This window comes from Oreochromis aureus, linkage group 3 (assembly GCF_013358895.1).
Source record: "Oreochromis aureus strain Israel breed Guangdong linkage group 3, ZZ_aureus, whole genome shotgun sequence".
Taxonomy (NCBI): Eukaryota; Metazoa; Chordata; class Actinopteri; order Cichliformes; family Cichlidae; genus Oreochromis; species Oreochromis aureus.
The window spans coordinates 33717545-34001679 of record NC_052944.1 but is presented as its reverse complement, the minus strand read 5'-3'; the positions used below and the strand labels follow the sequence as shown (position 1 = coordinate 34001679).

The window sequence follows — 284135 nt, the reverse complement described above, 5'->3', positions numbered from 1 at the left end:
GTAATAAATTTCAACTCTGCCAGAGCACGTTGTCAATCCAGAGCCAGCTAATCTGATGGGCAAACCTGAAAACAAAATAGAAAAGGTAAAAGGTTCAGTGCACAAATGGCAATATTTGATAGGAATTTGAAGTACTATTGTAGAACTTGGGTAGACAATTACAAAAATCTACTGTTGATTTTTGATCACAGTAAGTTTAAGATTCATTTATATGTGTAAATTTACATAAAAAAACATGTATATTAGGTAGACATTTGCAGTTAAAATGTTGTTTGTTATATAAAACTAATGGATTTACTTTTTCAAAAACCTCCAAAAAATCCTAATGTACCATTCTGTTCATGATAGATGGTTTAAAATACAAACTGACTGGTCAGATATTATTTTACATGAAATCCGGAGTAATTAATGTACATAAAACCTGAAAGGGTGCCCTTATTAAGATAATAGGTTTAATTTTTTTTAAATGTCATTAAATGTCATTACTACATCTCAGTTTAAAAGAATTTTTTAATAGTAGCATTTCAACATTTAAAAATGTAAATGATCTACTGGCAGCGTGAGACCATTCCATCATTATAAAAACTGTTACTTATTTTAAACTACAGGGAAATGTTAGTCCTCTTACACTGTGGTTCAGTAACAAAAGTATACAATGATGAAACTGAGTTTTTCTTAAATAATTAGGACACACTTACTTCTTGATGTCAACATTTAATTCGGTTAATGAACAGACCACAACAGAAAACAACGGCCCCTTTATCAACATTTTTGATGACAAAACTCAAAATTATGTGAGGTTTCCAACAATTTGTTATACAAATGAAAGTGAAGTGGGAGGATGACAACCTGCCATTTCTCTGTGCTAAACACAACCAGGCCCTCTCCTACCTTCACTCACGCACCTTATAGAACAGAGTTTAGAAGAAGTGGCGAAAATGTGGAGCAGAAAGCTAACATAGAAAAGAAAAATAAAACTCAAAACAGATACAAAGTAACTAACATGTTAGCTGTCAGGGGTGCTGCTGCTGCACCGTCAACAGCAGCAAACAGTCACAGGAGGCTGCTGTTAGCAACAGCTGTGGAGTAGTGCAGGAGGAGGGACAGCAGTCCAAACAAGAGAGTAAAGAAGAGACAGAGGAAGGTGTGTGCGTGTGGCTTTATTTGTTTTTGACTGACCATAATGGGATGCCTGGACCAAGAATACCAGGATCAATTTTTTTTCCCAGTCCAGCCCTGATATAAACACTGTAGTTGTGAAACAAATAAAAGTTTTGTTCACAGTATCTGACATCTTCTCGATGACCCAAAATATTTCTCACCTGAACAGATGACACCAGCATCCTGATCGTGTCCACAGTTGTTTGTTCCCCATCCACTGTGTTGACACTCAGTTAGAGAGCTTTCATTTCCTGAACAGGTCACATTATCAAGCCAAATGTGTCCAGTTCCTGCACCAAAGTAAGCAAACTGAGTAGCTTCTAGTGCCGGTCCACAGTTTAACTCTCTGCAAACCACCGCAGTATCATTTAAGTCCCAGCCATCACCGCAGACTGTTCCCCAGCTGTTATTGTGATAAACTTCTACTCTGCCAGAGCATCGAGTCGATCCAGACCCGGCTAATCTGGTGGCTGCAAACAAAACACAGAGAAGCTACGTTGTGCAAACAACACCCAGGAATTGTAATCTTCATCACTAGTTGCCCACATATAGCAGAATTATAACAAGTTACAATGTAAAACAAATCTGAAAATTTTAAGGTAAAATAATAACAACAAAACAGGAAAAATTATGAAAATGAACTAATTTGTAAAAAATATAGACATTTTCAAAAATGAAAATACTTTATGCAGCCTTAAATTTGCACAACATGTTGGGCATGTTTTATATTAAATATAAATTTACATGTAAAAAAATCTGAACTTTCCACAATGACATCAGTGTAGTGCTGCGATACAATTGATCAGACTTGAACTGCAGAGTATTGTCACTTGGGTTTAATTATGTAATAGTATGTGAAGAACCTTGTAAGTTTAATTAATATTTAATGTCAAATAATATACCAACCATAAGTGAAACTAGTCACTAGATTTATAATTTCAACAGTCTACTGTAGATTTTTGATCACATAATGATCACACAAGTGTAAATAGGCATTTTTTGTGTGTAGATTTACATACTACTTGCTGTTAAAATGTCATCCTCACATATCAAACTACTTGATTTACCTTTTCAAAAATCTCCAGACAAGCCTTATTGAATGTTCCATACTGTTAATGATAAATGATATAAAGTAAAAACTGATTGATCAGATGTGATGTCAGGTGAAATCCTGTATGTTTAATTACTATGAACTGTGAAACATATGCACTTATTAAGATATTAGGTTGGTGTCTTTTAAAATGTCTTAATATTGCTGTAATACAGCATTACTACATCACAATTTACAGTATTTTCATGTAAAAACATTACCAAATATTATTTAAGGCCGCACGAAACATAAACCAAAGTTAGAGAAAACTACAGTGAACACAGCAAGTCCTCGTGGTGCTGGAAACACCTTGGGAAGGCTGGTCACTTGTGGACAGAGAAACTGTTTCAGTCCAGGTACAGCTGACAGCAGGTGCAGCTCATTAAGTGTTTCATTCTGTTTACAGTGAAGCAGAATGACATGGAAAGGAGGCAGAAGACCATTGCTTTGGTCACTATTGATGAGACAGTTCAGGTTGGACAGATAGTTGAACTAAGATGAAACTTAAACACAAACTATTTACCTTCTGTTTGTACCTGTTTAACTAGTTCACCCTGCTCATTTGAAGACTGTATGTGTAGTTTTTACAATGACTAAAAATATATCTCACCTGAACAGATGACACCAGCGTCCTCAGAATGGTTACATCCATGTACTCCAAATCCACTCTTTGAACACTGAGCTAGAGAACTTTCATTTCCTGAACAGGTCACATTATCAAGCCAAATCTGTCCAGTTCCTGCACCAAAGTAAGCCATCCGAGGGGCTCCTAGTGCTGGTCCACAGTTTAACTGTCTGCAAACCACCACTGCATCATTCAAGTCCCAGCCGACATCACAGACTGTTCCCCAGCTGTTATTGTGATAGATTTCAACTCTTCCAGAACATCGAATCAATCCAGATCCGGCCAGTCTGATGTCTGAAAAACAAAACACAGAGACCACAGATTGTTGAGAGAACATACAGGACTTGTAATGTTGATCACTAGTTAAACACATAAAGCAGAATTATAGAAAGGAAAAGGAAACAGTAGATTTCTAAAACAAATCTGAAGCATTAGAAATATCCTACTAGCTGGGAAAAAAAGGTAAAATAAACAAAAGTACCTAAATTGTAAAAAATAACCATAGAAATTAAAAACTAAAATACTATTCTTTGTTTCCTTAAATTGACACAACATCTTAGGGATTTGGGGGATATTTCATGTTAAATAAAAGAAATACCATAGAATATTAAAATGTCATTAGAAGCTTTAATTTTTTACCCATGTAAAATCTCTGTGTGTATGTCTATGTGTTTACTATGGGTACTTGTTTTTACTGTTTTGCAATTTTGAAAATCTTGTACATTTAATCAATATTTAAGACAAATGAGAGAAACAAAAGTCAAAATACAATTGGAACCGAGTTTTTAAATTGCAACAGCCTACTGATAATTTTGATCTTTTTGTAATGTGCATATTTCATGTGTACATTTACATAAGTCTTTTATATTAGTAGATCTTGACATTTCAAATCAGTGCTTCCCAACTCTCGGGCCACGGACCGGCACCAGTCCATGAGTCATTTGGTACCGGGCCGAGAGAGTTGAGGCTCGGGTGTGAAACTCATGGTTTTTATTGGTTTTTAGCATTCACTCGGCATTATAAAAACGACATTATAATGATATTATATGAGCGTTTATATTATATTATAAATGTTTATATTATAAATATCAACACTCATTGAGATATTTGCTTTTTAAAAAAATCCCTCACAAACAGAAAGAATTACTACATTATATTTACAACCACAGACCACAGATTGTTGAGAGAACACACTGTATGCTCGCGCGTGTGTATATATGGTAAATGGTAAATGGCCTGTATTTTGTATAGCGCTTTACTAGTCCCGCCTAGGGACCCCAAAGCGCTTTACACATCCAGTCATCCACCCATTCACACACACATATTCACACACTGGTGGAGGCAAGCTACAGTTGTAGCCACAGCTGCCCTGGGGCAGGCTGACAGAAGCGAGGCTGCCATATCGCGCCATCGGCCCTTCTGGCCAACACCAGTAGGCGGTAGGTGAAGTGTCTTGCCCAAGGACACAACGACCGAGACTGATATGATTATATATTAATAATTATTAATATTAGGTCATATTAAATTTGATATATATGATTTAATTGAACTTAACTGAAAGCAGTGTGTATATGTTTGTACACGAGACACAAAAGGAGGACAGACAAGTCTCCTCCTTAGTAGTACAGACATTACAAAAGCAAAATAAGAAACAAATGTGTAGCATCCTCATTTGTTTATTGCACAAACAAATGAGGCTAGTACTGTCTATTATCTCTATTTATGTGGTCGCTCAGAGGAAACAACAAGGTTGAAATCAAACTTGAACTTGTTAAATTATTCTTGGATACTCACCAGGCTGCTGTGAATGACCATCTGTAAAGTGGAACATAAAATGAATATGTTAAACCAGAGACCGCACGTCATGATTTGCATTAGGAAGCGTTTTTCAAAGAGAACGGAAATATGTTTCTTGGATCTAGTCTCTCATCAATTATGTCTTGAAACATTAGTAACCATTTAGAAAGTTTTATAAACACCTGGGACAACTTTACAATAATCATCCAGATAATTTCACTGGTCAACAAACCTGTTATTAACCAGTTTAGTAGATATTGTTAACATTAAACCAAAACTTGCCCGTTATTGTTACTCTTCATTAATATAGTGTTATTGAATTCAGCACTGCCAGTCAACAGGTACTTACTTTCTATTGACTTTCTATTTGTCAGTATAAAAACACTATTACTTGTTTTTAATATTTTGTTCTATTTAAAAATTGATATCAAATACAGCAATGTGAATCTTGACAAGCAATCTGGTAGCTATTTAACTGATTTGCTTTTTATTACATTAAAATTCAAAAGTAATTCTGTCTTCATCTAGTATGTATTTAATTCTTTGACCTGATCAGGTGGATTTAAACAAAAAGTTCCTTCTTTGATCCATTTTGACTCACATTTCCATGTTGCATCAACCTACAAGCAGGTTAACAAGTTTGTTTGTATCTAAAGAACACATTTTTATCTGCAATAGTCTTCAAAGAGGTGCAGTTGAACTTGTAATAAGCTACATAATGAGACAAATATTAAATACAAATCAAACGTCTTTCTCACCTTTGCATAAAAGAATAGTTATCACAGCGAAACAGGAGACAAACAGTTGGAGAGCCATTTCTAACCACACCTGTTTTAATTTGACGTATTTAATACACATAGCCATATGCTGAGCTCCACCCACAGGCTGATGTGTCTTAAATGGCCTTCCCATCACTGAACAGTGAATTAACATAGAAAGCAATGCACCTGTGTTTGATATTTATTTATTTATTTTTTTAAATAGCGGCACACAGCGAATAAAAAATTGTACCAGAGGTGAAAAAAATTGAATGCAAATTTTTAACAGACCAAATTTGAATAAAAAACCTAACTCAACACCATGCAGAATTTATTGTTATTGATGATGTGTATATAAAGGTATTTAAACATTTATTTGTGATATTTTCAGTTCAGATTTTTAGGTATAAAGTCTGGTGCCACCAGTAGAAGATTAAACTACCGTTATCAGTGACACAAAACACTGCTGATCCAGAATAGCAAAATATTAGTTTACTGCTCAGTAATTAAAAGATATTCAGTAGTTATACATCCCCCCCAAAAAAGAAATTAAATGACAAGTAATAATAAATCTTTCAGTACTAAAACACTCTGTTCAGACCATATAGCTGCACTTGGAGGGGGAAAGCAGCGTCTTACGTACATCCAGACTGCGCCTCTATGCATGTTTGTAATGTTTGGTACCTGCATTTGGTGTCACTGTTTTATTAGTAATGATTCTTCATGGGTCTTCCGGAGACATTGGGAGCCTCGTCCATGGAGCTGAAAAACTTTCTGGTGCTGCTGGGCTGCGTTATGCGATGCCTCAGGCCTCGCCCGTAGAGCTCTGACATAATGTCCTTGTACTGCACCCGCTGATTGAGGACCTTGGGACTGTCGTTCTCCACAATTTGGATAGGCCTGCCTCGGTAGTCGAATTTCCCTCTCCTCCTAGCGTCTCGGATGATAATGTCCTTGGTCTGCTATTGGTACAGACATATGATCACCAGGCGAGGTGGGCGCCCCACGGCCGGCTTAGCTGCGAGGGAGGTGGGGAGCCCATTTTCAGTGTCTTCAGGTAGTTCGATGACATGGATGTTCTGACGCCTACTACGGCTCTCCTGGTCTTTGACTTTGGTCTTTAGCTGGTTATTATCTTCGCGGAAAGTGGCACACATGCTTTCAAGGTCAGCGACTTGTTGGCTTTGGTCTGCAGTTGCAAGCTCCAAGGACGAAACTCTCTCGGCCTGTTCCTCTAGGGCTTGTCGCACTTGGTCCAGTCTTGAATTGAGGGCGTTAAATGAGGATTTAAATTCAGACGCTAACTCATCTCGGTGCTGCTGGAGCAGCGTGGTGATAGCCTCGAGTGTTAAGCTAGTGTCCTCCTTTATGTTCGCTTTTATGCTCTTAGAAGCCATTAGAAAGCGTCAAAACTGTTCAAAACACTAGGAAGATAGTTGCGAGGGAAAGCAACTTAAAAGTGGCAATTGGAGGGGTGAAACTGGTCAAAACGTTGTTAAATTCACCGGAGCAGTTCGTTCCTGCATCTCCTCGGGTTGCATGCTGACTGAACGTTCAATAGTGTCATTTTTTTTTTTAACCAAAATGGGCATCAGCAATATAGTTTAAACTTAAGTTCTAAATTTGGGAGAGACAAAGAAAAAATCTGTGGGGACAAGAAAGGTTGGGTATGGTATATTTCCATATGTTTTGTCTTCCATTATGCAAACCACATGGAAATATAATTTCCTTCCTTTAAGGTCACTTTCCTTTATCTCAATTCAAAGCAGATGCTAAGTTTCAGATTTGAAAGTAATATTTTTCTGCTGGCACCAACAGAACTCGTCTTCTTTGGAAATTCTTCACAGAAATAAATCATCAAATGCATTAAAGTAAAGTTTGCACTCATAGAGATTATGTGTCTATGTATGTACTGTGTGCGGGAGGCAGGAATGGTGGACCCAAAGTGCAGACTCCAGGAGGTGAAAAAGTGCACTCAAACAGCTTTATTGCTGGATACCAAAGTAATTAAACTGAAAACATAAATAAATTATGCAGGCAGGCTGACAGACAGAACACACAGTGTAGAATGAGGGATGACATGATGACGAGCAGGGAAGATGCAGACACTACATGCAAAAGGTGAACAGGACTAAGAGGAAACAGCTGGGAGATATGGCTGACACGGATTACACAGACGAGACGCGAGAGCGGGCAAAACTGAATACACTGACATAAGACACAGACTTTCAAAGTAAAACAGGAAACTCAACACAAATGCAGAGACACAGGCTTTACACTGAGACCTGACTGACCTGGAACAGAGGGAGTACAGAACCAAAACCCAACAACTAGCAAATCTTAACAGAATACATAACCAAAATAAACAAGAACATAAGATATTATTAATAAACACAAAACACTGAATGATCAGACTCAGGACCATGACATTATGTTTGTTTTACAACTAAATGTACCACAACAGAAAAGCAAACACACAGATATCATGTGAAAAGTAAAGATTAAATCAATCACATCACTTTTACAGGCTGTAAGCCGCCTTTATCCAGCTATTGAAACAAACAGTGTGAACTATGGAGTACACGTCTCTTGTTTGTTGATGTCTTTCTTTTCTGGAAGTTTCCACCAGCTCACTTTTAGGTCGCCAGCCGTACCTACCAGCTCATTTTTGACCTGTGCAACAGAAAAGAGAATTTAATGATTACACCACAAATCATAGACTGTTATTGTTACATTCTAAATGAAATTTGACATGAAAGGGACTCAAGACAATGCTAATAAAGCAGTTTTTCTGGGATTGTTCATTACCCAAGACTTTTTTTTAAAACATCTTGAAGGTTTTGTCATTAAAATATAAGTATAGTTGTTTCACTAAGACAAATTACCAAATTCATGACAGACTCCATCACAGCCGGGTCTTTCATGTCCACGGAGGAGTCGACAGCAGCCAGATTCACTTTCACCAAGAACTTCCTCCATAGAGCTGGTAAGATTATTAATTTTTTTTAAATTTTAGTTAATATCTGTAAAGATTCCCATCACCATCATCATTATCAACACCAACATCATGATCAGTTTGAGTTCAAACAGCAGTGATTATAAATGTGGCTGCCTGAAGCTCAAAACTGGCATGCAGTCATTTTAAAATTACAGACTTTTCATTTTCTTGTTGTATATCTTTGGTCAAACAACCACAGTACACTATAATATAACTGCAGGTACTTTTGGCTACTCAAAGAGTGGCCACAGAGGATCAATCTGCATTTCATTTGGCGCAGATTTTATGCCGGTCAGAATGCAACCCTCTCATTTCTCTGGACTGCCATAGGAGTATATTAGCTTTTGACAAGCTCAAACACAAAGCATTCACCTTCTGTTCATATTTGTTTTAATTCGTTTGCCCTGTTTTCAGTAGTTGTACAAAGAAGTTTTATTTGCTGTATTTGACATCTTGTGGATGACCAAAAATATATCTTACCTGAACAGATGACACCAGCGTCCTGAGAATGTTTACAGTTGTGTGCTCCAAATCCACTGAACTGACACCCAGTTAGAAAGTTTTCATTTCCTGAACAGGTCACTTCATCAAGCCATATCTGTCCAGTTCCTGCACTGAAGTGAGCTGATTTAAGAGCCTGTAGTGCCGGTCCACATTTTAGCTGTCTGCAAACCACCTGAGCATCATTTAAGTCCCAGCGATCATCACAGACTGTTCCCCAGATGTTATTGTGATAAACTTCAACTCTGCCAGAGCATCGAGTTGATTCAGGCCCAGCTAATCTGATGGGCGAACCTGAAAATGCAGAAAAGGACTTAAGGAAAAAAAAATATTGTAATGGCAATTAATAGTTAAAATGGAGAAGTTTTCCATAATTAAAAGTTTGTTTTATATTTAGATTAAATCTTTTTGTTTAAAGTTATTGTATTTCATATTAAATAAAATATTTTAAGAAAGCCTATTAAATTTAACGTTAAGATGCTCAAACGCTGTTAATCTTTTATCTCTTTATTGGCATGATATTGCTGTAAAACAGCATCACTCTACTGCCACTATAAGACATTTCACTTTGTATACATATGAGGCTTCATATAAATTGTCACTTATTTGAAACTACAGAGAAATATTTGTTATCTTACATTGTGGTTGAATAACAAATTATAAAATGATGAGACTGAGTTTTGCAATCACAATTCTAACACACTTACTTCCTGTTGTCAACATTTAATTCTGTTAACAGAAAGCAATGACCCATTGTCAACATTCTTGATAACAAAACTTGAAATTTGTGTTGAAGTCCTGGGTTTTATGTTCGTATTCTAGTTTATGTCTCATTTTATCTTCAGTGATATATATATATAACTTCCCCGCTCGCCCCTGCGGGCGGTCTATCCTTCAAGCTCGGGTCCTCTACCAGAGGCCTGGGAACTTGAGGGTCCTGCGCAGTATCTTAGCTGTTCCCAGGACTGCGCTCTTCTGGACAGAGATCTCCGATGTTGTTCCTGGGATCTCCGCACCTAGTGCTCCAGTTACCACTGGGACCACCGTTACCTTCACTCTCCACATTTTCTCCACTTCTTCTCTGAGCCCTTGGTATTTCTCGAGCTTCTCGTGTTACTTCTTCCTGGTGTTGCTGTCATTGGGAACCGCTACATCGATCACTACGCCCGTCTTCTTCTGTTTGTCCACCACCACTATGTCCAGTTGGTTAGCCACCACCATTTTGTCCGTCTGTATCTGGAAGTCCCACAAGATCTTAGCTCGGTCATTCTCCACCACCCTTGGGGGCGTCTCCCATTTTGACCTCGGGACTTCCAGGTCATACTCGGCACAGATGTTTCTGTAAACTATGCCAGCCACTTGGTTATTGCGTTCCATGTATGCCCTGCCTGCTAGCATCCTACACCCTGCTGTTATGTGCTGGATTGTCATCTTTACACAGCCTGCACCTGGGGTCTTGCCTGGTGTGATAGACCTGAGCTGCCTGAAGGTATCTGTAACTCTATCGTTGTTGCCATTAGCCTCTGGTCAAAGATCTTGTGGTGCCTTTTCACCTCCGTTGCTGGCTACATGTTGACTTGCTGAGGTGCTTCATCTCCATCGCTTGCTTGTTGGTCGGTCCTCTAAACTGTTGCCATGGGCCATCTGTCCAGTCCCTAGGACCGTTCCGTGGCCTTAATCCATCCTATGGTTTGACTCTCCTATGTTGTTGTTCTTGTTTTTTGGACTAGTTTCAATCCCTGTTTTTCATTTGGGTTTTAGGTCCCTCCATCCCGATCTCCTCCACACAACCTGAGGCTGGATTTGCGTGCCCTCCCAGTGTTTTAACTCATTTGCCTTTGAAGACTATGAAGACTATACAAATAATTGTAAAAACAAGAAATTATATTTACAATATTTGGCATTCTGTGGATATATCTCACCTAAACAGATGACACCAGTGTTGTGATAGTGCCTATAGTTGTTTGAAGAATATTACTTAGAATAGGGTTAGGGTTAGTATCTAAATGTTTTCTCACCTGAACAAATGACACCAGCATCCTGACCATGTACACAGTTGTGTGAGCCAAATGCTCTGTGCTGACACTCAGTTAGAGAACTTTCATTTCCTGAACAGGTCACATTATCAAGCCAAATCTGTCCAGTGCCTGCACCAAAGTAAGTTGATGGAAGAGCCTGTAGTGCCGACCCACAGTTTAACTCTCTGCAAACCACCTCAGCATCATTTAAGTCCCAGCCATCATCACAGACTGTTCCCCAGCTGTTATTGTGATAAATTTCAACTCTTCCAGAGCATCGAGTTGATCCAGATCCAGCTAATCGGATGGGCACACCTGAAAAAAAAAAGAAAAGAAAAGATATGAACATAAAGGACTTATAATGTTCATCTATAGTTGTATGTAAATATAAAGTACAAACTGACTGATCAGATGTGATTTTGCATAAAATTATGTGTATTTACTAGATATAAACCTTGAAAAATTTACACATATTGTGTGTCCTCCTGGTCTCAGGTCTGTTTTAACTCAATTGCCTTTTATATATTTTCAGTATTTGGCATGCCTTGGATGAGAAAAATATATCTTAACAGAACAGATGACGCCAGCATTATTATTGTGCCCACAGTTATGTGTGACACAACTCATGTATGACACACAAGAGCATAATGACCTAAAATATATTCCGTCTCTAAACATTTTCTCACCTGAACAAATGACACCAGCATCCTCACCATGTACACAGTTGTGTGATCCAAATGCTCTGTGCTGACACTCAGTTAGAGAACTTTCACTTCCTGAACAGACCACGTCATCAAGCCAAATCTGTCCAGTTCCTGGACCAAAGTAAGCCATCTGGAGAGCCTGTAGTGCTGACCCACAGTTTAACTGTCTGCAAACCACCTGAGCATCATTTAAGCCCCAGCCATCATCACAGACTGTTCCCCAGATGTTATTGTGATAAACTTCAACTCTTCCAGAGCATCGAGTCGATCCAGACCCAGCCAATAAAATGGGCACACCTGCAAACAAAACAAAGCAAAGATATGTTGCGGATATAAGATTCAGGAGTTTTAATATTGTAAATTGTAACTGTAAATTTAAAGTGGTAGGATGGCTCCGTTAACAGCGAAGTTTAAAAAAAGAAAAGGTAGACAGATGGAAATTAAACTCATTCCAAAGTCCATGTGAAAGAAACTGCTTAAATTTCCTAGTATTAGTTAGCTTTCGCCAATTCTACACACCTATTTATTTTGGAATATAATGCATTTGTCACACAACAGGTGAGGACTGTCAGTCCATGACAGCATTATAAAATAAAATAAAACCTATTTGAGTTCCACTTAGGTCTCATGACAAAGATACTTTTCAGTTGGCTACACTTTATTCGGTAACTGATATCCAAAGGATGATTAGTTAAGTTATATTTGCCAATACCTTAATAATTTAAATTTACATCCATCTAAAAAGTTAATGGCTATTTAATTTATATTTGTATTTGACATAAAGGTACCAATCAATGTAAAAAAAAAAACCCCAAACAAACAAAAAACAAAAAAAAATTCTAATAATATTATCATTAAAAACATTAAAATGTAACAAATGGCTTGCACATATCTCAATCTTGCATATTTTTTTTAAGGTCTATTCATCTAAGCAGAACATTGGTCCATGTCTGCACAGAGTTATAATTCTAGGGCTGGCAGTGTTTGCAACTTTAAAGTGGTGGGGCCCAAACTGATATTTCTTTTTCACGGTTTCCAAATCCATGGTGTTACTGTTGCAAGGACGTGTACACTACTGATCAAAGGTTTTAGAAAAAGTTTTTTTTAACACAATAATTCTTCAATTTTTTATTGATATTCAAGCAGTCTTGTCCAATGAATAGCCTGAAATGGTACAAAAGTAAGTAGTGAACTGCCAGAAGTTTAAAAAAAGGTAAAGTTACCCAAAACTGAAAAAAATATGTACATTTCAGAGTGCTACAAGAAGGCCTTTAAGAAACAAAAACTGGGTTAACAACTTAAAGCTGTTCTAAAGCAATGGAGCTTATCAAGCCTTGAAAGTTCATGCTATCAATTCGTGCAGGTCTCCAACATTTTCTTGATTACTTTCAACCTCCTCTGTCTGTAGGGAGGTTGTAAAAGTAGTGTTGGAACACACTGTGGTGCCATAACCTTGTGTGGATTATTTGAACAGTATTATGTGGCAGAAGGTAGTGTGTTGCTATAAAAACAGTGAGAAAAAAGGCAATTAGCAATAGAACAGAGTCTATCATAAGCCTTAAAATTAAAGGTTTAGGTCTTTCGTACAGAGAAATTGCAAAGTAAATCATGGTGTCAGTGAATTGTCGTGGCAGATATCTTTTTTATGCATTGATCCCTTTAGTAATTTTAATATTACTTTCTCACTTAGTTATATGCATTTAGAATAACACCACAAATGTGTTATGCTCTATCACACATATATGCACACACACAGTGGAGCCATTGAAAGTTAACAGATAGTGAGACTCCTTCTGCTTATCAGGGATGTAAATTTCTTGGTGACGCTAAGCAGAAAACAAAGTCATAATTCTCTCTGTGAGGGAGAAGGTTTTATGGATGGAGCTGAAGGTATAGCTTCCTGTGAGATGGGCCAACATGTAAGAGATGTGGAATGTCTTTGTCTGTGTGTGTGTATATAAGATGTGAGAGCTGAGTGTTTGGCTGGGATATTTCTCTCCACATTGCAATGTGTTAATTAAACCCACTTAAAAAACGCTCACTGGGTGTGTTGCAGGTTATTGTTAAAACTTCCATAACAGAGTACAGTCTCCTTCACCATCAAAAGGAACTCAGAAACTGTGGTAAACTTTCCAGGAAGAGGTACAGCAGACCCAAAACTCAAACAGAATCAGAAGGCAAGTTTCTGAGAATCAACAGCATGCCCAATAGGCAGCTCACAAGACCACCTCTTCAAGCGCAGCTCAATAGTGATTGTAGTAAGCAAGTCTTAGTTTCAATTGTGAAGAGAATACTTTGCGTTACAGGTTCGACAGGTCAAGTTGCACCAAGAAAGCCATTGCTAAGATGCTAGAATAAGGAAAAAAGGCCTGGTCTTGGATTACTGTCTAGATAAAGGTGTTATGGACCAATGAATCCAAATCCGAAATCTTCAGTTTAGGATTTTTGTACACCATCAAGTAGGTGAAAGGGTTGTTCCCCAGTGTGTGACATCAAATGTAAAACAAGGAGAAGGAAATGTGATGGTCTGAGGCTGGGGCTGTTTCGATCGATCCCAGGTAGGGATGGGTATTGATAAGATTTTAACGATTCCGATTCCATTTTCGATTCTGTTTAATGATTCGATTCTTTATCAATTCTCTTATCGATTCTTTTTAAAAAAGGAGAACACTAAGGTCGATTAGCTTAGAACTTTGTTTTATATCTTCTCTTTGAACAAGATAGAAATTTAGGAGTAACATGGCCTTACAAACCCAACAGTGAGATCTTAAGAGACCCACAGCCCATGGCTCTTCAATGGGGTGTCACAGGGTCCCCAGGAAAAAAAATGTTATTAGATTTGTATTGTTTATTGTCATTTATGCTTAGAAATATTTACTCATATATGCTTAGAAGTATATAATCATTTGTAGATTGAAAAGAATGTCTCATCCTAGGAGGTCTGTAACAACTCTGTGTAGCATGAAGAGGGGAGTGCATTCACTCCTCTTCAGAGTGTTCTGGCATAGATCACACACCTCCTAGGAGAGGTCGTATCTTCTCTTGCTGATATATGGTATGGCAAACACACGTATATCTGTTTGAGTGTAAGAGCCTTTTGTTTAGATGTACTGCTAGACTCCTGGCACCAGCTTTGGGGAGTCTTCACAGGGTCACATCTCGACCCCACACACACACACACACACACACACACATGCTTGCACAACGCACAGGCAAGGTACTCTTCGTGTGTATGTATACGTCATATGTTAATGAACCTATGCATATTCATGTGACCTCAATAAAAGAGCAGTGTTATGGGGGAGCGGACGAGAGCAACTGGGGTCAAGCGAAGGAACGGCGTTTGTCTCTCCCGTGCACGAGAAACATAAAGAACTTTGCCTACTTGTGTCTTGCTTTGCTGTGTAATTACATTGTCTTCAACGTTCCAGCGAATAGGGTTAAGCTACAAACCTATCAATTGTAAATGTAAAATAATAAAATAAATATTCTTCTGTAGCAATAACAAAGTATAACATAAATTATTCTGTAGCAATTACACAAGAATATCCAGTAATGTCCTTGCCTACAATTAAACACATTCACTTACCGAAAATCGGGGGCATCTGCTGTGGCAAATGGGTGCAAGCCTTTGACCACAAACTTAGTCACTGCTCGGTGACATTGGTCTATCCTGGCCTGAAAGGAGACGCTAACGGTAGACTGCAGCGAGAACCTCCAGCATCTGAGCCAGCCAGACTTTGTCTGTCTCTCATGGTCACCTAAATGCAGCGCACAGTAATGGCAGGTTTTGTAATAAGGCAGATCGCGCTAACATAATATGCACTGTTAGTTGATTATTTACCTGCCGCATTAACGGGAGAGGGCGTAAAGCGTTACCGCTGCTGCTGGGTTGAGATTCACGAGTCGGGCGGAATTAAAAACACGACATTCATTTAAGGTTATCGCGTGTTTTGTGAGCAAATGCTTTTGCATATTCGTAGTGTTTCCTCCTTTAAATGAAATATCTACTTTGCAAGTATTGCAAGTTGCCCTGTTGTCATCCGTTCTCGTAAAGTATAACTAAACTTTTGAGTGTTTGGGCCGCTTAGGCGCCCTGCCAGGTAAATGACGCTCCGCAACGTGGTGACGTCATTCAGGGCGATTGGAATCGATAAGGGAATCGTTTGCAAAAATGGCAAACGATTCCAAGGAATTGAAACAGTGGGAACCAGTTCTCAACAAGAACCGGGTTTCGATACCCATCCCTAATCCCAGGTTAGTGATAGGCACCCTCACTATCACTAACCTGTTCAATATGGCGGCATGCACAGACGCAGCGGCTCACTGCTCCTCACGTTTGGTGTTTTCTTTTTTACTTTTTCTACGTGTATCTGTGTGGATGTGTGTGTTTTTTATTATTATACATCGAGTAGAGTCCACTTACAGTCGTCAGGACCTTCTGAGTTTGGGATTACGCTGTGCAAGGAGCATTACGTCGGACTACCACCATTTTCACAGCATTCCGGAGGACATAATAAGAGCTCCGGGGTCTCCGTGGTTGGTTCTTCCCAGCGGCAAGACAAAGAGGAAACTTAAACAAAGGAGGTAAAAGAGTGGCTGCAGGGCGGGCCCACTAGCACAGCTAAAGAAACAGCCATTTAAGCCACCGCTTCCAAGTATTTTCCTCTCCAACATCAGGTCCATAACCAACAAAATCGACGAACTGAGATTACAAATTGCAGTCAACAAGTGTGTACGGGACAGCAGCATAATATAACTCACAGAGACTTGGCTGCAGCCATCAATTCCGGACTCGGCTATCGAGCTAGCAGGCTGCATGGTCCACCGTCATGACAGGAACGGCCACTTCGGTAAGAACAAAGGAGGGGCTTTATGCGTCTTTATGACAGCTGGTGCAAAAACACAAAGACTGTAGACAGCCATTGTTCCCCGGATTTGGAATAGAACAAAGGAGGGCTCTACATACCTCACGCGTTTACTGTTGTCATGGTAACGGCCGTGTATGTGGGGTGGCTGTAGCTCAGGTGGCAGAGCAGGTCAGCCAAATCAGAAAGATTGCTGCATCCTGGCTGCATGCCAAATATTGGGCAAGATACTAACCCCATGTTTGGAATATTTGGTCAGAGGGCCCGGTGGCGCCTGTGTGAAGTGTCAGCCCCAGGGCCTGTGGCTACTATACTTGCTATCGCCAGTGTGTGAATGTGTGTTTACTGTTGTGATGAATGTAGTGTAAAGCGCTTTGGGGTCCTATGGACTAGAAAAGCGTACCACCGATGCCATTTAATGCCATTTACCATTAACCGATGCTAATTGATGGAGAGCTGTACAAGACAATAAGCAATCAGCAGAACTTCCATCCAAACTCAGTGCACATTATAGCTGGGGACTTCAACCATGCTGATTTTAGGTCAGTATTCCCCAGATTTGAACAACATATTAAATGTGCGACGAGGGGAAAAACACACTGGATAAAGCCTACAGCAACATCCAAAAAGGCTACAGAGCAACCCCTCTACCACATCTAGGTTTGTCAGACCACATGTCCATGCTGCTGATCCCTGCATACTCTCCCGTTAGGAGAAGAGCCCCCCCAGTCACAAAAACTGTGTAAATCTGGCCAGAAGTTGCATCACATCAGCTGCAGGACTGTTTTGAAAACACGGACTGGAGCGTGTTCGAACATCAGGACCTTGAAGAGCACACAACATCAGTGCTCTCATATCTTAACTTCTGTGTCAACAGTGTCACTGTGGACAAACGTCTCCGTGTGTATTCCAACCAGAAACCCTGGATGACTAAAGAGGTCCAGGTCCTGCTGAAGCAACGTGACGCCGCTTTTAGATCCGGTGATGGTATACAGTACAGTGCAGCCAGATCTGAGTTGAAAAGAGGCATCAGAGAGGCCAAGGCAGCGTACAAGAGAAGGATCGAAGACCACTTCAGCAACAACAACTCACGACAGGTATGGCAGGGAGTTTCAGCATAACCAACTACAAACCTTGCAATACCACGTTGACTGAGGGTAACGCGGCGCTTGCGGAGGAGCTTAACCACTTCTTCGCACGCTTTGAGGTGAAGGGACCAGAGGCAGCAGCAGCAAAAACATCGGACAGCAGCAGCAGTCCAAGCCTCATAGTGCAGGAATATGAGGTGAGGCGCACACTGAGGGCAGTGAACCCCAGGAAGGCCGCCGGACCAGATGGGATAACCGCAAGGGTCCTAAAAGAGTGTGCAGACCAGCTGGCCGCGGTCTTCACTAAGATCTTCCACACTTCACTGTCCCAGTCCTGCATCCTGCCATGCCTAAAGTCAGCCACAATTGTCCCACTGCCAAAGCGTACTAACATTAGCAGCCTCAACGACTACCGACCAGTTGCTCTAACACCTGTTATAATGAAGTGCTTCGAGAAACTGGTCCGACGCCACATCATGTCCTGCCTGCCACCCAACCTCGACCCGCTCCAGTTCGCATACAGAGCTAACAGATCAACTGAAGATGCCATTGCTACAATGCTCCACACCACCATCTCTCACCTGGAAGTGCAGGGCCGTTACGCCAGGCTGCTCTTTGTTGACTTTAGCTCTGCTTTCAATACGATACTCCCGGACAGACTAATAGTTAAACTGCTGGAAATCGGACTTCCTTCTACCACCTGACGCTGGATCAGAGACTTCCTCTCAGACCGTGTACAGAGAGTTAGAGTGGGGCCTCATCTTTCCTCAGCCCTCAGCCTTAACACTGGCTCTCCACAAGGCTGTGTACTGAGTCCCCTACTGTGCACTCTGTACACACATGACTGTGTTAGTACCCACCCAGACAACGCAGTCATCAAGTTTGCAGATGATACCACTGTGGTGGGGTTCATCTCAGGGGGAGATGAGACGGCGTACAGAGCTGAAGTTCAGAGGCTGTCAGATTGTTGTGTAGATAACAACCTGGATCTCAATATCACCAAGACAAAAGAACTGGTAGTTGACTTCAGAAGGAGGAAGTCTGAACTGCAGCCTGTCAGCATCAATGGGGAGTGCGTGGAAAGGGTCTCCAGTTTCAAGTTTCTGGGTGTGCACATAGACACAGACCTCCAATGGAGCTCTAACACCTCTGCGGTTTTAAAGAAGGCCCAACAGCATCTCCACTTTCTGAGAATCCTCAGAAAAATGGACCTGAAGAAGGAGCAGCTGACCGTCTTCTACCGCTGCTCCATTGAAAGTGTGCTGACATATTGCATCGGTGTATGGTTCTCCAGCTGCACCACAGTACACAGAAAGGCACTCCAGAGGGTCATTAATATGGCCCAAAAAATCAGTGGACATCCTCTTCCTTCCCTGAAGGACCTGCACAGCACTCGCCGTCTCAAGAGGGCACGCAGCATCCCACAGGACGGTACACACCCAGGACACCGGGTGTTCAAGCTGCTGCTGTCTGGCAGGAGATTCAGGCTGCTGAGGTCCCAGACAAACAGACTCAAGGACAGCTTTTACAACAGGGCAATAGCCCTAATCAATGCAAATAGCTGACCTGATTGGCTACCTCCCTGGACTTTTTGGGGGAGAGGTACCAACAGTAAAAACAATAACAATAATAATATTTATATTTATAACAAGGTGCAATAATAATTAATGTGCAATAATAACAGTGTGCAATACAAATACACTTCTTCTTCTTTTTTTATTACTAAGTTAATATACTGTATTGTGTTGTTTGTGTCGTGTTGTGTTATATGTAGTGCCGACGTAGGACAGTTTCAATTGTACTATTGTACTATGTATGACTGTGCAATGACAATAAAGAGTTATCTTATCTCAACCAAACTGGCTGGCATTCTGCAGAGCCATGCAGCATCCTCTGGTATGTGCCTAGCTGTTTAGGGGCTCATCCTACAGAAAGATAATGACCCAAAATATAAGTTAAAGCTATTGCAGAACTACCTCAGGAAAAAAGAACAAGTTGATAAGCTTCAAAACATGGAGTGGCCAGCACAGTCTCCAGACTTAAACCCCACTGAGTTCATTTGGGATGAACTGGACAGAAGAGTGAAAACAAAGCACCCTACAAGTGCCACACATTATTGGGAACATCTGCAACAGATATGGGAAGAACTTACTGAAGAATATTTGGTTTCCATTGTAGAAAGAATGCCACGGGTGTGTTCAGCTGTTATATTTGCCAAAGATGGGTACTTTGATGAGTCAGTAGAATAAATTTTGATTTATAAATGGATTGCTTTTATGACTTCAGTGGTTTATTAATTGTATTCTTTCACTAGCTGGGCCCACGTCCTCATTTTAGGTTTGACAGTGTTTTAGTAGGTAAAAGTGAATGCTTTGACATGAATTGAGCTGTGGTTTGGGGAAGGCCTCGAAGGGGACTGGCGATGGCTCCCGGGCCTGGCAGATCCCCAAAGAAGGCATCCCCTGAAAACGTTAATAACTGTGCGTTACGAGTGTCGATGACCTCAGCGAGAATCGTTCGATTTTCAATTCAACTTATTTATATGGCACTGAACCACGGTGACAGATGCCTCGAGACCCTACGATGATGTCTAGTGGAAAAACCCAACAATTGGATGACCCCTATGAGCAAGCACTTTGGGGACAGTGGGAAGGAAAAATTCCCTTTTAACAGGAAGAAACCTCCGGCAGAACCAGGCTCAGGGAGGGGCAGCCATCTGCCGCGACCGGTTGGGGTGAGAGAAGGAGAACAGGACAGAGGCAAGCGTAGGGAGAGCGAACGCCGAGTGGCCTCGCCACCCAGAGAAGAGGAAAATGACTGGTGGCAGGCTAGTGAAGCTGAACAGCTCTCGATAAGGTAGTCGAGGATTCCATGGAGTGGAGTGGATCAGCTTGGACAATTAGAAAGGAATGGCAGGAGAAGAGGGCGAAGGAAATTGAGAACAACGGAAATCTTAATAGGTGAATGAGGGGAACTCTCGATCAGGTAGCGACATGGCTCGACTTTGAAGTGAAGCGCTGACAGAGAAGTATGATGGATTTTGAGATTTGAGGTGAGGCTTGGAGGTTCGTAAGGCTTGCATGAGCTTGTCTTTGAGTAGAAGATACAGAGGGGGTGCTTAGCTGGTTAATTACTTCAGATAAGGTAGTGATAACTACTGTGCTTATTTCTGAAATGAACAGAAGTGACAGTAGCAGCTTGGGAAGGGCTGATGAATTGAAAGACTGATTAGAGGAAAGTCGTCTTCTATAATAATAACCCCCAAAATCGTCAGAGAGCAGAGGGCGAGTCCACTGAACTTTGTGGGAGATGATGAGCTGTTTCCAGAAAATTCAGATACATAATCTCCAATTCATTTCAGAAGACAATGCCACATTGAACTGCTTGAATTTCAATAAAAATGTGGAAGAACTGGGTTGTTCTAAAACTTTTCACCATTAGTGTATGTCCTCTGTAACTGTGGTTGAATGATACAAATTACACAATGATTTTACAGTGACAACTCTTAAACAGTTAGGATGTACTTACCTCCTGTTCTCAGTATTTAATTATGTCAACAGATACAGTGGCTTGCAAAAGTATTCGGCCCCCTTGAACTTTTCCACATTTTGTCACATTACAGCCACAAACATGAACAGGATGGCTCTGACATCCCACCTGATGAAGACCCTGGAGCGGCTGGTCCTGGCTCAGCTTCGCCCTTGAACTCACTTTCCATCAGCCTGGCATTTGTCATCATTCACCTTACATCGTTCCCTCGCCACAAACACTGTGAATCATGTTTTTGATTTCTCCAGTGAATTCCTCGGTTCTGAAAGACCTGGAGTGGAATACCTCAAAGTGGTGTGAGGACTCAGGGCTGTGTCGGACATGCAGCACTGGGGAAGTGGTTCCTCTTCACCATCTACACTGCAGAAATCCCACAACTCCACAGTGATTCCTGCAAACTGATGACTTTTGACTGAAATAAATAACTGAAAAGTGGACTGGTGCCAGCTGAACTATTCAGATCAGCCTGAGTAAAACCAAGGAGCTGGTTGTAGAACCACCTTTTGCTGCAAGGTATGGACAGCTGTGCCAGTCTTGGTGTTCATCTGAACAACAAAGACTGGTATGCCCTCTCAGGAAAGGGCAGAGCAGGCTGTTGCTTGGAGACTCAGGTCTACAGACCTTTTATGAAATGGTGGCCTTGCCATCATTCTTCTTTGGGGACAGGAAGAGAAACAGGCTCCGAAGGGCCAGCTCAGTCAGATTAGATGGACAGCGAATGGTGGAACAGTCAGTTTTCAGATCTTGCCACAGAGCTCCTTTCTCGGATTGGATTTAGATCTGGACTTTGACTGCAGGCCATTCTAACACATGGATATGTTTTGTTGTTTTAAACCATTCCATTGTTGCCCTGGTATTTTATTTTATTTTATTCCAGTGTTTTCTAATTTCTGCTACATAACTTTGCACTTTTGCTGTAACAAAACAAATTTTGTGGGACTAATAAAGGGTCTTATTGTCTTATCTTATGAATCAATTTTATTGGAATTCCAGGTGAACCTACAAAGTGGTGTACACCGAAAGTCTCATGATTCATTTTTGCAGACTGAAAAGAGGTTTCAGCCCCTGAGTCAATACTTTGTGAACCACCTTTTGCTGCAGTTACAGCTGCCAGTCCATCTTACCAGCTTTGCATCAGGGACTGAAATTCTGCCCATTCTTCTTTGCAAAACAGCTCCAGCTCAGTCAGATTGATGGACCCTGTTTGAAGAGAAGCATCTTGCCACCCAGATTTAGATCTGGACTTTGATGCATTCTAACCATGGATATGTTTTGTTTTAAACCACATTGTGCCCTGGCTTTATGTTTATGGTCGTTGTTGCTGGAAGGTGAACCTGCCCCAGTCTCAAGTCTTTGCAGACTCCAAGAGGTTTTTTCCAAGATTGCCCTGTATTTGGCTCCATCCATCTTCCCATCAACTCTGACCAGCTTCCTGTCCCTGCTGAAGAGAAGCACCCCCAGAGCATGATGCTGCCACCACCATATTTGACAGTGGGGATGGTGTGTTCAGAGTGATGTGCAGTGTTAGTTTTCCACCACACATAGCGTTTTGCATTTTGGCCAAAAGTTCCATTTGGTCTCATCTGAGAGCACCTTCTTCCACATGTTTGCTGTGTCCCCAACATGGCTTGTGGCAAACTGCAAACAGGACTTCTTATGGTTTTCTGTTAACAATGTCTTTCTTCTTGCCACTCTTCCATAAAGGCCAACTTTGCACAGTGCATGGCTAATAGTTGTCCTATGGACAGATTCCCCACCTGAGCTGTAGATCTCTGCAGCTCGTCCAGAGTCACCATGGGCCTCTTGGCTGCATTTCTGATCAGCGCTCTCCTTGTTCGGCCTGTGAGTTTAGGTGGACGGCCTTGTCTTGGTAGGTTTACAGTTGTGCCATACTCCTTCCATTTCTGAATGATCGCTTGAACAGTGCTCCGTGGGATGTTCAAGGTTTGGGAAATCTTTTTGTAGCCTAAGCCTGCTTTAAATTTCTCAATAACTTTATCCCTGACCTGTCTGGTGTGTTCTTTGGACTTCATGGTGTTGTTGCTCCCAATATTCTCTTAGACAACCTCTGAGGCCGTCACAGAGCAGCTGTATTTGTACTGACATTAGATTACTCACAGGTGCACTCTATTTAGTCATTAGCACTCATCAGGCAATGTCTATGGGCAACTGACTGCACTCAGACCAAAGGGGGCTGAATAATTACACACACCCCACTTTGCAGTTATTTATTTGTAAACAATGTTTGGAATCATGTATGATTTTCATTCCACTTCTCACATGTACACCACTTTGTATTGGTCTTTCACATGGAATTCCAATAAAATTGATTCATGTTTGTGGCTGTAATGTGACAAAATGTGGATAAGTTCAAGGGGGCAAGTTCAAAACAGAACAAAAATCTGAAAAAGGAAAATCTAACTGTTAAGCTAAGGATACTCAAAAAAAACCTCAGCATGACACTAAATAAGGTGACTCTCCTTCATGGTGACACATCAAGACGACTGGCCACTTGTGGGCAGTTTGTCTGCCCACAAGTGGTACAGCTGACATACACACAACTGGTATCTGTTATAGTAAAAGTTCCTGTTCTCTATATGGCAAGCTCTATGGCTACACTGTAGGTTTTAAAAATCTTTTGACTGTGCTGGTGCTCTTTACTTGTTATGGTTAATTAGTCCAGTTGGTTAACTTTAGATTGTTACTGACAATGATAAACAATCTCCTCCTTCTTAGAAAAGGGGGACACAATCTCCAAAGTGTCCTCCTTTTCCAAGTAGTACAGGTGTTAAAGATAGCAAAGGAGGGAATAAAGAAGTTTAATCCCCAGTTGTATTTAGCTCAAACCAATGAGATTAGTACTGTCTCTCCATTTTGTTTTTTAGCTCAGCAGAGAAAACAGATAAGGTTGAAGCTAACCTTGAAACTTGAACTTGTTGTAGGATATTATAAATACAAATATCCTTACCAGACATCTGTGCATGGCCATCTGAAAAGTGAAAGAGAAAATAATTATAAAAATGTGAAACCAGCGTACTGCACATCATGATTTACATTTTGAAGCATTAGTCAGACAGAAAGTCAACTTGGATCTACACTAGAATTCTGAAAGTTCGAGGAACTTTCAGAATTGTTTACATTTTGGGAATGGGGCAGTTCAGATTATAATGATTGGTCAAAAATGTACTTGCATAAGTGCTATATATAAAGTATATATGAACTTTGCTTGCTCACTACCCAAACATCAAGTGAAAACAAAAGTAAACATTTAGTGAAGACTTTTGTTTTACACACATCTGCCTGTGCATACTCTGTATGAAAATGCGGGGTTACAATGATCAGTTTCAACTTCATTCTTCAGGTATTATAAAAATGTTATAGCTACACAGCACATTGTAAGTTTTATAAAGACCAATGGCAACTTGAGAGTTAAAAACCCTACTATTAACTAGTAAGTAAACATTGTTAACACTAAACTAAAACCTGTTTGACATTTAATGATCAAGTTGTACTTGATCAGTAGTAGTTAACATCATGTCACTGAACTCAGCACTGTCAGTGAGCGCATAGTTACTCTCTACTAAATTTCTATTTGTCCATACAAAAAATATAACAAATAACCCAATTAACTTGAAATGTGATCACAGCACACCCAGTGACTTTACTGATTTCCTTTTGACTACATTATAAAGGCTACCAAGTGGGCTGCTTTACAGTATAGTAGAGTATTTTTTTTATTACAACAGCTCTTAAAGATGTACAGTTGAACCTTTAATTAACATTGTACTCTGTCCAGTCTTCATATAAACTAGGTAATGAGAAAAAAAAAAATCAAATTTCTTTCTCACCATTGCATAAGAGAATGATCATCACAGAGAAACAGCAGACAAACTGCTGGAGAGCCATTGCTAACCACACCTGTCTGAATTTGACTTTCTGACTTTTAAATTTAGTATGCTTAGCCCCTCCCACAGGGCATTTACTGTCGGACACAGGCTGTCCTAAATGGCCTTCCCATCACTAAGCAAAGAATTAACATAGATACAAAACAAGGTAACAAATCAAAGGACTTGATACTTGAATTTAGGGGACATTGCATATTTATACAAAAAACTGCATGCAGTTTGCATGCAAAGAATGCATTAAAAAAACGGTCATAGATGGAAGAAAACTAAAAACGTATACAGACCACGTTTCTGAAACAAAATCTTCCATGGTTGCTTTCTTCATCTAACAGTGGGATGCTGGTCTGAATAAAAAATTATTGCTTATTGCTGTGACATATTAACATGTATTTAACGGTATTTGGTGGTTTCTGTGGTGGGTGTGGCCCATGGCTCAGCTGCAGGGGGAGGGTATTGCAGTGGCTTCGGGTGTCAGCAGAGGCTGGTTGGGCGGCTGATAACAATTGCATCCTGGTATCTGGCAGAGGAGGCAAAAAAACAAAAGCAATGAAAAAGAAGAGCACTGAATTGCAGATTGAGTCCTGTATGTGTGTGTCGTGCTGGGTGTCTTTGTAACCCTGAGTGTTACAGTATAATTTTGACATTTTCTGTTAATACTTGAATGTTTCGGGTTGTTTTTTTTAGTTAAATATCCATCAGGTAAAAAGTCCATTGGTGCCACCAGTAGAAAATTATATCACTGTAATGGATGACACAAAATGCTGCTGATTCAGAAGTTTACAAAATCCTCAACAATAAAAAAAATTTAAAAGGTCAGTGTAGTTGGATATAGTAAGATTCAAAGGACTTCAGTATTGAGGAAAAGTGCTACATTGGATATAAATTGTGTGGAGTGTATTACTATACACTTCAAACTTTTCCTGCTAAACTTTGTGTCGGGGTGTGGTCTGCAGCTCGACTGCAGGGGAAGGGTGGTGCAATGGGTTTAGGGGGTGAGTGCCAGTGGAGGATGGCCGGCACAGCTGGTATTCATCATTCCTACCATGTCTCCCCTATGTTCGGTTAGGTTCTGCCTGTCAGTGTGGTTGCTATTAATTTGCTGTTTTACATTGGTAGCCACTTCTCTGATGTGTTTTGCCTTTAATTTTATTGTCCCATTGTGACTGTCTTGAGCTGCATCTTGCTGCCCTCCTGTGTCCAACTCCCTGATTACCCTTTTTTGTATAAATAATGCCGCTTTTACCTTAGTCCTGGTCTTAGTATCATGTTCACCTTTCTGTGTGTTCCTCTTTGGACTTTAAGTCAGGGCCACTCAGGCGGTCTGGATTCAAGCACAGTTGGGAACTCCAGGTTGACTGGTTGGAAGAGGCAAAACAACAAAAAGTGGCCTCTAGCTTCACGTTGTCTTGCTGAGCTTGCCCATTGGTCTGGGGCAAACTCAGACTTGAGTTAAATGACTTAATAAATACAAAGATGCAATTTCTTATACAGCGGTGGAGACATGACAAAATTGAATACAATAATAAATCAGGTAAATTTACATAAGTAAAATAAAGAAAAAACAACAATTACAGTTATCAAGGACTCAGGGAAAACTTACTGTAAAAATATTTTTACAGATATTTGTTTGTTTTTTAGGAGGTTTTACATGACTCTATACACCTCTGACCATGACTCAAATATAGACGATATCACAAATTTCCTAGTGCTTTAGATCTACCTCATTTAACACAAGCTCAAGTTAGGTTGTTGGATAAACTTATAGCTCTAGAAGAACTATTCTGTGCTCTTAATAAAATCCTCAGTAATAAGGCACCTGCCACAGATGGCTTCCCTGCTTATACAAAGACTTCTGGCGAACCCTGTCCACACCATTTATAAGAATGATTGAAGAATTTATGATTACCTCTAGAATTTCTCCACCACGAATACTGCAGTGATTGCCCACTTTCTCTGGTAAATACAGACATTAAAATGATAAGCAAGGTCCTTGCATCCCACTTAGAAAAAGTAATTCCAGCACTTTTTCATGCTGACTAGATGGGTTTTATTGAAGGCAGACATTCAGCTATTAATACTCGTAGACTAATTAGCTTAATGCAGCTTTCACACTATCAAAAAAGTAACAGTCTAATTGTATCACTTGATGCAGAAAAAGCATTTGACAAAGTCAGCTGGAAATTCCTGTTTGCAATATTTTAAGAAATTTGGATTTGGAGAATAATTTTTCAACTGGAAAAGAGCATTTTACACATCATCAATGGCCACAGTCACCACCAATGGGTCAATTACACAAAGTTTTACTCTTCATAATGGTACCAGGCAAGGATGTTCGCTCTTTCCATCGCTATTTCCATTACTCACAGAACCACTAGCTGTAATTCTAAGACAAAACAGTAATATTAAAGGTATTTTAACTTGTAATACAGAACACAAAATTCTACTTTATACAGATGATGTGTTATTGCTGCTTTAGGACCCCCACTCTTCTTTGCAACAATCATTCAAGGTCATGGATTTGTTTTTTGAAGTCTCCAGCTTCTCTGTAAAATTGTCAAAATCTTCTATTTTTATCAATCTGTATGAATGAGGAGCATGTAGCAGATTTTGTTTCACCCCATAACCTCCAAACAAGCAGTATTAAATATTTAGGTATTAATGTTTCCTCCAAGCTGACAGAGCTTTGCTCAAGCAAAGCACAGGATAAATTAAAAATCATTTTTCTTTCTTTACTGTTCTTTGGTGTTACTGTATCTAAGTTCCTCTGTGGAGGTCTGGGGAAATACTATAGCTTATTACAGCCTCTGTATTTATTGCAAAAAAGAACCAAAAGAAATATTCACAATATCAGATTTTATGCACGAATGCACGTATTCTCGCAGCACTGGTTGTGTGTGTCGACTTGTGTATAGTTATATAAGTAAATTGTCTGATTCAATGTTACACTGAGAAATATGATTTGTAAATTATTAAAGGGGCAGAGCAATTGTAAACTTCATCCTACTACTTTTTGAGAATGTTTAAAGATATTTGTTTAACTTTGTTTTCTGTTTCCACTGTATTTTGTTATAATATTTGTATTTACAAGTTCAAAATAAAATAGTCAGTCAATCAATTAATCAATCTTTAATATTACATAAAATGCAGTACAATACATAATTTATATGGATTCACAATAATTAATAGTTGGTCGTTATAGAATCCAAGAGTAAGTAAAATAAGGGGGAAAAACAAAGCAGAACTACAAACTCTCATGAAAAACCAACACAAAGGAAAGAGAAATGATTATATAACTTAAACACATTTTTGAAGAAGCCAAAGGCCTCCTGCTATGTGTGTCCGATTTAAGTATTGGTCTTTAAAAATGTTAAAAGCTTTTTTTCCTTAATAAAGACAAAAAATAAATAAAAAATAAAAAATTCGAGGCTTCTTGAATTAATATGCAGGTTTATATTGAAATGGGTCCTAACAGAATAATCATGCTGTTGTGTCTAATATGAAGACTTCAATTATAAAGCAAAGTCAAGTAAAATCTAAATTTGATAGTCACTCTTTTTGCTGAGACAAACAGAAGTAATGACTGTTGAAAATCCATCACAGAAAATAGTTGCTAAATCCATTAAAGTTTGCACTCTTTAACAGGTTACGTTTGGCTAACAACTAAATGCAGCACAACAGAAAACAAGCACAAAAAGCAGATATACTTTATAAAAATATGGAACTAATCAATAACATGCTTTTTAAAGGTTTTATATAACAAAAGGTCTTTTTTTATACAGTTTTGGAAACAAACAGACTGAACTATGGAGGACACTTCTCTTGCTTTTTGAGCTTTTTCTTTTCTGGAAGTTTCTGCCAGCTCACTTTTACGTCATCAGATGTACCTCCCAACTTCTTTTCAACCTGTGTAACAGAAAAGAGGATTTAATTGTTGCCCTGTATTTTATATGACAGAATCTCTGGGTAAAGATTATAAAGTTGTCTTAGTGTAAAAGTAAGCTGTGTGTTTAAAATTGTCACTGTTTAGAGAGTTTAAGCATGTCTGTCTGGGAATTAGGTAAGTAAATTACCTTACTTGAACAGTACAGAGAAATCTCCATCAACAACAGTGTTGGGGAGTAACGGAATACATGTACCGCCGTTACGTATTTAAAATACAAAATATGAGTAACTGTATTCCGTTACAGTTACCGTTTAAAAAGGTGGTATTCAGAATACAGTTACTTTGCTGAAATAAAGGGATTACACGGCGGTATTTTCCTGTTTCATATGTTCGGCTATGCCCTCTCTATTTTTGGTTTCCACGCCCCAAACAAAACATGCATTAAGAGGCTCTAATGCCTGTGTCTCAATCTCGCGGCCCATGTCAGCTCTACTTGCGGCTTGCATAATGACGTGAATAAATATTTTAAAAAATTATTCACAAAAATGATTTAATATGAAGGCAATAGGCAGAGTGTTACAGGCATCGCCCTAAAGAATGTAGCTTCATGGGCAGTGTAGTCCGTGCTGCAGGGAGAATGGAGTGCCACACCCGTTATGTGTCTGTGAGCACAAGGGAGGGAGGGAGAAATTGGAAAAGTACGAGCTGTCACCGAGCAGAAACGGGAGATGGAAGCATGAAAATATAATAATAACCACTGCAGCCAAAAAGAGTGCCCGATGAGCCCAGTTGTAAGTAAGCTATTAAGACTCGGCTGTACACCTTTTTCGTGTTTTTCTCCGAAACAATAAGTTCCGTTGGAGCAGCCTTTCAACGTCTCTCTCTCTGTCTCTCGCTAGCAAAGTTGACCCAGACAACAAAGTAAAGGTAGTTTTTGGCTACGAGCCCGACACGGAACCCGACGTATTAGCCAGAGGTCTCTTTACTAAGGTTCGGAGCCACGGACCTGTTTTATATACACGTGGAATAGTTTTCTATAGAAGATCGCTGCAAAAAGTGCAGCCTTACCTAATGTCCATCCTACTGTTACTCATTTTATATTAAGATTTAAAAATCTAGTCGGTATTGGTATGGCGAGTAACCTTCAGTAAAAGTAATAAATCCCACAGCAATAGTACATTCATGTAGTTGTAAAAAGCACGATAATATAATAGGTAATCCAAAGTATTCAGAATACGTTACTCTCATTGAGTAACGTAACGGAATACGTTACAAAATACATTTTGGGGCATGTAATCTGTAATCTGTAGTGGAATACATTTTAAAAGTAACCTTCCCAACACTGATCAACAAATACAAACATCTTGAAGATGAAACTTTACTTTGCATTTAAGAATTCTACATTACCCATTTCAACATGTTCTCCCTCACAACGGGGTTTGTCATGTCCACTTGGGAGCTGACATCAGCCAGATTCAGTTTCACCGAGAACTTTTTCCGTGAAGCTGGTGAAATCATAAATTCTCTTTAATTTTAGTTCATATTTATACAGTTTATATAATTACAGTCACAACCAACATTGTCAATATTTCTAACAGTGGTGTTTGTATATGTGGGTGTCTCAGGTTTAAAACTGGTTTGCACTCATTTTTAAGTCAAATTGGTAGCATGTTCTTGTTCTATACAACTTACTGAACAACTACATTACAGTGTAACTGATTGTAATGATGACCTGATGTGATGTGAAAGGAAGTGAGCTGAGAGGTGATTGGACATAACTGTAGTAAAGTCTGTGTCAAAGCTGATTGTATTATTTCTCTTTCTCTGTGGATAGAGGTGCATTGTAGACAAAATGATTTTCCCACTGAGATATATGATGAAGCAATGAAATAGTTATAATTACCATTTTTAACATTCTCTGGATGATCCAAAATTTTGCTCACCTGAACAGATGACAGTAGTGTTCTGACCACGTTCACATTTTTGTATTCCAAATCCACTGTGTTTACAGTCAGTTAGAGAACTTTCATTTCCTGAACAGGTCACATTATCAAGCCAAATCTGTCCAGTTCCTGCACCAAACTGAGCCGATTGAGGAGCCTTTAGTGCCGACCCACAGTTTAACTGTCTGCAAACCACCTGAGCATCATTTAAGTCCCAGCCATCATCACAGACTGTTCCCCAGCTGTTATTGTAGTAAACTTCAACTCTGCCAGAACATCGAGTTGATCCAGACCCAGCTAATCTGACTGGACCTGTGAGGCAAAAAGATATGAAGAGTATTTTAAAATATTCCTTAAAGTAAAAAAAAAGAAAAAGAAGAAAAATTTCATGTATGATGCACAAGAACAGACTGACTTGTCCTGTATTGAGTATCTAAAAGTTTCTCACCTGAACAGATGACACCTGCGTCATTGGCATGTCCATAGATGTATCTTCCCCATCCACTGTTTAGACACTCAGTCAGAGAACTTTCTCTTCCTGAACAGGCAATATTACCAAGCCAAATCTGTCCAGTTCCTACACCAAAGTAAGAAAACCGAGGAGCCTGTAGTGCCGGTCCACAGTTTAACTGTCTGCAAACCACCTGAGCATTATTTAAGTACCAGTTGAAATCATTAACTGTTCCCCAGATGTTATTGTGATAAATTTCAACTCTTCCAGAACATCGAGTTGATCCAGTTCCAGTCAATCTGATCAGATCTATGAGACATAAGACATTATCAATATATGAATTTGTTCCTGATATATAGATTTTGATTTTTCTTAATTGCATGAGACACAAGGACAGATTACATTTCAATGTCTTTATTATCTGAATTTTTTCTCACCTGAACAGATGACACCAGCATCCTGACCATGTCCACATCTGTTTGATCCAAATCCACTGTGTTGACACTCAGTTAGAGAATTTTCATTTCCTGAACAGGTCACATGATCAAGCCAAATCTGTCCAGTTCCTGCACCAAAATGAGCTGATCGAGGAGCCTGTAGTGCCGGTCCACAATACAACTGTCTGCAAACCACCTGAGCATCATTTAAGTCCCAGCCATCATCACAGACTGTTCCCCAGATGTTATTGTGATAAATTTCAACTCTTCCAGAGCATCGAGTCGATCCAGTTCCAGTCAATCTGATCAGATCTGACATGAAGAATATTTTTTACTTTCCTGACCTGACAAAATAGAAATCCTGTATGGCACAGACTGACCTATGCTGTCTTCAGTATTTAACATATTTTCTTACCTTGACATATGACACCAGCGTCGTGACCATAATCATAATTATTATAATAATAATTATGATTATTATAATTATACGGGTAGTAGTTTCCCCATCCACTGTGAAGACACTGAGTTAAAGAAGTTTCATTTCCTGAACAGACAATATTGTCAAGCCAAATCTGTACACTTCCTGCACCAAAGTAAGATGATCGAGGAGCTTCTATTGCTGTCCCACAGTTTAACTCTCTGCAAACTACCTCAGCATCATTTAAGTCCCAGCCATTATCATAGACTCTTCCCCAGATGTTATTGTAAAAAATTTCAACTCTTCCAGAACATCGAGCTGATCCAGATCCAGCTAATCTGATCAGATCTATCAGGCAAAAGAAACATACAATATTTTAATATTTTGTCTGCATTACGAACAGATTTAATGTATGATGCACAGTAGCAGACTGACCTTATATCTATTCATTATGTAATTTTTTTTTACCTGAACAGATGACACCAGCATCCTGATGATGGGTGCAGTTGTGTGATCCAAATCCAAGATGTTGGCACTCAGTTAGAGAACTTTCTCTAACTGAACAGGTCACATCACTGAGCCAAATCTGTCCAGTTCCTGCACCAAAGTAAGCTGATCGAGGAGCCTGTAGTGCCGACCCACAGTTTATCTGTCTGCAAACCACCTGAGCATCATTTAAGTCCCAGCCATCATCACAGACTGTTCCCCAGCTGTTATTGTGACGAACTTCAACTCTGCCAGAACATCGAGTCGATCCAGACCCAGATAATCTGATCAAATCTATTAGGCAAAAGACATGAACACTAATTTGATAAAATGCAATAATTTTTTCTTACATTAAAAAAATTAAGCATGTATACCACACAAGAACAGACTGTCTTCCAATGTCTTTGCACTGTTAACATCACATTTTTTTATGGTGAAATTACAATAAGTGTTCATTTTTTCAAATTAATAATAATAATAATAATGCATTGGATTTATATAGCGCTTTTCAAGGCACCCAAAGCGCTTTACAATGACATTATTCATTCACGCTCACATTCACACACTGGTGGAGGCAAGCTACGGTTGATAATAAGCAGGTTTTTTTAGTATTAAAATAACAGTATGAGATGTGCGGGGTATAAAATGCTCCAAATTCAAATGAACAAAACCATTTCACTTCTGAACGACTAGCCATTAAACTTAAGAACTTTTGTATGCACGGTTTTGCACACGTGTAGTACTACAGAGTGTAGCAAGCAAGGACCTTCCATCACTGAAATTTGTACTCCATATTCCTTGGGCAAAGACAATTTCCTTATTATGTTTTTATTTGAAGTTGTTATAAAGTTACAGAAATATTAAGGCTTCTGTGTAAGAGTTTTTTCAGAAGAATTTTAAATGTTTTATTTTTTTGCAAGACCATGGCTCTCGGGTGGCAAAGGGTGGGAAGTGGGTCAAGGACAAGGAACTGCAGCAAGTAGAGGAGTATCTTGGGATCTTGTTCACGAGTGAGGGGAGAGTGGAACATAAGGCTAACAGACAGATTGGGTCGTCGTCTGCAGTAATGTGGATGCTGTACCAATTTGTTGTGGTGAAGAGAGACCTGAACATAAAAGCGAAGCAATTTATATATTCCTACTCTCACCTTTAATCAAGACCTCTGGACCATTCTTTCGGTCTAGTGACCGAAAGAATGAGGATGCGGATACAAGTGGCAGAAGTTCCTTCTTAGAGTGGCTTTGTCTTCGCTAGAGGGGATGAGGAGCTTGGTCATTCAAGAGGGGCTCAGAGTAGAGCTGCTGCTCCTCTACAACTAAAGGAACCAGTTGAGGTGGTTCGGGCATCTGATTAGGAAGATCTGAGGCAGACCCAAGACTTACTGGAGGGATTATTTATCATTTAATTTAATTTGTTAAAAGTCTTACTAGACATTTAACATTAAAGATATTTAATTTGACTTTATTTGACCTGATTATATTAACCGAGCAACAGCAGTGTAGAATGAACACTAACTTAGAAAATAAATAATGATCATTTGTGCTTAGCAAGCTGAACTTAGTCAATTCAATTCAATTAAAAAAAAAAAGAAGTTTTATTCATACAGCGGCAAATCACAACAACAGTTGCCTCAACGTGCTTTATATTGTAAGGTAGACCTAAAATAATACAGAATTCATGTGTAGTCATGTGAAGCTAGCAGAACCTGTTGTCAGGAGATCCAAGACAACGATATTAATGCAATGTTGGCTGTATGCTTCAGCATTCAGCCAACATTTTAGTTAGATTTACTTAAAACATATAATTACATTAATAGTGTATTACATTTCCCATTTAAACAACTCCATTTTCTGTGGACCAATTGACATATCTTGATTAAATAAATACAACACAGTATTTCTTACAGTGTATTATCTAAACATTTTCTCACCTGAACAGATGACACCAGCATCCTCACCATGTCCACAGCTGTTTATTCCAAATCCACTGTGCTGACAGTCAGTTAGAGAACTTTCATTTCCCAAACAAGTCACATTATCAAGCCAAATCTGTCCATTTCCTGCACCAAAGCGGGCTGATGGAGGAGCCTCCTTTGCGGTCCCACAGTTTAACTGTCTGCAAACCACATCAGCATCATTTAAGCCCCAGCCCCTGCCACAGACTGTTCCCCAGCTGTTATTGTGATAAATTTCAACTCTGCCAGAGCATCGAGTTGACCCAGAGCCACCTACTCTGATCGGTCCTATGAAACAAAAGACATGAACAATATTTTAGTACTTTCCTTATTCTAGAAATCATGGATGGCACACAAAAACACTGACCTTCAGTGTCTTCATTATGTAAAAGCTTTTTCACCTGAACAGATGACACCAGCGTCCTGATCATGTCCACATTTCTGTGTTCCAAATCCACTGTGAAGACACTCAGTTAGAGAACCTTCACTACTTGAACAGGCCACATTATCAAGCCAAATCTGTCCAGTTCCTGCACCAAACTTGGCTGAGTGAGGAGCTTCTATTACCATTCCACAGTTTAACTGTCTGCAAACCACCTCAGCATCATTTAAGTCCCAGCCATCATCACAGACTGTTCCCCAGCTGTTATTGTAGTAAACTTCAACTCTGCCAGAACATCGAGTCGATCCAGGTCCAGTTAATCTGATTGGACCTATCAGGAAAAATAAATGATTACTATTTTACTCTGTTCCTTAAAAAAATCATGTATATCACATTAGAACAGACTTATCTCCAATGTCTTCAATACTGAAAACGATTTGTTACCTGAACAGATGACACCAGCATCCTGACCATGTCCACAGCTGTTTGATCCAAATCCACTGTGTTGACATTCAGTTAAAGATTCTTCATTTCCTGAACAGGTCACATTATCAAGCCAAATCTGTCCAGTTCCTGCACCAAAGTGAGCTGATTGAGGAGCCTCTAGTGCCGTCCCACAGTTTAACTGTCTGCAAACCACCTGAGCATCGTTTAAGCCCCAGCCATCATCACAGACTGTTCCCCAGATGTTATTGTGATAAAATTCAACTCTGCCAGAACATCGAGTCGATCCAGATCCAGCTAATCTGATCAAATCTATCAGGGAGAAGAAATGATTTCTATTTTAACATGTTTCTTAAAAAATTATGTATTTCACATTAAAACAGACTGATCTGCAATGTTTTTAGCACTGAATTTTTTTCTTACCTGAACAAATGACACCAGCATCCTGACCATGTTGACAGTTGTGCACTCCAAATCCAAGATGCTGACACTCAGTTAGAGAACTTTCACTTCCTGAACAGCCCACGTTATCAAGCCAAATCTGTCCAGTTCCTGCACCAAAATGAGCTGAATGCAGAGCCTTTAGTGCCGACCCACAGTTTATCTGTCTGCAAACCACTTCAGCATCATTTAAGTCCCAGCCATCATCACAGACTGTTCCCCAGATGTTATTGTAAAAAATTTCAAGTCTTCCAGAGCATCGAGTCGATCCAGACCCAACTAATCTGATGGGCACACCTGAAAACAATACACAGAGAAGATATGTGTGGATAGAAAAGTATTTTTAACGTTCATTACCAGTTGCTTGGAATAATACAGTGAAAATATGCAACAACATTTCACGCCAAAAAAGACCAACAATCAACAAGATTTCCTCAAGGATTACCTAGAGTTAAAATTGTATCCTGAATTTGAATTCATCCAACTCTTAAATTTTAATTATGGTTTTGTGAGGATTCCCAGAACACCCACCCTAAACCATGAGACTTTGTCATAATTAGTGGACAAAGGTAGTCTCATTCAAATGATTTCCTGGTATACCGATTACACTGATGCACAAATCAGAGCTAGAAAGAATCAGAAGAAAGCGCGTTGGTAGGACTGATCGGACGCAAATTTCATTTCAAAGACTACCCAACAGAAGGCCTGATAACAGTGTGGTTTTGTGCAAACTGTGCAAAAAGGAGTTTAGATAGCACTGAAGCACTTTAACCTTACGGTACCAGCTCATCATGCTCTGTAGATGTATTACCTCCTTCTGTCCTCTCTGCGTCTATCACCAGCATTGGTCCCACATTACTATCCATCATTAATAGTTCACTGAGGCAAGGCTGTGTTCCGTCCTATTTTAAACATGCAGAAGTAACTCCTCTATTAATACAACAGAATCTTGATCCTAGCTCTGCTAGTAATTATCGACCTATTTCAAAATTGCTGATTTTTAAAAAATTTTTAAAAATCAGTTCAGGTCTCTGTTATGTACATTACACATTCTTGACCCTTTTCAGTCTGGCTTTCAAAAGCAGCACTCTACAGAGACCGCTCTCTTAAAAGTCTATAATGATCTATTAATGGCATCTGATGCAGGGAATTGTTCTGTGATCATTTTGCTTGATCTTAGCGCAGCCTTTGACACCATCAACCACAAAATCCAACTTAACAGGCTTAAGGTTTTGGCTGGTATATCTGGCTCTGCCCTAGACTGGTTTTCTTCCTATTTATCTTTTCTGTTAGGACAGGTTCACCTCTGACATTGCTGCCCTGACCTGTGGGGTTCCACAGGGTTCAGTTTTAGGTCCATTATTATTTTCTTTTTATATGCTTCCTTTAGCTGGTATCATTCAATCTTTTAGCAACCTGCCTTATCATTTTTATGCTGATGACATTCAGCTCCATATGTCTTTTAAGCCTCATCAGCTGGATAGGCTGTCCACCCTAGTCCAGTGCTTAACCTAGGTTTCTGATTGGCTTTCAAGCAACTACCTCATTCTAAATACTAACAAAACCGAGACCATGATCATAGCTCCTCCTGAGCTACATTCTAAAATTAGTCAGGTTCTTGCCTCTTTCTGTCCTTCTGTCAAGTCAAATATTCAAAATCTTGGAGTAATATTTGACTCTTCTCTGGGCCTTGACTCTCATGTAAAATCTTTGTCTCGTTCCTGTTTCTATAATTTAAGAAACATCAGGATGATTTCCACATGGTGGAATTCAACGCTGGATATGGTTTCTCATCTACTAAAGAATTATGAGGCTTATTTTGCTGCTTTAGACAAACAAAAGCACAAGCCAGTCATTTTAACTCCATCAGAACTGGTAAAACTCCATAAACTGGCAACTGTCCTTGAGCCATGCAGGTAAATAAAACTATGTTTCAACTTATTGTTACTGTTTCTTCAAAACGCTCTATAGTTGACAGTTATTGTGTAGATTAATAATTACTTTCTTGAACTGTCTACTACAGGTTTGTGACTGAGCTTCTTGGAGGTGAGACATATGTCTCATGTTCAGTGGGTTCTGCCACCTGCATCACACCATGGAAGTCTCCAATTATGACCCAAACTACATGGTGAAATTTAAGACTCCCTTCACAAAGGACCTATCCCAACGTGTAGCTACACTTAACTATTAGTGGCTTAAGATAGCTACTGGGCTTGACCCACACTTTAAGGATTTAAAGTATCTTGCAAGGGAAGAGCAGAAGAGGTTTGGACCAGTCTTGAGGCCCTGCTGGAACAGGAACAGTGTAAAGATGCTACCACAAAGGAGCCAGCAAAGACAAAGAGTCTCCTCCTCTCTTCATTGTCTTCAGACTCTGATTCAGATGAGGAAGCCCTGTGTAACAGACCCCTGAGTTTGTACAGAGCAGAATCCACCATCAGCGAGAAAGACTGCCCCCTCCAGTGGTGGTCTAGTCGAGCAGGGACCCACCCACTGCTGTCTGTCCTGGCCCGCAAGTATTTGATTTGTCCTGCCACTTCTGTCCCATGTGAGAGACTGTTCTCACTTACAGGTCACATAGTAACAAAAAAGAGAGCTGCTGTGAGCTCTGAAAATGTGAACAGTGTTACAGGCATGGCCCTTTAAGGGTGAAGCCTGACGGGGAAATGTATTCTGGGGTGTGTGTGTGTGGAGAAAGACAGAGGAGAAGGAAAAAAGTAACGGGTAGCTACAGAAGAGACGGAAAGAAAAGTATTAAAAGGAATATAATAACTCCCTCGGCAGCCAGAGTTGTGTCGGCGATGCTCGCTGTGAGTAAACTGTTTCAGCCCACTGTACACGGTGTTCGTGCCTTGGAGAAGAAATAAAGTTCGGTGAAGCAGTTTTCCTACGCCTCCTTCGATCTTTTTTACTAGCGGAGTTGACCTGTACAGTAAGCTAGTTGTCGGCTACGAGCCAGTCACGGAACCTAAAGTAACTGCCAGAGGTTTCCTTACTACGGTTTTCGGGGCCGCGGATCTGGCGAGGCAACACTGGGGGCTCTTTTCTGGGATTAGACTCCGCAAAGTGCTGAGAGAGAAGGAGCGCAAACTTTTTTCTTTTTTTTTCCCTTGGATGACAGAGAGAATGGCGGCGCCGGGAGATGCTGAAGGGGATGACAAGGTAATGCACTTCAATAGGAGTAGCAACCCATTTTTGTCAGAATCCTCAGAGAGTGGCACAGTTAATGTGGACGGTGCTACTAATGTAAACAATAGAATCTATAGCGGCAACCCCTTCGTCACAGGCATAGAGTTAACGCCAGCGACAAGCATAGCAGCAGCCAATGTGACAGAGTTTGAGGCTGCATGGCATTTCACCCCGCCACCTTCAGCTCACACCAACCCTTTCTTAACACCAATAGCAAAGCAGAATGCAGTGTGCAGCGAGTTTAAGCAGTTTCAGTACTCAGACTGTGAAGGCCCTGGTAATATTACATCTACACCACTTACAGTGGGACGGCATGGCACACATGATCACCTTTCTAGGATTGTTACATCTCTGCCATGCAGCCAGCCGTTCACCGCCACTAACTATACCTGCAATGACCCTACAAAACCACAGTTCACTGAGCCAGCGAAGCCACACGTTATGCCGGGTACACCCCAACCTGCCCAATACAACTATGAAATGCTAGCTCAGGGCTATTTTGCATAGTAATACCAGCACCAGCTGGTGGGTGTGGGCTTTGTAAGCATGGCCAGGGCCACAGTCCAAAACAAGCCATGCCAAGGCCAAGCGGTCGCTTTCCTCATGCAGTGCAAGACAGTGACTTTGTGGATTGTAGTGCTGATGAACAGACGAGGGGCAGGGAGAAAATTCCCACATGACAACCAGACCATTTCGATGGCTCAGGGTCATGGAAAGACTTTCTCTATCAGTTCGAGACCTGCGCAAAGGCCAACTGCTGGACAGAGAAAACCATGGCTGTCCAACTCAGATTCAGCCTGAGGGGCGCAGCTGGAGCCATAGTCCACAAAAACCCCAAATCTGCTCGCTGGAGTTACCAGAGGATTGTGGAGGAGGTGGAGGCTGCCTATGGGCCGTGTTCAGAGCATGCAGCAGCCATTGGTACTGAGCTACGGCAGAGAATCAGGAAATCATGTGAGGCTCTGCACACCCTCAGAGATGATATATATGAGAAGGTTTCCATTGTGTATGCCAACCGCTCCGAGCTGGAACAGGACTGTATTTCTGTGGAGATCTTCACTAATGCTTTGGCAGATGCTGAAATGGTCCAGAAATTATTGGAAGAACAACCACGCACCCTGGCAAGAGCCTATGAAATCGCTCAGAGATTCGAGACAACAAAAAAGGGCCGCCAGGGCGGTCATGCAGCTTATGCAGCCAGCCACACGAGTCTCTGCAGCACAGGGGGCCCGAGCAGCTGCATTACGGGAGAATGTTCATATGCTAAGCTATGAACCACCAGAGAGAGCTCAAAGACCTTACCAGCGTGGGCGCCAAAGCTGGAGTACATTTAACAAGCCAAGCAGAAGGAGGCTGTTTGCCATAACTGCTCCAGCATAGGGCATCTACAGAGGAACTGCCCCTCTCCTCGCTCACCTGCCCAAAGGCCTGAAAAAGCCACTAGAGGCCCAGCCCCTGACCCAGGCACAGTTTTCCATAACAGAGGTCAAGATGTGATGTGTGTCCAGATAGTAATACAGGGACGGGAAATACAGGCCTTGCTGGACTCTGGTGCATGGCGGAATGTGCTGCCCCTCCACTATTTTAACACCATCCCCACAGAGTCAAGACCCCAGGTGCAGGCATCCATTGTTCAGACTCTACAAGGCATTGGTCCGGAGGGACTGACCGTCCTGGGGGAGGTTACCCTGCCTGTACATGTGGGAAGCAGTGTTAACAATGTGAACTTTCTCTTGGCCGACATGGCTGAGGGCACTGAAGTTATCCTGGGGCACCCTTTCCTGCAACAATCATGCGCCTGCTTAGATTATGGCCGCCAAGAGATAACCCTATTGGATGAAAAGATACCCTGCTTGGGCTTGAGCTCTCAACCCCAGGTGCTTCTTGTTAGGGTGGCATGCACTACGGTTTTGGAACCAGGCTGCGAGTATGTGGTCCCTGGGTTTTCCAGCTTCCATTGTGCCACTCATAGAGACATGATGCTAAGCCCCACAAAGGGCTTTGTGGAGAAGCACCAAGTGCTGGTGGCTCACGCAGTTGTGCAGCCTCGTAAACCCTCTAGCATCCCAATCACAGTCTTTAACCCTGGGGCTGCAGCTGTTACCTTAAAGTGGGGTGCTGTGGCAGGGGTTCTTCAGCCGGTGCAAGTCCTGGAGGGGTCGGGGAGTCACCCACCAAGGGTCTTGGCAGCCCTCAAGCTTAATAGCACTCCCCCTGCTTCTGTGCCAAGCCATTTGCAGGCCCTTTATGCTGAGAGCAGCCCCGATTTGACTCACGTTGCCCATTGCGAACTGGCAGGCCTGCTGTGGTCCTATGGTGATGTCTTCTCCACTGGCCCAAATGACCTTGGTCGCACCAGTGTTGTCCAGCATGACATCCTGACTACGCCAGGGCCACCAGTTAAGCACCCGCCGCGCAGGATGGCAGGGCACAAACAAATAGCGGCCAACCAGCAAGTATAGCAGAGCCTGGAGGCTGGGCTAGCTCAACCTAGCAATAGTGGCTGGGCTGCTCCAATTGTGATGGTGAAAAAGAAAGATCAGAGTCCCAGACTGTGTGTGGACTGTAGACCACTAAATGAGCGAACTCTTAAAGATGCTTATCCCCTGCAACACATCCAGGACACCCTTGACACGCTTTCCACTGCCAAGTACTTCAATACACTAGACCTGACATCAGGGTACTGGCAGGTAGAGATGACCCCCAGAGCCTGAAAAGCAGCTGCATTTTGTACCCGTAAGGGAATGTTTGAGTGGAATGTGATGCCGTTTGGACTGTGCAATGCACAGGCCACATTCCAAAGGCTTATGGACAGAGTGCTGGCTGGGCTGCAGTGGGAGACGTGGTTAGTGTACCTTGATGACATCATTGTCCTGGGTCAGGATAGCATCCAGATGCTGGAGCGGCTGGAGCAAGTGTTCATCAGATTGCGTGGAGCCAACCTAAAACTGAAGCCATCTAAATGCTGCCTGTTTCGGGAGCAGGTGGCCTATCTGCGCCTTATCGTCTCTGCTGGAGGTATTTCCACAGATCCCCAGAAAGTTCAGCAGGTGACAGAATGGCCTACACCACGGACCGTCACAGAAGTGCATCAGTTTGTTGGCTTAGCCTCATACTACCGCCGTTTCGTGGAGAACTTTGCCACAATAGCCAAACCCCTCCACGAACTCACTAAGAAGTATGCCCATTTTAACTGGACTGCTGAGTGCCAGGAAGCATTCCAGGAATTAAAAAAGCGGCTTACAGCAGCCCCTGTTCTGGGTTACCCACTGGACCAGGGTCCAGCGATTGCCAGCGATTGTGGGATCGGAGCAATTCTATCCCAAGTGCAAGGGGGCGAGGAGCGGGTCCTGGCTTATGGGAGCAGGCGGCTGTCAGCTACCAAACAAAACTATTGTACGACCCAGCGAGAGCTTCTGGCAGTTGTGGCATTCACTTCCCACTTCTGACAGTACCTGTTGGGTAGGCCATTCACTCTCCGGACTGACCATAGCAGCCTCCACTGGCTGACCAGGCTAAGGGAACCTGAGGGCCAGCTGGCCCGCTGGTTGGAGAAGCTGGCAGAGTATAACTTCCAGGTGCTGCACCGACCTGGGAAAAAACACCAGAATGCAGATGCACTTTCCAGGAGACCCTGCTGTACTTCATGCCCGTGCACAGTTCCAGAGCCCACCATCAACAGCGGCCAGTTTGAGCATAAAGGTGTGCAGTGTAACTTAGGGGACTGTCGTACCAGCATAACTCCCCCAGGGCAGCTTCTAGTGGGGCCCGATGGTAGCAATGGGAAAAGCTTGGTAGCAGGACTAGAGTGTGCACCTGTAGCACCGGTGGACTTTTGTGTCGGTAGTAGCCACGATACCCGCCCAAATATCCACCGAGTGGGTGAGTCACATCACACTAGCCTGTTCAGTGGCTGGACCCCAGAACAGCTTGTGGCCAGCCAAAAGACCGATGTGGATATAGGCCCAGTTTGGGAATGGAAGGAAAAAGGGGGAGGTCAGCCAGTCTGGGCCGATATAGCAGCATGCAGCCCTGCAACCAAAGCCTACTGGGCGCAGTGGAAAAGACTGTATCTAAAAGATGGAGTACTGGTGAGGAAATTCCACTGTACAGAAAGTAATGTGTTTTTCCCCCAAATCCTTCTGCCTCACGCTTATCATCACTCAGTAATGGAGCAGATGCACGATGGCCCAGTGGGAGGCCACTTCAGGGCAGAAAGGACGATGGCAGAAAAGGTTGTTGCGGAGTGGGTGTGCAGATATGGAGGCCACAGTCTGTGCATAGTGACCAGGGCACCAACTTTGAGTCAGCTGTGTTCCAGGGGATGTGTGAACTGTTCGGAATCAAAAAGACACACACCACGCCATTTCACCCACAGTCCGATGGCCAGGTGGAGCTTTTTAATGCTACCCTTCAGAAGGCCTAAGCCACCACCGAGAGCGCTGCCACTGGGACTGGGATATAATGATCCCATATGCTGTCATGGCTTATCGGGCAACTAAACACAGCTCCACAGGATTGACCCCAAACATGATGCTTCTGGGGCGAGAGATAACCGAGCCTATTGACTTGGTCGCGGGTCTGCCCGCTGATGGTACCCCCATCCGCACTGGACCACAGTATGTGGTGCAACTCAGGGAAAGGCTGGAGCTTTCCCACCAACTGGCACGGGAGGCTCTTGGTAAATCTGTCGAGCGTGCTAAGAGACAGTACGATAAGAACATCTGCCAAGTTCAGTATCAAGTCAGCGCTGCAGTGTGGCATCTGAGCAAAGGGACCAAGAAAGTGCGGCACAAGGTTCGCAAGTTCTTGCCTTCCTATGAGGGCCCCTACTTTGTAGTAGGCCTGCTGGATGATTTGGTCTACTGCATTAAAAAGGGGCACTTTAGCCTTTAGCAAAGGCTAAAGTGCCCCTTTTTAATGCAGTGGTGGTTCATCACAACAGACTCAAGCCTTATCACTCAAGGACGCCACTGGACAACAGCTGGGTCGTCCAAGACTCCGACCAGGCAGCACCTATCGAGGTGCCTCCTCCACAAAAGTGATTCTTACATCGACTTCGGTCCCCTCGACTTGTGGGAGGCCCCGCCCGGAGCAGATCACCCAGATACCAGCGCTTCCCTGAGGACTGGCTCTCCACCACCTGCTCTGGGAGATGGTAGCGGGTCGCCAGCCAGCCCTGTTTGGCCTTACGTGGATGAGGCTGAAGGACCAGGACATCACACTTCCTCCAGTTCCACACCTTGTTCCAGACCACAGCGTGTACGGTAGACGCCGGACATGTTTGGTGACTGGGTCAGTCACTAGGGCTAGTATGCCCACACTGAGTCGGGGTGAAGGCGGATCGCTGCCCTGTTCAGTCATTCGAACATAAAAAAAAAAGAGAGAGAAAAATATAAATAAATTGTCCATGCTACAAATGGTAAGTGATATAAGACTGTTGTAGATTGAGTTGTTACAGGGGGCTATTCTTACGTGTACTGTTGTGCTTGTTTGTTTTGCTGTTTGCTGGTAATATGGCTGTCGATGGGCTGCAAGTTGTTGTTTGAACCATATATACTAACGAAGTAAAGCTGGACATGGGGGCGAATGGTGTAAGAGAGGGGCAAAAGTTCAGCTGTAACGCCTTAATGTCGCTCATCTTGAATAATATGTGGCCCACCTCTGAACGCTCATGGGATCAATGTGATTACTGCTTGTTTTTCTTTCTTTATAAATACAGCATATGTGAAGCACGGAATGTGGACAATGACTTGCACCCTCCTCGGAGTGGACCCAGTGCATTCTATTTTTTTGTGCAAGGTATGGACAGTTGTCTACTTGTGCCCTCCTAAGGATCGCCATTTATGGACTGTGGGGGGCGGTGTGAGCGGCATGACTGCTGTCCTGCATAGAATGCTGTATGTTTCCCTGTTAATGGGGTTCATGTGCTGGAATGATGTTAGAGGTTTAATCATCATCCAGAGTGGGGGTAGTGTTACAGGCATGGCCCTTTAAGGGTGAAACCTGATGGGAAATGTATTCTGGGGTGTGTGTGTGTGGAGAAAGACAGAGGAGAAGGAAAAAAGTAACGGGTAGCTACAGAAGAGACGGAAAGAAAAGTATTAAAAGGAATATAATAACTCCCTCGGCAGCCAGAGTTGTGTCGGCGATGCTCGCTGTGAGTAAACTGTTTCAGCCCACTGTACACGGTGTTCATGCCTTGGAGAAGAAATAAAGTTCGGTGAACCAGTTTTTCTACGCCTCCTTCGATCTTTTTTACTAGCGGAGTTGACCTATACAGTAAGCTAGTTGCCAGCTACGAGCCAGTCACTGAGCCTGACGTAACTGCCAGAGGTTTCCTTACTACGGTTCAGGGCCGCGGATCTGGCGAGGCAACAACAGGCTAGTTTGTCTATGTAACTGGCTGAAAGAGACAAACAGTAAATAAGCATGGAGGTATTGTGAGTCCACAACAATAGACATCCTTATAAATTTGGACAGGTATATTCATGAAAAAATTATATAATTTGTTGAAGTTATTTAATTGTACTGTCTATTATCTCTATGTGTGATATATAGCTGGGAGGAGGAACCTGCAAAACTGGATTCTTACCAGGTTGCTGTGAATCACCATCTGAAAATTGGAAGACAAAGATACATTTGGTAAACCACTGTACTACATATCATGATTTGTATTCCTGATCAAGGAAATATGTGAAAGTTCAACTACTTTTTTGCAGCTAGTTATTTCTTCCAAATTTTGGAATTACAGAGCAGAATTTTTTGGAAAAAAACAGTCCAGATTGTGGAAATGTTGACTTTTTTATTAATAATTTTTGCTAGTTTGCTAGTCTAAAAAGCAAATGAAAGCAAAGCTAAACAGAAAGAGAAACCAGGCATGTTCAGTTTCTTAAAATAAGAATCATAAAAATCAGTTTTTAATACTCAAAGTTTTATAAATGGATTTGCCATATTTAACCACTCTAACTTTTTAACCATTTTATAACTACCAGGAATAATTTTTAAATAATCATCCCAATAATGTCATTGATTTACAAACCTAGGTACAGTAAGTAAACTCAAATGAAGTTTAGCCATAAATTTACCCTTTATTAAGAGAGGTTGTTATTATTAGTCAGTGTAGCACTAACAAAGTAACATGTAGTTATTCTGCTGATTTTCCACTTGTGCATATAAAAGTTGTCAAAATGAAGTCAAAAGAAAAAAACTACCCTTAAAGGTCTGTACTTTTTAAAAAATTACTTTCAAATATATATGATTTGATCAACTTTGACTCTGATTTCCCAGTGTCAATGTAGATTTTTAAAAATTTAGAATAGTAAAAATTATAGAATGGTAAAAGGTTGTCATATAAATGAGGTAATTAAAAAGTGTCTAATACTACAAATAAAAATCAAACTTTCTTTCTCACCTTTGAATAAGAGAATGATCACCACAGAGAAACAGCACACAAACTGTTCGAGAGCCATTTTTAACTACACCCGCTTTAATTTTACTTCAGCTATTAAATTCTGAAAACCCGCTCAGCTCCACCCACAAGCTCATGTGTCATAATATGACTTTCCCCTCCCTAAACATATGAGCTACAAAACCAAGGCAATAAGTTGAAAGTATATACACACAAAAGCTGCAAACACAAAGAATGCATTAATAGAAATAATCCGTTAGTGCTGATAGCAAAATACAAGACCTTAAAAGACTAAATTTGTGAGACGGAACTTTCCACTGTTTCTTTCTTCAGCTGATAATACTACGCTGATGACCTTCTTAACATTTCCCCCAATATATTTCTGAGTCACGTTATTTAAATATATTTATTTACTGCTACTTTGAATCTGCATTGGCACCACGAAAGTCAAAATTTCAGTGATGTCATGGATGATGTAAGATCCTGCTGCTTAGTGAGTATACTAAAATTTTCATTTACTTCTCAGTGACTTAAAAACTAGTCAATGCATGGTTATATTTACAAAGTATCTATTGAGGACATCAAAGACATCTACCTATTCAGAACCATGATAACGGGGTTCTTGCTGATCTGAGCTGACTTGGCCCTGGCTTATTGGAAATTTAAGAAAGAAGTCACAGCTGTTCAAAACCCCACAAGGCTATAGCTGCTATGATCAAAACACTGGGCTGTGAGTACTCAGACTGATCTTATGGAACGCAATATGGGAAAGATCTTGGAGAAGCTCACGGCTCTTCAACAGGAAATTGATACACCTGCGGACCAGTGATGGACATTAAGAACAACTGTAAAATTCAGATGCAGTCTGTTCGTCCTAAACAACATAACCATCATCATGCGGACTGTTGATCTTCGCTTAATTGGGCGAAAGGACACTTTCTCAGGCTCAACACAGGACACACACCCTCACACGCACGCACACACGTGCACTGACACAGATACGCGCGCACTGAAAAATAAAGTTTTTGCCTCTGTAAGGGCTCAGATGGTTACAACTGTGAGAGAACAGTAAATCAGATATCAAGGTTGGGGTAGTAAATCCCCTAAAAGACCATATTAAAACACACAACTTCTTTCCAATTCTTTGATATTACCCGTTTGTTGTGTGACACTGAAATGAAAGTAAGCTTGAAAAAGTCATTGTTATATTAGCAAATGAAACTGTTATCATCTCGTCCCACAGTAGCACCCTGTTAGTATGCAAATTTTTGTAAATTCAAATCCAGTAGAACCAATGACATAGTAAGGAAAGAGAATTTCTCATGAACCAGCCCTTCCAGATATTTTCAGAGGTGTACTGAGTAGCAAATGTTTTGAATTTGCATGTTTTTTTTCCTGGTAACCTAACAAATTACCAAAGCAAGATGAGGAATATTCTGAGCCTAGTATTTTTATCTCCATCCCAGTCAAATCTTTATCTTTTGCTCCAGTGAAATAAAGGACTTAAGATCTATATGTTATTCTGTTGATAGTTAATCATGCATAATTCTAATCAAATATAATCAAGCGAAGTTATAACAAAGAACTGAAGTGAAGCTGAGTATTATAAACATGTCCAGTACAACCCTTGTCAGTACTTTTCGTGCTTTGATCATATTTTTCATACTTCACCAGTTTTTGGTGAACTATGTGTAGACCCCTTTCCTGTTCTGACCGGCTCGTTGACCAATCAGCCTTCCACCTGTACACAGTCGAGCTACTCGCTCTGGGTTTTCCACAAGAAAACATTTGTGTAGGTTGAAAACTCCTCTGCATAGGAAAATATCTACACAAACAGACACAACCATAGCATGATAAAACAGGTTTTACTCAGTGTGTCAGGGTCCTGGGTCCCCTGACCCAGCATGTTTAATTCTTTATGATTTTTGTAATATTGTGCTTGTGAGTTGTATCGTTTCTAGTTTTGATCCCTTGCCCTTCGTATTTCTCTGTGTCCCCTCTGTTCTGTGTAGTCTGTCTGCATGTTGAGTTTCCCTCTGTGTCTTTCGGTTCTTAGAGTCCTGTCTTATGGTTTATGTCTCTATGTTTCTTAGTTGCTGTCTCCACTGTGCCAAGTTCGTGTCTCTGTGTCATAATTCCTGTTTTACTTTGAAGGTCCGTGTCTTATGTAAATGTGTCCTGCTTTGCTCCCTTGTCTCGTCAGTCCTGATTTCTCCCAGCTGTGCTCTCCTTCTGTGTCTCATTCCCCTCGTTACTTCCCAGTGTATTTAAACCCTGTGTTTCTCTGAGTCAGTGTCGCGTCGTCCCTCATGCTGTGTGGATCTCCTGGTGTCTCCCTGTAAGTTTAGTGTGTTATTCCCCAGTTTGGTTTAGTTTACTTTACTTTGTATGCTTTCCCAGCCCGTGAATAAAGCTGTGGTTTTGAGTTCATCCCTTGTGTCTAAGAGCCTGCATTTTGGGTCCAATTCCTGCCTGCCACACAGCGTTTCATGACAGAACGATGCGACCAAACATGGACTCAGCAGGCTCTGCCCGGGAAGTTGATTTTGCCCGCATCCAAGGTCTGGTGGACCGGATTTCCCACACCGATGATGTTCGGGCCATGACCGTGGGAATCAAAGCCATTGAAGCCATCCTCGAGAGGAACCCCCACTTTGGTCAACTCAGAGGATTTATGGACTCACTGAACATGATACGCGAGGCCCGGGAGGTACTGCAAGCCCGAGAGTTAGGCATTTTCGCCCGCACCCGGTATTCAGTGCAGGAGCCACCACCGCTGCTGCATCAGATGGAACTCTCTGCAATGCAGCAGCGGCCATTAGAGCGGAAGGGGGTTTCCACGCCACGGCTGAATTCTTCACTCTCCACGTCCAGCTCTGCCCACCGCTCACCTGCCTCTTTCCTCGCAGCGATGTGGTCAGAGGAGGAGTCGGATTCGACCTCTCCGCCGTTACCGACAACCGCCACTATCTCCGCTCCCATTTCCAGGGGGAAGCGGCGGCAGCACAGGCAGCGAAAAGTGCCACCGCCAGAACCCAGGACCTCACCATTGCAAACGCCCGTGGCGAGTGTAAGTGAAACCGTACGGTCTATTGGGTCTGAAGGCCCAAGGTCTGCTTATGTTATGAAGAAAAAGACTGTTTTCTCTGAGACCAAAACTTCCCATTTGGGTAACCTAAAAGACTGTTCTCCTCATGCTCCCCCTAGCCATAAACATGCAAAGAACTGTGGTAATTCTGTTCCGTTTGAGCCTGGACTAATTAACTCCGTGTCTGCTAGCTCAGAGGATGTTAAGTCAGAGATTATTAATTCTGAGACTGTTTTTCCAAAAGCTGCCCAGCCAGAAGCTCCGTCTCCTGTGTCCCTGCTGGCTACATTCTCACCTCAGCTATCACTCCAGCCTCCTACATTGCCTTTAGCCCAGCCTCCTGAAGCTCACTTAGCTGCCCAGCCTCCTGAAGCTCACTTAGCTGCCCAGCCTCCTGAAGCTCACTTAGCTGCCCAGCCTCCTGAAGCTCACTTAGCTGCCCAGCCTCCTGAAGCTCACTTAGCTGCCCAGCCTCCAGAAGCTCACTTAGCTGCCCAGCCTCCAGAAGCTCACTTAGCTGCCCAGCCTCCAGAAGCTCACTTAGCTGCCCAGCCTCCAGAAGCTCACTTAGCTGCCCAGCCTCCAGAAGCTCACTTAGCTGCCCAGCCTCCAGAAGCTCACTTAGCTGCCCAGCCTCCAGAAGCTCACTTAGCTGCCCAGCCTCCAGAAGCTCACTTAGCTGCCCAGCCTCCAGAAGCTCACTTAGCTGCCCAGCCTCCAGAAGCTCCATTTTCACCCCTACCATCGCTTCAGTCATCAGTTCGGTCTGCCACTCAGCTGCCCTTAGCGCCATTATCCACACTACCACCTGTTTCTCTTCCACCTCAACCATTACTACACTCAGCCATTCAGGCTGCTACTCAGTCAATCATTCAACCTATTGCCCTGCCATTAAGGCACTCTGTAGCTGAGTCATTAGCCGCCCGGCCCGCAGCCGATTCCGCCACTTCTCCACCCGTTACACCTCCACCACAACCATCACTGCAGTCCCCAGTTCCTGTCCAGTCACCTGCAGTTCAGCCTTCCCCAGTGCAGTCACCTGCAGTTCAGCCTTCCCCAGTGCAGTCACCTGCAGTTCAGCCTTCCCCAGTGCAGTCACCTGCAGTTCAGCCTTCCCCAGTGCAGTCACCTGCAGTTCAGCCTTCCCCAGTGCAGTCACCTGCAGTTCAGCCTTCCCCAGTGCAGTCACCTGCAGTTCAGCTTCCCCAGTGCAGTCACCTGCAGTTCAGCCTTCCCCAGTGCAGTCACCTGCAGTTCAGCCTTCCCCAGTGCAGTCACCTGCAGTTCAGCCTTCCCAGTGCAGTCACCTGCAGTTCAGCCTTCCCCAGTGCAGTCACCTGCAGTTCAGCCTTCCCCAGTGCAGTCACCTGCAGTTCAGCCTTCCCAGTGCAGTCACCTGCAGTTCAGCCTTCCCAGTGCAGTCACCTGCAGTTCAGCCTTCCCCAGTGCAGTCACCTGCAGTTCAGCCTTCCCCAGTGCAGTCACCTGCAGTTCAGCCTTCCCAGTGCAGTCACCTGCAGTTCAGCCTTCCCAGTGCAGTCACCTGCAGTTCAGCCTTCCCCAGTGCAGTCACCTGCAGTTCAGCCTTCCCAGTGCAGTCACCTGCAGTTCAGCCTTCCCCAGTGCAGTCACCTGCAGTTCAGCCTTCCCCAGTGCAGTCACCTGCAGTTCAGCCTTCCCCAGTGCAGTCACCTACTTCACCACCGTTAGCAGCCAAGCTCCCACCTGAACCATTAGCCCAGGTCCCTGTAGCCGCTCAGTCCCCTAGTCAGTGACACATTAGCTCACCTGGTCCTCTACACATTCAGCCAGGGGTCCCTATACCCTCTGTCTCTACAGCAACACTTGCTGGAAGCTCAGATGAGTTCATCCAGCACTCCGCGGCTCCCACGCCGCCACCTGCCTCCTCCGCTGGAGGGTCCGAGGGGCCCGTTCAGCCACCTGCCTCCTCCGCTGGAGGGTCCGAGGGGCCCGTTCAGCCACCTGCCTCCTCCGCTGGAGGGTCCGAGGGACCGCTCCGGCCTTCGTCTCATGTCTCCGCTGGAGGGTCCGAGGGGCCCGTTCAGCAACCCGTCTCCGCTGCAGGGTCCGAGGGACCGCTCCGGCCTGCAGCACCGCCGCCTCCGGCTACCACACCAGCTGCAGCCTCTTCAGCGTCATCAGCTTCGCCTGGTCCAGCTTCGGCCTCAGCCTCCACCTCGTCTGGTCCAGCCTCCGCTCCGTCTCCATCCTCGCCAGCTGCAGCCTCCGAGTCTTCAGCGTCGCCTGGTCCAGCTCGGGCCTTAGCGTCGCCTGCAGCAGCCTCCTCATCAGCTGCATCACCCACGCCGACGCCTGCAGCTGTTTCACCCACACCGTCTCCGGCAGCACCACCGTCTCCGGCTTCCACGCCGTCGCCTGCAGCGCCATTCTCATCTGGTCCAGCCTTCGAGCCTTCAGCCTCATCTTCGCCTGGTCCAGCCTCTGCTTCGGCTTCGCCGCCCACGCCTGGTCCGGCCTCTGCTTCGGCTTCAACGTCACCTGGTCCTGTGGCTGCCACGCCACCGTCTGGTCCTGCCTCGTCAAGTCCTACAGCCACCAAGCCTCGACCAGTACGCCCAACGCTTGAGAGCCGCCGCCGTCTTCCGCGCGGCCGGCCTCCGGACCCGCTCTGCTGCCGCCGCCGTCTTCCGCGCGGCCGGCCTCCGGACCTGTTCTGCTCCCACTTCTCACGTGGCCGGCCCCCTGAGCTGACCTGTGTTTGGACTGCTTGCTTGGGCTCCGGTGTTTCCTGTGCCCTGCTTTTGTTTTCTGTTCCGTGCCCTCCGTCCTGGACCCCCGCCGCCCGCCCTGGGTTGTTTTCTGTTTGGTTTTGTTTTCTGTGTTTGGGCTGTCTGGTGCCAGCCCTTGACGGGGGGTACTGTCAGGGTCCTGGGTCCCCTGACCCAGCATGTTTAATTCTTTATGATTTTTGTAATATTGTGCTTGTGAGTTGTATCGTTTCTAGTTTTGATCCCTTGCCCTTCGTATTTCTCTGTGTCCCCTCTGTTCTGTGTAGTCTGTCTGCATGTTGAGTTTCCCTCTGTGTCTTTCGGTTCTTAGAGTCCTGTCTTATGGTTTATGTCTCTATGTTTCTTAGTTGCTGTCTCCACTGTGCCAAGTTCGTGTCTCTGTGTCATAATTCCTGTTTTACTTTGAAGGTCCGTGTCTTATGTAAATGTGTCCTGCTTTGCTCCCTTGTCTCGTCAGTCCTGATTTCTCCCAGCTGTGCTCTCCTTCTGTGTCTCATTCCCCTCATTACTTCCCAGTGTATTTAAACCCTGTGTTTCTCTGAGTCAGTGTCGCGTCGTCCCTCATGCTGTGTGGATCTCCTGGTGTCTCCCTGTAAGTTTAGTGTGTTATTCCTCAGTTTGGTTTAGTTTACTTTACTTTGTATGCTTTCCCAGCCCGTGAATAAAGCTGTGGTTTTGAGTTCATCCCTTGTGTCTAAGAGCCTGCATTTTGGGTCCAATTCCTGCCTGCCACACAGCGTTTCATGACACAGTGGCTATGTTCTTATCTTCATGACTTACTAGCATGTGTATAAAGACCCTTTTCCACTAGTACCTTACTCCAATCTACACAACGCAGCTCATTTTCTGTTATAATCAAGTACCACCTAATGTGTGTGGGGTCATTGTAGCAATCCAGCCAAGTGTCCCATGGCATCATTTGTATGTGAAACAAATGCCACAACCATGGAGGATGTTAAAGCAATGGTATACATGCTGCTCAGTGTATGGCTTTTAGTCAGATTCAGGGACCACAATATTGTTTTTTTTGTAGCAAATGTAGCAAAATCCGAGCTTCTCTTGGTAGGCACTAAATCAACATTATCCAGAACCAACAGTTTCTCTGTTACCATGAATAATTCGCTGGTCTCCGTTTCTTCCTCTGTGACAAGCTTGGGTGTCATCCTTGACAGTACTCTCTTTCAATTCACACATTAATAATGTCACTCAGTCTGCATATTTTCAATTGTGCAACATTAGTCGTCTCCGTCCTTTTCTCACCCCACATGCCACTGCCATTCCTTTTCACAGCCTTGTTACTTCCCGGATTGATTACTGTAATTCACTTCTTTATGGTCTAACTCAAAAATCCATCCACAAGCTTCAACGCGTCCAGAACTCTGCTGCCCGTATTATCACCAGGACCCCTTCTGTCCATCACATCACTCCTGTCCTGCAGCAGCTTCATTGGCTCCCAGTCAAATATCGTATCAATTTCAAAATACTCTTGTACACATTTAAGGCCATTCATCATCTCTCTCCTCCATATCTCTCTGATGTGGTTCAGATCACCGCCCCATCTCGGTGTCTCAGATCTTCTTCTTCCCTTTCACTCTCCGTCCCCTCCCCCATCTTGTCACCATGGGGAGCAGGGCTTTCAGCTGCTCTGCTCCTTGACTCTGGAATTCCCTAAATCCTGATTTAAGAAATATCACTTCCTTCTCTCTCTTTAACTCCCAACTCTAAACTCACTTGTTCAAAATAGCTTATCCCACATAACCTCTCCACTCTGCTATTTTAAATTTGTTTTATGTCTTATGCTTTTATGATTGTGTAAACTGCTTGCTTTTATGTTGCTTTTATTATTCTGCTGTGTACAGTGACCTTGAGTGTTCTGAAAGGTGGTTTCAAATAAAATGTATTATTATTATTATTATTAATTTCCCTCACTGCCGGGTTTCAAAAATGGCAGTTTTGATTTTTGTGAAGGAGAGGCTCTCATGACTCATCGAGTGACGCCACTGACTAGCCAGTCGGTGGCATGTAGTCTTTTGACTTCACATTTTCAGATTGCCAGGAACCCTGGCCGAGTAGGTACTAAAAAAGTATCTGGTACTACCACCTAAAGGTAACCCCTAAAAACCATGCTGAGCCAACCCAAATCGGTACTAAGAGAAAGGGGCTAAAACTACCTCAAGATGGGAGAAAAAGACTCTGCTGCCCCATTTGGTCACATGGTCTAACTGTGGCTGCTCTTTGTCCTGCCAATGCTATAGCAACATTTTCATCAACGATTTAGAAAAGGTCATCTATGAGCTAATTCAGGGGATGCAAACTACATGGAAATTATCTTTCCTTGGACTTAAATTAAAAATAGTCACAAAGTTTCCTATTTGATTGATCAATATTCAGCTCTGCTTTTGTCGGGTTCATTTCCCTATGACAGAAGATGAACAAACTCAAAGTATGAGTTTTCACAATTTATTATTAAACGGTTGGAGTTATGTGTTTCTATCACATCCTTGTCCCTATTCATTTCTGTTTGTTTCTATAGGTTGTGGGCAGATCAGGAATATTATGCATATATTTTGAGATTGTCCTCGAGGACGTCAGAATCTCCCAGTATAAAGGAGTGTAAAAACTGTCCAAAGACTGTCTTTGCTGTAAACAAAATTACTTATAACTACAGTTAAAAACAGACAGATTTATGGATGAATGGTCACCAGTGATAATACAATATAAGAAACATAGTTGCCATCTTTTTGCCTTCTTGCCATCTTTTTTGTCTTTCCTTTCTTCCCCTCGTGATGAACCGTATGAAAAGAAGCCGTCATTAACTATTCAAATGAGGAGAAACAATTATTTATATATAGATTTATATAAAAAGAAGGTTTATGTCATGGACAATGGGCGGAGTGGACTCAATGGCATCATTCAGAGTTCAGGTTTAGTGGGTTTATTTACAGTGACAAAAACACCAGGGTGATAGATACAGGTAATGGTGAGGAAACAGGGGCTCCATGAATCCAACACTCTCTTCACTCACTCAGCTCAGGCAGTCTCTCCAAATACTCCAGGGAAAGGAAACCAGGGAAGGTCTGTACACAAGAAGAAGGATGATGAGGTTAGTCATGAGGGAAACGGACTAAGCACAGTCACAGGTTAAGGGAGCTGGTGTCTACTAACTGCATAGTTTAACAATCCAGCAAAGAATGAGTCTCAGCCACCACCATATGTAGTGGCTTCCTGATGAGTAATTATGATATGTCAAGATTTTCTCACCCAATATAGGAATATTTGATACATCAGTATACTCTAAATTTTATCCGAAACATGCAATTAATAACAACTTGTGATTTTTTTTATCCATATAATTAAACTTTCAGACAAATGTAGTGAAGCCAATACATTAAAAGATCAATATTTGTCTCTTCTATATACAACACATCAATATATATCCTGTAAGAGATTTGTCTTTGAGATGGGAATGAATAATCTCTGATCTCCTGATTTCCAAAACGTACCCAGAGGCTGACAGTTCACAGTTCACAAAGGATGCTGATTTGAAACGCTTTCCCTCAAAACAGCTTTACTGATAGCCATTACATCTGCCAGAATGATTGGCAAGCTACTTGCTTTGGTAGTTCATAAAGATTGCAGGATTAACCCTGCATTTCTTCTGAAGGCTCCGAGTTCCACTTGTCCCAGTCTGCTGAGCTACATTCACTTCCCATGGCTTAAACCAGGAGCTCTGCACCAGGTTTCTCTCTGCCCTGTCTGGGTCTTGACAGAATTTATGAGGCACACTCAGAACATTAGGAGGACCAGCTCTTTGTCTGTTGTAATCCTGGGGTATGGGCAGACCCTTGTCAATGCCCAGGCTCTCCCACTTGGCCATAGATGCCATTCAGCAGGCATATGCATTTTTTGGTACTCCCCTCCCACCCAGAGTATGGGCCCACGTGACCCGAAGTGTGATAACTTGACTGGGCTTATGCAGGGGTGCTTCCCTCTTGGGCGTCTGTGTGGCTACAACATGGTCACCTCCACCTGATTCTACAGTATTCAACCAGATTCTACCACCTACCGCTTTCGAGCGTTTTCCTTATAAAACGCCGTTTTTACCGTTTCTTCCCGCAGTAAATATAAACAACGATAGTATTCAGGAAAAAAAAAAATTGCATATATTTTTTTTATCATAACTCTGGTTTTACGTGGCCTATCAACACAATTTAAAAACTGGTATAAAGTCCACACTTTGTTCGTCAATTGTTCCGTCTGTCCTGCTCACATCTCCAATGGTTGTACACGTTATCATTAACGTGGCTTCACTGCACATCAGCCACGCCGCTTTGCTAGCTAAAACACCGGTGTCGGCACATAAGGACGCTGTCATAGCCTGTCAACGACATTGATTAGCTGCGTGTATACGAATGTGAATCGCATTATTGGCTGGACTATGGGATAAGGTGGCATCGTTCTAATCCCATACAGGAGCATCCAGTCACTTACTGACTAACACTGCAAAACAGAATTGTTAAAGTTTTAATTTTAATTTCAATTCAGGTTAGATTTTTTTTCTGCGCAACGCAGATTTTCTGTGCGCAGAGACCGTGCCAGCAGTGCGCAGTTGCGCAAGCGCGCAGCTTAGAGGGAACATTGCACCTAAGCATCATTAAGTCCCAGCCATCATCACAGACTGTTCTCCAGCTGTTATTGTGATAAATTTCAACTCTGCCAGAATATGAAGTTGATCCAGATCCAGTTAATCTGATGGTGGGCTCACCCCACTTTTCAGTTTTTTATTTGTAAAAAATGTTTGGAATCATGTATGATTTTTGTTCCACTTCTCAAGTGTACACCACTTTGTATTGGTCTTTCACGTGGAATTCCAATGAAATTGATTCATGTTTGTGGCTGTAATGTGACAAAATGTGGAAAAGTTCAAGGGGGCCGAATACTTTTGCAGGCCACTGTAACTATGCCTGTAATGTTTTCACTGAAAAAAAGGTCACTAATTACCATGACAAACTGACACTGCAATTTCCACAAGGATAACCTCTACACTTAACCATAAAACTCATAAACCTGACACTAGTCAGACATGGTAAGAATTTCATCCTGTCTCAGCAACAACAGGAGTTGAAGCCATCTGAAACCATCTAACTCCCAAATTTAAATTATGACAAAGTTTGTGATGACTGCAGAGCCCCCACTGTGACAAAGTTGACTGAAGGTTTGGGACATGAAAAAAATAACAAAAAAAAATCTTCTGGACGTTTTATAATATATTGGTAAAAAGCAGTCTTTACATTGTTCTGACCCGTAGAATGAGTACGGAAGTTAATGCCCTGGGCTCTGTCATGGTACATTTCAGTGTCCGTTGTTACATAATAAAAAATTTAATTTGCATCACAAACAACTGAAGCTGTATTGGCACCTCATGAAGCCATAAAGTAGCATAAAATACTACTTTGCATGCAAGGTTTGTTGATTCACACAGCAGATGCGGAATGGTAATAACTAACAAATTCTACTCATGGACAGAAGTGACCATTAACTTCAACTCAATTTTAACTCAACTCAGTCAAAGACATTCCTGGAAGAACTTCTTGAATACATAAAACACTAAGATGACCTCTAATTTCCTGCTTCTAAATTCAGATAAAACTGAGGTTATTGTACTCAACCATAAAAACCCTGGAAACATGGTGTCTAGCCACATGCTTACTCTGGGCAGTATTACATTGGCCTCCAGTGACACTGTGAGGATTCTTGGGGTCGTTTTGACTTCAGTGCACATATTAAACAAATATATAGGATTGTTTTCTTCCATTTGCACAATATCTCTAAAAAACAGATATCGCATCTCAGAGTGACGCTGAAAAACGAATACATGCATTTATGACTTTGAGGTTGGACTATTGTAATTCATTATTATTCATTATTCAGGATGTCCTAAAAACTCTCTGAAAAGCCTTCAGTTAATCCAAAATGCAAGAGTACTGACAGGGACTAGAAACAGAGAGCATATTTCTCCTATATAGGCTTCCTTCACTGGCTCCCTGTTAAATCCAGAATCGAATTTTAAATCTTTCACCTCACACACAAGGTCTTGAATAATCACGCCCCATCTTATCTTAAAGACCGTACAGTACAGTAACACCCCATTAGAGCACTTCGCTCTTGCACTGTAGGCTTACTTGTGGTTCCTAGAATGAAAGGCCCCTCTTCTGTGGAACCAGATCTCAGTTTGAACTTGAGAGACAGACACACAGGGATTATACTTTCTGCATCGACAACTGTGCTTTGATCCCAGTTAGCACGAGGGTCTGTGGGGACGCCCGTGTACCTGCCTGCTTTTTGTGATAGTATAGTATAACAGGAATGAGATCTCTGCCATTGGGTCTCTAGCTCTCCGTGTCAGCAGATAAATATAACTTATGCTTTAGTTACACTGCAACAGGCCTAGGCTGCTGGGGGCTTCCTATGATGCACTGGGTGTTTCTTCTTCACTGATCTTTTTTCATTCTCCATGTGTTTACACACCACTCTGCATTTAATCATTAGTTATTATTATTATCTGTCTCTCTTCCACAGTGATTCTTCTGTCCTGTCTCCCTCCTCCTGCCTCCAACTGGTCACAGCACATGGCCGCCCCCACCGATCCAGGTTTTGCAGGAGGTTTCTTCCTGTTAAAAAGGAGTTTTTTTCTTTCCACTGTTGCCAAGTGCTTGCTCATAGGGGGTTTTGTGATTGTTAGGGTTTTCTCTCTATTATTGTGGTTTGTTTGCTTTACAGTATAAGCATCTTGAGCTCACTGCTGTCGTGATTTGGTGCTATATAAATAAAACTGAATTGAACTGAATTTAACCTGCTCCCTAGCAGTGAGCTGACTCTTCCAGCCTTCTGTCAGATCGTTAACAGACTAGGTAAGTTAACGAGTCTTACTCCAGGGTATCATGTAGCTCAACAGAATATTGAATTTACAAACACATACTTAGAACTCTAAAAAGTTTACAATAGATAAGCCACCAAATAAGTCTAATGAGTTTTGTCTATGCAATGAATGGTCACCTGGGGTTGCCACTGAAAAACACGCTGACAGACCGACTATTTAATGATGGGGTTCTGGTACGTGCTACAACATCAGGCCAGAGTAGGCCTGGGAGCCAGCAAGCAGTAACTCCATATTCCTACAATGGCTACCTCTCTTTGATTTTTTTATTAGCTGCGATTTAGTTAGAAAATTATAGCATCACAGCTTAGTTGAAAGCAATTTCAGATTATGTTTCAATGTTTCAATAAAACAGTTGCTCAAAAAAGAAGGCATAATCTCAGTTAAATATAGTGGAGACTGTGTGTTGAGTTATATGTTATTGTACCACCAGGTGGTGCCAAAATGAAGCTACAGAAGCAAATCCCTACAGGCGTGTTTGTCAGCAGAAAATAATTGAGCATGTAACTCTGCAGCAGGGCCAGCATAAAGCAACGAAAACAACCAAGGAGATTGTTGAAACTACTAAAACATGCATCATTAAAACCTGTAAGAATAGCCTGGAGAAATCATCTTCAATGAAGAAATTTGATTTTCTAAAAATCCTTGAATTGTTGTGATGAAAGATCTCTTAAATGTTTGGTGAAATCAAATCATAAAAAATCTCTTACAGAATTCACTCTTTATTATTATTGTGTCATTAAAGAAAGAACATTCCACACTGCAAAGAGAAATCCGGGGATTGTAAAATGTATTTTTCCTCAAATTACTGGAAACTGATGTCACTAAGAGGAAGAAGCAGAGTGGAAGTGAGCAGCCACCCAACCTGCACACACAGCAGGATCAATAATATCTAAATAAAAGGAAATCTGTCCAAGTTAAAGTCGAATCACACCAAAGAATAACTGTATTTACCACACTCTTAACAAGAGAGCAATCTTCATATACTTTAAATACAATAATGAATGAACAAAATGTTAAAACTAGAAAGCTTGTCCTCAACTACTGTTACAGAGATTTGTTCTTTTCATTAAAAAGGATTAAATGATTTGACGGGTCTCGAATTAACATGCAGATTTACACCGAAATGGGCCCCAGTAGCATAATCTAATAGTTAGCTTTAGCATGGCATTAGCCCAGCAGTCAGTTCTGAATATTCCCTATAGAATGGCTTGTATTTTAATTCTAACTTCACCTCATGACCAATTTAGAAAAAGTCCTCTAAGGCCTGCTTCGAGGTATGCAAACTACATGGAAATCCAGTTTAGTTGAGCTCGATTCAAGGTAGATGCTCATTTTCAGATCTGATATTTCTCTCTGATGAGACAAACACAACTCGTCTTCTTTAGTCGTTCATCACCTTAAATAACCCTGAAAGTTTGCATTCCTTCATGTTTATTTATGCACTCCAACAGAAAAAGGAAATATACAGATATAACCTAAGAAATAAAGAACAAATCAATCAATAAGTTGTATGAAAAGTAGAACAGATGTTTTTGTTTGTTTTCACTTTTGCAAATGATAAATGTAATATACCAAAGGTACATTAGGTACGTTTATGATATTGAGCCTCTTTTATGCAGATATAGAAACAAACAGTGGCAACTATGGGGGGCATTTCTGATGCTTTAAGAGGTATTTCTTTTCTGGAGGTTTCCACCAGCTCACATTTAGGTCATCAGATGTGCCGCCCAGGTTATTTTTAACCTGTGTAAGAGAAACAAAAATTTAATGGTTATATCGAAACATAAACATTCATTAGCAAATCTAATAAACCAGTCACATGGCTGGAACTCAGCGCGTTCAGGCATGTAGTTCAAACTGAGCATGAGAATGAGGAAGAAAGGGGGTTTAAATGACACTGAGCATGGCATTGTTGGTGGTGACAGACAGTCTGGTCTTAGTATTTCAGGAGCTGCTGATCTGCTGGGATTTTCCAACAATCCATAGCTAAGCTTTACAGGGAATGCTCTGAAAACGAGAAAATATACAGTGAGCTGAAGTGCTCTGGTTGAAAATACCTTGATGTCAGGGGTCAGAGAAGAATGAAAATACTGCCTTGTTACATCAAGTTATGCAGAAGAGCATCTCTAATAGATTAAAGCAGCAGAAGACAACACTGGGTGCCCCATCTGTTAGCTAAGAACAAGAATCCAAGGATACAGTTCACTCAGGCTCACCAAATTAGGCCAAAAGAAGATTAGAAAAATGTTTAATATGTCTCAGATTCTGATGCGACATTCAGAAAGAGTCAGAATCTGACACTTTCTGGGAACACCCTGCGCATCTTAGTACTAGGAAGCATCATTTAAATACCACATCATCCCTAAATGTTGTTCCTGACCATGCCTATCTACTGTATCCACAGTTCACTGTATGGCCTCTATAGTGACCAGATCTCAATGCATTAGGGCACCTTTGGGATGTGGTGGAACGGGAGATTCACATCATGGATGTGCAACAAATTTGAAGCAACTGTGTGATGCTGTTACGGCAATATGGAGTCAGATGTCTGAGGAATGTTTACAGCAACTTGTTTAGTCAAAGCCATGAAAAATGAAAACTCCCTGAAGGCAAAAATGAGACTATCTGAGTACTACTACACTGTATGTGATAAACTGTCCAGTGAGTATAGATGGTCACCTTTAAAGTTTGTACAAAAGAGTCTAATAAAGTTGTGTCCATTTAAAATGTATGTTGATGTTACAGTGACCTACAGAGTTGATATTCAGTCCACCTCAAAAATGTCTGGCAATTGTTCTCATTACATAAACTTTACTTGGCATTTTATGGCTGTACACAACTTACCCATTTCAAGACGGACTCCCTCAAACCCGGGTCTGTCATGTCCACATCAGCATTGAGCTGCATTTGCACCAAGGTCTTCTTCCGAGGAGCTGGTAAGGTTATAAATTCCTCTTTAATTTTAGTTCATCGTCATTTCAAATGCTAACAGTGGTAATTATACAATTATACATATATTGATAAACTACACTGTAATATAAGTGTAAAACCTCAACGGTGCTTTCCAGTTATATCTGCCTTTAGTTTTCTTGCTCTAATCACCTTTTATTTTTTAATTACAGGAATTGGTCCTTCCGACTTTCTGCCACTACATTGCACTGCAGATCCCACGAGGTTTACACACACTCTTTGAAAATTATTATAAATACACTTTGAACAGTAACCCTGTATTTGGTGACAATATATATCTTGATGGATAATATTATCTTCGATTTGGGAAAACAAATTTAAAAAATGATCAAAATGACTTATTTTGATACTACAGAGCTAGTCATCACTGATAATGATTTTGACCTCTGCGAATTTTTAAAGGGTTATCATACAAATCACAGTTTGTGGTTTATGACAGAAGAAAGAAATGATTACCGGTGTAGCAAATAAAGGGCTGTTTTTCAGCATAGCTCCTTTGGACCATCCCAAGAGGATTGCTGCTGACCTCAAGCACACCACAATCGCTGAGCTGAGCTGACGTTAACACCGAGAGTCTCCAGGGTATGAACGAGGGTTGGCTTCCATCAGACCACCTCCAGGACATCCTGGTCAGGCCGATCCACACCTGCTGGTTTGTCACCATGGCTTGCAGCAGGTCATTTTCCTGCTGGTTCCGCACTCGGGCCAGATCTGTGTGCTTAGACCTGCAGTAGCTCTGAGCAGAGAGCCAGTCCATGGGGTTGGTGATCAGGACAAACCTTTTAGAAACGTCAGTGGCAAGTGCTACAGAAAAAAACAAATGTTTGAAAAAAAAAATGCTCAGTTAGTCAGCAGAGTAATTTTAATATCTCGAATTACATAATAATCATGATCCTGGGGTGCACAATGTTAGATCAAAGGTTTCCAGAATGTTATAAAACAAAGTGCAAAGAGTTGCTGTACCATAATTCATATGAATTTTGCTTGTAATTGCGTAATTTTTGATTTGGCTGCTTATAACTCTCTCATTTTAAGGTTAAAAGACTGACTCTCGTTTCAAAGCAAAGGGGGGGGGGGGGACTGTGGCTCACACAAGAGGTAAGAAACACAAAAACTGTTAAAGATCCTACCAGTGTAGCAGAAGAAGCTCAAAGTGGAGTTGCACGGTGTAGCATACCATCCCCCTGTTGCTGACATGCTTGCACAGGACTGAACACTGGGCTCACCAGTTGCCCAGTTCCAGAACGCAGGTTCTCCTTCAATGTAGTCATCATTTTCAGACACTGACCAGCCCCAATCTCTGTACAAACCTAAGTACACCAAGGGACCACCAGACCCCACAAGACCTGCTAAATCCTCCAAGTCCTGCTCATCAGTTATGGTTGCCAAATCAGTGTATGTATCTCTACAGTACTGCTGGGCAGTGAGCCAGTCTTTAGGGTCGTTGATAAAGTGGTACAGAGGACGTTGGTAAGAGAAGGTGAAATGGCACAGACCTGTGTGTAATGACAAAGATTTTAAAAAACCAACAAAAAGCTTTTGTATCACAACTTTTATGCGTTCTACATCCATCCTTCAACACTTCAGTATTGATGTTGATCAATGATTTTAAAGGTAAGAGAGAAAATGTACTCACCAGAGAATAGGAAGATGCCAAACATCTTCTTCTCCATGGTCTCTGCTTTCAGAAAGATGAAAGTATACTCGTAAAAACACAGAAAGATGGATTACATTCAAATTTCAGGCAAAAGATGCACAATAATCTAAGCCACCAATAACTCCTACCTGTGATGGAGACAGCTGTGACGTGAAAAGCCGTCTGCAGTCTTCTCTTGAATCTGCAAATTCAAAGCAGGTGTCCGCCTGGATTTATGTCCTCGCAGGTGGATGCAAAAACCTACTTTTGTTCAAGAAAAGGAGTTTTGCATGTCTGTGACCTCCAGCAAACACGAAATCGGACACGTCTCGAACATAAACTCAACTAAGTATTATATTTAATGGTAAAGATTCCTAAACGAAATAATGCCACGGTTTTCATCATCTCCACTGAGAGCTTTGCTGCTTAAACTGACAAGACTCTATCTCATCAAGTATTCTTAATAGTCTTTTATATTTTCCTTAAGACTGGATTTATATCCATCAGGAAGAAAGATGACTCGAAGTACGAAATGCTTTCGTAAGCAGTAAGTTTGCCTGTAGAAGATAAGAAAGTTTGAATATTGTGGTTTGCATTTGTTCAACATGTGCCAAGCATAAAAGCTGATTAAGCTGCAAAGACAATGACTTATCATAGACTTTCCTTAAAGCGTTTTTCATATCAGAAGCAGGAGGACATAACTCAGAAGTCCTCGCTTTCTCATAGAGGACAAATAATCCCTCCTGCAGCATTTAGCCTTAGTCAGAAGGCCTATGTAAATGCAAAGCACATGGAAACACACGTAGTCCTGCTGGGGCTGATGCAAACATTTATTTAAAAAACAAATCACCACAAAACACTGATCAAAACATAGTCACAGCCTTATTCTGGCAATGTCTCTCTTTTTTAATTAACTAACAACAACCATAATAAATAAGCACCAGTAAACAAGTGAAGTAGGGTCAGACTCAAAGGCGCATGTCTCTGCATCACTGTACTGAATTACTGAGCACCAATAAACATTATAACGTTAAATACATTGTGTAACTAAAATACAATTTGAATACAAATTCAGGTGTGGCAGCAGCGTTCTGGATCACTGCTGCTTTATGAGAAGGGCGGGTTATACAATAAGACACTTTTGTCAAGCATTTAAGTGCATTTAGTTTGTCGCTCATTTAACATTAAAGATGTTTTTGTGCTTTTTGACATTTTTTGCCTCAATTTTTTTTTTTTACATAATTTTAACCCTGTAAAGCCTGAAGCATGAAATAATTGCCAGAAAATTCTAATCTTTTGAAGCTGAAGTGTTCATTAAATTTAAAAATGAATAAATTAAATACCAATTTGTATATAGGAGTTTTAATTTTTACTACATTTGGCATTTTTGTGTACAGTTTGTTTATCTTGAAAACTTCAATAAAGAGGGTTAGGGTTCAAAAATCATACTTAAGTCTTAAAATGGGATGGACCAAATATAATACATTTGACTTTACAGGGTTAGTGTTGCATGTTTTTGAACGTGAGTGGGATGAAGTTTAAATTGATTTCTATATTCATTCATTTTAAATTTAGGATGACATATAGTTCTTACTTAACTATAACTATATCTCATCCTGCATTTCTGCACCTTATACTCCAATCTGCGCATTAAAATGTTTTATATTTCTTAAATAATTACGTTCTAAAATACACTCATCAAACTAAAAAGAACCCAAACACTTTCTGTTCAAAGATGCAAAGATGAAGCTTAGTCAGGGCCAATTAATCCCGAATAGCTAGAAGAAATTAAAAATTGCATCTGAAACAGGAGATTGGGCTTTATTGTGGCTTCTTTCACATCATGGATGATGATTGGTTAAAAACACAATATGAAAAAAAGAAACATTTCTTGCTGTTAGTGCAACTTAGTCCAAAAAAAAACCTTTTAGAACAAGTTCAGCAAATATTTTAGAGAAAGGCTCTTCATTTAAGCACCACTGTCACCATTCACATCAATACTTCAAACCGTGAAACATTCAGATTTATATGTTCCATAGAACCCAAATACCAAAAAAGCTTTAATATTAATATTCGACTTTAGTAAAGATAAAACATCCCTTGCATCTTTAAAAAGCAGGTGTAGGCTCTTCCAGTCTATGACTCATGGTTGACAGTTGTGATAATCAATGGCCCTTTGTTTTTTCCTTCGTCGCAAACGCCCGGGCTGAAGAAGGGATAGACTTTCTCAGAGAAAAGGCACCCAGTAAAGGTGTAGATGTGAGATCTGGCCTCCACGTCGAAGAACGAGACGGTTCCCTCGTCGTAATCCGTAAAGACCCCCACAATCTCCGGTTTCTCCTTGAGAGGAAGACGGACTGAGGGGGAGTCTAAAGCTCGATACTCATCGCCGTTCCTCAAGCGCACTGTCCAGTAGCCGTTCTCTGGCTTGGAGGTGATCATGCCCTTCCTGTTGACAGATCCTTTGACCACGCCCAGATCCCAGAAGGTCTTTTGACCGACTAAAACCTGATTAAAAACCAAATATGAGAATGAGAGAGATCAAAAATGTGTTTCGCATTTCTAGGATTACTAGGATTTTATAATTAAGTAGTTCACCTGAAAGTAGAACCTCCCCGAGATGTAGCCTTGCTTGGCCAGAACACAGATGACGGGGTCGAAGCGTTGGGGGTTGTCCGGAACAACGTGAAGAAGCTCGCCACGACCTGCTTGCTTCCCGTCAGCTGTCAAGACGATGTTTGGATGGGCAGTGTCCGGATCTAAAACCACGTCAACTAGAAGGTAAAATGAAAATAACTTTAGTTTATACGACTTCCAATGGTTGGTATGCAAACCAGACATGATTGGCTTGCATAAACTAAGGCTGATAGAAAAATACAGTCTTTAACAGAAGTCATCTCCGCTCATGATCCTAGAGTTTTTTTTTCTTAATTCTAGTGTTTGAAGTTTAAGACTTTTTTGTTTTTAAGATGCACCAGTCATCCTGCACCCATAATTTGGATACAAAAGTTAAGAAAGTTAAGAAAGGTTCTCTAAGCATATGACTAAAAGTATCTTTAGAAGCATCCCTGTACATGAGCAATCCAGCACGCAAAACATGCATTTGCCTAAATACGACAGAATAACACAGAAAGCAATGCAGTGCTATTTATTTATGCATTTAAATGTGTGCATACCTGCATATTTCTGCATCCTCTTCATCTCTGTCATAAGAAAAGTAAGATGATGAGTTCTGACATTTTTAAGAAGAGCTCCAGCTCAAAAATAAAAGGCTGTTTTTCCTGCTAAGCTTGTGTTACCTTCTTTCTTCAAATTGTCCATTTCATTCATGAGGGTCCGTTCAACTTTAGACAACGCTCTCCGCACCGTCCCCACACAGAGCTCAGGTGGTATGTTGATCTCCATCCACTCTTTTGTGGGTGGAGGTGATGTAATAGAGGGCAAATGCTTTATAAGAGAGAAATAGAGCAAAGAAAGTTTAATGCTGGCATTTAAAATTTAGTATTTTTATATAAAAAATGGAAAAAACTAAATGAATGCCCTTAACACACATTCAATATTTCCTACATATAGAGATGAGATTTTGAAAAAATACAATTAAGTGATGCCAAAGCCAAAAAATTTAACCGTCATCAGTCTAACTCAAAGTCCTAGTTTAATGTTAACCTGTAGGAGGTGCAGGTGATCCTCAGTATTCTTCAGCTCCTCCATCTCCGTGTTTCTCCTCTGCAGCTCAGTGATCTCCTGCTGCAGGTCACTGATGAGCTCCTCCGCCCTCCTCTCCACTGCCTTCTGCTTCTCCTTTATCTCTGCATTCACTTCAGTCTGTCTCTCCTTGATGGTATGAATCAGAGACGTAAAGAGACGATCGCTCTCCTTCACCTCCATCTCTCCACTTACCTGAATGAAAAAGAAAAGATTAAGTTATGCGTTATTTTTGCTGCTGTTTGATCATCTTAGTCTTTTCGATGGTCTATTTCTGAAATCCTTCCCTACTTTTCCTGCACAGCTTCACCATGACATTAAAAACACTGACTGTCTTGTTGTATTGCAATGACCTTCGGGTCCTTGAATTTTAATGTGCATGTTCCTTTAATACAAGCAGCCCCTCCAAAAATTGCCCTCCAGGACAGCCCTGGTCTGTCCAGCTGGACTACCCCATCACAGGAATGTCTGAAGAAACCACACTGACCAAAGTCAGTAAATCAATCGCATTACGTGACTGTGCCATAGATAGTATAAAAGATGCAGGAAAAAAAACCTAGTCAATCATAAGTCTTCAGATATCCTGGATAATTTGTCATCCTGACACTTCTGAATGACCATAATTTTGTTCATGTTTTTTCAATATGACCTGAACCTAGAGACTAAGCCCATAATTTCATCAGAAACGTACTTACTGAGTCACAGAGAAAGGGGGGAAACTGCAGGCTATTTTCACATAGACTTAAATGCAATCTGATGCCATGATCCCTGGGCCATGTAGGCGGTGTTGTCTCTATTGTGATGAATTCTGTATTCTGATGTAAACTCTTCAAACAAACCAATCAGGATTTAGAATACATCACAGTACAGAAACATTAGTGAAGGTCTCAAATTATCCTACAACCTGGATGGGTTACCAGTGCGTCATGTGACTAACATAGAAAGAGAGACAATCATTCACACTTAGGAGCAAATTAGAATCACCAATTAACCTAAGCCCACTAGATGCGTTTTTGGACTGTGGGAGAAAGCCTGTGGGCCTGGAGGAAACCCACACAGACATGGGCAGAACATGCAAACTCTGGAAAGGGTAATTATGGAGTTCCAGAGGGTTTCATACTGTGACCAGTATTGTTTACATTATGCATGATTCCCCTGGCAGTATCATTCAAAGGTATAGCATACATATTCCCTGCTATGTAGCTGTGCAGATGTTACTGAGCTTGATCTATCCATACAGTCAGATGACACTTAACAATTAGTTAAGACATCAAGACCTGGCTGACCTCTAATTTCTTGCTTCTACGTTCACATGGGGGATGGGGTTTTTGTACTCGGACCAAAAATTCTTGTGTTGTCATGTTGTCTAACCGGATTCCTACTCTGGATGGCATTACCTTGGTCTCCAGTAACACTGTGAGGAACCTTGGAGTTGTTTTTGACCAAGATATGTCCTTCAGTTCACATATTAAACAAGTATGAAGAACTGCGATCGTGGCTCAAGAGTTGGCAGTTTGTTTTGTAATCGGAAGGTTGCCCCGGCTCCGACAGTCTCGGTCGTTGTGTCCTTGGGCAAGACACTTCACCCGTTGCCTACTGGTGGTGGTCAGAGGGCCCGGTGGCGCCAGTGTCCGGCAGCCTCGCCTCTGTCAGTGCGCCCCAGGGCGGCTGTGGCTACAATGTAGCTTGCCATCACCAGTGTGTGGATGACTGAATGTAGTGTAAAGCGCTTTGGGGTCCTTAGGGACTAAGTAAAGCGCTATACAAATACAGGCCATTTACCAACTGCTTTCTTGCATTTCCACAGTATCTCTAAAATTAGAAACATCCTGTCTAAGACTGACGCTGAAAAACTAGTTCGTGCTTTTATTAAATCACACCCTAACCCGTCTCTTAGTTACGCTGCAATAAGCGTAGGCTGCTGCAGACTTTCCATGATGCACTGAGTGTTTCTTCTTCACTCACCTTTTTCACTCCCTATTTTTTATACAACCCTCTGCATTTAGTCATTTGTAATTATTCTCTGGTTTTCTTCCACAGAGTGCCTTTTGTCCTGTCTCCCATCCCCCACCTGCCCTGTTTCCTCTATATGTTATTCTCTCATTTGAGTTTTGCAAATGTGCAAATTGCTACATTTGCTTGTCTGTGTTTTCTGTGTTGATCTCTGTGCTTTTGCGTCCTCATTTATGCACATTCTAAATATGGCACCTGAGGTATTTTTGTAACTGCAAGGGCTGCCCCTGGTGGCTGTTCAGAATAAAGCAGGTTCCACACTTGCTCCAGATTTAGGAATGGGAATCTGTCCTGTGTACATTCTATGGACTATACATCTTCAAGGTGCACTGAGGTCCTACAAAACAATGGCATGTACCTGAATTAAGAAGAATAAATCTTTTCTAGCAGCTGTATTTTATTACGTTCCACTGAGCCTCTGCTTTTGGTGAAATCAGTGTCCCTGACTCCTTTACTAGTCGAGTATTTTTCAGTTTGAACACTCAAAGCGCTTCCTACTATAAATCTCATTCTCCCAGTCACACATGCATTGATACAGTGGTTTTATCTATGCCCGAGTGCTTCATCTAACATTCACTCTCTGATAGATCTATTAGTGGACATTTGGGGTTTGCTATTCTGCTCTACGAGACAAGATTAATTCTACTCTTGGTCTAATTTCATGAAACTAACTGAACTGTTTATACGCCTAGCCTCCTAAAGAACTGATGTTTGTGTAAAAGTCTCTCTAAGCTTTTACCAAACTCATGTCAGACTTTCTAAACACATTTGTTGACTTTGACCAAAACAAGAAATCAGTAAGAGAGAATCCAACAAACCACATGACAGAAATATTTGCGTCGTAGCTCACCGTGCTGAGCTTCAAACAGTTTTTGATCTCCTCCACTTTCTTCAGTCGCTCCTGGATCATCTGCTGAAAATCAGCCTCACTCTTCTTAATAAGGACCTAATTAGGCACATAATAAATAAAAAGGCATTGCTGGTTGGCATGACTACAGGAAGTTGAGTCATTATTCTTTTTCCTCCATGATAGTAGACGAGGCAAATAGATTCATCTCGAAATTCAACCGTATTAAATAGTTTGTTAAAGAGATTTCACTGCTAAATATCGAGATTCTATTTCAGTATGAAAACTGTAGCACTTTCTTCTTGTATAGATATTATGTACATATTACCTCACTAGCCATGAAGGAGATAGGTCCTAGTGTTCATAAGACCAAAGACCATGAGTATAAGAACCATGCAAACATCCATCAGTTTTAATTGTGGCCTTTAGAAACCCATGGGTCTACCCTAACAATTATTGTAATCATAATCCTTTATTTCAGCAGGTTGTCTTGTGGAGCACTAGACACACTGTTTGTGAGTAGGCACAGCATGGTCTAAAACTAAGTGTGTGTAAGAGGAACTATAGATTTATAAGTATACATAGAAACGTCCACCACACACCTTCCTCTCCGTGCTCTCGTCCTCTACGGAAACAACCTTGTGATCTCTGTGCTCAGTCTCAGTGCAGAACTGGCACACACACTTCTGCTCATCCCTGCAGAACATCTCCAGCAGCCGCTCGTGCTTCTTACACATCCTGTCCTGCAGGTTCTTCACCGGCTCCATGAGCTTGTGCAGCTTCAGGGTGACCACCCTCTTGTGAGGCTCCAGGTGGGATTCACAGTACGATGTCAGACACACCAGGCAGGACTTCAGTGCTTTCACCTGCAGGGACGTGGCGGCACAGACATCACACACCACCTCACCCGGCTGGGCTGAAGACAGCGGCGCGGCCGATGAGCAGACTATCATCTGTTTGAATGTGTCTGCGAGCTCTTTGAAAGCTATATTTATGCTTATTTCAGGCCTTGAAGGGAACGACCTGTCACACGCGGGGCACTGGCAGACGTCAATACCTTCCCACTTGCTCTGAATGCAGGTTTGGCAGAAGTTGTGTCCGCAGGGAGTCGTCACCGGGTCTGTGAACACCTGCTCACAGACGGGACAGTAGAACTGTTTTTCTGGTAACATGTTGGAGGCCATGACCTGCAGAACTGTAAATGAGGAAGTCAAATGATAAGATGCAGGCAGAAGGAGTAAATGCAAATGTCTGAATGTCGTGATGAGAGGAGAGCTCGATAAAACGTATTGTTCATGTTTGAAAACACTACCAGAAAAAAATTATTTTAGCAATTCAATTCAATTCAATTTTATTTATATAGCTTGAGGCAACACAAGGACTTTATTAACAAACGTTTAGCACTCTTGTAACTTCTGCTTGTGTGTGTGTGTGTGCGTGTGTGTGTGTGCGTGTGTGTGTGTGCGTGTGTGTGTGTGCGTGTGTGTAATTGTGTAATTGTGTAAATATGTTGAAGCATGCACTTCTTGAAATTCAGGCTGCATACACCCTGCACTCTTCAGTGTGCTTAATGAATGAGTCATTGTTTCCCAAACTAACACACCCATTCTTTCCACATGTTATTACTGTAATATAATAATAGTCTACTCTTCCACCAATCAAAATATCTTGCTTAAAGATCAGATGCTACAAAAACACAGCACTTCTGAGCTCATACATGTGACACTAGTTTCACAAAGCATGAAGGCAGCAATTTAACCCAAGAAACATTAAAGACTTTTGTAATTTGTTTTTATTTTAAAGGAAAGACTGGAAAAATACATATGCAAGGTCATTAAGGGTGAATCCAGATGTTTGGAAATTCTGCAATGAAATGGGTACATTTGATATTAATGGTTAAAATTAATACATTTTTAATTAATTATTTATTTAAGATAAAATGTATCAATTGAAATATGGTATCAAGTTACACGAGTTAACTGCTGTCATTTATGAGCAGTAACTCCGACAAGTCAGCTCTGACAAGTGTTCAGGTTTTGGTTTTTTTTGGTTTGTTTGTTTTGGGTTTATATACAGTATATGTTTCTGTCTTAACCTTCTGAGGTGTGAGTCCCTATTTCTAACCCTTATTGACCCTAATTTCACCCTTGCCCTATAATTCAGGGAAAGCAAAAACAGGCTTTGTTCCCTCTCTTGGTTCACATTTGTTGCCTAATGGACAAAACTGAAGAGAACAATTTAATAAAAAGTCCATTTTCTGATTGTCCCAGTTCCGAGTTGGGGTTAGACGTTAATAGCAGGTGGTGAGGGGCAAAGGCTGTGTGGTTTTTTTTGGGCTTCCCCAATCCGATCTGATATATATTTGGCAAAGAGGGGAATAAAAGCAATGCACAGGACATCATATGTCACTACTGGGCCTTGAGTTATAGGGTATTGTTGCACTCAAGTTCTTCTTGTGTGTTAAGCAATAAGGTTAGGGGTCCTGAGGTAGACTAGTAGACGGGTTTAAGGGTTGTGATTATCATAATGACTTAGATGTTAAAGGGTTGTTAAAGGGTTAAATGCTCACAAACATAGTGGTGTTGGAAGAACTGCAACCACAGGAGAATATGAGGAAAGCAGCTCCTGAAGAAAACCCAACCTGGCAGTTATTACCAAATAACTACAATTAGTAAAAACTGAACTTTACGCCCTTTGTTAAAGAACCAGCTTAGCTAAATTTGTGGTAAACAAATGAAAGTTTACTGCCCTTAGCTTTGCATAATTACTGCTTCTCTCCAGAAGTACCAGAATCAGCCAGCCAGCTCACTAATGTAAACTTTTCATATTATTTGTTTAATCTACTCCATAAACCAAGGTGTAAAAACAGCAGTGGGGGTTTCTTATCCAAGTAACGTGAAGCCACAGCAAGACACAGCCAACTTTTTACACCTTTTTAAAATCTTTATAGTGAACTAAGTTTGACAACTGCTACGTAGTCACTACACAAAGGGATTTATATGAATCTCCCCAGCCAAGAACAGGCATTTTACTTCACACTCCCTTAAGAACACATTCCAGTGCAAACACAGTAAAGGCTTTTAGGCCATATACAGATCTAACTGGGTCAATCATTACAAACTTCAGTCATCATAAAGATTTATTCCATACTTGGAACAAGCTGATCGGGCAGTGAGTGGATTTTAACTACGCTGAAAGCTACAAAACTAAAGAGGGAAGCAGCTTATGTAAAGGCACCAATTAAATGCATTCAGTCAACAAGTGCACAAACAGGCGGCTGTTTTTTTAGAGAATAGTCTTAAGCACACAAGTAAAGCTTGTTACATTTCAAATGCAAACAACTAGCAACATTTTACATGTGTTATTACTGTACTCTTTGAATACTCAGGATTTAGCTTTGTGCAGCAAGCCGGCTATCTAAACAACTGTCCAATAAGTGGTGCACATGTGCTGTTCCTCTTTTGAATTAATTGATGCTGCTTGACCTGATCTGTTTCACAGTTTAAGAATTAAATAAAAAACTTTCTGCTCATACTTACAGCTTTTCTTCTGTAATGGAAGTTATCCAGCCACTCCTGTGTTCTTACTGACAGCAGATCAGGTGACTCCTGCTGCATAAATTGGCATGAATAGATAACAGGACTAGCTGTTAAACAGGAAAATGTAACGTCACAACTGTTATTCATCAGCCCGGCCCTCCCACTCCTGAGCCCTGCTCCGGTTTCTCTTTACTTCCTAATCTTAAAACGGCAGCATTCTCAGCACAGCCCAGCATTAGTTACATACCACATGAATGTGCACGTTTAGCACATACTTTGTGTGCACAGGAGTGTGTAATAATAGGTTTCATACTAGCAAGGAGTGTGTTTACCTCATGGGTGTGGTGTTGAAGTCCAATGGTTCAATGTTTTCCCCTCACGAAGGCCTTAGACAGCAGAATACTCTGAGGAATGCTGCAGAGCTTTGCACTGGTTAAAAGGACATGTTCAGCTTTCATAATCAAACTTGAATAAAAGCCATGAGGAAGAATAGATGGGCACAGGGAAGGCTGGCTGATATCATCTCTGAATGGAGCTACAGTAGCTGTTTCACACCCACTGGGGCTCTTAGATAAAAACTGGAGCCAAACTGGTTGGTTTGAGCTCATTTTCAGATTAGTGATCATGTGACTGACGTGTGATGGAGTCTTTTCAAAGCGCTGGAAGTGTTGAGCTCTGACTTTAGAACAAATTTACTGAGTGGTAAAGTTTCATGAAGTTTCTTCTTGTACTCCATTTCAATTTTAACTCTACGTTTATTCTACACATTTACTGCTTTATTATTTTAAATTGTTTCATGCAGAAGATAAGAAGTGATAAGTACATATCTATATATGAAATATTTTAAAAGTACAGGGTACAGCTGCAAAGTATTGACAGCATTGTTAAGTAGTAGAAGGACTTTAAAGGTATAATGTACTGTGAAGTGATTTTAATACTTGGCTAATACGGTCAAATTTCTGCATAGCTCTAAGGTCTCTGGCTGCTGAATTTCCAATAAGCTGAAGCCATCCTGCTGATGATTTAGATCAGCGGTCCCCAACCCCCCGGGCCATGTACCGGTATCGGTTGTTGAGGCTTGGGTGTGAAATATATAGTTTTCAGGGTTTTTATCGGTTTTTAGCATTAACTCTGCTTCCCTGGGTCTTTTCCCGTGTGTTATGAATAAATCTTCTTTTTTGGTACCAGTACTGGTTTTATTTTGTTGTTTTTATCCGCGACACCTTAAAAGCCGGTCCGTGAAAATATTGTTGGACAAAAACCAGCATGTGGCACGAAAAAGGGTGGCGAGCGCTGATTTAGATAATCTGGTATATAGAATGTTTAACAGGTTTGATATGTTAAACATTCTCTAAAAGATTTAAAGGTTATTTAAGTATTTTCTAACTTCTGATATATTTTAAGCAGTAAAAAGCATTTGTGTTAACCTTATTGACATGATTATCAAAACTGAAATGAGTCAAGGATCCTGATTTGCTCACAGTGTTTCAGAGAAACTGATGATAATTATGAACAAATTTTATATCTTTGATTTTTTGGACCAGCAACAAATATTTCTGTCTTGTCTCTGTTCTTCTCTTAAACGTTTCCAGCAGTTCACATTTCATCAAGACACCTCATTACTTTGTGAACAGAGGTTAGATCATTAAAGGAAAGTGATAAGTACACCTGTGTGTCATCTGCATAAGAACGGTACAATATATTTTGATTCGTTATGACGGTGCCAAGTGGGACCATGTAAAAGTTAAAGAGTAATGGACCAAGGACTGACCCTTGAGGAACTCCTGATTGATTTTTTATTTTTGCAGATCTAAAACTGCTAATTGCAACATAAAAACTTCTGCTCTTTAGATACGATGAGAGCTAGTCAAGAACCTGACCTGTTAAAACAACTGAGTCATGAAGCCTTTGAATTAAAATGTCATGATGCACGGTGTCAAAAGCAGCAATGAGATCACCTGAGAATGAGAATGAGACTTTCTGTGAATCACTTTTGATGTTTAGGTCACTGACCTGTTTCTGTGCTATGATTCAATCTGAACCCTAACTGGCACTTATAAAGTCAATAAGTTGAAAATTGCTTATTTAGTTGTTTGTGAACATTTTTCAAATATTTCACTGAGGAATGGCCGATTAGAAATAGGTTTATAATTACTAATTACAAATAAATCTAGGCTGAGATTGCAGCACATTTGAGAGAAACAGGGAATGCAGCCTGGTTCTGCTGGAAGTTTCTTCCTGTTACAAGGCAGTTTTTCCTTCCCACTGTTGCCAAGTGCTAAAAGGTGGGGTTGTCTGATTGTCTGGTTTTACTCTGCACTATTTTCTCTCTACTATTGTAGGGCCTTTACCTTACAGTCTAATGTACAATATAATACAGTTTTTCTCGATTGGTTTGGCTCATTTCCTGAAACCGAGATGACATTCTCAAAATAACATGGACAAATCTCCAAACCACCTTGCAATTGTTCACAACAGAATGTCATTTTCATTGGTTTAATCAAATTGCAAATGCTTTAGTACATGTCTCAAGTGACTCTGTGCTTCTTTTCAAATGATTATGTACAAGTAGCTACAGTTAGCACAATGAGCCCACATTTAGCACATTTTCCAAATAAATAGATCTTGCCGATCTAAACTGATTAGTTGATTTTTCAGTGAAATGGTCACTCACTCCAAAACATATCAGCATGGTTTCATTGTGTAAGTCATCATATGCACAATTGTCTGTTCAACTGTCAAAATTAGTCAAAGATATAATACCATGAAAGAATATCTTGGAACATTTGATAAAGTTATGACAGTACTTGACAATCAATCAGGTGAAATTAGAACTAACGAAGGAGCAGTTTCCCACATCTCAGATGACCAATCAAACAGGTTGTTCAGATACCTGACAGGTGTTGTCTATGATTATGACTGCTGCCAAAAGTATATAGACAGAGCTTGGCCGGGGCCAGTTTCATTTGCAGTGTGAACATGGAAGCACCTCGCCAAGTACAACAGCAACTTCCTGCTCGAGGAAGAGGAAGAAGAAGAAGAAGAAGGAAGAGGAGGAGTGAGAATGCGTGGAGGAATAGGGGAAGAGGCCGAGGAGCACGGAGGCACCATGATGTCCCAGATGAAATCCGGGCCACCCTTATTGACCACGTTATAAACCATCGCCTCACAATGGCAGAGGCAGGTCGCCGAGTGCAGCCTAATGTGCCTCGGTCTACAGTCTCCTCCATCATCCAAACCTTTCGCAGGGAAAACAGGTACAGAACTATGCTATTGAACTATTCAGTGTTGGTGTGTGTGTAGGCCTAGAGTACTGTAATATCGTCATGTGATGTTATATGATACTATAAAAATGACAAAGACAAAAAATGGAGAAAATACTGTGAATAGTATTCCAGTCACTGTGCAGTGCATCACACTTCTAGTACCATAAGACAGCAGTACAATTACATTGGTAACTCATTTTGTAACAAATTTACAGTGTTGACCTTTGACTTGTATGTCTAGGATTGGACGATAGCCTCAAGTGGGTGGCAGAAGAAAACTTCTAAATGAACAACAAGAACGAGAAATATGCAACATGGTCATTGCAAATAATGCCATCACACTGAGACAGATTCGTAATGCAATCCTGCTAGACAATGTAATGTTCCAAAATATAAACTCTATCAGCATCTCCACAATAGACCGGGTATTGAAGAAACATCAGATGACCATGAAACAGATTTACAGGGTACCATTTGAGAGAAACTCTGACAGAGTGAAAGGGCTGCGGTACCAGTATGTGCATGTAAGTCAACTACTGGTTGTCTATCATTGTAACACTATTACAGTAAGACATGGTTACCACTGTTTTTTTTTTTTGTTTTATGTTATCCTTTTCACCTTCAGAATCCAGCTTTGTGTGACTAGAGCATTTTGCCTAGAAATTGTCTTCAGTTTTCCACTCCCTGTTTGTACAGTACTTTAGATCCTCCCTGCAGTATCTGTCTCTACTTGACTGATTAGATTTATTTCTATTCTATTGTAGAGAATAATGGCATTAGAAGGCAACGAAACCCCTCACATCCTAGTGTTCGTTGATGAAGCTGGCTTCAACCTGGCCAAAGGTCGAAGGCGTGGCCGTAACATCATTGGCCACCGAGCCACTGTGGATGTCCCAGGCCAGCGAGGAGCAAATATAACAATGTGTGCCCCTATATCAGAAAGAGGTGTGGCACACACATTCCCAGTTTAGGGCCCTACAATACACAAAAGCTCCTCAATTTTTGGACCACCTTTATACTGATCTGATCCCAGAAAATGAGAGAGGTGTAGAAGGACCTCAGCTACCACATTATGTCATTGTGTGGGATAATGTGAACTTCCACCGCGGCCCACGCATCAGAACCTGGTTCACCACCCATCCCCGGATGCTAATGGAGTTTCTTCCACCTTACTCTCCTTTCCTAAATCCAATTGAGGAGTTTTTTTCAGCTTGGAGGTGGAGGGTGTATGAGCATCAGGCTCAAGACCAGAGGGCCCTGCTGCATGCAATGCATGCTGCATGTGAGGACATCACAGGGGATCAATGTAGGGGATGGTTGAGACATTCACGCCATTTCTTCCCTCGCTGCATCGCACGAGAAAATATCCGTTGCGATGTGGATGAGAATTTATGGCCTGACAGAGAGCAGCGCGTCGATGGCCAGGAGGATGAGGATGGTGGCCAGGAAAGAGAGGGTGACACTGGCGACCACTGAAAATATTACTGTACTATAGTTCTGAAACTTTATTTACAGTATGGTAGGCTAGAGTTTTTTTTGTTTTTTTTGTTTTTTGTTTGTGTTTATAACTGTTCACATTTACAGAATCCTGTATATGTTTTCTTTTCACAGTATGTTCTCTAATGTTAACATTTCTTTGTACGAATAAAAATGTTTACAGTTTCCTTGAGTATGAGTGGTTTATTGGAGGCTGATTTTACTGTAAAATCTTTTGGTTTTATTCATAGTGGTATTCTGTTGCTAGACCTGTGCCCCAGTGACAAAATGTCTAAGCATTTTGACTTGCAGTGCTTAAACAATGCCAAAGGTATAATGTATTTTGGGGGCATTGACTATTTATATGGGAAGGATATTTAGTTTTGACACATGGATAAACTCTTTTGGGAGAGATATGAGCTTTTGCAGGGGATCCATGGTGTTGTGCTAAACCATCCAGGTTATTCTGACAAAAGCACTAAATGAATGCACATGTGCCAAGGCAATTGAGAAGGATCTGTGCTATTTTGACTGTACTGACCTTTTATATGGGAACGGAATCTGCTTTTGAAGCATGGAGTTTGGGGAAAGATATTTGATTTTGCTAGTGAGCTATAATGTTGGGCAGCACTGTAAGACTGTTTGGCCAAATGACCTTATGGTTTTGAGAATGTCATCTCGGTTTCAAGAAATGAGCCAAACCAATCGAGAAAAACTGTAATAGGCGCCTTGAGGAGACTGTTGTTGTGATTTGGAGCAATATAAATAAAACTTAATGGAATCGAACTGAGTAGGTTTGAAAAGTTTGGTGGGGATCAGCATTAACCGAAATCAGAAAAAGGTTGTGTCCACACTGGACACAAAATACACCCATGTATATACGGTTTCACATTCAATAAGAAAAAAAACATAATTGTTGCCTTCTGTCTCAATGTGACTATTTACCTGCATGCAAAGCACACGCAGAAGCTTGTGCTGCTGTCATTTACGTGCCTGCAGGTGTGCTCACATCAACTACTGCTAACAGAAAACATTTCATGACTACATATCATGAGTTGTGTAGCCTACAGCAGTCATGCCACACCCATATTAAAACCATTTAAAATCCTCTTTTTTCAGATGTCATCCACATTACCATAAATGTATAAGAGTTGGACTAGACGTTTGGTCCTCCTGGTGTCTGTCCTGTTACGGAATATGTTTGAAGTTGATAAAAAAATTTAAATATCATAATTTGCAAAGCCTTGAGGGAGTCACAGCTCCTTTTTATCTCTCTCTCTTTTGTTAGGCAAAGCATTTCAGTGGAAGGTTCATCACTTCATATGACATGTGAAAATTAAGTGAGAGAGAAGTAACACCACTTAATGCTCAAGACCTTAAAGATAACAATAATAAGAATAAAATATTGAATATAAAGCTCATTACACTTTAAGTAAGAAAGCACACTTATAAATGTTAAACACAGATAGATTTCCTCTCAAAGGTCACATTTATTGTGCTTTCCTCCTTTCATTCAAAAGGTCACAGAAAACAGACACTGAAAGAAAATATTTATCATTACAGAAAATTATTATTATTGAGAATGCAACAACAGACAAAGCAAGTAAATAACCAGAGGTTCAAACACAACACATGTAATGACATCGTTTAAAAACAGGGCTCCTGCACACCTACTGGTCTAACAGAGCTAAGGCTGCTGACTGCATCTTATGGGGTCGACATCTCTGCTTTGTAGTTTTAAACACACACAGTGTCAGCTTGCTGCGATAATAAATGTGTGGAAGACTTTTTTCAAGTGTTGGCTTCAAATTTTGAATTCAAATCCGAAACTGGCAAATTTTTAATCTACTGGCTCAGCAGTCCAGTTCACCGTTACAATACCACAACTGCTTTGGTACACAAAACAAGTAGTTCATTGCTCATTATTGCTGAACCACAGCTAATGAGTCCATTTGAATATGAACATTTTAAGCAAAACCATAGCTATGAAAACATTGCTCAATTATAGCTTGTTAAACACCTAAAGCACAGCTCCAGCAGAGACATGATCAGGTTTAGCAAAGCGTCCATGCAGGGAGTGAAATACTGTGCCTGTTCTCGATTAAGTTTTTTGAATATTGTCTAATTTATTTATTTTTTTAATATGCATTTATACAAAAGGAAAAAGTACCCAGATGTCAGCAAACTGTTTGCATCAGGCATGAAACTTTGCATGTGTTTGCATGGCTGAACACAGCTCTGCACCACAATCTATGACCTCATACCTCTGCTTTGATCGCTTTTTGCCTATCAAGATTCTTCATAAATGGTTGAAATGACTCAGTCAGATCTGCAGTTTGAAGAAAGAAAATAAACAAATGAACATGCTATCACTCCAGCTTCAGCTCCGACTTCAACACAAGGTAATTTAAAACCTTGGCATCGCTGCCCTTTAAAGCACTACATACATCACTGAGCATAGGCTGTACCTAGTGATGGTGAGATGAAGCCTCGTGGTGAACTGAAGCTTTCCATCCAACTGGTCGACTCATGGTTTGAATTCATTGATTCATTTGCTCTTCTGCGCCATCAGGTGGACGATTCAAGTGAAACAGGCTCAGTGATTATAATGATGTGATGTGTAAACCTCTAAACTGAATAAATAAATTGTTTTCATGGTTATTTATTCCGAATATTGTCTCAGTATGTCTGATATGAAAGAGAAAGTGGAAACTATCAGGAGTTTTGGTATGATTGTGTAACTGTGTAATCACGATTACATCTGGATAATGCAGACCGTTGTCACTCCTGAGGCGTAACATCCCGACCTTTTGTCACATCCCGCGGCGTTCCTGAGGAACGCGAAAGGTGACCTTCCGCGTTCTTATGGTAAGCGGTGGGTTATGGATGAAATCCAGTGGAATGACGGTCCCACGGTAATAGACGTTCCAGCCCTGTATTCCAGCCCTAAACCTAACCTGATCCCTCACCCTAACTTTAATCAGCACTTTAATGACGTTAAATAGTGTTTTCCCAAGCGATTTTAAGAAAAAGAGCAATGTGTAGATTGAGTCCAAACGGTTCTCATATGTCCTCATTTTTCCGATCTCGTCATTTAGGAACGTGTTGGGTGCCCGAAAACGTAGTATGTTGACGATTTGTCACCTGGCGTAAACTGTTACGCTTTGGGAGTGAGAACGTGTTGGATAATGACAGAAACTAGTGTGTGGCGCTTCACTCTTTAATAAACTAAAAGACAGAAATCAGATTATAGGAATCTGTGGTGTTGTTTTTTTATATTATTGTGGCGAGCTCAGACACGGAGGAGACAGAGGTTTCTTTGGGAGCACCCGTTTATTTGCCCCGGCCCAAAACACTGCCGCTATCTCCCTCCTCAGCACGGCAACAACACATAACAACAACAAAATGGCGCTTTCTCCCCCGGAAACACACAGAGGGAGCACCATCCGTAACCATGGCAACGTAAACAAAACATAACTGCAAAACAGAACATAAGTGTCCATAACAAATCGCCGAACAGCCCTGGCCCGCTACATAGCCCCCACCTAAGGGGTCAGTCGTCCCCGACGACCCCATTACCCCACACAAAGTCCTGCAGATGTGCAGGCGTCTTCTTCTGGCGGGGGAAAAGTCACTCGGGCCAGAACCTGGGGTGTCACCAGCATCCCCTGCCCCGGCGTCTGCCGGAGCGAGCGGTCGGTACGGTGAAAGCCGGTCCCGGTGCAACACCACCTTGTGCCCCGGGCCCGGCATGCGGATACGGTACACCACTTCCGTTAGCCGCTCCACGACCTCCGCCGGCCCTTGCCAGTGACTGCACAGTTTGTGGGACACTCCTCTCTTGCGAACCGGGCAGTACACCCAAACCTTGTCGCCAGGCATGAAAGCTCCCCCTCGGCACCTGGTGTCGCAGCCTCTTTTTTGTCGTACTCCGGCACCGACCTGGGCCTGGCACCACTCCCTCAGCCTCCTGTAGCAGTCCCTGGCCACCAACACGCGCCGGTTCTCTGCCTCAGGGACGGGGAAAGGCCCTAGGACGTCTCCTCCCACTCTCTCCATCGGGGCCCCCACCCGATGCTGCTGTAGGGGGGCAGTGAAGCGTTGAGTGGGCCCCTTCCGTGCCGTACAGGTGTCACAGCAGTGCACATGAAGTTCCACTTCCCGTCGACAACCAGGCCAGTAGAACTGTCCCCTGAGATGGCGGAGAGTTTTGGCATTTCCATAGTGGCCGGCCCCCACCGAGCCGTGGACGAGCTCGAGCACCTGTGACCACAGCGTTCGAGGCACCAACAGCTGCAGGAGATCTCTGCCCTGCCCGGGGGCCCGCCATCTCCGGTACAGGAGGCCGTCGTGGGTCTCCAGGTTGTTGTACTGGGAGTAATAGGCCTTCACTTCGGGCCCCTGTCCTGACACCCCTGTCCAGCCTGGGCGTCGTGCTGCCTCCAGCCAGGCCCCCACCTGAACCAACGTCGCATCAGCCTCCTGCTCCTGCTTCAGCTGCTGCATGGTCAACGAGAGCCATCCCCCTCCACCGGCTGTGGCCCGAGCAGTAGCCACGCCCCGTGCCTCCTGGGCCCGCTCTCCCTGCCGTTTCGAGAGGGGCAGCTGGCGTGGGCGCAGACAGATGGGTTGAGCAGAGCCGGTGTCGATGGTGTGCTGAACCAGCCGCGTCTGCCTGCAGTCTCCGGTTCCCTGCTTTTGACCGCACTGGAGGGCCAGAGTCTCTGTACCAAGAGTGATAGCCAGCTTCGCAGTGTCAACACAGGCCCCCCAGCGGGTCAGCAGATCAAGGCTGATGATGCACTGTTCTTGGATGTCAGCAAGCCAGAAGTCGTGCATCAGCTCCAGATCCTTCACTCGGATCCGCAACGGTTTCTTCCCCCGCATGTCAGTTCTCTCCCCCGTCACTGTCATCAGCTGGGTGTCGGTGGGTGACCAACCCATCACAAGCGGCCCGGACGTTCCAGGAAACACACCAGGTCGTATTAGGGAAATGGTGGACCCCGTGTCCACCAGGGATTGGCAGGGCTGGTCCTCAACACAGCAGCTCAGGTAGAGTCCCTTGAGGTGCCCGACTAGGCCCGCCACCGTGCATCGTTCTTGGAGGGGGGCAAGAAGCTGGAGCGGTGTTCCCCTCGCTGTACCGCTCCCTCTCTCATCCCCCTGAGGCCACATAGTTCTGGCCTTTGGGGCGGGCGCCAGGCAGTCGCGTGCCACGTGGCCAGGCTCATCGCACCGGTAGCAGCGGTCGGTTGGTCGACGGGGACGCCTCCAGGGCACCGAGGGCTGCAGCTGGCATACCTCCGGGATCTCTCTCCCTCGGCGTCGGTCGCCACGGACCGCTGCCGCGGTGCGCTCGCGACGTCGGGACCCGTCGGGGGACTTACATGGCCGCTCGCTTGCTCCAGCCCCTGAGTGTCTCTCTCCATTCCGGCGAGGGTGAGCTATCCCACTTCTGACACCAATGTGGCGAGCTCAGACACGGAGGAGACAGAGGTTTCTTTGGGAACACCCATTTATTTGCCCCGGCCCAAAACACTGCCGCTATCTCCCTCCTCAGCGCGGCAACAACACATAACAACAACAAAATGGCGCTCTCTCCCCCGGAAACACACAGAGGGAGCGCCACCCGTAACCATGGCAACGTAAACAAAACATAACTGCAAAACAGAACATAAGTGTCCATAACAAATCGCCGAACAGCCCTGGCCCGCTACATTATGGTACTTATCATTTGTGATATTTATTACTGTGTGGATACTTTATTAGGAGAGATGAGATCAAAATGTTGCCAGACAGGGGAAAATCTTCTCTTCCTTGCTGGTTCCATCAAGTAGAAATGCTCAAGTAACACGTACGTAATCCAATTCCACAACACGATGTGATGGGGGAATCAGCTGTGTTTTCGACGGTCTCATTAGCTTGTTGAATTTACAATTCTAAAGCCAGGTTTGTGGTTCAGTATGAGAACAGACAGTTCAAGCATAAAATGTAGAGCTGTTCCTTTCAGAGTTAATTTGCCAACTCCTTCTAATGCATTCTGTCTTCATTTACTTCCTATTTTCTGAAGTGCATTTCACAACTACGCTAACGTCATGTACATTTTCCTCCACAAGTTTTCAGTCAGACTATATCCATGTCTAAATGTGTTAATTAGCCATATCATTATGATGATACTACATATCAAACAGAATAGAATAGAATAGAATTCAACTTTATTGTCATTGCACATGTCACAGGTACAGGGCAACGAAATGCAGTTTGCATCCATCCAGAAGTGCTTTAGCCGCGATATAGATATATTACAATATATATTAGCAATAATATAGATGTGTAAGTATATTACAGAAATGGGTCTATTATGGTATGTTATAATGTACACGGTGTGAAGTATGTTATGAATATTCTATAACTATAAGTATGTACAGGCTGTAGTGAGTACAAGCTATGTACAGGCTATGAACAGGATATAAATATGAAATAAAAACTATACAGAAATCTGAGATATACAGTTATACAGAAATGTGAACTATGCAAGTTATAAACAGTTGTAGGATTGAAAAATTATCATATGTACAGAATGATATTCACACAGAACTATACAGTAGTGTGCAGTCTGGTTCCACTAATAGGAGCTAAAACTGAAATCATTTTTCCCCTCTGGGTCTCATGGGCTTTTTGGGCAGACGAGATTTACTGTTTGCATTTGATATTCTTTCTGTTTGGTCTTTGTAGCAACAAGCAGCAGTTTGGAGCTGAAAAAATTACCACTTCATATGTACATTATATATACAGGCTTTATGATTTCTTGGGAACCATCAGTGTTAACATGTTATTTTAATTGACTGCAAAAATTACGTTGCCTTATGATAACAAAAAGAAAGTCTTATAATGTTGAACTAGTCAATTTTGTTCTTAATTGGTAGTAGTTTCATTGACATGTAACAGTTGCTTCCTCTTGGAACTGCTGCACTCATGGATGCCTTACAGACAATTAAAGAGAGCTCTGTGTGGGTCTGTCTACACTTACATAAGAAAATGTAGCTTTTTTTGTGTGTTTCATCCACATGTAAACAGCTTTTTAAATAACTGAAAACAGCACTTTGGAAAACTGCTTACAGGGTGAAGGTTTTAGAAAGTCACTTTATGTGTTCACATGTGAACAAGGAAAACAGCTTCCAGACATCAAAGGTGTGGGTCTCTATTTCCTTCTTTGATGTCAGAATGTGCACAGTGTTGGTGATAGTTCCTCCTAGGCTTCTGATTGGCCAGCCTTTTAATACAGACAAGATTATATCGCTGTCATGCTCTTGACGGTACTTGACATCATTTTTGCACGTTTGGCCCTTTTGAGCAAATACAGTACAAAAACCCCCTACTCAGTTGCATTAATAAGCAAAATAGACATTTCTCTCAGGAGTAGTAGATACTAAAGCAGAGCACAACTTAAACTATAGTGTCCATATACACCATCTGTGAAACACAAACACTTAAACCCCAAGTGAGTGTTCCTTCTCTTCAGCTGCAACTTTCATTGGCAGATTCAATTCAATTTAATTTTAGTTATATAGCTCCAAATCACAACACTCGCCTCAAGGTGTTATATATAACTACAATGAGCTAACACTGAACAAGAACTTTGCAACAGTGGGAAGGAAAAACTCCCTTTTCCTTTTAACAGGTAGAAACCTCTGTCAGAATCAGGCTCAGGGAGGGGAAGACATCTGCACTGACCGGTTTGTTGAGCAAGACAGGACAAATTAAATACACAGTGAAGGAGGGCCAGAGATTAATAATGATGATTAAATGCAAAGTGGCATGTAAGCACAGAGAGAGTGAAAAAAGGGTTAGTGAAGAAGAAACCATCAGTGCATCATGGGAAGCCCCAAACACTCTAGGTCTATTGACTATGTGCACGTTAGCATATGCTACTTCCGGTGCGGAAACTCCTGTGGGGAGCTTTGTTTCCGGTGTCCTATTCGCGCCTTGTTTACGGTCCAAAACAAGTTAAGCAAATGAATGACTCAAGCGGCGATTTACATTTCTATAGATGTCTTGGGCATTAACCCAATATATCTGTAAATGATGTTCATCGACTTCTCGATATTTTCCCCCGCACCTCAGAGCAAAAGAGAAAAGGGATTCAAATGTTATATTTCTCAGCTGTCCCTCGTTTATCGGTGTTATGTTCTAAAAATAACCAGCGATAGGTGAAATCAAGTAGCCAATTTTATTTTTTGACGGTGCAAAACGTTTCGTGGACATCCAGTACTGCACTTCAGGGTCACACTGCTAGCGATCGATGCAGCGATTCTGTACTGTACAGGAGAGACGTCACGGAGGAGATCGTCTGCAGCAATCAGGACGCAGGACACAATGTGACGTAAAAAAAAGCATGAAAACTTGCACTAAAAAATCCGCAAAACAGCGAGGTGAAAGATGAACCACGTTATAGCGAGGGACCACTGTAATTTTGAAGGTAAGTCACAACATACCCTTCATACATACTGTAACCCATGTGAAATACAGGGCTGCAAAATCCCTTTTTGTTATTTAAGGCTATAGCCTGTTATTGTCACAAGGGGGTGCTGTGATGCAGTCTTGTGTTCTGACGACCTTGCGTCTAGTGCGCAGGAAGTATTACCTGTCTCTTCCTGTGAGATCTTCCCTCTGATGGCGATCAAGTACGTGTCGGAGCGCATGGAAAAAGTATCTTGGTATGCAATGCTGCAACCCGGTTAATGAGACCAGATTGTTTTATGTATAAATGCTAATAAGCTACTGTTTTGTTAGGCCCCGAGCTCTGACCACAAAGGGAATAACGTCTGTCAAGTTATTTGTGTTGGAAAATCCCGGTGAGTCACGTGCTTTTGTTAGCTACCTGTTAAGTTAGATCAGTGGTTCCCAAACTTTTTTTGCTGGGCCCCCCTTGTTTAACAAGAAAAATGTTCGCCCACCCCCCCCCGCTGCAGCATGCACGCCACACGCACACGCACACGCACACGCACAAACACATCCTTCAACCACACACACCCATATTTTGCTCCATTGCGGTTTATTTCACACCTCAAACATTTATTAAACAATTAAGCAAATACAAATAATCTGCAATAAATTACAGGTAGTAAGAAAATAAAAAACCAACTCTTTTACGCTCCGTCCGCACCTACACGGGTATTTTTGAACGCGCAGCTGTTTCGGGCACATGTAAACGGCGTGATCGAATCACCGAGAACGGAGATTTTTAAAACTCCTTTTTTTGCGTTTACGTGTGGACAAGGAATACAGAGTTTGTCACGCAATGTCAAAGGTATGTGGCTTTTTCACGTCACACTGTGCGCCACGTTATTGTTTACATGAGGTGAATGGCAGATAGAGACAAAATACTGTTAATCTGACTCTGCAGGTTTTACACGCTTACATATACAGGCCATTACTGTCCCTGCATTTAGAAAGGCAGAGGCATCACGGTGTAATTATTTTACATGTAGTTGTTTTTTTTTCCTGTGTAATAATGTTCAACATTGCTATCAATACATTTTCAAAAACCCTCTACAAAATGGGTTCAAAAACATAAACAACTGTGGGATACTGTTTGTCCGTGATTTGAACAGCCCAGCGCTGCTCCCGATGCAGGGAAAACTAATTCTGCAGGGAGACCTACCTCAGCACTTGTGCAGGTGAAACCAAAGGGAAGATATGCTTCACCATGTTTTCTAGTCTTTGGCTTAGAATGAAGTTGGTTTGGAAACATATTCAGCTATGCTTCATCTCCTGCTTTGCGTTTGTGTGGGCGCCCCGTGCTAGCAGTGTCCAAGCGTTGTTTTTGTTTTTTTTCCCTTTTCATGCCGCGCCCCCCCTGCAATAGCTCTGCGCCCCCCCTAGGGGGCGGGCCCCACACTTTGGGAACCACTGAGTTAGATAATGTATTTCACTAGCCGATTCAGCTCAGAAACCTTTGAACAAAAACCAATCGGGAGCTATGAGAATCTGGTGTGTTGTTTTGCTTCTCTTGTTGTCCTTTACAGTGTGTTTATAAGTGTTGAATGCTTTGAGCTAACGATGTTTTACTGGCGATGCTAGCTGCTAATAGCTGTTAGCCACCCCACCGCCCAAGCCATATTCGATCGGGAGGTATTCAGATAGAAGCACTAGCTCTGTATATATTAGAATGGTTATGTCTTAATAGATATGAGCATATTACAAGTTTAATAGTATTTGCATTGTGAATTAAGTCACATTTGCTTGTAAGCCTTAAGGATCAATGTCACTTTCATTGCTATGTCTGTTTATATTACTGTTTAAGCTGCTGATGTTCTTTATTGTGATATAATTTTGATAAAATAGTTGATACTGGTACAAACAAGTTACTGTAACCCTTGTAACTTGGTAAAGCTAAAGAGAATGCCATTTGTTATTAATACATTTGGAAAAGAAGTTAATGAGCTCATGTTAAAAACACAAGATGGGAAAAGAAATTCATTGTTCTGCACTGTTTGTGTAGATTGGTTTTTTGAACTACCAGAAAGGATTCTGGAGAACCACTGACGGCGAGAACAGCCCAAATGAGATCCTGGATGATCGTGAAATGGTGTGGCCAGCCATGCGATCGGATTGTGGATCTTGCCTGAGAAACTGATTCAAGCAACCCTGGATTTCAGATAAGCCCTATGCACTACTTTTCCTACCCGGATAATAGGGTCTACACACTGACAATTCCCCTACAGTACGCCTGTTTGGGTTTCAACGACTTTAAAGGACAATTCAGACTGGACAATTCAAACTTCACAAGAGGAACACTTTAATCTGTTTCATTCATTCAAAAGAGCTCTGATACAATTCAGTATAAGTCTTCCATTTAAGTGCCTTTATGTTATTTTATTTTGTTCTGTTTTACATCTATTTACCTTCAAAACGCACTATTAGTGTGCAATTTGGTTTATTGTGTTGTACATGTTATGAATGGTACTGAGGCAATAAAGGTCCCAGTTATTCACTTCCAAGCCAACTCCTTTTGTGAGTCTCCAAAACAAAACCTCCTTCTGAACCTAGAAAGATGTCTAGGGTCTCTATTTGAGGTGAAAGTGTACTGGTCCTGAGTAGAGGCGCTACACAAAACGTGGCGAGCCAGCCAGGAGGTTTAATTCCTTTTATTTTTGGAAGTTGAGCAACTGGTGCTTTCATGCCTTTTGGGTCAAATCATTACATTTGTCCATGACATTAATAAGTAGTAATAAGACAACATGGATGTAATCCAAACTGAAGGTGTCAAAGTACCTAACTCTGTCCTAGTAGGAGGGTTAACAGGTGATGAGGTTGACAATGAGGTTATTGATTACTTAGGGCAGTTTGGTTCTATTGAAAGAGTAATCAAAGTAACTAGCACAGAGGCACAGTTTAAAAACACAGCCATTGTGGAGTTCCAATCAGGTGAACCAGTCCAGTTCCTCAAGGATAGCTTGCCTTGCAAAAGACAAAGCCATAACCCAAGTGTTGTCCATCATATCCAGCTTCTGTCTGCACTGTATGCTGCAGACAGGGGTTCATGTTTAACCCATTCTTACCTAACTGAACTAAAAGGTCTTGCCAAACTGAGTGGTGCAGATTTTGAGAAGGTTTTGCTAGATGAGCTGGCCAGAATGAAGAAGTCCACTGAGAGTAACCCCACAGTTGGACCAAATGTAACAGTGCCTAATCAGAAACTGCAGCTCACTAGTGACACAGACCAAGATGAACCAGCCATCATAGAGCATCAAAGTCCTGTTAAACTGGGCAGTGATTTAACCCACTTGCCTGAGCATGACTCTCACTCATCCTCTCCAAGTGTAGAGGTGACTCCCTCGCACAGAAAAACCACTATCTACTTACCACCTGAACAGCTCACTACACCTGAAGTACAGAGAGTAGTAGTTGAGCATGTCATTAAGAACAATGAAATGCCTTCTCAAGGTTATGCAAAGCTCAGGCCCTTCTCGGGGAAAACCCCCTGCTCTACTTTCGAAGCTGATTATGATACGTGGCGCAACAATGTTGAATTCCACCTCACAGATAGTACCATATCTGACAAACATATGGTAAGGAAAATAGTTGAGAGCCTTCTTCCACCAGCTGCTAACATTGTAAAGCACCTTGGTCCTAACGCTTCTCCCCATGACTATCTCAGCCTTCTTGACTCAGCGTATGGTACTGTTGATGATGGGGATGAGCTTTTTGCCAAATTCCTGAGCACAAACCAGAACTCAGGTGAAAAGCCTTCTGCCTATTTACAGTGGTTGCAGATAACCCTGAGTAAAGTCATTAAAAGAGGCGGCATCACTACAAATGATTCAGATCGCCAACTGCTTAAACAGTTTTGTAGAGGTTGCTGGAACAACAGCTTGATCACAACCTTGCAGCTTGAGCAGAAGAAGGACAAGCCACCTTCATTTCCAGAGTTGCTCCTCTTGCTACGTACTGAGGAGGATCGGCAAGCGGCAAAGTCCAGCCGAATGAAACAGCACTTAGGCATTTCTAAGCCTAAGGCGCATTTAAACTCCCTTGAAGTAGGAGAGTATGTCACTGATGATACAGACGTATCAGCTGTTAATGATAGGCCAGTGTCTTTTGATGCACATAAGTTAGAAAGGAAACTTGCAAAGCTACAAGCTCAAGTGGCTTCGCTGAAAGCATCAGCTATTGACAGTTCAAGCCAGAACTCTGACAAGCCAAATAAAAAAACCAAACCTAAGTTCAAGGTTCTTCCTAAGGAGAAATCTGACCCAAGCAAGACTAAGCTTACTAAGAAGCCACGCCCATGGTACTGCTTCAGGTGCGGCGAGGATGGTCATATTGCTCCCTCTTGCAGCAATGAACCAAACCCTGAACTGGTTGAAATGAAACGTAAGGAGTTCAACCAAAAACTACAAGTCTGGGAGGAACAGAATATGTCAGCTTTAAACTAAAATCAGTTCCTGGGGAGGGACTACCAGGAACTGAAAGTAATCATGAATGTCCCAAACCCGAACCTCAGAGTAAAGCATCTTCTCTCTCTCGTGCAGCACGACCCCAGATTAGGTTACCCAAGGGACTTGTAGGATAGAAATGTACGGCAAATGTTACCGTGTCGGGAGTCAATTGCAGTTGTCTCCTTGACACTGGGTCTCAAGTGACCACAGTATCTGCTTCATTTTACAACACCAATCTTTCAGAACATCCCATTCAGCCCATCAGTGGCCTGGATATTGAGGCGGCTAGTGGCCAAAATGTTCCTTACTTGGGATACATACCCATCAGCCTTAAGTTTCCAAAAAGCTTTATTGAAACTGAGCCTGAGGTTTCTAGTCTTGCTTTAGTAGTGCCTGACCTACGCTCTAACTGTGACCTGCCTGTGCTGATTGGGACAAATGCACTCGATGTTCTGTACGACGAATATTGTCAGGGTAAAGATCCCAATGATTTGTCGCCGGTCTATGGCTACAGGCAGATCCTTCGTACACTCAAGGTCAGGAGAGAGATAAACCTAGCCGGAAACGATGGCTTTGTAACTCTTAAGGGCAAGGTGCAACATGTAGTACCAGCTCAAGGGAGAGTCCTCCTTGAAGGCTGTGTCAGATCCAGCAGTGCTGGTGAATGTGCCATCGTTGAGCAGCCAACGACATCCACCTTACCAGGGGGAATTTTTGTGGAGTGCTGTCTTGTTACTTTGCCCAAGCAGCATCCTCATAGGTTACCTATATGGGTGAGAAATGAAACTGAGCATGACATAACACTGCCTTCTAGGTGTGTCATTGCAGAGCTCCATAGTCCTGCAAAGATATATGACGAATCATCTATTTCAACCAAAAATGATGACACTGTGAAATGTTGTAATGTTACTGCACAGCCAGTTGATGAACCTGCTCACCCAGATTTGACATTTGACTTTGGCAATTCTCCCCTCCCGCAGGAGTGGAAAGAGAGGGTTACCCAGCGTCTAAGTGCCTATACTGATGTTTTTGCCCAGCATGATTTGGATTTTGGGCATGTATCTAAAGTGAAACATCACATAAACTTAAAGGACGAAGCACCCTTTAAGCAAAAGTCCAGGCCAATCCACCCAAATGATTATGAAGCTGTGAGGAAGCACTTGCAAACACTTCTTGATGCAGGAGTAATCCGTGAATCAGAGTCCCCTTATGCTTCACCAATTGTGGTGGTCAAAAGAAGAATGGAGAGGTCCGTCTTTGTATTGATTATCGCAAGCTCAATGCGTTAACAATACGAGATGCGTACGCACTTCCAAACCTTGAAGAGGCTTTTTCAGCCCTTGCGGGATCCAAATGGTTTTCAGTAATGGATCTCAAGTCTGGTTATTATCAGATTGAGATGGAGGAATGTGATAAGCCCAAGACAGCTTTTGTGTGCCCTTTGGGATTTTACGAGTTTAACCGTATGCCCCAGGGGATCACCAACGCTCCCAGCACCTTCCAGCGCTTAATGGAACGGTGTATGGGCAGCCTCAATCTGAAAGAAGTTCTGGTGTTCTTAGATGACATCATCGTGTTCTCCAGCACCTTGGAGGAACATGAAACCAGGCTTCTAGGTGTCCTTCAGCAACTGAGAGAATATGGGTTGAAACTTTCTCCCCAAAAGTGCTCCTTTTTCCAAAGTTCAGTGCGATACCTGGGACACATTGTGTCTAGCAAAGGTGTAGAGACTGATCCTGAGAAGGTCAGAGCTCTCAAAACCTGGCCAAGACCCCAGACGCTCAGTGACCTGAAGTCTTTTCTAGGCTTTGCAGGGTACTATCGACGGTTTGTGAAGGACTATTCAAAAATTGTCAAACCCCTGAATGATCTTACCAAAGGCTACCCACCATACAGGAAAGGCAAAAAGGTGACACCCGGTCCTAGCGGGTACTTGAGCCCTAAAGAGCCTCTTTCCAGCCGTTGGACCCCTGCTTGTCAGGAAGCTTTTGAGGTAATCATAGAGAAACTGACATCAGCTCCAGTGCTTGGATATGCTAACCCAAAATTACCATACATCCTCCATACTGATGCAAGCACCTCTGGGCTAGGGGCAGCCTTGTATCAAGAACAGGATGGTGAAGTGAGGGTTATTGCCTACGCAAGTAGAGGACTTTCACCCAGTGAAAAGCGGTATCCGGCTCACAAACTGGAATTTCTTGCATTAAAATGGTCCATTGTAGAGAAGTTCCAAGATTATCTCTACGGGAACACATTCATGGTGTTAACAGACAACAACCCATTGACCTATGTTTTGAAGTCAGCCAAGCTTGATGCTGCCAGCTATCGCTGGTTGGCCGCTCTCTCCACCTTCGACTTTAATATTAAGTATCGTGCTGGTAAGAGCAATCAGGATGCAGATGGCCTCTCTAGGCGGCCACATGATACTGTGGGTGATGACTATGCTTCTCTTGAAGAAAAAGAGCGAATGAAACAATTTGCTTCCCATCATCTCTCTTCATCTCCCAACCGACAAGATGTGACAGCTGACACATTCAGTGTCTTGTGCCACCGTCATCTCTTAGGTGAATCTGACAATACCAAAGTGATAGAAGGTAGGCTAGAGTCCCTTGCTCTACATGCCGATGCAGTGCCAGACATCTACGCGGATGATGGAACATTGGGTTGTTCTGTCATACCTACTTATAGTGAGGTAGACCTCCAACAACATCAGAGGTCTGACCCAATTATTGGGTATGTGGTCAACATGTTAGAAAATGGAGGTGAAGCAAATTCCAATCCTAACTCTGGATCCGTAGAGCTTAAACTAATGCTCAAAGAGTGGAAACGGTTGGAACTGAAAAATGGTCTCCTCTACAGAACCCGCAGATCAGGTGAAGATGTCACCTTTCAGCTCGTCGTCCCTGAGTCTTTAAGGTCCACCATTCTCACTTGCCTTCATGACGACATGGGGCATATGGGTTTGGAGAGAACCCTTGACTTGGTTAGGTCAAGATTTTATTGGCCTAAAATGGCAACTGATGTAGAGAGAAAGATTAAGTCTTGCGGACGTTGTGTTAGAAGGAAGACACTTCCTGAAAGAGCAGCACCTCTTGTGAGTATTCAAACAACCCGTCCCATGGAACTGGTATGCATGGACTATTTATCCTTGGAGCCTGACAGTCACAACACCAAAGACATTCTGGTCATAACTGATCATTTTACCAAATATGCTGTTGCTATGCCAACGAAAGACCAAAAGGCTACAACAGTTGCGAAGTGTCTTTGGGAGCAGTTTTTGGTGCATTATGGTTTTCCTGAGCGCCTGCTTAGTGATCAGGGCAGGGATTTTGAGTCCCAACTCATTAGAGAGCTCTGTGCCCTAGCTGGTATCATGAAGGTGCGCACCAGTCCTTATCATCCAAGGGGAAACCCAGTTGAACGGTTCAACCGAACTCTTCTTGGCATGTTAGGAACTCTACAAGACAAACAGAAAACTCACTGGCGCGATTATGTGAAACCACTAACTCACGCCTATAATTGCACCAAGAACGAGACCACCGGGTTTAGCCCATACGAGTTAATGTTTGGTCGCCAGCCTAGGCTTCCAGTGGATATTGCATTCTGCCTGCCAGTTAAAGATGGCTCTCCTACATCTCACTCTCAGTATGTGAGAGCTCTGAAGGCTCGCCTTCAAGAGAGCTATCAGATCGCTGCCAAAAACTCTCAAAAGGTTGCTGAACGGAATAAACGCCGTTTTGACAAAACTGTCAGGGAGTCAACTTTGGAGAAGGGTGATCAAGTGCTAGTGCGGAACCTGCGGCTTCGGAATAAACACAAGCTTGCAGATAAGTGGGAGTCAACCATGTACAGAGTGGTTGGAAAAGATGTTAGGTCTACCTGTGTATGTTGTACAGCCTATGAATGGAGATGGTCCTATTCGAACTCTTCACAGGGATCTCTTACTCCCTTGTGGTGACTTATCTGAAGCTGAGGAAGTTGACCAGGTCGAGCCAAAGAGTTGCAGGCCAAGAACAAGGCGCAGTCAGCCTTTGTTATTTGAGGAGCAATCAGAATCTGAAGATGACTCACCTGTCTATCCTAGGCAATCTTCTGTCATTCCTGGAAGGTTTGTTCAGGTGTTTGAAATCCCGAAGAGACAACAGCAAACAGGAAAAACACTACCGGAGGGTAGTTGTATACCAGCTATGCCAGCAGTCTCTGTAACCCCTCAGCCTTGGGATGAGCCTGTAGGGGTATCTCCTGAAGTAGCTGAAGGAGAGGAGCCAGATGTTGTGGCTGAGCAACTCCCTACTGAAGATGATGTAACCTTACCAACTATGACTAATCAAAAATCAGCTGTGGCTGAAGACAGCATTGATGTACCATCCATTGATGTCGAGGCTCCTATAGCTATGGAACCCATTGATCTGAACCCACAAACTCCTGAGGGAGCTCTGGAGCATAAGGAAACTGTTGGAAGTGCAGAAACAAATGACCATGTTCGTAAGTCAGAAAGGACACGTCGACCACCAGGACGCTTCCATTATCCTGAGTTGGGAAATCCCTTAATTTCCTTTGCGCAGAGCCTCCTAGAGAGCTTTAACCAAGCACTTTATACAATAGGTGACTATGAGAGTTCATCTGTAGACCACAGCGTGACGCATGAAGGGGCTCATGCTAGGTCAGAGGGGGAGGGTGTAACCCATGTGAAATACAGGGCTGCAAAATCCCTTTATGTTATTTAAGGCTATAGCCTGTTAGTGTCACAAGGGGGTGCTGTGATGCAGTCTTGTGTTCTGACGACCTTGCGTCTAGTGCGCAGGAAGTATTACCTGTCTCTTCCTGTGAGATCTTCCCTCTGATGGCGATCAAGTACGTGTCGGAGCGCATGGAAAAAGTATCTTGGTATGCAATGCTGCAACCCGGTTAATGAGACCAGATTGTTTTATGTATAAATGCTAATAAGCTACTGTTTTGTTAGGCCCCGAGCTCTGACCACAAAGGGAATAACGTCTGTCAAGTTATTTGTGTTGGAAAATCCCGGTGAGTCACGTGCTTTTGTTAGCTACCTGTTAAGTTAGATAATGTATTTCACTAGCCGATTCAGCTCAGAAACCTTTGAACAAAAACCAATCGGGAGCTATGAGAATCTGGTGTGTTGTTTTGCTTCTCTTGTTGTCCTTTACAGTGTGTTTATAAGTGTTGAATGCTTTGAGCTAACGATGTTTTACTGGCGATGCTAGCTGCTAATAGCTGTTAGCCACCCCACCGCCCAAGCCATATTCGATCGGGAGGTATTCAGATAGAAGCACTAGCTCTGTATATATTAGAATGGTTATGTCTTAATAGATATGAGCATATTACAAGTTTAATAGTATTTGCATTGTGAATTAAGTCACATTTGCTTGTAAGCCTTAAGGATCAATGTCACTTTCATTGCTATGTCTGTTTATATTACTGTTTAAGCTGCTGATGTTCTTTATTGTGATATAATTTTGATAAAATAGTTGATACTGGTACAAACAAGTTACTGTAACCCTTGTAACTTGGTAAAGCTAAAGAGAATGCCATTTGTTATTAATACATTTGGAAAAGAAGTTAATGAGCTCATGTTAAAACACAAGATGGGAAAAGAAATTCATTGTTCTGCACTGTTTGTGTAGATTGGTTTTTGAACTACCAGAAAGGATTCTGGAGAACCACTGACGGCGAGAACAGCCCAAATGAGATCCTGGATGATCGTGAAATGGTGTGGCCAGCCATGCGATCGGATTGTGGATCTTGCCTGAGAAACTGATTCAAGCAACCCTGGATTTCAAGATAAGCCCTATGCACTACTTTTCCTACCCGGATAATAGGGTCTACACACTGACAATTCCCCTACAGTACGCCTGTTTGGGTTTCAACGACTTTAAAGGACAATTCAGACTGGACAATTCAAACTTCACAAGAGGAACACTTTAATCTGTTTCATTCATTCAAAAGAGCTCTGATACAATTCAGTATAAGTCTTCCATTTAAGTGCCTTTATGTTATTTTATTTTGTTCTGTTTTACATCTATTTACCTTCAAAACGCACTATTAGTGTGCAATTTGGTTTATTGTGTTGTACATGTTATGAATGGTACTGAGGCAATAAAGGTCCCAGTTATTCACTTCCAAGCCAACTCCTTTTGTGAGTCTCCAAAACAAAACCTCCTTCTGAACCTAGAAAGATGTCTAGGGTCTCTATTTGAGGTGAAAGTGTACTGGTCCTGAGTAGAGGCGCTACAATACTAATGTATAGAAACCCTTAACAGCAGTCATTCATTTTTTGTGTGGCTTTTTTTCACAGTTTGTTAACATGCTGTGTAGGTGTGTACTTGACTAGCTGATATCGACATAATGGGGGAAACATCTGGTTTGACTATTGTTCACCTGTAGTTTGAATGCTGAACATTTGCCTGTTTAAATCATAAGACCAGTCACTATACAGAGATGTGCTTCTGAATGTGGATGATGTGTCTTCTGATTTTGTAATGCAGTTCTGCTTGTGTTGCGTGATGTAAACAACTGATTGATCTAAACTCTTTAAACGTCAAAATTATCATTAGATTTTTTTATGACACAACAGTGGTGAGTGTTCTCACCTTCTCCTCTTTGTAACTTAACGCGATCTTTCCATTTTCGAGTTTTAGACATGATTTTGGAGTATATCTTCGCAGTAGCAATTGACCGCAAAGTAAAGCTACCGGAAATGTACAACCCCACATCCGGTCTCAAACCAGGAAGTTAGCATTTTCTCGTGCACAGGGTCTATTGAAGTGTAACTAAAAAGGAAAGTTTTACGCATAGATTTCCACCTAAATGCTACTTTGCCATAAGACCCCTATAATGAGCAAAAAAGGTCACAGGTTGCAAAAATATATAGAGTCTGGTACATAAATAAAAAGTCACATATAATTATACACGTGTATTTTGATTTATTTTATTGAGTCTAAAATACTGAGTCTATATAAGCCAAGTCTATAATGTACCAAATTTATATTGCAGGAAGCAGAACATATAGCTTTGTTCAGATGTGGTTTGGTTTGGTAAAAAGGATACTGGAACAAAGACCATATGTTCTGTGTGGCAAATTAATAGAAAAATTACATTCGGTTACAAAGAGTAACAATTAACAATTCACAAAATGATCTCAGTAAGTAGGTAGGTTCATTGTACCCTTCTTGTCAAACTTAATAATGTGTTCCTTGCTTCGTTGCAGGTCTCTCATGCCCTTTGGATTATCCTGTAATGGACAGAAAGGAGAATGAGTGATCTAATCATTACAAAAATATCCCTGATAATTGTGTTTCTTAAGGAGTGTAATAGATCAGAGATGGCCATGATAATGGGGGCTTACAGGGAATATCTCTTCTGTCTCCTTAAAGCGTGAAGAAGCCTTCTCTAGAAAGAATGCCCAAAATATAAATTCAAATTAGTAGTCAGATATATTTATTGCATTTTGTTATATCATATAAATCTTTATTTATATATAGAATTTGTGGCTGATGCACGTACACACACACACACACACACACACACACACACACACACACTTAATAACAATTTACAATTCAAAGGAATATGAAGTTTCCTTACTGCGCAGTATCTTTCTTGCCAATACAGCCAAGCCCACTAGAAGCAGGAGAGACGAACACCCCACTATAGACTCCAACATGTAACTAGGAAGCAGGCACAAAGCAGACTGAGCAGACAATCCACCTTCGACATCCATTAAAGTGAAGATAAAAAAGTGCTGACTTTTACCGGTAACGGTACCAGGGCTGACTCGGAGTAGGTGGGGTTGTCACGGGCTCTGTTTCTGAAGGTAAAGATATTGTAGCGCTAAAAAAAATACTGTAACAACTCTGTAAATATGCTGTTATAGGTAAAGACTGTTTCCAGCATCTTAACATCAATATTGTTCATAGGTGACTTTTAATAATCAATACCCTGAACAAGTAGAGACTTGAGAGCCTCTGCCATCTGTCTGAAGGACTGTGAAACATGGGAAGGGTCTTAGTATGTTTTCTTTCACCTAAAACAATGTGGTCTATAACACAAAATGACATTATGTGTGTTAAAATCATTTGCAACCAATGATACACAATAATGACACAATCTCAGACTATGTCTGTTTAGCATTTTAGCAATTTTTGGTTCGTTCTACAGTTAGGGGTAAATTTCATGCCAACGAGCTTTATCGGCCAAACATTCATTTTAAGCAATGATAAATATCATATTGGGTCATAGTTGTTTTTAATAATTTTTTAAAACTCAACCGTTTCCATCATTTATGTTTTCCTGGCCATTTAGCTAAATGTCAAGTTTTGCTATTCAAATTAACACTAGGCTGCATTTAGAGGTGACATGTTAGCGAGGGCCTAAAACTAAAGAAATGTCAATTGTGTTACCTGTCACCCTGTTTTCCTTGGATAACACATTCTATCATGATTTAGACTTAGTCTAATTAATACACCACATGCTGATTTTGAGAGAAGCACTTAATATTTATAGAAACAGAGAGAGAAAATAACAATGTTTTTATCTGAATACAGGATTCTCTTTTCCTCTTAATGCATGCCGTCAGCTGTGTTGCTCCTATCAGTTGCATTTCTTTTACAGCCAACTGTGTCACATGTGATTTTTGTGTCATAAATCTTTTAAATGTTGGCTGAATAGCAATAAAAATATATGGGGTGCATTTCTAGAGAGGGAAGTTTAGAGTTATTCAACATAAGGATGTTGAATAACTCTAAACTCCCTGTGATGAAAAAAACAAATCATCTTTGATGATATCAGCACACTAAAATCCATAATGAAGCTTAATTATCACAGTTTCGAGTCAGTTAGACAGCAAAGCTCAAAAGTGTAATTTGTTATGTTTTTTATGTCCAAAAAAATGAAAGGCTCTTTATCAACTTACTAGTAGAGCCGTGTGGTCTGACCTGAACCCGTACGTCTACTTGCTGCTGCCCTGCAGAACATGAATACCAGCCAGCATCGCTCATCTGCAGCTTCTTTAAGGTTACATTGAAAGCCTCCTTTCTGTCATCGCTGATGGCCACTGAACCATCTTCGTAACTCCCTTTAGAACCCGTCGACAGACAGGAGCTCAGGTCTCCACTCCGACACCACTTCTTCTCACTTAGTCTGTTGACATGCAGTCACAGGAGAGTCAGTGAATGCTCACTGTCCACCAGCATTTGATACCAATGAATGTTTCTGGACAAATTCCCACATTTACTGAAGTGTGATCAGTGCTTCTTTGAGGACAGTTCTAAGGGTTTTAAAGGATAAAATGTGGATAAAATCCTCCAAAGGAAAACCAAATACCTGAATCTCTGAGTGTAAAGGCATTGAACCGTGAGACTACTTCCTTCTTCCCCACTCACAGTGCTGTTCACAACTGACACACCTGCAGAGATCATGAAAATGCAACAAACTTCTTTAAAACTGGGTTCATAAATGTTTATCATCGCAAAATTTCTCCATTACTCACCATGAATCACTTTCACTTGAGTGAAAGCCAGGTCATCGGCCCATGATGCTATTTCCACACCACACCAGTACCACCCAGAGTCCTTCTCTTTCAGGTTGTTCATGGTCACCGTGAACATGAACCCATCCCGGTTGTCAGAAATGCTCACTTTGTTCTGATTGGCCCTGGATTTCCCGTCAGTTCGAGCCAAGATCTCGCAGAATTCTCTCGTCCCCCCATGACACCAGTATTTGACATGGTTAGCATGGTGAGAGCCATATCGACATTGGACAGTGAGGGATCCACCCTCCAGGCCAGTAATCTCCTTCTGAATGCTCACCCAGCAGAGAACAGCTGACAAGAAGTGGAAATGATTAAATGTTAAGCACCAATTTGAAATGAAACTTTTAGTCATGACACAACTTTAACAGAGTTGCTCACATCGGACACCTGTTATCTATAAATAAAAGGTGTGGCCCTTGGCAACACTTGCACCATATTAACCCGCTTCAGTTTCCTTTGGCTCATGTGATTAGGTAGAGGATCATCAGGGGGTCCTTTTGTCCCTCTTTGGGGGGAAACTCCCACTGGGTTTTAACAACCTTCTAGTCCATCTTAAACGAACAATTAATACTGAAAAGTCATAAAATTGTATAGCGAAGCAAGCCTAAGGAGTATCACACATTTTAACAAGAGTATTTGCCAAAAGCACAGCAGAGAAGTGAGGAGGAGGCGGCACAGACATAAATTATCCTTGTTTTTTCCAATTATGTGAAGCTGAAAACAGCTTGAAAATCTTTTTTGTCTGACTTCTCTAATCAAATGCACACAGTCACAGTGAATACCTGGGATCCATGGTATCAGGCTGAGCGTGAGTATAAAGAGTCGCTGCATGTTTCCTCTTCAAGTTTGACGCTTAACAAGAAAGTGTTCTGTGTTGTCCAAACACAGACTCCAGATTCCACCATATATAAAATTTCCCTTTGTCATGTGACCAGTGGGCAGATTCAGATGCTTCAGATGTTAACTACATAAATGCCAGATTGTAATGACACTGTAATGAACACTTCTTTAGATTTGAATTAGAATTTGATGAATGTTGTGTTGATGTTCTGCTGATTATTTTAATAGCTTTTCTCTGACTGTTATGAAATCTTTGACTTTGTTTGTTTTTAATGTTTATAATGTCTCTTTATGATATGTCTAATGATAAGCAGCAATGCTTTTATAAAGATGTAACTCTGGTATCTCTAAAAGTTGATTCTGTTCATCTGGACGTAGCGTTTTGTGGGAGAAACGTTTTGTCACTCATCCAAGTGACTTCTTCAGTCTCAGCTGACTGCAGGTTTCCCCAATCTTATAAACAGTACATTTACATAATGACTGAAAACTCAAATCTAAAGAATAGGTTAGTGTACTAACTTATTCCATATTCATCTCCTATGAATCTGGTACACTAGCTGCACAGTGGCTCAGAGGAAAGCACTCCAAGGGGTCATTAACACCGCCCTCTCCCCACACTGGAAGATCTAAACAATACCCCTGTCTTAGAAAAGCTCAAAACATTATAAAAGATACCTCACATCCTGGGTACTCCCTGTTTGAACTGTACCAGCAGATGGTACAGTTGTTAATTCTGCAGTTGTTGCTTCTGCTAAAAGACCTTTTATGGTCATTTATTTCCTGGAAACATTTGTGATGATCTCAGAAAGGAAAGTTTTAGCCAGTTTGCCCTTGCCGGCAAAAAAATCCCCTAAAATTCCTCAGTTTTTTCAGATCGGCTTACACAGAGCACGTCAAGATGTCCATCACACCACTCTTGTATGAATCTATGCGCTGACTGAAGCTTGTATGTGGGAATGTATGTGAATGTTTGCTAATACTATTCCTATTATCACTTTTATTTTTATTTATCAATTTTATTGAATGTTATTGTTTGATTTACATTTTGATATTCTTGGGGATGATGCACTGATCGGAGACCATTTTTAATTTCATTGTACCTGTGACCTCTGCTTAGTCTCCTCTGTCCATATGTCCCTCTGTCTGTCCATGATGTCATTATGCTTGCTTATAAGTCTGCGTCTGTGTCTCTGTCTGTCGTGTGCTTCGTGTTTTATTTTGTAGGTCCGTGTCCTATGTCAGTGCATTCAGCTTTGTGCTCTCCCTGTCTCGTCAGTGTAACCAGCGTCAGCCGTGTCTCCCAGCTGTTTCCTCTTCGTTCCGTTCACCTCTTGTATTTAGTGTCTGTGTCTTCCCCTACTCGATGTTGCATCGTTAACGTCGGTTCACCCTCGCTTCCTCTGTGTGTTCTGTTCGCCAGCCTGTCAACCTGCCTAGTTATTCTGTTTCCCCAGTTTAGTTAGTGTTTTCCTGTTCTGCTTCTTACCAGCAATAAAGCTGTGTATTTTGAGTTACTTCTGCCTCCGTGAGTCCTGCATTTTGGGTCCTCTCTTCCTGCCTGCCTACAGCCGAGACATGACAGAACGACGCGACCACAACCAGGACCCAGCGGACTCGTCCCGGGAGTATGATCTCTCCCGCATCCAAGGTTTGATGAAGCGGATTTCCCACACTAAAGACACTAAGACTATGGCGGTTGGGATTAACGCTATCAAAGCCATCCTGGAGGGAAATCCTCACCTGCGCCAGCTAAGAGGATTTATGGGCTATATGGACCAGCTGCACGAGGCCCAGGAGGTGCTACAAGCTCGGGAGCTCGCAGCTTTTGCCCGCTCCCAGTTTGCTAACCCGAAGCCACCGCAGCAGCACCCGCGGAGCACGGAGCTTCCCGCTACGCAGCAGCGACGATCACGGGGGAGAGGCGTTTCCACACCTCTGCCGCGGGATTCCTCCGCGTGCTGTTCCAAGCCTAATTCACTGGCCTCCTTCTTGGCAGCGATGTGGTCAGAGGATGAGGAGGAAGTTTTCATCCTCCTCCATCACCAGTTTCCTCCGCCACTTCTGTTCCCTCGTCTGGGAGGAAGCGCCGCTCACGCCGCCGGCACCCTTGCCTCAGCTGGATTCGGGAACTTCTGAACAGCCGGCTGGGGTGAGTGATGTGGGCTGCACCCCTATTGCTTCACCTGCGATTTGTAATGGAGAGTGTTTTCCTCTCATGGCTGAGAGTAGTGAGGTGAAGGGGGTTCGATCTATGGACATTCACCCCGGCCCTGTAGAAAGAAAGGACTCACTGACGAATTATGTGTTTTCTGCTAAAGAGTCAGAATGTATGGACAAACCTCTGATTGTGCACCCTCTGTCGGAGCCTGCTAAGAACTGTTCAGTCGATGCAGAATTAACCTCGGACAGTTTGAAGCCAGTTTTGACATGCACTGCTGATAATGCTGTGGGTTCACAATCTAAACTAACACCTCTTAAACCGTCAGCTCATTCGGCAGCCCAGCTAGCTTTTCAGCTGCGGTCGGCTCAGTCAGCGGCCCAGTTAGCTACTCCGTTACCTATAGCTCAATCATCTGCTCCATCACCAGTTTCATTCTCACCACAACCATCACTTCAGTCTTCTGTAACCCAGTCGCCTCCTAAGCAGTCCTCTTTTCTCACTCGTGTTAAACAGAAAGACACACCCAATAAGACTGTTCTTGTTTTTCAAAAGCTGACCCGATTAGAGACAGCTACTCTCCAGGGCCTCCCAGAGTCTGCGTTTCTGCCTGCGGTTACCTCTGGACCCCTGGAGGTCAGGAAGTCAGCCGAGGACTGCACCCAACTGTTGCTGTCTGAGCCTAACCTAACTATTTGTGAGCAGCACAACAGGAACAGTTAGTAATGCTAAAAACATGGGTGTAACAGCCACGTGGGAAAACGTTTACAAGATGATTTATCATTCTGTCATCATTCCTCACAGCTGTGTTTGGGATCAGGGGAACACGGGTGGAGTTTCACTTTAGGCCTTTCAGAGTACCAGGAAGTACTTTAACACCAAGCTGTGATTTTCTTTTCTGGTAGTTGTAAGGGAAGTAAGTCAACTAAGCCAAATAAAACTTCACTAAAAACTGACAAATGAATGCTAATAGCTCAAACAAATAAAACTGTGTCATCCAACTGGAAGTGAACTTTGACGTCTACATGAGCTAATCCTTATGTTTGTCACTCTTTTCACTTCGTGGCCCAAATTCCCAAAGCCTCATTCTTCCTTCTCATCAAGGATTTGGTGAGCATGTCTGTCATGTCTTGTCTGGTGAGCGTAAGGAGGAGCCAAACCAGACAGGCAGGAATAAAGAGCCTGTCTCCTACACAGTGCCAGGAAGAGTCTGTTGCTGAAGGAGCTGCTCAGGGCCTCCACAGTATCATGCAGGGGGTTAGCAGTGTTGTCCATAACAAACCTTTGCTTGGCTAACATCCTCCTCTCACCCACCTCCTCTTTGGAGTCTAGGGGACTGGCCAGGACAGAGCTGGCCCTCTTTACCAGTCTGTTATACCCACAGCACTGTTCAGTATATTTATAGATAGCATGTGAAGAGCTGATTAACAAAAAATACCAGGAAGTTTTACACTAGCAGTTTCACCTGTCATCTCTTTTACATGATCTTACCGTAATGATCCACACTCTGAATTACAGTAAGATACTGTCTCAGCTGACTGCAGGTTTCCCAACTTTCTAAACAGTCAAGCTGCATAATGAGCAAAACCAGCACCATTGCCCAACAATGAGACACAAGCTAAGTTTCATGATCGTTGATATGCAAATTGAATTGATTATTGATCAATAGCCATCCACAGAGTTAAGGAATGGCTGCAATCACAGTATTGCAAATTGGTGAAATATGTACCCTCAGGCCCCCTCCTCAGGTCAGAGATTGTTGCTCAGTTGTTAAATGTTGCCTTCTGCACCCTCTAAGATAATGCTACTGGGCATCTACTCCTGCAACGCAATTTTTGTGATAACTGGTTTGCTCCTGCACTTACACAGGGGCCTATTAGCAGTTTAATGCTCTCTACATCTCAACAATGCTAGGTGCATTGTGCGCAGAGGTCACCAACCCTCTGCAGATTCGAAGTCTACAAACCGCCAAACTTCATGTGGCCTTTAGATTAGCTCAAGAACAGTGTCTAGAGATCTTCATGGAGTATATTTCCATGGCCAAGCAGCTGCATCCAAGTCTCACATCATCAAGTGCCAGGTGAAGTGATGTAACGTACACCGGAATCTAGAGCAGTGGAAACAAGTTCTCTGGAATGAATAAATGTTCTCTGTCTGGCAATCAGATAGATGAGTCTGGGGCTACGTCCACACGTACACGGGTATTTTTGAAAACGGAGATTTTCCGTTTTCGTTTTAAAAAATAATCCCGTCCACACGTAAACGCAGAAATGAAGGAAAACGCTGCTAGGAACATGCCAAAGCGACAGGTGGCGATATATTCCTAACCGTGTAGAAATGTTGGCCAATCAGAAGTCTAGAAGCCTCGGTGGGAAATAGTAAACAAAGATGGGGCATAGAAGCAGAACAGAGTTGTATGTGTGGAGGGACAGTAACTGTGTGTGTATATGTAAGCATTTAAACACTGCAGAGAGTACAGTTAACAGTATTGTAGAAATTCATTTCACCGAAACAATAACGTGGCACACAGTGTGACGTCAAAAAAGGCGCACACCTTTGACGCTGTTTTCTCCGTTTTCCTCGTCCACACGTAAATGCAAAAACGGAGTTTTCGAAAATATCCACCCTGGCAGGCGTTTTTAGAAATCTCCGTTTTCAGTGACCGAAAACGCCGTTTACGTGTGGACGAAAGGTGCAAACGCATAGAAAAATCTGCGTTTTCAAAAATACCCGGGTACGTGTGGACGTAGCCTGGGTTTGGCGGTACAGTGATGTGGCATGGGGAGTGGTCCTGTTGCAGTGGAGGGGTGCTCCAGTGAGCTCATGGGGTGGTGCCAGGATGTCACAGGGGATAGATGACTATGATGGAACTAATGACACTCTTCCCTTTTATAGTGACTCAGCATACTGGCGAGTGTAGAGTGTGTAGTGGAGGAAGACTGACTGTTTTGTTTCGCTTAATGCACCTTATAATCCAGTATGCCTTATGGTCCGAAAAATACAGTAACGTCTACCTTCCTTTAGCAGTCCAGAAGTCCAACTTTTTGTGCAATGGTTAGCGTCTTCCTCTGCTTTTGTTTGCTACCGCAGTCGCCTTTGACGGTGCGATGACGTTGGAAGATTTACAAATGAAGTTTTTTTTTATGGCGCGAAAATTTACAAACATACAGTACAGCACTTCAGAGTCACACTGCTAGCAAGCAAAGATGTAAATTTGACAAGCTGAACGTATTCTGTACTGAAAAGGAGCAGACACGGATTTCTGGAAGCCGGCATGTTGCCTTGCCATCTTGAATACAGTAGCCAACATAGACATAGCTGTTCTACCTAATCAGGTTTAATGTATGCGGCCACTAGTGTTGGTCAAGTTACTTGAAAAAAGTAATTAGTTACTAATTACTTATTACTTCTCAAAAAAAAAATAATCCCGTTACTGTCCTGATTACTTATTTTCAAAAGTAATTAGTTACTTTGTTACTTTTTAAAAACATGATATACAACCTGAATAGGCAATAGATCTTTCAGCCCAATTCAATTTTTTCTGCATAATCCATAAAAAAAATGTAATCAAATGAAAAAATCTCTTTTGAAAACTTGTTTTATTAGTTTTAATCTTTTAACTTTATGCACATTGCATCAAGCAAAAATCAAATTATATGCAAGTCTTTGACTTGAAAAAAATTGTTTAAAATTTAAACCCATTTCCTGCATATTTGCATATTCCCTTATTTTGTTCTTTTTTTTTCGGTACATTAGCTATCAGAATTGTTGTCTGAAGGCCAGGAAAGAGCCCAACGGATTCTTATTCTTTCAAGTGGAGAAAATATGCCAGTGCCATATTGTTCCACTTGATTAATCTATATTATCATTGTTTATTTTATTTTATTTTAAGTTATTACAAATTGTATGGAAAGGGAGAAAGAGAACGAAAGAAAACAGAGGGGAGGGGGCTCAGTAAAAGAAGATACTGAAAAAATTGGTTGAATCACCAGTTAAAAGAAGAAAAGAGAAAACAAACAACAAAAGAACAACACAATATAGAGACAACAACCTAGATATGTGTAAGTAACAGTAAATACTAAATACTGAATGTTGTTGAACAACACTCAGGGCCGATAGTGCACAATATGCTTTAAGGTAGCAGCCAAGCAACATGTAGTTTGTGTATGTAAGCACCCATGTGTACACCAGTGCGTGAGCGCACTTAAGTTCAAAGGTTTCTCCATGTAATTTGCTAAGGTAAGATGTGTAACACATAGGGGCAAATTCAGGAGACTTCCAACAAGGGAGTCATCATGAGGAGAAAACACAAAAAACTCCATAGCACATAAAGAAGCGCAAATATCATCACACTGTAACGCCATGAAACACAGACAAGTAACATAAGATCAGGGGTACGCTGATATACACAGTGGTCATGGTCGCTGCAATTCCTCACGCCTCCAGCTGAGCCACTGTCTCCATCGGGGGAGGTAAGCATGGGAGGAGGCGTTGGATCCGGGGAAGGGAGGGTGGTGAGTGCATATCAGTATAAGTGTGCATGTGTGCGTGCGTGTTGGGGTGTGCGTCACATAAACGTGAGTTAACGTTCCATGTTTAGCATGTTTTACCCTAATACTTGTGTGTATTGGTTCTAGCTAGCTTTGGGATATATGCTAGTTACCGAAAGCTATGGCGGCACAGTTATTTGATAGTTTCTGGCCTTGTTTCAGCTTTATTTGTTCGTTTTACCAACTCATAGGACTTTTTATGCTGTGGTGTGCGGATAATCGATTCCTGTGATACCAGTAATTCATGTTCTAGAATCGATTCTCATATTAAAATATCAATATTTTAGTACTTTGGGGTAAATTTGTAGTTTTTCATTAACAGGAACACAGTGGAAAGAAACTATATCATTCGGATGGTCTAAATTGGAAGGAACTACTACCTCTTACGCCTTTCACAGTCATGTGCGAAATATGGCTGTATAAATGTGTCACAGCCCCTTGGCGTGTGCACTCACAACAATGGCTGAGTGTAAATGAAGTCATGTGTGGATGTATTTTACCTCCACAAACAGCCAAGACACGGTTTGAGATACATGTGGCAAGATAGTGAGGTGTTGTGGGAACACCACTAACCTTGTCAAACACCTCAGAATAAATCACATCACAGAATCTCATGAGCTTATGTTTAGGCGAACTGAAGAGGAGGAGAGGGACAGGTGCTGCTAGGGCGAGACGGATGTCTCTCACGGAGTCCTTTAGTGTTGCAGGCAGGCAATGTGTTCAAATAGTGCACAACTTAAAGTTTTTTATTTCTATATGATAATTCTGCATTAAGCAATAAGAACAAGTAGCCTGATGTCCTGTAATCATTATGAAGCTATATGATTATATTGTTATTACAATTTCATAATCAGTGTTGGGAAGGTTACTTTTAAAATGTATTCCACTACAGAATACTGAATACATGCCCCAAAATGTATTCTGTAACGTATTCCGTTACGTTACTCAATGAGAGTAACGTATTCTGAATACTTTGGAATACTTAATATATTATCATGCTGTTTACAACTACATGAATGTCCTATTGCTGTGATTTATTACTGTTACTGAAGGTCCATGGTCTCAAACGTAGTAAAGGGACCTCTGGCTAATACGTCGGGTTCGTGTCGGGCTGGTAGCCGAAAACTAGCTTTACTTTGTTGTCTGGGTCAACTTTGCTTGCGGGAGACAGAGAGGCGTTGAAAGGCTGCTCCAACGGAACTTATTTTTTCCGGAGGAAAACACGAACAGTGTACAGTTGAGTCTTAATAGCTTACTTACAAATGGGCTCGTCAGGCACTCTTCTTGGCTGCTGTGGTTATTATTATATTTACATGCTTCCAGCTCCCGTTTTTGCTCCGTGACAGCTCGGACTTTCCTTTCTCTCCTCCCTCGCTCACAGACACATAACGTGTATGGCAGTCCATTCTCCCTGCAGCACGGACTACACTGCCCATGAGGCTACATGCTTTAGAGCCATGCCTGTAGCATTCTGCCTTTTAGCTTAGCACAGCAACAACAACAAAAAAGCGCTCTCTCACCCAGGAAACACGCAGAGAGAGAGCGTCACCCTGTAACCATGGCAACCGTAACGCTGCCGCCTGGAACAACAGAACGTAGCTGTCAAACAAACCCAAACAGTCCTGACCCGCGACAATATGAAACAGGGAAGTACCGCCGTGTAATCCATTTATTTCAACAAAGTAACTGTATTCTGAATACCACCTTTTTAAACGGTAACTGTAACGGAATACAGTTACTCATATTTTGTATTCTGAATACGTAACGGCGGTACATGTATTCCGTTACTCCCCAACACTGTTCATAATACAATTTTATATTGTATCCCACCTGTGGCACGCATGTCCAGGGTTGCCGACCAGAGTCAGCAATTTATTTTGTTATTACCTGTAATTTATTGCAGTTTACTTGTATTTGCTTAATTGTTTACTAAATGTTTGAGGTGTGAAATAAACTGCAATGGAGTTTGAAAACAAAATATGGGTGTGTGTGGTTGGAGGATGTGTTTGTGCAGGGGTGTTTAGGTGTGTGGGGGGGGGACGTAAACATTTTTCTTGTAAAACAAAGGGGGGCCTAGCACAAAAAGTTTGGGAACCACCGTCTCAACCTGTGACAGAGACTTCAGTTCTACTTACATGTCAGGAGGAAGGGGACTGATCCTGCATGGATCTTTTACTTGAAAGTGTCAAACGGGAAGTGAAAAATAAATGTTGTTGTTTTTGTTTTTTTGTTTCTTGGCTGTTTCTTCATTCATGCTTGTTCACTTTCAGTACTTGTACCTGACCATCTTCAGAGGAATGTGTTTTTATTTTTGTTAAGTCACCTAACAATGAGCTGTGAATCATTCACTCATTAAAAAATGTTGACGTCACCTAGTAAGAATACGTAGTTGATTGTTGTTCATTTGCTGTATCATATGTTTGAAAACCCACTTTTATTCCTTGGCTTTAAAATCAGAATGAGTTTGTATTACTTTTATTTATCTTATTTCTCACTCAAATCTTCTAATTTTATGATTCTTTTTCTTAACTCTTATCATATCTCCCTATGTTTTTATTTCTTTTAATTATCTTAATTGTACAGCACCTTGTTCAACGGTTGTTGTTTTAAATGTGCTATATAAAGAAATTTGACTTTGACTATATGCTATCATTTTTTTTTAAATGCAATTGTGAACTTTCAGAAGAGGTTCAGTAACATTTGAGTCCGCTGATCTAATTTATGGTTTTGATCAGAAAGAAGTAAATACTTTAGACCTTTAGACAATACAGGGAGTGCAGAATTATTAGGCAAATGAGTATTTTGTCCACATCATCCTCTTCATGCATGTTGTCTTACTCCAAGCTGTATAGGCTCGAAAGCCTACTACCAATTAAGCATATTAGGTGATGTGCATCTCTGTAATGAGAAGGGGTGTGGTCTAATGACATCAACACCCTATATCAGGTGTGCATAATTATTAGGCAACTTCCTTTCCTTTGGCAAAAAGAAGGACTTGACAGGCTCAGAAAAGTCAAAAATAGTGAGATATCTTGCAGAGGGATGCAGCAGTCTTAAAATTGCAAAGCTTCTGAAGCGTGATCATCGAACAATCAAGCGTTTCATTCAAAATAGTCAACAGGGTCGCAAGAAGCGTGTGGAAAACCAAGGCGCAAAATAACTGCCCATGAACTGAGAAAAGTCAAGCGTGCAGCTGCCAAGATGCCACTTGCCACCAGTTTGGCCATATTTCAGAGCTGCAACATCACTGGAGTGCCCAAAAGCACAAGGTGTGCAATACTCAGAGACATGGCCAAGGTAAGAAAGGCTGAAAGACGACCACCACTGAACAAGACACACAAGCTGAAACGTCAAGACTGGGCCAAGAAATATCTCAAGACTGATTTTTCTAAGGTTTTATGGACTGATGAAATGAGAGTGAGTCTTGATGGGCCAGATGGATGGGCCCGTGGCTGGATTGGTAAAGGGCAGAGAGCTCCAGTCCCACTCAGACGCCAGCAAGGTGGAGGTGGAGTACTGATTTGGGCTGGTATCATCAAAGATGAGCTTGTGGGGCCTTTTCGGGTTGAGGATGGAGTCAAGCTCAACTCCCAGTCCTACTGCCAGTTTCTGGAAGACACCTTCTTCAAGCAGTGGTACAGGAAGAAGTCTGCATCCTTCAAGAAAAAAACATGATTTTCATGCAGGACAATGCTCCATCACACGCGCCCAAGTACTCCACAGTGTGGCTGGCAAGAAAGGGTATAAAAGAAGAAAAACTAATGACATGGCCTCCTTGTTCACCTGATCTGAACCCCATTGAGAACCTGTGGTCCATCATCAAATGTGAGATTTACAAGGAGGAAAACAGTACACCTCTCTGAACAGTGTCTGGGAGGCTGTGGTTGCTGCTGCACGCAATGTTGATGGTGAACAGATCAAAACACTGACAGAATCCATGGATGGCAGGCTTTTGAGTGTCCTTGCAAACAAAGGTGGCTATATTGGTCGCTGATTTGTTTTTGTTTTGTTTTTGAATGTCAGAAATGTATATTTGTGAATGTGGAGATGTTATATTGGTTTCACTGGTAAAAATAAATAATTGAAATGGGTATATATTTGTTTTTTGTTAAGTTGCCTAATAATTATGCACAGTAATAGTCACCTGCACACACAGATATCCCCCTAAAAAAGCTAAAACTAAAAACAAACTAAAAACTACTTCCAAAAACATTCAGCTTTGATATTAATGTCACGGTCCTGGGTCGGTTCGACCCAGCATTTTGAGTTTCTTATGTTTTGGTTTATTTTTGCATTATGGATTAATTCTTATTCTCGGGTGATGCTGTTTTGATTGTGATTATATCCTGATTCTTTAGCCGTCCGATGATGATGATGATGATGATGATTATTATTATTATTATTATTATTATTATTATTATTATTTCTGGTTTAGGTTTTGTTATCTTGTCCTCATGTTTAGTTTAGGTTGCCTCTGCTTGGTCTCCTCTGTCCATATGTCCCTCTGTCTGTCCATGATGTCATTATGCTTGCTTATAAGTCTGCGTCTGTGTCTCTGTCTGTCGTGTGCTTCGTGTTTTATTTTGTAGGTCCGTGTCCTATGTCAGTGCATTCAGCTTTGTGCTCTCCCTGTCTCGTCAGTGTAACCAGCGTCAGCCGTGTCTCCCAGCTGTTTCCTCTTCGTTCCGTTCACCTCTTGTATTTAGTGTCTGTGTCTTCCCCTACTCGATGTTGCATCGTTAACGTCGGTTCACCCTCGCTTCCTCTGTGTGTTCTGTTCGCCAGCCTGTCAACCTGCCTAGTTATTCTGTTTCCCCAGTTTAGTTAGTGTTTTCCTGTTCTGCTTCTTACCAGCAATAAAGCTGTGTATTTTGAGTTACTTCTGCCTCCGTGAGTCCTGCATTTTGGGTCCTCTCTTCCTGCCTGCCTACAGCCGAGACATGACAGAACGACGCGACCACAACCAGGACCCAGCGGACTCTCGCCCCGGGAGTATGATCTCTCCCGCATCCAAGGTTTGATGAAGCGGATTTCCCACACTAAAGACACTAAGACTATGGCGGTTGGGATTAACGCTATCAAAGCCATCCTGAGGGAAATCCTCACCTGCGCCAGCTAAGAGGATTTATGGGCTATATGGACCAGCTGCACGAGGCCCAGGAGGTGCTACAAGCTCGGGAGCTCGCAGCTTTTGCCCGCTCCCAGTTTGCTAACCCGAAGCCACCGCAGCAGCAGCACCATGAGCACGGAGCTTCCCGCCACGCAGCAGCGACGATCACGGGGGAGAGGCGTTTCCACACCTCTGCCGCGGGATTCCTCCGCGTGCTGTTCCAAGCCTAATTCACTGGCCTCCTTCTTGGCAGCGATGTGGTCAGAGGATGAGGAGGAAGTTTTCATCCCTCCTCCATCACCAGTTTCCTCCGCCACTTCTGTTCCCTCGTCTGGGAGGAAACGCCGCTCACGCCGCCGGCACCCCTTGCCTCAGCTGGATTCGGGAACTTCTGAACAGCCGGCTGGGGTGAGTGATGTGGGCTGCACCCCTATTGCTTCACCTGCGATTTGTAATGGAGAGTGTTTTCCTCTCATGGCTGAGAGTAGTGAGGTGAAGGGGGTTCGATCTATGGACATTCACCCCGGCCCTGTAGAAAGAAAGGACTCACTGACGAATTATGTGTTTTCTGCTAAAGAGTCAGAATGTATGGACAAACCTCTGATTGTGCACCCTCTGTCGGAGCCTGCTAAGAACTGTTCAGTCGATGCAGAATTAACCTCGGACAGTTTGAAGCCAGTTTTGACATGCACTGCTGATAATGCTGTGGGTTCACAATCTAAACTAACACCTCTTAAACCGTCAGCTCATTCGGCAGCCCAGCTAGCTTTTCAGCTGCGGTCGGCTCAGTCAGCGGCCCAGTTAGCTACTCCGTTACCTATAGCTCAATCATCTGCTCCATCACCAGTTTCATTCTCACCACAACCATCACTTCAGTCTTCTGTAACCCAGTCGCCTCCTAAGCAGTCCTCTTTTCTCACTCGTGTTAAACAGAAAGACACACCCAATAAGACTGTTCTTGTTTTTCAAAAGCTGACCCGATTAGAGACAGCTACTCTCTCCAGGGCCTCCCCAGAGTCTGCGTTTCTGCCTGCGGTTACCTCTGGACCCCTGGAGGTCAGGAAGTCAGCCGAGGACTGCACCCAACTGTTGCTGTCTGAGCCTAACCTAACTATTTGTGAGCAGCACAACAGGAACAGTTAGTAATGCTAAAAACATGGGTGTAACAGCCACGTGGGAAAACGTTTACAAGATGATTTATCATTCTGTCATCATTCCTCACAGCTGTGTTTGGGATCAGGGGAACACGGGTGGAGTTTCACTTTAGGCCTTTCAGAGTACCAGGAAGTACTTTAACACCAAGCTGTGATTTTCTTTTCTGGTAGTTGTAAGGGAAGTAAGTCAACTAAGCCAAATAAAACTTCACTAAAAACTGACAAATTAATGCTAATAGCTCAAACAAATAAAACTGTGTCATCCAACTGGAAGTGAACTTTGACATCTACATGAGCTAATCCTTATGTTTGTCACTCTTTTCACTTCGTGGCCTAAATTCCCAAAGCCTCATTCTTCCTTCTCATCAAGGATTTGGTGAGCATGTCTGTCATGTTTTGTCTGGTGAGCGTAAGGAGGAGCCTAACCAGACAGGCAGGAATAAAGAGCCTGTCTCCTACACAGTGCCAGGAAGAGTCTGTTGCTGAAGGAGCTCCTCGGGGCCTCCACAGTATCATGCAGGGGGTTAGCAGTGTTGTCCATAATAAACCTTTGCTTGGCTAACATCCTCCTCTCACCCACCTCCTCTTTGGAGTCTAGGGGACTGGCCAGGACAGAGCTGGCCCTCTTTACCAGTCTGTTATACCCACAGCACCGTTCAGTATATTTATAGATAGCATGTGAAGAGCTGATTAACAAAAAATACCAGGAAGTTTTACACTAGCAGTTTCACCTGTCATCTCTTTTACATGATCTTACCGTAATGATCCACACTCTGAATTACAGTAAGATACTGTCTCAGCTGACTGCAGGTTTCCCAACTTTCTAAACAGTCAAGCTGCATAATGAGCAAAACCAGCACCATTGCCCAACAATGAGACACAAGCTAAGTTTCATGATCATTGATATGCAAATTGAATTGATTGTTGATCAATAGCCATCCACAGAGTTAAGGAATGGCTGCAATCACAGTATTGCAAATTGGTGAAATATGTACCCTCAGGCCCCCTCCTCAGGTCAGAGATTGTTGCTCCTATAATTGGTCTCTTTGAGTCCTTGCTCAAACAGTGTCCTTGTCACAGCACTGGGTCTGGTCACTCAGTGTCTGAGTTTTGGGTTTAAGTTATACTCTTTGAATTATGATTTTCTGTTTGTATTATATTTATAGTTCCTGGTTTCTAGGCTTCTGTTGTGTTTCTCTGCCTCCCCTGTGTTCTTAGTGAAGGTTTAATTCTGTTCTCCGTGTGTTGTATGCTTAGTCTTAGTTTTCTGCCTTTATGTCTTCCTGTGCTCCACGTCTAGTTACTTTTGTCTCTGTGCTTTATGTTCCCTCTGTTCCAGAGCCTGTCATGTTTCCACGTCTCTGTGTCAAGTCTGTGTCTTTGCAAGTCTGTCCTGTTTTACTTTGAAAGTCCTTGTCCTACATCAGTGTATTCTGTTTTGCTTCATTTGTCTCCTTATGTCTGATTTGTCCCAGCTGTTCTCCATCCTCTAGTTTTCCTGCCTATTCAAGCCCTGTGTCGTTCTCTGTTGGTTGCTGGTACACCTTCTTGTCATGTGCTGTGTTTCAGGTTTTTTCTGGTTCCTTGTCTCAGGTTGCATGTTTCTTGTTAGCTTTCCCAGTTTAGGTTTTTCCCAGTTTAAGTCACTTCCACTCTCTGTTTTTGTTTGTATTTTCCCTCCCACTGTAGATAAAGCTCTCTCACAGTAAGTCAGTAGTCAGAGCCTGACTTGGGTCCACACGCCTCTCCACACGATCTACCCTCGCAGATCATGAAACAGCTCTTCAGTGCACATGAGATCAGTGGCCTGCAAGTATAAATACTAGCAGAGTCTTGGCTTGATGAGGCCTCCATGTCTGCGCTCCATAAAAGCGTTGGAAAGGGGGGTGTTCAAGTTCAACACGAGAGCATTACAGTGATGCAAAACAGAATGGAGTAACTGTTTTAGAAATTACTGGAAACCAAAGTTGTCATTGTAAAAATGACCTGCACCTTCCTAGTTCAAAGTGCAATGCTGTGACAGCGTGCCAAGTTTACACACGAGCATATTGGCAACGCTCGTGCAGAGAACAAGCAAGAACAATAGAATTACTACTTATTGTACTGGAAGTGTGAAACACGTGAGTTTGGTGTGGCATTCAGATGAAAGGTTAAACAGGACGCGTCCAGCGGGAACCTGAATGAGTGATGACACACTACGAGTGTGAACCAGTGAAACAAAACAGAGCAGAGTAGGAACAGTGATATTTGTAACAGAAGCAGGAGCTGTAGCACCTGTAGTGTGTGGAAAACAAAAGAATCACTTATTTGGAGTTCAGTATTTGCTTTGGCAGATATACATCCATAGACCTTTTCATTTCTTCTTCTACATAAACTAGGAATAATTGAAGCTTTAACAGATGGTGGTATCAGGGAGCCAGTCTGTGTGCTGGCTGCTGATGGTGTTTATTGTCTTTATTTGGGTGTGTTTGTACTGATATGCCAGTACCTGATGCAATTACTGTAAATGACCTGAAAAGCATTCCTGCATATTTTTAGCTGGCTATGTGTCACATAGGATGGATTAGAACAATCCAGCTCTGACCTGGGAATGATTCATCCCAACAACCATGGGTGTGTTCATCAAGGCGTCTGTGACACAGAGCTTCCTCGAATGAATTACTCTGTTTACAGATTTAAATTACTACAAACTTAACAGTGAAAGATTTTACGATTTGTGGCATCTCGCAGCAACATTACTTAACACCCTGGATCATGTCTACAGCAACATACACGGTGCATACAGGGCTGCACCACATCCCCACTTTGGACAGTCTGACTACATCTCTCTGTTCATGTACCCGGCTTACAGACAGAAACTGAAACAATCGAACCCTGTCATCACACCTGTTAAACTGTGGACCACAGAGTCTGAGAGCATCCTACAGGACTGCCCAAACAGACTGGGATGTGTTTCAAACTGCAGCCACCAAGGAGATCTGCTCTGTCACTATACAGGACTATGCTGAATATGTGACCGAGTACATCAGCACCTGTGTTGACAATATAGTGCCCACCCCACACATCAGAAAGTTCCCCTGTTGACTGGATCAGCAGTCAGGTACGACACATGCTGCGTACTCGGTCTCTCGCATTTAGATCAGGCAATGAGACGGAGTACAAAGCTGCGAGGTATGGACTGAGGAAGGCCATTACAGCGGCCAAGAGGCAGTACAGAGAGAAGCTGGATGACTTCTATTCTTCTGCTGACCCCGGGTGGATGTGGCAAGGCTTGCAGCACATCACAGAGTTTAGGGTCGCCATCAGCACCATCAGCTCTGCAGGCAGTCTGCTAGATGACCTCAATGTATTGAGGCAGCAGGACCAGATAGCATCCCGGGACGGGTCCTTAAAGCGTGTGCTAACAAGTTGGCTGATGTTCTCACTCCCGTCTTCAACCTCTCCCTCAGCCAGAGTACCGTCCCCACATGCTTCAAGACCACAACAATCATCCCTCTGCCCAAGATAATATAAGATAACATAATAATTTTTGCGCATAAGGTCATCTTACATATTAAACCAGCATATTAAGCTCATAGCTCTTTTGCACACAAATCTATTTAACACTTCAATTTTTGTCTCCATTTATTTATTGATACTATTTGTATTTTCATTGTTCTAGTTCTATTTGTACATTTTAACCTGCATCTGTGTTTGGACAGCAGAGAAAGAATTTCATTGCACAGAGAAATGCTTTTCTTTGTACACATGACAATAAACGCTTTGAAGCTCTTGAATCTTGAACTGCTTAGTACAGGGACAAAGTTGACAACAGGGTCCAAAGACTCTGGCGGGGGTGGGGAGTGAATTTTCCCACGGGGTCACATGAGAAGCTGGGACAGTTGTGGAGGTCTGCACTAATAAGCTTATAGACAGCGGCCCTCCACAACAGTCCCAGCTTCTCATGTGACCCCGTGGGAAAATTCACTCCCCATCCCTGCTCTGGAGACTGTGCCATTGACCTCCTTTGGGTTTTGTCTTAAACTATATTATTTACATTAAGGAATTATATACCTGATCCCTCAAAGCATTGTTTTTTATACTCTAATTAAGTTTATATTGCTGAATTTAGGCCAGTTTTGTAGCCCATAAATAAATATTTTCTGTTTGAACCCTTTTCATGTTCATCATAAAAGGAAACATAAGCCAATAGGAAGGTAGATTATTGCTGCACCAAACAGCCTAGAAAGCGCACATTGTCGTTGCCTGTATTTATTAATTGCTTGGATTTAATCTGTAGTTAAATTGATAACTGCAGACAAAAACATTTGCAACAGTGAACAGCAATTAAAATGTAGAGTAAATACTAGGAAAAGGTAACAGGGAGAACAAGAATAACCGGTATAACTCGTTGGGAAATTCCTCTGTGGGAGGAACTTTGTACCGTGTCTTACTTTTTAGAGAGACGAGCGTGTTTTTGTGGACATTCGTTCTGCGTTCATCACGTCTTTCAAGACCGTCTGCCTGCATGACCTAAACAAGTAAGTGATTATTTATACCAACCAGACAGCGTAGAGAATAAGAATACATGAAACAAGACATCAGCTGCCTTTTCTTCAAGATAGACTGACTTTTGATCCAAATATTGACAGCAATATTTTTAAATAGAGGCACAGAAGCATTTCTTTGATTTTAAATTTGACTACAAGAAAAGTATTGTAGTCAATAATTCAGTCAATGAAAAGTCTGAGATTATCTCCTTCTATTGCCTCTTTCATAGCCCTTTTTTTTAAATCTCTTTACTGGTAAATCCATTAGATTCATAAAAATGTAACAATATGTTATTTATTATTATTATTATTTATAAATATTCTTTAGTCTTCTTGGTTTGCCATTTAGATTTTTTAAAACTTAGATTTATACACCTGCATCTTTACAATCTGACCTGAAGAGTTTAAATCCCACAGTGTACAGAAGAATTTCAACATGTGTGGGTAACAAAATGTTATTTCTCTGTCAGAAACATGGCCTCCACATTGACTGAAGAGCAATTTCAGTGCAGCATCTGTTTGTACAGCTTCAAAAACCCTGTCTCTATACCATGTGGGCACAATTTCTGCCTGGAGTGCATCAAATGTTATTGGGATGTGGCGTATAAGTCAGAGTGTCCGCTGTGCAAAGAATCCTTCAGAAGTCGCCCCGAACTCAGGGTGAATTTGGCCTTAAAAGAAATGACTCTAAGATTTCAAAGGTCGGTTGATTGTAACTATACTATAGTGCTTTATTTCAACGTTTTAGCACATTTGATTGAAACTAATCAGATGTACATCATCATCTTAAAGCTTGTTAAAGGAAATGAAAGGATTCAAACCAGTTCCATCAAAGAGACCCATCATTCCACTACAGCCACACAGGTCTGAAGAAGAGAAGGGGAGCAATAAGATCAAGGTGGGAGAAAGAAGTGGTTAAATATAATGATTCTCATGGATTATCTTGTAAGGAACTCCAGATAATCCAAGATGTAAAACACATGTTTTCAACTTCAACCTCTGCAGACTCAGATAAAGAAGACCCAAGAGCAGTATCAACAGATGATCCAGACCCGAATCAGAAAGACCGAGGAGATCAAACAGTCAATGGAGCTGAGCAAAGTGAGCATTGCTTTTTAATCATTTACAGACATGAACATTTCTTGGCCTGTTTGCTCTCTAAGAAACAAAACTTCAACTAATTTGTTTGTAGAAGCTCACACCAGAAGAAAAACAGCAGTGTTGCACTGCTTCATGTAGACTGTATTTAAAAGACAGAGGATTACTTCAGGCAAAGTATTTTTCCATCTTTAGTAATTCATATATGGCAGTGAGGCTCTGTTTTAAGAGCTCTTTTGATCTTTTATTAGTTGTTTTTATTGATATAATAAACCTTCATCATGTAGACATAAAGAGACATGGAAAAGTAGAGCTGAAGGTTGGTTGGGACAATAGATAAACTGTTAGCAGAGGACTGCAGGATGAACTCACTGAGATCATCTTCTTTTTGAAGTATTGTCCTCTTTTTGGGGGAAATGTGTGAAGTTATGGGCATATTTATAAGAATCATCATACATAAGCAGTTTTTCCCTAAGTTTAATTTGTTTTGCATTTCATTGAAGAAGGGGTAGCAAAGTACAAAGGTGGTGCATTTTAACATATTTCACATATTAATTAAACTCTTTTCATATCTGCAGAGAAATAAAGAAAGAGAGATACAGGCCAGCGTTCAGGCTGCCACAATGATGATAAGTGCCATTGAGAGAAACCAGAATTTGCTCATCAAGGAGATCGAACGGAAGCAGGAGGTGGCTGAGAAGAGAGCAGAGGAGCTTCTCAAGGAGATCAGCCAGGAGATCATTGAGCTGCAGAAGAGACGCAGTGAGCTGCACCTCCTGGAGCACATTGAGAACCCAGTTCAACTCCAGCAGGTCAGAATCAGTATTTATGTTTAATATTTCTGCTCAGCCAAGCAAGTTTAAAGCATCTAAAGCGATTGTAATATGATATGAATACAAACCGGCCTGTCTGCTTGTTAGTGAAATCATTTATTTGTGCTCATTTCTGTCACTGATGCTGTTTTAGAACTTTTTACGTCTGAACGCTCCGATGTCCGTCAAGCACTGGGCTGACGTCAGAGTCCAGTCGGACAGCTACGTGGGGACTGTGAGGAGAACTTTCTCCAAACTGGTCGACATCTGCCAGGAACTGGAGAAGAAACTGTGTGCAGAGGGTCTGTAATACTTATGATGACATAACATTATAGTCTCTGACTTTAGAACACAAGACTTTCTTTGTATCACCGGTTCCTTTGGTTTTATCAAAATCCTGCCACTTTTTGTATTGCATATATATTTATATCATATTTTACACTATAAGTCTGCACATAACTAACTTTAGTGATACATTTAGGGTCCAAAAATAAATCTTGTAACATTCGCTAAAATATTAGTGAATATTTTAATTGTTCTACGTTAATGTTTAATGAAACTAAAATGACACAGTTTCTTTTCTGATCTTTTGCAGAGGTAAACAAGATGAATAAATATGCAGGTATGAGTATGGATATGATATTTATATTGTGGTTATGTTATATGGATTACACAAGATTGAAAATTTGTCACCACCATATCTAATAAAGACTGTTACTGATGTCAGTAGAAAGAAAGTGGCTCTACACACTGATTAAAATAATCTTTATACATGTACATGATTCAGAATACAGATACTCTGTTGCCAAAAAAGGTGACTTCAGTAACAATGCTTCAAAACAACAGGGTTATTTTTTCATGTTATTTCTTTAATCCTGAAAAATATGAATAAATCTGAAATAGCAAATCTTTTTATGTGTTTTTTTTCCTGTTTCTGTCTCCAGTGGATGTAACTCTGGATCCTGCTACTGCTGCTGGCTGGGTGGTCCTGTCCCCGGATAATAAAAAGGTGAGCTGTAATTATCAGCTGCATGATTCCTGACTGTAACACCTTAAAAAGAGCTCAGAGTTAAACAAAGTCTTGTCATGTTCACAGCTGTTGTCTGTGAATTACAGACAACAGCTAATAGATGACAGATATTATGCAGGAACTAAAATGATGGAAACTAGTGGCCCAGAAGTCAGGAAGATGCAAAATAATGACAATTATGGCATCAGTAGTTGTTGTGAATGAATGTGATCGTGGCAATCCACAGGTGAGCATGAGCTCCCAGCAGTGGAGGAGCCCGCTATCTGACGACCCCCGCAGGTTCAACTCCTGCGTCGCCGTGCTGGGAAAACAAAACTTCACATCTGGGAAACGTTACTGGGTGGTTCAGGTAGGATAAAAGGATCAAATAAATAACTGCTGTGATCAGTGTGAATATCATCCAAAGTGGAACACAACAGCTTTATTTAGAGTAAGATTTGGATTAAAATACACCAAAGAAAATTACACATGAACACACACACACACACACACAACACCTGTGACTAGGACTGTATAATGTATATGATCTAAATAAGCAGGAAAATAAACTCTTCGCGCCCCCTGGTGGCTACATGATGTTCACTTCTGATTTTATATCTGTTGTGTTTACTGTCAGTAAAAATTTATTATCATTGAAGAAGCAACCTAAAGAAATTAAGCCCTACTCTGCAGTTTAGCATAATTTTTGTCCTTCTTTGTGTTTCAGGTTGGGGATAAAAGAGACTGGGATCTTGGGGTGGCCCGGGAGTCCATCAAGAGGAAGGGCGCCATCACAGTTCGCCCTGATAACGGTTACTGGGCGATATGCTGACGTAGCGGTGGTAGCCTGTGCGCCTGCGCTGGGCCCGCCGTCACTCTTCACCTTAAAGAAATTCCTCAGAAAGTCGGTATATTCCTGGACTATGACGAAGGCTCGGTGTCCTTCTACAACACAGAGGCAAAGACTCACATTTATACTTACAGCGGGCTCACTTTCACCGAGCCGCTGTATCCGTACTTTAACCCCTGCATACATGACACCGGGAAGAACACGGCCCAGCTGGTTATCTGCCCGATCGAGGCTGGGATCACTGTAGACACTTCGGCACGTTGAGCGAGAGACTTGGAGGATCCTTGTTAAAACCTCGAGAGCATCCACATTAGTTGTCTGGATAAGTTGTAATCTGTAAATGCAAACAAAAGGCACTGGGAGCAGAATGAAAGACCAAGAACAGGAGAAAATATTCTTATCCCAAGTGTAAAGCGAACACCCTGAATATAATCCTGGTACAGACTGCAAGCCCAAGCTTAGCTCCTGCAAGGTGCTTGGACATATTTATTTATTTATTCCAGTCAAAAGCTATAAGTTAACCACAAGGTTTGCTATTGTCTCTTAATCTTCCTGATAATATTTATAAAGAGGTTTTTAAAAAGAGCTAAAGACCCAAGCAAGGGTTCATCTGAACCATCCACTTATGTCTACTAAGGTAGGACAAATGTATGTAAATGGGGATAAAACTTCCACTGATAAGTCCACAGTTATCTGACAATGACACATTAGTGATGGTTTAGGAACTATAAGATGCACCTATACACGATCACTGCGGTGGATAGCACTGCATGAATCCTGCCTACATTTTTACACTACTCATTCTTTGGTAATTTATTAATATGGTATAACTTATATTATAGCTCAAGACCTGATTTAAAAGAACTTTATGAATCCAACTTTGTTTGGATCTTTGGTTTAAGATCAGGGACACGTCACATAGTTGCATGGTCTTATGAGTTCAGAGGTGCATGTCTGTTTTTAGTTGGTAGCACGTAGATCATAGTACCACAATAGTATATTAACATCAGTATATGTTGTGCATGTAAGACATCGAGTATATATAATTTCTTGCCATTATTGTAAAAATTTGGATTATTGTGATGTATTTAAGCTGAAATAAATGTGAACTGAATCCCTGAGAGTCTGCTGTGTTCTTTTAACTTTTTATCCCAACACAGAGTTTAGACAAATTCTAAAGTTAGAATTACAAAATGGATCACAGAAAACATATCTATTGTGCGGCGTGCAAAAAACACTATCAAAATATTTGCCCCCTTTTTTAAGATAAGATAACCTTCATTAGTCCCACACGTGGGAAATTTGTTTTGTTACAGCAGAAAGTGGACAGTGCAAAGTTACATAGCAAAAATTAGAAAAACAGTGGAATAGGATAAGAATAAGATACTGTACACAATAGAATAAAATAGAATACAAATGCTATATACAACTGAGTATAATACAGCGATGCCAGAAAAGAGTATTGCACTTAGTGTTATTGCACATGTGTAGATGTGTGTTTGATCAGTTGACAGCAGATAGAAGGAAAGACCTGCGGAGTCTCTTCGTCCCACACCGTGGGTGCCGCAGCCACTGAAGGAGCTGCTCAGTGCTGTCACAGTCTCCTGCATGGGGTGGGAGATGTTGTCCAACAGGGATGACAGCTTAGCCACCATTCTCCTGTCACTCACCACCTTCACTGGGTCCAGAAGGCATCCTAGAACAGAGCTGGCCCTTCTGATCAGCCTGTTCAGTCTCTTCCTGTCCCCAGCAAAGATGCTGCCGTCCCAGCAGACCACACTGTAAAAGATGAGGCTGAGGCCACCACAGAGTCATAGAAGGTCTTCAGGAGTGGGTCCTTCACTCCAAAAGACCTGAGTCTCCGCAGCAGGTACAGCCCTTTCCTGTAGAGAGCATCTGAATTATGAGTCCAGTCCAGTTTATTGTTCAGATGAACACCAAGGTACCTGTAGCTGTCCACAGCCTCAATGTCCATACCTTGGATGTTCAGTGGTTGTAGTGGAGGATATTTGTGCCTGTGGATGTCTGTGGGACTCTCCCCAGCCTCAGGCTCAGGTTGAAGATGAGCTCCATCACCCCACACAGTTGGTCTGTGCAGGACCTGACGACCCTTGAGCTGATGCCATCTGGACCCGCTGCCTTCTAGGCTTTCAGTTTACCTGGTTACCACGAAAACAGAAAACAGTTAACACCACGCCGATGTTGTTCACAGGACAGCAAGAGCAAACGATTGGGAGAATCTTGTCGTCGTAATCGTTCCCCTCGTACGCTTTATTACTCCGATTTCAGTGTTTTTGCCGCTCAACTAAAGCGCGCAGTTTACTTTGTGTTCACTCAAATGGAGTCGAGTCAACTAGCTCCACCTGTGACCGAGTGCCATAGCCTACAGCCAGATTAACTTGTAACACACATTTGCACCTGGCTCTATCGCCACGTTTAAATTCGTTCCAAGCACAATACATTTTGGAACTTTATATTTTGCCTGTTTCTGTGTCTTGCAAATAAACCTTTAAAATAAATGAAATGGTATTATGTATTTATTTTTGTCCTACATCATTAAGAAATGCCAAATTATATACACAAAGTTATAGAAATCACCACTCCCGTTGTTCCTGATGATTTCAATAACATCACATAATAACATGTAACATCACATCCTGTAAGCATAGCCTGCCTGTTAGTCATGGGATTTCCGGCTCTTTTTAGAGAACCAGCTCTTTCGGCTCGGCTCACTAAAAAGCGCCGGATCTTTCGGCTCCCAACCGACTCTTCAGGTTGTTTTGTTGCTTTAATTAATTCATTATTAACAATAATATAAAATTCTGCACAGGAATTACTAATGTAAAAAAATATATAAGCAAGGAGCACAAGAGACCAAACAGTCCAAAAACACAGGAAAACAGATCAAAAAACAAAACCAAACCAGAGCTCAATAGGAGTCCACGAACAGTTCAGGGGGTCGACCCGGAGGTCGACAGCACAAGAGCCAAAACAGTTCAGGGAGCCGACCGTGCACACAGCAACGGCGGCGGTGCAGGAAAAACCAATCACGAGGCCGGCCACTTGGAAGGCAGTGGTGGCCACCGAGCAGGTCCGGAGGCCGGCCGCGAAGCCAGCGGTGGCGACGAACTTTCTCCGGCGGCCGGCCTCGACGGCCATAACGCCCAACTAGAGGCCTAGAAAGCGGCCGGCAGAGGCGAGGCGGAACAGGACGAGCTGGGTCCCATGACGGTGTGGCAACCGCAGGACCAGACGAGGCGCGGACGAAGACACAGAGGCTGACGCTGCAGGCGTGGACGAAGACACTGCTGCGGAACCTGACGGCAGCGTGGCGGCTTCAGGCGGCGATGTGGATGCTGCAGGCGGCGATGTGGATGCTGCAGGCGGCGATGTGGATGCTGCAGGCGGCAGTGTAGAAGTCGCAGGGGATGATTCAGCAGGTGATGGCTAAACAGACTTCCCCGGACCGTCAGCTGACATGAGGATGTGCTGGCTGGGTCCTCCAGGACCCCCAGCAGACGTGACATGAGGCTGGACGGGCTCCTCGGACCCACCAGCTAACTTGGCTTGAGGCTGGACGAGCTCCTCGGGCCCTCCAGCAGACGTGACATGAGGCTGGACGGGCTCCTCGGAACTTCCAGCTAACTTGGCTTGAGGCTGGACGGGCGGCTTGGGCCCTCCAGCCGACAAAACTTGAGGCTGGCTGGGTTCTCCCGAACCCCCAGCTGACGTGGCTTGAGGCTGGACGGGCTCCGCCGGCCCTCCAACTGAGATAGACGGCTGAATGGGTCCTTCTGATCCTCCAGCAGAGGACAGAGGCAGAAGGGCGAACTCACTGGAGCTCTCAGCAGGGGATGACGGCTGAGACTGCTCAGAAAAGTTCTCGGGTGTAGTTGCTGGAGCTGGTGGCTTAACCTCCAGGGGTCCAGAGTTGGCTGGCGACTGGCACCAAACCTCTGGCGAGGCCCTGGAGGGAGTTACTTTCTCGGAGATGACCAGCTTCTGAGAACCAGCTAAAGTCTTTATGTAGTGTGTTCCCTGCTTGTAATGAGACGGTGAGGGTGGTGACTGAATGAAAGAGTGGTCAGGCTGCTGAACTAGTGGCAACTGAGCTACAGGTAGCAAAGATGACGGTAATGGAGTTGTAACAGGTGGTGGAGTGGCTGACTGAACTGCGGGCAGCTGGGCTGCTGGGCTGCTGACTGAACTGCAAACTGTATTGCAGACCCAACATTAGACTGTGGTCAAAGTGTGGATGGGAGAACATGATCAGGAAAGACTGTTTCGGTGAGGTTTACAGCTTCCCCTGAATGAATCAGTGCAGGTGAAAAAGGGTCCCAAACATTTCCATTCGCTAAATTCATAATACCAGGCTTGGAAACAACAGAGTGGAAACAGTCATTAACACCGAGCGTGGGCTCAGGAAAAACAGTCTTTGAACATTTTCTGTGTTTCCACTGTCATCTTCAGTGGAAACACAGAAAATGGCCCCAGAATAAATTGTCCTTGTCTCTGGCAAAGCAGAAACAGTGTCGCTCTCACTCACCACAGCTGGTGGCTTACATGTCCCGACATCCGGCTGTGGGGTGCTACGCCGACGGCACGAACATCGCTTTCTTTTCGGAGACTGCTCCGACGGGCCGGGTAATTCCTCCTCTGGCGGTTCGGACGGCACGTCCTCCGTGGAAGCGAGCGGTAGCATCGGGGGGGTGAAGGTGGAGTTCGTGGAGAAGGAAGTTTTGTACCAGCGGGTGCAGTGAGTCCAGTAGCCAGGGATAACTGGAAATAAGCTGTTGTAGCCTGGCTTCCAGAATGTAGAGAAATGCTTCCCCCTCATGCTCTAGCCACAGGTTGATTAATTTTGAAACTGAGTCCGTTATGAGCTCTCGAAGCTCCGTGGGTGGGGTGAATGCCGCTGGATCCATATCTGGCTGGTCCGTACTGTCACGGCGAGTGAGATGAGCCATGTAGGAAATAAAGGAGGATCCAAACGCAGACACTTGTAAAGGTGTGAGGGTGGTTTATTAAACACAAAATAAAATGGACAAATGGCGAACGGAGCAAAGACTAAACTATACTGGGAACAAACTGACTACAGAACAGGAACCTGAACATGAATGAGAGCGAGCGGAAACAGATGACGGTTGACAGCAGGGAAACACAGATGAAGCAGGGTGGATACACAGACGGACCAGCAACTACAATGACAGAAGACACGACTAAAATACACACAGAGAAACGCCCAGGGAGATTACACATAGGTGGTGGACAGCTGGGAGTAATTAACGAGACGAGACAAGAGGTAAAACTGAACACATTCACATGAGATGTAGACCTTCACAATAAAACAGGAAACACGAAATCACTACACAAAGACGCAGACTCGACACGGAGACAGACAACAAATGACACAGACTTGAACTATACTATACTGGCACAACCAACGGACAATTCCTAAAACATGAACAGACACATAGAATTCCAATGATAATAATAATAATCAACAAAGCACAAGAGTAACAAAACGATCATTTGAAAATAAACCAAAACATAATAAACTCAAAATGCTGGGTCGAACCAACCCAGAACCGTGACACATCCTCTGTTGTCTTTTGTATGTGCTTCGGAGTTTTTACGTGTTTTGGAGTTTGTACGTGCTTTGTCTCTAGGGGCCACTGTAAATATACTTTTATTTATTCACTCCACATAAAATGTAATAAATAAATCATATAATATAAAAACCAACTATTTACATTTCAACTTTTAACTATTTAAATTTTCAGCTTTTTCCTTTTAAACAAATTTAAAGTGAAACAACACAAAGCACTGCAAACCACAACACAATTAAAAATAAATTAAAATATGAAGCAAAAAGAAGATCCAAATTCTTGTCATATGGGCCTGCATGAATAAACTTTCTGAATCCTTTATCATCTGCAACTGAAAATAGTTGTGGATGATTACTATACCTTTCTAATGTGATGTTGTTGTCCCTGGCTCTCTTTCTCCCTCTTTCCCTCCCGCTCTGTTCCTGTGCTACTGGGAGTATAACTACCGCCCCGCCCCCCTCTTCCCAGCACAAAGCACAAGGCTCGCGTGCGAAGTGAAGCGGAAAAAAAGTGCTAGAGAGAGGGTGAGAGAAAGAAAAGAAACCCCACGGCTCACGTCGTTCACTTCAAAGAGTCGGCTCTAAGAGCCGTTTCGTTTGCGACCGACACATCACCACTGCCTGTGTCTTTTCTCTGGAAATGAACATTTTCAGCCAATATAGGTAATTCATGGCTGGAGAGAGTTGGTAGTCATATACAGTCTGTATAAGTGGGGTTAATATAATAAACATTTGTGGGGACATTGCAGTTACTATGAATTTACAGCAGTTACACAGTGATTAGTAATAAACAGAGCCAGTGAGAGTGAGTAGATTTAAGAAAGTGAGTGACTCAGGTGTGTCAGTTGGTGTGTCATCTGTTTTTGAGTGTAGGGGAGAGTTAGAATTTCTTGGTTTTAAAGCTATGTTAGGAATATTCATAATGTAATTTCCAAAATTTGCATATGATCTGCAATTTGTAGCAGATCTACTGACTATCACATAGCAGCTGGAGCAGACTCCAATGGAGGTCAGTCCACTACTGCCACCTGTGGCCAAGTGCCATAGCCTGCCTACTACTAGATTAACTTGTGACACATCTGCACCTGTTTCTATGACCACATTGAGTAGAGGCTGAGTGGCTGCACTTACCCTGGTGCATTCAAATCCACCCACAAACATATTGAAAGATGCAATGCCAGCAACGTTAATTGTCAAGACTACAACCAATCATTAAGCAAAGACAACAGGGATCATTTGTTTCTGTTTATTTAGCATGCACAACATTTATAGTCGCCTTCTGTACAGGGGAAGTCCACACACACAGTGTGGTACCACCTTCCGCAGAAAGCTGTTTTCGCGATCGCCTCCTGCATGAGAATATCACCAGGTAAACTCGCGACATTTTTAAACATTTGGTTGTTCAACAGCAACAGGACTGACAGAGTGTGTTTGAGGTAAACTCACAAATGTCACAGATGACACATTTGGTGTTTATTTGCTGTTTTGTCAGTAGCAGCTCCTGAAAAGCAAGTCTATCACACATCTGTTCAACCAACGCCAATTAATCTGCGACGCCAGTTAATCTGGAACACCAGCGGCTGCCTTGGGTCTCTCCTCCTCCTGCCTCCCCTTCCCTCATCCACCTGCTGGCCTCTGTGGAAACTCCGCCATAGCCACCACCAAACAACTGACTTATTTTTACACATCTGCCAGCCTCTGGCCAATCCACCATCTTTCATTGTTTATACCGTTACTAAAAGAAAAAAAAAAGTCATGACCCATAACAACGAAAAATCACCATCGATGGTGGGCTGGACTCAAATGTTACTGAACTTCTCCAGCTATGGTCGTGCCATCAGTTAACCCTTTGCATGCCAGCTGTGAAACGCGTGCCCAGGGTTGCCGACCACAGACGTATCGTAAAAGAGTTAGTCATTTATTTTATTACTACCTGTAATTTATTGCAGTTTACTTGTATTTGCTTAATTGTTTACTAAATGTTTGAGGTGTGAAATAAACTGCAATGGAGTTTGTAAACAAAATATGGGTGTGTGTGGTTGGAGGATGTGTTTGTGCGGGGGTGTTTAGGTGATGGGGGGGCGCAAACATTTTTCTTGTAAAACAAAGGGGGGGCTAGCAAAAAAAGTTTGGGAACCACCGTCTCAACCTGTGACAGAGACTTCAGTTCTACTTACATGTCAGGAGGAAGGGGACTGATCCTGCATGGATCTTTTACTTGAAAGTGTAAAACAGGAAGTGAAAAATAAATGTTGTTGTTTTTGTTTTTTTTGTTTCTTGGCTGTTTCTTCATTCATGCTTGTTCACTTTCAGTACTTGTACCTGACCATCTTCAGAGGAATGTGTTTTTATTTTTGTTAAGTCATCAACAGGGGCGATTTTAGCCCATTTTGGGGGGTGCTTCAGCACCCCCCAAAATGAATCAAAGCACCCCCAAAGATTTCTTACTGTTTTTTTGACAATATTTGCTGTTTGTGTGACACACTACTAAAAATATAAAAAGCATACAGTACTTGGTTGAGACGGAACATTTTAACAACAAAAGTATAGATAACCCCTCCCCCCTCCTAAAATAGTTTGTTCCAGCTCGCCCCCACTCTGGCTCTAGGGTCGTTGCTGCCAGAGCGATGGTAGCTGAGACGCAGCGGAGCGGGGGTGGAGTGCCTGGATTAAAACAGGACATATTAGCAGCATTTAACCTTCAGTTACTCTTTATGTAGTTAGATAGGAGTCATGTTTCTTTTTAGCTGAAAAACCTTACACCCAGGTAACCTGCAGTGTTGAAAACGTGTTTTCCAATGATGTTTGCTACCCTACAATCCGTCCTACTCTGTAGTAAATTCAGCGACATTTGACCATCCTGTTGCTCCCACTGAAATGTATACAGCCTATTTAAAATCTAAAACTTAAAATTGTCCGTAGCTACTGTTGTTACCACTTTCCTGTTTGAAATGGATACTAACTAGCTAACTGACTGAATGCCCATTAACCTTATAACTCTTGTTGTGTGTGTGTGTGTGTGTGTGTGTGTGTGTGTGTGTTTGTGTACAGAGAGACAGCCAGGTTCATAATGGATATAAGGAAGTTTTTTCAAAAAAAGGAGCCACATTCAGGTAAAAGTGTAAGAACAAATGATCCATCAATAAAGGATAATGTTGGATCAGTGTTTCAATATTTTATATCTTTTATTAGATGTTTATGTTGTTTGGTTATTTGCCTTTTGGTTGAAAGTACACTGAGAGAGGACTTTTCGTTAGTGATCTTAATAATTTTTTTTCATATTAATGTAATTTTTCATCTAATTGAATCCAATCTATTTGTGTATGATTGTCAGTCCAAAGAGGAGAGAGGAAAGAGGGGAACGTGAGGAGAAAGTACAAGGTCAGGAAGAAGCAGGTAAGAAAACAGACAGGGAATAGTGACAGGCAAAACAGAAACTGTTAAACTGACGAAGAGAAAAAACCTGATTTTACTCACACAATCAGGAAGTTGTGTTCTCCCTATATTAAAGCTGCTATACAGAATCTGCAAAACAAACTGGGTTGAAACATTTTTGAACCTCTTTAACAACATTCCAACATAACATTATCATTGATTGGGAGATTAAAATTAATGATATATTTTTATGTGGTTCAGACAACTCTACTGAAACCTCAGCCAGTAATAGGTAGGCCAACTTTTGGACCGTCCAGTTGTCTGTATGACTGCCGCATACAGACTTATGCGGCAGAGAAACACTTATCAGTGTTTCTCAAACTTTTTACAGTGTGTACCACCTGAGAAAAATGTCAAGCTCTCCCAAGTACCACTATGAAAGCATGAAACTCATAAATCTTACAACACAAAATTAGTATTATTAAATTAGTTAAATTAGTATCTGCAGTAAAGATTTTTTCATACATTGTATACATTCTACCACAGGCAAAGTTGCCTCCATTTTTATAGTTTTTTATTAATATTTTGTAATAATTTATTCTGTTTTGGGAGTGTTTTTTATGTATCTGTATTATATTATACATACACATTAAAAGTGAATCTCTGTCCAAAACATGCACTCAGTTTACTTCTTACTCACTATGAGCATCATTTAAATAACCTTTATCAGATTTGATGGTTTTGTTACAGACTTCTCAAAAAAAAGTGTTTTGCTTTTCTTTCACAAATGTGGGGATTAAATTGTGTTAAAATGTACAAAACGGTGATGTCATGTTTTGTGACGAGGACCCAGGCACAGAGAGACTTGTTGAATTTAAGAATCTTATGATTTAATAAAGAAATTTGCAGACTTGCACAGAGAGGGTAAAATTATGATGACTGATAGCGGAGATGAAGACAACAGATGATGAGGACAGGGAGGAACAGGGGTTTAAATGCACCAAGGAGACAGTCAGAGGGAACTCAGGACAACTGGAGACATTTAAGGATGCAGGGACTGACAGAGACAGGGAAGAAGTCTCATCGTGACGTGTAAAGTTTATCTTGCCTGGCTGGGCAGCTCTGGGTGCTCAGCACCCCCAAAGCTCTGATCCTAGAATCGCCCCTGGTCATCAACAATGAGCTGTGAATCATTCACTCATTAAAAAATGTTGACGTCACCTAGTAAGAATACGTAGTTGATTGTTGTTCATTTGCTGTATCATATGTTTGAAAACCCACTTTTATTCCTTGGCTTTTAAATCAGAATGAGTTTGTATTACTTTTATTTATCTTATTTCTCACTCAAATCTTCTAATTTTATGATTCTTTTTCTTAACTCTTATCATATCTCCCTATGTTTTTATTTCTTTTAATTATCTTAATTGTACAGCACCTTGGTCAACGGTTGTTGTTGTAAATGTGCTATATAAAGAAATTTGACTTTGACTTTGACTATATGCTATCTTTTTTTTTTTTTTTTTTTTTTAAATGCAGTCGTGAACTTTCAGAAGAGGTTGAGTAACATTTGAGTCCAGTGATCTAATTTATGATTTTGATTAGAAAGAAGTAAATACAATATTTTAGCTCTTTCTCTGATGGGACTGAGACACTTATTATGTTTTCTAAATTCTGTCTACTGACTTTTATCCACAGAGTCCAACATTATTTATTTTGGGACAAATACTCGCTTCCAAAGTGATGGAAGAGTGTTTGCTTTTGTTTTTCTTGTGTTTTTTCTTTGATGAACATAAATAAAGATGTATAATAATAATGAAAGTACTTTGTCGTGTCTCTTTTTCCATGTCAGTTGTTTTAATCATGTAAAATCCCTTTTTATCTATTTGCATTTTTTTGTCCATTCTGGGTTTCCTTTCTTTTTTAAATCATTTATAGTTATTAATATTGAATCGTTGCTTCCTTTTACGCAATCACACTGGCATAATGTTGACAGGAAGCAGGTTTGAATTGGTTTCACAGGCATCACTTTTACGAAGACTTTTTTAATTTAACTCAAATAATCTGTTCTGTATTTTATCAGGTGCTTTTCACATCAGTTAGGGAGGACGCCTCAGTGTTTGGAGTCATATCAACCATTAACTTGACCCAAACTAGTTGAGACTGGGATATTTGAAGTTATCATAATAGCTTTCTTAACAAAACAGGCAGGTTGAACTCCTTAAATCCAGAATGGAGATGGTATATTGTTTGTTATGTCAGATTAATCTGCTTTAAAAATCAACAAAGAAATAGTTTGTTAGTGTGTTGAATCCAGAGAATTCCAGACTTTATATTTAAGTGTGTTACACGTAAATAAGGCTTGCATATTTGTGAGCAGCACAACAGGAACAGTTAGCAATGCTAAAAACATGGGCGTAACAGCCACGTGAGAAAACGTTTATAAGATGATTTATCATTCTGTCATCATTCCTGACAGCTGCGTTGGTGATTAGGGGGATACGTGTGGAGTTTCACTTTAGGCCTTTCAGAGTACCAGGAAGTACTTTAACACCAAGCTGTGATTTTTTTCTGGTAATTGTAAAGGAAGTAAGTCAACTAAGCCAAATAAAACTTCACTAAAAACTGAAAATATAGTGCTGATAGCTCAAATCTTTTCTAGTACCTTTATTTTATTCTGATCCATCAAGCCTCTTCTTTTGGTGAAATCCGTGTCCCTGACTCCTTTACTAGTCAATTATTTCTCAGTTTGAACACTCAAAGCGCTTCCTACTATAAATCTCATTCTCCCAGTCACACATGCATTGACACAGTGGTTTTATCTATGCCTGAGTGCTTCATCTAACATTCACACTCTGATGGATCTATTAGTGGATATTTGGGGTTTGACATTCTCTACAAGTCAAGATTAATTCTACTCTTGGTCTAATTTCATGAAACTAACTGAACTATTTATACGCCTAGCCTCCTAAAGAACTGATGTTTGTGTAAAAGTCTCTCTAAGCTTTTACCAAACTCATGTCAGACTTTCTAAACACATTTGTTGACTTTGACTAAAACAGGAAATCAGTAAGAGAGAATCCAACAAACCACATAAAAGAAATATTTGCTTCATGGCTCACCGTGCTGAGCTTCAAACAGTTTTTGATCTCCTCCACTTTCTTCAGTCGCTCCTGGATCATCTGTTGAAAATCGGCCTCACTCTTCTTAATCTGGACCTAATCAGGCGCAAAATAAATGAAAAGGCATTGGTTGGCATGACTACAGGAAGTTGAATTATTCTTTTTCCTCTACGATACAGACTGTAGACGAGGCAAATACATTCATCTCAAAATTCAGCCAAGTTAAATAGTTTGTTAAACTGATAAATATTGAGGTTCTGTTTATTTTAGCATGAAAACTGTAACACTTTCTTGCCTTTTATGCTAGCACTAACAGATTTGTATGGATATTATGTACAGTTTATCTCACTAGCCAAGAAGGAGATAAATCCTAGTGCTCATAACTAATGTAATGCAGCACCACAGCAGTGGAAACCATATTTGGCATCTTGTTTGTCAAGGAGCTCTCGTGATTATAGTACGATAAATTTTTACCCTTTAGTGTGAAAAAACCCTTTTATATCTTGAACCATGCAAACATCCATCAGGTTTAATTGTGGCCTTTAGAAACCCATGTGCCTACCCTAACAATTATTGTAATCATAATCCTTTATTTCAGCAGGTTGTCTTGTGGAGCACTAGACACACTGTTTGTGAGTAGGCACAGCATGGTCTAAAACTAAGTGTGTGTAAGAGGAACTATAGATTTATAAGTATACATAAAAAAATGTAAAATGTTCTGACAGTTTAGAAAGTCCACCACACACCTTCCTCTCCGTGCTCTCGTCCTCTACGGAAACAACCTTGTGATCTCTGTGCTCAGTCTCAGTGCAGAACTGGCACACACACTTCTGCTCATCCCTGCAGAACATCTCCAGCAGCCGCTCGTGCTTCTTACACATCCTGTCCTGCAGGTTCTTCACCGGCTCCATGAGCTTGTGCAGCTTCAGGGTGACCACCCTCTTGTGAGGCTCCAGGTGGGATTCGCAGTACGATGTCAGACACACCAGGCAGGACTTTAATGCCTTTACCTGCAGGGACGTGGCGGCACAGACATCACACACCACCTCACCCGGCTGGGCTGAAGACAGCGGCGCGGCCGATGAGCAGACTATCATCTGTTTGAATGTGTCTGCGAGCTCTTTGAAAGTTATATTTATGCTTTTTTCGGGCCTTGAAGGGAACGACCTGTCACACGCGGGGCACTGGCAGACGTCAATACCTTCCCACTTGCTCTGAATGCAGGTTTGGCAGAAGTTGTGTCCGCAGGGAGTTGTCACCGGGTCTGTGAACACCTGCTCAGACACAGGTTCAACCCTAAACTAATACAAAATCAGAATAAACTCAAAACACAAATGAAATCCAAGGAAACACAAAACGCTGGGTCAACGACCCAGGATCATGACAGTACCCCCCCCCAAGGGCTGGCTCCCAACAGCCACAAAAACACACCACCAGACCCAGGTGGGCGGTGGGGGGTCCAGGAAGGACGGCCCGGAACAGAGCAAAACAAGAGCCCCCCAGGAATTCAAACCAAATGTCCAAAATGCACACAGAGGAGCAGAGCCCAAAACATAGTTCAGGTGGCCGGCCTGGGGGCCAATAGCACAGAAAGGCCAGGATAAGACAGTTCAGGAGGCCGGCCATGAAGAAGGCAGTGGCGGTGCGCAAACAGTTCAGGAGGCCGGCCTCGTGGGAGGCAGTGGCGGCAACAGAAGTCCGAAGGGCGGCCAAGCGGGAGGCAGTGGCGGCGACAACCCCGTTCAGGAGGGCGTCCACGATAGCGATGATAACCAGCCAGCGGCCTGGAAAATGGCCGGTGATGTTGAGGCAGCAGTTTGGGACCTGAAGGTGGCGTGATCCCTGCAGCACCAGAAGAGGCAGAGGCTGGACAAGGCGGCGTGGATGAGGCTGCTGCTGCAGGCGGCGTGGATGAGGCCGCTGCTGCAGGCGGCGTGGATGAGGCCGCTGCTGCAGGCGGCTGCTGCAGGTGGTGTGGATGAGGCCGCTGCTGCAGGCGGCGTGGATGAGGCCGCTGCAGGCGAGCATGATGTGTTGATTGCAGGTGGTGGCTGAACAGTCTCCTCGGGCCCCCCAGCTGACGAGGAAGGTTGCTGGACGGGCTCCCTGGGCCCTCCAGCCGAGCCGAAGAGGAAGGTTGCTGGATGGGTTCCTCGGGCCCTCCAGCTGACGAGGAAGGTTGCTGGACGGGCTCCTCGGGCCCCCCAGCGAAAACAGTCCCAAAACCAGCGGGCACCAGGGCCCCTGGCACACGCAGGGCTGAAACAGCAGGCACGTGGGCCTCTGGCAGGAACAGAGCAGGACCGGCAGGCGCACGGGCCTCTGGCAGGGACAGAGCAGGACCGGCAGGCGCACGGGCCTCTGGCAGGGACAGAGCAGGACCGGCAGGCGCACGGGCCTCTGGCAAACACAGAGCAGACTGCAGCTGCACCGACCCCGCTCAGGCAGCGACAGCCGGGTGCAGTCCTCAGCTGGGTTCTTAGCCTCCAGGGGTCCAGAGTCAGCTGAGGGCTGTAATTTAACCTCTGGTGAGGCCCTGGAGCAAGTAACAGTCTCTAAACCAGCCAGCTGTTGAGGAACAATTACATTTTCAACGTGTTCGTCTCTCTCCAAAAAATACGTACTAGAAAAAGAGTCCAAAATGGGAGGCACAGACACAGCCTCCCGTACAGAGGGAGTCGGTGAAGACAGAGATTGCATAGATGACTGGGCTAGCGGGGATACCGGAGGCTGAGCTGAATGCTGCTGGGCAGCTAAACGAGCTTGTGGCTGGGCAGCTAAACGAGGTAAAGACAGCTGAGCAGGAGAATGAACAAGCAACAAACAGTTCTCCTTGTTATCTGTTGCACAAAACAAAGCCCCTGAATAAACTGTCCCACAGTCCAAAACAGAAAAAGGGTCCTTCTCACTCACCACAGCCGGCAGTTCTGAAGTCCCAATATCCGGCTGTGGGGTGAGCACCGAGGACAGACACAGGTAGGGCTGATAAAACACTAAACTCCAGGTTCAACCCTAAACTAATACAAAATCAGAATAAACTCAAAACACAAAATGAAATCCAAGGAAACACAACGCTGGGTCAACGACCCAGGATCATGACAGAAACATTAAAGACTTTTGTAATTTGTTTTTATTTTAAAGGCAAGACTGGAAAAATACATATGCAAGGTCATTTAAGGTGAATCCAGATATTTGGAAATTCTGCAATGAAATGGGTACATTTGATATTAATGGTTAAAATTAATACGTTTTTAATTATTTTATTTAAGATAAAATGTATCAATTGAAATATGGTATCAAGTTACACGAGTTAACTGCTGTCATTTATGAGCAGTAACTCCGACAAGTCAGCTCTGACAAGTGTTCAGGTTTTTTTTTTGGTTTGTTTGTTTTGGGTTTTTAGTCCACGTTGTTTCAGTTTCTGCATGAACGTAGCCAGCTTGTCACCATCTCATTGGTTGGTCCTGCCTTGAAGCTTTACTCTTAGTGCTTTTTTTGCCTCTATCACCATCTTGGTGTTTCCATAGTGAATGTGAGAAGTGTGATGACAGTCTGAGAAACCAAGGGTGACTTTTCTAGTAGAAATTGGCTTTGATTTTTAGATCAGAAAGATCATGTGCATCATTTATATACAGTATATGTTTCTGTCTTAACCTTCTGAGGTGTGAGTCCCTATTTCTAACCCTTATTGACCCTAATTTCACCCTTGCCCTATAATTCGGGGAAAGCAAAAACAGGCTTTGTTCCCTCTCTTGGTTCACATTTGTTGCCTAATGGACAAAACTGAAGAGAACAATTTAATAAAAAGTCCATTTTCTGATTGTCCCAGTTCAGAGTTGGGATTAGATGTTAATAGCAGGTGGTGAGGGGCAAAGGCTGTGTGGTTTTTTTTGGCTTCCCCAATCCGATCTGATATTAATTTGGCAAAGAGGGAAATAAAAGCAATGCACAGGAGATCATATGTCACTGCTGGGCCTTGAGTTATAGGGTATTGTTGCACTCAAGATCTTCTTGTGTGTTAAGCAATTAGGGGTCCTGAGGTAGACTAGTAGACGGGTTTAAGGGTTGTGATTATCATAATGATTTAGATGTTAAAGGGTTGTTAAAGGGTTAAATGCTCACAAACATAGTGGTGTTGGAAGAACTGCAACCACAGGAGAATATGAGGAAAGCAGCTCCTGAAGAAAACCCAACCTGGCAGTTATTACCAAATAACTACAATTAGTAAAAACTGAACTTTACGCCCTTTGTTAAAGAACCAGCTTAGCTAAATTTGTGGTAAACAAATGAAAGTTTACTGCCCTTAGCTTTGCATAATTACTGCTTCTCTCCAGAAGTACCAGAATCAGCCAGCCAGCTCACTAATGTTAACTTTTCATATTATTTGTTTAATCTACTCCATAAACCAAGGTGTAAAAACAGCAGTGGGGGTTTCTTATCCAAGTAACGTGAAGCCACAGCGAGACACAGCCAACTTTTTACACCTTTTTAAAATCTTTATAGTGAGCTAAGTTTGACAACTGCTACGTAGTCACTACACAAAGGGATTTATATGAATCTCCCCAGCCAAGAACAGGCATTGTACTCCAAACTCCCTTAAGAACACATTCCAGTGCAAACACAGTAAAGGCTTTTAGGCCATATACAGATCTAACTGGGTCAATCATTACAAACTTCAGTCATCATAAAGATTTATTCCATACTTGGAACAAGCTGATCGGGCAGTGAGTGGATTTTAACTACGCTGAAAGCTACAAAACTAAAGAGGAAGCAGCTTATGTAAAGGCACCAATTAAATGCATTCAGTCAACAAGTGCACAAACAGGCGGCTGTTTTTTTAGAGGATAGTCTTAAGCACACAAGTAAAGCTTGTTACATTTCAAATGCAAACAACTAGCAACATTTTACATGTGTTATTACTGTACTCTTTGAATACTCAGGATTTAGCTTTGTGCAGCAAGCCGGCTATCTAAACAACTGTCCAATAAGTGGTGCACATGTGCTGTTCCTCTTTTGAATTAATTGATGCTGCTTGACCTGATCTGTTTCACAGTTTAAGAATTAAATAAAAAACTTTCTGCTCATACTTACAGCTTTTCTTCTGTAATGGAAGTTATCCAGCCACTCCTGTGTTCTTACTGACAGCAGATCAGGTGACTCCTGCTGCATAAATTGGCATGAATAGATAACAGGACTAGCTGTTAAACAGGAAAATGTAACGTCACAACTGTTATTCATCAGCCCAGCCCTCCCACTCCTGAGCCCTGCTCCGGTTTCTCTTTACTTCCTAATCTTAAAACGGCAGCATTCTCAGCACAGCCCAGCATTAGTTACATACCACATGAATGTGCACGTTTAGCACATACTTTGTGTGCACAGGAGTGTGTAATAATAGGTTTCATACTAGCAAGGAGTGTGTTTACCTCATGGGTGTGGTGTTTAAGTCCAATGGTTCAATGTTTTCCCCTCACGAAGGCCTTAGACAGCAGAATACTCTGAGGAATGCTGCAGAGCTTTGCACTGGTTAAAAGGACATGTTCAGCTTTCATAATCAAACTTGAATAAAAGCCATGAGGAAGAATAGATGGGCACAGGGAAGGCTGGCTGATATCATCTCTGAATGGAGCTACAGTAGCTGTTTCACACCCACTGGGGCTCTTAGATAAAAACTGGAGCCAAACTGGTTGGTTTGAGCTCATTTTCAGATTAGTGATCATGTGACTGACGTGTGATGGAGTCTTTTCAAAGCGCTGGAAGTGTTGAGCTCCGACTTTAGAACAAATTTACTGAGTGGTAAAGTTTCATGAAGTTTCTTCTTGTACTCCATTTCAATTTTAACTCTACGTTTATTCTACACATTTACTGCTTTATTATTTTAAATTGTTTCATGCAGAAGATAAGAAGTGATAAGTACATATCTGATAAGTATATGATAAGTACATATACCTCCAGATCAACGCCAGTAAAACCAAGGAGCTGGTGGTAGACTTCCGCAGGCACAAACATCCTCCACTGCAACCACTGAACATCCAGGGTATGGACATCGAGGCTGTGGACAGCTACAGGTACCTTGGTGTTCATCTGAACAACAAACTGGACTGGACTCATAACTCAGACGCCCTCTACAGGAAAGGGCAGAGCAGGCTGTACCTGCTTCGGAGACTCAGGTCGTTTGGAGTGGAGGGCCCACTCCTGAAGACCTTCTATGACTCTGTGGTGGCCTCAGCCATCTTTTATGGTGTGGTCTGCTGGGGGGGCAGCATCTCTGCTGGGGACAGGAAGAGACTGAACAGGCTGATCCGAAGGGCCAGCTCTGTTCTAGGATGCCCTCTGGACCCAGTGGAGGTGGTGAGTGACAGGAGAATGGTGGCTAAGCTCCCAGATAGCAAGGAAACATTGAAACAATGTTGAGTCAATATCAGGCGACATCATTGAAGCAACGTTGAAGTGTGACGTTGACCCAACGTCACTCTTGCACCCATTTTTAATGTTGAAACAACGTCAGGTTTTGATGTTGAATCAATGTTGAAACCTGACATTGATTCTACGTTATATTTTCTAACACTGTTGACATTGAAACAATGTCAGATTCTGATATTGAAACACTGTTGAGCTATGGTGTTGATTTTCCACCTCTTTCGCACAGTTGCTTTTTATTGAAAAAAAAACAAAAAAAACAAAAAAGGTCAATAGACATGTATCATTTGCAAAATACTTTATTAAAAGACAAAGTTTCCTATTTACATTTCTATGTTTCACGTCACTTTTTATTATTTACTCCGGGATGGGGATGGATGATGTGCGTCCCTGCGCGCCACCCGTCTGATCTGGAGCATATCTGAGCCATTTCTGGACTGCTTGAGCAAAGACCAACTCAGACATAGAGTTCGCCCCTACTTGCTGCACCAGGCCATCTAGGACAAAAATAGACACACACACAAAAAAACAAAGACAAAAAAAGGGAATTAGAGCACATGAATAAGCTCTTGTTAATTGTCTTCAGCAGGGAGAAAGTATGTAAACTCCTAGGCTGATAAACATGAAAGTCACCAGGCGGAAATCAGCAAACTGCCGCATTTGATTCCCAAAGAGCTATAAGCTGAAAATGTGGTATGTCTCAGCATGGTGTGCCGTGTATCCTTTAAAAAAAAAAAAAAAGAAAAAAAAACATAGTCCTCGGGCTGTACAAAGTGTACAACCCGAGGACAAAACAAGTCAAGACCAAAGACTCCATCTCCAGATTAACCGGACATGAAAGTCTTATTAAGAAAGACAAAGTAATATAGCAAAAACCAGACATAGGAAATGTGAAACGCACCCAGCACATCAATTGATCCCTTTATTGTTCACTTTAGGCTCATAAAACTACAATAAATGTTAAAACTTACCAAATATGCATCTGCACAGCGCTGTCTCTTTAAATGCCCTTTTTTTGCTTTGTCTGGTCCTTGGTTTTTTCCTGCCCAGTTGAGTACAGAGGCCAGCTCCTTTGTAATGGCATAAACCATTACACGGCGGACTCGCACCTCCAGTGTGGTCCAGCAGCACCAATCAACGCAAAGCGTCTCACCTATAGACACATTTTATGAGATGGAATTAGCGTGTCTCATGTCTTAAATGTGTATGCAAGAGCTGGTGTTTACTTCATGTAATTGATGATAGAAACATGTCATTTAGTTTTCCCTAAAGCCTGATTTTCAAGTCATACAAAGAATAAACCAAAGTATTGGCAGTACAATGTATTTCTATTCCCTTTTGTTGGATATTCATTTGTTAGTTCTTGTAACTGCTAAAACTGTTTACTAGTTTTTGCCTGTCACATATATTTGTTATACCATGTAAACTGTGAAATTCCAAGATTTTCAAACTTTTCTGGAATCTACAGAAAAAAAAAAAAAAAAAAAAATCACAACAAGATGACATTCAGGAGTATAAATTGGGGTTTTTTTTTTTAGATAAGAGTACAATGACATTGTGATGCAGCTTTAAAGCTTTTTTGAAAGCATACCATCTATAGGGAAGACATGAGACTCTGCATGCTGGCGAGATCGCAAAGCTGTGTCGGCTTGTGCCGGAGTGGCGAAAGGTGCCGGAAGCTGGGTGTGGCATTATGATGGTTGCTATCAGTGGGCTGGGGGGCAGACTGCGGAGTGATGAGGGCTGTTTAGAAAAAGATAATTTTTTAAGTATTTAAGAATACAGACAACTTGTCAAAAAAGTTTCCTCGTGTCAGACACAGATATGTACACAGACACTAGACAGTATTTTATTACCTGGTATTTTCACTCGAGGGGCCTGGGGAAACCGTTTTTTTGTAGGCTGCTCATCCTCTGAGTCCGTATGTGTGTACAGGGGATTTGGTCTAAAGAAAAGAAATTAAAAACGGTCTTAAGTAATTGTAAATATGCTTTTGGCATATTGTTTCCTAAAGTTAGTTTGATTTCTAACAACACACACAGGAAACAGAGACGTGCAAGAAGGTACAGTATACAATGAATTTTTGAAGTGCACAAGTGTACACGACTTTGCATTTTTAAAAAGTTTACAAACTTCCACTTTTTGGACTATATTATGTGGTGATATTGCAGTATGCAAGCACCACAGATATGTATAAAAGACAAGATCATAAATTCTTAACAATCAAAGATATGTTTGTGAATAAAAAGGTTTTACTTGTGCTTTCTTTTAAGACTGGTCTGTGTTTCTTCTTCGGACTGAAGGTCAGACGTATCACAGCGTTCACGTGGATATCTCTGAGACTGCGTTCTGCTTCGTGAAATGTGCCTGGAAATACAAACACAACGTACGGCCAGACATAAATTACGTGTGGACAAAAGGTGCAAACGCATAGAAAAATCAGCGGTTTCAAAAATACGCTGGTACGTGTGGACGTACCCTTATTCATTATTCAAGGCACAAACGGAAAGTCATGTACGCGTGCAACGTACAGTCACGTGGGCATGCTGCGTGAGCATTCAAACTGAGTCTAAAGTTTTCGTGTGCGAATTGAAGCGAGTGCTCTCCAATCATCAAAAGTAACAAAGTCATTGAACACGTTTATACAGTTAACTTTACGTTTATCAATCATATATCACAGATTGAGAATTTTAAGCAACTACAGAGCGAAAGTCTGGGTCAAGCCCCGAGGCGACGGCAAGAACAAAGGAAAACTCGAAGCGTTAAAGCTAGCTTTGTAAGGGAATATAACGAAGAAATTATGAAACGAAAATGTTTTCTTTGTTGATATACTTTGTTCGCAGTGCAATTTATTTGTTGCCGGATTGTAAGAAGTAGACACAATTTCGGGCTCCCACATTTTGTGGGAGCAACGTAAATAACAGTAAAAAAAAACTCGTACAACATTAACGAGTTTTTTACTGTTATTCAAATGCAAACATGGAAATAACGAGTAGGAAAAAAAAATCATTCATTCTTACCTTATACTAATCGTGGTGCAGGCCAGTGCAGTGCATGAACTGATGCCTTCTCCGGTCAAAGAGTAAATCAAATGTCCCGCTCTACTGTAGAAGACAATGAATACCTGGGGGGATGTACCAATGTGAGAGGGGTGCTGCGGAATAGTCCAAGTGATTGCTGCTTTAATTTCCCGGTCAACTATACATAAATTGCACGTAGACACGATTTTTTAAAGCTGGTGAACTAGACCAAGTCATTGATAACAAATGAACAATAAATCTACTTTCTCTGGTACTTTATACCCGATCAGTTGCAGTGCAATTTAATGCTCAACTACAAATCGATGGTTTTTGATGGTGACCGGAGCCGAATGATCGTCAACTATAAATAGACGTTTTCTCGACGTTGTTGTTGTCACCTGGTCGACTATAAATAGATCAAATATCAATGACAAAAAAACAACGGTGAATCAACATCGTTACAACGTCTCTATAGTAAGACCGTCGGTTTACCACAGTATTTCAATGTTGTTACAACATTGGCATTTCAACCCCGACCATATACGACGGTTCGGATGAAAAATCAACATAGATTCAATGTCGTCTTGCTATCTGGGCTGTCATCCCTGTTGGACAACATCTCCCACCCCATGCATGAGACTGTGACAGCACTGAGCAGCTCCTTCAGTGGGAGACTGCGGCACCCACGGTGTGGGACGGAGAGATTTCGCAGGTCTTTCCTCCCCACTGCTGTCAGACTCTACAATAAAGACTTTTGCAGCTGATCAAACACACAAACCCACACATGTGCAATAAGACTGCTATACGTGCAATTCTTCTTCTGACGAAGTTGTGTTTGTATTTTCCTACTCAGTTGTATATAGTATTTGTATTTCTATTTTATTCTATTGTATATATTATTCTATTCTATTTTATTCTATTGTATATATTATTCTATTCTATTTTATTCTATTGTATATAGTATTTTATTTTATTTTATTGTATTTTATTGCATTCCAGTGTTTTCTAATTTCTGCTACATAACTTTGCACTTTTGCTGTAACAAAACAAATTTCCCACCTGTGGGACTAATAAAGGCCATCTTATCTTATCTTATCTTATCTATATATGAAATATTTTAAAAGTACAGGGTACAGCTGCAAAGTATTGACAGCATTGTTAAGTAGTAGAAGGACTTTAAAGGTATAATGTACTGTGAAGTGATTTTAATACTTGGCTAATACGGTCAAATTTCTGCATAGCTCTAAGGTTTCTGGCTGCTGAATTTCCAATAAGCTGAAGCCATCCTGCTGATGATTTAGATCAGCGGTCCCCAACCCCCGGGCCATGTACCGGTATCGGTTGTTGAGGCTTGTGTGTGAAATTTATAGTTTTCAGGGTTTTTATTGGTTTTTATCATTAACTCTGCTTCCCTGGGTCTTTTCCCGTGTATTATGAATAAATCTTCTTTTTTGGTACCAGTACTGGTTTTATTTTGTTGTTTTTTTCCGCGACACCTTAAAAGCCGGTCCGTGAAAATATTGTTGGACAAAAACCGGCGTGTGGCACGAAAAAGGGTGGCGAGCGCTGATTTAGATAATCTGGTATATAGAATGTTTAACAGGTTTGATATGTTAAACATTCTCTAAAAGATTTAAAGGTTATTTAAGTATTTTCTAACTTCTGATATATTTTTAAGCAATAAAAAGCATTTGTGTTAACCTTATTGACATGATTATCAAAACTGAAATGAGCCAAGGATCCTGATTTGCTCACAGTGTTTCAGAGAAACTGATGATAATTATGAACAAATTTTATATCTTTGACTTTTTGGACCAGCAACAAATATTTCTGTCTTGTCTCTGTTCTTCTCTTAAACGTTTCCAGCAGTTCACATTTCATCAAGACACCTCATTACTTTGTGAACAGAGGTTAGATCATTAAAGGAAAGTGATAAGTACACCTGTGTGTCATCTGCATAAGAACGGTATGATATATTTTGATTCGTTATGACAGTGCCAAGTGGGACCATGTAAAAGTTAAAGAGTAATGGACCAAGGACTGACCCTTGAGGAACTCCTGATTGATTTTTTATTTTTGCAGATCTAAAACTGCTAATTGCAACATAAAAACTTCTGCTCTTTAGATACGATGAGAGCTAGTCAAGAACCTGACCTGTTACAACAACTGAGTCATGAAGCCTTTGAATAAAAATGTCATGATGCACGGTGTCAAAAGCAGCAATGAGATCACCCAAGAATGAGAATGAGACTTTCTGTGAATCACTTTTGATCTTTAGGTCACTGACCTGTTTCTGTGCTATGATTCAATCTGAACCCTAACTGGCACTTATAAAGTCAATAAGTTGAAAATTGCTTATTTAGTTGTTTGTAAACATTTTTCAAATATTTCACTGAGGAATGGCCGATTAGAAATAGGTTTATAATTACTAATTACAAATAAATCTAGGCTGAAATTGCAGCACATTTGAGAGAAACAGGGAATGCAGCCTGGTTCTGCTGGAAGTTTCTTCCTGTTACAAGGCAGTTTTTCCTTCCCACTGTTGCCAAGTGCTAAAAGGCGGGGTTGTCTGATTGTCTGGTTTTACTCTGCACTATTTTCTCTGTTCTATTGTAGGGCCTTTACCTTACAGTATAATGTACAATATAATAATAGGCGCCTTGAGGTGACTGTTGTTGTGATTTGGAGCAATATAAATAAAACTTAATGGAATTGAACTGAGTAGGTTTGAAAAGTTTGGTGGGGATCAGCATTAACTGTGCATCCGAAATCAGAAAAAGGTTGTGTCCACACTGGACTCAAAATACACCCATGTATATACGGTTTCACATTCAATAAGAAAAAAAACATAATTGATGCCTTCTGTCTCAATGTGACTATTTACCTGCATGCAAAGCACACGCAGAACCTTGTGCTGCTGTCATTTACGTGCCTGCAGGTGTGCTCACATCAACTACTGCTGACAGAAAACATTTCATGACTACATATCATGAGTTGTGTAGCCTACAGCAGTCATGCCACACCCATATTAAAACCATTTGAAATCCTCTTTTTTCAGATGTCATCTGCATTACCATAAATGTATAAGAGTTGGACTAGACGTTTGGACCTCCTGGTGTCTGTCCTGTTACGGAATATGTTTGAAGTTGATAAAAAAATTTAAATATCATAATTTGCAAAGCCTTGAGGGAGTCACAGCTCCTGTTTATCTCTCTCTCTTTTGTTAGGCAAAGCATTTCAGTGGAAGGTTTATCACTTCATATGACATGTGAAAATAAAGTGAGAGAGAAGTAACACCACTTAATGCTCAAGACCTTAAAGACACAATAATAAGAATAAAATATTGAATATAAAGCTCATTACACTTTAAGTAAGAAAGCACACTTATAAATGTTAAATACAGATAGATTTCCTCTCAAAGGTCACATTTATTGTGCTTTCCTCCTTTCATTCAAAACGTCACAGAAAACAGACACTGAAAGAAAATATTTATCATTACAGAGAATTATTATTATTGAGAATGCAACAACAAACAAAGCAAGTAAATAACCAGAGGTTCAAACACAACACATGTAATGACATCATTTAAAAACAGGGCTCCTGCACACCTACTGGTCTAACAGAGCTAAGGCTGCTGACTGCATCTTATGGGGTCAACATCTCTGCTTTGTAGTTTTAAACACACACAGTGTCAGCTTGCTGCGATAATAAATGTGTGGAAGACTTTTTTCAGGTGTTGGCTTCAAATTTTGAATTCAAATCCGAAACTGGCAAATTTTTAATCTACTGGCTCAGCAGTCCAGTTCACCGTTACAATAGCACAACTGCTTTGGTACACAAAACAAATCCATTGCTCATTATTGCTGAACCACAGCTAATGAGTACATTTGAATACGAACATTTTAAGCAAAACCATAGCTATGAAAACATTGCTCAATTATAGCTTGTTAAACACCTAAAGCACAGCTCCAGCAGAGACATGATCAGGTTTAGCAAAGCGTCCATGCAGGGACTGAAATACTGTCCCTGTTCTCGATTAAGTTTTTTGAATATTGTCTAATTTATTAATTTTTTTAATATGCATTTATACAAAAGGAAAACGTACCCAGATGTCAGCAAACTGTTTGCATCAGGCATGAAACTTTGCATGTGTTTGCATGGCTGAACGCAGCTCTGCACCACAATCTATGACCTCATACCTCTGCTTTGATCGCTTTTTGCCTATCAAGATTCTTCATAAATGGTTCAAATGACTCAGTCGGATCTGCAAATCTGCAGTTTCTACGGCGAAAAATGTACGGAAGCAACTTGAAATAATAATAATAATAATAATAATAATAATAATAATAAAGAATAAAGAGAAAAAGGAACTCAATAGTGTGGATGCTTAACCAGCATCCACACAATTATACATGTGTATTTTGATTAATTTTATTGAGTCTAAAATACTGAGCCCATATAAGCCAAGTCTATAATGTACCAAATTTATATTGCAGGAAGCAGAACATATAGCTTTGTTCAGACATGGTTTAGTTTGGTAAAAAAGATACTGGAACAAAGACCATATGTTCTCTGTGGGAAATTAATAGAAAAATTACATTCAGTTACAAAGAGTAACAATTAACAATTCACAAAATGGTTTTAATAAGCAAAAAGGTTAATTGTACCCTTGTTGTCGATTTTAATAACGTGTTCCTTGCTTCGTTGCAGGTCTCTCATGCCCTTTGGATTATCCTGTAGTTGACAGAAAGGAGAATGAGTGATCTAATCATTAAAAATATCGCTGATAACTGTGTTTCTTAAGGAGTGTAATAGATGAGAGATGGCCATGATAATGGGGGCTTACAGGGAATATCTCTTCTGTCTCCTTAAAGCATGAAGAAGCCTTCTCTAGAAAGAATGCCCAAAATATAAATTCAAGTTAGTAGTCAGATATATTTAATGCATTTTTTATATGGCATAAATCTTTATTTATATATAGAATTTGTGTCTGATGCACGCACACACACACACACACACACACACACACACACACACACACTGATAGGTTTATGCTACAAACCTATTTGCTGGAACATTCAAGACAATTCTACTACACAGCAAAGCAAGACACAAGCAGTGATGGGAATAACGGCGTTACAAGTAACGGCGTTACTTTTGTCAGTAGCGAGTAACCTAACTAATTACTATTCCTATCGTTACAACGCCGTTACAGTTACTAACAAGAAAATGCGGTCCGTTACTATTTTTCAACAAACAGACGGTTGAAGCTGTGTTCAGCTTACCGCGTCTTATACCAGTTGCACCGAAGTAGCTGTAAGTAATCTGGACGCTACAGCTTTAAGCAGCTGCGCGCTCCCGCGGACGGCAATCACGATCACTGTCTAGCACAACACCTGGAGCTCAGGGGGCAAAACAATCGCATGAGTGCTGCTGTTTGACTGAGGAAGAATAAAGTAGTCGTGGTAAGTTAATCACATGACCACTTAAAGACCACAATCTATGACCTCATACCTCTGCTTTGATCGCTTTTTGCCTATCAAGATTCTTCATAAATGGTTGAAATGACTCAGTCAGATCTGCAGTTTGAAGAAAGAAAATAAACAAATGAACACGCTATGACTCCAGCTTCAGCTCCGAGTTCAACACAAGGTGATTTAAAAGCTTGGCATCGCTGCCCTTTAAAGCACTGCATACATCACTGAGCATAGGCTGTACCTAGTGATGAAGCCTCGTGGTGAACTGAAGCTTTCCATCCAACTGGTCGACTCATGGTTTGAAGCATTGTGATGATTCATTTGCTCTACTGCGCCATCAAGTGGACAATTCAAGTGAATCAGGCTCGATGATTATAATGATGTGATGTGTAAACCTCTAAACTGAATAAATAAATTGTTTTCATGGTTATTTATCCCGAATATTGTCTCAGTATGTCTGATACGAAAGAGAAAGTGGAAACTATCAAGACAGAGTTTTGGTATTATTGTGTAACTGTGTAATCTTGACACAAACTAGTGTGTGGCGCTTCACTCTTTAATAAACTAAAAGACAGAAATCAGATTATAGGAATCTGTGGTGTTGTTTATTTATATTATGGTACTTATCATTTGTGATATTTATTACTGTGTAGATACTTTATTAGGGGAGATGAGATCAAAATGTTGCCAGACAGGGGAAAATCTTCTCTTCCTTGCTCGTTCCATCAAGTAGAAATGCTCAAGTAACTATGTAACACGTACGTAATCCAATTCCACAACACGATGTGATGGGGGAATCAGCTGTGTTTTGCTGCACATTTTATTTCAAATCTGGCGCGAACCGGCGAGCCAGTTCCTGAATCAGTCACATGGTACGGACTCCCCGCGAGACCTCGAATGTCACTGCATATGTAATCAAAGCAAGCCTCACAAAAACTCCCCCGAGATTACTCGACACACGCTTCAAAGCTTCGACACACAGGACACATCACTATCTGTCACTTACTATAGACATCTCTGCATTGAATCATACTTGTTATTAATCTCTGACTATCTTTCACAGCATGTTTCTTCCTGTTAAAAGACTGCAGTTCATAAACAAAAGTATCACCTGCCATGCCTGAACATAGGTGCTGGTACGGCACAGTGAATGAATCTTGACTCTTTGAATTTTGATAGTTTTTACCCCTCAAATGAAGGTGAGCTAAATATTAATATAATATTTTCAAGGTCTAGTTGACTCATGGGCTCCGCAGCAGTTTTGATGGGCTCATTAGCTTGTTCAATTTACAATTCTAAAGCCCAGTTTGTGGTTCAGTATGAGAACAGACAGTTCAAGCATAAAATGTAGAGCTGTTCCTTTCAGAGTTAATTTGCCGACTCCTTCTAATGCATTCTGTCTTCATTTACTTCCTATTTTCTGAAGTGCATTTCACAACTACGCTAACATCATGTTCTTCCACAAGTTTTCAGTCAGACTATATCCATGTCTAAATGTGTTAATTAGCCATATCATTATGATGATACTACATATCAAACCGTGCAGTCTGGTTCCACTAATAGGAGCTAAAACTGAAATCATTTTTCCCCTCTGGGTCTCATGGGCTTTTTGGGCAGACGAGATTTACTGTTTGCATTTGATATTCTTTCTGTTTGGTCTTTGTAGCAACAAGCAGCAGTTTGGAGCTGAAAAAATTACCACTTCATATGTACATTATATATACAGGCTTTATGATTTCTTGGGAACTATCAGTGTTAACATGTTATTTTAATTGACCACAATAACTATGTTGTCTTATGATAACAAAAAGAAATTCTTACAATGTTAAACTAGTCAATTTTGTTCTCAATTGGTAGTAGTTTCATTGACATGTAACAGTTGTTTTTTCTTTGAACTGCTGCACTCATGGATGCCTTAAAGACAATTAAAGAGAGCTCTGTGTGGGTCTGTCTACAACAGGGGCCGGCAACCCTGGGCACGCGTGCCACAGCTAGGTTAACTAATGGCACGACCATAGCTGGACTGGCCATCGGGCAGTGAAAGGTGGTGGATTGGCCAGATGCCGGCCGATGTGTAAAAATAACTCAGTTGTTTGGTGGTGTCTATGGCGGAGCTTCCACAGAGGACAGCAGGTGGAAGAGGGAAGGGGAGGCAGGAGGAGGATTTAGGATTTAGATTTAGATAGGGCCATTATTCGTTACTTCGTGTGGTGGCTATCGCGGAGCTTCCACAGAGTCAATAACATTAGCAAGTGGTATAGGCCAGCAGGTGGATGAACAACAAGGGGAGGCAAAAGGAGAGACCCGAGGCGGCTGCCGGTCCGAGTGTCAGGAGAACTGAACTTCAGGTAAGGAGTTATGACCTGCAGTCTATCTGGGTCAGATATAAACCAAGTTTAGGTGGAGTTTATTTTCTTTATGCTGACTTTTTACAGTCAGTTACAATAACTTGTACTATGTGCTAGCTAGCATGAGTTTCTGTACAGCTGGGTGGGTGCTGTGATGTTACTGATAGTGAACTTTATTTTATTTATAAGGTTAGTTATTAGAGTTTCCAACCGTCCTGGAAAAATGAAATCATCCTGCATTTCGTATTGAGCTGAAAAGCAACACAGTTTGTCCCGGACTTCAGCTACAATGGAAAAAGGTGGATGAAGGAAAGCTGGAGTTATTCTGCCTCTTTGCCCTGTTAGCTGCCTCTTATTCTCTCATTCTCTCCCCTCCCTCTCCTGTTGCTACTTCAATCAATAATAATAATAATGTGTACTTTATTGATCCCCGTGGGGAAATTCTTCTCTGCAGTTAACCCATTCACTCAGTGAAGCAGTGGGCAGCCACCAGTGCAGTGCCCGGGGAGCAGTGTGTGGGGACGGTACCTTGCTGAGGGGTACCTCAGGGTAGCCGTTCAGGGGATTCAAACCCCCGCCCTTCCGATCATGGGGCAACTGCTTTACCTATCCCTGCCCAATGTGATCAGTCAATGATCAATGATCAGCTGAACGGCTTTTCTCTCTTGTTTGTTTATCGTCCACTTTGCACCAGAAAGAGGAAACCAGCGGATGTTGCGTTAAACAACAGCAGCACGTTTAAGCTTGATCAGCTGTTGTTAGAATTTATTTAATATTAATTTATTTAATATTAATTTCTAGTATCAGCTGATGTTTGCTGGAGCCACAGCTGTAAAGCTGCTGGTCATGATATCGGTTTGGATATGTGGTGAGAGGGAAACATGCAGATGAAACCAGGAGATGTCCTTACTGAATCATCAGCGCTGAACAGGTGATGGAGAAACAGGTTTACCTTTTAGGTGACATGGATGAGTTGAAGGGAAGTTATGAACTGTTTCTGAGAGACAAATAACACCAGGATCCTTTTTTTATGTAGCTGACAGCTGGTAACTGTGCAGGGGCGGGTCTAGCAAAGTGTTGCCAGGGGCCCAGGTAGGGCATTTACAGGGAAAGGGGGGGACAAGGAAATACTTTTCTTTATTATTCTCATTTAAAATATCTAGCTTTTAATAAATAATTATCTGAATCTTACAACCAAAGTTTTTATTTCGAGTTAGTTCGAAGAAGAAGCAACTGTTACATGTCAATGAAACTACTACCAATTGAGAAAAAAATTAAGCTTAACATTGTAAGACTTTCATTTTGTTATCATAAGGTAACATAAATATTTCACTCAATTAAAATAACATGTTAACACTGATGGCACTCATCATCAGAAAGGTTGCCGACCCTTGGTCTACACTTACATAAGAAAATGTAGCTTTTTTTGTGTGTTTCATCCACATGTAAACAACTTTTCAGATAACTGGAAACAGCACTTTGGAAAACTGCTTACAGGGTGAAGGTTTTAGAAAGTCACTTTATGTGTTCACATGTGTACAAGGAAAACAGCCCACACCTTTGTGGGTCTGGTACATAAATAAAAAGTCACATATAATTATACATGTGTATTTTGATTAATTTTATTGAGTCTAAAATACTGAGTCTATATAAGCCAAGTCTATAATGTACCAAATTTATATTGCAGGAAGCAGAACATATAGCTTTGTTCAGATGTGGTTTGGTTTGGTAAAAAAGATACTGGAACAAAGACCATATGTTCTGTGTGGCAAATTAATAGAAAAATTACATTCAGTTACAAAGAGTAACAATTAACAATTCACAAAATGGTTTTAATAAGCAAAAAGGTTAATTGTACCCTTGTTGTCGATTTTAATCATGTGTTCCTTGCTTCGTTGCAGGTCTCTCATGCCCTTTGGATTATCCTGTAGTTGACAGAAAGGAGAATGAGTGATCTAATCATTAAAAATATCCCTGATAATTGTGTTTCTTAAGGAGAGTAATAGATCAGAGATGGCCATGATAATGGGGGCTTACAGGGAATATCTCTTCCATCTCCTTAAAGCGTGAAGAAGCCTTCTCTAGAAAGAATGCCCAAAATATAAATTCAAGTTAGTAGTCAGATATATTTAATGCATTTTTTATATGGCATAAATCTTTATTTATATATAGAATTTGTGTCTGATGCACACACACACACACACACACACACACACACACACACACACACTGATAGGTTTATGCTACAAACCTATTTGCTGGAACATTCAAGACAATTCTACTACACAGCAAAGCAAGACACAAGCAGTGATGGGAATAACGGCGTTACAAGTAACGGCGTTACTAACAGCGTTACTTTTTTCAGTAGCGAGTAACCTAACTAATTACTATTCCTATCGTTACAACGCCGTTAAAGGTACTAACAAGAAAATACGGTCCGTTACTATTTTTCAACAAACAGACGGTTGAAGCTGTGTTCAGCTTACCGCATCTTATATCAGTTGCACGGATGTAGCTGTCTATGTAAGTAATCTGGACGCTACAGCTTTAAGTAGCTGCGCGCTCCCGCAGACGGTAATCACGATCACTGTCTAGCACAACACCTGGAGCTCAGGGGGCAAAACAATCACATGAGTGCTGCCGTTTGACTGAGGAAGAATAAAGTAGTCGTGGTAAGCCAATCACATGACCACTTAAAGATGAAGCAACAAGGTGATATATACCAGTTTTTAAATTGTGTCGATAGGCCACGTAAAACCAGAGTCATGATAAACAATATATACGCGGCCTTGTTTCCTCAGTAGTTTTGTCACGTTTACTGTCTAAGGACAGTGATAGCAAGCACTCTCTGCTTATGAGCAGAAAATAAAAACAAAGAACAGGGCAAGTTTTAGGAGTGACGGAGGGAGAGAGAGAGAGAGAGAGCGGAAAGAGAGAGAGAGCGAGTTTTGAGATGTGAGATTTGTGATGTTTAGCGTGTTTGGAGTGTGTAGTTAATGTGCTGTCTTGTGTAGTTAGTGTGTAGTGTTGTGGATAGTTTTGTGTTGTGTGTCAGAACAATGAGGCGACTGCTGTCTCCAGGTAGAAACAGCAGTGATACACCTGCTGCTGTCAGACCTGCAGGTATCAGGCTGTGATGTTCTCCTTTATAGTGGACAGAAATTATTTTTTTGGAGTGGCACAAATAATTTGTGTGGCATCTTATTGAAGAACAGCTGATTGTTCTGTAAATAGTTTGAAATGGTTATTTTAAAAAAGGGTAAAAGGTAAATGGATGCAAATAACTTTGTTGTTTGCAAAACTTGTGCATATGATTTTAAAACTGACAATTTATGTTTGCATTTAAAGTTATGAAATATGATTCATTAAACATATTTATGGTTGATACAGTAAAAAATATAACTTTGTCTACTCTGATTTTATGTTTTTTGTCTGATTTTAGATCAATTGTGTTAATACAGTATGACAAAATAAAAACATGACTGTAAATTCAGACGCGTGAGGTTGTGCTGAAAAGGACGATACCAAAAAAGGCAAAGTAAATCGTTTTTAAAGGTAAAATGTGGAGGGAGAATCAAAAGTAGTTAAAAATGGCCAATTATACCCTGGACCCCAGGGGGTTAAACGTTTTTTTTAAAGTAACGCAATAGTTACTTTTCAAGTAATTAATTACTTTTAGAATATTGTAACTCGGTTACTTTTTTGAAGAAATAACTAGTAACTATAACTAATTACTTTTTGAAGTAACTTGCCCAACACTGGTCACATGTGCTCAGGATGGATCTGCTTATATCTGTGAAAAGTACAGAGTGAACGTTATGGATTTGCCAATTCCAATACTCTAGTGCAAGTGCTTGTGAGGCTCCATGGTGCTGAACATTGAGCACAGGGCTCACTAGAGGACTTTGAGTCCTCAGTACACCCTTATGAAGTCTGTTTCTGATTATTTCGTCTGCTAGAGGCCATTTTCTAGGTCATTTTGAGGATCACCCTGTTCCTCCTTGCATAAAGGATACCAGTCCTGCTGATGGGTTAAAGGCCTCCTACAGCCCTGTTTAGCTCTCTGTTTAGCCCAGACATCAAAGGTGTGGGTCTCTATTTCCTTCTTTGATGTCAGAATGTGCACAGTGTTGGTGATAGTTCCTCCTACGCTTCTGATTGGTCAGCCTTTTAATACAGACAAGATTATTATTAGCAAATACAGTACCAAAACCCCCTACTCAGTTGCATTAATAAGCAAAATAGACATTTCTCTCAGCAGTAGTAGAAACTAAAGCAGAGCCCAACTTAAACTATAGTGTCCATATACACCATCTGTGAAACACAAACACTTAAACCCCAAGTGAGTGTTCATTCTCTTCAGCTGCAACTTTGATTGGCAGATTCAATTCAATTTATTTTTAGTTATCTAGCTCCAAATCACAACACTCGCCTTGAGGTGTTATATATAACTACAAAAAGCTAACCCTGAACAAGAACTTTGCAACAGTGGGAAGGAAAAACTCCCTTTTCCCTTTAACAGGTAGAAACCTCTGTCAGAATCAGGCTCAGGGAGGGGAAGACATCTGCACTGACCGGTTTGTTGAGCAAGACAGGACAAATTAAATACACAGTGAAGGAGGGCCAGAGATTAATAATGATGATTAAATGCAAAGTGGCATGTAAGCACAGAGAGAGTGAAAAAAGGTTAGTGAAGAAGAAACCATCAGTGCATCATGGGAAGCCCCAAACACTCTATAGGTCTATTGAAGTGTAACTAAAAAGGAACGTTTTACGCATAGATTACCATCTAAATGCTACTTTGCCATAAGACCCCTATAATGAGCAAAAAAGGTCACAGGTTGCAAAAATACATAAAGTCTAAATAAATAAAAAGTCACATATAATTATACACGTGTATTTTGATTAATTTTATTGAGTCTAAAATACTGAGTCTATATAAGCCAAGTCTATAATGTACCAAATTTATATTGCAGGAAGCAGAACATATAGCTTTGTTCAGACATGGTTTGGTTTGGTAAAAAAGATACTGGAACAAAGACCATATGTTCTGAGTGGGAAATTAATAGAAAAATTACATTCAGTTACAACGAGTAACAATTAACAATTCACAAAATGATCTTAGTAAGTAAGTAGGTTAATTGTACCCTTGTTGTCGATTTTAATCATGTGTTCCTTGCTTCGTTGCAGGTCTCTCATGCCCCTTCGATTATCCTGTAGTTGACAGAAAGGAGAATGAGTGATCTAATCATTACAAAAATATCCCTGATAATTGTGTTTCTTAAGGAGTGTAATAGATCAGAGATGGCCATGATAATGGGGGCTTACAGGGAATATCTCTTCCGTCTCCTTAACGCGTGAAGAAGCCTTCTCTAGAAAGAATGCCCAAAATATAAACGCAAATTAGTAGTCAGATATATTTATTGCATTTTGTTATATCATATAAATCTTTATTTATATATAGAATTTGTGGCTGATGCACGCGCATACACACACACACACACACACACACACACACACACACACACACACACACACACACACACACACACAATAACAATTTACAATTCAAAGGAATATGAAGTTTCCTTACTGCACTGTATCTTTCTTGCCAATACAGCCAAGCCCACTAGAAGCAGGAGAGACACACACCCCACTATAGACTCCAACAGGTAACTAGGAAGCAGGCACAAAGCAGACTGAGCAGACAATCCACCTTCGACATCCATTAAAGTGAAGATAAAAAAGTGCTGACTTTTACCGGTAACGGTTCCAGGGCTGACTCGGAGTAGGTGGGGTTGTCACGGGCTCTGTTTCTGAAGGTAAAGATATTGTAGCGCTAAAAAAAATACTGTAACAACTCTGTAAATATGCTGTTATAGGTAAAGAGTGTTTCCAGCATCCTAACATCAATATTGTTCATAGGTGACTTTTAATAATCGATACCCTGAACAAGTAGAGACTTGAGAGCCTCTGCCATCTGTCACAAACACATATTGATCTTTAAAGCTGCTTCTTCCCATTTCAGCAGCTGCAAGGTGACATGGAGAAAATGCCAAGCAATCACACAAATACCTACAATGCATGATTTAAAATGCTAATAGGTTATGCAAATGATAAGCTGTAATCATTTATTTATCTTGGAAATGTTGCTATTACTCTAACCTAAGACTACAGAGATGGTAAATATGCCTGTAAGGACTGTGAAACATGGGAAGGGTCTTAGTATGTTTTCTTTCACTTAAAATAATGTTGTCTATAACACAAAATGGCATTATGTATGTTAAAATCATTTGCAACCAATGATACACAATAATGACACAATCTCAGACTATGTCTGTTTAGCATTTTAGCAATTTTTGGTTCGTTCTACAGTTAGGGGTAAATTTCATGCCAACGAGCTTTATCGGCCAAACATTCATTTCAAGCAATGATAAATATCATAGTTGTTTTTAATTAATTTTTAAAAAATCAACCGTTTCCATCATTTATTCTTTCATGGCCATTTAGCTAAATGTCAAGTTTTGCTATTCAAATTAACACTAGGCTGCATTTAGAGGTGACATGTTAGCGAGGGCCTAAAACTAAAGAATTGCCCATTTGTTACCTGTCACCCTGTTTTCCTTGGATAACACATTCTATCATGATTTAGACTTAGTCTAATTAATGCACCACATGCTGATTTTGAGAGAAGCACTTAATATTTATAGAAACAGAGAGAGAAAATAAAAATGTTTTTATCTGAATACAGGATTCTCTTTTCCTCTTAATGCATGCCGTCAGCTGTGTTGCTCCTATCAGTTGCATTTCTTTTACAGCCAACTGTGTTACATGTGATTTTTGTGTCATAAATCTTTTAAATGTTGGCTAAATAGCAATAAAAATATACGGGGTGCATTTCTAGAGAGGGAAGTCTAGAGTTATTCAACATAAGGATGTTGAATAACTCTAAACTCCCTGTGATGAAAAAAAAATCATCCTTCATGATATCAGCACACAGAAAATCCATAATGAAGTTTAATTATCACAGTTTCGAGTCAGTTAGACAGCAAAGCTCAAAAGTATCATTTGTTATGTTTTTTATGTCCAAAAAAATGAAAGGCTCTTTATCAACTTACTAGTAGAGCCGTGTGGTCTGACCTGAACCTGTACATCTGCTTGCTGCTGCCCTGCAGAACATAAATACCCGCCAGCATCGCTCATCTGCAGCTTCTTTAAGGTTACATTGAAAGCCCCAGTTATGTCATCGCTGATGGCCACTGAAGCGTCTTCGTAACTCCCTTTAGAACCCGTCAACAGACAGGAGCTCAGGTCTCCTCTCCGACACCACTTCTTCTCACTTCGTCTGTTGACAGGCAGTCACAGGAGAGTCAGTGAATGCTCACTGTCCACCAGCGTTTGATACCAATGAAAGTTTCTGGACAAATTCCCACATTTACTGAAGTGTGATCAGTGCTTCTTTGAGGACAGTTCTAAGGGTTTTAAAGGATAAAATGTGGATAAAACCCTCCAAAGGAAAACCAAATACCTGAGTCTCAGAGTGTAAAGGCATTGAACCGTGAGACTACTTCCTTCTTCCCCACTCACAATTCTGTTCACAACTCTCACACCTGCAGAGATCGTGAAAATGCAACAAACTTCTTTAAAACTGTGGGTCAATAAATGTTTATCATTTCAAAATTTTTCCATTACTCACCATGAAACACTTTCACTTCAGTGTTAGCAATGTCATCGGCCTGCCATTCGTCACCTATTATTACACCACACGAGTACCACCCAGAGTCCGTCTCTTTCAGGTCGTTCATGGTCACTGTGAACATGTACTTGCCCCGGTCGTCAGAAATGCTCACTTTGTCTTGATTGGCCGAGGAGGTCTCGTCAGTTCGAGCCAAGATATCGCAGAAAGTTCTCGTCCACCCATGACACCAGTATTTGACATGGTTAGCATAGTGAGAAGCATATCGACATTGGACAGTGAGGGATCCACCCTCCGGGCCAGTAAAGTCCTTCTTAGTGCTCACCCAGCAGAGAACAGCTGACAAGAAGTGGAAATGATTAAATGTTAAACACCAATTTGAAATGAAACTTTTAGTCATGACACAACTTTAACAGAGCAGTTGCTCACAGCGGACACCTGTTATCTATAAATAAAAGGTGTCGCCCTTGTACCATATTAAGAAGCTTCTCGGATGAGAGGTGAAACGTCTTCAAGCAACTCGGGGGGGATGCAAGCTTTTAACAACCTTTTAGTCCGTCTTAAACAAACGATTAATACAGAAAAGTCATAAAATTGTACAGAGAAGCAAGCCTAAGGAGTATCATACATTTTAACAAGAGTATTTGCCAAAAGCACAGCAGAGAAGTGAGGAGGAGGCGGCACAGACATTAAATTATCTTTGTTTTTTCCAATTATGTGAAGCTGAAAACAGCTTGAAAATCTTTTTTGTCTGACTTCTCTAATCAAATGCACACAGTCACAGTGAATACCTGGGATCCATGCTATCAGGCTGAGCGTGAGTATAAAGAGTCGCTGCATGTTTCCTCTTCAAGTTTGACACTTAACAAGAAAGTGTTCTGTGTTGTGCAAACACAGACTCCAGATTCCATCATATATAAAATTTCCCTTTGTCATGTGACCAGTGGGCAGATTCAGATGCTTCAGATGTTAACTACATAAATGCCAGATTGTAATGACACTGTAATGAACACTTTTTTAGATTTGAATTAGAATTTGATGAATGTTGTGTTGATGTTCTGCTGATTATTTTAATAGCTTTTCTCTGATTGTCATGAAATCTTTGACTTTGTTTGTTTTTAATGTTTATAATGTCTCTTTATGATAGGTCTAATGATAAGCAGCAATGGTTTTATAAAGATGTAACTCTGGTATCTCCAAAAGTTGATTCTGTTCATCTGGACATAGCGTTTTGTTGGAAAAATGTTTTGTCACTCATCCAAGTGACTTCTTCAGTCTCAGCTGACTGCAGGTTTCCCCAATCTTATAAACAGTACATTTGCATAATGACTGAAAACTCAAATCTAAAGAATAGGTTAGTGTACTAACTTATTCCATATGCATCTGGTACACTAGCTGCACAGTGGCTCAGAGGAAAGCACTCCCAGGGGTCATTAACACCGCCCAAAAGGTCACTGGCTGCCCTCTCCCCACACTGGAAGATCTAAACAATACCTGCTGTCTTAGAAAAGCTCAAAACATTATAAAAGATACCTCACATCCTGGGGACTCCCTGTTTGAACTGTACCAGCAGACGGTACAGTTGTTACTTCTGCAGTTGTTGCTTCTGCTAAAAGACCTTTTATGGTCATCTATTTCCTGGAAACATTTGTGATGATCTCAGAAAGGAAAGTTTTAGCCAGTTTGACCTTGCCGGCAAAAAACCCCCTAAAATTCCCAGTTTTTTCAGATCGCCTTACACAGAGCACGTCTGAATACTGCAAAAAAAAGATGTCCATCACGCCACTCTTGTATGAATCTATGCACTGACTGAAGCATGTATGTGGGAATGTATGTGAATGTTTGCTAATACTATTCCTATTATCACTTTTATTTTTATGTATCGATTTTATTGGATGTTATTGTTTTACTTATATTTTGACATTGTTAGGGATGATGCACTGATCAGGGACCATTTTTAATTTCATTGTACCTGTGACAGTGACAAAAAAGACATTCTGATTCTGAATTGTACTAAACTGTTACGAGGTCAGCGGATGCTGAGACCCAATTCTTTTGCCCTCAGGCTGGATAAAGAAGACGCAAACTCAGTGTAAATGTATGATTTATTCAACAAAACCTTCCAGAAGGGAGATATGCACAGCCTCCTACAGATCTGAGGGGCGCTCCCTCAGTGAATACATCTGTTCGTAGACAGAGGAATGGTAGTGTGTATGCAGGTGTATGTTGTTAGATTTGTATTGTTTATTGTTATTTATGCTTAGAAATATTTACTCATATATGCTTAGAAGTATATAATCATTTGTAGATTGAAAGAATGTCTCATCCTAGGAGGTCTGTAACAACTCTGTGTAGCATGAAGAGGGGGGTGCGTTCACTCCTCTTCTGACTGTTCTGTTCTCTTGCTGATATATGGTATGGCAAACACACGTATATCTGTTTGAGTGTAAGAGCCTTTTGTTTAGATGTACCGCTAGACTCCTGGCACCAGCTTTGGGGAGTCGTCACAGGGTCTCATCTTGACCGCCGCCCCCCCCACACACACACACACGGGTCTATGTGCTATGGAGGGACTATACTACGTCAATCCGCCCGGTGGTGGTTTAAGTGGACTACCGTTTCCAGAGGACTTAGAGCCAAGGGAGCGAGGTTAAAGTGTTCGAAAAAATCTGAAAAAAATTTGGGTCACTTCAGACCTCATACACTCCCTATAGAAGTCTAGATACACTGATACACACCAAACAGACTCTATTGTGTTTTCTGGAGACATTGTCCACTTGACAACGATGAGGTCCAAAAAAACCAATATTGGGTCTTTAAAGGGACAATGATGTCATTTTTAAATAGTTCATCATTACCATGAATACACATCTGACAGGACACAGGATTACTGGGACACCAAATGTTGCAAAGTGATGAAACAATAGACTTCAAGAACCTTAAATCATGGACATTTAATAGAATGGTCTGTGCTTTTAGGTTTTAATTCTGTTGATAAAGCATAATATTCAACTACTGCCCTAATATTTGCTCCTTTCAATACAAACCTTCAATTTCGATCTCATCCAGTGATTTCCCCTGGATCTGGGAAAGATGTCCTTTTTCCAGTGTTAAAAGCAGTTTGGAAATCTTGGCCAGCTGTGTTGTGGGAACTGGTAATCTGTAGAATTCGCGGTGAATGCGGATATCATGACCCAAGAAATCTGCAACCTGATCAAGTTCATTGTTTTTCAAATTAAGGACTTGTGAGAGTGTGGCAACATGTTTTCTGAGCTGTGTCGAGCTTAGATACTCAGGCTGCTTTGCTCCATACTGGTGTGCATGAACACGCAAGGAGTCCATTCCTCTGTAATGACTCATTGATCGGGGTCTTGCAAAGAGGTAGATATTAGTGGCACAAATACCACAGTCAGGCCTCCTACTAACCAGTAGTGACAGAGCATCCAGCATGCTTGGTGTTAGCAGAACTGGAACATTTCTGTCCCTTTTTCCCATTATTTCTATTCTACAGAAATAGTTACAGAGTCTCTGTTCCATTTCTGAGAGCCCCATGGCAACATCTGTGTGGAGTGCCGTTTTGTCTCTTTCAAGAAAACTTTTGAGGCACATCTTTGAAACCTCTCCAGAACGTCTTCGATTGAACACAATGATTTGTGAGAGTGTAACTTGTGCAAGTTGGGCATAATTCTGAGCTGTGGCTTCGTTCTCCAAGCTGCAAAAGGCACTTTCTGCAGATTTTTGAAGGTAGTGATGGAGAATCCGAACATCTTCTGTAAAGGGCAATGTTGATGGCTTGTTAAACTTTGCCTCACTCAATGTGTTCAAGGCACGGTGAGACACCATCTCGGACCATTTGGAGACATACAACTTCTTGAACGCATCAGTGGACTTGATTAGGGCTTCATCCTCTGTCATGAGGGCACGACTATGGATAATGTCAGACATTTTATGCAGTGTATGTCCCAGTTTCAGCGCAAGGCTTGGAGTTTTGTATGACAGTGTCTCTTCATCAAAACCTGAAACTTTCTTTACTGCTTGCACAACTCTCTGGAAGTTAGCAGGCTTAATAGCTTCTTCCATGTTATGCACTGAGAATTCTGTACACAGACACAACAACAAACGTCCCGCTTCACGAAGCTTCTGTTGTATATAATCATACTTTGTAGGGTCTTGTCCATGTTTATTATAGAGGGACCGGGCAAACTGAATAACAGTAAAGTCATTTCGCACAGCTGAGGCAATCTCATCTTGTTTCATAACAGCAAGAACCTTCCACACTCCACTTGACACCTGCGGATAACACTGAGACTCCAGAGTTAAAGCCAGGCCGAGTACTTTGGTTCTTCCAGGTTCTTTATCTGTGTCATCTTCAGTGATGGGAATAACGGCGTTACAAGTAACGGCGTTACTAACGGCGTTACTTTTTTCAGTAACGAGTAATCTAACTAATTACTATTCCTATCGTTACAACGGCGTTACAGTTACTAACAAGGAAATGCGGTCCGTTACTATTTTTCAACAAACAGACGGTTGAAACTGTGTTCAGCTTACCGCATCTTATATCGGTTGCAGGGAAGTAGCTGTAAGTAATCTGGACGCTACAGCTTTAAGCAGCTGCGCGCTCCCGCGGACGGCAATCACGATCGCTGTCTAGCACAACACCTGGAGCTCAGGGGGCAAAACAATCGAGTGCTGCCGTTTGACTGAGGAAGAACAAAGTAGTCGTGGTAAGTCAATCACGTGACCACTTAAAGACAAAGCAACAAGGTGCCAGTTTTTAAATTGTGTTGATAGGCCACGTAAAACCAGAGTCGTGATAAACAAGATATACGCGGCGTTTTTTCCTCAATAGTTTCGCCACGTTAGTGCTAGCAAGCACTCTCTGCTTATGAGCAAAAAATAAAAACAAAAAACAGGGCAAGTTTTAGGAGTGACGGTGAGAGAGAGAGAGCGGAAAGAGAGAGAGAGAGTTTTGAGATGTGAGATTTGTGACGTTTAGCATGTTTGGAGTGTGTAGTTAATGTGTTGTCTTGTGTAGTTAGTGTGTAGTGTTGTGGATAGTTTTGTGTTGTGTGTCAGAACAATGAGGCGACTGCTGTCTCCAGGTAGAAACAGGAGTGATACACCTGCTGCTGTCAGACCTGCAGGTATCAGGCTGTGACGTTCTCCTTTGTAGTGGACACAAAATATTTTGTGTCCACTATAATATTTTGGAGTGGCACAAATAATTTGTGTGGCATCTTATTGAAGAACAGCTGATTGTTCTGTAAATAGTTTGAAATGGTTATTTTAAAAAATCAAGGTAAATGGATGCAAATAAATTTGTTGTTTGCAAAACTTGTGCATAAGATTTTAAAATTGACAATTAATATTTGCATTTGAAGTTATGAAATATGATTCATTAAACATGTTTATGGTTGTTACAGTAAAAATATAACTTTTTCTACTCTGATTTTATGGTTTTTGTCTGATTTTAGATCAATTCTGGTTATACAGTATGACAAAATGAGAACATAACTGTAAATTCAGGCACGCGAGGTTGTGCTAAAAAGATGATACCAAACAAGGCAAAGCAAATAGTTTTTAAGGTAAAATGTGGAGGGAAAATCAAGAGTAGTAAAAAAATGGCCAATTATACCCTGGACCCCACAGGGTTAAACGTTCTTTGTTTTTTTTTAAGTAACGCAATAGTTACTTTTCAAGTAATTAATTACTTTTAGAATATTGTAACTCAGTTACTAACTCAGTTACTTTTTTGAAGAAGTAACTAGTAACTATAATTGAATTACTTTTTCAAAGTAACTTGCCCAACACTGGTCATCTTTTGGTTTGTTAGGACATCTGCGGACATGTCTCCAAAGATCCTTGCGAACATACATCCCTTGACAATAAAAGCAATGAGCAAACTTTCCCTCTACTGCTTTAATCTTGGGTCTTCTCTTCACTTTCAGTGGTCCCACTCCACCATGCAAAACTGCAGCATTATGCTTAAAATTTCCCTTATTTCTCAATTTCTCTAACAGGCTTTTACGCTCGTTTGAGTCTCTAGGCAGGGAAAATGCATGCACAACATCAGGAGCTGTTTTGTGCGTTTTCAGGTGGCGGGAAATTTTAGCTTGTGGTTTGCCACAAAAATAGCAGTAATATCTTTTACTTAAAGTCATTTTTTCTGATTCAGATTCGCAAAGCTCACTTTTATCTTCTGGCTTGTCCTTTGTCAAGTTGTGGATTAAATTCGTTGAATCTGATTGTTCATGCGCTTTGGAGATGTCATCTTGGCATAGCAGACCTTTTGATGTGCTTGGCAATAATGGGATGTCTTCATCTGAATCTTCATCATCTGACTCTGAATCTGGCACATATTCTTCTTCTGATATGCTGTGGTTGCCATCATCATCGCTTGATATTTGATCCAGAACTGAATGTGGCAATCCATCCTCCCCTGAATATTCAGAAATTTCTTCTTTCTGGAATGTAAGAATAAAAGTTATTTTAATTGATCAATACTTTAGAGACAGGTAAAAAATAAACTGAAAAAAAGTCAAGCCAAATATGAATGGGATACACACCTGTGTTGACTGGTGACAATTCTGATTTGCCAATTTTGGAAGGCAGGATTTGTGCCAGACCCCCAAACAAACTGAAACACATTTTGATAAACTTAATTTAGCTTTGCAGTTCTATTTAAGTGAAGTAGTTCTTTGTCAAAGCATTGCAGTAATGTCAAATGCTGAAAAAAACAAACTGTTCACACTTAAGGATATTTTAATGACTACACATACACTGCTAAGCCCCCCCACCACCACCACCACCACCACCACCACCAAAAGGACATCCCAGATGTGAATGAATGAATTATTCTTATTAAAACCTGCTGGCCTCACATTAACCTTTTTATTATTACAGGTGCCGCCATAATCATTGCATATACACAGTGCATTTTTGTGCTCGTTAAAGAGTTGAAGCTCAGTCAATTAATTAAGGGTCGTAAGTCTCGTTCGCCGTGATGTCCGGATGATCTATTGTGTAAGTGACTTGGAGTTACAGAAGGTTAAAACAGCAATACACGCCTACAAAACACATATAATACATATAATCTAGAAACAGGCCTGAGCCAAAGGCCTGAATGTATTCAGCTTCTTGTTGCATTTGAGTTTGCTTAGTAACAGGTGACAGAAGATGTGTCAGAGCGGAGGACACGTCCATGGGGACTTTCAGGGCCTGAGATCATCGCCATATTTGGAAAAGATGCTAGAAAGAGGAACTTCTGTGTCTGCACTTAGCTCTAAAAATTGATCATTGTCTGTAAAAAATGCAAATAATGTTCTTAAGATACAAATTATGTTCTTGGAAACGCAAGAGGGGGCGTTAAACCCCGATGCTATAAAAGCAATCTGAAGTGTATCTTTGGGCAGAGATCTACATCTGAGGTGTTGCAGTGTACATCTTCCTGCGCATGTGTTCTTAAAAAACTCTTCATCTGATTGCACTCTACTGGGCCTTCATTGGTTTGTTCTTGTGCCACATTGTCGAATTCGGGACAACCACTGTTTAACAAGGCCACCATTTTAGTTGTTAAACACCAAAAGTCAGATAGCCCAATTTTTTCAAACTTTTCAGCTCGTTACCTGTTTTTACATTTAGGTGGAAATAGGAAGCACAGATACTATGCAGTATAGCTGAAATAATTAACTGAATAGCTGATTGGTCAATGCAGACTGATAATTTCCATTTTTTGTCATCCTCAAAACACCACACCTCCATCACATTTATGAACCAAATAAATTCTCATACTTGTTAATGTCCAACATGATAAAGTTGTAAAGGCAAACCAATTTACCAATGGGCTTAAATTACTGACTTCTAGTAGCTATTTGAAAAGCCACTGGTATTGGAATTTATAACTGACAAGATATGAAAATCTGATAAAAAGTACTGATAGGAGAAACACTCTTGGACCATGTTATGATTGCTGATGTTACATAGTGTGTACACCAGAGGGCACTCTGCAACTTCCTGTTGGCATCGCGTGTTTGTAATGCCACAAACAACAACAAGCTGACAGAAAAAGAAAATAGAGTTTACTAACAGCATCTTCTGGTGGTAAAAGTGCCACAGCAGCTATACACAGTTCAACAAATCACGTGGCAGTCTTAAGCGTGCATGCGTGAGCTTGTCTGTGTGTATAGTCATGCATTCGCGGTCTACGTGGGCCGGGTCCTCAGAAGGTCGGGAAGGCCGGAAGTAAACGGCTGTGAAATTGGACGGTCTAGTCTTCAGATTTGCGTCACCGCTGTCTTGGTGGAGTTTAATAAACTCGGCCTTCTGCTCCTTGCTATCTAAATTATAGCAGCACACTGGTGTAAATTCTCGACCATCTCACATTTCTGTTTAATCAGTTTTCTGTTTGCCGTTTATTCAGCTGTGTGAAAACCACCCGGGGGATTAATAAAGTTTTAATTTATCTAATCTAATCTAATAACTTTAATCTCAGCCAAACCGATTTACTCACAAACAAATAAAACACTGAAAACGCCAAACAATAACATTTAGGTTGTCTAAGTGACTTATATATTACGTTTAACCTGAGTAGTGAAAGTCCGCGGTGATCTGAAAATGATGTGCCGGGAGTTTGCTGTTCTCGGCGGCTTCAGTAACCCTCGAGCTCTCGGCTACCTATCGAGCTGGTGGGTAACAGACGTCTCCGAAAACGTCAAAGCACTTTTGCAAATATGCGATATCTTGATAAACCGAGCAGATATTTGAAGTTTACACAGCTACATTATCGCCTTAAAATATCTTAAAAGTTTATTTTGTGACCCAGAAAGATTAATAAGAGTAACATTAAAAACTTAGTAGCGGCCGCCATTGTTGAAAATTGGAATTGGTTGGGCCGCGCTATGAATTCTGGGATATGGTGGGCCACGAAGGACACACCCGACCCATCCTTCAAATTCGGGGAAAAGGAGGACGCATTTGTCAGCTGCATTCAGAGGAGTCTACGAATTTGGACAGCCTTCGACGCGTCGCTGTGACATAATTGATCTACAAATGCATCCTCAGGACCAATTCTGTTTACATTATACATGCTTCCCCTAGGCAGCATCATTAGAAGACATAGCATAAATTTTCACTGCTATGCAGATGACACGCAGCTCTATCTATCCATGAAGCCAGGTAACACACACCGATTAGTTAAACTGCAGGAATGTCTTAAAGACATAAAGACCTGGATGGCCGCTAACTTTCTGCTTCTTAATTCAGATAAAACTGAGGTTATTGTACTCGGCCCTGAGAAGCTTAGAAATATGGTATCTAAGCAGATTCTTACTCTGGATGGCATTACCTTGGCCTCCAGTAATGCTGTGAGGAACCTTGGAGTCATTTTTGACCAGGACATGTCCCTCAATGCACATCTTAAACAAATATGTAAGACTGCTTTCTTCCATTTGCGCAACATCTCTAAAGTTAGAAATATCCTGTCTCAGAGTGACGCTGAAAAACTAGTTCATGCATTTATTACTTCCAGGCTGGACTACTGTAATTCATTATTATCAGGAAGTCCTAAAAACTCGCTGAAAATCCTTCAGTTAATCCAAAATGCTGCAGCAAGGGTACTGACAGGGATTAGAAAGAGAGAGCATATTTCTCCTGTTTTGGCTTCCCTTCATTGGCTTCCTGTTAAATCCAGAATTGAATTCAAAATCCTGCTCCTCACATACAAGGTCTTAAATAATCAGGCCCCATCTTGTCTTAATGACCTTGTAGTACCATATCACCCCATTAGAGCACTTCGCTCTCGCTCTGCAGGCCTACTTGTTGTTCCTAGAGTATTTAAAAGTAGAATGGGAGGCAGAGCCTTCAGTTTTCAGGCCCCTCTTCTGTGGAACCAGCTTCCAGTTTGGATTCGGGAGACAGACACTATCTCTACTTTCAAGATTAGGCTTAAAACTTTCCTTTTTGCTAAAGCATATAGTTAGGGCTGGACCAGGTGACCCTGAATCCTCCCTTAGTTATGCTGCAATAGACGTAGGCTGCCGGGGATTCCCATGATGCATTGAGTTTTTCCCTTCCAGTCACCTTTCTCACTCAGTATGTGTTAATAGACCTCTCTGCATCGAATCATATCTGTTATTAACCTCTGTCTCTCTTCCACAGCATGTCTTTATCCTGTTTTCCTTCTCTCTCTCCAACTGGTCATGCCAGATGGCCGCCCCTCCCTGAGCCTGGTTCTGCCGGAGGTTTCTTCCTGTTAAAAGGGAGTTTTTCCTTCCCACTGTCGCCAAAGTGCTTGCTCATAGGGGGTCATATGATTGTTGGGTTTTTCTCTGTACCTATGAAGCGCCTTGAGGCGACTTTTGTTGTGATTTGGTGCTATATAAATAAAATTGAATTGAATGAATTTGGACACGACCTGTATATGCATGTGTGTGACTGTGTGTGTTAGACACTTCCTGACACCATATATGGCGTGACATCTCAAGTCACTCCATTTAGGCATGACCTTTAAACACCCCAACATTTACAAATGCTACAAATATCATAGGGCTATGTATAAATATCATAGGGCTATGTATAAATGCGGCTTACATGTATAAATAAATATCATGTAAGCCACAATGACAACAAGACGATTAACTGCTTATCTGGTTTCAGTGCAATCTTCTGCTGGGAAACCTTGCTCCTTGCACTCGTGTAAGGCCTACTTTGACACTGAGCCTACAGAGTCCAGGTTGTGACACTTAGAATTAAATGTAGTGTAAAAAAATACTGTAATAAATATACAGTGGAGTAAAATACATTCCAGAGTTTAACAGTTACACATTTCATTATCCAGGCTCTGACTCTAAGTATTCATTTTAAAAATAAGAGAAGTCTAGGCTTTAATCCTAATAGATTCACTTCAACATTGAAAGAAATGTGTGGGAGTTATGGTCCTTCTAGTGTCGCTGTTTAAAGGTAATTGGACACTTGGATGCATTGTACCTTGAAAAGTGAATGCAGAGAAAAGGTAGAGAGAACTCCAGGTGTCTGCAGTAAAAGTCTGTGGGAGCATCTCCAGGGAAAACAAAGTGTCTGCTGATGTCTAAGACTTAAAGCAGTCATTCACCACATGGTTTTCAATTAGAATGATTAAATATGACTTTGGATGTGGATCTGTGCAATTATTCTCACACCCCTAAATTCTGCAGTAAAAATTGCTGCATTTTTATGGAACACTTTTCAATACTGCCGTAAATCCACTCCAATTAAAACTGAGACTTGGTCCATTAATACAGTATTCATTTCTTTATGTAGAACTGAATATGCTTAAGCTTAGACCCCGAAGTTAGAAAGAAAAAAAGGGGGGGGGGAGAAAAAGAGACATTTTGGACTGAGGCATAAAATGGAAATGCACAATTTCTAAAGATGTATGTTCCACCACTGAGCCTGGAGTCCTTTGCCACAACCATTTGGATGTTAGAGTTTTCTTCCCTGCTACCCTTGAAAAGAAGAAAGGATTTCTCTTTGCAATAACCAGCACTAAATGTTAATTTGAAAAGCCAGATTTGAACAATCCTACTGTGTATAAGAAGCTGCAGAAGTTGGGGGGTGCGGGGGATGCACAGAAATACAGTGCTGTGCAAAAGTGTGGAGTCACCACCAATGTTCCCTCTAAGGTGCGCACGTGCGCAATTGCGCACTGCTGGCACGGTCTCTGCGCACAGAAAATCTGTGTTGCGCACAAAGAAAATTAACCTGAATTGAAATTAAAATTAATACTTTAACAATTCTGTTTTGCAGTGTTAGTCAGTGAGTGACTGGCTGCTCCCATATTGTATTAGAACGATGCCACCTTATCCTATAGTCCAGCCAATAATGCGATTTACATTCGTATATACGCAGCTAATCAACGTCGTTGACAGGCTATGACAGCGTCCTTATGTGCCGACACCGGTGTTTTAGCTAGCAAAGCGGCGTGGCTGATGTGGAGTGAAGCCACGTTAATGACAACGTGTACAACCATTGGAGATGTGAGCAGGACAGACGGAACAATTGACGGAAAAAGTGTGGACTTTATACCAGTTTTTAAATTGTGTTGATAGGCCACGTAAAACCAGAGTTGTGATAAAAAAAATATGCAATGTTTAGTTTTCTTCCTGAATACTGTACTTATATTTACTGCGGGAATAAACGGTAAAAACGGCGTTTTATAAGAAAAAAGGCTCGAAAGCACTCTCCGCCTGTGAGCAAAAACAAACTCCACCCCCCTCTCCCTTTCCTATTCGCCCAAAAAAGTACCATGTCGACCAATCAAAAAATGATATGGCAACGTGGCATCTAGTTGTTAAGAAACGGGGGGAAGTTTTAGGAGTGACAGCAGTGCTTTGATATGTGACAGATTTGCGACGTTTAGCGCAAATCTTGTGTAGTTAGTGTGTAGTTAGTGTGTAGTGTAGTCAATAGTTTTGTTGGTGTGTCAGAACAATGAGGCGGCTGCTGAATGTTACAGGTGTTACAGGAGTGATACATCTGCTGCTGTCAGGCCTGCAGGTATCAGGCTGCTGTTCTCCTTTATCTCATAGTGGACAGAAATGATTTTTTGGAGTGGCACAAATAATTTGTGTGGCATCTTATTGAATGCAGAACAGCTGCTTGTTCTAGTTTGAAATGTTTATTTAAAAACGCCTTGGCTGCATTTAAAAAAAAAAAAAATAGCTGCAAAAATCTTTGTTGTTTGCCAAACTGAGTTACTTTTTTGAAGAAGTAACTGTATAATTAATTGCCCAACATTGGTCATTATATACTGTATTTTGCAGACAGAGTTACAGGACTCTCTCCCAGACCACAGACTCATAATACAAGTCAGAGTTTTTTTTTAATAAGAAAGAAAGTTGTGTTTTCAAAATTGGAGTTCAAGTTATTTTTACTTCCAATAGTGTTAACATCCTACACAGGTCATGAACAGGATTTTTTTTACATTTTCATTGTAAGTGGGCTAAAGCAGTTAATTAAAAGTAGTCTAACATAAATGTAAATGCTGTAATTTGATTATTTTAATAAACCATGTAACTTGGATGGATTAGATGCCGGCGCGACCACAGTGCACACGTCTGATGTCGCTCACAGTGGTCCAAGGGACGCTCAGGGAGTTTGTGTGCTCGCTCAGACACATGAAAAATTAGAGGGAACATTGGTCACCACTACTTTCTTTATATTTTGCCAGGAAAATGAGAAATAGAAAGCATGTGTAAAAACATACAGAAATACAGCATATAATGCAAATAAGGGCCTTGTATAATCCTACCAAGCTTCAAAGTCAATATTTAGTATGACCAGCTTTATTCTGCAACACAGCCTGAACTCTTTCGGGCAAGCTTTCATCTAGCAGTTCTCCAGGCTTCTTCAAGGCCATTCAAAGCTTTTCTTTGGATGTTGACTGCCTTTTGTTCTGTTGTCTGTCAAAATGCTCTAACACCGCTTCAATAACATTTAGGTCTGGGCTCTTGGGAGGCTGATCCATGCCTCACGGTGTTCCATTGCGTGTTTTTCCATCCAGATATGCTATACTGCACTGACAGCATGTTTGGGATGAATGAAAAATGAAGTGTTCCCAATCAGACACATTCCAGATGGTATTAGATGGTGAATCAAAATCTAATGGTACTTTTCAGCATTCACAGTACCATCAAGTTTGACAAGATCCCCAACACGCTGGCTGGAATTCCACCATCAAACCATGGCATAGCCTCCATTGTGTTTTACAGATGGCTGTAGACACTCCCATAAGTACATACTGACCACAGGACCTGTTTACAGCCCAGTTCTTGTGTAATTAGTACACCTCAGCTTTTCCCTTTAGAGCATTTGTGATGAGGCTTCAGTAATCTGTAAATTTCCTAAAGAGACATCTCTGATATCCTATGTCAGGTCTTTCCTAAAGTTTTTCCTATTTCTTAAAGATATGATTTTCAGATACAGTTCATTTGCTGTAGCTTTTTCTGCCTGCCTCTTCTTCTTTTGTCTTCCACCTGTCCAATTTCAATAAATATTTTAAAGACACACAGTGCACCATGCTGAGATATACCAAGCTGTTGGTTAATGCCGCTTTGATAATCACCTCGTTGGAGCAAAAATACAATTTTATGCCTGTCAAACTTTTCTTCTGCATTTTTTTGTAGATTCTGCTGAAGAAACTGGAACAAATGTGTTCTGCAACAGGCTGCTGGTAACAAAATGCCTAAAGATACACTTTCTCTGTTGTGTATTACATGCAGACAACGCTGCCTCATCCCTTGAGCTAGGTGCCTTTTTATGCTTGAATGATTCATAGGTCAGTGTTAAGTGGCTTAAAAAAGGAAAACCGACAAAGAAAAACTTTGAAAGGGCTTCACAAAGCCAGGAGCGCTACTGCTCAAGGCCACTTGTAAAAAAAAGAAAAAGAAATGTAAGAAAGTGTAACAAAACAAGCACAACATAAAGCAATGAGGCATGACTCAAGACTTGTTTAGAGAACTGTATCAACACAGCACTTTTTGCTTTCTATCATTCACAGGCCTAGCTACTTGTTAAATCTGATTACATTAAAAAAAAAGTTATATAACACACACACACACACACACACACACACACACACACAGGTGGATAGAGTCAACCACTGTTTAACAAGGCCACCATTTCAGTTGTTTTTATTTCTTTGTGTCAGTGCAAAAATGAGAATGCTGGACAAATGTTTACATGTTTCCATAAAAGTAGAAAGAAACGGAAAAAAATTGCACTGCATCGTATGTGACCAGATCCGACTTATTCGGTGATGATGGGATAGTCCAAATCAGTGGGGAGTTTAATAACTTGTTCTCGTCATGATTTGTAGAAAAACACAAACAAAAGATGCGGCATTTGTGTGAGACAGCGAAGTTATGAAAGCAAAAAAAGAAATAACAGTGTGACCTTCCCAGCCAGCAGCAAGTCTAAAAATTCAATATCACCATTTTCTAGTAAAGCAAAAGAAATATGTGTCATCATGTAGTCCTCCTCAGAGAAGCATCTTATCACATGTACTATCTGCTGTGCTCTTCCACAGAGAATGAAGTGACGAACTGGCAATAATGTCTAATGTGACAGAGCACCTAAAGGACAATATAGCTGTTTACTTTTCACTGACAAAAACAACTCAATATCCACAGACACATACGGCAGATTTAGTTTGGATATTTTGTACACTTTCTACAGTTTCTCACCATGGAACACTTAGACGCACTTACATGTTTGCCTCAGCCAATGAAATTCATCACAACGAGATGGAGGACGGTGTGAGCGAACAGGAAGTCGACGAAGGCCCTCTCTGGGGAGATGTACAGAAAATCTCCTTTGTTTTGTGGGTTGATCTGGATACGAAGATACAATGAAAAACAAACAAGGGATTAAGTATCAGTATGTACCTCTTTCACTTGCCAATGCACAACTGCAGTGGGGCTACAGCGGAGTTTTTTTTTGTTTGTTTTTTCATGATAATTTAAATAGTTTTAAATATTAGGGTTAGTGGTTTAGAAGTTAAACACCAAAAGTCAGACAGCCTAATTTTTTCAAAATTTTCAACTCGTTACCTGTTTTTGCATTTAGGTGGAAATAAGAAGCACAGATACTATCAGTGTTGGGGAGTAATGGAATACATGTACCGCCGTTACGTATTTAAAATACAAAATATGAGTAACTGTATTCCGTTACAGTTACCGTTTAAAAAGGTGGTATTTAGAATACAGTTACTTTGCTGAAATAAATGGATTACACGGCGGTCTTTTCCTGTTTCATATTGTGGCGGGTCAGGACTGTTCTGTTGTTCCAGGCAGCAGCGTTACGGTTGCCATGGTTACAGGGTGACGCTCTCTCTCTCTGCCACTGTGTTTCCTGGGTGAGAGAGCGCTTTTTTGTTGTCGTTGTTGTTGTTGTGCTAAGCTAATAGGCAGAATGCTACAGGCATAGCTCTACAGGGAGTGCAGAATTATTAGGCAAGTTGTATTTTTGAGGAATAATTTTATTATTGAACAACAACCATGTTCTCAATGAACCCAAAAAACTCATTAATATCAAAGCTGAATGTTTTTGGAAGTAGTTTTTAGTTTGTTTTTAGTTTTAGCTATTTTAGGGGGATATCTGTGTGTGCAGGTGACTATTACTGTGCATAATTATTAGGCAACTTAACAAAAAACAAATATATACCCATTTCAATTATTTATTTTTACCAGTGAAACCAATATCTCCACATTCACAAATATACATTTCTGACATTCAAAAACAAAACAAAAACAAATCAGCGACCAATATAGCCACCTTTCTTTGCAAGGACACTCAAAAGCCTGCCATCCATGGATCCTGTCAGTGTTTTGATCTGTTCACCATCAACATTGCGTGCAGCAGCAACCACAGCCTCCCAGACACTGTTCAGAGAGGTGTACTGTTTTCCCTCCTTGTAAATCTCACATTTGATGATGGACCACAGGTTCTCAATGGGGTTCAGATCAGGGGTCCGTTCTTCGTACCTCGCTAAGTAAGTTAGCTGGATTTGATTGTTGACGATTTTGCGTGATCTTGGATCATTCGGTTCTCCGAAGCTCATCCGGGACTTGCTGTCATAGCAACAGATCCGTAAGTGTAAACCTGCTTGGGAGCAGGCTTACTTTATGTAAACAGGATTAGATCGCGGCCACTCAGGTATGTCCGCTTCATTTATACGAAAGCAACAGCGATATTTCTCCACTGTTTTACCATAAATAAATATTATCAATGTAACTAAAGATAATGCAGTATTTGATTCTTTTATTGATTTCATACAGATACATACAGGTCATTTCCGAAAAAAAGGGAAATGTACTATTAATCATTCTATGTCATGTATTTGATTATTTCAGATGTAATTCATATTTTAGAGTAGTAATAGTAAAACACTTCGTGTAATCAAGATGAGAGACCACGGCTATAAAAGTGAAGGTGGATTTGGGAAGTCTGTCGCAGCCATGTCCTGTCCGTTTGTACGCGAGCAAGGAAGGTGCAAGATTGATAAGGAGAGTTTTCAGAATTCAGCGGATATTGCGGTATATATATATATCTATCTATATATCTCTATCTATCTATCTCCCAACTTACTGTGCATGCTTCAGTCACCCCTTGCATGGGAACAGGTAAAAGTGATGGAGTGTTATGTAAAACTACACACAAAAAACCCACAATGTCAATAAATGTCACAGTACAAAAAGGGGGGGTGTGACGAGGGGGTGCAGGACCACCACCTGTCATTATTTGCTTTGCCCTTTTCTTGGTTGCTGTTATAAACAAACAGATTATTTCAGGGTCTCTTTTCAAGAGACTAAAAGCAATATAAGTGATAAATATTACCATTCTGTGGAATATTCTTATATTTCACTTTTACTTGTTCCCATGTTCTAGTGGGTCCTGTTGTGGCTCTAATGTGAAAGAGGATATAATGTAATATAATATAATAAATTACTTACGAGTTTAATTTGTCAGCAACTTTCTGCCAGCCCTCTCTCCTTGCTTTTGCAGCCTTCGCAGTGTTCCCCTGCGTTTTAATTAAACTCTGAAACTCCTGAAATCCCTCAATCAAGAGTTCTTGCTCTGCTGCCGAAAAATACTGAGCGCTCCCTTCGACATCTTCGCCGACCAATCAAAGGGTTGCCGATCAATGTTTCTACTATCGATCGTAGCCCCTTTTAAGACACCCAGTGATCTCAGATTACTTCATCCAGCTATACTAATCGTCAACAACAGGTGTGTTCGGAGAACCGGATTAGCGAGCTCAAAGTTGGTGCGATGATTTGATCTTGGATGTGTCATTTGATCTTGGATGTAGTAAGCGAGGTACGAAGAACGGACCCCAGGTGAACAAGGAGGCCATGTCATTAGTTTTTCTTCTTTTATACCCTTTCTTGCCAGCCACGCTGTGGAGTACTTGGACGGCGTGTGATGGAGCATTGTCCTGCATGAAAATCATGTTTTCCTTGAAGGATGCAGACTTCTTCCTGTACCACTGCTTGAAGAAGGTGTCTTCCAGAAACTGGCAGTAGGACTGGGAGTTGAGCTTGACTCCATCCTCAACCCGAAAAGGCCCCACAAGCTCATCTTTGATGATACCAGCCCAAACCAGTACTCCACCTCCACCTTGCTGGCGTCTGAGTCGGCCTGGAGCTCTCTGCCCTTTACCAATCCAGCCACGGGCCCATCCATCTGGCCCATCAAGACTCACTCTCATTTCATCAGTCCATAAAACCTTAGAAAAATCAGTCTTGAGATATTTCTTGGCCCAGTCTTGACGTTTCAGCTTGTGTGTCTTGTTCAGTGGTGGTCGTCTTTCAGCCTTTCTTACCTTGGCCATGTCTCTGAGTATTGCACACCTTGTGCTTTTGGGCACTCAGTGATGTTGCAGCTCTGAAATATGGCCAAACTGGTTGCAAGTGGCATCTTGGCAGCTGCACGCTTGACTTTTCTCAGTTCATGGGCAGTTATTTTGCACCTTGGTTTTCCACACGCTTTCTTGCGACCCTGTTGACTATTTTGAATGAAACGCTTGATTGTTCGATGATCACGCTTCAGAAGCTTTGCAATTTTAAGACTGCTGCATCCCTCTGCAAGATATCTCACTATTTTTGACTTTTCTGAGCCTGTCAAGTCCTTCTTTTGACCCATTTTGCCAAAGGAAAGGAAGTTGCCTAATAATTATGCACACCTGATATAGGGTGTTGATGTCATTAGACCACACCCCTTCTCATTACAGAGATGCACATCACCTAATATGCTTAATTGGTAGTAGGCTTTCGAGCCTATACAGCTTGGAGTAAGACAACATGCATGAAGAGGATGATGTGGACAAAATACTCATTTGCCTAATAATTCTGCACTCCCTGTAAAGAATGTAGCCTCATAGGCATAGTGTAGTCCGTGCTGCAGGGAGAATGGACTGCCATACCCGTCATGTGTCTGTGAGCGTGAGGAGAGAGAAAAAGGAGAGTGGAAAAGTCCGAGCTGTCACGGAGCAAAAACGGGAGATGGAAGCATGTAAATATAATAATAACCACTGCAGCCAAGAAGAGTGCCTGACGAGCCCAGTTGTAAGTAAGCTATTAAGACTCAACTGTACACTGTGTTCGTGTTTTCTTCCGGAAAAATAAGTTCCGTTGGAGCAGCCTTTCAACGCCTCTCTGTCTCTCATAGCAAAGTTGACCCAGACAACAAAGTAAAGCTAGTTTTCGGCTACCAGCCCGACACGGAACCAGACGTATTAGCCAGAGGTCCCTTTACTACTGTTTGGAGCTGCGGACCTTCAGTAACAGTAATAAATCACACAGCAATAGTACATTCACGTAGTTGTAAAAAGCATGTTAATATATTAAGTAATCCAAAGTATTCAGAATATGTTACTCTCATTGAGTAACGTAACACGTTACAAAATACATTTTGGGGCATGTATTTTGTAATCTGTAGTGGAATACATTTTAAAAGTAACCATCCCAACACTGGATACTATGCAGTATAGCTGAAATAATTAACTGAATAGCTGATTGGTCAATGCAGACTGATAATTTCCATTTTTTGTCATCCTCAAAACACCACACCTCCATCACATTTATAAACCAAATAAATTCTCATACTTGTTAATGTCCAACATGATGAGTTATAAAGGCAAACCAGTTTACCAATGGGCTTAAATTACTGACTTCTAGTAGCTATTTGAAAAGCCAGTGGTATTGGAATTTATAACTGACAAAATATGAAAATCTGATAAAAAGTACTGATAGGAGAAACACTCTTGGATCATGTTATGACTGCTGATGTTACATAGTGTGTACACCAGAGGGCACTCTGCAACTTCCTGTTGGCATCGCGTGTTTGTAATGCCACAAACAACAACAAGCTGACAGAAAAAGAAAATAGAGTTTACTAACAGCATCTTCTGGTGGTGAAAGTGCCACAGCAGCAATACACAGTTCAATAAATTATGCGGCAGTCTGAAGCGTGCATGCGTGAGCTTGTCTGTGTGTATAGTCGTGTCCAAATTCATGGGCTGCATCCTCCTGAGGACCCGGCCTTCGCGGTCTACGTGGGCCGGGTCCTCAGAAGGTCGGGAAGGCCGGAAGTACACGACTGTGAAATTGGACGGTCTGGCCTTCTGATTAGCGTCACCGCTGTCTCGGTGGAGTTTAATAAACTCGGCCTTCTGCTCCTTGCTATTTAAATTATAACAGCACACTGGTGTAAATTCTCGACCATCTCACATTTCTGTTTAGTCAGTTTTCTGTTTGCCGTTTATTCAGCTGTGTGAAAACCACCCGGGGGATTAATAAAGTTTTAATTTATCTAATCTAATCTAATAACTTTAATCTCAGCCAAACCGATTTACTCACAAACAAATAAAACACTGAAAACGCCAAACAATAACATTTAGGTTGTCTAAGTGACTTATATATTACGTTTAACCTGAGTAGCGAAAGACCGCGGTGATCTGAAAATGATGTGCCGGGAGTTGTGCACTTCTCTGCGGCTCTAGTGACCCTCGAGCTCTCGGCTAGCTATCCAGCTGGTGGGTAACAGACGTCTCTGAAAACGTCGAAGCACTTCTGCAAATATGTGATATCTTGATAAACCGAGCAGATATTTGAAGTTTACACAGCTACATTCTCGTCTGAAAATATGTTAAAATTTTATTTTGTGACACAGAAAGATTAATGAGAGTAATATTAAAAACTTAGTAGCGTCCGCCATTGTTGAAAATTGGAATTGGCTGGGCCGTGCTATGAATTCTGGGATATGGTGGGCCACGAAGGACACACCCGACCCATCCTTCAAATTCGGGGAAAAGTTGTTGGCTGTATTCGGAGGAGTCTACGAATTTGGACAGCCTTCGGCGCGTCACTGTGACATAATCGGTCTACAAATGCGTCCTCAGGAGGATGCAGCCCATGAATTTGGACACGACTTGTATATGCATGTGTGTGGGTGTGTGTGTGTGTGTTAGACACTTCCTGACACCATATATGGCGTGACATCTCAAGTCACTCCATTTAGGTATGACCTTTAAACACAAAAGCAGAAGTAAGCAATCCTGCTAAACTTAGAAAAACAAGAACTTGTGGTTTCTTGTGTGCAATGGAATATTATAGCGATGACTGCTTCCTACATCTTATGTTAGCACTTCTAAAGCTGAAAATAAAGCTGCTAATCGTCATGCTCTTTCTGCACAATGACAACCATATTAGGACACATAAAAGCAGTGGTTATATATATCTTAGCACAAATGACAATCTCAAAAGCATCAACTCTAATATCCGTATTTTTAACATTTTTATTTATTGTCCATTACAAACGCCAACAACAACAACAACACCTTTATAAATAAATTGATAAATCGATACTAGCGGCCACTTAAGGCTGGCTCCAAAAGCAAGTCAATGCCCATCTTAAAACCCCTAATTTTACTGTATTTAAAAAAATGCTGGCTGTCAGCCAGGGATACCCCTCAGCCTCTTACTAGATACACCAATGGAATGAATTTCAAAATCCTACATCAACTGGTTCTCAAGTTATTACATTCACAAGATTTTCAGAAAACTAGACCTCTGACCACTAACCTTGAGGTCGAGGTCAGTAAGATTTAAACTTGTCCATACTCCATCAGCCTTTTATGACGGAGGGGTAAAATGTTTTGAGCCCTGAACAAATAAAATGTTTTAGTCTCAATGCATGGGTTCCCCTTCATAGCAGCTACACAGTGGGGGGGGTTTCCATCTCCATCTGTATAGTAAAAATTTCCAACATGTTTGCACTTTTGGTACCTTGAGCATTTTAATAAAATTGTATAACAACTGGTTCAAAACCTCTGCACACCTGAAGGGACGACAGCGTCGGAGCAACAAACTTCCACAAAAACAACTAAACGGAACCTTTCACTCTGTCTCAATTACAGATGAACTTGTATTTTATTGTGTTAATGGAATTACCTGAGAAATGAGCCTATCCAAAATAGACTTGGTTTGTGCTTCAGTTTTTAATGAGTGAAATTCTGGTATTTAACTACTTGACGAACATGTGCTTATTCATGCTAGCAGTTTGAACCAAGCTTGCTAGTGTTAGCTAATAATTTAGCCCACTATGCTATCAACCAAACAATGTGATTGTTGGCTTTAAAAGAAAGAAAGAAAAAGAAATTAGTTAAAAAAAAAAAAAACATGGCAGTTGACAAAACTAATATTTATGCTTGGACATGCCTACAAGTCAATAGTCAAAATCACTGTGTGACCATCTAACATTTACAGTCTTTGAGTCCATGGCCTTCCCATGCACCTGCGTTGGACATTCGTGAAAAGTTCAGGGCTACAGGAATGTATGAAAACTGCTTACTGCACATTTTCCTAGCTGCAAAATAAGCATCTGTGCAGCCTTGAAAAAAAATTAACCAATGTCTCCCAAAAAGTTACTCTGGAAACCACGTGTATTCATTTCATTTTAATAAATAACCTGAAGTCACAGTACTAGTTTAGCATAGATAGCTAACTTGTGCCTGAGCATACGTACTGGATCACCCCTTTTTGTATAAAAAAAAAGTAATAAAATAAAATCACCAGCAACACATTTAATCGAATAAACATTTACCTGCAAGAATAAAAGAGCCCACGCAAGAGATAAAGCCCGAGAGAAAGCTATTGAACGGAAAGGTGCCGACGAGGAAACAGTAGAGCAGGGGTCGGCAACGTTTCTGATGAAAGGCCATCTAAAATTTCCTCAGAAGTCAGTGTGCCATATGATTGCATTAGCAATAAATTTAAAAACGCTCTATATTAACAGTTACACACTATATAGAACAACTTTATAGAATTATATTTGTTCGCAGATGTTGGCAGCTATCAGCGAATAGTTATCAGCTATTTTGAAACAAAAAAAAAAAAAAGACACTTTTTATCCATAACAGCAAATGAACTGTACAACAGAAAATGCAAATGCTATTTATGGTCTCCTCACAACAATGATAAGAAAAATAAACTGGCATGTTTGTTAATACAGAGATACACATGTTAATGTGATCTCTGGTCTCCCACTCAGAGACACAGGTCTCCGAGTGTCCAGCATTCAGACGGCTACCTGAGGACACTCAGATATCTAGAGCCAAATACTGTCAGTAAGGCCTCTGCAATGTTCTGAAGACAGTTAAACTTGTCAGGCAGTGATGTCCAGCAGGTGAAAATGCAAGCTCCATGAACACGCACAGCTGTGGATTCCAGCTGCGTTCGTAGTTCTGCAAACTTTGACCCCCACAGAGTCGAGGTATTTATTTCAATCAGTTGCATTTGGATGTCGCATTAACTGGCATTACCTCAGCCAGTAAATGCGAGACAAATCGAGCTGCTCACTAAAGCCTTCTGGTTTGATCAGAAAAGAAAACATTGGTCCATACACCTGAAAGTTCCAAAAACGCATTGTGAATTCTGTCTCGAGTCTACGGATGTATCCATGTATTTCCGTGGTGCTGATGCAGCGCTGAGCGGGCAGCTCCTGAAGCATTTGAAGTGTCGGAATGTGGAAATTTCATCATCGCTTGAAAAAACTGCCAGCTAGCAACGTCCCTCTCACTGGTAGGCTAAGTTATTTTTAGCCAATTACAAGTTGAATCTGGTAGTTGGGGTTGTTAGCTAAGATACCGTCATTAAGAAGCGGCACAACTAATGTGTCTATGCGAGCTAATTCGCGATATGCACCGCTGGCGCGGCCATTTATTTTTTTAATGCACCTTCTCAGAATAATTCACTGCATCAGCCTCTGGCATTTAGACTAGAGCCCGGCCCACCAGGTATTATAGGAAAAGCCATAAAGCCTTTGAATGAAAATGCTGTTGTGACAGTGATGTAGACTGTCTTGTTGGTATATGTATGATTTCTATACATTTTACATCAGATAAAAACTTTGGTTGTAAGATTCAGATAATTATTTAATAAAAGCTAGATATTTTAAATGAGAATAAGAAAAAAAAAAGTTTTTTTTTGTTCCCCCCTTTCCCTGTTAATGCCCTACTTGGCCCCCTGGCAACACTTTGCTAGACCCGCCCCTGCACAGTTACCAGCTGTCAGCTACATAAAAAAGGATCCTGGTGTTATTTGTCTCTCAGAAACAGTTCATAACTTCCCTTCAACTCATTCATGTGACCTAAAAGGTAAACCTGTTTCTCCATCACCTGTTCAGCTCTGATGATTCAGTAAGGACATCTCCTGGTTTCATCTGCATGTTTCCCTCTCACCAGCAGAGGTGGGTCGAGTATCCAAAAATTGTACTCAAGTAAAAGTAAAAAGTAGTCGTCAAAAAAGTTACTCGAGTAAGAGTAAAAAAGTACTTGGTGAAAAGGCTACTCAAGTACTGAGTAAATAGCGAGTAACTGTTTGAAATGTCCGATTTATTTTATAAATAAATGCTATCAGACAATCAAAAATAAATAAATATACAAATTTTAGTATTTTCAAAAGGAATATATGTAAAAAGATTCACAAAATAAGGCACAACAATTCTAATTTCAAGATTTCAGTTTTTCACAACGTAAAGCTTTTTCAAGCAAAACCCACAGTAAATATATTCGCATTTACAGCAGCCTCAGAGAAAACATTAGAACGAGGCAACTTCAACATAACAGACTACAGCTGATGCGCCAGAATGTCATACTAGGGGTGGTTCTTTTAAATACAAGGAGGGATTAAGTAAATCAGAAACAAATGACACAGAGATGCAACAGGTATAATCAGGAAAAGTTTATTCCCAAGGCAGGCAGCAGGAATTAAAAAACAAGAAAACAAAAAACAAAAAACAAAAAAACAAAACACACACACATTAAAACTAATTATAAAAGACAAATACAAATTTCCACTATGTGGATGTACATATGTGTATGGCTCACTTTACCATAAATTGTTTCTTCAGTCAGTGAAATGGTGGTTCAGCTTCAGCAGCAGTTGGCTCTCAAGGTTCTTGCTGTGAAGCTGTGACCGTTTGGCAGTGAACAGGAGTCCTGCATGACTAAAAAGTCACTCACAGGCTGCAGATGCAGGAAGAGCTGTATTGACTTTGATCGACAGCTTCTTGATCTGAGGAAAGCCATGCAATACATCCACACCTCCAGTGAATGGACATGAAAGGTACCTCTCCAGCTCCCCTGCTTCTGGATTTCCTGACCCCATGGACCCAAAGAAGTAATCTTCATCAGATAGGCTGCTGTTTGTGCTGGCCTCACCCAACTCTGTGTCTAGTTGATGTCTGATGAAGGTCAGACCTGTGGAAAGATGTATGGTTAGGTCTGTGCATTAGTGTGCTGTATAGACTGCCGAGCTGCTGATGTTTGGCATGAAAAATTTTATCACACGAAATGTTTTTTCCCTAACTTTTGTCAGCCTTTTTCCCCCTAACTAACACTATAATCCCAAATCACAGTAACAAGAAAAGTCATTATAAGTCAAAATCTAGTGGCTCACAACTTAATGGATAACATGCATATTTACCAGCTTTTAAGATGCTCTCCTCTGTGGTCCATGATGTTCTGAATCTTGGTATTAGTATTGCAGCTGCAATCAGCTCAGGGTCTTTCATCATTTCTCCAAAACGTTTCTGGATTCCATCCATAGCGCATCATCAACAAGAGGTCTACACATTTTGCAAGATGACTCCAGCTTCCTCAGCTTCTCCAGCAACTGGTAAAGTGTTGGCAGCAAGAAGCCCATGTGCACAGATGATTCCCCTTGGAGGATATTAAGGGCCATGGCAACAGGCTTCATCACAGCAGTGTACTCAACCAAAAATCCCATTTCAGCAGGATTGAACCTAAAAAAGGTGTAAAAACAGAAATAGGTCATAGCCATTTCTACAGCAATGTAATAACTGTGAATTGTCTGTAAAATTTGCAAATGATTGCAAAATGAGACAGTAAAACTATAAGCAATTGATAATATTTACATTTTTCAGTGTCAGTCAAAGTCACTTAAAAAAAGGGGGTGGATTCACACATTAGTCACAATTTAATATTTAAAAACAAGTTCCATCAACTTACATCTTTATCTTTAATGCCGTGCAAACATTGCGGATTGCTTTCTCTCCTTGCTCTTTATGAATGCGGACAAGTCTTTCCACAGCAAGGAACAGGGAGCTCCAACAAGTTTGATTGAGTCGAAGAAACTGCAACTTGCACTCACGTTCCACTGTTTCATAAGCCATGATTGACCTGCTGGTTTTATTCCACAGAGCATGACCTTTTGCAAAAGCAGACCGAGACAGTCTCTTGTATGTATCATTGGTAGCTTCTGCAGCAGTGGCATCAACTGTTGATATAAGATTGAGTAGATGACATGCACACTTTTGGTGCCTTGGAAGCTGGTACTCCAGACCTGTGTTGTCATCCAAAACGGCTAACACATCTTGATACTCCACCTCTAACTCACTGTCTTCTGCATCATCAAGGATAGACCCACTATCCTCCTGCCAATTGGTTGTTTCTTCCTCTTTGTCCTCACCATATAATCGAAAGGCCTTCAAGAAGTTTGAACCACTGTCTGTTGTCGTCCGGGTCACTTTTTCTCTGATGTGATACTCTGAATGGATTTCCTCTAATGCAGCAGCAAGAACATCAAATGTGTGTGAACCTTTAAGAGGTCTACAAGCCAGTGCAGCAGAATGCCTTTCTAAAGAGATGTCATCTATCCAGTGACAAGTCACTCCTAAGTAGCTATGCTGTCTGGCAGACCAGCAGTCTGTTGTGGTAGCAACATAGTTCACAGTGCTCAGTTTTTTGATGATTATGCTTTTCATGTTCTTCACAGCGTCTTGTATTTTTGAGCACAATGTTTTCCTTGTCATTACTGTACACTGAGGTTGCAAGGTTTCCATCATAGTCTTGAAGGACGATGTCTCAACTATAGAAAATGGTTGGTTGGCCTCACATACAAACGTAAGCAGAAGCTTGTCAAATGTTGCTTGTGTTATTCGCCTAGAGCAGGGGTCGGCAACCTGCGGCTCCGGAGCTGCATGCGGCTCTTTAGTCCTTAAAGTGCGGCTCCGCGTGGTTTGGGCAAATAAATTATTAGTATTTAGCTGAAGTGTATTTTATTTGTTAGTTCTTTTTAACTCGTAGTTCTAAATTGGAAGATTATTGTGATATTGAAATATAAAAATAAAATTATATTCTATTATTTTTTTCATCGCTCAAAATAAGAGTCACACTCGCGGAAGCCGGTATACCCGCCGAAACGCCGTGCATTCAACCCCAGGTAGGCCAATTATGGATCTTCGGATCCACATTATGTCAGCAGCTGTTCTCCACCGTGAACTATGTTAAAGACAAACACTGCTCACGCCTGACAGATGACATCTTACAGTCCTGCGTAAACTGACTTCGTATAGCCCCGATTTGCGGACTCTGTGCGCAGAGGTTCAGGAGCAGAAGTCCCATTGTAAACAAATCACGGCAGACCCGACGATGTTTCCATGAGCATGCTTTTGAGCATCTCTTTATTGAGCACTTTTCACACACGGTTGCTGTACGCATACAGGCGGCTGTAGCTTTTCAGCTCACAGCCCGACATACACCACCAACAACACAACAGCACAGATAGCGCGGGCGTAAAGGCAGCGGGCGTGATTGCGGGTGTCGCTCAGGTGCGTCCGCCTCCCCTGGGCGGCGCTGCAAACCACGCCCGCCGCGCGCATTAACCAGGTAAAATACATATTTAGGCAGAATTTTGCAAATATCTACTTTTCATTTTTCAGCAGCATAGAGCTTTTTTCCAATTATTTTTTTAAGAGTCAGGTCAAGGCTCCAACAGCCCAAAGGCGATATAAGGGTGGCGGCTGACAACAGTTTTTGTTTGCTACATGGATCATTTTAGTTCAGGTTGGTGTCTTTCCTTTTGTTATATTTCTTTAAGAGTTCAAAATGTGTTGATTACATAAATATAATTTAATTTTCTCTGTAGCACTTCATGGATTTCATAAGCAGCACACCTTAGTTGTTCACACAAAGCATAAAGATAAAAAACAATATATACAGTGTTATCTTCATTTTAGATGTCAAAGTATTTGCGGCTCCCAGTGTTTTCTTTTGCGTGGAAACCGGGTCCAAGTGGCTCTTTGGGTGTAAAAGGTTGCTGACCCCTGGCCTAGAGCCAGTGAAAGAGTCTGTAAGTTTTGCGTTCTTCATAGGTGGCTCGGTGGAAGAGGACGACTTTCGTTTTCTGTGGCTGTCCATTAATTCCGTATACATCCTCAATTTGTTGGAGTGAATCCTCTGTTGGCAGAAAAAAAATAGACCATGAAATGACATGTGACTAAGCAATTTCTATACAGTTCTTAGAAAAAAAGAGAAGAAAAAAAAAGATGATCCCATATTTGTAACCCTCCTGTCATGTTCGGCCCCCCCACCCATTGACTGAATGACCAAATGAAAGGCCCCCTGAACGACCCATTGATGCACCCACACAACTGAATTTGGTGGTGAAAACTGTTTGTTATGGTAATTTAAGAGCTGTTAAAACAGACCAGTCAATTTTGACTGGGAACACTAAAGTAAGGGGTGGGGGTGAGCGAGGATAAACTAGCACAAAAACATTTTCACCACCAAATTCAGTTAAGTGGGCCGTTCAGTGAGTGGATTCCAGTTCATTTCCTATGGCAGTTACTTTTGTCCGGGAACACCACAGGTGTAACAATGCTGATTAAAACACTCAAAATTCAATGAAAGAGGTGATCATTACTTTTATATGTTCAAGTGCATAGTGCAGAAGATATCATTATGCAATCAGATGTAAAACACAATATTTATGAGTGCTTTAAGTTGTGAATCGGATAGATTTGACCGGAAGACTACAGGAAGAAAAGAGAAACAAAGTCGTGCCTACATTACATGGGTTTCCACTTAAAAAAGAAATTCCAGATTAAGTTCAAAACAAGAATGTATGCAAGGCTTAGCAGTGCTAGTCAATAGATTCTCCTTCAAAAAACAAAAAAACAAACAAAAAAACTTTAGCTTTTCCTCATAAAGTTCTACACCTTATAACTGTACTTCTCTGAAGCAAGAGTCAGGACAAAAAGTCACTTGTGGAGAAAAGAAAAATATTAAAACGACTTAATTACTAATGTAATTTCTAGGAGAAAGGGAGTGATTCTGGATATGTGCATTTTCTTTTTTAAATCATCTCATTTTTAATATGGGCAAGACCCAAGACTGTGATTCTGTAACCCACGGGTGTCAAGCTCCAGTCTTCGAGGGCCAGTGTCCTGAAACTATTAAATATGTCCTCACCGCGACACGCCGAATTATTGCTTATTAGGACATTAGCAAGACTCTATGGTACTTGACTGCATGCTGAGGTGGCAAAATTCAGCCATTTAATTCATGTGTGTTGGACTATGGACACATCAAAAGTTGTAGTGCACCGACTCTCAAGGAATCAAGCTCGACACAGCGGCTGTAAGACTGACATCCACTTAACCACAGCTAAAAAGAAATTTAAAGCAAACTTACCGCAACATGTTTCCTCAGGTTAGATGTTGAGTTTTTATGCACGCTGAGACGTCGGTTTGCTTTGGCTCACACAGAAGACATCGCATTATATAGCTGTCCTTTTGTACTCCTTTAAAGCGAAACATGCTTTGCATATGCGGCCAAGGGTGTTTGTCCTGTTCAGTGTTAGCAGAGACGGTTGCCATTTTTTGATGTATTTCTTCTGTCCGTCTTTGGAAGTTGAAAAGGCTTGGGCTACTCGGCCTGCCATTTTATATCTGGTCATGTGACCGCATGGCTACGTCTGATTGGTGAAAGAGTTACTGGTAGCTCCAGTGGCGGCATGATCCATAATTTATATTAGTAGTATTATCCAATGTGTGAAATTAATTATTTAAAAAAAGTAACGAGTCGAATTTTGCAAATGTAGCGGAGTAAAAGTACCGTTTCTTCTTCACAAATGTACTCAAGTAAAAGTAAAAAGTATCGTGCAAAAAAGGTACTTAAAAAGTACATTTTTTTCAAAAACTTACTCAAGTAAATGTAACGGAGTAAATGTAGCTCGTTACTACCCACCTCTGCTCACCAGATAACCAAACCGATATCATGACCAGCAGCTTTACAGCTGTGGCTCCAGCAAACATCAGCTGATACTAGAAATTAATATTAAATAAATTCTAACAACAGCTGATCAAGCTTAAACGTGCTGCTGTTGTTTAACGCGACATCCGCTGGTTTCCTCTTTCTGGCGCAAAGTGGGAGATAAACAAACAAGAGAGAAAAGCCGATCAGCTGATCATTGATCAGTTTCATGATTGAAGTAGCAACATGAGAGGAAGGGGGAGAGAATGAGAGAAGAAGAGGCAGCTGTGCAGCGTACCGACAGAATAAATCCAGCTTTGTGTCTTTTTCCATTCTAGCTGAAGTACGGGACAAACTGTGATCCTTCTCAGCTCAATACGAAACGCGTAATATTTTCCCTGAATGCAAGACGATTTCATTTTTTATGGGACGGTTGGCAACTCTACTAACTAACCTTATGAATAAAATAAAGTTCAACATCAGTAACATCACAGCACCCACCCAGATGTATAGAAACTCCGTCATGCTAGCTAGTACGCAGTATGAGTTATTGTAACTGACTGTAAAAAGTCAGCACAACGAAAATAAACTCCACCTAAACTTGGTTTATATCTGACCCAGATAGACTGCAGGTCATAACTTCTTACCTGAAGTTCAGTTCACCTGACACTCGGACCGGTGTTCCAGAGTAACTGGCTTTGGTCGAACAGATGTGTGGTAGACTTGCGTTTCAGGAGCTGCTACCGACAAACGAGCAAAAAAAAAAAAAAAAAAAAAAAAAGCCAAATGTGTCATCTGTGACACTTGTGAGAACACCTCAAACACACTCCGTCAGTCCTGTTGCTCCTTCTTCTTCTTCTTGCAAGTATTATTGGCGGATGGCAAACAACTGCATGGTGCATTACCGCCACCACTGGTATGGTGGACAAGAATCACGCTCAAAAAAAAAAAAAAAAAAAAAAAAAAAAATTCATATCCTTCCAAACAACCTGCCTTCTCTCAAAAACTGAAACAAATCCTGATAACATTTATCCCCCGACTCCTTCTGTAACAACCCAACAAGATCCAATTTCATATTAATGTTACTGAGATTTCGGACCAGTCTCCTCTCTACCTTATACTTCTGACACTGCAAAATAACATGCTCCAAAGTTTCCTCCTCTCCACAATAATCACATTTCCCTGAATTATGTTTCCCTATCAAGAACAGTGTAGAATTCAAACCCGTATGTCCAAATCTCAGTCTTGACACCACCACCTCCTCTCGCCTACTCCTTATGGCTCTCCTCACTCCCACCCCCCTTTGAATTCTATATAACCACCTTCCCCTCCTTTCTTCTTCCCACTGTTTCTGCCATCTACCCCTCACTTTTAGCTTTACTTTCGCCTGACCAAAATTCACCGCCAGATCAACTATCTTATGATTAGTGTCTTCCTTTGCCAACCTATCTGCTGCTTCATTCCCCCTTACCCCATAGTGAGCCGGGACCCATACAAACACTAATGACAGACCCATCATATGTATCCTGAAAAGAGTTTGCTGAACCTCTATTAAAATATCTGACCTACCTTTCGAATGATCGTTCTGTAGACTGACCAAGGATGCACTTGAATCTGAACAAATAATTGCTTTCAATGGCCTCAAATCTTCCACCCACTGTACTGCTAATAGAATTGCTATCATTTCTCCTGTAAACACAGACAATCCATCATTAATCCTCTTCCCAATTTCCACCATAAAGTCCGGAATAACTACTGCCACCCCCACTTGACTAGCTGGATTCTTTGAAGCATCCGTATATACCTGCACATACCCATAATACTGATCGATGTAACCCTGAACTGAATTTGCGTCTAGACCACCTGCCCTGTCCTTACTCTTCTGGCGCAATAAAGCAAAATCTACAGCTGCTTCAGGAAGTATCCATGGAGGGATTGCAGGCCTCGGCACTCGCTGACATATGTCTAACTGATCCAATTTAAGTTCTCTAGCTCTTCCCCCCACCACCCATCCAAAGCTCTTTAACTCCCTCCTGCCCTTCTCCCAGCAAGGTCTAAGTACATCTAGTGTAGGGTGATCCGCCCCCTGACCCTGTAAATTTGCCCAATATGTCAATCTAAGCTGCTCCCTCCTCAACCCTAGTGGCATTTCCCCCCATCTCCACCTGCAAAGCTACAGTAGGAGTTGTCCTAAATGCCCCTGTACAAAGTCTCAACACCTGATACTGAATCAAATCTAACCTCCCAAGAGAAGTGTCTGCTGCCGAATTATATGCCGCACAACCATAATCTAACGTTGACCTCACCAATCCAGTGTATATAGCCCTCAAGGATTCCCTATCCGCTCCCCAATCCTTCCCAACCAAACACCTCAAAATATTCAAAACTTTTTTACACTTACCCACCAATTCCTGAATGTGTGCACCCCAAGTTAACCTATAATCAAACCACAAACCCAGAAACTTAAATTTCCTCACTCTTTCTAATTCTACCCCATATAGCTTCAGCTTAATTTCCTCACTAACCCTTTTCTTTGTAAAAAAAAACCACTGTCTTAGTCTTATCAACTGAAAACTTGAATCCCCACTTATACGACCATTCTTCCACTTTACCAACTGCTTCCTGTAACTTCTTTACAATAAAGCCAACATTCCTCCCTCTCCTCCATAAGGCTCCGTCATCAGCAAAAAGTGAACATCCCACCCCACCCTCTATGTCATTAAACACATCATTAATCATTAGAGAAAATAACAAAGGACTCACTGTGCTCCCCTGAGGAGTCCCGTTCTCTACAGAAAACCTCTCCGAATAATTCTTTCCAATTCTTACTTGTATCTGCCTACCCTTTAAAAAATCCAAAATCCACTTATACATCCACCCCTTAATACCCAATTTACGGATTTTAATCAACAAACCATCTCTCCACATCATATCATAAGCCTTCTCTATATCGAAAAACACTGCCACCACACACTCATTATTTATTTGAGCCCTCCTAATTTCATGCTCCAAACACAACACTGGATCCATAGTACTTCTCCCTCTTCTAAATCCACTTTAATATTTATATATAAACCCTCTGCTTTCTACATAATACATTAATCTCTCGGTCCTGTTGCTGTTGAAGAACAAAATGTTTAAAAATGTGGCGAGTTTACCTGGTGATATTCTCATGCGCGACGCGATCACGAAAACAGCAAACAGTTAACACCACGCCGATGTTGTTCACAGGACAGCAAGAGTAAACGATCGGGAGACTCTTGTCGTCGTTATCTTTCCCCTCGCACGTTTTATTACTCCAATTTCAGCGTTTTCGCCGCACAACTAAAGCGAGCAGTTTACTTTGTGTGCACTCAAATGGAGTCGAGTCAACCAGCGCCACCTGTGGCCGAGTGCCATAGCCTACAGCCAGATTAACTTGTGACACACATCTGCACCTGGCTCTATCGCCACGTTTGAATTCGTTTCATCCACAAAACACTTGGAACTTTCTATTTTGTCTGTTTCTGTGTCTTGCAAATAAACCTTTAAAATAAATGAAATGGTATTATGTATTTATTTTTGGCCTACATCATTAAGAAATGCCAAATTATATACACAAAGTTATAGAAATCACCACTCCCGTTGTTCCTGATGATTTCAATAACATCACATAATAACATGTAGCATCACACCCTGTAAGCATAGTCTGCCTGTGTCTTTTCTCTGGAAATGAACATTTTCAGCCAATATAGGTCATTCATGGCTGGAGAGAGTTGGTAGTCATATACAGTCTGTATAATTGGGGTTAATATAATAAACATTTGTCGGGACATTGCAGTTACTATGAATTTACAGCAGTTACACAGTGATTAGTAATAAACAGAGCCAGTGAGAGTGAGTGGATTTAAGAAAGTGAGTGACTCAGGTGTGTCAGTTGGTGTGTCATCTGTTTTTGAGTGTGGGGGAGAGTTAGAATTTCTTGGTTTTAAAGCTATGTTAGGAATATTCATAATGTAATTTCCAAAACTTGCATATGATCTGCAATTTGTAGCAGATCTACTGACTATAACATAGCAGCTGGAGCAGTCTCCAATGGAGGTCAGTCCACTACTGCCACCTGTGGCCAAGTGCCATAGCCTGCCTACTACTAGATTAACTTGTGACACATCTGCACCTGTTTCTATGACCACATTGAGTAGAGTCTGAGTGGCTGCACTTACCCTGGTGCATTCAAATCTACCCACAAACATATTGAAAGATGCAATGCCAGCAACGTTAATTGTCAAGACTAAAACCAATCATTAAGCAAAGACAACAGGGATCATTTGTTTCTGTTTATTTAGCATGCACAACATTTATAGTCGCCTTCTGTACAGGGGAAGTCCACACATACAGTGTGGTACCACCTTCCGCAGAAAGCTGTTTTCGCGATCGCCTCCTGCATGAGAATATCACCAGGTAAACTCGCGACATTTTTAAACATTTGGTTGTTCAACAGCAACAGGACTGACAGAGTGTGTTTGAGGGTAAACTCACAAATGTCACAGATGACACATTTGGTGTTTATTTGCTGTTTTGTCAGTAGCAGCTCCTGAAAAGCAAGTCTACCACACATCTGTTCGACCAACGCCAGTTAATCTGGAACACCAGCGGCCGCCTCGGGTCTCTCCTCCTCTTGCCTCTCCTTCCCTCATCCACCTGCTGGCCTCTGTGGAAACTCCGCCACCGCCACCGCCACCACCAAACAACTGACTTATTTTTACACATCTGCCAGCATCTGGCCAATCCACCATCTTTCATTGTTTATACCGTTAGTAAAAGAAAAGAAAAAAACAGTCCTGACCCATAACAACGAAAAATCACCATCGATGGTGGGCTGGACTCAAATGTCACTAAACTTGGTCGTGCCATCAGTTAACCCTTTGCTTGCCAGCTGTGGCACGCGTGCCCAGGGTTGCCAACCCCAGACGTATCGTAAAAGAGTTAGTAATTTATTTTTTTTATTACCTGTAATTTATTGCAGTTTACTTGTATTTGCTTAATTGTTTACTAAATATTTGAGGTGTGAAATAAACTGCAATGGAGTTTGAAAACAAAATATGGGTGTGTGTGGTTGGAGGATGTGTTTGTGCGGGGGTGTTTAGGTGATGGGGGGGGGCGAACATTTTTCTTGTAAAACAAAGGGAGGCTTGTTTTTTTGTTTCTTGGCTGTTTCTTCATTCATGCTTGTTCACTTTCAGTACTTGTACCTGACCATCTTCAGAGGAATGTGTTTTTATTTTTGTTAAGTCACCTAACAATGAGCTGTGAGTCATTCACTCATTAAAACATGATGATGTCACCTAGTAAGAATACGTAGTTGATTGTTGTTCATTTGCTGTATCATATGTTTGAAAACCCACTTTTATTCCTTGGCTTTTAAATCAGAATGAGTTTGTATTACTTTTATTTATCTTATTTCTCACTCAAATCTTCTAATTTTATGATTCTTTTTCTTAACTCTTATCATATCTCCCTATGTTTTTATTTCTTTTAATTATCTTAATTGTACAGCACCTTGGTCAACGGTTGTTGTTGTAAATGTGCTATATAAAGAAATTTGACTTTGACTATATGCTATCATTTTTTTTTGTAATGCAGTTGTGAACTTTCAGAAGAGGTTCAGTAACATTTGAGTCCAGTGATCTAATTTATGGTTTTGATTAGAAAGAAGTAAATACAATATTTTAGCTCTTTCTCTGATGAGACTGAGACACTTCTTATGTTTTCTAAATTCTGTCTACTGACTTTTATCCACAGAGTCCAACATTATTCATTTTGGGACAAATACTTGCTTCCAAAGTGATGGAAGAGTGTTTGCTTTTGTTTTTCTTGTGTTTTTTCTTTGATGAACATAAATAAAGATGTATAATAATAATGAAAGTACTTTGTCATGTATCTTTTTCCATGTCAGTTGTTTTAATCATGTAAAATCCCTTTTTATCTATTTGCATTTTTTTGTCCATTCTGGGTTTCCTTTTTTTAATCATTTATAGTTATTAATATTGAATCGTTGCTTCCTTTTACGCAATCACACTGGCATAATGTTGACAGGAAGCAGGTTTGAATTGGTTTCACAGGCATCACTTTTATGAAGACTTTTCTTAATTTAACTCTGTTCTGTATTTTATCAGGTGCTTTTCACATCAGTTAGGGAGGACGCCTCAGTGTTTGGAGTCATATCAACCATTAACTTGACCCAAACTAGTTGAGACTGGGATATTTGAAGTTATCATAATAGCTTTCTTAACAAAACAGGCAGGTTGAACTCCTTAAATCCAGAATGGAGATGGTATATTGTTTGTTATGTCAGATTAATCTGCTTTGAAAATCAACAAAGAAATAGTTTGTTAGTGTGTTGAACCCCGAGAATTCCAGACTTTATATTGAAATGTGTTACATGTAAATAAGGTTTGCATATTTGTGAGCAGCACAACAGGAACAGTTAGCAAGGCTAAAAACATGGGCGTAACAGCCACGTGAGAAAACGTTTACAAGATGATTTATCATTCTGTCATCGTTCCTCACAGCTGTGTTTGGGATCAGGGGAACACGTGTGGAGTTTGACTTTAGGCCTTTCAGAGTACCAGGAAGCACTTTAACACCAAACTGTGATTTTTTTCTGGTAGGGAAGCAAGTCAACTAAGCCAAATAAAACTTCACTAAAAACTGAAAAATTAATGCTAATAGCTCAAACAAATAAAACTGTGTCATCCAACTGGAAGTGAACTTTGACGTCTACATGAGCTAATCCTTATGTTTGTCACTCTTTTCACTTCGTGGCCTAAATTCCCAAAGCCTCATTCTTCCTTCTCATCAAGGATTTGGTGAGCATGTCTGTCATGTTTTGTCTGGTGAGCGTAACCAGACAGGCAGGAATAAAGAGCCTGTCTCCTACACAGTGCCAGGAAGAGTCTGTTGCTGAAGGAGCTGCTCAGGGCCTCCACAGTATCATGCAGGGGGTTTGCAGTGTTGTCCATAATAAACCTTTGCTTGGCTAACATCCTCCTCTCACCCACCTCCTCTTTGGAGTCTAGGGGACTGGCCAAGACAGAGCTGGCCCTCTCTACCAGTCTGTTATACCCACAGCACCGTTCAGTATATTTATAGATAGCATGTGAAGAGCTGATTAACAAAAAATAACAGGAAGTTTTGCACTAGCAGTTTCACCTGTCATCTCTTTTACGCGATCTTACCGTAATGATCCACACTCTGAATTACAGTAAGATACTGTCTCAGCTGACTGCAGGTTTCCCAACTTTCTAAACAGTCAAGCTGCATAATGAGCAAAACCAGCACCATTGCCCAACAATGAGACACAAGCTAAGTTTCATGATCATTGATATGCAAATTGAATTGATTGTTGATCAATAGCCATCCACAGAGTTAAGGAATGGCTGCAATCACAGTATTGCAAATTGGTGAAATATGTACCCTCAGGCCCCCTCCTCAGGTCAGAGATTGTTGCTCCTATAATTGGCCTCTTTGAGTCCTTGCTCAAACAGTGTCCTTGTCACAGCACTGGGTCTGGTCACTCAGTGTCTGAGTTTTGGGTTTAAGTTATGCTCTTTGAATTATGATTTTCTGTTTGTATTATATTTATAGTTCCTGGTTTCTTGGCTTCTGTTGTGTTTCTCTGCCTCCCCTGTGTTCTTAGTGAAGGTTTAATTCTGTTCTCCGTGTGTTGTATGCTTAGTCTTAGTTTTCTGCCTTTATGTCTTCCTGTGCTCCACGTCTAGTTACTTTTGTCTCTGTGCTTTATGTTCCCTCTGTTCCAGAGCCTGTCATGTTTCCACGTCTCTGTGTCAAGTCTGTGTCTTTGCAAGTCTGTCCTGTTTTACTTTGAAAGTCCTTGTCCTACTTCAGTGTATTCTGCTTTGCTTCATTTGTCTCCTTATGTCTGATTTGTCCCAGCTGTTCCCCATCCTCTAGTTTTCCTGCCTATTCAAGCACTGTGTCGTTCTCTGTTGGTTGCTGGTACACCTTCTTGTCATGTGCTGTGTTTCAGGTTTTTTCTGGTTCCTTGTCTCAGGTTGCATGTTTCTTGTTAGCTTTCCCAGTTTAGGTTTTTCCCAGTTTAAGTCACTTCCACTCTCTGCTTTTGTTTGTATTTCGCCTCCCACTGTAGATAAAGCTCTCTCACAGTTAGTCAGTAGTCAGAGCCTGCTCTTGGGTCCACACTCCTCTCCACATGATCTACCCTCGCAGATCATGAAACAGCTCTTCATTGAACATGAGATCAGTGGCCTGCAAGTATAAATAATAGCAGAGTCTTGGCTTGATGAGGCCTCCATGTCTGCGCTCCATAAAAGCGTTGAAAAGGGGGGTGTTCAAGTTCGACAAGAAAGCATTACAGTGATGCAAAACAGAATGGAGTAACTGTTTTAGAAATTACTGGAAACCAAAGTTGTCATTGTAAAAATGACCTGCAGCTTCCTAGTTCAAAGTGCAATGCTGTGACAGCGTGCCAAGTTTACACACAAGCATATTGGCAACACTCGTGCAGAGAACAAGCAAGAACAATAGAATTACTACTTATTGTACTGGAAGTGTGAAACACGTGAGTTTGGTGTGGCATTCACATGAAAGGTTAAACAGGATGCGTCCAGCGGGAACCTGAATGAGTGATGACACACTATGAGTGTGAACCAGTGAAACAAAACAGAGCAGAGTAGGAACAGTGATATTTGTAACAGAAGCAGGAGCTGTAGCACCTGTAGTGTGTGGAAAACAAAAGAATCACTTATTTGGAGTTCAGTATTTGCTTTGGCAGATATACATCCATAGACCTTTTCATTTCTTCTTCTACATAAACTAGGAATAATTGAAGCTTTAACAGATGGTGGTATCAGGGAGCCAGTCTGTGTGCTGGCTGCTGATGGTGTTTATTGTCTTTATTTGGGTGTGTTTATACCGATATGCCAGTACCTGATGCAATTACTGTAAATGACCTGAAAAACATTCCTGCATATTTTTAGCTGACTATGTGTCACATAGGATGGATTAGAACAATCCAGCTCTGACCTGGGAATGATTCATCCCAACAACCATGGGTGTGTTCATCAAGGCGTCTGTGACACAGAGCTTCCTCGAATGAATTACTCTGTTTACAGATTTAAATTACTACAAACTTAACAATGAAAGATTTTACGATTTGTGGCATCTCGCAGCAACATTACTTAACACCCTGGATCATGTCTACAGCAACATACACGGTGCATACAGGGCTGCACCACATCCCCACTTTGGACAGTCTGACTACATCTCTCTGTTCATGTACCCGGCTTACAGACAGAAACTGAAACAATCGAACCCTGTCATCACACCTGTTAAACTGTGGACCACAGAGTCTGAGAGCATCCTACAGGACTGCCCAAACAGACTGGGATGTGTTTCAAACTGCAGCCACCAAGGAGATCTGCTCTGTCACTATACAGGACTATGCTGAATATGTGACCGAGTACATCAGCACCTGTGTTGACAATATAGTGCCCACCCCACACATCAGAAAGTTCCCCAGTTGACTGGATCAGCAGTCAGGTACGACACATGCTACATACTCGGTCTCTCACATTTAGATCAGGCAATGAGACGGAGTACAAAGCTGCGAGGTATGGACTGAGGAAGGCCATTACAGCGGCCAAGAGGCAGTACAGAGAGAAGCTGGATGGCTTCTATTCTTCTGCTGATCCTGGGCAGATGTGGCACATCACAGAGTTTAGGGTCGCCATCAGCACCATCAGCTCTGCAGGCAGTCTGCTAGATGACCTCAATGTATTGAGGCAGCAGGACCAGATAGCATCCCGGGACGGGTCCTTAAAGCGTGTGCTAACAAGTTGGCTGATGTTCTCACTCCCGTCTTCAACCTCTCCCTCAGCCGGAGTACCGTCCCCACATGCTTCAAGACCACAACCATCATCCCTCTGCCCAAGATAATATAAGATAACATAATAATTTTTGCACATAAGGTCATCTTACATATTAAACTAGCATATTAAGCTCATAGCTCTTTTGCACACAAATCTATTTAACACTTCAATTTTTGTCTCCATTTATTTATTTATACTATTTGTATTTTCATTGTTCTAGTTCTATTTGTACATTTTAACCGGCGTCTGTGTTTGGACAGCAGAGAAAGAATTTCATTGCACAGAGAAATGCTTTTCTTTGTACACATGACAATAAACGCTTTGAAGCTCTTGAATCTTGATCTGCTTAGTACAGGGACAAAGTTGACAACAGGGTCCAAAGACTCTGGCAGGGGTGGGGAGTGAATTTTCCCACGGGGTCACATGAGAAGCTGGGACAGTTGTGGAGGTCTGCACTAATAAGCTTATAGACAGCGGCCCTCCACAACAGTCCCAGCTTCTCATGTGACCCCGTGGGAAAATTCACTCCCCATCCCTGCTCTGGAGACTGTGCCATTGACCTCCTTTGGGTTTTGTCTTAAACTATATTATTTACATTAAGGAATTATATACCTGATCCCTCAAAGCATTGTTTTTTATACTCTAATTAAGTTTATATTGCTGAATTTAGGCCAGTTTTTGTAGCCCATAAATAAATATTTTCTGTTTGAACCCTTTTCATGTTCATCATAAAAGGAAACGTATGTCCAATGAAAGCCAATAGGAAGGTAGATTATTTCTGCACCATTCCCAGCCTGTATTTATTAATTGCTTGGATTTAATCTGTAGTTAAATTGATAACTACATACAAAAACATTTGCAACAGTGAACAGCAATTAAAATGTAGAGTAAATACTAGGAAAAGCTAACAGGGAGAACAAGAATAACCGGTATAACTCGTTGGGAAATTCCTCTGTGGGAGGAACTTTGTACCGTGTCTTACTTTTTAGAGACACGAGCGTGTTTTTGTGGACATTCGTTCTGCATTCATCACGTCTTTCAAGACCGTCTGCCTGCATGACCTAAACAAGTAAGTGATTATTTATACCAACCAGACAGCGTAGAGAATAAGAATACATGAAACAAGACATCAGCTGCCTTTTCTTCAAGATAGACTGACTTTTGATCCAAATATTGACAGCAATATTTTTAAATAGAGGCACAGAAGCATTTCTTTGATTTTAAATTTGACTACAAGAAAAGTATTGTAGTCAATAATTCAGTCAATGAAAAGTCTGAGATTATCTCCTTCTATTGCCTCTTTCATAGCCCTTTTTTTTTATCTCTTTACTGGTAAATCCATTAGATTCATAAAAATGTAACAATATGTTATTTATTATTATTATTATTTATAAATATTCTTTAGTCTTCTTGGTTTGCCATTTAGATTTTTTAAAACCTAGATTTATACACCTGCATCTTTACAATCTGACCTGAAGAGTTTAAATCCCACAGTGTACAGAAGAATTTCAACATGTGTGGGTAACAAAATGTTATTTCTCTGTCAGAAACATGGCCTCCACATTGACTGAAGAGCAATTTCAGTGCAGCATCTGTTTGTACAGCTTCAAAAACCCTGTCTCTATCCCATGTGGGCACAATTTCTGCCTGGAGTGCATCAAACGTTATTGGGATGTGGCGCATAAGTCAGAGTGTCCGCTGTGCAAAGAATCCTTCAGAAGTCGCCCTGAACTCAGGGTGAATTGGGCCTTAAAAGAAATCACTGAAAAATTTCATAGGTCGGTTAATTGTAACTATACTATAGTCTTTATTTCAACGTTTTAGCACATTTGATTGAAGCTAATCAGATGTACATCATCATCTCAAAGCTTGTTAAAGGAAATGCCAGGATTCAAACCAGTTCCACCAAAGAGACCCATCATTCCACTACAGCCACACAGGTCTGAAGAAGAGAAGGGGAGCAATAAGATCAAGGTGGGAGAAAGAAGTGGTTAAATATAAAGATGCTCATGGATTATTTTGTAAGGAACTCCAGATATTCCAAGATGTAAAACACATGTTTTCAACTTCAACCTCTGCAGACTCAGATAAAGAAGACCCAAGAGCAGTATCAACAGATGATCCAGACCCGAATCAGAAAGACCGAGGAGATCAAACAGTCAATGGAGCTGAGCAAAGTGAGCATTGCTTTTTAATCATTTACAGACATGAACATTTCTTGGCCTGTTTGCTCTCTAAGAAACAAAACTTCAACTAATTTGTTTGTAGAAGCTCACACCAGAAGAAAAACAGCAGTGTTGCACTGCTTCATGTAGACTGTATTTAAAAGACAGAGGAGACTCCCCCTGCTGGTCATTTAAAAAATGCATTAGCTTCACTTTTCAAGCCTGGAATCCACTTTTGGCTTTTATTTGCAGTTTATCCTGCTATTATATGCATGTAGACTTAAGTAACCATGTGCACAAAAGACTCTGATTACAGGGCAGACTAATTATAGAAACTCAAAAGCTAAAATCCTTGCATATCTTCTAAAGTCAGGATTACTTCAGGCAAAGTATTTTTCCATCAGCTGTAATTTATATATGGCAGTGAAGCTCTGTTTTAAGAGCTCTTTTGATCTTTTATTAGTTGTTTTTATTGATATAATAAACCTTCATCATGTAGACATAAAGACACATGGAAAAGTAGAGCTGAAGGTTGGTTGGGACAATGGATAAACTGTTAGCAGAGGACTGCAGGATGAACTCACTGAGATCATCTTCTTTTTGAAGTTTTGTCCTCTTTTTGGGGGAAATGTGTGAAGTTATGGGCATATTAATAACAATGATCATACATAAGCAGTTTTTCCCTAAGTTTAATTTGTTTTGCATTTCATTGAAGACGGGGTAGCAAAGTACAAAGGTGGTGCATTTTAACATATTTCACATATTAATTAAACTCATTTCATATCTGCAGAGAAATAAAGAAAGAGAGATACAGGCCAGCGTTCAGGCTGCCACAATGATGGTAAGTGCCATTGAGAGAAACCAGGCTTTGCTCATCAAGGAGATCGAACGGAAGCAGGAGGTGGCTGAGAAGAGAGCAGAGGAGCTTCTCAAGGAGATCAGCCAGGAGATCATTGAGCTGCAGAAGAGGTCAGAATCAGTATTTATGTTTAATATTTCTGCTCAGCCAAGCAAGTTTAAAGCATCTAAAGCTATTGTAATATGATATGAATACAAACTGGCCTGACTGCTTTCTGTCACTGATGCTGTTTTAGAACTTTTTACGTCTGAACGCTCCGATGTCTGTCAAGCACTGGGCTGACGTCAGAGTCCAGTCGGACAGCTACGTGGGGTCTGTGAGGAGAACTTTCTCCAAACTGGTCGACATCTGCCAGGAACTGGAGAGGAAACTGTGTGCAGAGGGTCTGTAATACTTATGATGACATAACATTATAGTCTCTGATTTTAGAACACAAGACTTTCTTTGCATCACCGGTTCCTTTGGTTTTATCAAAATCCTGCCACTTTTTGTATTGCATATATATTTATATCATATTTTACACTATAGGTCTGCACATAACTAACTTTAGTGATACACTTAGGGTCCAAAAATAAATCTTGTAACATTCGCTAAAATATTAGTGAATATTTTAATTGTTCTACGTTAATGTTTAATGAAACTGAAATGACACAGTTTCTTTTCTGATCTTTTGCAGAGGTAAACAAGATGAATAAATATGCAGGTATGTGTATGGATATGATATTTATATTGTGATTATATTATATGGATTACACAAGATTGAAAATTTGTCACCACCATATCTAATAAAGACTGTTACTGATGTCAGTAGAAAGAAAGTGGCTCTACACACTGAATTAAATAATCTTTATACATGTACATGATTCAGAATACAGATACACTGTTGCCAAAAAAGGTGACTTCAGTAACAATGCTTCAAAACAACAGGGTTATTTTTTCATATTATTTCTTTAATCCTGAAAAATATGAATAAATCTGAAATAGCAAATCTTTTTGTGTTTTTTTTTCCTGTTTCTGTCTCCAGTGGATGTAACTCTGGATCCTGCTACTGCTGCTGGCTGGGTGGTCCTGTCCCCGGATAATAAAAAGGTGAGCTGTAATTATCAGCTGCATGATTCCTGACTGTAACACCTTAACAAGAGCTCAGAGTTAAACAAAGTCTTGTCATGTTCACAGCTGTTGTCTGTGAATTACAGACAACAGCTAATAGATGACAGATATTATGCAGGAACTAAAATGATGGAAACTAGTGGCCCAGAACTCAGGAAGATGCAAAATAATGACAATTATGGCATCAGTAGTTGTTGTGAATGAATGTGATCGTGGCAATCCACAGGTGAGCATGAGCTACCAGCAGTGGAGGAACCCGCTACCTGACGACCCCGCAGGGTTCAACTCCTGCGTAGCTGTGTGCTGGGAAAACAAAGCTTCACATCTGGGAAACGTTACTGGGTGGTTCAGGTAGGATAAAAGGATCAAATAAATAACTGTTGTGATCAGTGTGAATATCATCCAAAGTGGAACACAACAGCTTTATTTAGAGTGAGATTTGGATTAAAATACACCAAAGAAAATTACACATGATCACACACACACACAACCTGTGACTAGGACTGTATAATGTATATGATCTAAATAAGCAGGAAAATAAACTCTTCGCGCCCCCTGGTGGCTACATGATGTTCACTTCTGATTTTATATCTGTTGTGTTTAGTGTCAGTAAAAATTTATTATCATTTAAATAGCAACCTAAAGAAATTAAGTCCTACTCTGCAGTTTAGCATAAATTTTGTCCTTCTTTGTGTTTCAGGTTGGAGAAAAAAAGAGACTGGGATCTTGGGGTGGCCCGGGAGTCCATCAACAGGAAGGGCGCCATCACAATTTGCCCTGACAATGGTTACCGGGCGATATGCTGACGTAACGGTGGTAGCCTGTGCGCCTGCGCTGGGCCCGCCGTCACTCTTCACCTTAAAGAAATTCCTCAGAAAGTTGGTATATTCCTGGACTATGACGAAGGCTCGGTGTCCTTCTACAACACAGAGGCAAAGACTCACATTTATACTTACAGCGGCTCACTTTCACTGAGCCGCTGTATCCGTACTTTAACCCCTGCATACATGACACCGGGAAGAACACGGCCCCGCTGGTTATCTGCCCGATCGAGGCTGGGATCACTGTAGACACTTCGGCACGTTGAGCGAGAGACTCGGAGGATCCTTGTTAAAACCTCGAGAGTATCCACATTCATTGTTTGGATAAGTTGTAATCTGTAAATGCAAACAAAAGGCACTGGGAGCAGAATGAAAGACCAAGAACAGGAGAAAATATTCTTCTCCCAAGTGTAAAGCCTGAATATTATCCTGATACAGACTGCAAGCCCAAGCTTAGCTCCTGCAAGGTGTTTGGACATATTTATTTATTTATTCCAGTCAAAAGCTATAAGTTAACCACAAGGTTTGCTATTGTCTCTTAATCTTCCTGATAATATTTATAAAGAGGTTTTTAAAAAGAGCTAAAGACCCAAGCAAGGGTTCATCTGAACCATCCACTTATGTCTACTAAGGTAGGACAAATGTATGAAAATGGGGATAAAACTTCCACTGATAAGTCCACAGTTATCTGACAATGACACATTAGTGATGGTTTAGGAACTATAAGATGCACCTATACACGATCACTGCGGTGGATAGCACTGCATGAATCCTGCCTACATTTTTACACTACTCATTCTTTGGTAATTTATTAATATGGTATAACTTATATTATAGCTCAAGACCTGATTTAAAAGAACTTTATGAATCCAACTTTGTTTGGATCTTTGGTTTAAGATCAGGGACACGTCACATAGTTGCATGGTCTTATGAGTTCAGAGGTGCATGTCTGTTTTTAGTTGGTAGCACGTAGATCATAGTACCACAATAGTATATTAACATCAGTATATGTTGTGCATGTAAGACGTTGAGTATATATAATTTCTTGCCATTATTGTAAAAATTTGGATTATTGTGATGTATTTAAGCTGAAATAAATGTGAACCGAATCCCTGAGAGTCTGCTGTGTTCTTTTAACTTTTATCCCAACACAGAGTTTAGACAAATTCTAAAGTTAGAATTACAAAATGGATCACAGAAAACATATCTATTGTGCGGAGTGCAAAAACACTTTTAAGATAAGATAACCTTTATTAGTCCCACACATGGGAAATTTGTTTTGTTACAGCAGAAAGTGGACAGTGCAAAGTTACATAGCAAAAATTAGAAAAACACTGGAATAGGATAAGAATAAGATACTGTACACAATAGAATAAAATAAAATACTTTATACAATAGAATACAAATGCTATATACAACTGAGTATAATACAGCGATGCCAGAAACGAGTATTGCACTTAGTGTTATTGCACATGTGTAGATGTGTTTGATCAGTTGAAGTCTTTGTTGTAGAGTCTGACAGCAGTGGGGAGGAAAGACCTGCGGAGTCTCTCCGTCCCACACCGTGGGTGCCGCAGCCACTGAAGGAGCTGCTCAGTGCTGTCACAGTCTCCTGCATGGGGTGGGAGATGTTGTCCAACAGGGATGACAGCTTAGCCACCATTCTCCTGTCACTCACCACCTCCACTGGGTCCAGAGGGCATCCTAGAACAGAGCTGGCCCTCCGGATCAGCCTGTTCAGTCTCTTCCTGTCCCCAGCAGAGATGCTGCCACCCCAGCAGACCACTACGTAAAAGATGAGGCTGAGGCCACCACAGAGTCATAGAAGGTCTTCAGCAGTGGGTCCTTCACTCCAAACGACCTGAGTCTCCGCAGCAGGTACAGCCTGCTCTGCCCTTTCCTGTAGAGAGCATCTGAATTATGAGTCCAGTCCAGTTTATTGTTCAGATGAACACCAAGGTACCTGTAGCTGTCCACAGCCTCAATGTCCATACCTTGGATGTTCAGTGGTTGTAGTGGAGGATATTTGTGCCTGTGGATGTCTGTGGGACTCTCCCCAGCCTCAGGCTCAGGTTGAAGATGGGCTCCATCACCCCACACAGTTGGTCTGTGCAGGACCTGACGACCCTTGAGCTGATGCCATCTGGACCCGCTGCCTTCTAGGCTTTCAGTTTACCTGGTTACCGCGAAAACAGCAAACAGTTAACACCACGCCGATGTTGTTCACAGGACAGCAAGAGCAAACGATTGGGAGAATCTTGTCGTCGTAATCGTTCCCCTCGTACGCTTCATTACTCCGATTTCAGTGTTTTTGCCGCTCAACTAAAGCGCGCAGTTTACTTTGTGTTCACTCAAATGGAGTCGAGTCAACTAGCTCCACCTGTGACCGAGTGCCATAGCCTACAGCCAGATTAACTTGTGACACACATCTTCACCTAGCTCTATCGCCACGTTTAAATTCGTTCCGAGCACAATACATTTTGGAACTTTATATTTTGTCTGTTTCTGTGTCTTGCAAATAAACTTTTCAAATAAATGAAATGGTATTATGTATTTATTTTTGGCCTACATCATTAAGAAATGCCAAATTATATACACAAAGTTATAGAAATCACCACTCCCGTTATTCCTGATGATTTCAATAACATCACATAATAACATGTAACATCACATCCTGTAAGCATAGTCTGCCTGTTAGTCATGGGATTTCCGGCTCTTTTTAGAGAACCAGCTCTTTCGGCTCCCAACCGGCTCTTCAGGTTGTTTTGTTGCTTTAATTAATTCATTATTAACAATAATATCAAATTCTGCACAGGAATTACTAATGTAAAAAAAATACATAAACTGTGGTTTTATTTATATATATGTTTATATATAAATATATACGGTGGCCCCTAGAGACAAAGCACATACAAATTCCAAAACACATTTCTAGCGTTAACAGAGCTACCTAGATCACTTAAATTACACAATTTAAAGCATATGTGTATTGTTTGTGTATTTATACACAAGCACTCATATATATTCAAATAATTTAAAAAAAAAATGTTAATTTACCTGTTACTACCACACACCAAATCCGGTCGTTGGTACTTCCTGGCTTGTGTAGCCACTAGGTAACAAAGCTCAACACTGCGCCTAGCATCCTGTCACAGCGAGGGAGATGAGCCGTGTAGGAAATAAAGGAGGATCCAAACGCAGGCACTTGTAACGGTGTGAGGGTGGTTTATTAAACACAAAATAAAATGGACAAATGGCGAACGGAGCAAAGACTAAACTATACTGGGAACAAACTGACTACAGAACAGGAACCTGAACATGAATGAGAGCGAACGGAAACAGATGACGGTTGACAGCAGGGAAACACAGATGAAGCAGGGTGGATACACAGACGGACCAGCAACTACAATGACAGAAGACACGACTAAAATACACACAGAGAAACACAGGGAGATTACACATAGGTGGTGGACACAGCTGGGAGTAATTAACGAGACGAGACAGGTAAAACTGAACACATTCACATGAGACGTAGACCTTCACAATAAAACAGGAAACAAGAAATCACTACACAAAGACGCAGACTCAACACTGAGAGACAGACAACAAATGACACATAGACTTGAACTATACTATACAGGCACAACCAACGGACAATTCCTAAAACATGAATAAACAGACATATAGAATTCCAATGATAATAATAATAATCAACAAAGCACAAGAGTAACAAAACGATCATTTGAAAATAAACCAAAACATAATAAACTCAAAATGCTTGGTCTGTCAGGTTTGCTGAGTGGAGGTGGAGTAGAGGACTCAAACGCAGGACTCATGGTGAAGGTTCAAGGTGTTTATTGTGAGGGACAAATGGCAAGAACAGGAGATGGCTGACTAACTGAATAACTGAACTGAAAGGCAAACGCAAGGACTGGACAGTAGTGACAACATCCACATTAACATCAATGACACGACAAAGAACTGGTGAAACCGAGGAGCTTAAATACACAGGTTGAATGATGACAATGATTAGAAACTGATGAGTACACAGCTGAGCATAATGAACTAATGGTACATGGGACGAGGACTGAACATAATGCACACAGACCAAGGCTAACACAATAAAACAGGAAGTGAAACAGGCAGAAGATAAACTGTGAACATGAACTAAAAATACTGGGTCAACGACCCAGAAACCCTGACATGGTCGAACCAACCCAGAACCGTGACACATCCTCTGTTGTCTTTTGTATGTGCTTCAGAGTTTTTACGTGTTTTGGAGTTTGTACGTGCTTTGTCTCTAGGGGCCACCGTAAATATACTTTTTTTTTATTCACTCCACATAAAATGTAATAAATAAATCATATAATACAAAAACCAACTATTTACATTTCAACTTTTAACTATTTAAATTTTCAGCTTTTTCCTTTTAAACAAATTTAAAGTGAAACAGCACAAAGCACTGCAAACCACAACACAATTAAATATAAATTAAAATATGAAACAAAAAGAAGATCCAAATTCTTGTCATATGGGCCTGCATGAATAAACTTTCTGAATCTCCCCCCCCCCCCCCAGCACAAAGCACAAGGCTCGCATGCGGAGTGAAGCGGAAAAAAAGTGTGAGAGAGAGGGTGAGAGAAAGAAAAGAAACCCCACGGCTCACGTCGTTCACTTCAAAGAGTCGGCTCTAAGAGCCGTTTCGTTTGCGACCGACCCATCACCACTGCCTGTGTCTTTTCTCTGGAAATGAACATTTTCAGCCAATAAAGGTAATTCATGGCTGGAGAGAGTTGGTAGTCATATACAGTCTGTATAATTGGGGTTAATATAATAAACATTTGTAGGGACATTGCAGTTACTATGAATTTACAGCAGTTACACAGTGATTAGTAATAAACAGAGCCAGTGAGAGTGAGTGGATTTAAGAAAGTGAGTGACTCAGGTGTGTCAGTTGGTGTGTCATCTGTTTTTGAGTGTAGGGGAGAGTTAGAATTTCTTGGTTTTAAAGCTATGTTAGGAATATTCATAATGTAATTTCCAAAACTTGCATATGATCTGCAATTTGTAGCAGATCTACTGACTATCACATAGCAGCTGGAGCAGTCTCCAATGGAGGTCAGTCCACTACTGCCACCTGTGGCCAAGTGCCATAGCCTGCCTACTACTAGATTAACTTGTGACACATCTGCACCTGTTTCTATGACCACATTGAGTAGAGTCTGAGTGGCTGCACTTACCCTGGTGCATTCAAATCCACATTTTTCTTGTAAAACAAAGGGGGGGCTAGCAAAAAAAGTTTGGGAACCACTGTCTCAACCTGTGAGAGAGACTTCAGTTCTACTTACATGTCAGGAGGAAGGGGACTGATCCTGCATGGATCTTTTACTTGAAAGTGTAAAACGGGAAGTGAAAAATAAATGTTGTTGTTTTTGTTTTTTTGTTTCTTGGCTGTTTCTTCATTCATGCTTGTTCACTTTCAGTACTTGTACCTGACCATCTTCAGAGGAATGTGTTTTTATTTTTGTTAAGTCATCAACAATGAGCTGTGACTCATTCACTCATTAAAACATGTTGACGTCATCTAGTAAGAATATGTAGTTGATTGTTGTTCATTTGCTGTATCATATGTTTGAAAACCCACTTTTATTCCTTGGCTTTTAAATCAGAATGAGTTTGTATTACTTTTATTTATCTTATTTCTCACTCAAATCTTCTAATTTTATGATTCTTTTTCTTAACTCTTATCATATCTCCCTATGTTTTTATTTTTTTAATTATCTTAATTGTACAGCACCTTGGTCAACGGTTGTTGTTGTAAATGTGCTATATAAAGAAATTTGACTTTGACTATATGCTATCATTTTTTTTTGTAATGCAGTTGTGAACTTTCAGAAGAGGTTCAGTAACATTTGAGTCCAGTGATCTAATTTATGATTTTGATTAGAAAGAAGTAAATACAATATTTTAGCTCTTTCTCTGATGAGACTGAGACACTTATTATGTTTTCTAAATTCCGTCTACTGACTTTTATCCACAGAGTCCAACATTATTCATTTTGGGACAAATACTCGCTTCCAAAGTGATGGAAGAGTGTTTGCTTTTGTTTTTCTTGTGTTTCTTCTTTGATGAACATAAATATAGATGTATAATAATAATGAAAGTACTTTGTCGTGTCTCTTTTTCCATGTCAGTTGTTTTAATCATGTAAAATCCCTTTTTATCTACTTGCATGTTTTTGTCCATTCTGGGTTTCCTTTTTTTATAATTTATAGTTATTAATATTGAATCGTTGCTTCCTTTTACGCAATCACACTGGCATAATGTTGACAGGAAGCAGGTTTGAATTGGTTTCACAGGCATCACTTTTATGAAGACTTTTCTTAATTTAACTCAAAAAATCTGTTCTGTATTTTATCAGGTGCTTTTCACATCAGTTAGGGAGGACGCCTCAGTGTTTGGAGTCATATCAACCATTAACTTGACCCAAACTAGTTGAGACTGGAATATTTGAAGTTATCATAATAGCTTTCTTAACAAAGCAGGCAGGTTGAACTCCTTAAATCCAGAATGGAGATGGTATATTGTTTGTTATGTCAGATTAATCTGCTTTGAAAATCAACAAAGAAATAGTTTGTTAGTGTGTTGAATCCAGAGAATTCCAGACTTTATATTTAAATGTGTTACACTCAGGTTTGCATATTTGTGAGCAGCACAACAGGAACAGTTAGCAAGGCTAAAAACATGGGCGTAACAGCCACGTGAGAAAACATTTACAAGATGATTTATCATTCTGTTATCGTTCCTCACAGCTGTGTTTGGGATCAGGGGAACACGTGTGGAGTTTCACTTTAGGCCTTTCAGAGGACCAGGAAGTACTTTAACACCAAACTGTGATTTTTTTTCTGGTAGTTGTAAGGGAAGTAAGTCAACTAAGCCAAATAAAACTTCACTAAAAACTGACAAATGAATGCTTAATAACTCAAACAAATAAAACTGTGTCATCCAACTGGAAGTGAACTTTGACGTCTACATGAGCTAATCCTTATGTTTATCACTGTTTTCATTACGTGGCCTAAATTCCCAAAGCCTCATTCTTCCTTCTCATCAAGGATTTGGTGAGCATGTCTGTCATGTTTTGTCTGGTGAGCGTAAGGAGGAGCCAAACCAGACAGGCAGGAATAAAGAGCCTGTCTCCTACACAGTGCCAGGAAGAGTCTGTTGTTGAAGGAGCTGCTCAGGGCCTCCACAGTATCGTGCAGGGGGTTAGCAGTGTTGTCCATAATGAATCTTTGCTTGGCTAACATCCTCCTCTCACCCACCTCCTCTTTGGAGTCTAGGGGACTGGCCAACACAGAGCTGGCCCTCTTTACCAGTCTGTTATACCCACAGCACCGTTCAGTATATTTATAGATAGCATGTGAAGAGCTGATTAACAAAAGATACCAGGAAGTTTTGCACTAGCAGTTTCACCTGTCATCTCTTTTACATGATCTTACCGTAATGATCCACACTCTGAATTACAGTAAGATACTGTCTCAGCTGACTGCAGGTTTCCCAACTTTCTAAACAGTCAAGCTGCATAATGAGCAAAACCAGCACCATTGCCCAACAATGAGACACAAGCTAAGTTTCATGATCGTTGATATGCAAATTGAATTGATTATTGATCAATAGCCATCCACAGAGTTAAGGAATGGCTGCAATCACAGTATTGCAAATTGGTGAAATATGTACCCTCAGGCCCCCTCCTCAGGTCAGAGATTGTCGCTCCTATAATTGGTCTCTTTGAGTCCTTGCTCAAACAGTGTCCTTGTCACAGCACTGGGTCTGGTCACTCAGTGTCTGAGTTTTGGGTTTAAGTTATGCTCTTTGAATTATGATTTTCTGTTTGTATTATATTTATAGTTCCTGGTTTCTAGGCTTCTGTTGTGTTTCTCTGCCTCCCCTGTGTTCTTAGTGAAGGTTTAATTCTGTTCTCCGTGTGTTGTATGCTTAGTCTTAGTTTTCTGCCTTTATGTCTTCCTGTGCTCCACGTCTAGTTACTTTTGTCTCTGTGCTTTATGTTCCCTCTGTTCCAGAGCCTGTCATGTTTCCACATCTCTGTGTAAAGTCTGTGTCTTTGCAAGTCTGTGTCCTGTTTTACTTTGAAAGTCCTTGTCCTACATCAGTGTATTTTGATTGTTTCATTTGTCTCCTTACGTCTAATTTGTCCCACCTGTTCCCCATCCTCTAGTTTTCCTGCCTATTCAAGCCCTGTGTCGTTCTCTGTTGGTTCCTGGTACACCTTCTTGTCATGTGCTGTGTTTCAGGTTTTTTCTGGTTCCTTGTCTCAGGTTGCATGTTTCTTGTTAGCTTTCCCAGTTTAGGTTTTTCCCAGTTTAAGTCACTTCCACTCTCTGTTTTTGTTTGTATTTTTCCTCCCACTGTAGATAAAGCTCTCTCACACTAAGTCAGTAGTCAGAGCCTGACTTGGGTCCACATGATCTACCCTCGCAGATCATGAAACAGCTCTTCAGTGCACATGAGATCAGTGGCCTGCAAGTATAAATAATAGCAGAGTCTTGGCTTGATGAGGCCTCCATGTCTGCGCTCCATAAAAGCGTTGAAAAGGGGGGTGTTCAAGTTCGACAAGAAAGCATTACAGTAATCCAAAACAGAATGGGGCAACCGTTTTAGAAATTACTGGAAACCAAAATTGTCATTGTAAAAATCACCTGCACCTTCCTAGTTCAAAGTGCAATGCTGTGACATCGTGCCAAGTTTACACACGAGCATATTGGCAACGCTCGTGCAGAGAACAAGCAAGAACAATAGAATTACTACTTATTGTACTGGAAGTGTGAAACACGTGAGTTTGGTGTGGCATTCAGATGAAAGGTTAAACAGGACGCGTCCAGCGGGAACCTGAATGAGTGATGACACACTATGAGTGTGAACCAGTGAAACAAAACAGAGCAGAGTAGGAACAGTGATATTTGTAACAGAAGCAGGAGCTGTAGCACCTGTAGTGTGTGGAAAACAAAAGAATCACTTATTTGGAGTTCAGTATTTGCTTTGGCAGATATACATCCATAGACCTTTTCATTTCTTCTTCTACATAAACTAGGAATAATTGAAGCTTTAACAGATGGTGGTATCAGGGAGCCAGTCTGTGTGCTGGCTGCTGATGGTGTTTATTGTCTTTATTTGGGTGTGTTTATACCGATATGCCAGTACCTGATGCAATTACTGTAAATGACCTGAAAAGCATTCCTGCATATTTTTAGCTGGCTATGTGTCACATAGGATGGATTAGAACAATCCAGCTCTGACCTGGGAATGATTCATCCCAACAACCATGGGTGTGTTCATCAAGGCGTCTGTGACACAGAGCTTCCTCGAATGAATTACTCTGTTTACAGATTTAAATTACTACAAATTTAACAATGAAAGATTTTATGATTTGTGGCATCTCACAGCAACATTACTTAACACCCTGGATCATGTCTACAGCAACATACACGGTGCATACAGGGCTGCACCACATCCCCACTTTGGACAGTCTGACTACATCTCTCTGTTCATGTACCTGGCTTACAGACAGAAACTGAAACAATCGAACCCTGTCATCACACCTGTTAAACTGTGGACCACAGAGTCTGAGAGCATCCTACAGGACTGCCCAAACAGACTGGGATGTGTTTCAAACTGCAGCCACCAAGGAGATCTGCTCTGTCACTATACAGGACTATGCTGAATATGTGACCGAGCACATCAGCACCTGTGTTGACAATATAGTGCCCACCCCACACATCAGAAAGTTCCCCAGTTGACTGGATCAGCAGTCAGGTACGACGCATGCTGCGTACTCGGTCTCTCGCATTTAAATCAGGCAATGAGACGGAGTAAAAAGCTGCGAGGTATGGACTGAGGAAGGCCATTACAGCGGCCAAGAGGCAGTACAGAGAGAAGCTGGATGGCTTCTATTCTTCTGCTGACCCCAGGTGGATGTGGCAAGGCTTGCAGCACATCACAGAGTTTAGGGTTGCCATCAGCACCATCAGCTCTGCAGGCAGTCTGCTAGATGACCTCAATGCATTGAGGCAGCAGGACCAGATAGCATCCCGGGACGGGTCCTTAAAGCAACAAAACGCTACGTCCAGATGAACAGATTCAACTTTTGGAGATTTACTTTCCTGGATGATTGAGAATGCATCAAGACGTCCTTAAAGCATGTGCTAATGAGTTGGCTGATGTTCTCACTCCCGTCTTCAACCTCTCCCTCAGCCAGAGTACCGTCCCCACATGCTTCAAGACCACAACAATCATCCCTCTGCCCAAGATAATATAAGATAACATAATAATTTTTGCACATAACGTCATCTTACATATTAAACCAGCATATTAAGCTCATAGCTCTTTTGCACACAAATCTATTTAACACTTCAATTTTTGTCTCCATTTATTTATTGATACTATTTGTATTTTCATTGTTCTAGTTCTATTTGTACATTTTAACCGGCATCTGTGTTTGGACAGCAGAGAAAGAATTTCATTGCACAGAGAAATGCTTTTCTTTGTACACATGACAATAAATGCTTTGAAGCTATTGAATCTTGAACTGCTTAGTACAGGGACAAAGTTGACAACAGGGTCCAAAGACTCTGGCAGGGGTGGGGATATGAATTTTCCCACAGGGTCACATGAGAAGCTGGGACAGTTGTGGAGGTCTGCACTAATAAGCTTATAGACAGCGGCCCTTCACAACAGTCCCAGCTTCTCATGTGACCCCGTGGGAAAATTCACTCCCCATCCCTGCTCTGGAGACTGTGCCATTGACCTCCTTTGGGTTTTGTCTTAAACTATATTATTTACATTAAGGAATTATATACCTGATCCCTCAAAGCATTGTTTTTTATACTCTAATTAAGTTTATATTGCTGAATTTAGGCCAGTTTTTGTAGCCCATAAATAAATATTTTCTGTTTGAACCCTTTTCATGTTCATCATAAAAGGAAACATAAGCCAATAGGAAGGTAGATTATTGCTGCACCAAACAGCCTAGAAAGCGCACATTGTCGTTGCCTGTATTTATTAATTGCTTGGATTTAATCTGTAGTTAAATTGATAACTGCAGACAAAAACATTTGCAACAGTGAACAGCAATTAAAATGTAGAGTAAATACTAGGAAAAGGTAACAGGGAGAACAAGAATAACCGGTATAACTCGTTGGGAAATTCCTCTGTGGGAGGAACTTTGTACCATGTCTTACTTTTTAGAGACACGAGCGTGTTTTTGTGGACATTCGTTCTGCATTCATCACGTCTTTCAAGACCGTCTGCCTGCATGACCTAAACAAGTAAGTGATTATTTATACCAACCAGACAGCGTAGAGAATAAGAATACATGAAACAAGACATCAGCTGCCTTTTCTTCAAGATAGACTGACTTTTGATCCAAATATTGACAGCAATATTTTTAAATAGAGGCACAGAAGCATTTCTTTGATTTTAAATTTGACTACAAGAAAAGTATTGTAGTCAATAATTCAGTCAATGAAAAGTCTGAGATTATCTCCTTCTATTGCCTCTTTCATAGCCCTTTTTTTTAAATCTCTTTACTGGTAAATCCATTAGATTCATAAAAATGTAACAATATGTTATTTATTATTATTATTATTTATAAATATTCTTTAGTCTTCTTGGTTTGCCATTTAGATTTTTTAAAACCTAGATTTATACACCTGCATCTTTACAATCTGATCTGAAGAGTTTAAATCCCACAGTGTACAGAAGAATTTCAACATGTGTGGGTAACAAAATGTTATTTCTCTGTCAGAAACATGGCCTCCACATTGACTGAAGAGCAATTTCAGTGCAGCATCTGTTTGTACAGCTTCAAAAACCCTGTCTCTATACCATGTGGGCACAATTTCTGCCTGGAGTGCATCAAACGTTATTGGGATGTGGCGCATAAGTCAGAGTGTCCGCTGTGCAAAGAATCCTTCAGAAGTCGCCCTGAACTCAGGGTGAATTGGGCCTTAAAAGAAATCACTGAAAAATTTCAAAGGTCGGTTGACTGTAACTATACTATAGTGCTTTATTTCAACGTTTTAGCACATTTGATTGAAACTAATCAGATGTACATCATCATCTTAAAGCTTGTTAAAGGAAATGAAAGGATTCAAACCAGTTCCACCAAAGAGACCCATCATTCCACTACAGCCACACAGGTCTGAAGAAGAGAAGGGGAGCAATAAGATCAAGGTGGGAGAAAGAAGTGGTTAAATATAAAGATGCTCATGGATTATCTTGTAAGGAACTCCAGATAATCCAAGATGTAAAACACATGTTTTCAACTTCAACCTCTGCAGACTCAGATAAAGAAGACCCAAGAGCAGTATCAACAGATGATCCAGACCCGAATCAGAAAGACCGAGGAGATCAAACAGTCAATGGAGCTGAGCAAAGTGAGCATTGCTTTTTAATCATTTACAGACATGAACATTTCTTGGCCTGTTTGCTCTCTAAGAAACAAAACTTCAACTGATTTGTTTGTAGAAACTCACACCAGAAGAAAAACAGCAGAGTTGCACTGCTTCATGTAGACTGTATTTAAAAGACAGAGGATTACTTCAGGCAAAGTATTTTTCCATCTTTAGTAATTCATATATGGCAGTGAGGCTCTGTTTTAAGAGCTCTTTTGATCTTTTATTAGTTGTTTTTATTGATATAATAAACCTTCACCATGTAGACATAAAGACACATGGAAAAGTAGAGCTGAAGGTTGGTTGGGACAATAGATAAACTGTTAGCAGAGGACTGCAGGATGAACTCACTGAGATCATCTTCTTTTTGAAGTTTTGTCCTCTTTTTGGGGGAAATGTGTGAAGTTATGGGCATATTTATAAGAATCATCATTCATAAGCAGTTTTTCCCTAAGTTTAATTTGTTTTGCATTTCACTGACGAAGGGGTAGCAAAGTACAAAGGTGGTGCATTTTAACATATTTCACATATTAATTAAACTCATTTCATATCTGCAGAGAAATAAAGAAAGAGAGATACAGGCCAGCGTTCAGGCTGCCACAATGATGGTAAGTGCCATTGAGAGAAACCAGGCTTTGCTCATCAAGGAGATCAAACGGAAGCAGGAGGTGGCTGAGAAGAGAGCAGAGGAGCTTCTCAAGGAGATCAGCCAGGAGATCATTGAGCTGCAGAAGAGACGCAGTGAGCTGCACCTCCTGGAGCACATTGAGAACCCAGTTCAACTCCAGCAGGTCAGAATCAGTATTTATGTTTAATATTTCTGCTCAGCCAAGCAAGTTTAAAGCATCTAAAGCTATTGTAATATGATATGAATACAAACCGGCCTGTCTGCTTTCTGTCACTGATGCTGTTTTAGAACTTTTTACGTCTGAACGCTCCGATGTCCGTCAAGCACTGGGCTGACGTCAGAGTCCAGTCGGACAGCTACGTGGGGACTGTGAGGAGAACTTTCTCCAAACTGGTCGACATCTGCCAGGAACTGGAGAAGAAACTGTGTGCAGAGGGTGTGTAATACTTATGATGACATAACATTATAGTCTCTGATTTTAGAACACAAGACTTTCTTTGTATCACCGGTTCCTTTGGTTTTATCAAAATCCTGCCACTTTTTGTATTGCATATATATTTATATCATATTTTACACTATAAGTCTGCACATCACTAACTTTAGTGATACATTTAGGGTCCAAAAATAAATCTTGTAACATTCGCTAAAATATTAGTGAATATTTTAATTGTTCTACGTTAATGTTTAATGAAACTAAAATGACAGTTTGTTTTCTGATCTTTTGCAGAGGTAAACAAGATGAATAAATATGCAGGTATGTGTATGGATATGATATTTATATTGTGATTATATTATATGGATTACACAAGATTGAAAATTTGTCACCACCATATCTAATAAAGACTGTTACTGATGTCAGTAGAAAGAAAGTGGCTCTACACACTGATTAAAATAATCTTTATACATGTACATGATTCAGAATACAGATACACTGTTGCCAAAAAAGGTGACATCAGTAACAATGCTTCAAAACAACAGGGTTATTTTTTCATATTATTTCTTTAATCCTGAAAAATATGAATAAATCTGAAATAGCAAATCTTTTTATGTGTTTTTTTTCCTGTTTCTGTCTCCAGTGGATGTAACTCTGGATCCTGCTACTGCTGCTGGCTGGGTGGTCCTGTCCCCGGATAATAAAAAGGTGAGCTGTAATTATCAGCTGCATGATTCCTGACTGTAACACCTTAACAAGAGCTCAGAGTTAAACAAAGTCTTGTCATGTTCACAGCTGTTGTCTGTGAATTACAGACAACAGCTAATAGATGACAGATATTATGCAGGAACTAAAATGATGGAAACTAGTGGCCCAGAACTCAGGAAGATGCAAAATAATGACAATTATGGCATCAGTAGTTGTTGTGAATGAATGTGATCGTGGCAATCCACAGGTGAGCATGAGCTACCAGCAGTGGAGGAACCCGCTACCTGACGACCCCCGCAGGTTCAACTCCTGCGTAGCTGTGCTGGGAAAACAAAGCTTCACATCTGAGAAACGTTACTGGGTGGTTCAGGTAGGATAAAAGGATCAAATAAATAACTGTTGTGATCAGTGTGAATATCATCCAAAGTGGAACACAACAGCTTTATTTAGAGTGAGATTTGGATTAAAATACACCAAAGAAAATTACACATGATCACACACACACACAACCTGTGACTAGGACTGTATAATGTATATGATCTAAATAAGCAGGAAAATAAACTCTTCGCGCCCCCTGGTGGCTACATGATGTTCACTTCTGGTTTTATATCTGTTGTGTTTACTGTCAGTAAAAATTTATTATCATTTAAATAGCAACCTAAAGAAATTAAGCCCTACTCTGCAGTTTAGCATAAATTTTGTCCTTCTTTGTGTTTCAGGTTGGAGAAAAAAAGAGACTGGGATCTTGGGGTGGCCCGGGAGTCCATTAACAGGAAGGGCGCCATCACAATTTGCCCTGACAACGGTTACTGGGCGATATGCTGACGTAGTGGTGGTAGCCTGTGCGCCTGCGCTGGGCCCGCCGTCACCCTTCACCTTAAAGAAATTCCTCAGAAAGTCGGTATATTCCTGGACTATGACGAAGGCTCGGTGTCCTTCTACAACACAGAGGCAAAGACTCACATTTATACTTACAGCGGGCTCACTTTCACTGAGCCGCTGTATCCGTACTTTAACCCCTGCATACATGACACTGGGAAGAACACGGCCCCGCTGGTTATCTGCCCGATCGAGGCTGGGATCACTGTAGACACTTCAGCACGTTGAGCGAGAGACTTGGAGGATCCTTGTTAAAACCTCGAGAGCATCCACATTAGTTGTCTGGATAAGTTGTAATCTGTAAATGCAAACAAAAGGCACTGGGAGCAGAATGAAAGACCAAGAACAGGAGAAAATATTCTTCTCCCAAGTGTAAAGCGAACACCCTGAATATTATCCTGGTACAGACTGCAAGCCCAAGCTTAGCTCCTGCAAGGTGTTTGGACATATTTATTTATTTATTCCAGTCAAAAGCTATAAGTTAACCACAAGGTTTGCTAATGTATCTTAATCTTCCTGATAATATTTATAAAGAGGTTTTTAAAAGGAGCTAAAGACCCAAGCAAGGGTTCATCTGAACCATCCACTTATGTCTACTAAGGTAGGACAAATGTATGTAAATGGGGACAAAACTTCCACTGATAAGTCCACAGTTATCTGACAATGACACATTAGTCATGGTTTAGGAACTATAAGATGCACCTATACACGATCACTGCGGTGGATAGCACTGCATGAATCCTGCCTACATTTTTACACTACTCATTCTTTGGTAATTTATTAATATGGTATAACTTATATTATAGCTCAAGACCTGATTTAAAAGAACTTTATGAATCCAACTTTGTTTGGATCTTTGGTTTAAGATCAGGGACACGTCACATAGTTGCATGGTCTTATGAGTTCAGAGGTGCATGTCTGTTTTTAGTTGGTAGCACGTAGATCATAGTACCACAATAGTATATTAACATCAGTATATGTTGTGCATGTAAGACGTTGAGTATATATAATTTCTTGCCATTATTGTAAAAATCTGGATTATTGTGATGTATTTAAGCTGAAATAAATGTGAACCGAATCCCTGAGAGTCTGCTGTGTTCTTTTAACTTTTTATCCCAACACAGAGTTTAGACAAATTCTAAAGTTAGAATTACAAAATGGATCACAGAAAACATATCTATTGTGCGGCGTGCAAAAAACACTTTTTAAGATAAGATAACCTTTATTAGTCCCACACATGGGAAATTTGTTTTGTTACAGCAGAAAGTGGACAGTGCAAAGTTACATAGCAAAAATTAGAAAAACACTGGAATAGGATAAGAATAAGATACTGTACACAATAGAATAAAATAAAATACAATAGAATACAAATGCTATATACAACTGAGTATAATACAGCGATGCCAGAAAAGAGTATTGCACTTAGTGTTATTGCACATGTGTAGATGTGTGTTTGATCAGTTGAAGTCTTTGTTGTAGAGTCTGACAGCAGTGGGGAGGAAAGACCTGCGGAGTCTCTCCGTCCCACACCGTGGGTGCCGCAGTCACTGAAGGAGCTGCTCAGTGCCTTCACAGTCTCCTGCATGGGGTGGGAGATGTTGTCCAACAGGGATGACAGCTTAGCCACCATTCTCCTGTCACTCACCACCTCCACTGGGTCCAGAGGGCATCCTAGAACAGAGCTGGCCCTCCGGATCAGCCTGTTCAGTCTCTTCCTGTCCCCAGCAGAGATGCTGCCACCCCAGCAGACCACTACGTAAAAGATGAGGCTGAGGCCACCACAGAGTCATAGAAGGTCTTCAGCAGTGGGTCCTTCACTCCAAACGACCTGAGTCTCCGCAGCAGGTACAGCCTGCTCTGCCCTTTCCTGTAGAGAGCATCTGAATTATGAGTCCAGTCCAGTTTATTGTTCAGATGAACACCAAGGTACCTGTAGCTGTCCACAGCCTCAATGTCCATACCTTGGATGTTCAGTGGTTGTAGTGGAGGATGTTTGTGCCTGTGGAAGTCTGTGGGACTCTCCCCAGCCTCAGGCTCAGGTTGAAGATGGGCTGCATCACCCCACACAGTTGGTCTGTGCAGGACCTGACGACCCTTGAGCTGATGCCATCTGGACCCGCTGCCTTCTAGGCTTTCAGTTTACCTGGTTACCGCGAAAACAGAAAACGGTTAACACCACACCGATGTTGTTCACAGGACAGCAAGAGCAAACGATTGGGAGAATCTTGTCGTCGTAATCGTTCCCCTCGTACGCTTTATTACTCCAATTTCAGTGTTTTTGCTGCTCAACTAAAGCGCGCAGTTTACTTTGTGTTCACTCAAATGGAGTCGAGTCAACTAGCTCCACCTGTGACCGAGTGCCATAGCCTACAGCCAGATTAACTTGTGACACACATCTGCACCTGGCTCTATCGCCACGTTTAAATTCGTTCCAAGCACAATACATTTTGGAACTTTATATTTTGCCTGTTTCTGTGTCTGGCAAATAAACCTTTAAAATAAATGAAATGGTATTATGTATTAATACACAAATTATATACACGAAGTTATAGAAATCACCACTCCCGTTGTTCCTGATGATTTCAATAACATCACATAATAACATGTAACATCACATCCTGTAAGCATAGCCTGCCTGTTAGTCATGGGATTTCTGGCTCTTTTTAGAGAACCAGCTCTTTCGGCTCCCAACCAGCTCTTCAGGTTGTTTTGTTGCTTTAATTAATTCATTATTAACAATAATATAAAATTCTGCACAGGAATTACTAATGTAAAAAAATATATAAGCTGTGGTTTTATTTATATATGTTTATATATAAATATATACAGTGGCCCCTAGAGACAAAGCACATACAAATTCCAAAACACATTTCTAGCGTTAACAGAGCTACCTAGATCACTTAAATTACACAATTTAAAGCATATGTGTATTGTTTGTGTATTTATACACAAGCACTCATATATATTCAAATAATTTTAAAAAAAAAAGTTAATTTACCTGTTACTACCACACACCAAATCCGGTCGTTGGTACTTCCTGGCTTGTGTAGCCACTAGGTAACAAAAGCTCAACACTGCGCCTAGCATCCTGTCACAGCGAGGGAGATGAGCCATGTAGGAAATAAAGGAGGATCCAAACGCAGGCACTTGTAAAGGTGTGAGGGTGGTTTATTAAACACAAAATAAAATGGACAAATGGCGAACGGAGCAAAGACTAAACTATACTGGGAACAAACTGACTACAGAACAGGAATCTGAACATGAATGAGAGCGAGCGGAAACAGATGACGGTTGACAGCAGGGAAACACAGATGAAGCAGGGTGGATACACAGACAGACCAGCAACTACAATGACAGAAGACACGACTAAAATACACACAGAGAAACACAGGGAGATTACACATAGGTGGTGGACACAGCTGGGAGTAATTAACGAGACGAGACAGGTAAAACTGAACACATTCACATGAGACGTAGACCTTCACAATAAAACAGGAAACAAGAAATCACTACACAAAGACGCAGACTCGACACTGAGAGACAGACAACAAATGACACATAGACTTGAACTATACTATACAGGCACAACCAACGGACAATTCCTAAAACATGAATAAACAGACACATAGAATTCCAATGATAATAATAATAATCAACAAAGCACAAGAGTAACAAAACGATCATTTGAAAATAAACCAAAACATAATAAACTCAAAATGCTGGGTCGAACCAACCCAGAACCGTGACACATCCTCTGTTGTCTTTTGTATGTGCTTCGGAGTTTTTACGTTTTTTGGAGTTCATACGTGTTTTGGAGTTTGTACATGCTTTGTCTCTAGGGGCCACCGTAAATATACTTTTTTTTTATTCACTCCACATAAAATGTAATAAATAAATCATATAATACAAAAACCAACTATTTACATTTCAACTTTTAACTATTTAAATTTTCAGCTTTTTCCTTTTAAACAAATTTAAAGTGAAACAACACAAAGCACTGCAAACCACAACACAATTAAATATAAATTAAAATATGAAACAAAAAGAAGATCCAAATTCTTGTCATATGGGCCTGCATGAATAAACTTTCTGAATCCTTTATCATCTGCAACTGAAAATAGCTGTGGATGATTACTATACCTTTCTAATGTGACGTTGTTGTCCCTGGCTCTCTTTCTCTCTCTTTCCCTCCCGCTCTGTTCCTGTGCTACTGCAAGTGTAACTGCAAGTGTAAGAGAAAGAAAAGAAACCCCACGGCTCACGTCGTTCACTTCAAAGAGTCGGCTCTAAGAGCCGTTTCGTTCGCGACCGACACATCACCACTGCCTGTGTCTTTTCTCTGGAAATGAACATTTTCAGCCAATATAGGTCATTCATGGCTGGAGAGAGTTGGTAGTCATATACAGTCTGTATAATTGGGGTTAATATAATAAACATTTGTAGGGACATTGCAGTTACTATGAATTTACAGCAGTTACACAGTGATTAGTAATAAACAGAGCCAGTGAGAGTGAGTGGATTTAAGAAAGTGAGTGACTCAGGTGTGTCAGTTGGTGTGTCATCTGTTTTTGAGTGTAGGGGAGAGTTAGAATTTCTTGGTTTTAAAGCTATGTTAGGAATATTCATAATGTAATTTCCAAAATTTGCATATGATCTGCAATTTGTAGCAGATCTACTGACTATCACATAGCAGCTGGAGCAGTCTCCAATGGAGGTCAGTCCACTACTGCCACCTGTGGCCAAGTGCCATAGCCTGCCTACTACTAGATTAACTTGTGACACATCTGCACCTGTTTCTATGACCACATTGAGTAGAGTCTGAGTGGCTGCACTTACCCTGGTGCATTCAAATCCACATTTTTCTTGTAAAACAAAGGGGGGGCTAGCAAAAAAAGTTTGGGAACCACTGTCTCAACCTGTGAGAGAGACTTCAGTTCTTACATGTCAGGAGGAAGGGGACTGATCCTGCATGGATCTTTTACTTGAACGTGTAAAGCTGGAAGTGAAAAATAAATGTTGTTGTTTTTGTTTTTTTGTTTCTTGGCTGTTTCTTCATTCATGCTTGTTCACTTTCAGTACTTGTACCTGACCATCTTCAGAGGAATGTGTTTTTATTTTTGTTAAGTCATCAACAATGAGCTGTGACTCATTCACTCATTAAAAAATGTTGATGTCACCTAGTAAGAATACGTAGTTGATTGTTGTTCATTTGCTGTATCATATGTTTGAAAACCCACTTTTATTCCTTGGCTTTAAAATCAGAATGAGTTTGTATTACTTTTATTTATCTTATTTCTCACTCAAATCTTCTAATTTTATGATTCTTTTTCTTAACTCTTATCATATCTCCCTATGTTTTTATTTCTTTTAATTACCTTAATTGTACAGCACCTTGGTCAACGGTTGTTGTTTTAAATGTGCTATATAAAGAAATTTGACTTTGACTTTGACTATATGCTATCATTTTTTTTTAAATGCAGTTGTGAACTTTCAGAAGAGGTTCAGTAACATTTGAGTCCAGTGATCTAATTTATGGTTTTGATTAGAAAGAAGTAAATACAATATTTTAGCTCTTTCTCTGATGGGACTGAGACACTTATTATGTTTTCTAAATTCTGTCTACTGACTTTTATCCACAGAGTCCAACATTATTCATTTTGGGACAAATACTCGCTTCCAAAGTGATGGAAGAGTGTTTGCTTTTGTTTTTCTTGTGTTTTTTCTTTGATGAACATAAATAAAGATGTATAATAATAATGAAAGTACTTTGTCGTGTCTCTTTTTCCATGTCAGTTGTTTTAATCATGTAAAATCCCTTTTTATCTACTTGCATGTTTTTGTCCATTCTGGGTTTCCTTTTTTTTTAATCATTTATAGTTATTAATATTGAATCGTTGCTTCCTTTTACGCAATCACACTGGCATAATGTTGACAGGAAGCAGGTCTGAATTGGTTTCACAGGCATCACTTTTATGAAGACTTTTCTTAATTTAACTCAAAAAAATCTGTTCTGTATTTTATCAGGTGCTTTTCACATCAGTTAGGGAGGACGCCTCAGTGTTTGGAGTCATATCAACCATTAACTTGACCCAAACTAGTTGAGACTGGAATATTTGAAGTTATCATAATAGCTTTCTTAACAAAACAGGCAGGTTGAACTCCTTAAATCCAGAATGGAGATGGTATATTGTTTGTTATGTCAGATTAATCTGCTTTAAAAGTCAACGAAGAAATAGTTTGTTAGTGTGTTGAATCCTGAGAATTCCAGACTTTATATTTAAATGTGTTACACTCAGGTTTGCATATTTGTGAGCAGCACAACAGGAACAGTTAGCAATGCTAAAAACATGGGTGTAACAGCCACGTGAGAAAACGTTTACAAGATGATTTATCATTCTGTCATCGTTCCTCACAGCTGTGTTTGGGATCAGGGGAACACGTGTGGAGTTTCACTTTAGGCCTTTCAGAGTTCCAGGAAGCACTTTCACACCAAACTGTGATTTTTTTTCTGGTAGTTGTAAGGGAAGTAAGTCAACTAAGCCAAATAAAACTTCACTAAAAACTGAAAAACGAATGCTAATAGCTCAAACAAATAAAACTGTGTCATCCAACTGGAAGTGAACTTTGACATCTACATGAGCTAATCCTTATGTTTGTCACTCTTTTCACTTCGTGGCCTAAATTCCCAAAGCCCCATTCTTCCTTCTCATCAAGGATTTGGTGAGCATGTCTGTCTTGTCTTGTCTGGTGAGCGTCGGAGGAGCCTAACCAGACAGGCAGGAATAAAGAGCCTGTCTCCTACACAGTGCCAGGAAGAGTCTGTTGCTGAAGGAGCTGCTCAGGGCCCCTGCAGTATCATGCAGGGGGTTAGCAGTGTTGTCCATAATGAATCTTTGCTTGGCTAACATCCTCCTCTCACCCACCTCCTCTTTGGAGTCTAGGGGACTGGCCAAGACAGAGCTGGGCCTCTTTACCGGTCTGTTATACCCACAGCACCGTTCAGTATATTTATAGATAGCATGTGAAGAGCTGAATAACAAAAAATACCAGGAAGTTTTACACTAGCAGTTTCACCTGTCATCTCTTTTACATGATCTTACCATAATGATCCACACTCTGAATTACAGTAAGATACTGTCTCAGCTGACTGCAGGTTTCCCAACTTTCTAAACAGTCAAGCTGCATAATGAGCAAAACCAGCACCATTGCCCAACAATGACACACAAGCTAAGTTTCATGATCGTTGATATGCAAATTGAATTGATTGTTGATTAATAGCCATCCACAGAGTTAAGGAATGGCTGCAATCACAGTATTGCAAATTGGTGAAATATGTACCCTCAGGCCCCCTCCTCAGGTCAGAGATTGTTGCTCCTATAATTGGTCTCTTTGAGTCCTTGCTCAAACAGTGTCCTTGTCACAGCACTGGGTCTGGTCACTCAGTGTCTGAGTTTTGGGTTTAAGTTATGCTCTTTGAATTATGATTTTCTGTTTGTATTATATTTATAGTTCCTGGTTTCTAGGCTTCTGTTGTGTTTCTCTGCCTGTGTTCTTAGTGAAGGTTTAATTCTGTTCTCCGTGTGTTGTATGCTTAGTCTTAGTTTTCTGCCTTTATGTCTTCCTGTGCTCCACGTCTAGTTACTTTTGTCTCTGTGCTTTATGTTCCCTCTGTTCCAGAGCCTGTCATGTTTCCACATCTCTGTGTAAAGTCTGTGTCTTTGCAAGTCTGTCCTGTTTGACTTTGAAAGTCCTTGTCCTACTTCAGTGTATTCTGCTTTGCTTCATTTGTCTCCTTATGTCTGATTTGTCCCAGCTGTTCCCCATCCTCTAGTTTTCCTGCCTATTCAAGCACTGTGTCGTTCTCTGTTGGTTGCTGGTACACCTTCTTGTCATGTGCTGTGTTTCAGGTTTTTTCTGGTTCCTTGTCTCAGGTTGCATGTTTCCCAGTTTAAGTCACTTCCACTCTCTGTTTTTGTTTGTATTTTGCCTCCCACTGTAGATAAAGCTCTCTCACAGTTAGTCAGTAGTCAGAGCCTGCTCTTGGGTCCACACTCCTCTCCACACGATCTACCCTCGCAGATCATGAAACAGCTCTTCAGTGCACATGAGATCAGTGGCCTGCAAGTATAAATACTAGCAGAGTCTTGGCTTGATGAGGCCTCCATGTCTGCGCTCCATAAAAGCGTTGAAAAGGGGGGTGTTCAAGTTCGACAAGAAAGCATTACAGTGATGCAAAACAGAATGGAGTAACTGTTTTAGAAATTACTGGAAACCAAAATTGTCATTGTAAAAATGACCTGCACCTTCCTAGTTCAAAGTGCAATGCTGTGACATCGTGCCAAGTTTGCACACGAGCATTTTGTCAACGCTCGTGCAGAGAACAAGCAAGAACAATAGAATTACTACTTATTGTACTGGAAGTGTGAAACACGTGAGTTTGGTGTGGCATTCACGTGAAAGGTTAAACAGGACGCGTCCAGCGGGAACCTGAATGAGTGATGACACACTGTAAGTGTGAACCAGTGAAACAAAACAGAGCAGAGTAGGAACAGTGATATTTCTAACAGAAGCAGGAGCTGTAGCACCTGTAGTGTGTGGAAAACAAAAGAATCACTTATTTGGAGTTCAGTATTTGCTTTGGCAGATATACATCCATAGACCTTTTCATTTCTTCTTCTACATAAACTAGGAATAATTGAAGCTTTAACAGATGGTGGTATCAGGGAGCCAGTCTGTGTGCTGGCTGCTGATGGTGTTTATTGTCTTTATTTGGGTGTGTTTGTACCGATATGCCAGTACCTGATGCAATTACTGTAAATGACCTGAAAAGCATTCCTGCATATTTTTAGCTGGCTATGTGTCACATAGGATGGATTTGAACAATCCAGCTCTGACCTGGGAATGATTCATCCCAACAACCATGGGTGTGTTCATCAAGGCGTCTGTGACACAGAGCTTCCTCGAATGAATTACTCTGTTTACAGATTTAAATTACTACAAACTTAACAATGAAAGATTTTACGATTTGTGGCATCTCGCAGCAACATTACTTAACACCCTGGATCATGTCTACAGCAACATACACGGTGCATACAGGGCTGCACCACATCCCCACTTTGGACAGTCTGACTACATCTCTCTGTTCATGTACCCGGCTTACAGACAGAAACTGAAACAATCGAACCCTGTCATCACACCTGTTAAACTGTGGACCACAGAGTCTGAGAGCATCCTACAGGACTGCCCAAACAGACTGGGATGTGTTTCAAACTGCAGCCACCAAGGAGATCTGCTGTGTCACTATACAGGACTATGCTGAATATGTGACCGAGTACATCAGTGCCTGTGTTAACAATATTGTGCCCATCACACACATCAGAAAGTTCCCCTGTTGACTGGATCAGCAGTCAGGTACGACGCATGCTGCGTACTCGATCTCTCGCATTTAAATCAGGCAATGAGACGGAGTACAAAGCTGCGAGGTATGGACTGAGGAAGGCCATTACAGCGGCCAAGAGGCAGTACAGAGAGAAGCTGGATGACTTCTATTCTTCTGCTGACCCCAGTGGATGTGGCACATCACAGAGTTTAGGGCCGCCATCCCACACGTCAGCTCTGCAGGCAGTCTGCTAGATGACCTCAATGTATTGAGCCAGCAGGACCAGATAGCATCCCGGGACGGGTCCTTAAAGCGTGTGCTAACAAGTTGGCTGATGTTCTCACTCCCGTCCTTAACCTCTCCCTCAGCCAGAGTACCGTCCCCACATGCTTCAAGACCACAACAATCATCCCTCTTCCCAAGATAATATAAGATAACATAATAATTTTTGCGCATAAGGTCATCTTACATATTAAACCAGCATGATTTGTATTTTCATTGTTCTAGTTCTATTTGTACATTTTAACCAGCATCTGTGTTTGGACAGCAGAGAAAGAATTTCATTGCACAGAGAAATGCTTTTCTTTGTACACATGACAATAAACGCTTTGAAGCTCTTGAATCTTGAACTGCTTAGTACAGGGACAAAGTTGACAACAGGGTCCAAAGACTCTGGCAGGGGTGGGGATATGAATTTTCCCACAGGGTCACATGAGAAGCTGGGACAGTTGTGGAGGTCTGCACTAATAAGCTTATAGACAGCGGCCCTCCACAACAGTCCCAGCTTCTCATGTGACCCCGTGGGAAAATTCACTCCCCATCCCTGCTCTGGAGACTGTGCCATTGACCTCCTTTGGGTTTTGTCTTAAACTATATTATTTACATTAAGGAATTATATACCTGATCCCTCAAAGCATTGTTTTTTATACTCTAATTAAGTTTATATTGCTGAATTTAGGCCTGTTTTTGTAGCCCATAAATAAATATTTTCTGTTTGAACCCTTTTCATGTTCATCATAAAAGGAAACGTATGTCCATGATAACTGCATACAAAAAAATTTGCAACAGCGAACAGCAATTAAAATGTAGAGTAAATACTAGGAAAAGCTAACAGGGAGAACAAGAATAACCGGTATAACTCGTTGGGAAATTCCTCTGTGGGAGGAACTTTGTACCGTGTCTTACTTTTTAGAGAGACGAGCGTGTTTTTGTGGACATTCGTTCTGCATTCATCACGTCTTTCAAGACCGTCTGCCTGCACGACCTAAACAAGTAAGTGATTATTTATACCAACCAGACAGCGTAGAGAATAAGAATACATGAAACAAGACATCAGCTGCCTTTTCTTCAAGATAGACTGACTTTTGATCCAAATATTGACAGCAATATTTTTAAATAGAGGCACAGAAATAGTATAAGTAGATATGTCAGAGATGATGTGTAAAATGTAGGTGTATGTATTGTGAATGTAATCTGAGGTTTCAATCTTTAAATTAGAGCAACAACTACTATTACTTTTACATTTTTAACACGTTGACTGGAGTTTGAGTGTTAGAGAGAACTCAGTAAGGGGAGAGCAGTGGCCAAATAAAATGCATTAATAAAGAGCTGAGGGCTGATTTATTGGGGAAAAATTCAAGTGAGTAAAATAGTAAACATAGTGATGAAATTGTAAGAAAAGGTTCAGAAACAATTTCTCTTTATGTTGTTTTCATTTGAATTTTACCCATTGTCTCAAAACGTCTTTCTTTTAATTTAGTTAATCTACGCTGAAATAAGAAGCATTTCTTTGATTTTAAATCTGTCTACAAAGAAAATTATTGAATGAAAAGTCTGAGATTTTCTCCACTATTGACTCTTTCACAGCCTATTTTTTTGACCTGTTTACTGGTAAATCCATTAGATTCATAAAAAGGTTACAATATGTGGTCACTAGGACCTTCAGGCTCTGTTTGTTATGGCAGTAAATTGTACAGTTTTCACAGTTTGTTTGCTGTTGTGCAAATTTCTACAGATTACCTTGTATATTTGCAGTCTGCAGATTAAACTTAAACATAGTTGTTGTCTGAAATAAATCTATCCACTTTTCTCTGCGCTACAGCATAATGAGCTTTCATGTGTTTTCCCCTATTCTGTGAAATATAAGTGAAAAGGGCACACTGGACGCTTTACTTTGATCTTATGTTTAAAAATGTTCTTTAGTCTTCTTGGTTTGCCATTTAGATTTTTTAAAACTTAGATTTATACACCTGCATCTTTACAATCTGACCTGAAGAGTTTAAATCCCATAGTGTACAGAAGAATTTCAACATGTGTGGGTAACAAAATGTTATTTCTCTGTCAGAAACATGGCCTCCACATTGACTGAAGAGCAATTTCAGTGCAGCATCTGTTTGTACAGCTTCAAAAACCCTGTCTCTATACCATGTGGGCACAATTTCTGCCTGGAGTGCATCAAACGTTATTGGGATGTGGCGCATAAGTCAGAGTGTCCACTGTGCAAAGAATCCTTCAGAAGTCGCCCTGAACTCAGGGTGAATTTGGCCTTAAAAGAAATCACTCTAAGATTTCAAAGGTCGGTTAATTGTAACTATACTATAGTGTTTTATTTCAACGTTTTAGCACATTTGATTGAAACTAATCAGATGTACATCATCATCTTAAAGCTCTTCGGAGGAAATACCAGGATTCAAACCAGCTCCAACAAACAGACGCATCATTCCACTACAGCCATCCAGGTCTGAAGAAGAGAAGGAGAGCAATAAGATCAAGGTGGGAGAAAGAAGTGGTTAAATATAACGATGCTCATGGATTATCTTGTAAGGAACTCCAGGTAATCCAAGATGTAAAACACGTTTTCAACTTCAACCTCTGCAGACTCAGATAAAGAAGACCCAAGAGCAGTATCAACAGATGATCCAGACCCGAATCAGAAAGACAGAGGAGATCAAACAGTCAATGGAGCTGAGCAAAGTGAGCATTGCTTTTTAATCATTTACAGACATGAACATTTCTTGGCCTGTTTGCTCTCTAAGAAACAAAACTTCAATTAATTTGTTTGTAGAAGCTCACACCAGAAGAAAAACAGCAGTGTTGCACTGCTTCATGTAGACTGTATATAAAAGACAGAGGAGTCCCCCCCCCCCTTGCTGGTCATTAAAAAAAATGCATTAGCTTCACTTTTCAAGCCTGGAATCCACTTTTGGCTTTTATTTGCAGTTTATCCTGCTATAACATGCATGTAGACTTAAGTAACCATGTGCACAAAAGACTCTGATTACAGGGCAGACTAATTATAGAAACTCAAAAGCTAAAATCCTTGCATATCTTCTAAAGTCAGGATTACTTCAGGCAAAGTATTTTTCCATCTTTAGTAATTCATATATGGCAGTGAGGCTCTGTTTTAAGAGCTCTGTTGATCTTTTATTAGTTGTTTTTAGTGATATAATAAACCTTCATCATGTAGACATAAAGAGACATAGAAAAGTAGAGCTGAAGGTTGGTTGGGACAATAGATCAACTGTTATCAGAAGACTGCAAGCTGATCTCACTGAGATCATCTTCTTTTTGAAGTTATGTCTTCTTTTGGGGGGAAATGTGTTAAATTATGGGCATATTAATAACAATCATCATACATAAGCAGTTTTTCCCTAAGTTTAATTTGTTTTGCATTTCATTGAAGACGGGGTAGCAAAGTACAAAGGTGGTGCATTTTAACATATTTCACATATTAATTAAACTCTTTTCATATCTGCAGAGAAATAAACAAAGAGAGATACAGGCCAGCGTTCAGGCTGCCACAATGATGGTAAGTGCCATTGAGAGAAACCAGGCTTTGCTCATCGAGGAGATCGAACGGAAGCAGGAGGTGGCTGAGAAGAGAGCAGAGGAGCTTCTCAAGGAGATCAGCCAGGAGATCATTGAGCTGCAGAAGAGACGCAGTGAGCTGCACCTCCTGGAGCACATTGAGAACCCAGTTCAACTCCAGCAGGTCAGAATCAGTATTTATGTTTAACATTTCTGCTCAGCCAAGCAAGTTTAAAGCATCTAAAGCGATTGTAATATGATATGAATACAAACCGCCTGTCTGCTTTCATTTATTTGTGCTCATTTCTGTCACTGATGCTGTTTTAGAACTTTTTACATCTGAACGCTCCGATGTCCGTCAAGCACTGGGCTGACGTCAGAGTCCAGTCGGACAGCTACGTGGGGACTGTGAGGAGAAATTTCTCCAAACTGGTCGACATCTGCCAGGAACTGGAGAAGAAACTGTGTGCAGAGGGTCTGTAATACTTATGATGACATAACATTATAGTCTCTGATTTTAGAACACAAGACTTTCTTTGCATCACCGGTTCCTTTGGTTTTATCAAAATCCTGCCACTTTGTGTATTGCATATATATTTATATCATATTTTACACTATAAGTCTGCACATAACTAACTTTAGTGATACACTTAGGGTCCAAAAATAAATCTTGTAACATTCGCTAAAATATTAGTGAATATTTTAATTGTTCTACGTTAATGTTTAATGAAACTAAAATGACACAGTTTCTTTTCTGATCTTTTGCAGAGGTGAACAAGATGAATAAATTTGCAGGTATGTGTATGGATATGATATTTATATTGTGATTAAGTTATATGGATTACACAAGATTGAAAATTTGTCACCAGCATATCTAATAAAGACTGTTACTGATGTCAGTAGAAAGAAAGTGGCTCTACACACTGAATTAAATAATCTTTATACATGTACATGATTCAGAATACAGATACACTGTTGCCAAAAAAGGTGACTTCAGTAACAATGCTTCAAAACAACAGGGTTATTTTTTCATATTATTTCTTTAATCCTGAAAAATATGAATAAATCTGAAATAGCAAATCTTTTTATGTGTTTTTTTCCCTGTTTCTGTCTCCAGTGGATGTAACTCTGGATCCTGCTACTGCTGCTGGCTGGGTGGTCCTGTCCCCGGATAATAAAAAGGTGAGCTGTAATTATCAGCTGCATGATTCCTGACTGTAACACCTTAACAAGAGCTCAGAGTTAAACAAAGTCTTGTCATGTTCACAGCTGTTGTCTGTGAATTACAGACAACAGCTAATAGATGACAGATATTATGCAGGAACTAAAATGATGGAAACTAGTGGCCCAGAAGTCAGGAAGATGCAAAATAATGACAATTATGGCATCAGTAGTTGTTGTGAATGAATGTGATTGTGGCAATCCACAGGTGAGCATGAGCTACCAGCAGTGGAGGAACCCGCTACCTGAGGACCCCCGCAGGTTCAACTCCTGCGTCGCTGTGCTGGGAAAACAAAGCTTCACATCTGGGAAACGTTACTGGGTGGTTCAGGTAGGATAAAAGGATCAAATAAATAACTGCTGTGATCAGTGTGAATATTATCCAAAGTGGAACACAACAGCTTTATTTAGAGTGAGATTTGGATTAAAATACACCAAAGAAAATTACACATGAACACACACACACACACAACACCTGTGACTAGGACTGTATAATGTATATGATCTAAATAAGCAGGAAAATAAAACTCTTCACGCCCCCTGGTGGCTACATGATGTTCACTTCTGATTTTATATCTGTTGTGTTTAGTGTCAGTAAAAATTTTATTATCAGTGTGTAGAGCCCTACTCTGCAGTTTAGCATAATTTTTTCTTTGTCCTTCTTTGTGTTTCAGGTAGGGGATAAAAGAGACTGGGATCTTGGGGTGGCCCGGGGAGTCCATCAACAGGAAGGGCGCCATCACAGTTCGCCTTCTGATAACGGTTACTGGGCGATATGCCGATCGTAACGGTGGTAGCCTGTGCATGCCCAGCGCTGGGCCCGCCGTCACTCTTCACCTTAAAGAAATTCCTCAGAAAGTTGGTGTATTCCTGGACTATGACGAAGACACACCCTGCAGCTCGGTGTCCTTCTACAACACAGAGGCAAAGACTCACATTTATACTTCACAGCGGGCTCACTTTCACTGAGCCGCTGTATCCGTACTTTAACCCCTGCATACATGACAACGGGAAGAACACGGCCCAGCTGGTTATCTGCCCGATCGAGGCTGGGATCACTGTAGACACTTCAGCACGTTGAGCGAGAGACTCGGAGGATCCTTGTTAAAACCTCGAGAGTATCCACATTAGTTGTTTGGATAAGTTGTAATCTGTAAATGCAAACAAAAGGCACTGGGAGCAGAACGAAAGACCAAGAACAGGAGAAAATATTCTTCTCCCAAGTGTAAAGCGAACACCCTGAATATTATCCTGGTACAGACTGCAAGCCCAAGCTTAGCTCCTGCAAGGTGTTTGGACATATTTATTTATTTATTCCAGTCAAAAGCTATAAGTTAACCACGAGGTTTGTTATTGTCTCTTAATCTTCCTGATAATATTTATAAAGAGGTTTTTAAAAAGAGCTAAAGACCCAAGCAAGGGTTCATCTGAACCATCCACTTATGTCTACTAAGGTAGGACAAATGTATGTAAATGGGGACAAAACTTCCACTGATAAGTCCACAGTTATCTGACAATGACACATTAGTGATGGTTTAGGAACTATAAGATGCACCTATACACGATCACTGCGGTGGATAGCACTGCATGAATCCTGCCTACATTTTTACTACTCATTCTTTGGTAATTTATTAATATGGTATAACTTATATTATAGCTCAAGACCTGATTTAAAAGAACTTTATGAATCCAACTTTGTTTGGATCTTTGGTTTAAGATCAGGGACACGTCACATAGTTGCATGGTCTTATGAGTTCAGAGGTGCATGTCTGTTTTTAGTTGGTAGCACGTAGATCATAGTACCACAATAGTATATTAACATCAGTATATCTCGTGCATGTAAGACGTTGAGTATATATAATTTCTTGCCATTATTGTAAAAATTTGGATTATTGTGATGTATTTAAGCTGAAATAAATGTGAACCGAATCCCTGAGAGTCTGCTGTGTTCTTTTAACTTTTTATCCCAACACAGAGTTTAGACAAATTCTAAAGTTAGAATTACAAAATGGATCACAGAAAACATATCTATTGTGCGGAGTGCAAAAAACACTTTTTAAGATAAGATAACCTTTATTAGTCCCACACGTGGGAAATTTGTTTTGTTACAGCAGAAAGTGGACAGTGCAAAGTTACATAGCAAAAATTAGAAAAACACTGGAATAGGATAAGAATAAGATACTGTACACAATAGAATAAAATAAAATACTTCATACAATAGAATACAAATGCTATATACAACTGAGTATAATACAGCGATGCCAGAAACGAGTATTGCACTTAGTGTTATTGCACATGTGTAGATGTGTGTTTGATCAGTTGACAGCAGTGGGGAGGAAAGACCTGCGGAGTCTCTCCGTCCCACACCGTGGGTGCCGCAGCCACTGAAGGAGCTGCTCAGTGCTGTCAGAGTCTCCTGCATGGGGTGGGAGATGTTGTCCAACAGGGATGACAGCTTAGCCACCATTCTCCTGTCACTCACCACCTCCACTGGGTCCAGAGGGCATCGTAGAACAGAGCTGGCCCTTCTGATCAGCCTGTTCAGTCTCTTCCTGTCCCCGGCAGAGATGCTGCCACCCCAGCAGACCACACTGTAAAAGATGAGGCTGAGGCCACCACAGAGTCATAGAAGGTCTTCAGGAGTGGGCCCTTCACTCCAAAAGACCTGAGTCTCCGCAGCAGGTACAGCCTGCTCTGCCCTTTCCTGTAGAGAGCATCTGAGTTATGAGTCCAGTCCAGTTTATTGTTCAGATGAACACCAAGGTACCTGTAGCTGTCCACAGCCTCAATGTCCATACCTTGGATGTTCAGTGGTTGTAGTGGAGGATATTTGTGCCTGTGGAAGTCTGTGGGACTCTCCCCAGCCTCAGGCTCAGGTTGAAGATGGGCTCCATCACCCCACACAGTTGGTCTGTGCAGGACCTGACGACCCTTGAGCTGATGCCATCTGGACCCGCTGCCTTCTAGGCTTTCAGTTTACCTGGTTACCGCGAAAACAGAAAACAGTTAACACCACGCCGATGTTGTTCACAGGACAGCAAGAGCAAACGATTGGGAGAATCTTGTCGTCGTAATCGTTCCCCTCGTACGCTTCATTACTCCGATTTCAGTGTTTTTGCCGCTCAACTAAAGCGCGCAGTTTACTTTGTGTTCACTCAAATGGAGTCGAGTCAACTAGCTCCACCTGTGACCGAGTGCCATAGCCTACAGCCAGATTAACTTGTGACACACATCTGCACCTGGCTCTATCGCCACGTATAAATTCGTTCCAAGCACAATACATTTTGGAACTTTATATTTTGCCTGTTTCTGTGTCTTGCAAATAAACCTTTAAAATAAATGAAATGGTATTATGTATTTATTTTTGGCCCACATCATTAAGAAATGCCAAATTATATACACAAAGTTATAGAAATCACCACTCCCGTTATTCCTGATGATTTCAATAACATCACATAATAACATGTAACATCACATCCTGTAAGCATAGCCTGCCTGTTAGTCATGGGATTTCCGGCTCTTTTTAGAGAACCAGCTCTTTCGGCTCCCAACCGGCTCTTCAGGTTGTTTTGTTGCTTTAATTAATTCATTATTAACAATAATATAAAATTCTGCACAGGAATTACTAATGTAAAAAAATATATAAGCTGTGGTTTTATTTATATATGTTTATACATAAATATAGACGGTGGCCCCTAGAGACAAAGCATGTACAAATTCCAAAACACATTTCTAGCGTTAACTGAATTTCCAAAACAGAGCAGATCACTTAAATTACACAACTGAAAGCATATGTGTATTGTTTATGTATTTATACACAAGCACTCATATATATTCAAATAATTAAAAAAAAAAAAGTTAATTTACCTGTTACTACCACACACCAAATCCAGTCGTTGGTACTTCCTGGCTTGTGTAGCCACTAGGTAACAAAGCTCAACACTGCGCCTAGCATCCTGTCACAGCGAGTGAGATGAGCCATGTAGGAAATAAAGGAGGATCCAAACGCAGGCACTTGTAAAGGTGTGAGGGTGGTTTATTAAACACAAAATAAAATGGACAAATGGCGAACGGAGCAAAGACTAAACTATACTGGGAACAAACTGACTACAGAACACGAACCTGAACATGAATGAGAGCGAGCGGAAACAGATGACGGTTGACAGCAGGGAAACACAGATGAAGCAGGGTGGATACACAGACGGACCAGCAACTACAATGACAGAAGACACGACTAAAATACACACAGAGAAACACAGGGGCCGTTTCTCAATTCTCAAGTACGCGAGTACGTACTCGCGTTCTCGGTGAGTACGTACTTGCCGAGAACGCGAGCACGGACTCGCGATTTGTACAATTGGAACACCAACGTACGTGATGATGTCACAGGTCCGGAGTTTTTACTGCCGTCCCCTCCTAATTTAACTGTGAGTAACATGTTATGAAGCTTAACTTTAATCACAGCCAAACCGGTTTACTCAGGAACAAATAAAACACTGAAATAAACCAAACATTAACATTCAGAAGTGATCTAAGTGACTTATATATCATTTTTAACCTCAGTAGTGAAACCTCTATTAATAAAAATAGTGTACATGTACATACGTGTACATACCTTAATAAAAACAAGCAGGTGAGATGTTAGAACGCTTTTATTTCTATTTTAGTGGACACTCAATACTATAGACAGCTGCTGGAGTTTCTTTAACCTGAGTAGTGAGAGGACCGCGAGCGGGGGGGGGGGGTTTGAAAACGATGTGCCGGGAGTCCGCTGTTGAGTTTTGGACGAAATGCATTCTGGGATATTTAGCTGTACCAAGCCAAACCGATGCATGCTCGACAAAACGGGCGGAGCGAGAACACATCCGGGACTTTTTCGTGTTCTCGGCATGATGCGTACTTCGAATTGGAACAGTACTTGGTCTCCGACTGATGACGTATCACGAGTACACGAGAACGCAAGTACGCACAAGTACGCATATTGATAAACGCCCAGGGAGATTACACATAGGTGGTGGACACAGCTGGGAGTAATTAACGAGATGAGACAGGTAAAACTGAACACATTCACATGAGACGTAGACCTTCACAATAAAACAGGAAACAAGAAATCACTACACAAAGACGCAGACTCGACACTGAGAGACAGACAACAAATGACACATAGACTTGAACTATACTATACAGGCACAACCAAAGGACAATTCCTAAAACATGAATAAACAGACATATAGAATTCCAATGATAATAATAATAATCAACAAAGCACAAGAGTAACAAAACGATCATTTGAAAATAAACCAAAACATAATAAACTCAAAATGCTTGGTCGAACCAACCCAGAACCGTGACACATCCTCTGTTGTCTTTTTTGTATGTGTGCTTTGTACGTGCTTTTTCTAGGGTCCACCGTTTTTTTTTTTAGTTCATAAAATGTTTTGAGTTTCAACTTTTCATTTCAACTTTTAACTATTTAAATTTTCAGCTTTTTCCTTTTAAACAAATTTAAAGTGAAACAACACACTACACTGCAAACCACAACACAATTAAAAATAAGTTAAAATATGAAACAAAAAGAAGATCCAAATTCTTGTCATATGGGCCTGCATAAATAAACTTTCTGAATCCTTTATCATCTGCAACTGAAAATAGTTGTGTATGATTACTATACCTTTCTAATGTGACGTTGTTGTCCCTGGCTCTCTTTCTCTCTGTTTCCCTCCCGCTCTGTTCCTGTGCTACTGCGAGTGTAACTACCCCCCCCCCTCTTCCCAGCGCAAACCACAAGGCTCGCGTGCGGGGTGAAGCGGAAAAAAAGTGCTAGAGAGAGGGTGAGAGAAAGAAAAGAAACCCCACGGCTCACGTCGTTCACTTCAAAGAGTTGGTTCTAAGAGCAGTTTCGTTCGCGACCGACACATCACCACTGCCTGTGTCTTTTCTCTGGAAATGAACATTTTCAGCCAATATAGGTCATTCATGGCTGGAGAGAGTTGGTAGTCATATACAGTCTGTATAAGTGGGGTTAATATAATAAACATTTGTAGGGACATTGCAGTTACTATGAATTTACAGCAGTTACACAGTGATTAGTAATAAACAGAGCCAGTGAGAGTGAGTGGATTTAAGAAAGTGAGTGACTCAGGTGTGTCAGTTGGTGTGTCATCTGTTTTTGAGTGTGGGGGAGAGTTAGAATTTCTTGGTTTTAAAGCTATGTTAGGAATATTCATAATGTAATTTCCAAAATTTGCATATGATCTGCAATTTGTAGCAGATCTACTGACTATCACATAGCAGCTGGAGCAGTCTCCAATGGAGGTCAGTCCACTACTGCCACCTGTGGCCAAGTGCCATAGCCTGCCTACTACTAGATTAACTTGTGACACATCTGCACCTGTTTCTATGACCACATTGAGTAGAGTCTGAGTGGCTGCACTTACCCTGGTGCATTCAAATCTACCCACAAACATATTGAAAGATGCAATGCCAGCAACGTTAATTGTCAAGACTAAAACCAATCATTAAGCAAAGACAACAGGGATCATTTGTTTCTGTTTATTTAGCATGCACAACATTTATAGTCGCCTTCTGTACAGGGGAAGTCCACACACACAGTGTGGTACCACCTTCCGCAGAAAGCTGTTTTCGCGATCGCCTCCTGCATGAGAATATCACCAGGTAAACTCGCGACATTTTTAAACATTTGGTTGTTCAACAGCCACAGGACTGACGGAGTGTGTTTGAGGTAACCTCACAAATTTCACAGATGACACATTTGGTGTCTATTTGCTGTTTTGTCAGTAGCAGCTCCTGAAAAGCAAGTCTACCACACATCTGTTCGATCAACGCCAATTAATCTGCGACGCCAGTTAATCTGGAACACTGGCAGCCTCCTCGGTTCTCTCCTCCTCCTGCCTCCCCTTCCCTCATCCACCTGCTGGCCTCTGTGGAAGCTCCGCCATAGCCACCACCAAACAACTGACTTATTTTTACACATCTGCCAGCATCTGGCCAATCCACCACCTTTCATTGTTCATACCGTTACTACAAAAAAAAAAAAAAAAAAAGTCATGACCCATAACAACGAAAAATCACCATCGATGGTGGGCCGGACTCAAATGTTACTGAACTTCTCCAGCTATAGTCGTGCCATCAGTTAACCCTTTGCTTGCCAGCTGTGGCACGCGTGCCCAGGGATGCCGACCACAGACGTATCGTAAAAGAGTTAGTCATTTATTTTATTACTACCTGTAATTTATTGCAGTTTACTTGTATTTGCTTAATTGTTTACTAAATGTTTGAGGTGTGAAATAAACTGCAATGGAGTTTGAAAACAAAATATGGGTGTGTGTGGTTGGAGGATGTGTTTGTGCGGGGGTGTTTAGGTAATGGGGTGGGGGGGGCTAGCAAAAAAAGTTTGGGAACCACTGTCTCAACCTGTGAGAGAGACTTCAGTTCTACTTACATGTCAGGAGGAAGGGGACTGATCCTGCATGGATCTTTTACTTCAAAGTGTAAAACGGGAAGTGAAAAATAAATGTTGTTGTTTTTGTTTTTTTTGTTTCTTGGCTGTTTCTTCATTCATGCTTGTTCACTTTCAGTACTTGTACCTGACCATCTTCAGAGGAATGTGTTTTTATTTTTGTTAAGTCACCTAACAATGAGCTGTGACTCATTCACTCATTAAAAAATGTTGATGTCACCTAGTAAGAATACGTAGTTGATTGTTGTTCATTTGCTGTATCATATGTTTGAAAACCCACTTTTATTCCTTGGCTTTTAAATCAGAATGAGTTTGTATTACTGTTATTTATCTTATTTCTCACTCAAATCTTCTAATTTTATGATTTATTTATTAATATTTATTAATAGTGATATTGCATTTAGATGTTTAAACATATTGGCACCCAATTAAGCTTTATTACAGGTGCAGTTATAATCACTTTAAACTGTTGAGTTGGATTTATAATCTTAAATGTTTATATGCAGACTGCAGTGTGAAAGAGTAACTCTATGCCAAAATAAGACAGGAAGTTACATGTTTTTGAAGTTACATGCTTTGCAGGAAGTGAAACCGGAACCAGAGTCTGAGTGAAAGTTAGTCTGAGGAGCAGTTTCGATGATGCTATTATCTTTTATACTTTTATATCTTTTGATTAAGCTTTTAGTAGAGGTTCTTGATGAAAACATTTATTCAGTAGAGTACACATACATAGTTTCGGTTCGGTTATTACATACACGAGAGCGGCTTCTGTCTCTCTGTCTGGGGAGAGGCCAGGAGCTAGTCGGCGAGGTGAAATGGGGTGCGATTGTAACCACACATGTAACCACACACACACACTTAGTTAGAGAGGTTCACTTGTAGGTGAAAGTTTAAATTGTTTTGCTAGGGTTGCAGTTTTATGTTGGTGTACGTGACTGTTTGATGAAGAAGCAGGTGCACGAGGCGAGAGCTGAGCGGGCTTGTGGGAAACCACCAGGGAGAAGATGGAAGCCAGTGTTCTTTTAATTGTGTCTCAAGTTAACTGAACATTTGTGGTTTTGGATTGACGTATGCTGTATTGTGTCTGCTTTGCAAAAGAGGGGGCTGTACTATCTTACCCCTATAAAACCTTTGTTCTGACTATTGTAAGACAGTTCAATACTGAATCTGCACAGTATTGGCTCCACGCTGCGTGTTTCATTAAAATCATCGTCTTTACCTTTTGGACCAGTGTGGTTACTTGCATTCCGCCTGTATTTACTTCCCTATATTTTTGAACCTTAACATTTTGGGGGCTCGTCCGAGGGGGGAAGTGAGACAGGACGGAGAAAGGTCCGAGGCGTCAGGCGCTCAGGCATTGGTCAGTGGTCAAAGTGAGTGACAAGCCGGCATACAACAAAAGGTAGGCACCACCTGTTGAATTTCTAAGTGTGCCAGATTGGACATTACAAAATTAAAAGTCTACTCACTGAAATTACTGGTATATGTGTCACGTCCGATGTGGCAGACGTGTGGAGTGTAGATAAGGACCCAAGATGCAGACTGCTTAAGTGGTGAGCGAGCTTTAATAACCAAAGGGTGACACAAACGGAGAAGAGGTGGGCGAAAACCCAAAACCTAAGAATGAACTAAACTGGGAAAAGCTAAGCAAAACAAACCTGAAACCTTGAAACATGAAACGGAGATGCAGGGAGAATAATGCGGCCAGAATACGCAGGAAAATGGAGGGAATAACACAGACGAAAACAGCAACGCGGACAAGCTAACCCACACTATAAATACACACGCCAGGAATCAGGGAAGGGAAACAGGAGGGAACACACCTGGAAGACATCACAACTGACGAGGCAGGGGAAAACGTAAACAGAACACACTGACATCAGACACAGACCTTCACAATAAAACAGGAACTACACAAGCAAGGACACAGACTAAGAAACGCGGACTAAACACAGGAACACTTGGGCAGAACTGAATAAACACTAAACAGAGGAAGAACAGAACCAAAATCACAATAGAAAACAAAACGCTGGGTCAAAAGGACCCAGGATCATGACAGTACCCCCTCGAAGGCTGGCCCCAGACAGCCCAACAAGAAAAAAACAAAACCGCCAGAAAAACAGAAAACCCGACCAGGGCGGGCGGCGGGGGTCCAGGACGGAGGCTCGGAGCAAAACAAAACAGGTGCACTAGACAGCAAAAACAAAACACGAGTCCCAAAACCAAAAGAAAAGAAACACACCAGAGCTCAAGAAAACAGTCCAAATCAGAACACCTCAGGGGCCGGCCGTGAGGACGGCAACGTGGACACAGTTCAGGGGACGGCCAGGGGCCGACAGCACCGGAGCCCAGACAGTTCAGGGGCGGCCGTGCGGACGGCAGCGGCGCTGACGTGGGCACAGTTCAGGGGTCGGCCGTGAGGACGGCAGCGCGGCGGCGGCGTGGGCACCGTTCAGGGGTCGGCCGTGAGGGCGGCAGCGGCGGCGGCGGGCACACCGTTCAGGGGTCGGCCGTGAGGGCGGCAGCGGCGGCGACGTGGGCACCGTTCAGGGGCGGCCCGGGCCGACAACACAGGAGCCCGGACAGTTCAGGGGCCGCCGTGAGGACGGCAACGGTGGGGACCCAGGCGAAGGGAGTCTGGGGCCGCCCACGACGGTGATGGCGCCTGGCCAGCGGCCTGGAAAGTGGCCGGTTAGCTGGAGGCGAAGACACGGAGGCTGGACCAGACGGGGCTGAAGACACGGAGGCTGGACCAGACGGGCTGAAGACACGGAGGCTGGACCAGACGGGCTGAAGACACGGAGGCTGGACCAGACGGGCTGAAGACACGGAGGCTGGACCAGACGGGGCTGAAGACACGGAGGCTGGACCAGACGGGCTGAAGACTCGGAGGCTGGACCAGACGGGGCTGAAGACTCGGAGGCTGGACCAGACGGGCTGAAGACTCGGAGGCTGGACCAGACGGGCGGCAGCAGGCGGCGCTGAAGACTCGGAGGCTGGACCAGACGGGGCGGCAGCAGGCGACGCTGAAGACTCGGAGACTGCAGCTGGCGTAGCGGATGAGGCTGCAGGCGACGGCGTGGACGCCGGAGACGAAGGCACTGCAGGCGGCGGCGTGGACGCCGGAGACGAAGGCACTGCAGGCGGCGGCGTGGGAGACGGAGGCGCTGCAGGCGGCGGCGTAAGAGACGGAGGCGCTGCAGGCAGCGGCGTGAGATGGTGAGGCTGCCGCTGGCGAGGATGGTGAGGCTGCAGCTGGCGGCGGCGTGGAAGCCGGAGACGGAGGCGCTGCAGCTGGCGTGAATGAAGAGGCGGCAGCTGACGTGGAAGCCGGAGACGGAGGCGCTGCAGCTGGCGTGAATGAAGAGGCGGCAGCTGGCGTGGAAGCCGGAGGCGGTGGCGCTGCAGCTGGCGTGAATGAAGAGGCTGTAGCTGGCGTGGAAGCCGGAGACGGAAGCGCTGCAGCTGTCGGCGGCGTGGAAGCCGGAGACGGAGGCGCTGCAGCTGGCGGCGGCGTGGAAGCCGGAGACGGAGGCGCTGCAGCTGGCGGCGGCGTGGAAGCCGGAGACGGAGGCGCTGCAGCTGGCGGCGGCGTGGAAGCCGGAGGCGCTGCAGCTGGCGGCGTGGAAGCCGGAGGCGCTGCAGGCTGGACGGGTCCCTCGGATCCTCCAGCGAAGACTGATGACAAAGGCCGGAGCGGTCCCTCGGACCCTCCAGCGGAGACTTGAGACGAAGGCCGGAGCGGTCCCTCGGACCCTCCAGCGGAGACCAGAGACGAAGGCCGGAGCGGTCCCTCGGACCCTCCAGCGGAGACACGAGACGAAGGCCGGAGCGGTCCCTCGGACCCTCCAGCGGAGACTAGAGACGAAGGCCGGAGCGGTCCCTCGGACCCTCCAGCGGAGACTAGAGACGAAGGCCGGAGCGGTCCCTCGGACCCTCCAGCGGAGACACGAGACGAAGGCCGGAGCGGTCCCACGGACCCTCCAGCAGAAGCCATCACTAAGCCAGCAGCCATGGAGGCCACTAGCACACATGAAAGCAACTGGCACTGCCCAGAGCACTGGCCCTGCCCAGGCAACGCTGACATGAGGTGGTACTCAGGGGGCTGCTTAAACTGCAGGGGTCCAGAATTAGCTGGGGCCTGACACCTAGCCTCTGGGGGAGCCCTGGAGTGGCAAACTGTACCAACGGCGGCTAACCCCTGAAAAGTACACTGAGAAGACGTAAGACTTCCTCCCTGCGTGGAGTGAACGGGTGAACCAGGTGGCCCTGGGGCCTGAACTACAAGTAACGGTGACACTGGAGGCACTGGGGCCTGGACTACAGGCGGCACTGGGGCCTGGACTACAGGCGGCACTGGGGCCTGGACCACAGGCGGCACTGGGGCCTGGACTACAGGCGGCACTGGGGCCTGGACTACAGGCGGCACTGGGGCCTGGCCTACAGGCGGCACTGGGGCCTGGCCTACAGGCGGCACTGGGGCCTGGCCTACAGGCGGCACTGGGGCCTGGACTACAGGCGGCACTGGGGACTGAACTACAGGCGGCACTGGAGGCACTGGGGACTGAACTACAGGCGGCACTGGAGGCACTGGGGACTGAACTACAGGCGGCACTGGAGGCACTGGAGACTGAACTACAGGCGACACTGGAGGCACTGGAGACTGAACTACAGGCGACACTGGAGGCACTGGAGACTGAACTACAGGCGACACTGGAGGCACTGGAGACTGAACTACAGGCGACACTGGAGGCACTGGAGACTGAACTACAGGCGACACTGGAGGCACTGGAGACTGAACTACAGGCGACACTGGAGGCACTGGAGACTGAACTACAGGTGACACTGGAGGCACTGGAGACTGAACTACAGGTGACACTGGAGGCACTGGAGACTGAACTACAGGTGACACTGGAGACTGAATTACAGGTGACACTGGAGGCACTGGAGACTGAACTACAGGTGACACTGGAGGCACTGGAGACTGAACTACAGGTGACACTGGGGGGGACTGAGCCGAAAGGGGCACTGGAGACTGAACTACAGGTGACACTGGGGGGGACTGAGCCGAAAGGGGCACTGGAGACTGCACTGAGGGTGAAGCTGGGAGCACTGGAAACTGCACTGAGGGTGAAGCTGGGAGCTCTGGAGACTGCACTGAGGGTGAAGCTGGGAGCTCTGGAGACTGCACTGAGGGTGAAGCTGGGAGCTCTGGAGACTGCACTGAGGGTGAAGCTGGGAGCTCTGGAGACTGCACTGAGGGTGAAGCTGGGAGCTCTGGAGACTGCACTGAGGGTGAAGCTGGGAGCTCTGGAGACTGCACTGAGGGTGAAGCTGGGAGCTCTGGAGACTGCACTGAGGGTGAAGCTGGGAGCACCGGAGACTGAGCAGAGTGTGGCACCGGAGACTGAGCAGAGTGTGGCACCGGAGACTGAGCAGAGTGTGGCACCGGAGACTGAGCAGAGTGTGGCACCGGAGACTGAGCAGAGTGTGGCACCGGAGACTGAGCAGAGTGTGGCACGGAGACTGAGTAGACGGTGAGTGAGCGACTGACACTGGAGACTGAGTGGAGAGCGGCTGCGTGGCAGCTAACTGAGCTGAGAGTGGCAGCTGGGCAGCTAACTGAGCTAAGAATGGCTGAGCAGGCGATAAGCTGTTTACATTGCTATCTGCAGCACAAAACACTGCCCCAGAACAACCAGTTCCACAATCCATAACGGAAAAAGAGTCCTCACCCACCACAGCCGACGATGTAGAAGTCCGAATGTCCGGCTGTGGGGTGGCGCGCCGCGGCGCGATCGACGCTTTTCCCCCCAGCCGCACACCGACAGGCGGGTAAACTTCGCATCCGGCAGGTGAGGCTGACGCGGCTGCTCGGGGTGGCTGTTGGCTGTTGCTGCTGGACGCCCGATATTTCCCAAGCTCGCGCCGCCTCCCGGCTTCATACAAGTTGGCCAATAAGTCCGAACATCCTCTGACCTGGCGGAGATAGGGATTTCCTTTGAGGATCTCCTCAATGCCATTTATCCCCACGATCCTAGCTCTCATATTCGAGGTGTGGGTTATCCACTCGACCAGGCGTTGGACTCGCATCAGATCGCTCTCCCGGGTAAGTCTGCTGGATCCATGTGTTGGCTGTTTCGTGCTGTCACGTCCGATGTGGCAGACGTGTGGAGTGTAGATAAGGACCCAAGATGCAGACTGCTTAAGTGGTGAGCGAGCTTTAATAACCAAAGGGTGACACAAACGGAGAAGAGGTGGGCGAAACCCAAAACCTAAGAATGAACTAAACTGGGAAAAGCTAAGCAAAACAAACCTGAAACCTTGAAACATGAAACGGAGATGCAGGGAGAATAATGCGGCCAGAATACGCAGGAAAAATGGAGGGAATAACACAGACGAAACAGCAACGCGGACAAGCTAACCCACACTATAAATACACACGCCAGGAATCAGGGAAGGGAAACAGGAGGGGAACACACCTGGAAGACATCACAACTGACGAGGCAGGGGAAAACGTAAACAGAACACACTGACATCAGACACAGACCTTCACAATAAAACAGGAACTACACAAGCAAGGACACAGACTAAGAAACGCGGACTAAACACAGGAACACTTGGGCAGAACTGAATAAACACTAAACAGAGGAAGAACAGAACCAAAATCACAATAGAAAAACACAAAACGCTGGGTCAAAAGGACCCAGGATCATGACAATATGTCTGTTTTGATTTTGGTGAAAAGTTAAAATTGAAGTAATGATAATGAAACGTTGAAAATGATAGTACTGGGTAAAGAGAATAAGTGTATTGAAAGCAGTTGGACTGCAGAGTGAATTTAGTATGATAGGTAATTGGTGAGAGTTTGTGATAGTTAAGTCTTAATTGAATATAAAGCTGGGCTTGGACATCAATAGAATTGCCTGTGTGATTTTGGGTGGTGTTTTCAAATTAATTAAATTATTTTAGGACGGGAGCTGGGCTCCTAGGACTGCACCAAGTTCAGGGGTGGGAACCCCTCCCTTTTCCAGACGTGAGAAAGGGTCCTCCGGCGTGAGGGTATCCCAGGTGGCCACTGCCAATGACTTGGGACCATTGGTTTAAAATAGCCCCTGGTATTTTACCAGGTTGTCGTCTGGGACAGCATTGTGCAGTTTTTGGTCAGTAGAAGTTGGACTTCGGGCATATAACTTTAATTTAAAACTTGGGGGAAGCCTGGGATGTGAAATGCCCAAAAATAGAGCTTCAGGCAGAGTTTGGGTTGGTTCACGCTTTTAAATTGTGTTAGGGCATTATAGATGCGGCCGCGGTCTGGGACCGAGAAACGGTAAATTGATCGCAAAAAACTCAGGGAGTTTTCCGCTGGGCGGTTATTATTAAATTTGTCAAAATTCGGTAGGAAGTTTTAAAAGGCCTAAAATCTGTGCAGTTGTAATTAAAAGACGTCTTTGTAACATAAAATAAGAAATCTTTGTGTGAAGGGAGTCTCTGTGTCAGCAGTGCACTGCCTGTTGACTTCTATTTTTAGATGGTGTGTTCATGTAAATGAGGCAGCTGCTGCGGAGTGTATGAGAGGATTGTTGCTTTCGGTTTTGTGTGTTATCTAGCTTGATAACTATTGTTTGTAGATGTTCTCAAATGCCTGTGACTGAGATGCTGGTTTTGCTCATTAGAATTGTATAAATAGAGTTTGAATTCATTACTGTGGATGTGTAGTAATTGACTGAGTTTGATATATATATTGAGTGCATTGTACAGTACATAAGACCACTATATATTTTTTTTGTAGTAACCTCTCTTGAGCAATAAATGCTGGTGTGTTTTAGTTTTTGTCAGTTATGTGTGTGCTGTGAGAAGCTGTGAGAATGATTAGAGGTTTCAGTTTTTTCTTTACTTGCTCTTTCTGATTATGAAAAGCATGTTTAAAATACTCGTAGGAAAGCATAATTTGTGTGATTTTAACCGTGTGAATGCTGTCAGTATTTGATTTGAGTGACTCTGCGTGATTTGTCTGAGTGAGTGAAAAGGTGGAAGTTTGAGAGAAAAGGCAGTGTGTGTGAGACGATTCATGTCAGAAAGAGGTTAGAATATTTAAAAGTGTGTGTGAAATAAAGGTGTATTGTTTCTAGATCAAGAGATTTAGATTGTTTTTAGTAGAATTAAAGAGGGTTTTTAGACTATACATACAAAGAAAGACAGAGTCTGCAGAAACAGGAAATGTGTGCCTGTGGTGTGTCGGTGACAGGAAACCGCGTGTGTGTGTCTGTGACAGGAAATGCATGCCCATAAAAGGAACTGAGTGTGTAAAGAAAGAACACAGAGAGACGTACGAGTTAAAACTCTAGGTATATGAAGCAAATGGAGGCTTTTAAAAAAAAAAAAAAAAGGAAGTGAAAAGGATATTAATTGTATGCTTTAGTGTGTTGATACAGGTGGACTTCTCTCAACCTGGAACCCTGAGTACAGCGGCAAAAGCATAGATCAACACAATTGGGAAAACAAGACAGTTTTTGGCTAAAAGTTGATGGCTTCACCTGTCACTCTGTTCGGACCCTGAGAAGAAGCTTAAAGGACAATTAATTTCATGATGAAGACCGACAGAACATCGGGACTTGAAGAATCAACAGGAGGCAAAAGCCAGTGGAACCGAACCATTAACACTGACGAAGATTGACGACCCAAGCAGCAGCATGTAAGAAAACCACCTGATGACAACATGTGCTGAGAATAACAGGCTGGGCAGTTGAACAGTGGGATAAAGAAGTGTGGAAAAGCACTGGACACTGAGTTTCATATTTGCCACGCTTGGAGTAATCTTGGAAGAGAAGACTGAAAAGATGAATGGAGAGAAAACAGAGCAAATGAAAATAAGACTGACTGACGACTCCAGAAGCAGAATGGAGGAAACCCCGTGATAAAACATGCAGGGGGAACTGGAGGCTGGTCAAGAACAGTGTCACATGACTGGGGGGCGCTGAGTTGAAGGCACTGAACGTGATATTTTGCCAGGCTGGAACCTAACGTAAAAGAAGAATATTGAAAGATCAAAACAGAGAAGAAACAGACTGTGTTTGTTGGAGCTTTGAATGCCACACAAGGACACTGTGAAAAAAGGGAGAAAGGACCGGTGTCAGGTGAAGCCTGGACGAGTTCGACCGTGAAAATACAGGATATGATTGGATTGAAATTGAAGCCTGAACTCATGATGGTTTAGGGATGTCCACCACATCATAACAAAGAGGTAAACATTAGAAAAGGTAAGAATAATGAAAGAAAATAACTGACAACTATATTAATGAATAGAAAACACACATGTACAAATTGTTATATGTGAAATTATTTTTGGAAAGGCTCAGAAGTGAGATAGTTTGAATCCAGAACTCAGTGAAAAGATGCATAAATTAACCATGAATACATGAAAATGCAATGAAGAACACAATGAATTAATGCAATGAAGATGCAGCTTACACTTCATTAACATGATCACATGATATGCAACGAAGAAAGCAGCTTACATTCAATTAACATGAAATATAAGGAAGAACACGCTTATATTAATATTGATGACATAAACATGACATAAGTGGTATTTAAGACAGGAAAGAGAGAGAGGTGAGTCGTTTAAGCATTCGTGATAATGAAAATGTCTCAGTTTGTTATTTTCAGGAGCAAAGCAGACCTGGATCAACTTTCCACAGCAGCGGTCGGAAGAAAGTTATAGGTTAACATTACTGGAAATGTTCAGTAAGTTTCTGGTTGAATCGTTTACAGCAATGTGTTCCTGAACGTCACAAGCAAGCTCTGACTCATGGCTGAAGACAAGGAATGCCGTTATTTAAGGTGGGAAATTAAAATTTGGGCTAGTAATTCAGGGGAAGGAGAAAACTGACTGTTTAAGTGGAAAATTGTGAAGGAGTCTGAAACACTGCAAAAGCAACACATGAAAAATCACACACACAAACAGAAAATGTAATTAAACTTGCATTAACCTTACAAAGACAAGACAACCTCATGAAGATCAATGCATAGACACTGATTAAACCTGGCTAAGAACACAAACATATGGAATTAAATCAGCTTGCTAATTTCATAAGTGTTAAAATGGTGTGAATGTTGAAGAAAATACACTTGGATAAAATAGAATTGAGGAATAACTCAAAAGAAGTTATATGACAGGGGAGTGAGTTATGGAAAAAACAAAAGAGAAGTGATTAAAGTAGTTTAAAAGAGTGACTTGGGAGTGCTCTTGTACTGATTGATCAAAGCAAGTGATTAGTATAGAAAGAAAATGAAAATAATTCAATAATGTGATAAGGTTTAAACAGTGACTTGTTGAGATATGACTCAGTATGCAAATTAGCTGGAGTGAGTGGTGACGAAGACACTTCCTGTGTGCGTGTGTGACTGAGACATTCAGTTGAGGAAACAGAGCAGTGACTGAGGAGGATTATTGGGCGACAAATATAATGGTAAAATAACAGGATAATTGATTACGGTGGTCAGGACTGTTCAGAGGTGCAGATTTGGACAGGAAATTTATAATTTAGTGATGATACGTTGTTGTAATGGGCTTATATCTTAGGCTGAGTCTGAGACATTGTTGTGTGCAGAATGGTGCAGCTTGTGATGAGGTACAGGGTGCATTGAACGGGTGAAATTTAAGATTGTTTCAGATTTTTGGGGCTGTTGTTTTTTACTTTAATAGAGGGAGTTTTAATAAACATGGACACGTCTAAAAGGGCCCATAGTTTTTGTAACAGTGCACTTAAAGAACCTGTCAGGTGATTTTGTTTTGTACTTTGATGAGCTAATAATCAGCTCTCTTTTTTTTTTCTCATTTTGTACTAAGCAGGCCTGGAAGAGAGTGAACTAACAGCGCTGACAAAATTTCCGAGAACGAACATAAGGTGGGCTTTACAGATTATAATTGGCTGAGGAGAAGTCTACCAGTGGGGACCTGATTGGTTGTGAGTCTCTGTCTAAAAGGATTGTAGCGATTCAATCCAGACAAAAGCATATAGAACTATTTTCCTAAAAAGAGAAAACAAAATAAAACGAATGAATGAGCTCATTTTGCTAATGTGGAGTATCTGTTTAATTGTGCAGAAGGCTCCAGTATCAGCAAAACATCTTGTGTGAAAAGTGAGTGAATGTGTGTGACTGGACGAAGGTGGGAATGAATAAAATGTTGACAAACAGGAGGAGGGGAAGACTTAAATCTGGGGATGCTGATTTTTGGGTTGCTGATGTTTGCTTTGGGAAAGTTTCTGTTTGATTGACTGGGGTTAGATTATGATATTACATTATATTGTTGGGTGAATGTTTGATGCTAAAGAGGAAACATTTTTTGATATAACTCATGTTACCATTAACTGAAGTAACACATGATTGACAACTGTTTTGTTTTAAGTTTTATTTCTTGTTATGACACAGATTGGATCATAAAGGGGGAGTTGAGTATGAAATGTAAAGTACAGGTTTTGTTTCCAGGAAGTTCCAAGGATCTGGACTTTGCATGGAGCAACGATTTTGAGAAGATTTGACATGATGATTAAATTGATTTTATTCCTTAAACACAGGTTTTCAGGGCCGGAGCGAAATACCTGAGAGGAGGATTGCTGAAGTGTTTGGAGAGATGATATGACTAACCTTTTTTCCCTTTAATTTCTAAAGCCCAGGTGACGCATTTAGAGGTTTATTTGGACACACATGTGAAGTCCAAATAAAAAAGGGGGGATTGAAATAAGTTTTAGGATCATTTAATGACATTTATTTTGGTTTTTTTGATAACTTAGATATGGCAGCGCTGAGGCAGAAAATGTTATTTTTTAAAAAGAAAGGATTAAAATGAACTGAATTCTGTTTAGAAGATAAAATGCTGGTGTTCATAAGATGCTGTATACAAAACTTAAAGGGAAACTGTGGGAATAAAGGATATGCTTTGGGGAAAAATAGTGAAGATTTTAGGAGTAGAAAATGTTTGGTTTCTTTTTGACTTTTAGAATAAGTTGTTATAATGTAGGCTTTAGAAACAGATATTAAACAGATTTATTTCTAGGGTAGAGGAGAGAGCTTTTTATGAGGATGTTAAAAGTGTCACTGACCCAAATGAATAGCATTGAAGATTATATACATAGAAATTATTTTATACACATTGCATTTTGTGCCTTTAAAGGAGTTGTGGCTCAAAAAGTCGTCTCTTGAGGGTCACAAACTTTTGGTTAGCGTTATGATTAGCCAATCTACTGTGAGGATGACATGAGTTATTGAAGGATTGCACACGCTTACAGACATATGGAGTTCATAAACACACATGACAGTATTGATTCCAGGCCAAAGGCCTTTAAAAATGCATTTAGCATTTAACTGAATAGGAGTTTCGCTTGTAACTAAACTGTGTGACATGTAAAATATTGAGATAACACATGCAGCTCCACATGAGTCTTATTATATAAAATGCAGCTACAGAATAACGAATGCTTGTCGAAGTGACCAAGGTTTCTTTTTGCTTTAAACCAGGAGCAAAGGGGGGAAAGCTTATATATATATTTTGGTTAAGTCTGATAAAATATAATTAGAATGTACCATTACATTAAGAGCAGCAAAATGAAATAAAATGTTATACCAAGAACTGAAATAACCCAGGAACTGCGAGTTTTAAAATGAAGTTAGTGTCAACACACAGAAGTTGTTTCTAGGCAGCTTTTAGCTATGATGAAATTTATTCAGGAGTAATTGATTATATGCTTACACTTAATTGATTAAAATGGTTGTTCTTCTTTGATCTTCTAACAGAATAAGTGGTTATGATGATTTAGGAGTTCAAAACATAATTAGGTTCATGTTTTTGAATAAAGACAACAATTGAGGAACAGAGTAAGTTAGCGAGCCGTAGGAGGAAAAGGTGTTTTGTTTCCTTTGCAGGAGGCTTGATGGACCACGAGAGAGGGACCGAGGAAGAACCTAACCTTACCCATGGAGTGTTCTTAGGGGGGAGCTGGCATTTTATTACTGGATCACCTAGATGTCATGAGGTGGTTGTCTGATTTGCTGAGCCAGAGGATGGCTAGAGAGGGTCAGAGGAATGACACAGATGAAGTGTAGTGACCCTCTTCAAGGGTCACCAAGAGAGGGTGTGTGAGGAATTGAGGTGTTATTTTTCTGCCATTTTTATTATTTTGTTATTGCTATTGCATCATAATCATATAACAAGCATTTGCATTGACGCATTTATTAATAGTGATATTGCATTTAGATGTTTAAACATATTGGCACCCAATTAAGCTTTATTACAGGTGCAGTTATAATCACTTTAAACTGTTGAGTTGGATTTATAATCTTAAATGTTTATATGCAGACTGCAGTGTGAAAGAGTAACTCTATGCCAAAATAAGACAGGAAGTTACATGTTTTTGAAGTTACATGCTTTGCAGGAAGTGAAACCGGAACCAGAGTCTGAGTGAAAGTTAGTCTGAGGAGCAGTTTCGATGATGCTATTATCTTTTATACTTTTATATCTTTTGATTAAGCTTTTAGTAGAGGTTCTTGATGAAAACATTTATTCAGTAGAGTACACATACATAGTTTCGGTTCGGTTATTACATACACGAGAGCGGCTTCTGTCTCTCTGTCTGGGGAGAGGCCAGGAGCTAGTCGGCGAGGTGAAATGGGGTGCGATTGTAACCACACATGTAACCACACACACACACTTAGTTAGAGAGGTTCACTTGTAGGTGAAAGTTTAAATTGTTTTGCTAGGGTTGCAGTTTTATGTTGGTGTACGTGACTGTTTGATGAAGAAGCAGGTGCACGAGGCGAGAGCTGAGCGGGCTTGTGGGAAACCACCAGGGAGAAGATGGAAGCCAGTGTTCTTTTAATTGTGTCTCAAGTTAACTGAACATTTGTGGTTTTGGATTGACGTATGCTGTATTGTGTCTGCTTTGCAAAAAGAGGGGCTGTACTATCTTACCCTATATAAAACCTTTGTTCTGACTATTGTAAGACAGTTCAATACTGAATCTGCACAGTATTGGCTCCACGCTGCGTGTTTCATTAAAATCATCGTCTTTACCTTTTGGACCAGTGTGGTTACTTGCACTCCGCCTGTATTTACTTCCCTATATTTTTGAACCTTAACACCAGTGATCTAATTTATGATTTTGATTAGAAAGAAGTAAATACAATATTTCTCTGATGGGACTGAGACACTTCTTCTAAATTCTGTCTACTGACTTTTATCCACAGAGTCCAACATTATTCATTTTGGGACAAATACTCGCTTCCAAAGTGATGGAAGAGTGTTTGCTTTTGTTTTTCTTGTGTTTTTTCTTTGATGAACATAAATAAAGATGTATAATAATAATGAAAGTACTTTGTCATGTCTCTTTTTCCATGTCAGTTGTTTTAATCATGTAAAATCCCTTTTTATCTATTTGCATGTTTTTGTCCACTCTGGGTTTCCTTTTTAAAAAAAATCATTTATAGTTATTAATATTGAATCGTTGCTTCCTTTTACGCAATCACACTGGCATAATGTTGACAGGAAGCAGGTTTGAATTGGTTTCACAGGCATCACTTTTATGAAGACTTTTTTAATTTAACTCAAATAATCTGTTCTGTATTTTATCAGGTGCTTTTCACATCAGTTAGGGAGGACGCCTCAGTGTTTGGAGTCATATCAACCATTAACTTGACCCAAACTAGTTGAGACTGGAATATTTGAAGTTATCATAATAGCTTTCTTAACAAAACAGGCAGGTTGAACTCCTTAAATCCAGAATGGAGATGGTATATTGTTTGTTATGTCACATTAATCTGCTTTGAAAATCAACAAAGAAATAGTTTGTTAGTGTGTTGAATCCTGAGAATTCCAGACTTTATATTTAAATGTGTTACATGTAAATAAGGTTTGCATATTTGTGAGCAGCACAACAGGAACAGTTAGCAATGCTAAAAACATGGGCGTAACAGCCACGTGAGAAAACGTTTACAAGATGATTTATCATTCTGTCATCGTTCCTGACAGCTGTGTTTGGGATCAGGGGAACACGTGTGGAGTTTCACTTTAGGCCTTTCAGAGTACCAGGAAGCACTTTAACACCAAACTGTGATTTTTTTCTGGTAGTTGTAAAGGAAGTAAGTCAACTAAGCCAAATAAAACTTCACTAAAAACTGAAAAATGAATGCTAATAGCTCAAATCTTTTCTAGTACCTTTATTTTATTCTGATCCATCAAGCCTCTTCTTTTGGTGAAATCCGTGTCCCTGACTCCTTTACTAGTCAATTATTTCTCAGTTTGAACACTCAAAGCGCTTCCTACTATAAATCTCATTCTCCCAGTCACACATGCATTGACACAGTGGTTTTATCTATGCCTGAGTGCTTCATCTAACATTCACACTCTGATAGATCTATTAGTGGATATTTGGGGTTTGACATTCTCTACAAGTCAAGATTAATTCTACTCTTGGTCTAATTTCATGAAACTAACTGAACTATTTATACACCTAGCCTCCTAAAGAACTGATGTTTGTGTAAAAGTCTCTCTAAGCTTTTACCAAACTCATGTCAGACTTTCTAAACACATTTGTTGACTTTGACTAAAACAGGAAATCAGTAAGAGAGAATCCAACAAACCACATGACAGAAATATTTGCTTCGTGGCTCACCGTGCTCAGCTTCAAACAGTTTTTGATCTCCTCCACTTTCTTCAGTCGCTCCTGGATCATCTGTTGAAAATCGGCCTCACTCTTCTTAATCTGGACCTAATCAGGGGCAAAATAAATGAAAAGGCATTGGTTGGCATGGCTGCAGGACATTGAATCATTATTCTTTTTCCTTGCCGAAGAGGAAGGTTGCTGGACGGGCTCCTCTGGCCCCCCAGCGAAAACCGTCCCAAAACAAGCGGGCACCAGGGCCCCTGGCACACGCAGGGCTGAAACAGCAGCCGTGCACGGGCCTCTGGCAGGGGCAGAGCAGGACCAGCAGGCGCACGGGCCTCTGGCAGGGGCAGAGCAGGACCAGTGCAGTCCTCAGCTGGGTTCTTAGCCTCCAGGGGTCCATAGTCAGCCGAGGGCTGTAATTTAACCTCTGGCGAGGCCCTGGAGCAAGTAACAGTCTCTAAACCAGCCAGCTGTTGAGGAACGATTACATTTTCAACGTGTTCGTCTCTCTCCAAAAAATACGTACTAGAAAAAAAGAGTCCAAAATGGGAGGCACAGACACAGCCTCCCGTACAGAGGGAGTCTGTGAAGACGGAGATTGCATAGATGACTGGGCTAGTGGGGATACCGGAGGCTGAGCTGAATGCTGCTGGGCAGCTTAACGAGCTTGTGGCTGGGCAGCTGTCAAGAGATTTATTCTAAAGACACTTCTTCAGCTAAGAGTCTAAGGGTAGAAACACACACAGACGCTGTGGTTTTCACTTGTATACAAGGGCGGTCACAGAACGCTCACACCAGAGTGGGGGCCCTGTGATGCGCCCTCTGTTACCGCTCTGGTCTTTATTTATATACAAAGCAATACAACAGTGAATATGTCTATTCATAGGAAGAAGAATGTTAGTGTGTAGGGAGTGAAGATAAGAGTGGTTTAGGTGTATGTGTGTGTGTTGTGAGATTCAGAAGGACGCAGCCCCTCTTCTTGTTAGAGAGCGCAGATAAAAGTGTCCAGCTCTCCTCTTCCTGCTTGTTCAGCTATTATCGCTGTGAGAAAGAATTTATAAAACAGTCTTGTAGTGGACAACAGTCTAAGTCATCAAAAGGTCAACATACAGTATTCTATCATATGCAAACTTATATCATTAAAAGCTTATACTGACTACTAAGTACAATTTTCCATTGACAGCAGCTAAACGAGCTTGTGGCTGGGCAGCTAAACAAGGTAAAGACAGCTGAGCAGGAGAATGAACAAGCAACAAACAGTTCTCCTTGTTATCTGTTGCACAAAACAAAGCCCCTGAATAAACTGTCCCACAGTCCAAAACAGAAAAAGGGTCCTTCTCAATCACCACAGCCGGCAGTTCTGAAGTCCCATTATCCGGCTGTGGGGTGACGCGCCGGTGGCGCGATCGTCGCTTCCTCCCTGCGGACAGCTCCGACGGGCCGGGCAAAACCACATCCGGCAGGCCGGGCAAAACCTCCGGCAGGGGAAGCTGACGCGATTCTTCCAGGGTGGCCGTAGTCCACTGCTGCTGGACAAAGTCTGTGGACTCCAGGGCTTGCACCACCTCCCGGGCTTTATCAAGGTTGCAAATTAAGTCTGAAACTCCCTTGAGCTGGCAGAGGTAGGGATTTCCTTCCAGGATCGCCTCGATGGCTTTTAACCCCACCACTTTCGCCCTTGCGTTGGTGGTGTGGGTTACCCAGTCCATCAGGTGTTGGAAGCGTGCGAGGTCGCTCTCCCCAGACAAAGCTGCTGGATCCATCTTGTGGTCACGTCGTACTGTCACGGCTGGGGCGGCAGTCGTGTGGTTGAATGAATGAGGATCCAAGATGCAGATGGCAGTGGAGATGCGAGTGGAGCTTTATTTACAGTGAAAAGTAACAAAGGTGAGGGCAGAACTGAACATAAACCTAAACTGGGTAAAACTAACAAACAAACCAGATAACATAATGACACCGAGAGATATACAGAGATGGCAGATGAAGAAGGCTGGGCAGAGAGACGCGGAGAAACACTGAATTAACACCGAGTAACACAGAGAATTCACTGGGAAACAGACGACACGATGAGGAGCACAGGCAGACACGCAGTATAAATACACACACCAGGTAATTAGGAAATGGCAGACAGGAGGGGACACAGCTGGAACTAATGGGCATAACGAGACACAACCTTCAAAGTAAAACAGGAAACACACAGACTGATTTACAACACAAACACGGGCATATGAACAGAGCACCGAGGACAGACACAGGTAGGGCTGATAAAACACTAAACTCCAGGTTCAACCCTAAACTAATACAAAATCAGAATAAACTCAAAACACAAAATGAAATCCAAGGAAACACAAAACGCTGGGTCAACGACCCAGGATCATGACAGAAACATTAAAGACTTTTGTAATTTGTTTTTATTTTAAAGGCAAGACTGGAAAAATACATATGCAAGGTCATTTAAGGTGAATCCAGATATTTGGAAATTCTGCAATGAAATGGGTACATTTGATATTAATGGTTAAAATTAATACGTTTTTAATTATTTTATTTAAGATAAAATGTATCAATTGCAGTGGTGAAAACCAGCTTCTACCAACTGCGCCAAATTTCCAAGGCAATGCCCTACCTACGACACAATGACCTTGAAAAGCTCATTCATGCTTTCATAACTTCAAGACTGGACTACTGTAACTCTCTTTATTTAGGTCTCCATCTTTCCCTTATCCAACGCCTGCAGTTAGTCCAGAACGCCGCAGCACGCCTTCTAAGCGGCACCAGAAGACGTGACCATATCACACCCATCCTTGCCAACCTTCATTGGCTCCCTGTCAAATACCGTATCGTTTTTAAAATTCTTTTATACACTTTTAAAATTTTAAATAACCTGGCACCCAGTTATTTGATCGACCTCCTTAATCTATACGTCCCCACGAGAGCACTCAGATCCTCTAACCAGGGGCTCTTAATGCAACCAATGTCTCGACTGAAGACTAAGGGGGATCGTGCTTTTGCTTTTGCCGCACCAAAACTCTGGAACAGCTTGCCGCTTTGATGTCCGTAAGGCCGGAATCTATCCAATCCTTCAAATCACGGTTAAAACCCATCTGTTTAAGCTTGCCTTCCAAACAACTTAGTTTTAACCTCTCCCTGGTTCATGCTTGCTGTCACGTCACCATTCTATAACTGTATTTCTTTGCTGTCAATTGTATTTTCTGCTCTTATATTGCTGTAACCCGCAAATGCGGCTCATCTGTGAAGCACTTTGTTGTACTCGTGACTTTTAAATGTGCTATAGAAATAAAATTGAAATTGAAATTGAATTGAAATTGAAATATGGTATCAAGTTACGCGAGTTAACTGCTGTCATTTATGAGCAGTAACTCCGACAAGTCAGCTCTGACAAGTGTTCAGGTTTTTTTTTTTTTTTGGTTTGTTTGTTTTGGGTTTTTAGTCGACGTTGTTTCAGTTTCTTCATGAACGTAGCCAGCTTGTCACCATCTCATTGGTTGGTCCTGCCTTGAAGCTTTACTCTTAGTGCTTTTTTGCCTCTATCACCATCTTGGTGTTTCCATAGTGAATGTGAGAAGTGTGATGACAGTCTGAGAAACCAAGGGTGACTTTTCTAGTAGAAATTGGCTTTGATTTTTAGATCAGAAAGATCATGTGCATCATTTATATACAGTATATGTTTCTGTCTTAACCTTCTGAGGTGTGAGTCCCTATTTCTAACCCTTATTGACCCTAATTTCACCCTTGCCCTATAATTCGGGGAAAGCAAAAACAGGCTTTGTTCCCTCTCTTGGTTCACATTTGTTGCCTGATGGACAAAACTGAAGAGAACAATTTAATAAAAAGTCCATTTTCTGATTGTCCGAAATTTTCTGATTCGGACAAAACGGCGTTTTTTACGGCGTTCTGTGCCAGCTGTAACGCCGTAAAAAACGCCGTTTTTATGCATCTTTGAACAGCGTTTTCTGCCGAGTGGCAGAAAAAACGGCGTTTCCGTCTGTCTTTGAACGCCGCTTTTTATGTCACTCGGATGGTGCGTTCAGGGCGCCATGTGAGAGTCGGAAAAAACGGCGTTTGTCGAAACAGAACCCCATTTTTTTCGGCGTTTTGAATAATTAAATGGCGTTTTTTACGCTATTTCTTAACCAAACGGGTTAGAAAAGTGGCGAATTTTGGCACTAATGGCTTGCCATATATGGGGGGAAGTAGTGCCAGACGGTATGTTTGCAAGACGGCAGCTGTCGATCTAGCGTTTGAAGAGAGAGTCTCCCTTCTCTATTTACTGTGGAGAGCAGAGCAGCGGCGTAAAGAACGCTTTACACATTAGTCATTACAAACATTTATTTGAAATAATACAAGATGCTCAAGCAGAAAAACATTAAACATAAATATATAAAATATAACTATTTACAGAGAGACAGGAATAAAAAGGACCCAGCTTAAAGTGGAAGATCCTCAGGGAGAAGGAGGAGAAAAATAAGAACATTGTTTCTGCCCCTGAGAGCCTGGTGCCTCATCAGAAAACTACTGATTGCTAGAATGAATGGCTTTGGCTGGACCTGGCCCTTTGAACTAGGTCAGAGCATCATGTCGCCAGGCTCCTGATTGGTTGTCGCGGCGCGACTTGACGCTGGAGTTCAGATTTTTCCAACTCGAGCAGGAAACGCGACAAGCGCGAATGCACCACACAAACTGCAGTGCGTATTTTACTTCACACTTCAAACGTGTCAGTCGCGCTACTTAGTTGTGTGAATCAGGCAGAAAAGAATTTTCGCAACGCAAAACTGCTTCTGAAGTTTCGCGCGACCCCCAGTCACGCTTCATCACGCTTCTCCATTGACTTTACATGTAAACTTGAAGCTCTGGTTGCGTCTATCGCGTTCGGTGTGAACGCACCGTAAAGGCACGGATGGGGATTGAACCCATGATCTTTAGTTTACAAGACCATTTGGCCACCATGCTACACGTGCCGAACTTTGTCTATACTGTAACAATGTACAAAGCAGCAAATAAATCTTTCTCCCACAACATTCAGAACTTGTTCCAAATAAGACCAAATACTCATGACCTGAGAGGAATCCTTATGTTCAGCAAGCCAGGAGTAAGGACAAATGTAAAATATCACAGCTTATAGTGACAGGAGTTAGTGTGTGGAACACCTGTACAGATGAAATCAAGAAAAGTACATCAATGCAAAAATTCACACGATTGTTTAAAAATTATAACTTGCATCAATGTAGAAAACTCAGTGACTGAGTTGTCTCATTGTGTCCTCATTTTTATAGATCACGGCCAGAGTACCCCAAGCCTAAGTGTTCATTAAGGTGTTTGTCACATAGATATAAAATAAGCCCAGAGATTAAGCAGGTGTTGAACACAGGGTGCTTAGTTTATTTAAAAATATAGTTTGTTGTTGTTTTGGTTTACGTGCTGAAAATGGTTTTATTTGTATATGTTCAATGTGTGAGACTTGTACATAGTTAAACATGTATGGATCAAATAATGCTGAATTCTGGATATGGATTGTACTCCTTTTTGAGCACACACATTCTGTAGACATAGATATATACATGAAATCTTTATGATTTTTAAGTTTTGTTTTTCTTTTTTCTCTTGTTATTTCAGTTAGTTAGGAAAGTCTTCCAGTGGGACGATCATTTTTGCAATTGTTCATCCAAACACTTTTTCTATGTTTCAAAAAACAAACCAACATATCCAAGATAATCTAAGGAGCTTGCAAAGAAAAGCGTCTGGACTTCTTTGAGTTGCTTGAAGACGTTTCACCTCTCATCCGAGAAGCTTCTTCAGTTCTAAGGGTCAATGGTGGAGAGTCCCAGATTTAAACCCAGTGGGAGTTTCCCCCCAAAGAGGGACAAAGGACCCCCTGATGATCCTCTACCTAATCACATGAGCCAAGGTGTGAAAGTGGGTGTGGGTCCCAATCAGCCAGGGTTTCGGGTGAGCTCATTGTGAAACCTGGCCCCACCCTATCATGTGATTTCCTGAGGTCAGATGGCCCAAGATGTGAGTGGGCGTTAAGGCGTCTGGGAAGGGATCTCAAAACTGGATTATAGGTGGCAGACAGTTGGTGTCGTAACCACCGCCTCTGTTCAAAGATGGTCGCTCACAGTGGACATAGATGGCTTCTTTCACTCCTCTTTCAAACCATCTGTCCTCTCTGTCCAAAATGTGAACGTTGGACAGAGACTGGTGTCTAATCTTCTTTTAAAAGAAGATCAGACACCAGCGAGGGAGGATAAGAAAGACAGACGCAACAACATTGTCATCCCCTATGTAGCCGGTGTCTCAGAGAAACTCAGGAGAGTTTTCTCCAAACACGACATCCCAGTGTATTTCAGACCCAGTAAGACACTCAGACAGAAACTGGTTCACCCGAAAGACAAAACTCCTAAACACAAACTTAACAATGTGGTGTATGCTGTACAGTGCAGCGAGGAATGCCCAGACCTCTACATTGGAGAGACCAAACAGCCACTTCACAAGCGCATGGCACAACATAGAAGAGCCACCTCCACGGGACAAGACTCAGCAGTTCATCTGCATCTAAAGGATAAAGGTCACTCTTTCGAGGATGCCAATGTTCACATTTTGGACAGAGAGGACAGATGTTTTGAAAGAGGAGTGAAAGAAGGCATTTACGTCCACTGTCCCGCTGTCGCAATGGATGATTCCTCATCAAATGAGGAATCATCCATTTAAAACGTATTTGCGAGTCATTTTGTTTTCATCACCTAACCAAGCATGCTGACGTAAGTTTAAATGTAATATGCGTAAAACGAGGAATTTTGCGCATATTACATTTAAACACCTCCTGGTCGCGACAGATGGCCACCCCTTCCTGAGCCTGGTTCTGTCGGAGGTTTCCCCCCATTAAAGGGGGGTTTTTCCTCCCCGCTGTCGCCAAGTGCTTGCTCATAGGGGATTTGGGGGCTTTTTAAAACGGCTCACTGGCTTCACATTTAGGACTCAGCAAATATGTAAATGGATGATTCCTCATCAAATGAGGAATCAGATATATATCGCAGATATGCGAGGTCTTCTCGCCCCGTTCGCAGACGCAGGAGACCCCACAAGGCCTTGTGCCGTGTCCGCAGACGTGGGAGAAGATACCGTCGCAGACATTAGACAATCTCAATAAACATGTAGCATGAGCATTTAAACTGTAGTCCAATTAACTTTTTTTAGATGAGTGTTTGTGTGTTCTTGTTAACAGTAATGTGTACAAACTCTGTACGTGCAAAAACTTGTTGTTAGTTTTTTGTGTGTTTGTTTTTTAGAAATATAGAAAAAGTGTTTGGGTGAACAGTTACAAAAATGATCGTCCCACTGGAAGACTCTCCTTTCCGTTTATTGTATAAAACATTTTTTTAATGTTAATATTAAGATAAATATGAATTATCAGTGTAAATATGCATTTGTAAATGTCTCCTGTTGTCAGATATCCTGTTTGGATCGTCCACTTTGACACCTCATTAGTGATGGTGAGATGAAGCCTCGTGGTGAACTGAAGCTTTCCATCCAACTGGTCGACTCATGGTTTGAATTCATTGTGATGATTCATTTGCTCTTCTGCGCCATCAAGTGGACGATTCAAGTGAAACAGGCTCAGTGATTATAATGATGTGATGTGTAAACCTCTAAACTGAATAAATAAATTGTTTTCATGGTTATTTATCCTGAATATTGTCTCAGTATGTCTGATATGAAAGAGAAAGTGGAAACTATCAGGAGTTTTGCTATGATTGTGTAACTGTGTAATCATGATTATGTACATCTGGATAATGCAGACCGTTGTCACTCCTGAGGCGTAACATCCTGACGTTTTGTCACGTCCTGCGGCCTTCCTGAGAAATGCGAAAGGTGACCTTCCGCGTTCTTATGGTAAGCGGTGGGTTATGGATGAAATCCAGTGGAATGACGGTCCTGCGGTAATAGACGTTCCAGCCCTGTATTCCAGCCCTAAACCTAACCTGATCCCTCACCCTAACTTTAATCAGCACTTTAATGACGTTAAATAGTGTTTTCCCAAGCGATTTTAAGAAAAAAGAGCAAACATGTGTAGATTGAGTCCAAACGGTTCTCATATTTCCTCATTTTTCCGATCTCATCATTTAGGAACGTGTTGGGTGCCCGAAAACGTAATATGTTGACGATTTGTCACCTGGCGTAAACTGTTACGCTTTGGGAGTGAGAACGTGTTGGATAATGACAGAAACTAGTGTGTGGCGCTTCACTCTTTAATAAACTAAAAGACAGAAATCAGATTATAGGAATCTGTGGTGTTGTTTTTTTATATTATGGTACTTATCATTTGTGATATTTATTACTGTGTGGATACTTTATTAGGAGAGATGAGATCAAAATGTTGCCAGACAGGGGAAAATCTTCTCTTCCTTGCTGGTTCCATCAAGTAGAAATGCTCAAGTAACTATGTAACACGTACGTAATCCAATTCCACAACACGATGTGATGGGGGAATCAGCTGTGTTTTGCTGCACATTTTATTTCAAATCTGGCGCGAACCGGCGAGCCATTTCCTGAATCAGTCACGTGCTACGGACTCCCCGCGAGACCTCGAACGTCACTGCATACCTAATCAAAGCAAGCCTCGATACGCGCTTCACAAAAACTCCCCTGAGGTTACCCGACACACGCTTCAAAGCTTCCACACACAGGACACATCACTATCTGTTACTCACTATAGACATCTCTGCATTTAATCATACTTGTTATTAATCTCTGACTATCTTCCACAGCATGTTTCTTCCTGTTAAAAGGGAGTTTTTCCTTCCCACTGTCGCCAAAGAGCTTGCTAATAGGGGGTCATATGATTGTTGGGTTTTTCTCTGTATGTATTATTGTAGGGTCTACCTTACAATATAAACTCTCTTGAGGCTATTGATGTTATGAATTGAAATGAATTGAATCCTAACCTCTGGTGATATTAATATAACCTAAAATAACACATGTTGCTGTGTTACGGCTGTCGCCGTGGGTTGAGATTATGACATGCAAATGTGACTGTGCAGGTGCGCCTCTGGGAGTGGTGGATCCTGAGGACGGTCCGCCAGGATTGGATGCTGCCCTGGAGGCGAAGTATAAGGCGGCACGATTGAAGACGGAAGCCATCCATCCTCGGTTTTACCCCAACCGGCAGGGGCTGCGACATGCCCTATGTGGTTTTGCTGGTCCAGGAGGAAGTAGGGGTGGACCGCCTTTTCTGTTGGGCACAGTTTTCTCATGTTTAGTTAGTTAGGGAGGTAAGTGACTGTTGTTTTGTTATGTTATTTTGGGGCTAGGTAAGTACACACTCCCGTGAGTTAGTTTCCTTTTTTGTTTGTTATTTTGGCCTGGGTCCACCCCGAAGCCTGAGTGACTCCTGTGATCTCTTTTCTTTGGTGTATTTGTAAATAAAACTGTTTTATGCTTAAGTTATGGTGTGATGTGCTGCTTGGGGTGGAGCAGGGGATGGATCACTCTTCTGTGTTGCGATCGGGTTTCCTAGACCGGCCGTAACAGCTGCTATAGGGGTCATAGTGGAAGAGATGTCAAATTCACTCTATTATCAAGGGCTGCAGTTCACAAACAAAAGTATCACCTGCCATGCCTGAACATAGATGCTGGTATGGCACAGTGAATGAATCTTGACTCTTTGAATTTTGATATTTTTTACCCCTCAAATGAAGGTGAACTAAATATTAATATAATATTTTCAAGGTCTAGTTGACTCATGGGCTCCGCAGCAGTTTCGACGGTCTCATTAGCTTGTTGAATTTACAATTCTAAACGCCTGTTTGTGGTTCAGTATGAGAACAGACAGTTCAAGCATAAAATGTAGAGCTGTTCCTTTCAGAGTTAATTTGCCAACTCCTAATGCATTCGCTAACGTCATGTACATTTTCCTCCAAAAGTTTTCAGTCAGACTATATCCATGTCGAAATGTGTAAAATTAGCTATATCATTATGATGATACTACATATCAAACAGTGCAGTCTGGTTCCACTAATAGGAGCTAAAACTGAAATCATTTTTCCCCTCTGGGTCTCATGGGCTTTGGGCAGATGAGATTTACTGTTTGCATTTGATATTCTATATGTTTGGTCTTTGTAGCAACAAGCAGCAGTTTGGAGCTGAAAAAATTACCACTTCATATGTACATTATATATACAGGCTTTATGATTTCTTGGGAACCATCAGTGTTAACATGTTATTTTAACTGACTGCAATAATTATGTTGCCTTATGATAACAAAAAGAAAGTCTTACAATGTTAAGCTTAATTTTGTTCTCAATTGGTAGTAGTTTCATTGACATGTAACAGTTGATTCTTCTTTGAACTGCTGCACTCACGGATGCATTAAAGACAATTAAAGAGAGCTCTGTGTGGGTCTGTCTACACCAGGGGTTGGCAACCCTGGGCACGCGTGCCACAGCTAGGTTAACTGATGGCACGACCATAGCTGGACTGGCCATCGGGCAGTGAAAGGTGGTGGATTGGCCAGATGATGGTCGGTGTGTAAAATTAACTCAGTTGTTTGGTGGTGGCTATGGCGGAGCTTCCACAGAGGCCAGCAGGTGGATGAGAGAAAAGGGAGGCAGGAGGAGGATTTAGGATTTAGATTTAGATAGGGTCGTTATTCGTTACTTCATGTGGTGGCTATCCAGGAGCTTCCACAGATTCAGTAACATTAGCATGTGGTGGAGGCCAGCAGGTGGATGAAGGAAAGGGGATGCAGGAGGAGCAGAGACCTGAGGCGGCCGGTGTCAGTGTCAGGTGAACTGAACTTCAGGTAAGAAGTTATGACCTGCAGTCTATCTGGGTCAGATATAAACCAAGTTTAGGTGGAGTTTATTTTCATTATGCTGACTTTTTACAGTCAGTTACAATAACTCGTACTGCGTACTAGCTAGCATGACAGAGTTTCTATACAGCTGGGTGGGTGCTGTGATGTTACTGATAGTGAACTATATTTTATTCATAAGGTTAGTTAGTAGAGTTGCCAACCGTCCCGTAAAAATGAAATCGTCCCTCATTCAGAGAAAGTATTACGCGTTTCGTATTGAGCTGAAAAGCAACACAGTTTGTCCTGTGTTAGAGCTGTGTTGTGCTTTTATAAAGATGTAACTGTTAGATTTGTATTGTGATTGTCATTTATGCTTAGAAATATCTACTTATATATTCTTAGAGTTTTATAATTAGGTGTAGATTGGTAGAGGTTTGATCCTTAATAGTCTGCAAGCTTTGTGTGCATTCCAGAACTCTCTGACTTTCACACCCACACTCTGGGAGCATGGGAGAGGTCGTACCTTGTCTTATTGTTTTATGGTAGGATAAACGTATCTATATCTGTTTGAGTCTAAGTGCCTTTTGTTTAGATGGACGGCTCTGGGGAGTCTTCCTGGGGTCACAGTATGACCCCACACACACACACACACACACACACACACACACACACACACACACAGGGTATTCTTTGTTCACATGCATACCTATATAAGATGTCATATGTTAATGAACCTATGCATATTCATGTAACCACAATAAAAGGAGTGCTATGGGGAACCTGGCTGAGAGTCTGACGGAGGTCAAGTGGGTGGAACGACACTTGGCTCCAGGCAGGCCTCCCTCATGCATGAGTACTACAAAGAACTTTGCCTACTTGTGTCTTGTTTTTGCCGTGTAGCAAATTGTCCTGAACGTTCCAGCGAATAGGTTTATGTTACAAACCTATCATCCTGTACTTCAGCTAGAATGAAAAAAGACACAAAGCTGAAGTTATTCTGCGTCTTTACCCTGTTAGCTGCCTCTTATTCTCTCATTCTCTCCTCTCCTGTTGCTACTTCAATCATGAAACTGATCAATGATCAGCTGATCGGCTTTTCTCTCGTTTGTTTATCGCCCACTTTGCGCCAGAAAGAGGAAACCAGCAGATGTCGCGCTAAACAACAGCAGCACGTTTAACCTTGATCAGCTGTTGTTAGAATTTATTTAATATTAATTTCTAGTATCAGCTGATGTTTGCTGGAGCCACAGCTGTAAAGCTGCTGGTCATGATATCGGTTTGGATATGTGGTGAGAGGGAAACATGAAGATGAAACCAGGAGATGTCCTTACTGAATCATCAGAGCTGAACTGGTGATGGAGAAACAGGTTTACCTTTTAGGTGACATGGATGAGTTGAAGGGAAGTTATGAACTGTTTCTGAGAGACAAATAACACCAGGATCCTTTTTTTACGTAGCTGACAGCTGGTAACTGTGCAGGGGCGGGTCTAGCAAAGTTTTGCCAGGGGGCCAGGTAGGGCATTAACAGGGAAAGGGGGGCACAAAGAAATACTTTTCTTTCTTTTTCTCATTTAAAATATCTAGCTTTTAATAAAAAATTATCTGAATCTTACAACCAAAGTTTTTATTTCGAGTTAGTTCGAAGAAGAAGCAACTGTTACATGTCAATGAAACTACTAACAATTGAGAACAAAATTAAGCCTAACATTGTAAGACTTTCATTTTGTTATCATAAGGTAACATAATTATTGCAGTCAATTAAAATAACATGTTAACACTGATGGCACTCATCATCAGAAAGGTTGCCGACCCTTGGTCTACACTTACATAAGAAAATGTAGCTTTTTTTGTGTGTTTCATCCACATGTAAACAGCTTTTTAGATAACTGAAAACAGCACTTTGGAAAACTGCTTAGAGGGTGAAGATTTTAGAAAGTCACTTTATGTGTTCACATGTGTACAAGGAAAACAGCCCACACCTTTGTGGGTCTGGTACATAAATAAAATGTCACATATAATTAAATACGTGTATTTTGATTTATTTTATTGAGTCTAAAATACTGAGTCTATATAAGCCAAGTCTATAATGTACCAAATTTATATTGCAGGAAGCAGAACATATAGCTTTGTTCAGACGTGGTTTGGTTTGGTAAAAAAGATACTGGAACAAAGACCATATGTTCTGTGTGGGAAATTAATAGAAAAATTACATTCGGTTACAACGAGTAACAATTAACAATTCACAAAATGGTTTTAATAAGCAAGTAGGTTAATTGTACCCTTGTTGTCGATTTTAATAATGTGTTCCTTGCTTCGTTGCAGGTCTCTCATGCCCTTTGGATTATCCTGTAGTTGACAGAAAGGAGAATGAGTGATCTAATCATTAAAAATATCCCTGATAATTGTGTTTCTTAAGGAGTGTAATAGATCAGAGATGGCCATGATAATGGGGGCTTACAGGGGATTTCTCTTTCTCCTGAAAGCGTGAAGAAGCCTCCTCTAGAAAGAATGCCAAAACATAAATTCAATTTAGTAGTCAGATATATTTAATGCATTTTTTTATATGGTATAAATCTATATTTATATATAGAATTTGTGTCTGATGCATGCACACACACACACACACACACACACACACACACACACGCACGCACACTGATAGGTTTATGCTACAAACCTATTTGCTGGAACATTCAAGACAATTCTACTACACAGCAAAGCAAGACACAATCAGTGATGGGAATAACGGCGTGATTACAAGTAATGCTGTTACTTTTTTCAGTAACGAGTAATCTAACTAATTACTATTCCTGTCGTTACAACGCCGTTACCGTTACTAAGAAGAAAATGCGGTCCGTTACTATTTTTCAACAAACAGACAGTTGAAGCTGTGTTCAGCTTACCACATCTTATATCAGTTGCACGGAAGTAGCTGACTACGTAAGTAATCTGGACGCTACAGCTTTAAGCAGCTGCGCGCGCTCCCGCAGACGGTAATCACGATCACTGTCTAGCACAGTGGTCCCCAATCCCAGTCCACGAGGGCCGGTGTCCTGCATGTTTTAGATATTACACTGGGTCAACACACCTGAATCACATGATTAGTTCATTACCGGGCCTCTGGAGAACTTCAGGACATGTTGAGGAGGTCATTTATCCATTTAAATCAGCTGTGATGGATCAAGGACACATCTAAAACCTGCAGGGACACCGGCCCTCGTGGACTGGGATTGGGGACCCCTGGTCTAGCACAACACCTGGAGCTAAGGGGGCAAAACAATCGCATGAGTGCTGCTGTTTGACTGAGGAAGAATATAGTAGTTGTGGTAAGCCAATCACATGACCACTTAGAGACAAAGCAACAAGGTGATATATACCAGTTTATAAATTGTGTCGATAGGCCACGTAAAACCAGAGTCATGATAAACAATATATGTGCGGCGTTTTTTCCTCAATGGTTTCGTCACGTTTACTGTCTAAGGACAGCGCTAGCAAGCACTCTCTGCTTATGAGCAAAAAAAACAGGGGAAGTTTTAGGAGTGACGGCAAGAGAGAGAGAGAGAGCGAGTTTTGAGATGTGAGAGATTTGTGGCGTTTAGCGTGTTTGGAGTGTGTAGTTAATGTGTTGTCTTGTGTAGTTAGTGTGTAATGTTGTGGATAGTTTTGTGTTGTGTGCCAGAACAATGAGGCGACTGCTGTCTCCAGGTAGAAACAGGAGTGATACACCTGCTGCTGTCAGACCTGCAGGTATCAGGCTGTGATGTTCTCCTTTATAGTGGACAGAAATTATTTTTTTGGAGTGGCACAAATAATTTGTGCGGCATCTTATTGAAGAACAGCTGATTGTTCTGTAAATAGTTTGAAATGGTTATTTTAAAAAAGGGTAAAAGGTAAATGGATGCAAATAGCTTTGTTGTTTGCAAAACTTGTGCAGAGGATTTTAAAATTGACAATTTATATTTGCATTTAAAGTTATTTAAAGTTATGAAATATGATTCATTAAACACGTTTTTCTACTCTGATTTTATGTTTTTTGTCTGATTTTAGATCAATTGTGTTAATACAGTATGTCAAAATGAAAACATAACTGTAAATTCAGACACGTGAGGTTGTGCTGAAAAGGATGATACCAAACAAGGCAAAGTAAATAGTTTTTAATCTCCTAGGACCTGCCGTCCACATATGTGGACATCACATTTTGGGTTATTTAGACCAAAATACTCAATTTTGCTCTGCATCGGCCTGATATCCACTTACGAGGACATTATACTGCTACTGTTCTATCAAAATTTTAAACGAATATCCTCATATGTGGCTCTTATTTTTCTTAAAAACAAAAATAAGGTAAAAAAAAAAAAAATCTGGTAATTCTTTGTTTTTACATTCATTGGGCCCCAATATGCCCAAATATCAAAGAGAAATTAAAAATGCATGTCGTGGAAGAGTTCGGGTCTTAGGAGGTTAAAGATGAAATGTAGAGGTCAAATCAAAAGTAGTTAAAAATGGCCAATTATACCCTGGACCCCAGAGGGTTAAACATTTATTTGAAAGTAACGCAATAGTTACTTTTAAAGTAATTAATTACTTTTAGAATCTTGTAATTCAGTTACTAACTCAGTTACTTTTTTGAAGAAATAACTAGTAACTATAATTAATTACTTTTTCAAAGTAACTTGCCCAACACTGGATACAAGTCGCCAAAGTTCTTTCTGTTACTCGTGCACGAGGGACACCTGACTGAAGCGAGTGTATTTCCGCCCAATTGACCTCCGTCGGACTCTCAGCCAGGTTCCCTGTAGCGCTTCTTTTATTGTGGTTAGATGAATATGTATAGGTTCATTAACATATGACATCTTACATAGGCGTACATGTGAACAAAGAGTATCTTATCTGTGTGTCGTGTAGGTGTGTGTGTGTGTGTGTGTGTGTGGTGGTGGTGGTGGTGGTGGGGGCGGGGGGGGGGGGTCAAGATGTGACCCTGTGAACGACTCCCCAAAATCTGCTGGCCTGGAAGTCCAGCAGTTCATCTAAACAAAGGGCACTTATACTAAAACAGATACAGAGTAGGTGTCCTCCTATAGTATAAATCAGTAAGAGAAGCTATGACCTCTCTCATGACCTTAAGATGTGTGTGCATGCCAGAACACTCTGGAAGGCACACAGAGTCTTTGCAGACTACTACGGATCAAACCTCTATTATTATGCAATCCATTATAAAACTCTAAGCATATATGAGTAAAGATTTCTAAGCATAAATGACAATCAACAACATTAACCTTACACACACACACTTAATAACATTTTAAAATTCAAAGGAATATGAAGTTGCCTTACTGTGCAGTATCCACAACTTTCTTGCCAATACAGCCAGGCCCACAAGGAGCAGGAGAGACGAACACCCCACTATAGACTCCAACATGTAACTAGGAAGCAGGCACAAAGCAGACTGAGCAGACAATCCACCTTCGACATCCATTAAAGTGAAGATAAAAAAGTGCTGACTTTTACCGGTAACGGTTCCAGGGCTGACTCGGAGTAGGTGGGGTTGTCACGGGCTCTGTTTTTGAAGGTAAAGATATTGTAGCGTTAAAAAAAATACTGTAACAACTCTGTAAATATGCTGTTATAGGTAAAGAGTGTTTCCAGCATCCTAACATCAATATTGTTCATAGGTGACTTTTAATAATCGATACCCTGAACAAGTGGAGACTTGAGAGCCTCTGCCATCTGTCACAAACACATACTGATCTTTAAAGCTGCTTCTTCCCATTTCAGCAGCTACAAGGTGACATGGAGAAAATGCCAAGCAATCACACAAATACCTACAATGCACAGTGTAGGGACTAACACGTTATTAAGTAACGCGTTACAGTAACTACGTTATTATTGTGGTAACGAGCACGGTAACTAGTTATTATGCCAAAATCAGGAACGCGTTACTCGTTACTGGGATTTAGATAGGCTCGTTATTACTTCGTGTGGTGGATATCGCGGAGCTTCCACAGATTCAGTAACATTAGCAAGTGATGGAGGCCAGCAGGTGGATGAGGGAAAGGAGAGGCAGGAGGAAGAGAGACCCGAGGCGGCCGGTGTCAGGTGAACTGAATTTCGGGTAAGAAGTTATGACCTGCAGTCTATCTCGGTCAGATATAAGCCAAGTTTAGGTGGAGTTTATTTTCGTTATGCTGACTTTTTCGTACTGGGTACTAGCTAGCATGACGGAGTTTCTATACAGGTGGGTGGGTGCTATGTTACTGATGTTGAACTTTATTTTATTAATAAGGTTAGTTAGTAGAGTTGCCAACCGTCCCCTAAAAAACTGAATCGTTTCGTATTCAGAGAAAATATTACGCGTTTCGTATTGAGGTGAAAAGGAACACAGTTTGTCCCGGACTTCAGCTAGAATGAAAAAGACACAAAGCTGGATTTATTCTGTGTCTTTGCTGCACAGCTGCCTCTTCTTCTCTCATTCTCCCCCCTCCCTCTCCTGTTGCTACTTCAATCATGAAACTGATCAATGATCAGCTGATCGGCTTTTCTCTCTTGTTTATTTATCGCCCACTTTACGCCAGAAAGAAGAAACCAGCGGATGTCGCGCTAAACAACAGCAGCACGTTTAAGCTTGATCAGCTGTTGTTAGAATTTATTTAATATTAATTTCTAGTATCAGCTGATGTTTGCTGGAGCCACAGCTGTAAAGTTGCTGGTCATGATATCAGTTTGGTTATCTTTATTCCCACACGTGGGAAATTTGTTTTGTTTTTTTTTCCTGCTGTGACAAAACAAATTTCCCATGTGTGGGACTAATAAAGGTTATCTTATCTGGTGAGAGGGAAACATGCAGATGAAACCAGGAGATGTCCTTACTGAATCATCAGAGCTGAACAGGTGATGGAGAAACAGGTTTACCTTTTAGGTGACATGAATGAGTTGAAGGGAAGTTATGAGCTGTTTCTGAGAGACAAATAACACCAGGATCATTTTCTATGTAGCTGACAGCTGGTAACTGTGCAGGGGCGGATCTAGCAAAGTTTTGCCAGGGGGGCCAGGTAGGGCATTAACAGGGAAAGGGGGGCACAAAGAAATACTTTTCTCTCTTATTCTCATTTAAAATATCTAGCTTTTAATAAATATCTGAATCTTACAACAAACAATTGATAGATTGATACATATATAACATGAAAACAGTGTACATCACTGTCACAACAGTGTTTGTTTTCATTCAAAAGCTTTATGATTTTTCCTATAATGGTGGGCCGGTCTCCAGTGAAAACGCCCGGGCTGATTTTTTGTCCCAGTCCAGCTCTGTATGCAGCTCATCTGCAGTCTGGTGTTACCTACATCTTCCTATTCGGAAAGCAGAATTTTCAAGTTCTGAGTACAATCAAAAGCACCACGACTGCAGTTTTTGTGTTGGATGTAAAAAGCGCACATGACGCTGTGACGTAGGCTAGAATCATGGCGGCGGTCAACGACGGTCCAGGCGTGGGATTTCTCTTGTGGAAATGTGCACATTATCTTTTCCTTTCTATTGGTAGGTGGCACAGTGCACTTGTGGCAAGTAAGCAAGCTAGAAGACTGGCAGTCTGGCTGGGTATCCGGTTAGGGAAGCAACACATTAACAAGAGAATTCCGAGTAAAACCAAAGTTACTCTCCCTAGTAACTAGTTACTTTGAAAGTAACGAGTAACTTGAAGTAACTGAGTTACTTTTGATAGAAGTAACTAGTAATGTAACTAAGTTACTATTTTAAAGTAACTTACCCAACACTGACAATGCATGATTTAAAATGCTAATGTTATCCAAATGATAAGCTGTAATCATTTATTTGTCTTGGAAATTTGCTATTACTCTAACCTAAGAACACAGAGATGGTAAATATGCCTGTATTAGCATGTAAGGACTGTGAAACATGGGAAGGGTCTTAGTATGTTTTCTTTCACTTAAAATAATGTTGTCTATAACACAAAATGGCATTGTTTGTTAAAATCATTTGCAACCAATGATACACAATAATGACACAATCTCAGACTATGTCTGTTTAGCATTTTAGCAATTTTTGGTTTGTTCTACAGTTAGGGGTAAATTTCATGTCAACGAGCTTTATCGGCCAAACATTCATTTCAAGCAATGATAAATATCATATTGGGGCATAGTTGTTTTTAATTAATTTTTTAAAACTCAACCGTTTCCATCATTTATTTTTTCCTGGCCATTTAGCTAAATGTCAAGTTTTGCTATTCAAATTAACACTAGGCTCTATTTAGAGGTGACATGTTGGCGAGGGCCTAAAATTAAAGAAATGTCAATTGTGTTACCTGTCACCCTGTTTTCCTTGGATAACACATTCTATCATGATTTAGACTTAGTCTAAATCATGCACCACATGCTGATTTTGAGAGAAGCACTTAATATTTATAGAAACAGAGAGAGAAAATAAAAATGTTTTTATCCGAATACAGGTTTCTCTTTTCCTCTTAATGCATGCCGTCAGCTGTGTTGCTCCTATCAGTTGTATTTCTTTTACAGCCAACTGTGTCACATGTGATTTTTGTGTCATAAATCTTTTAAATGTTGGCTGAATAGCAATAAAAATATACGGGGTGCATTTCTAGAGAGGGAAGTTTAGAGTTATTCAACATAAGGATGTTGAATAACTCTAAACTCCCTGTGATGAAAAAAAATCATCCTTGATGATATCAGCACACTAAAATCCATAATGAAGTTTAATTATCACAGTTTCGAATCAGTTAGACAGCTAAGCTCAAAAGTATAATTTGTTATGTTTTTTATGTCCAAAAATATGAAAGGCTCTTTATCAACTTACTAGTAGAGCCGTGTGGTCTGACCTGAACCTGTACGGCTGCTTGCTGCTGCCCTGCAGAACATAAATACCAGTCAGCATCTTTCATCTGCAGCTTCTTTAAGGTTACAGTGAAAGCCTCCTTTCTGTCATCGCTGATGGCCACTGAAGCATCTTCGTAACTCCCTTTAGAACCCGTCGACAGACAGGAGCTCGGGTCTCCACTCCGACACCACTTCTTCTCACTTAGTCTGTTGACAGGCAGTCACAGGAGAGTCAGTGAATGCTCACTGTCCACCAGCATTTGATACCAATGAAAGTTTCTGGACAAATTCCCACATTTACTGAAGTGTGATCAGTGCTTCTTTAAGGACAGTTCTAAGGGTTTTAAAGGATAAAATGTGGATAAAATCCTCCAAAGGAAAACCAAATACCTGAGTCTCAGAGTGTAAAGGCATTGAACCGTGAGACTACTTCCTTCTTCCCCACTCACCATGCTGTTCACAACTGACACACCTGCAGAGATCGTGAAAATGCAACAAACTTCTTTAAAACTGTGGGTCAATAAATGTTTATCATCTCAAAATTTCTCCATTACTCACCATGAATCACTTTCACTTCAGTGTAATCCATGTCATCAGCCCCTGCTAATTCCACACCACACCAGTACCACCCAGAGTCCGTCTCTTTCAGGTCGTTCATGGTCACTGTGAACATGAACCGGGCCGGGTCGTCAAAAATGCTCACTTTGTCTTTACTTGGATTGCAGGAAATTCTCGACCACCCACGACACCAGTATTTGACATGTTTATCATAGTGAGAACCATATCGACACTGGACAGTGAGGGATCCACCCTCCGGGCCAATAAACTCCTTCTGAGTGGTCACCCAGCAGAGAACAGCTGACAAGAAGTGGAAATGATTAAATGTTAAACACCAATTTGAAATGAAACTTTTAGTCATGACATAACTTTAACAGAGCAGTTGCTCACAGCAGACACCTGTTATCTATAAATAAAAGGTGTGGCCTTTGGCAACACTTGCACCATATTAAGAAGCTTCTCGGATGAGAGATGAAACGTCTTCAAGCAACTTAAAGAAGTCCAGAAGCTTTTCTTTCCAAGGTCCTTAAACTGCGATTACCTGGATGACTGAGAACCTTCAAAGACGTTTCCTGCTTTGATTTACCTCTTTATACTTCCCATCCAAAATTGGATTATCTCTTTATAATACACAGGCTTTTGAAGGCCTGACAAAATAAACATCAAACATACTGTTTGCTAAAGGGCAAACTGTACAGGAGCTTGGAAGATTTACAAAAACACGAAAGCTCTCTCCGGCTCCTGGGGGGGGGATTGCAAGCTTTTAACAACCTTCTAGTCCGTCTTAAACAAACGATTAATACAGAAAAGTCATAAAATTGTACAGAGAAGCAAGCCTAAGGAGTATCATACATTTTAACAAGAGTATTTGCCAAAAGCACAGCAGAGAAGTGAGGAGGAGGAGGCACAGACATAAATTATCTTTGTTTTTTGCAATTATGTGAAGCTGAAAACAGCTTGAAAATCTTTTTGTCTGACTTCTCTAATCAAATGCACACAGTCACAGTGAATACCTGGGATCCATGCTATCAGGCTGAGCGTGAGTATAAAGAGTCGCTGCATGTTTCCTCTTCAAGTTTGACGCTTAACAAGAAAGTGTTCTGTGTTGTGCAAACACAGACTCCAGATTCCACCATATATAAAATTTCCCTTTGTCATGTGACCATTGGGCAGATTCAGATGCTTCAGATGTTAACTACATAAATGCCAGAATTGTAATGACACTGTAATGAACACTTCTTTAGATTTGAATTAGAATTTGACGAATGTTTTGTTGATGTTCTGCTGATTATTTTAATAGCTTTTCTCTAATTTTTATGAAATCTTTGACTTTGTTTGTTTTTAATGTTTATAATGTCTCTTTATGATATGTCTAATGATAAGCAGCAATGCTTTTATAAAGATGTAACTGTTAGATTTGTATTGTGATTGTCATTTATGCTTAGAAATATCTACTTATATATTCTTAGAGTTTTATAATTAGGTGTAGCTTGGTAGAGGTTTGATCCTTAATAGTCTGCAAGCTTTGTGTGCATTCCAGAGCTCTCTGACTTTCACACCCACATTTTAGGAGCATGGGAGAGGTCGTACCTTGTCTTATTGTTTTATGGTAGGATAAACGTATCTATATCTGTTTTAGGCTAAGTGCCTTTTGTTCAGATGGACGGCTCTGGGGAGTCTTCCTGGGGTCACAGTTTGACCCCACACACACACACACACACACACACACACACACACACACACACAAGGTATTCTTTGTTCACATGTATACCTATGTAAGCCGTTATATGTTAATGAACCTATGCATATTCATGTAACCATAATAAAAGAGCAGTGTTACGGGGGAGCGGACGAGAGCAACTGGGGTCAAGCGAAGGAACGGCGCCTGTCCAGTTCTCTCCCGTGCACGTGAAACATAAAGAATGTTGCCTACTCGTGTCTTGCTTGCTGTGTAATTACATTGCCTTCAACGTTCCAGCGAATAGGGTTAAGCTATAAACCTATCAGTAACTCTGGCATCTCCAAAAGTTGATTCTGCTCATCTGGACGTAGCGTTTTGTTGGAGAAACGTTTCGTCACTCATCCAAGTGACTTCTTCAGTCTCAGCTGACTGCAGGTTTCCCCAATCTTATAAACAGTACATTTGCATAATGACTGAAAACTCAAATCTAACCTATTCCATATGCATCTGGTACACTAGCTGTACAGTGGCTCAGAGGAAAGCACTCCAAGGGGTCATTAACACGGCCCAAAAGATCACTGCCTGCCCTCTCCCCACACTGGAAGATCTAAACAATACCCGCTGTCTTAAAAAAGCTCAAAACATTATAAAAGATACCTCACATCCTGGGTACTCCCTGTTTGAACTGTACCAGCAGATGGTACAGTTGTTAATTCTGCAGTTGTTGCTTCTGCTACAAGACCTTTTTTGTGGTCATCTATTTCCTGGAAACATTTGTGATGGTCTCAGAAAGGAAAGTTTTAGCCAGTTTGACCTTGCCGGCAAAAAAACCCCTAAAATTCCCCACTCTTTTCAGATCGCCTTACACAGAGCACAGTCACAGGAGAGCCAGTGAATGCTCACTGTCCACCAGCGTTTGATACCAATGAAAGTTTCTGGACAAATTCCCACATTTACTGAAGTGTGATCAGTGCTTCTTTAAGGACAGTTCTAAGGGTTTTAAAGGATAAAATGTGGATAAAATCCTCCAAAGGAAAACCAAGTACCTGAGTCTCTGAGTGTAAAGGCATTGAACCGTGAGACTGCTTCCTTCTTCCCCACTCACCATGCTGTTCACAACTGACACACCTGCAGAGATCGTGAAAATGCAACAAACTTCTTTAAAACTGTGGGTCAATAAATGTTTATCATCTCAAAATTTCTCCATTACTCACCATGAGACACTTTCACTTGAGTGAAAGCCATGTCATCAGCCCCTGCTAATTCCACACCACACCAGTACCACCCAGAGTCCGTCTCTTTCAGGTCGTTCATGGTCACTGTGAACATGAACCGGGCCGGGTCGTCAAAAATGCTCACTTTGTCTTTACTTGGATTGGCCGAGGAGGTCTCGTCAATTGGAGGCAAGATCTTGCAGGAAATTCTCCACCACCCATGACACCAGTATTTGACATGGTCAGCATAGTGAGAACCATATCGACACTGGACAGTGAGGGATCCACCCTCCAGGCCAATAAACTCCTTCTGAGTGGTCACCCAGCAGAGAACAGCTGACAAGAAGTGGAAATGATTAAATGTTAAACACCAATTTGAAATGAAACTTTTAGTCATGACATAACTTTAACAGAGCAGTTGCTCACAGCAGACACCTGTTATCTATAAATAAAAGGTGTGGCCTTTGGCAACACTTGCACCATATTAAGAAGCTTCTCGGATGAGAGATGAAACGACTTCAAGCAACTTAAAGAAGTCCAGAAGCTTTTCTTTCCAAGGTCCTTAAACTGCGATTACCTGGATGACTGAGAACCTTCAAAGACGTTTCCTGCTTTGATTTACCTCTTTATACTTCCCATCCAACACTGGATTATCTCTTTATAATACACAGGCTTTTGAAGGCCTGACAAAATAAACATCAAACATACTGTTTGCTAAAGGGCAAACTGTACAGAAGCTTGGAAGATTTACAAAAACATGAAAGCTCTCTCCGGCTCCTGGGGGCAGGGGGGGGATTGCAAGCTTTTAACAACCTTCTAGTCCGTCTTAAACAAACGATTAATACAGAAAAGTCATAAAATTGTACAGAGAAGCAAGCCTAAGGAGTATCATACATTTTAACAAGAGTATTTACCAAAAGCACAGCAGAGAAGTGAGGAGGAGGCGGCACAGACATAAATTATCTTTGTTTTTTCCAATTATGTGAAGCTGAAAACAGCTTGAAAATCTTTTTTGTCTGACTTCTCTAATCAAATGCACACAGTCACAGTGAATACCTGGGATCCATGGGATCAGGCTGAGCGTGAGTATAAAGAGTCGCTGCATGTTTCCTCTTCAAGTTTGACGCTTAACAAGAAAGTCTTCTGTGTTGTGCAAACACAGACTCAAACACACACAAGACCTTTTTTGTGGTCATCTATTTCCTGGAAACATTTGTGATGATCTCAGAAGGGAAAGTTTTAGCCAGTTTGACCTTGCCGGCAAAAAAACCCCTAAAATTCCCCACTCTTTTCGGATCGCCTTACACAGAGCACGTCTGAATACTGCAAAAAAAGATGTCCATCACGCCACTCTTGTATGAATCTATGCGCTGACTGAAGCTTGTATGTGGGAATGTAGGTGAATGTTTGCTAATACTATTCCTATTATCACTTTTATTTTTATTTATCGATTTTATTGAATGTTATTTTTTATTTATATTTTGACATTGTTAGGGATGATGCACTGATCAGGGACCATTTTTAATTTCATTGTACCTGTGACAATGACAATAAAGACATTCTGATTCTGAATTGTACTAGACTGTTACAGGGTCAGCGGATGCTGAGACCCAATTCTTTTGCCCTCAGGCTGGATAAAGAAGACACAAACTCAGTGTATTCAGAATATATGCTTTATTCAACAAAACCTTCCGGAAGGGAGATATGCAAAGCCTCCTGCAGATCTGAGGGGCCTCAGTCTGTTACATTTATAACGTTTGTTTTCAGCATCTGCCTTTCCTGTTCTTCTTAATTTAAGCCTTCATTTCCTATGTGTGTCGGCGATCTACAAATGAACTATTTTAAACCGCAGCAAGCTTTCTATCTAGTTCTGCTTCTCTGTCTATATTTATCAAAATGTCAGACAGTTGTTAAATGTTGCCTTCTGCACCCTCTAAGATAATGCTACTGTGCATCTACTCCTGCAACGCAATTTTTGTGATAACTGGCTTGCTCCTGCACTTATACAGGGGCCTATTAGCAGTTTAATGCTCTCTACCTACATCTCAACAATGCTAGGTGCATTGTGCGCAGAGGTCACCAACTCTCTGCAGAGTCGAAGTCTACAAACTGCCAAACTTCATGTGGCCTTTAGATTAGCTCAAGAACAGTGTCTAGAGATCTTCATGGAGTATATTTCCATGGCCAAGCAGCTCCATCCAAGTCTTACATCATCAAGTGCCAGGTGAAGTGAATCTAGAGCAGTGGAAACAAGTTCTCTGGAATGAATAAATGTTCTCTGTCTGCCAGTCAGATAGATGAGTCTGGGTTTGGCGGTACAGTGATGTGGTAGGGGAGTGGTCTCTGTCCTGCTGCAGTGGAGGGGTGCTCCAGTGAGCTCATGGGGTGGTGCCAGGATGTCACAGGGGATAGATGATTATGATGGGACTAATGACACTCTTCCCTTTTATAGTGACTCAGGATACTGGCGAGTGTAGAGTGTGTAGTGGAGGAAGACTGACTGTTTTGTTTCGCTTAATGCACCTTATAATCCAGTATGCCTTATGGTCCGAAAAATACAGTAACTTCAACCTTCCTTTAGCAGTCCAGAAGTCCAACTTTTTGTGCAATGGTTAGCATCTTCCTCTGCTTTTGTTTGCTACCGCAGTCGCCTTTGACGGTGCAATGACGTTGGAAGATTTACAAATGACGCACGAGACTGATAGACAATGGTCTACAGCCAATCAGGATGCAGAACAGAATGCGCTGTAAAAAAAAATCCCCAAAAATGATGCAACAGCAAGGCCGTGAAAGGTGAACCGCGTTATAATGAGGGACCACTGTATTTAAAATACATAGCAGACACGGATTTCTGGAAGCCGCCATGTTGCCTTGCCATCTTGAATACAGTAGCCAACATAGACATAGCTGTTCTACCTAATCAGGTTTAATGTATGCGGCCACTAGTGTTGGTCAAGTTACTTGAAAAAAGTCATTAGTAACTAATTACTGATTACTTCT

The 284135-nt window shown here is 41.4% G+C and overlaps 9 protein-coding genes, 2 long non-coding RNA genes and 2 pseudogenes across 28 annotated transcripts; 4 read left to right on the top strand and 9 right to left on the bottom strand.

The window, feature by feature from the left end:
* Positions 1-7604: 7604 nt before the first annotated feature.
* On the bottom strand, positions 7605-25063 carry LOC120433645 (putative DMBT1-like protein). Its single transcript, XM_039600269.1, has 7 exons — positions 25006-25063; positions 24126-24146; positions 11635-11949; positions 10949-11263; positions 8910-9224; positions 8317-8414; positions 7605-8104 (listed from the first exon to the last, which is right to left on the bottom strand). The coding sequence occupies exons 1-7, from the start codon at positions 25061-25063 to the stop codon at positions 8003-8005; spliced, it is 1224 nt and encodes a 407-aa protein (XP_039456203.1). The 3' UTR covers positions 7605-8002.
* A 3311-nt stretch (positions 25064-28374) lies between these two features.
* On the bottom strand, positions 28375-33051 carry LOC116327678 (annotated as a pseudogene).
* Positions 33052-33930: 879 nt separating this feature from the next.
* On the bottom strand, positions 33931-46562 carry LOC116327677 (annotated as a pseudogene).
* Positions 46563-60042: 13480 nt separating this feature from the next.
* Positions 60043-64290, bottom strand: LOC120439105 (putative C-type lectin domain family 20 member A). Of its 2 annotated transcripts, none has more exons than XM_039609821.1 (6): positions 64056-64290; positions 63907-63951; positions 63401-63766; positions 62727-63074; positions 62145-62233; positions 60043-61043 (listed from the first exon to the last, which is right to left on the bottom strand). In XM_039609821.1, exons 2-6 carry the CDS (start codon positions 63941-63943, stop codon positions 60942-60944), a joined length of 942 nt encoding a protein of 313 aa, XP_039465755.1. In that variant the 5' UTR covers positions 63944-63951; positions 64056-64290; the 3' UTR covers positions 60043-60941. The 2 variants fall into 2 exon arrangements, with proteins under 2 accessions (XP_039465755.1, XP_039465754.1); XM_039609820.1 differs by having other exon boundaries at positions 63907-63948.
* Positions 64291-64718: 428 nt separating this feature from the next.
* Positions 64719-74350, bottom strand: LOC116327676 (E3 ubiquitin-protein ligase TRIM39-like). Its single transcript, XM_031749320.2, has 8 exons — positions 74011-74350; positions 71074-71666; positions 70475-70570; positions 67573-67806; positions 67206-67353; positions 67083-67109; positions 66505-66680; positions 64719-66414 (listed from the first exon to the last, which is right to left on the bottom strand). Exons 2-8 carry the CDS (start codon positions 71653-71655, stop codon positions 66043-66045), a joined length of 1635 nt encoding a protein of 544 aa, XP_031605180.1. The 5' UTR covers positions 71656-71666; positions 74011-74350; the 3' UTR covers positions 64719-66042.
* A 12915-nt stretch (positions 74351-87265) lies between these two features.
* LOC120439000 lies at positions 87266-90082 on the top strand. Its single transcript, XR_005612316.1, has 3 exons — positions 87266-87469; positions 87546-87607; positions 89257-90082. It is a non-coding gene; the product is annotated as an uncharacterized LOC120439000 (long non-coding RNA).
* An 8549-nt stretch (positions 90083-98631) lies between these two features.
* LOC116333683 (polymeric immunoglobulin receptor-like) lies at positions 98632-279397 on the bottom strand. Of its 16 annotated transcripts, none has more exons than XM_039610023.1 (15): positions 279254-279397; positions 278241-278540; positions 278073-278154; positions 277663-277889; positions 274344-274392; positions 274170-274258; positions 271294-271334; positions 271115-271181; positions 154758-154801; positions 154579-154645; positions 150410-150474; positions 149742-149780; positions 149563-149629; positions 99063-99106; positions 98632-98948 (listed from the first exon to the last, which is right to left on the bottom strand). In XM_039610023.1, the coding sequence occupies exons 1-15, from the start codon at positions 279300-279302 to the stop codon at positions 98856-98858; spliced, it is 1323 nt and encodes a 440-aa protein (XP_039465957.1). In that variant the 5' UTR covers positions 279303-279397; the 3' UTR covers positions 98632-98855. The 16 variants fall into 16 exon arrangements, 10 of the variants coding, with proteins under 10 accessions (XP_039465957.1, XP_039465955.1, XP_039465954.1 ...); XM_039610021.1 differs by lacking the exons at positions 271115-271181; positions 271294-271334; positions 274170-274258; ... (2 more) ...; positions 278073-278154; positions 278241-278540 and adding exons at positions 157868-157934; positions 158049-158092; positions 158314-158396; ... (2 more) ...; positions 160249-160330; positions 160417-160755 and having other exon boundaries at positions 279254-279373; XM_039610020.1 differs by lacking the exons at positions 271115-271181; positions 271294-271334; positions 274170-274258; ... (3 more) ...; positions 278241-278540; positions 279254-279397 and adding exons at positions 157868-157934; positions 158049-158092; positions 158314-158396; ... (3 more) ...; positions 160417-160755; positions 161208-162754.
* LOC120439230 (E3 ubiquitin-protein ligase TRIM11-like) lies at positions 119518-122919 on the top strand. Its single transcript, XM_039610033.1, has 9 exons — positions 119518-119578; positions 120058-120288; positions 120380-120485; positions 120593-120688; positions 121264-121497; positions 121652-121799; positions 122093-122119; positions 122442-122506; positions 122754-122919. The coding sequence occupies exons 2-9, from the start codon at positions 120062-120064 to the stop codon at positions 122883-122885; spliced, it is 1035 nt and encodes a 344-aa protein (XP_039465967.1). The 5' UTR covers positions 119518-119578; positions 120058-120061; the 3' UTR covers positions 122886-122919.
* LOC120439225 lies at positions 162794-193897 on the bottom strand. The gene is made up of 5 exons (XM_039610006.1): positions 193669-193897; positions 175662-175784; positions 166986-167056; positions 166238-166883; positions 162794-164783 (listed from the first exon to the last, which is right to left on the bottom strand). Exons 1-5 carry the CDS (start codon positions 193682-193684, stop codon positions 163453-163455), a joined length of 2187 nt encoding a protein of 728 aa, XP_039465940.1. The 5' UTR covers positions 193685-193897; the 3' UTR covers positions 162794-163452.
* Positions 185181-186057, bottom strand: LOC120439239. The gene is made up of 2 exons (XR_005612487.1): positions 185940-186057; positions 185181-185713 (listed from the first exon to the last, which is right to left on the bottom strand). It is a non-coding gene; the product is annotated as an uncharacterized LOC120439239 (long non-coding RNA).
* LOC120439228 lies at positions 186272-188901 on the bottom strand. Its single transcript, XM_039610030.1, has 2 exons — positions 188586-188901; positions 186272-187417 (listed from the first exon to the last, which is right to left on the bottom strand). The coding sequence occupies exons 1-2, from the start codon at positions 188747-188749 to the stop codon at positions 186481-186483; spliced, it is 1101 nt and encodes a 366-aa protein (XP_039465964.1). The 5' UTR covers positions 188750-188901; the 3' UTR covers positions 186272-186480.
* Positions 202251-221556, top strand: LOC120439229 (E3 ubiquitin-protein ligase TRIM11-like). 2 transcript variants are annotated; one of them, XM_039610031.1, is made up of 10 exons: positions 216573-216697; positions 217177-217407; positions 217499-217604; positions 217712-217807; positions 218383-218616; positions 218742-218889; positions 219181-219207; positions 219530-219594; positions 219842-219964; positions 220314-221556. In XM_039610031.1, exons 2-10 carry the CDS (start codon positions 217181-217183, stop codon positions 220362-220364), a joined length of 1077 nt encoding a protein of 358 aa, XP_039465965.1. In that variant the 5' UTR covers positions 216573-216697; positions 217177-217180; the 3' UTR covers positions 220365-221556. The 2 variants fall into 2 exon arrangements, with proteins under 2 accessions (XP_039465966.1, XP_039465965.1); XM_039610032.1 differs by lacking the exons at positions 216573-216697; positions 217177-217407; positions 217499-217604; positions 217712-217807 and adding exons at positions 202251-202374; positions 202482-202577; positions 203356-203534 and having other exon boundaries at positions 218562-218616.
* Positions 230769-235462, top strand: LOC120439231 (E3 ubiquitin-protein ligase TRIM11-like). The gene is made up of 9 exons (XM_039610034.1): positions 230769-231124; positions 232197-232427; positions 232519-232624; positions 232730-232825; positions 233610-233843; positions 233987-234134; positions 234428-234454; positions 234777-234841; positions 235089-235462. The coding sequence occupies exons 2-9, from the start codon at positions 232201-232203 to the stop codon at positions 235218-235220; spliced, it is 1035 nt and encodes a 344-aa protein (XP_039465968.1). The 5' UTR covers positions 230769-231124; positions 232197-232200; the 3' UTR covers positions 235221-235462.
* Positions 279398-284135: the final 4738 nt, after the last annotated feature.

Excerpts from the sequence above, each read along its gene's own strand:
- LOC120433645 (XM_039600269.1), bottom strand. The coding sequence starts at position 25,063 with ATGGCTCTCCAGCAGTTTGTCTGCTGTTTCTCTGTGATGATCATTCTC. Across the intron at positions 11,950-24,125 it reads TGGCCATGCACAGATGTCTG|GTGTGCCCATTTTATTGGCT; the intron begins GTAAGGATATTT and ends TTTTGTTTGCAG. Across the intron at positions 9,225-10,948 it reads TGCTGGTGTCATTTGTTCAG|GTTCGCCCATCAGATTAGCT; the intron begins GTGAGAAAACAT and ends CTGCATTTTCAG.
- LOC120439105 (XM_039609821.1), bottom strand. The coding sequence starts at position 63,943 with ATGGAGAAGAAGATGTTTGGCATCTTCCTATTCTCTG. Across the intron at positions 62,234-62,726 it reads GCCCTTTATTTGCTACACCG|CTCCTCGGAAGAAGACCTTG; the intron begins GTAATCATTTCT and ends TAACCTTACCAG. Across the intron at positions 61,044-62,144 it reads GGGAGTCCGTCTTGAAATGG|GTTAAAAATAACCTGGGCGG; the intron begins GTAAGTTGTGTA and ends TCTCTTACACAG.
- LOC116327676 (XM_031749320.2), bottom strand. The coding sequence starts at position 71,655 with ATGGCCTCCAACATGTTACCAGAAAAACAGTTCTACTGTCCCGTCTGT. Across the intron at positions 67,354-67,572 it reads ATCACCTGCACCTCCTACAG|CATTTGCCCTCTATTACATC; the intron begins GTTAACATTAAA and ends TCTCTTATAAAG. Across the intron at positions 67,110-67,205 it reads GGACAATTTGAAGAAAGAAG|AGATGAAGAGGATGCAGAAA; the intron begins GTAACACAAGCT and ends TTCTTATGACAG.
- LOC120439230 (XM_039610033.1), top strand. The coding sequence starts at position 120,062 with ATGGCCTCCACATTGACTGAAGAGCAATTTCAGTGCAGCATCTGTTTG. Across the intron at positions 121,800-122,092 it reads GAAGAAACTGTGTGCAGAGG|AGGTAAACAAGATGAATAAA; the intron begins GTCTGTAATACT and ends GATCTTTTGCAG. Across the intron at positions 122,507-122,753 it reads TGTCCCCGGATAATAAAAAG|GTGAGCATGAGCTCCCAGCA; the intron begins GTGAGCTGTAAT and ends GGCAATCCACAG.
- LOC120439228 (XM_039610030.1), bottom strand. The coding sequence starts at position 188,749 with ATGTCATTTCATGGTCTATTTTTTTTCTGCCAACAGAGGATTCACTCC. Across the intron at positions 187,418-188,585 it reads GACTCTTTCACTGGCTCTAG|GCGAATAACACAAGCAACAT; the intron begins GCCAGGGGTCAG and ends CCCCTGCTCTAG.
- LOC120439225 (XM_039610006.1), bottom strand. Across the intron at positions 166,884-166,985 it reads ATTGTCACCAGTCAACACAG|AAAGAAGAAATTTCTGAATA; the intron begins GTGTGTATCCCA and ends CTTACATTCCAG. Across the intron at positions 164,784-166,237 it reads ATGTCCTAACAAACCAAAAG|ATGACACAGATAAAGAACCT; the intron begins ATGACCAGTGTT and ends CCATCACTGAAG.
- LOC120439229 (XM_039610031.1), top strand. The coding sequence starts at position 217,181 with ATGGCCTCCACATTGACTGAAGAGCAATTTCAGTGCAGCATCTGTTTG. Across the intron at positions 217,605-217,711 it reads AGGGGAGCAATAAGATCAAG|ACTCAGATAAAGAAGACCCA; the intron begins GTGGGAGAAAGA and ends CAACCTCTGCAG. Across the intron at positions 219,208-219,529 it reads CAAGATGAATAAATATGCAG|TGGATGTAACTCTGGATCCT; the intron begins GTATGTGTATGG and ends TTCTGTCTCCAG.
- LOC120439231 (XM_039610034.1), top strand. The coding sequence starts at position 232,201 with ATGGCCTCCACATTGACTGAAGAGCAATTTCAGTGCAGCATCTGTTTG. Across the intron at positions 232,428-232,518 it reads ATCACTCTAAGATTTCAAAG|CTCTTCGGAGGAAATACCAG; the intron begins GTCGGTTAATTG and ends ATCATCTTAAAG. Across the intron at positions 232,625-232,729 it reads AGGAGAGCAATAAGATCAAG|ACTCAGATAAAGAAGACCCA; the intron begins GTGGGAGAAAGA and ends CAACCTCTGCAG.
- LOC116333683 (XM_039610021.1), bottom strand. The coding sequence starts at position 279,302 with ATGCAGCGACTCTTTATACTCACGCTCAGCCTGATAGCATGGATCCCA. Across the intron at positions 160,756-279,253 it reads CCTGATAGCATGGATCCCAG|CTGTTCTCTGCTGGGTGAGC; the intron begins GTATTCACTGTG and ends ACTTCTTGTCAG. Across the intron at positions 158,537-159,838 it reads CAGACCACACGGCTCTACTA|AAACAGAGCCCGTGACAACC; the intron begins GTAAGTTGATAA and ends CTTTACCTTCAG.